Genomic DNA, 239,320 nt, shown 5'->3' with positions numbered 1-239,320 from the left:
ATAAACATAATTTTGTAGATTTAAAAAGAAATGCATCATTTTGTTTTCATTGATGCTCAGATGATGCATCTTGCATAGTGTATTCATAATTTTTCATGTGGTAAATTTTACTTTTTACTTTTTTTAAGAAAAATATTTTATATTTTATTGAAAATGAGCACATAGATAGATGGTGTTCGAGACGCAACCAAGTATTACGCATTAAGTTATGTTATAAGTTCTTTTATAAAAAAAAATAAATTTATTCAACAAACCCTAATCACCGACAAGCCTCCTCCCCTCAAATATTACACAGGATCCTAACCATATCATTATGCCTAGAAAAAAAAAACTCTTCTAATCCCCAAACAGCAATGCGACTTGGGTGATGAGCAACCTTATTCGCAGAGCGTGCACAACAAGCAAAAGAAATCACACATACCATCAACAAAACCCAACGACTCTGTTAAAATCAAAGACTTATACTTCATGGAATTAATAAGATTAGTACAATCAGATTCCACAACCATATGAGAACATACTCATGACCGAAGTAATCAGAATGTACACTCAAACCTCTAATCCTGGCTAATGCTTCAAGAACCTCTTTAGGCCATTTAACCTCCACTCTCGCACAACCAGCTAGGATAAAGGCTCCAGCAGAATAACAAACAACCTAGCTAGTGCCACTGATCTCCTCAACATCATTCCAAGAAGCATCCAAGTTGAACTTCCAAAAATCAGCATTAGACGCCATCCAAATCTCCTGACTTCTTGGGCTCTCGCTTGTCATCAACATCGATCATCCCCACCAACACCCACAAACTCATAAACATGAAAGGAGATCTTGTTCAGCAAAACACTGCTTTCTGAGGCCTTCTCGCTTTGCAATAAACTGTTTTTGTAGTTTCAGACCCCCACATTAGATTAGCAGCCTTCTCCCGGTTCTACTCTCCCAACCCATTTAGAACCCCATTCCAACAGTCCGTTGTGCTCCAAAATGTTCAGAAACTAAGAAAATCTTTATATAAATAAGAGAAAAATGAGAGTCAAATGCTTTTAACAAATTTACACGTGGTTTGTCGACTCCACATAAGACCTACAAAATAAACAAAAAGGATTAGTAGCAACTCCTTTCTTGCAAATGTTATCCAGAGTAGGCAAAATCGTTTGTGATAAACTTCCACACTATCATTTTAACTTTTAGAAGGGTTTGACAAGTTTTAAAACTCTCAACATTGAATTAATAGAAAAAAATAATAATAAATCTGTTAGATATAAGTTTATGTTTCACGAAACCCTAAACTTTTAATTTTGTTTTAGTAGATTTGTTAATTTTAAAAAACTCATAAGTTTACAATCTAAATTTGTAATTTTAAAAATTGTAAGACTTAATAGATATGAACTATAAAATTTAGGAACTAAATTATAATATAACCGAAATGTTAATTAAAACTTTCAATTAGGTTAACGAATTTATAGGTGAAATAAATTTGACCCGAACTAAGAATTGTACAAAACTAACACAAAACGGTGAAGTTTAATATATTTTCTTTTATTTTGAATTCAACTATGAAGTATTGAACCTTTTTCACTTCTTTAATATTTTCTCTCTTTACTATTGAGTAATGACACTATTATTTTACTATATAATCTTTAATTTCTTTTTATCACATATATAAAAGTTTGATCAAATCTTGACTAATCTAACTCTTTCAAAATTTTCCCATATATATATTTAGTCAAAATCAAATGTAACTTCAAAGTACAAAGCTCAATAATTCAAACCCAAATTCATCTTATCCTCCAATAATATAATAAAGCAATGTAAATAGAATCAACCAATATTATTCACATCGTTCAATGAATTTCTTTTTCTTTTTCCTTTTCTGAAATAATTGTATTTAAGTGATATAATTTTATAAATATTTTAATTTATTTTGTTATATTTAAAAATGTTATAGATATGTATTCAAATTTCTCGTAAACTTAAAAGTCAATTATTCTACATAAGACAACGATCAAAATGCAAATATGATAGAATTTTACTAGAGAAATCTAAAAGACGATAAATAAGTGTTAATCCATTGGAACACGACTTCTTAAAATTTAACGTGGATAATGCTATTGAATTTTAATAAATTATTAGAAATGCTTGAGAGCGCTACAAAAGTTTTGAAAAGAGTGTTTTCGCAATAGATATCAAGTGTTATCGTAATCTTTTTTCACATAGTAGATATCTTTTTCGTGGGCAATAGTTTTTTTTTTTTTTTCATATTTGGAATCTTTCGTCTTAGTTTTATTGTTTTCTCTTAACTTTGTCGTTATTTTTATGCTCATTCGTGGAATAGTTCTATTAGAGTACGTTTGAGTTATCTCTAGCTATGAAAAAAAATGTTTTTTAAAAATACAATTTCTCCTAAACACTTTCTTTAAAATGAGTTTAAAATTTAAACATTTATACACGTTTGGTTAAATCTTTTTGTAAGGGTTTATATGTATAATTCTGTTTAAAGCCTATTTTCTCAAAATTTGGTTACAAATGTTTTATTTAAAGTCGATTATTTTTCCATCTCATCTTTTAAAAAGTTACAAAACACTTTAATTTTTTTTAAATGATTTTTTTTCCTTCAAATTTAAACACTTTAAAAGTAATCCAAACACACTCAAAACAATAATATCATCAATTGGTATATACCAACCAAACAATTTATTTTTCCTCATTCAACATTTGAACCAAGAGAAGACAATGATCCAAATGGAAAAGCCATGCATTGCATCAATCAACTAATTCTTACCTAATAACCTCACCATATCCTGTTCCTTTCTCTCTAAAATTGATAAACAAGTCTTCTTTTGAGTAATCAAATGTCAATTATTTAATCAAGTTGATGTAATTAGAGATAGATTAAATTAATTAGGTTGTTATTTCCCGTTTGAATTTTATAAAATTTCAAATGATTTAACGAAGACCGTCCAAATTAAGACTTGACAAGAGAATCATAATCATCATCTTAAACACATGTGATTCCAAATCAATTAATCTTATCAAAGTCTCTTCAATGGTCAAATTATGGGCCATAATGGAAAAAGTTTTCTTTCTTTCTTTAGGGGAAAAATCACATGGCCTATATGAATTGAATGCTAGTGGGAGTGGGTGTCCTAAGAAATTTTTAGTTTACTTGAGAAATTTAAAAAAGAAAAACATGATTTTTATAAAGAAAAACATGAAATTCCACTCTAAGTGTGTCTTTGACACATCTAATTGGTAAGAAGTCTCTTCCTTAAAAGCTTAGACAAACAATATAATTGCCCAAATCTAAATCTCCCTTTTCAACAGTTTTTGTGATTTTCAAGGCTTATTTGTGATAAAGTATACATATATATCTTTTTTCATTTCCATCCACTTCTTGTAAGATCTTACACAAAATATAGAAAGTAAAGTGAACCTATCAGATTATTTCACCGATATAAATCTTTGATTTCGCTCTATTTTTTTTTAAGAGAAAATATCCTTAGAACAAAAAAAAGTGATTGTGATAATTCAAATGAAGTGAATTAGACACCAATTTGAGCATATAATCAATATTTGTATTTTTATTAGTCTTTTAAAAACGAAACCAAACCCTAAAGAGAAAAAGAAAAAGATGGTTTCGAAAAACTTATTATTTTTGTTTTTGAAATTTAGCTAAAGTGTAATACTTTTTTCATCAAACGTGAAAGTCGTAATTGAACAATTGGAACAAAATTCCAAACATAAATTTATAAATAAAAGACTAGAAACGAAATCGTCACCGACTTGAAATATTTAATTGCTATATTCATCTACTAAGTGGGTCAATTTTATTCTAGCTAGCACCAATGTGTCATGTCTTTTTTGCTAAGCCTATATTATTAGTACATGAATTTGAAAGGTAATATAGCTTAAAACCCATAATAACCCTAAAACACTTGCTTAAAGATAGACAAATTACTCTTTTCATAGTAAATTTAGTTTTAAAATCCAAACTCATACTAGAGCTCCATAGAACCAAAACGTGTATTCCATATAATAAAAAAAATGGCATCTAATCAAGAATGGTGAACCTAAAAGAGACACCATCTTGAGAGGCACTATTCTCGGACTTGTGGTAGCATGGCATGGTTCTTAACTTCCTAAATCGAGTTTTATTGAACGAATTTAAAATTTGTAATTTAATCAGTAGAGCAACCAAGAATGGTTTTGGTTGATGATGGAGGAATAATTAGAAAGGTGTCTTTTTGAAAACTTAGAAAGGAAGTGAGGGCAAAAAAGAAAGGGGGGATATTGGGTCAACCTCCATTAATGGTTTAATTAGAAGGGTTGAAAGAGATGTTGAAGGAAGGTGAGTGAGTGGGTGTTTGAAATCATTCAACAACACATAATTGGATTAAATCAATCTCTGTTGCAAAAGCTCCAACCACTTTGGTGAGATTGACCCAACCATCTCCCACTTGTGGAATATTAAATAGCATTGGCCCAAAATCCATTAAAGAAAAAGGGCCATTTTTATAAACACAATTTTTTAAAAAAAATTGAATATATCATAACTTTTTTTGTGTGTGAGAGTGATGGGTAATAATAATAAAAGCCAATGCCCATTTTGAAGAGAGGAAAGAAAGAAAGAAAGTGGCTCAGTCAACTTGGTGTCAAATTTACCTTTAAAGAAAATATTTAAAATTGAGGTTTAGTTTAGTCAAAAGAAAGCTTAAAAAGCAACTTTTTGAGTGATAATGCAATAAATAAATATATATATATATTAAGTGTTGAGAGAAAGGAATGAGGATAGGGATAGAGATATGGATGGCAACCTTTGTGATTCCTCTAAACTAAACTTCCCCACACTTTTAAAAGTTGTTTCCAACTGTTTTGTAGGGTATTGTCTCTCGAAACACATTCAAACTTACTATTTTGCTAATTTCTTCGCAATTTTACTTTTTGGGAAGGTCTTGTATAAAAGGTAAAAAGTCGTCGTGAAAGTATAGTAATAGTTACAATTATGCTTTCAAACTTTTAATTGTAAAAGTTTGGACATTCAAACTTATAGTAGTTTAGTTATGGAAGTTTGAGAGTTTAGTTTTTAATGTTTTTATATGTTTGAGAGCTTAATTTTTACTACCGAAAGATTAGGGATATAATTGGAATTAAAGGTTGTGTGGTGCTTACCACATAAGTTTTGGTGCTTAAGTTGGCAAAGAAATTTGTATTGCAACAAGTTGAGAATGAATTTTTGTATGTGAAATGATTTACTTGCTTTAGGGGTTCCCCTTGTTTACAGCATTTGTTGACCTTGGTCCCCTTTGGTTTAGGGTTTCCAACGCATAAATGGATTCTCTTTTCATGTATGTGTTGAGCGTAGACGTGATACCTCGTGACCCCCTAGTGCTTAACCTCGTCTTTGGTCGAAGTAGAGCCTCGTGTAATGGACCTAGCTCATTTTAGTTTTTTTCGTTTGATCTTGGTCGGTCCTAATTCTAGCTCTTTTAACTTGAATATTATCGCTTTTTTAATTCCTAAAAACCTTAAATACCCTTTGATCCAATTATTGACTGATTTGACTCAACTCATATAGATGACACAACTCAAATACATACATATAGATTACAATATGAGTAGTTTGAATTCTCCCCAACCAAACTCACGAAAAATGTGAAAGTATCCATATATCTATAAAAATTTAAAACTATAGTTTTAACTTAAAATTTTGATTTTTACCTTTTGTGCTAAGAAATTTGATATAAAAATTGAGACTATTTATAAAACTTTTGTATAGTTCAGAAATATTTTTTAAAATGTGTAAAAAAAAATTCGTTCAATTATTTAGGAAAGTTTGAAAACATTCTTCAAACTTTTTAAAGTTTAAAAAGTTTAAAGACATTTTTTTATAATTTAGCAGGATAAAAACAAAACATTAGAACTGTAGTCTCTATCTAATATTCTAAATAATAAAAAAGAATCTTTTTCAGTCTTTAAATTTAAAACAATATTTTATAAACATATTAAAATGTAATCAATTAATATAAAATAGAGAGATAGAAAAAGAAAACCAAAAAAAATATCTTAATCAGTGGAAGTCTATATCAGTGTAAAAGGCAAAGATCTTCAAAAATATCAGAAATCCACATCATGGAAAAACCTTCACATTCTACTGCTAAAATATTAACCTCATAAATGTGATATTGTTTTTATTTCTTAAAACCACATGCTATTCCTTTTTAAAAAAAAAAAAAATTAAGGAAGATTGATATTATTTTTTATTTTCCAATTTTTTTTTAAAAAAATTCATTTTTACTTTCCAAATTTTACTAAAAGCAACGATTTAATTCTTAAACTTTCGTTTGTAATAATTTGAATGAAGTAATTTAGTCTTTAAAATTCATTATCCAACAATTTAGTTTTTATATTTTAAAGTCGTTAGATTTAGTTTTAATGTAGGAATTTGTGTTAAGATGTAATGAGAATTTTTTTTGGCTCAATAATTTTATTAATACAAAGTAAATATCATTTAGTTATGAATTCTTTTAATGTTAGGGACAAATTTAAAATTAAAAAAGACAGAAATTTTTACACATTAATATTTAATTTGATAAAATCTATTGGAAACATTAAAATTGTTTTTTCAATCATTACATAAGCTTTAATTTACATTTTCTTTTATAATTCAACTTAGCTCAGTATTAATTAATAAATATCACATTCTATATGATAAACTAGATGAATGACGGTGGCATTATTTTGTAGATATTTATTTTGTTAGATTCAAAATTAATTCCATTTAAAATAATAATAATAACAATTATTTAGAAAAAGGAAAAAAGGAATGATTAATTGAGGCAGTGCTTTGCATTGGACCCCTTCTAGAACCCACCTTAGTAGAGGCTATTGGATTTATTTGGCAGTGCAAAAGACAATATGACATGATACCCTTTTTCTTTTCCTAAGGCTTTCCCATTCAACGAAATCTTTTCCCAAGGCTTCCTCCCTATATCCTTAGAAAGATATATTTCTAACAGATTGATCCTTTCATAATGCTCATTTTGGACCTTGAAATTTGAAAAAACGATCTTATGAACTATTCATTTTCATTTTTACTTCACTTTAAATGGATAATTATTTAATTCAATAACCAAAATAAATAGTTTGAGAAATATAGGAACCAAAATTGAATATTTTAAAAATACGTATGTTCTCGGGCTAAGCAAATGTGTTCCATAGTCTATGAACCTTTTTACTGATAAATTCGAAACTTTTAGAGATAATTCGTTTTGTAAAATATAAATTTGACTTTGTATAATGAAACTCCACAGTAATAAAAACGGAGAGCAAATAGTATAACCTTCAAAATCCATGGACTAAATTCCCAATTTAACCTTAAAACATGCTTAAAAATGAGATGAGAATATAATACCATAGGATGGGGTTTGCACCCTGACCCAAACCCATATGTAAAATACTTATTCCATGTTTTTTTGTGTTTTTTAATATCACTCGAAAAATGACTTCAAATCCTCCAAAATAAATTTTGTTGTTATGAAGCATGCATGAAAAAAAAAATGCATTTAAAAACGTAACATAAAACATGAATTGTGAGTAATTAAATTTGTCTTTTGAAGTTACTTTGAACATATTCATAATCATCTCAAAATCACTCCCAAATATGTTTTTAATCGTTAATAATCTTCATTGTCACCGAAGCTGACCTCTCAAAACGAGACTAATAAAAGAAGTAAGTCATCGATCAATATGTTAGTAAGCCAAAATAAAAGGTTATTTAGGTTGGGGTTATACACCCACTTCCTAGTCCATATACATTTGGATATATATAAACCTGTTATTCTAGTAGAAAACATGCTATTTTATTTAAAAATATGCTCCCTGATAGTAAGGCAAATAAGAAATTGTATGAAAATGCCATATAGATATATTTTGATGGCAGCCGTAACGTTTGCAATTATTCATAAAATCATACAACAGTAGAATGTTAGACATTAAACATAAAAGAGGGAAAAATAAAAAGAAGCATGATATGTAAAAGGAAAGAACAAGGTACGTGAATGATGGAGGAGCCATCAAGGAGCCAACCGTTCTACTTTCCAAGCTTTTTTTCCATCTATATCGCAAGGGGAATATTGCAACCTGTTGAGAACAAAACCATGCAATACCTGTGAGTAATTCGAAGACTTGAACGTTCAAATAGTACTAATATCTTTTAAACTAAAAAGAAAAGAGTAGTTTTCGAACATCAGTTTTTGTTAGTAATACAAGTGTTTCCTTGATATAAATGAAAATTAAGAGAAAACAAGCATAAATTTCAAAAACTAAAAAGTATTAAGGGAAAAAATGGTGCCTTGATATTGTATCTTCTCCATACTGAAAGAGAACATGCATGGCCAATAAGTATCATAATGAATCTAAGCTTTTCTTTTCCAGTGGTCAGAATCATCAGTTGACACCAATAATTTATGTAGAGTTCTTTTTAAGAGAATGGGAACTAATTAAGTATAGGCAGATGAAAAATATCCCAAACCTAAAAGAGATTACAAAAAGGAAATAAAAAATAATAATAATTACAATGATCTTCAAAAACCAGACACCAAGCAGACAAAAAAAATCAACCCTCTTCCTAAAATCTGCAAAGAACCTACATCCCTTTAAAAGTTCTTTTTATTTTCTTTATTATTATTATTATTATTTTTTAAAATATATATTTAAAAAAAAAATATTCCTTTCAAGACGCAATGTGCCAAAAGCATTATTCAACAGGGTCACGGCTTTATTCTCAAAAGGATGACTAGTCAAATTTTTTTATGTGAACTCTTTTCAATTTCAAGCAACGACCATACGTTCTGAAGGTTCAGTGTTCCACCAGCAAACCATGGAAGAAAAGAAGGAAAAGAAAAAAACAAAAAAGTCATCCAAGATCTAGGAATTCTGAATGCATTATGCGCTGAAAAGAAATTCCAGGATTTTTGAAAGCTCTCTTCCTAGGTATTCTGAATTCATAATTCTTTGCAAAGGATTTCTGAAAGCTATCCCTAAAAAAGGGGGATATTGGAGAGATCATCATTCTCTCAGCGTACCCCTCTCTTGTGATCTCTTTCAAGTTCTCAACTGAGAGTAAACTAGACGGTAGAAAAAAACTTATTTAAAATCTTCCAAGTTAGTTAGAGTGAATTATTTCATGACCTGAGAATTCCCTACCAACTCAGCCGCATTAATCTTCAAAGACATCTTTGGTAGCTAGAAATGAAATTATTGTATAGCCAAAAGACCAGTGAAACGTTCCTCGTCAGTTATTCTGATTGACAGACAATCCAAGCACTAACTTAATCGACTCACTTGACCAAAAAAATTAATAGAAAGCTTGCAAGGCTGCAACACATCTATTATCCAATGACATGCACCCAAATAGAGTATTAGTAAACCACCTGCCCTTAGAGGGATGAAAATAACCTGTCGTGTAACCGAGATGGCTGCCCCTGCCAAAACTCAAAAAGTTCTGGTTTAAGCCTGTATCCTCCCCAGTGTTTTGGTTTCGGAATCAAACTTCTGCAAATAGAAGAACAAGATATCAACTTCAGTCGATGTGTTTGGATGCATGTAGAAATATTGGAAACAGTTATTTTAATTCACAATGTCTTCTTGTTGGTTGGTCGCTCAAGATAAAAGTGAGCATACCCATTCGAGAATCTATCCTCTAGTTCCTTGTACTTATCGATGAGAAAATGTCTTCCAGGAACTACAGAACTCTGAATGAGAAAGCAGCATCATAAATCTAGCAATATCAGCATTTCCATTATTCAATGAATGAAGAATGCATTGAAACGGACCTGTGGGCTCACAATTGCACCAAGCTGGCTTCCTCGAGGACGGCTGTGGAAATACTGCTCAGATTCCTCTTCAGAAACTTTCTGTACAGGTCCTTCCACTCTCACCTACAAAGTAACGATTAGACAATATTTAATACAGCAGGTATATTCATTGATATTGCGTTGCCTTAGTCTAAAAGTGAGATGAAGGCACTGACATTTGCCACTATAGTCGTGAAAGAATCCCAGATAAATATTATGAAGTATGGAAAATACTAAAAGCTATTTCAAGAAAATATAATAAACATCACCCCCACTCACAAAAGAAAAAAAAGGTGTGAAGTTTTTCGCTTGGCTTGGTGAATTAGAAGGAAGGATACTCTTGATATCATTCAAATTTTTTTGCCCTCATCTTCGCCTAAAACGTAATCCCTACGAAAGATGACTGTCCACTCAAGACTTGAATCATGTGTTATCAAGGTGCTCTTTTACTAATGAGTATGCATATATATAAAAGAAACAAATTTCATTGAGCAAATGAAATTACAAATGCAGGGAGGAAGTTTCACTATTGTGAAACGATCAAGAACATTGTCCTAAATCATCCTTTTTCAAGAGAGAGGGTTTATATTATACTGAGGAGTTTATTTGCAATTTTCTGGAGTATATCATTGGAAAATGATCTTTTCAAACATTAGGCTTTTTTTATGGATATTTGGAAATTCACCAGCTTAATTGCTTCTCTTATTTCATACTTTTCAAATTTTACATAGCTATTTGTTATTCTTTTGTTACTATTAGTTGAGAAGCCTTCTTTAACTCATCTCCTCTCTTTTTGTTGGAAATCCGTGCTTTTTGAATGAAAGAACACAAGTGGACCAACAAAAAGAATAACCCAACACAAACAGAGCATAAACAAAAACCTATGCTGCGTACATTGGGCCTAGACATTCTTTCTATGGCCTGGCCATCTATATGAGCACTAGTTTTTTTTAAAAAAAATTACAGATTCAACCAGATAAATAGAAAATGTAATTTCACAAAATACTCCATAATAAGAACAAACGGCCAAGCTGCTACCAAAGTAGAGACGAAAGTAAGTTAAGAACTTTGATTGACCACTAGGTTCCAATTTTCAAGCACATTCAAGGACAGAATGTGGTAAATCGACTGGACCTAATCAAGCACACATTCATGAGAAAATAGAATAAAACCGAAAGTTGTTATTTCACCTGCCTATTGAGACCTTCCCAAAAGAAAAGAAGTGAAGCACGAGGATTTTCAGCTAGATTATGTGCTTTCTGACTTTCATAATTTGTGTACCTGTAGACCAGGACAGCAATAAGAGAGAAGTTACTTTCAGGTGCAGGGAAAATATTATTTGCTTCCACTTGATAATAATCTCATATACTGACCAGACAAAACCATCTTCATCAACTCCTTTTAGCAAAACCATGCGAGATGATCTGAAGGAACAAAGTGAACCAGAAAGGTCAATCCCTTCTATAAATAAAATTTCTTCTTTCCTTCATTTCTTTTTTTGTATCAAAACAGGACACTTTTCAGTTATCATCAAGACTAGAAATAATAATTTTAGATTCAGGTGGAACTTAGAGTTTCACAGCGAATGGTCTAATGGAGACTTGCAAGGGTCCAGTTATTTGATGCTACACCAATTATGTAAGGACAAAAAGCAATCAGAATGAGCAAATTAACAAGAGTGTCAGAAAGAGGATGATAAAAATGGTTTTCTGATATTCTGGAAAGTAAAAAACATTGAGAAATATTAAGAGAGACAGAAAAAGATGGAGAATATGTTTAATTATAATAGATATCAACTAGGCTTATCTTGGAACTGAAAAATGAACAAATAAAGTTGATTGCTGCCCACTCTCCTATTCTATTTTCCTTCTTCATAGAGTATTCAAATCTCTAACCTTTAGGTCAAGGACATAATGTCTTAATCAATTAAGTTATATTCAGGCTGGCTGATATTCTATTGCTATATGGAGCTTGTGTTAATGAGATGGGAGAAAGATTTATCACTCAGAACCTCATTTCCCCCTCCTTACATACCCTCCTCATACGAGCACGTATATTGTGACTTGCTCGATGACCTTGTGGGAAAGACTCCACAAGATTTTTCTTTTCCACTGGGCATTACCAGTCTCATCTCATGTGCCTCAACTTGAAAAAAAAAAGAATGATCTAGCTAAAGGCTAAACCTTTAGCTATAACCCCACCAACCTCCATCCTCCAACAGACCACTCCCTTAGGAAAACTCCATAAGATCGAAGAAAAAAAGTGGATGTCCAATCCCAAAGCTTGAACTATATTGTGATGCCATTCCCATCAACAAAAGAAGACCCACTTTTCTACATTCAAGTGGTAAATGATTGTCTAAAGTTTACATAACCAGAATTGTTTGAAAAGGATCAAATTCATTATGAAATGTTGCATTCAAAACAAATGATTGTCAAAAGAAAGAGAAACTGAGCTCACGGTTTTCCATCACTTGTAGCTGTGGACAAAGACATTGCATTGGGTTCCCGTAAGTTAGCAGCAACTGCATCGTCAAACCATTTGAGGAACTGCAAGATAACTACTGGTTCACTACAGCTAGAAACAATGAAGTTAACAAAGGACTATTTTTGAATAAAGAAAAGTTGTAACTTCATTATAGAAGATGTATGTCAATATAAGCAACAACAGAAAAGAGAACTTTCACTAAGTGACAAGAATCTAGTATTCACCTGACGCATAGGATCAGCATCTACAGTTTCTTCAAGAAATTCTGGAGAAATATAGTTTTCTCTAAGAGCAGCAATATCAACTTGTGGAGGCTTTCCTATTCGAACACACATTGCAGTGCCAGGATAAGGAGGAAGATGAAGGTTATATTTGTTCACAATAGATGGTGGCACAAATCTGCCGCCTAAAAAATGATGTGGACCATTGAATTTCTTTGCACACAGCTTTGGGGCAGTCAGAGAAACCTAGCATAAATGATGTTTGGCGATCTAGTTGGTTTATTTATATAAAATTGGTTCAGGAGGAATTTTACAAATTTATGTCATAAACATAAATAATTAATTAAAATCAAACGATATCATACCAACATATCAGGTTTAAAGCTGCTATCACTAATATCCCCTTCTTCAACATGCCATCCAGATGGAATATCTACAGAAACAATAGCAGGACTTCTTTGATCTGCTTCCTTGTACACATTTAAAGAGGAAAGCCTTTGGATCAAATCATCAAATGGTGGCCTTGGAGCACCTAAAAATTAAAATAAGTAATAAATAAATAACAAACGACAATCAATATGATAAATGATACAGAAGAGTTATTCTGATTAAAATATGGTATTGTGTGCAGTGTCTTCTTTTTTCGTTTCTTTTTCTATAATAAGAAAACCCCTGTCATCTTAGAAAATGAAAGACTTGTGACAAATATGAAAGTTGTAATGGTGGAGATGGTTTGAACAAATAGCAAAAACCAGTGAAAATGTCGTCACAATGATAAGAAATGGCCAAATTCCATCACTGTCAGTGAAGATAAAAAATAAAAACAAGTTTTAGGTCCATTATTTATATTGAGGCTTTTTAGAATTGCTAGATAATAATCTTAAATACAATGCATTTCCTTGATAGAATATGCAATATGTAAATTAGAACCTAGAGATATTGATACAGCGTTTAAGGTTGCTTCTCTAATAATTCATTGTCTTTTACATCAGTTCTGAGGTACTAATCCATGAACAGTTCTCCTGTCCTATACTCCAAATTTAGAAAAAAGAAATGACTAATTGATGGTAATGTTGGAGGTTTAGTTCTATGAAACAGTAACTTGATTACTGAGAGCAGGAAGATGTAAAATGGAAAAGCAGGAAGATATTACCATGGAAAGAGAACCCGAAGATTGCATCAATTATAATGTCAAAATCCTTTGACAAATCCAAAGGCAAGTCCTCCACTGTCAAGAAAGGAACTGCCAGTGATTCCAGCTACAAAACCGCTAAATTGGATTAGAAATTCAGCCAAACCAGTAATGAGCAGGGAAAAGAGTACAAATATGCTTTGTAAACTCAACCTGAGTAACCAAACCAGCATAAAGAGGCTTTGCAGTCTTCTTTGGATAACAAATAGATGGCTTGTATCCAAAGTGAAACAGATGACGAGCAGCCACGAGACCATCTCCACCATTGTTTCCAGGACCACAGATAACAAGAACACGCTTATACTCACTGGCTTTGAAAACCTGTTGAAGAGATGTATTCATTGACGCGAAAAAGAAAATGTGGATGGTGACTGGTGAGTGGTTCGTTGATAAAATAAAATAAAACAAAATCTTGGGTCTCAAATTATTTGCCTAACAAAAGTTTATTTAACCTCCTTCATCCTACTTCGTTGAGCTACACAAAGATTCGTCCAGGGCGCCTTCTAACTTGTGAGAAAAACACTTACTAAGGGTTGGAATATAGAATAATCAACAAAAGAATATGATCCATACACTGACTGTAGAAGAAAAACAGTGGCCAGTGTAAATTAACACTGATACATCAAACTGTTACCACAAAAGTAACCTAAAGATTACACGCATGCCCCAGTGAGCTCAGTGCTCTATAGACGTGCAGGGATACATCAATATCATTGATAAACAGGAATGAAGCCGTTGACAAAATACAATTCAATCTCACCAAATGGTAAGTACCAGCCATTTCTACCCAAATTAAATGCCAATGGGAAGCATACCTCTGCTACTGAAGTGGCTACACTCAATCCAGCCAGCTCCTGAACCCAAAATATTTGAACAGGTTAACTTTCTGTATAGTAGAGTGTCGAATGAGACCAATTTTGGACCCAAGTAGAGAATCGAAACATTTACTGACACCCATCAAAAGAATTTCGAGAAATGAAGCAAACAATAGCAAAACTAACCATCAATTGATCGATGCTGAATCCGAGAGAGCCCATAAGAATCTCATCGACCTCAGCTGCTTCCCTCTGCGACAGATACGAAATGGCCTCCAGATTCTGCATAGCTTCAACACGAGACTTCGAGGAAAACCAACGAATCCCAGAGCTTGGATTCGGCCGAAAAACACCCTAACAATATAATTTACTACACAATTCAGTAGAGAGAAAAATGCGGCAAACACAAATAACAACACAAAACATATACGAGAGAGAGAGGGGGAACTAACGTGTGGGATATTGAAGAGAGGGATTTGGAAAGAGCGAGAAGCTTGAGGAATGATGAGTGTTGAGTTGGAGAATGAGTGGTGGGTGAAAAACAAGCGTGTCATCAAATGGGTTTTGCGAAGAAATGGACGCATCCCTATAGGAAGATTTGCAGACTAAGCCGTCTTCGCATTGCTTTCACTTCGGGGATAGGCAAAAGGTTGCCGCTGAACTGATGACAATCAATTCTATCGCGGGGCCAAAGCCAACGTCTGCTTTCGCGCCTCCATGGTTACTTTTTTATCTTTTATTTTTTATTTTAACCATTATTATTATAAGCATTCTTTTAAAAAAAACAAAATAAATTAAAATATTTTATAAGAATGTAAACAAATTTTGTATTCTATTATAAAAATTGATACACTTCTATTCTTTTTTATCAATGTCTCACTCACGTTCTTCGCATATTAGTATTTATGACGGTTTATTATAAATAAAGACACTGAAAAAATGGTTGAAAATACTTATAAATGTTTGAGAATAATAATTTGAGTGTATATTATTAATTAATTTACAATAACTTTTTAATATATATTTAAAACAAATTCGAATACTTCCTTTATCAAAATTTTAAATAATAGCAATAAAGGAGATTGGTGGCAATATGTGGAACCTAGCAATGTCTAAGTCCAAATACAATATCTTAAAGTTCCCATCTTTAAACTAAAGGCCAATTTTCTAGGTTCACTTTTTATCCCAAAAAAACCTAGCAATTGTCTCAAAATCTAAAAGGGTAATAATTATTTTTTTGAAATCAATGTTGATAAAATAAAGGTGCAACTTTGGTTTATTCTTTATTAGTTCCTCTCTCTAATATTATGTTTTACTATTCTAAGGTTTTGTATGGTGTAGTTCTTCTCCATCTTTTTTTATTCTTTTTTTATTTATTTACTGAGGAATATTTTCTTTGATTTTATTCATTACTTTAACGAGTGCACACTTGAGTTGAAAATTTGTGTTAACATTGAGAAGCACCAAGATTTTATAAAATTCATATTATATTTATCCAAATGTCTTCCCCAAAGTCTCGTACCAAAATGAAATGTGGGGTGGGGGCGGGGGAATGAATTTATATATAAAAAGAAAATTAGACTATGGAGGAAGTGGGATGTTCAGAAACACCATTTGAGTAAAATGTTTGATAATCTTTAGCTCATTTAATTCAACTCTTGCAAATTTAGAGTAGTCCACCTACCAGTTTGTGGATATCTCTCAAGTCATCTAATTCGTGTAACGACTAAGTATTCATTTCAGATTTAATCATCATGACAGCTTATTTTTTGTGTTTTATTGATGAATTAATGTTTTATTAAGAAATAATTTAAGAGAGATAAATGAAAGACCGTTTATTTTTAAGAGATATTTTAATCATTTATTTTGATTGATACAAAATTTGGAGAGATAAATGTTGGTTTCAACCTAACATATTAAGCTAAAAGAGTTTGTTGGATGGTTACGTTTTTCAATATTTGAAAATTCGAGTTTCTCAATGCAAATTGAAATGAAAAGTTATGAAACGAAACAAAAAAAATGGATAATGCATATCTTGGACCAAATAATTTAAAAGAAAAAAATGTCCTAAAGCTTAATATTTTAATCAAGTTTGGTCATCATATTACTAAAGCTTGCTAGTACTAGTAGTATGAAAATATGTAAATTGATTATTTATGAATCTCATATAATTTTATTGAAATTTAAGATATTGTCTAAATTATAAAATATGTGATATTTGATAAGGCACGAGGATTTATATCCATGGTTGAGTTGCAGTATGATATCGTAAAAATGAGTTAGCCTAGACAAGAGTTTAAATTGATGGGTGTCTATCTTATGGGAGGTTCAGTTGGAACTTTATTCAAGAAAAAAGTTATTGAAAATGCAACCAAAGTCCCACATTAGTTAGATAAGAAGACGATCATAAATACATGAGTGCAACTATAGGCTTTTGAAATAATATTTTTAATCAAATGTAGAGTATAGAATATTTTGAATTTTCACATTCACGTGTGACTAAAATAGCCACTATAGAGCCTTAGAAGCTTTTATAGTAGTACGTGGTTTTCTAATACATCAATGGTGAATTGGAAAAGGAAATATATATGATACATCCATGGTCCATAAAACAAGGTAAACAAACACGCTTAATTCTCTCTATGGGCTTAAGTTATTTCCTAAAAATTTATAAGGAAAATTTAAACGTTTTAGTAAACCGTGTTTAGAAGTAAATTATCGATATACGTGTTTACTAAAAGCTGTTAAAGTTGATTGTGTGATTATCCGTCTATATGTTAATATTTGATACAAATATATAATGATTATAAGTTATGTCAATCACATATTGAAAACAGGGAAAGAGATTTTATAGTTTGATAATGCTACTATAAGAACACTTTACAAATGTTAGTATGCATTAGCGTATCCAGAAAATATATGTAGGGGGCACAATTAACAAAAACAAAAATTGTAGTGGATGAGTTTTGAATCCAAGACTTTGGGATTTCAAATGAGACACAGTTACTATATCAAAAAACAGAAAATAGTAAAAAAACACATTTTTAAAGATATATTATAATTTGACACTTTAAAACTAATATTAAAATAAAAAAATCGAAAATGTGAGGGACACGTGTCTCTGATCCCTGATAGACTCACCTATGCTAATATGTGCCTAACAAAAACGAAAGAGAAATTTCTCAATATAAATAGGCAAAGATTATGGTAAGTATTGATATTTGAGTCATTAGTTTTGACACATAAGACTGAAACAACTTAAGAAGAAACTATAGCAACCTATGGAAATTGGATATTTGACTATTTAAACTATCAAAGAGTATTACCGACTTTATATAAGGATTCGAGATGACGTCGTTTTTTAAACACAAGTTAGAAAAAGGAATAAACTCAATAAAATATTTTAATTTAATTAATTCGATTATTTAAAAAGAAAAGAAAGTTAATCCCACGTTAGAAGTGTATAAAATACAAACAAATAAAATGAATCGGAATGCACGGAAAAAAGGGAAAATCGATGAAATCTAACCGAAAATCGCAATATGGTTGCGGGGGGAGGGAGGGTTTCTAAGGATTTCTATGGGCAAAATTGTACTTTCACAGGTAAATAAGGTCCAATTTTAGAAACAAAGAAAAAGAGGCCAAGTTTCGTATTTGTTTAAGGACGACAATGGGTAATTTAAATTAGGAAAGAAGAAAAAAATAAAAATGATCACAACTATTATTTTCGTCTTATAAAACTACTGCCATTCTTTAAAAATTGGTTCTAATAATTTTTTCTTCTACCTATCTCAAAAGATATTTTTTTTAATAAAAAACAAAAACAAATTAAGAATTTGTGTTAAGTTGTGATTTTGAAAATACTCTTGTATTTACAATTTTTGAAAAACAATATCTAAAAAATGATCGTTTTCTAAGAACAAATATACCAAACACATTTTAATTATCTTTTTATATTTTTATTTTTTAAAACATAAAAATGAAAATAGAACCAAATTCGTCTAAGTTTTAAATTTTTTTAAAACTCTTATATATATATATATATTAAAAATTAAAATTATTTATTTTAAATGTTATATTTAATTATAAAATTAAAATCCAGCTATTTATAAAAATAATATTGAAATTATTTATAAAATATAACGAAATTTATAAAACTTCTCCATTAATTTTTTTAAATAATTACATTTTGTACGCTATTCATAAAAAAAAATCCCATTAAAATATCCATTTATCAAAAACTTATTTGTAAAGAGAACGAAAGAAAATTGAAAATATATATAAGGTTTGGAAATACTCGAATTTAATATATATATATTATTAGACCTTTCCACGGATTTTTTTTAAAAATAATGTAAAATTTGAAACATATTTCAAAAATAGGGTAGATGCAAAACTATTTTCAAAAATAGGTGTTTTGAGGTGAAGTCGTGGACGGGGTACACGACTTCCATGCAGTGGACCCCACATACTCTATTTTTTCCTTATTTTTATATTTATACTACACTGGGCCCCACATTTTTTAATTTTCTCATTATTTATATACGTGGGTCCCACACACTTCACTTTTCTCATTATTTATATATACATACTCACATATAAATATAATATATATATTATACATTCAAATTCTAAAAATATCTTTCTTTATTAAATTAATTTATTTTTTTTATTTTTTTCTTTATATATATTTAAATATCACAATCTTCAATCTTCAATTTTTCTTATTAAATTCATTTTTCTAATTTAATTTAATTCTTTCTTAATCAAAATTATACATATATTTTTTTCCAATTTTCAATTTTTTTTAAAAAAATCTCATATATTAACAAAAACATGTTATTAAAAATATATTAAACAAATTAAAAGAATAATAACAATAATTTATATATATATATATATATATATATATATATATATATATATATTTATTTATTTAATATCTCAATCTTCAAATTTTCTTATTAATTCATCTTTTCTAATTTAATTTAATTATTTCTTAACCAAAATTATATATATATTTTTCTAATTTTCTGTTTAAAAAAACACATATATTAACCAAATATGTTATTAAAAAATACATTAAACAAATAAAAATAATAATAGTAATTGAAAGAAGTTGAAACGTACTCTAAAAATAATAATAACAATAAATTTGCAATTCAAAATTATCCATTAAGTTTTTAAATTTAATTTGTAATCGAACCAATTCTTGTTTTTTTCCTTTTACCATAAACATGAATTTCTTTTTATTCAATTATCAATGTGTGTGGCTTCAAGTGTTATTATTATTATTTTTTTTTAGTAATTTTAACTTATCTCAATTATTATTATTACTCTTTTAATTTTTTAATATATTTTTAATAACATGTTTTGTTAATATATGAGATTTTTTTAAAAAAATTGAAAATTGGAAAAAAAATATATGTATAATTTTGATTAAGAAAGAATTAAATTAAATTAGAAAAATGAATTTAATAAGAAAAATTGAAGATTGAAGATTGTGATATTTAAATATATATAAAGAAAAAAATAAAAAAAATAAATTAATTTAATAAAGAAAGATATTTTTAGAATTTGAATGTATAATATATATATATTATATTATATGTGAGTATGTATATATAAATAATGAGAAAAAGTGAAGTGTGTGGGACCCACGTATATAAATAATGAGAAAATTAAAAAATGTGGGGCCCAGTGTAGTATAAATATAAAAATAAGGAAAAAATAGAGTATGTGGGGTCCACTGCATGGAAGTCGTGTACCCCGTCCACGACTTCACCTCAAAACACCTATTTTTGAAAATAGTTTTGCATCTACCCTATTTTTGAAATATGTTTCAAATTTTACATTATTTTTAAAAAAAATCCCCTTTCCACACCCAGAAATGGGTGTTTATATTTTTCAAAACAAATATAACTAGGGGAATTATCAAAAATAGAATAATTTGGAAGGATGTAAAGAGTTTTGAGATGAATTTTAAAAAAGATGACTTTTAGGACAAATTAGTTGGAAAAAGTCTATATTACCCTCAAGTTAAAAAATATCCTAAAATCAATTTATGAATCCTCTCTTCTCCTTCTCCCTCCGTTTTTTCACTTTCTAAAAATGTTTCATTTTTCTCTCATCCCTCCCTCTAGTGTTCCATTTTCCCTCATTTTCACGAAATTTCCTTTTTCTTCCTTTTCCATTCTTTAATTCGTTTTCTTGAAATTTCTTTATGAAGCTCTTCCCATGGTCTCCCACCGGCCTTTGAAAACCATTTTCTCCATTTTCTCACTTCCAAAAAGAATATTTCATTTTTCTCTCATCTCTCTCCATTTTCATACATTGTGGGATAAATTGGCCTTCCTAATTCTAAGAGCATGAAAATGTTGCTCTCACCTGCATTGTTGTACATTATATAAAAGTTCTGCACACTTTACAATTTTCCAAGATAATGAAATAAAAATTGCATACCAAAAAACAAAAATGGTATTCATTCCATTATATAAAACTATTTATGTACATAGTTTGGAACATATACAATTCCTTCAAAAGTTGGAACTAAAAGTCAATACATGGGATTGTTGGTCCATAATTGAAATGCCAATTGTTTTCTAAAATATGACATGTTTTCTTGACATAATGTAGCTACATCTAAACCAGAAGCTTCATATTCGAAATACTTAATTGTAAATACACCACAATCACTATTGTTGCGTTGAAGTGGAATGGAGTCGACAATGACAAGTGGCCAAGGTTCCTTGTGTGTTGATGATCCGCCTCTCCTAACAAAGAATCCAGTAGCATCGAGCAAATTTGGCACCATCTCTTGAATTGGCTCTAATATGCTTCTCATATCTTCGGCACTCGTCAGCGACGGAAGCGAATCCCATACCTTAACTTGACAACGTACCAAGTCCAAGCATAATAGAATCCAATGATTGCCATGGATATTGAATGGAGAGTAAATGTAATCAACATTCACCCAAGGATCTTGACAGTCTTGTTTTGATCTGACAACATAGTCAACCTGCTTACTAAATGTGATAAACTACTTACTATAGACTGAAAATGATGAGCAGGGTCAATCTTGTACATGGGACCGTTAGTTGATGTCGAAGCCATACTGAAACCTGCATAAAAAAAAACTAATTAAATATAATTGCATAAGAGACTTACTAAACATGGATGCACTAGCATCTTGGGACTTCTACTCAAAATTTTGGAAGGTGAGAGATAGGTGCTGATAGGTGCGATGCATGCTGGAAAACTTCAAGGCAAAGTTGCTAAGTCTAATAAAATTGCTAACCCTAAAGCCTTAACACCTAGTAGAGTAGCTAAACATGCATTCTAAACGGTTTAGGAAGGTTAACACTCTCATCTTGGGACTTCTACTCAAAATTTTGGAAGGTGAGAGATAGGTGCTGATAGGTGCGAGATGCTGTGGAAAACTTCAAGGCAAAGTTGTTAAGTCTAAATAAAATTGCTAACCCTAAAGCCTTAACACCTAGTAGAGTAGCTAAACATGCATTCTAAACGGTTTTAGGAAGGTTAACACTCTCATCTTGGGACTTCTACTCAAAATTTTGGAAGGTGAGCGAGATAGGTGCTGATAAGTGCGAGATGCTGGAAAACTTCAAGGCAAAGTTGCTAAGTCTAATAAAATTGCTAACCCTAAAGCCTTAACACCTAGTAGAGTAGCCTTAAACATGCATTCTAAACGGTTTAGGAAGGTTAACACTCTCATATTGGGACTTCTACTCAAAATTTTGGAAGGTGACGAGATAGGGTGATGATAGGTGCGAGATGCTGGAAAACTTCAAGGCAAAGTTGCTAAGTCTAATAAAATTGCTAACCCTAAAGCCTTAACACCTAGTAGAGTAGCTAAACATGCATTCTAAACGGTTTAGGAAGGTTAACACTCTCATCTTGGGACTTCTACTCAAAATTTTGGAAGGTGAGAGATAGGTGCTGATAGGTGCGAGATGCTGGAAAACTTCAAGGCAAAGTTGCTAAGTCTAATAAAATTGCTAACCCTAAAGCCTTAACACCTAGTAGACTACCTAGACTAGCTAAACATGCATTCTAAAGATTGTATTCTATTGGAACTACATCACTAAAAACATTAACAAAGTAGAGAACAACAATGCAGCTTATGATAATGTCTTTCAACAAATTGCAAAGGAAATGGTCTTTCAACAATGCAGCTTATGATATTCTATTGTACTGGTAGCTTTGCAGAGTTTATATGGGATACCAAATATATGTTCGAATTCAAGTTCTAAACTCCAAGGTATGGTTTTTCTATTATTACAGTACATTGCAAAGGAAATGATGGATACGACACTGCCAACGTAGAGGAGTGGATAAGAAATGGAGAGGTCCGGTGAAAACAAACCTGAAATCGAAATGGATGGAAGTGGAGAAGCTAGCGTCCGCCGGAGTTGAAGTCGAAAGTAAAACAGAGACACGTGCAATGTCAGTAGTACGACTCTCCTTGCATTTTGAAGATTAGTGAATATCCCTTCAAGGTCATTAACACAATTCTTTTCTTTTTCCTTCAAAACCTAATGAGAAGTAGATTGATATTTACTCTTCAAACCCTTTGGCATTGATCCGTCTCTTTTCTTCCACCAAAATTATCTTAGCAGCAACTGAAAAAAAAAGAAATCACAATGAAGCACCAACCCTATATATAAAGTCCGTTCAGATTGCAAAACAGAATCTACCCAAAAGGAAAAAAATCATATGGGCTTTCGAAACAAATACATTTCTAATGCTACCATTGAATATTCATCCACTCCCTCTTACTCAGTTCAAAAAATAGGAGACTGAATTGGAAACAAGTAAAATTGTAACCATTATAACGATCATAAAATGATCACAAAATTTCACCTAAGCTAATCCATCCTTACCTAGGTCTCTATTTAAAATTTCGGCAAAATCTTAAACATGTTTTTCTATCATGTACTAATTCACCGTGATATCTGTGTGCCATCATCAAAGATTCGACTCAGTAAGCGATCTTTTGATTCAACCCTAATTCACGTATTAAAAAGGAAGAAAAACAGAAATAAACAAAGAATAGTTACCCACCAAATTGCTGAATATTTGAGTCGAAAATCAGAGGAAAGTTTGGAGGAAGAAGATTAGGGGGTTTAGTTTTTTCCTTAGAGAAGTAACAAGTGTAGCTTTGGCTCTTTGTTCAGATCTTTTAGTTCACACCGGAGGAGCGACGAACGACATCCGAGAAGCGATGATATGCACCGAAGTAGAAGGAGAAGAAAGCGAATGTGTGTGTGTGTGTTTTTTTTTTTTTTTTTTGCGTTTTGTTTCTGCGTTGAGGAGAAGGAATGGAAGGTAAAATGAATTAAGGGTAATTTAGACAATTCACACATAATTTGTCCTAGAAATCAACTTTTTAAAAATCAATCTCATAAATCTTTTATTCCTCCATTTTTGGCTTATTTTTGGTAATTTCCCATATAACTATTAAACGCTTCGCCAACGCGGCTCTGATCGGAAAATTCCCAATTTGCTTCGATCTCTTACCTTCTTGTTGGACCCCAGGATTCTGAAATTGGTTTTACCGATTCGTCTACTTCCCATTCCATTCATCACTCCTCGGATTAGGTTTTCATGGCGTCCAGTTCGTTTCGTGGCGGTAGTTCCTTCTACAATGGCGACGCCGCCCATTTTCGCTCCAGGTATTTCTCCTTTTTCTTTCTTGTTAATTTCACAGGTACTATATAATTTTTCCAAGGATTACGAGTGTGGATCATTTCTTTTGTGGAATTTTTCAAATTTTTGCTATATTTACCGGCGTTAAGAATGATGGTTACTCAATTCATGTCACTCAAGTGCAATCGTCTTCCATTGTTTTGGGTATTCAGGGAGGGGCTTAGCACAAGACCGGCGGCTTCTTCCGATGAAATTCAACTGCAGATCGATCCGATGCAAGGGGACTTGGACGACGAGATCGTTGGTCTCCACAGCCAAGTTAAAAGGCTTAGAAACGTGAGTGAAAAGTTTTTTTCGTTAATCTATGTTACAGCTTTGTACTTGGGTTTATTGAATTGCAAACAAGAACACGCAGCTACCCGATGCTGGTATCTTCATCGGATAACTAGAAATAAAATTTTCTTTCGGTGCTCCTATAATATTGGAATTTAGCTACTGTTCAAGGTTGATTTACCTTTATTGGTACTTTGGAATTTGCATTCCTTTTGGTTCCTTTCTTATTTGAGTTTATGAGCTGTAAATGTGGTATAGTTGTATGTGTATGCTTATCTTTGGATTTCATTGTAAAGGCGGTATCAGCCATAGTTGACAGGCATGGTTTTCTTTCTGTGAAGTTTCGTGATTCCCCTCCATTATTTTTTAGATAAGATACCTTACTTCTTGTTATTTAAGAAAAATGAGATATGTGCGACATTGACATTAAACCAGTACAAGCAGAATCCAATTTTATAAGTCTTCGTTTTTACATTTCTCGTCTATTGGCTCATCACCGTTCAAAGTGCATCATAAGCAATGAAAGAAATGCGTACTAATCATGTAACTAGCCTGTTATAAGTTATAATCGTTGGAAGGATACTATTGGGTCTGGATTTCCAAGATACTTATCTATCTGAGAGGATTCATTGACCACTTTTAGCCAGGAACGTGGGATGATGTAAACCTCAAACAGAATTTATTATTAGTACTCTTCAATTAGAAGTTTTAATTGACCTGGAGGCTAATTACCTGGAGAGAAATCATAGAATATACAAAGCAAACAAGAAGGAATCCAATCCAACAGATTAACACACCTAGCTCATAATTACCAAAAGAAAATATTATGGGTAATACTGACAAGGATGGATTAAGCCTAACAAAAGGTTTTTGAGAGTTTGATAATTGACGTGCACCTCCTCAGGTCAATGTAGGGCTTGATAATTGAGACACCAAACAAACTATTTAGTGGATACTGGTTATTTCAAATGGTTTCTGAGAGAATATTCAATACTTTTCCCTTTGTCAATGGAGGATATACTGCAAGGTTTTATCACCAACTGATCTCTAATTCTAGTGCACCTACCATTGTACATAGGAGCTCAACAAGCCATATGGAGAACAAATGATCCTAAGAATAGGTTTTTCTTTTATGGTTCCTTGTGCTGAACGGCCTTGGCACAGCAAATGGAACTCTTTTCTTGAATATCATTAAAAAAAAGTTCGGATGACCAGAATTCCATCAATTAGTAATCCAAGATTCTAGGCTTTTATTAAATGAAAGAGAGATCCACCAGGTAAAAAATACTATAGATGGAAGATATAAATGGGGAATGGAATGCTTTCTTTATTGTCTTGCAGCTCCTTCTGCTTCATATTAGCAATGTAAGCTCCTCTCTTCTCTTATTGAGGTAAAAAGAACAGACTATGTATTGTTTTCTGTGGTCCAAAAGTTGAATGTCTGGTTGTTGGCTACTTGAATAACAAAAACACGTTAATCTGCAAAAGTAACTTTGTCTGACAACTGGTTGGCTTTTCATTATTATCATTGTTATTATTTTCTCTTCAATGTACAAAACTCGCAGGATCTCCATTTGGCATGTTGGAAAAACCCCACCCTTCTCGCTGTGACCTATGATTTCTTGTGGTTCTTCAAAGTTTTATCATAATTGTGCTCTTATTGAAATAAAGTACAGATTATATATGCCAGTTTGTTTACTTATTCCAGATTAATATTTTGATCTTTACTTTATGGTATCTGGTGTAATTGTCATGTGCAGATTGCTCAAGACATTGGGACAGAAGCAAAGTCTCAGCAAGATTTTCTAGATCAGTTGGTACGTAATTGCTTTCTTAATACTGTCCATGGCTGTCATATTTCCACTGGTGTTTTGTATTTTGATTTTTAATTCTTGGTTTTTACTTATTGATGTTCGTACTTGTGAGAAAAAAATTTCAGTCGTGATTATGTGAGAAACTATAAATGACATAATTGTGGAGTAAAAGAAGTCGACAGGGAAAGCAATAGAGAACCACTAACTTTTGAATATCCATTTATTAAAATTATTTTGGAGCACGGATATTTTGTTTTTGTTTTCCTTTTTTGGTAATCCTTTCTAATTTTTAGTTATTTTCTCATTTGCATCTCTAAAGCACTAGTCTCTTTTTATTAGATCAATAAAAAGTTATGTTTCATCTTAACAAAACAACAGGTTGCTCCAGGAGATTAAAAGAACTTAACTATAAGAAATCAGTCTCATATTGATTTGCATCAGTTGAATTGAATACTTTTGTAATTGCCGATACGACTTCTCTTCTGACAGATTCAAACTTCTGTTCTTTTTTGTCTTGTTCCAGCAAATGACATTGATAAAAGCTCAAGCGGGGGTGAAGAACAATGTAAGAAGATTGAACAAAAAGATCATACAGAATGGATCAAATCATGTCGTCCAGGTCGTCGTATTTGCATTGATCTGTTTCTTTATAGTATACATGTGGTCGAAAATGTCCAGAAAATGAATGTTTTTTCTCATTTTGCTCTCTATGAATGGAATACAAGTTTTCTGGCCGGCGAAAAGGGAAAAGAAACAGGAAATGATGTCTAAAATACACTGTCACCTCTCAGGTTATAGCATCGGACAGTGATAAAATAGGCTTTTGTTTCTCTTGTAAAAACTTTTGAGTATACTTTTTATACGTCACGATGTAACTTTATAGTATTAATTTATTCATGCCTAAGGTTTTGTTTTTATGGGATAATCGTGTTCAGATCAGCTTATGCACAACTCGACTATTCATACGAGACAACTCGTTTGATCCTACAACATTTGATTATTAAAGACACTCGTAGTAAATTAGTTTATACGTAGGTGGTCTCCATGAATTGAATCCATGATTGCTCAATTAAATATTAAGACAATGTTTCTTTTTTGGTCGATGGTTGATCTATACCTATGGTTTCTAATTTCTGTTATTCTTTTGCATGTGACCAAATGTGTAAGAATCACTGCAAAGAAAATAATGTCACTAAGTATGTATATTGTTTTGTTAAAACTTTAGGTAAATCATATTAGAGAAATGATCCATTATAAAAGATGAACTCAAGTTGATTACTTCGACGTCACATTGAAAAGTAATCCATTAATAATAATATAAAAAGATGAACTCAAGTTAATTACTTTCGTTGTTATTGACCTACTTTCCATAACCATAAGTCGTGCTTGCGTACTTAAACTTGTAATATGAATATGATTGAGGAATAAAAGGTAATATGATTGAGGAATAAAATGTGTCTAATTGGATTGTAGTTGAAAATTACATGGAACCCACTGCCTTACAAAAAAATCAGGAATTTGCCACATTTATTAGCGACACGAACAACAACATTAACAATAACAGTAAAATGACAGTTCATCGTTCTAGGAAAAGTGATCAAAAGCAATCCAACTGTGTTTTCGATTAAGACCTATTGCGATTTACCCATCAATAATCCAATAGAATCTCAATCCAAATACACCCATTTTCATTACCCATCAATAATTCAATAGAATCTCAATCCAAATACACCCATTTTCATTACGATTTGAAAACGTGACCTATTAGTAATAATGTAAAACCTAAACTTTCAATTGAGATAACAGATATAGAGGAAGTAGAAATTGAGCCTCAACGGCTTTAGATTTGCTGTGTGGTTCCTGCAGCCAATTTGGGCATTGGAGACCGAAAATATCAAAATGCACTCTTCATTACTGCTGTATTTACAAGAATATGTACATCAAATTTGTCAGTTCTTGTTAAGACAATTATTAGAGACTTAAAGCACAAAATCACACACTACTAATCAGATTTAATGCACCTCAGGCATGGACTAACACATACTGCATATTAAAAAAGAAAAAATCATATTGTGGATTGATTTCATTGATGTTAGCCTGGAAATCACCTTCTTTAGCTTACTTGGAGGAATTCATCCGGGTTGTGTTACCTGTAAGTAGTAGTTCCCCCAGCTCAGGTAAAAAAAAACAGGAGAGAACAGTATTGACGATGTCGTTGTTGGCCTGTCAGCAGGATCAAAACGCTTTACAAAGATTGTTAGCTTTCATGTTAGAGGAGCTGTGCTGCTCGATAGGTCCTGTAGGAACACATAGTCTACTTCTCTTTGGCTCGGAAATTCTCACATGTGAAATAGCTGTAGCAAGTGCATCCACCAGAAAGCAATCGTCGACATCATCACCATCAGCATTGCAACTCTCGGATGAGGAAAGGTTAGAGACTTCGTTAAGGGAGGTCATATTAGCTGCACTATCAATCCTGTTTCTGTCAGACTTAATTTTGGCTGCAATGGGTGACTGTTGGGATGATTCTTGATTCTTCAATTTTAGTTTGATCGGGAGAGCCTTCAACGTGCGTTCGGTATAAAACAATATCCAGGGATGTCCTGAAATATCACCATTTTGGATCCAAATCAGATTACACTAAAAAGATTAAGATTGGCATCAATCTATTTAAGGATATTGGACTTTATAACAACATAGCAAATGGTTTATGCTTGTTTCAGAATATCAAAATATCGATAGCATATAAAACTGATTATGTATTACTTAACCATCAGGGCATGAAACCAATTAGTAAAACAAACTTACGTAAGACTTCTTCTGCTGTTATCCTAGCTGAAATATCTCTTGTCAGCATTCTCCCAATGAGATCGCGGGCAGGTTTAGATATGGACTCCCACATCCCTGAGTGGAAGTCAAGCTTAGAGTTCTTTATTGCTTCGAAAACTGATTCTAATGAGTCACCTTGGAAAGGAAGAGTGCCAACCAAAAGAGCATGGAGGAGCACACCGGCACTCCAAATATCCACCTTCTCAGAGTACTTTCCTGTCAACACTTCAGGGGCTACATAAGCTGGGCTTCCAGCCAAACCAGTTAAACTCTGGCCTGCAGAACGCAGTCGAATAACTTAAATAAGTAGATGTTTGGAACTCTTATTCTAAATGTAAAAGACCATCAAAATTTGCACACCGTTGATAGCAACAATGAGAAATATACAAGTGGCATCATTACAAGAAAGTAGAAGCAAGAAACATAATATATAATAGAAAACTATTATGGTGTAAAATTTATGTAATGCTGCAATCTACGATATCATTGTCCATTCAATTAAGTCTTACCTCACAGGATTGTGGTACCTAATCAGTTTATATTTTATGTTTTCTAAAAATGCTCCTAAATACACTAAACTCACTTGACAAACTTGTTTTTGGAATATATTGTTGGAAACAATAATCTGTTTAGGCCAGCGTTTGGAAACGTGATCTTAATAACAATACATCAAAGTTGTGAAAGCATAGGGGTCCAATTTGAAATGGATGTTCTGCTCATAAAGCTTAGCCCACCCTCTCAACATCTGATCTCTCTACAAGCATAGCATTTGGCCCTCAAAAAAAAATTTACTCCCAAAGTAATTTCTCTCCTTACAAGCATCCTCTCACTCTAAGCTAACGCATTGTCGCTAAACACCAAATGTGAGCTACGGTCCAATCATTCTTGTAATGCATAAGCATACCTTGAATCTGAACAATGGTTATCCAAGGAACCATAGACTAACAGGATTGGGTGACGCAAGGAGTAAAATTAACAACTTTTTTTTTTATGACTATAGTTCAACATCTATTTTTGCTAATTGGAATTTTAAGCAACTTCTTTAGTTTGATCGTAAATTTTCTTTCTTTGTTTGTTGAGCATATTTCATCTAATAACTTTGTAGTGCTGTATTTACAGTGCTTCAAATACTACTAAGTTGTAGTGACATTCCTCACTTATTTCTTTACAAGACATTTGAACGGTCACAGAAAGATACAAGCAAAGGTAACAAAAGAAACAAAAAAATGTGAACACTTCCATAGCTGGTGATCAATAAACATTGGATGTCTGCAATTGAAGACTACAAAGAAGATCAGGCAACTAATACTTGAAGAGAAACATACAAAGATGTACTCTCTATTACAGATTAAAGAATGCATACCATATGAAATCCTAGTGGCCAGGCCAAAATCTGCAAGCTTTATCTTTCCAGATGTTGTGAGAAGAATATTTTCAGGCTTTATGTCTCTATGTACAACCCCCATATCATGACAATATTTTATAACCAACATCACTTCCTTTAGTATATTGGCTGCTCGATGCTCTGAATATTGGCCTTCACTGCCCATCTGTTCGACCAAACGGCCTCCTCCACACAGTTCCATAACCAGGTGAAAACATTCGGAGTCCTCGTACACTGCCAACAATGTCACAACACCAGGGTAGCCAGATAAGTGCTGCATTATCTCCACCTCCCTATGTACAGTTTCTTCCCCTTTTTTCAAGGTCTTGCAAGCATACTCAGCTCCACTAACCTTACATTTACATAGCCAAACTGAGCCAAATTTTCCATGCCCAATAGTCTTACCTGAAACATAATCATTCTCAATGTTGTGTTTCCGCCCGATTTGAGTAGCCACGTCTATGCATCCGATCTTCCTCTTCAAACCTCTACCAGGAAGAATCAGAGACGAACTCCCACTGGGTGGAGCTGTAGCTATACCTGCAAATCTACTCTTACAAGAAAGAACCGGTTCAATACCCACATCTTCCTTGCACCTTTTATTCAACCTCGTATAGTCTTCTAGCGAGTAATGAGCCTTCAGTTTAGAAGATCGCGATTCATGAGATTCTGTCACATTGTCTTGTAAATTTAACGGTCCATCAGTCTCACTTCCTTTCCTTTTCTTCCTCATCAAATCAAATTAATCAGCCAGCAGCTCTTACCCCCGATTTCGTACAACTGAAAACTGCAAGAAATTCACCGATTCTCAACTCACGTTTAAAAAATGCAAACAGATCAATGATTGCATATCGTAACTAACATTACATACCCCAAAACAAACAAAATATCATAATCAATTAGTCGTAAGCTCAACCCAAACCCCAGTTCATATAAAGATCTACATCGTCAAATTCCATAAACTTCAAAAGAAAACAAGAAAGACCCAGATGATAAAATTGCACCTTCAAAGCCCCAGATATCTTTCACCACCACTCGCATATCAAATCGCCGGTTCTGAGGACCTTAAACAAAACAACCAGTACCACCATTAACACAAAGATCGATCCATTAAAGAAATAGACGATGAAGAACACAGAATCCGAAACCCTAGCAATCTTCGATCACATTACCCTTTGGGAGAAAATCCAGCAATCCCCCCGATTTATAAACGACAATAGAAAAAATATATGGAAACAGCCAAAATATCCCCCCAACCCCAAGAGAAAAATAGGAAAACAAAATTAAATTTAATAAAAATCTAAAGCAATTTAGGGGTTTTCTTTTGGTCTCCAAAAACTTTATTATGTCCAACCAACGTGTCCACTCCGTACTCCACTGCACATCACCACGACTCTACCGCTTTTGCCCCTTTCCGACCCGACCCCGACGACCCGAACCCGATATAACGTGTAATGCAGCAGAATCATGTTCTATGCAGCGTCGGGTTTTACATACGTACACGTTTTTAATATCAATCGGACGGTTATGATGTTTCGCGTGTATGGTACCCTTTGCTTCTGATATTGGTTTTCCCGTGAGTGATGGATTCCATTGTTTTGGTTTTATACGGTTAACAAATTTTTGGTTTATTATATACTTTTTAATAACCTCAATTTTAGTTTATTCACTGTATATCAGTGGATATTTTAGATTTGAGTGTTTAAATTATGTTGGTAAATTGCATGGACTTTTTCAATGTGTGACCCGTGCCTTAAATATTTTTCGAAAATATGTTTACATATAACATTTTTTATATAAATATTATTGTCATTATTATTTATCAATTTAGGATAAAAATTAAATTTAAAATATAACGATAATATTAAATTAAAATACTTATAAATAAAGCAAAATATCACTAATAATTAAGTGCAAAGAGACATCTACGGGCTACTAGGAAGTAGGAACAACTATTGTCATTTGGTTTTCTCACCAAATCATCATTGGTTTCATAAATGTTCAAACTGATCTTAATAATAAAATAGTACAAACCAACGGCTAGTCGGTCCATTGGTTTGTTTAGGATTTTAATTTTTTTTGAAATTGATAGTGATATGAGCTCTTTTTTGTCTATAACTCACGTCCTTCAGTTTGACACCTGTTTTGATCAATGACTCAGATTTTCATTCTATCATACTCATTTCTATAACCTACTATTATTTATCACGTGTTAATAGATATTTGTCAAATATCGATCGTAATTATGAAATTTTATTACATTTTAAAATATACGCACAAAAATATAAAATAATAAAAATTGAAAAGGAACAAAATCATATTTCAATAATCTTTTATATTTATACCGTAAAAAGGTGGAGCACGCGTGCGTCACGTGGATGTCTTCTTGCGTACGTCTTGCGCCTTTGTCGAGACATTACCCAAAATGGGGCTTTTGAAGCCCAAATTGTGGAAAATTGGAAATGATGAAAAAAAAAAGGATAAAGAGAGAAAGAAAGAAGCATTGAATCAAGTCAATGATGGTGAATGCCTTTGGTATTATTGTATACTTGGGATGGAAGGGAACATTCAAATGTTTGGGGTCGGTTTGTCCGTAGTGTTTCGATATCATTTGTGCTCTCAATTAATCATCTGTCGATATTTTGAAGAAAAAAAAATGCGTGATTTACGTCTTATTGGTTCTTATGTTTTGGATCGATGTTTATTGTTGTGTTAAATATAATCATCGTTTGTGTACTCTTATTGTACTTACTTTTGTTGCTATATATGTCTTATTTATTTAGAGGTTCAAGAAGCTTGTTGGTTTTTTGTTTACTCTTGTTGGGAATCCCCACTCGTAATGAAGTTCGTATACTCGTAAGCGTTAATGAAATTTGTTTAAAAATTTTTAGGTAAAAATTGGTTTTAGGAATAGTTGAAAACAATGATTTTAATGGTTAGTTGATCAACAAAAAATCAAGAGGTTGAAGTACAAAAAATCAAAGATGAATTATGACGCATTCCTACAAAGACTGACCCCGTTCAGGCCTAAATAGTTTATAACCAAATTTTCTACCCAATTTATTTTCCAAACTAACCCTGATATTCCTATAGACACGTTTCTCCTAGTACAACACCTAGAACTATAATCTGGCTCTAACTCTTATGTATGGAAAATGATTCATATTTGAATCAATGACCCATTAACTTTTATTTGTTTACGCACTAACCTTTGCGCTGCGACGACTAGACTAGAAGTACAAATTCGATAACATATTAGATGTTCCTGTTCAAACATCTTTTTGCCAACAATCTGCTTAATTATTATGTGCCCTTTGCCTATCTACAAAATATTTGGAGCCACCAACATGAATGCTTGCTATTGATTATATATGAGATGCTTAGTTGATGAATAATACTTGTTACTGATCATGCAGCTCTTCTTCCTTTTCCTCCTCATCCTTTTTATGAAACTTCGCTTATGTTTCACGGATCTGAATAAATGAGCATTTCTTACCCCTTAGGAAAATGCTTGGCCCCTCCACACGTACGCTTTAATGCATGGTTTGTGTGTGTGAAAGTTTTGATAGAGAGAGGGCGATCCACACTGCTTAATGCATGAGGATAGGGCATAGGAAACAACAAGATGTATTTTAAGTTTCATCAGTTATAGATATCTTTATTACTTCAAAATGGTCAATTGATCACTCTTTCATAAATTCAATGTTGATCTTGAAGTGGCATCATCGATTCGTATCTTGTACATATAACTTTGTTTATCATTCGTTTGATGGCGTAGTTGATAGGAGGGATGGTCCTTTGGGTCTCCTATCAAATTAATGGACCTACGAGAGGCTTGGCTTATGAAGTTACTGTTGGTTATTCGTAAGTATGTTTCCTAGGCAATGGTTCATGAAATGCTAAGAATTCAAGAAAACAAAGTTGGAGTGGCGGACTTGAGGAGGATTGGGAAGCTTTAAAGGAGCAGCCGAAAGTTGAGAAATAGGAGATGGTTTTATTGATGAGTATTAGCGATACTTTCTGCATGAACCTTTGCTTGTGTGCTTTTTGAATAGTTGCGCAGTCAAGTACACTTAAATTTCTTGTTATTTGTTATGGTAAATAATTTAAATATATCACTATTTCAACGTACGTAGTACTGTTATCTTCAAAATGAGAGCATTTTTATATTGACCCATTGTTGTTGTATGCTTTGTACGAGAAAGAGAACCATGTCCAGCTGATGCAACTGCTGCTTTCAAATGATTTGTCTTCTTCTTCTTCTTCAGAGTTTACACGTTTGTTCTGCCCAAGTGCGAAGTACAAAATACCCTCCGGAAGTGTTTTCCTCTTTTCTCTACCCCCAAACCTTAACCTTCATACGGTTGGTTTCTTATTCGATTTTTCTTTAGAGTTAAGCACCATCATCTGGTTTCATCTTTCTCAAATCTTTCTTTCTTTGGGTAAAAGATCAACTTTCATTGAAAAAAAGCAAAGAGTTTTTCCATGTCTTGGCAGGAAAAACTGCAATGGGTTTAGCTTTTTCCCCCTTGGCCTTACAGATTCTTTAGGAAGCAGTTGGAGGTTTTTGCAAAATAGAGAAGGAGGTGGTGATCATTTTTTCTAATATTTGTGAGGTTTGGGGCAGCTAATCCCATCCTTGGCCCTATAACATTTGAGTGTTTACGAAAACTCCTACCTTTTCTATCACATAGCCAATCCTTGATGTTTTGGAAGGAGATGGTTCTTTCCGAGAAAGTTTTGTTACAACAAAACTTCATTCTTCTTCGGAAGACTGGGGGTATATTTCTGAAATTTTGAATGTATTGTTGAAGAATTGGAATACCCATGGACATGTTAGATGGTTGGCAATTGTGTGTGTGTGTGTGAAATAAACAGTGAGGGCAATGCAGTTGGACATACTTTAGGAGGAAACAATTTTTAATAATCAGTTCTGCAAACTATCTTAGTGTTGTCTCAATAACACAGAATAGATCATAAGGGAAACATGATGATCATCAAATTACAAATATTTCAAGTACTCTTTGTTGCTATATACATAGACTGTCGAAATGACCTTGTGCTTGTTGGCAATCTTAAAGTTAGAGGTTTGGTTTCTCTCATCTCACACATTGTCTAAAAGTCTTATTATGATCGAACTTTAGTCACTTGGTTTTGAGTGTTTGCTTGTATAATTTGGTACAACTATTTTATCCGTTCTTCAACCGTTTTTTAATTTACTCCCAAATTAATAAGGTAATTTAATTTGAAAAAAATTGAAAGATAGTGGATGAGTGTTGGAGTAACTTTGTTTCCAAAAAGTTAGAATATAAGGATATTCTTATTATTGGGTTGAGTTAAGCTCATGTTGGCCAAATTATTAAGTTTTTACTTATAGTTAATAAACTTTGTTTCATTTGTGCTCTATGCTTATATTCCATGCCTATTCCATTTTTTTCTTAAATCATCGATTGATCAAAAAATGGATAAACGTAAATTTTATAATTATCTAACACTTCCTTTTACTTACATACTTGAATACAAATAAGTGTTAAAAAAGTAGAAATTAATATTAATTGGAAAGAAAACAACATTGCAAGGATTTAATTGATTGATCTAATTAAAACTTAAAATTATTAGGTATGAGTAAATTAAATTGTATATTACTAACATTTTTCAACACTTAGAAAGTTAATTAACATTAAAAACGTATCTATTTGATGGACATGAATATGTATATATTGTCAAGATGAGCTTAGATTAACTGACATCTGTATGTTCTCAAGAACAAGAGGTTCTAGAATTTAGTTTTGTCTGACTAAATTGTACTTAACAGATATTTTGTCTTCTAAAGCTAAAAAGAAGAAATAAGATGTATATTTAGTTTCTAAAATTTGATGGAATAGTTTGAATATGGATTGACATGTTGGATGGGTTGGCAATTAAATATAAATGTGTGTGTGATTGATGACAATAAATGCAACGTAGGCATGGAGTTGGAAGCTTTCATTAAGGAAGAGGTATGTTGGCCACTAGTCCTTATTCCCTTTAGTATATTCTTAAGCTTAATGCCTTTACAAAAGTTGTTTGTATTCACACACATACATTAAAATATTACTTGGAAAAGTTATTACTAAAGTTTTAAGCTATACATTTTGGATCTAACTCCATTGGAAAAGAAATTGCCTTTTACGTTCTCCCCACACGCTATCACTTTTTGACTATGAGATCTAGTCGTTCACAAGTATTAAATTTTGTGTGTCATGTGGGGATTTTTTTAGTAGTAATGAAGTGAGAAGATCTAAACTACAGATCTCTTGGTGTTCAGTACAAATAGATGTTAGTTGAGATTTTAGTTAGTTTAATTTAATTCCATTTGGGTGGAATTTGTGGAACCTTAACTCTGTTTCTGTGGCTCTTTTGTCATATAAAAATGAGAAATTGTAATTGATGATCATTTTAAGAATAATAATTAAGGATGTAGTAATATTTTTAAAAAATTGCAAATATAGCAAAACTATCGTTAATAGACTTGTATTGTTGATAGACTCGTACGGTTTATCAATGATAGACCAATATTTGCAACATAGTCTATCGGTGATAGACTTCCATCATTTATAGAATTTGACAAATGTCATTATATTTTCAAATTTTTTAAAATGTTGCTATATACTTAATTATTTTGAATCTAATTGCTAAATTTGTAACTATCTCTATAAAGATTATATTGGTTTACTTTGCTTTGGATGTTCATTGTTGTTATCATTTGATAGCAGGGCGCTTGTGAAAATGCTCAAATTAGTGGAAGTGAGATGATCAACTTGTAACTTTAAGTGCATTTGAATTATACATGGAAAAAAATGTTTTTCAAGCATACATTTTCTTTTAAACACTTTACATGTTTGGTTAATTTTTTTCACGAGTGTTCATTTACATTATATTTTTTCTTTCAAATTTTGATTTCGAGTGCTTTTTTCAAAATGAATTATTTTCTTTCAAATTTAAACACTTCAAAAGATAATTCAAACACACTCTTCTCATTCTTTAAGTTTGGATAAATTTAATGGTCTTGTACTTACACATTTTGCTCGTGGTTTTGAAAAAGGGCAGTATTTGTTTAAAATATTTGGTTGATTTAGGATAGTTTCACTTAGAAATATTTAAAGAAGAATTTAGAGGACTTTTTTTCTTGGTATACTCTTGAACAATATTTGAACCATGCATCTCTTTATTATAAGAATATATACTTTATGTTAGGTAGAGTATGTTACTTGTATTTATCATTTATTATTTATTAGAAATATTTCTAATCATTTTAATATTTTTTTTATAGAGAAATTCTTATGAATAGCAAGAAAATTTATAATATTTTGACCATTCTCTCGTTTACATGTTTTTTTTTTTTTTAATGTTTTACTTGGATGAGTAGAATCATAAAGTCTAACATTCAAGTTTTTTTTTTATAGAAAAAGTTACAATATTAGTTGCTAGATTAAATGGAAGAAATAGTCCTTTCCCTTTTCATTCATGGTTGAGGAAAGTAAAAGATTCCAAATCATTAAAAGAAAAGAATATATATAGTTAGTTGGCAATTTGGTGGGTTTTAGATTAGCCTCTTGCTTTAGTGGGAAGGTAAATCATCAAGACAAGGATTCATCATTCCTCTTCACTTCCTTCAAATAACAATATATATATATATATATATATATATATATATATTAAAAATAATATACATATATTTATACATATTGTAAAGAAAATAACAAGAAAAATAGTGGAAACTAGTTCATGATGCCACTTGATTTAAAGAATATTGGATGCCTAATTTTTGTATCTATTGTCAAGAAAATGACACAAAAATCTATAGAAGTTTCTCTCTTTTGATGATGAAATGGGCGAGTTTTAAAGAGGTAGACATGACAAAATTGATTATGGATTTGAGTTAGTGGAAAGGAATATCGTTCTAAAATATAAAATATAATAATAAAGGATGAGTAGTTGCAAATTTAGCGATTTGATTCAAAATAATTAATTACATACCAACATTTAAAAAAAATTGTAAATATAGCAAAATTTGTCAAATTCTATAGATGATACAAGTCTATCACCGATAGACTATGTTGTAAATATTGGTATATCACTGATAGATCATACAAGTCTATCAGCGATAGTATTGCTATATTTGTATTTTTTAAAAAATATTGTTATATTCTTAATTATTATTCTTTAAATGTTCATAAACAACAATTATCCTAAGAAAAGTTAAATGTACCACTAGGACAGTAAATTTTTAGTCTCGATTTCAACTATAGACTTGAGTTTTTATACACTAATAAACCACTTTTACGTTCAATTTTAACATAGTGCATGATATAGAGATATGTCATTCTCTCCGAGAGAGATATGACATGTTGCGAAACATTTTCAAATATAGCCTAATAAATTAAAAAATTAAATATTGAGATTTGATGGAGTTTTATGGTTTAAAGTGATTTTACAAAGATTTTATTGAAATGTTATTTATATTACTTTAATTATAAGCGAGAAAGTAAAATTTAGAAAAATTTCAAATGTATATTTACAAATTTCATTCTTTGAGAAATGCCAAAAAGGAAAAAAACCCCAAATCATACGAATGCTAAAGCTATTCTGCCGCTGTACTCGGACCATTTCCACGCGACGTCAGCCGCGCAAACGACCGTTCGCCTAAATCCTCATCCACCGGATAGCGCCCGTTGTCGGCAGTCCTTCCGACTAACGGCGCCGGCAACGAAAAATTACGTTGAAGAAACTTCCTCCACCCACCAGACTCCCCGGTTCCACCCCGATATCCCCGTCGCGAACTCTGCACTCTCGGCAACTCTGCCAAGCTTCTGGTCCGGTTCAAAGTCGAGTTCAGCAGCTGGCTCCGAACCGCCTCCGGCAATCGCAAAGTGAACCGCTCGTGACCGGTCGAGTTAGAGCGTTGGAATATCTCACTCAACCGCCATCCCAACGACCTCGACCGCGTCGGAGTACTCCAGTTCGCCACTGGACTCGGATTCGTCACATTCGTCGTCTCCGTTGCCGCACGGCGGTCTTCTACCACCGGAATTGTCACGTGGTTTGGTGGCGGGGATGGCGATGGCGTCGGCGACTGTTCGAGTCCGATTCTTTCTGAGCCGGTGGATGGATCGAAGTTAAAGATCGACAATGTTACTTCACCAGGTTTAGGACAGAGATTAGCTCTACAAACAGGACAAGTGGAGTGAGAAATTAACCAAGCATCAACACAACCCGAGTGAAAAACATGGCTACACTTCGGGATTAATCGCAGCATATCGCTATTTTCAAATTCATTCAAACAAACGGCGCATTCCAACGAGCTTTTTCCGATTTTCAGCCCTTTCACCTTCGAATACACAAAAGTCGGGAATGTCGCGATGAACGCCGGATCCAATCCACGCGACGGCCTCCACGGCACGCCGCCGCCTCCTCCTCCGCCACCTATTCCAATTCCAACACCACCCATTCTCCTCTCTCTGCAGCGACGCGTGTAAATGGAGACGATGCCAAGGACAAAGAATCCAGAAATCAGCGCGACAAATGCAATCGCCATGGTTTTACTTACCTCCGGCTCCGACGATACCGGTATCGTTCCAGTTCCGGCCTCTTGGGCGGCGGCCGGCGGTGGCGGCAGCAGTAACAGTAGCAACATAAGTAACAAAAATTGGCAAGTGAGAACGTGATTCTTCTTCCCGATTACCATAATTGTAATCATCAACAAATGGGGGAGATGAAATTTCAAATTTCTTTAGAATTGGTTAAAAAAAAGTTGAGGGAAAATGGCGATTGGAGGAGGCTTTTGGTTAATAATGTGAAGAACAAGAAATTTGAGTGGCGATGGAGTTGACTTGCACCTTGAGAGAGACGCCGATGGTGGCCACGTTTGATATTATCTAATTAAATTGTGATTATATGTTATCCATTATCTTTAATTTACATAATTAAATGATTGTTAAATTGATTAATTAATTTAATTAATCTTTATTTTATAAAAAAATGACGTTAACAATGATTTTCAATTCTTTTCAAAAAAATTATTCGGTTTTAAAACGGTAGAAGAAGATTCCTATTGCTAAAGCCAAATGCTTGTATAAATTAATGGTCGGACAAAACTTTGGTTTATTTATTAATTATTATCGATATTACTCTTGCTACTAATTCAACTTTCATTTTTTAAAAAATAGATTCAAACTTTGAACATTAGTAATTATACAAAATTTTAAAACAAAAGTCAAAAGGATGTGTAATATAAGATGGTCGAATTGAATTTTATTTACACTTCCTAAAATTTAAAAATAGAAAGAAATAAACAAACTAAATTCATATTTTATTAATTTTTCTACTTTTGATCATTTCTCCTGTGTTATTATATTAAAAAGTTTTAGAAATGTTGGTGTAATATTGAGTTGTGGAAGTATTTTGATCTCCAAATTTAAATTATTATTATTATTATTTTGCTATTAAACCCACAACAAAAATAAAATATATTCTATTTATTTGAAATACATTTAGTTTAGGTTAGTATAAATGATAAAATTGTTAAAAATATTTACAATTAAAATATAAACTTTTACTTTCAATTTGTATCCTTAAAGATAGTTAGAGATATTTTTATGATTCTTAAAGATATTTTACATTTAATTTGTATCATCAAATATAGTTAGAGATATTTTATGATTGTTAGAGATATTTTAGTTTCAATTTGTGTTGTCAAAGTTAGTTAGAGATATTCTATGATAAAATGGTTTGGTGTTGGACATAACAAAAACTCACACACAATTTGATTCATTAATTGTTCAAGAGGTTCATCACTTCCTTCTTGGCATGTTATCACTTTGTTATTTATATCCATTCTTATCAACTCAACTCTACATACCATACGCCTCTAAACATTTAGAGTGTAAGATTTATGACTAATGAAAGAGAACACGAATATTTATAAAGTTCACCGGTAGACTTTATAAACTTTGACTTGATTGATCAATGAACTTGGCCCTTGGATGACTCGACTAATAGAATTTGAGTCATACTTGCCATTGAGATTAAATTAAGTTTTTTTTTTTTTTTGTTAAATTGGATTTTAGATTAAAGTGCACCAAATCAATTGTTTATGATGAAAACACGTGACAATTGATGTCTCCAAATTTAATTTGTGACACGGGACAACTTTTAATTAGTAAAAATTTAAATATTTATAATTTCATCCTAATTTAATGACCTGACAATTTGTAATTAAACCAAAATATATCATTCAACAACATTAGTATTAAAAACAAAAAGTAAACATTTATTAAATTAGTAAAATTCAACCCACGTTTTTTACTTAATAAAAATTAAAGAAGAAACAAAAGATATTAACCTCATTAGCAAGTAAAATATAATTATTAGATATTATTTATGACTAAATCCAACATAACTCAAATCAATTATATAATATATTTATAAGGTATATGATTTGAATCTCATACTTTAATTATTCTTAGCAAAAGATGAGAGATTTGTAGAATAATCTATTGAAATAAGTTAGTTAAAAAATTAAAACAAATAAATATGCAAGTGTGCAATTTCACAACAAAACAACAGTCATCCTTTTCGCCGTCCAACGACAATCACCGCTCACCTATACGGTCGTAACTTCAAAGGGAAGTTGAATAACGACATGTCGTTCTCGCCTTTTGGAAGTCTGACTTGGTAACTACGTTAAGTGTTCGAAATAAATTTAGATTATTTTTTTTCAAAATTAAAAAAAATTCAAAAACTATTTATACTCACTTAAATACAAAATTTATTATTTCAACTTTATTTTCTACTCTTTTTTTAAAAAACAGTTTATAAAAAAATTGACAAAATATTTACCTTTATCGAGGTTAAATAGTTTGCTTTTTTATTTTTATATAGACACATGAAACAAAATTTAATGGTGATTTTTTTATTGATTTTCTATTTTAAAAAATATTTTTTAAAATTATTTTAAATGATAAAACGTCTGAAAAAATATCTACAAGTATAGCAAAATACCACGATCTATATATATGTGATAGATTGCGATAAACTACTATTATCTGATGCGATAGAACTTAATTGGTAGAAAATTTTCATTCCACTGGGATCTCATCAACTTCTATGCACATACATATATTTGGGAAAGGAAACCTATTTATATTATAAAGTTTTGGGTTGTAGTGATTCAAACTAAGCATGACGGTAGGAATAAGTAATTGAGGTTTTTTCAAAAGTAAATAAATAAACTATTTACAATATATAGAAAAAAAACTATTAAAAGATAAAATTAAACTTTTTTATTTTTGATAATTAATCTACACATTTATAAATTTAACCATTAAAATTATTTAGCGATGATTTAGAGCTATTTTAGTGTTGACAATTACATAGAACACAATCAATTTAAGTATCGGTAGTTTGTAAATTTAGATTATAACAATATTCTTTTAAGAAAACCTAGAAAGTCTACGACTTAGTTGGTTTCTACGAATTTTTGAGGTTAATTATTGCATTCTTGAGAAAAAAGTTAAGTTATTATAAAATTAGTTGAAAGCGATCATTGCATGATGAAAATCATTTATATTGTTGCTAAAATCTATTTTCGAAAACTTGAGTTTTCTAAAAATCATTATGAATTGAGGTTTTTTTTTTAAATAATTAGGGAAGAGTGGACTATTGATTGAATGAATAACCGAAATAATTCAAACAATTTCATTATTTATGAAAGTGTGAATTCTTGGTTGTATTCAAAGGTTTTTTTTTAGTTAACCAAATTTTCAAATATAAAACATCATCTTTATATTCTAATAATTTAAAAGTTATATAATAATACAAAATCACTTTTAAATGTTTTTGTACAGAACATGATGTTTATCTGAAAATTATCAATTGTACTTGAAACTTTTTTTCTAAAATTAAATTTCAAACCTACATGGATCTTGTTTTTCATTTGAATATAGTAAATAAGAATATATATATATAAAAACAACATATAATACAACTTGTGATGATCAATGACATGCCAATCATTTGAAACTATAAACAATGTTTACTTTCACTTTCAAAACTTAAGATTGCTGAATGGGAAGTTTCTGTGTTGGGTATAAGAGTTGACCCAAATTAAAATTTAAATAATTTAAAATTTTGACCCAAATATATCTAGTATTTATATTCCACCCCTACTTATCTGCCACCTCATGTGACCATACAAAAAGATTTATAATTTGTGTCACTATGGCTAGCTAAATAATATATTATATAGTTTGTATTTTCGTGTTACTTATTAGTGGGTTTCGTTTAATGCCAACATATTAAGCTTTCATTTTTTTTTTTAATTATAAACACGATTTTCAAAACTTTGAATTTATGATTAATAAATTGTTAAATTTACTTAGTAGTTATGAAGTGTTGTTGAATCTCGTGTCCTATGTAAAATAGTAAGGGCATGTCTAGGGCTAAGTGTTTTAGCTTGGTAGTTGAAGTCATAATGACTTGTAAGCAAATTGAACTATACTATTGGCAACAAAAGTATTACTTTTGTGTTTGTCCGAAGTTTTTGAAGAGTTGAACTTGTGTTTATGTTGATTTTATGTGATTGTGATGTAATCTTTAATATATGATAACGTAATTCTATATGTGAAATAGACACTCTTTGATTGAAGAATGAAAACTAGTGAACGTTCTTGGAGTTAAAACATTGGAAGAATAATGCTTGTATCTTTAAATGATTTTAGTCTTTAAGTTGGGATTTAGTGTCCATCAACTTTAGGAGTCTTCTGGTAGTTTTAGTTTTCAATTCTTCGAAAACTAAGAGCTTTAGTATTTGAAGTTTGAGAGCATAAGAGTTTTAGTCTTCAGAAGATTGAGAGTTGACGTGTTTTGATCTCCAACTCTCACTGTTGTTTCAATATCTCGAGAGCTTTTGTCTGTATATATGCAAATTTCATTTCTTTAAAACTTGAACTTGAGATCTTCAGCTTTTCGAGATTTGGTCTTAAAAGTTTTGAGTTTTGCCTTATTACAATCCTTAAAAAATTAAATGTAGGACTCGTGTTTACCACCGATCACATCATATTTAGTTTTTTTTTTAATAGTTCAATTGTACATCGAGCTCAAATATTATAATAAATTTATACTAAACTAGTTTATTTAATCCAATAGTCACGATGAATACACATAACAATATAAGAATCAACCAACTTCAATCTTCAATACAATTTGGTACGAGCATCAATTTTTAATTAGTCTCAATTTCACAATAAAAAAAATTGTCGTTAAATTTAAGAAATATCATAACAAGTTGCAATTGGTCCATTGTATAAACTGCCTTGTCTAAATTAAATGAAACTTAAAATTAGATGGTAGCCACGACATGTCAATATATAATTTAAGCCTGTCTTTAAACGTAGCAAAATGAACTAAAATATTTATAAACATAACAACTTGTTATTGTCTATAAGTGATAGACTCTAATGGATATTGATAGATTATTATCATCGGTTTGATACTAATAGATATGTATCGTTTGATTATATTTAAAAAAATTAAGTGATTTTTGCCATTAAAAAAAGTAAAAATAAAAAAGAAAGTTGGGCCGTGTGGGCCGGATTGGCTGGCCACGGGCACAAGTCCATATAACTCAAGTATTGGGTTGAGGTATTTGTTGAACCCGCCCAGGAACGCGAAACGCTCTTATTCGAAGTGGCGCCATAACGGCTACATCTCAGATTCCACAAATTTCGATTATACTAGATTTTGAAATGAGTTGGGCGAACTTTGTTTGAATTCTCTTGGTTCACTTCCGAATTGTTTTTCATTTTCAAGAATTTTCTGGTTTCATAGGCTTCTCCATTCGCTTTCCGGTGTCTTTTGATTTCTAGGGTTTTGGGCAATTTGGAATTTTTGAACCTCGCTAGGGTTTACAGGATTCGGTGATGGATCTTCCTCCGGAAGTTGAGAATTACATCAAGGAAACAATAGATCATGCAGTAGGTCTCCCTGTTTCAGCGGAGACACTGGAGTTAAAGCTTCGTGTCTCGCAGGATACTCAGAGGCGGCTTGGCCAATATTGCGACGTTCTACAGTCTAAAATCAAAGAGAAAGACCAGTTGATTGAGCGTAGTAGGGTTCGTATTTGTTGTTGATTTCTCGTTCTTCATTTTCTTTGATTTTTTTTCTTTATTTTTAAATTTTTCATGATATGTTTTTTTTTTTACTTCGTTGCTTGTTGATAGGCTGAAGCGACAATGAACGCTCAAGCTCTGAAGAAATTTGTCGACGAGAACCGGAAATTGGCTACGGAGTGCTTTTATCTTTCGAGTCAATGTGAGAAATGGGAGAGAGAGTGCTCTTTATATGATCATGACCGAGATGCTTTGATGGAGTTTGGCAATGAAGCGGATCAGCGTGCGAGGGAGGCTGAGAATCGTGTTCATGAATTGGAGGAGGAAGTTCGACGGTTATCAGATGAACTGCAGTTCTTTAAACATGAATACGAGATTAAAAGGGTAATTGCATCTCCTCTGCTCTGAAGTCTTGTGTGTTGTTAGTTTTGTTTTCGCAAATGGAAAAATGAATTGGGATTTCTGAGATCATGGGTGAGAACTTCAAAATTTCTGTTGTGGAAATAAAAGTTAACTGCAACTGAGGACATGATATCTGCTGAATCAAACTGACAATTCGGATTAAGCTAAAGTGAGGCGAGTGAACGTCCATTTTCCTGGGCTGTGCAGTTCAGCTCCAATTTGTGTGTGTACAATGCATGTGGGGTGTAGTTGCGTGTGTAAGATTGCAATCCTAGATTGTCTGGCTTTGGACATTTGCAGGCTTAATTGGTGGGCTTCCATTTTTATGCTAAAGATTTTTTAGCACCTGGGGCATCGTTTGCAATGTTTATCCCTCCTCTCTGATTTGTTTGTTATGTAGTTGAAGGGCCATTGTCATACAGTAATGATCTTGTGACTTAAGTGCGTTAATGAGTGGAATATCAGTTAGCTAATTGTTTCAACTCAATGTTGGATCAGTTTTATGAACAAAAAATTACAAAATGTCATTTACTAGCCAAAATTTGCATAGCTCAACAGTAGTTGACATGTATGAAGGTTCAAATCTCCCCCACCACATTTGTTATTTGTTGTACTGAAAAAAACAAAATGTCTATAACTGAATAAAAATGGTGTTATCTAAAGCTTAGAAATTGCTGCATAGTTATTTCACAAATCAACTACTTTGTTGATTACATAAGTCAATCGACAACTGGTTGTGAAGTTAAATTGATGAATGTTCATATTTTGCAACGATGCAGGTTAATTCATCTGCTGATGGTAGAGATTTGGAGGATAACTTACTTGAGTTGGTTTTACCAACATGCAACTCTAATGATAGAGCTACATCTGCTCATGCATTTTTAGAAACAAGCAGCGATCAAGATTCAAGCCAGAAGCTTATGGAAATATGGAATTGGTGAGACTTTCTTTTTCTTTTTATGAATTTTTATTTTCATTATATCAAAATGTTATGGAACTGAAAGTTATGGAACATGTTATTTGTTATTTGTTGTTTGTTATGCGATCAACATGTTTATTTGTTGTACACCACTAAAAGTTATGGAACTGAAAAAAATGTAGCTTAATATTAAAGTTCTCTATGTGTTAGGTTCTAATTCTGTTATTCTATTTTGAAATTTTCTCCTAGCTTAAAGCCTTCAACACAAAAGGCTCTATCACTAGCTGCATACGTGAAGGCCGTTGAGAAGGATTGTGATCATCTGAAGGTAAATCTACTACGAGCTGAAGATGAGGTGAGTATCCGGGCTTTTCTCTGGACTGCTGTTGCCTTCTTTATTCTTTGTGAAACCTTATTGTGCCTCAATAGTAGTGTAATTATGCTAGTAATGTAGGTGAAGTTGTTGTATGAAGAGAATACGCTTCTTGACGAGGAAAACAAGAGGTTGCTGAAACGATGTCGGGAAGATAAAGTACAACATTCAGGTGATAGGCAGTCCAACAGTGGATCTGCCGCCAAGGTGAGACTCATTTATAGTCTTGTCTACTTTTCTGCTGTCTTGTGGAAGCTCAACTTGTGTACAGCCTCAGGACCATTTGTTTACTATTTTTAAAAAGCATTATATTTTCTTGAGATTTTTCCCTATTTTATTTATTTTAATACGGGTCAGCTTATGTGTACCTTAACTAATCTCACGCAACAACCCCGACCCTACAAACATTTGGGTATCAAGGAATCCAACCAAATGATTTCCCCTTCCTTTCAAATCTGTTTTCGAAGACGTTCGACAAACTTAATCATCGTGGGTTGGTCCAATGGCCAATGAAGGCTATGAGTACACTAAAGAGTTTAGAGAATAAGTTCAATCTATAGTGGCAACTTACCTTCTTATCCTGTGATATTAGTCGAGATGTCTTCTCACATAAAAAAATCAGGATCAAGCTTACGTCTAGTTCAAAATTGTTGAAATGAAATATAGTTTTCATTTTTTTTAAAAAAAGATATATATATTCATGTGTATATGCGCATATGGCACATACATGTACACATTTATGAAAACTTGGAAACTTGGTTAAACTAATAGGATGGACTTTTAATTTTTGTCAAAGGTTTTTATTTGAAACGTGACTATCATCTTCGACCTCTTTGCAGTCAAATAAGCGAAAATCATGCCCGAGAATCACTAGTCCGATTGAAGGGAAGATCATTCTTAATGAAGTTGATTCACGTCAACCTCTTTCGCCTTTGCAACATAACTCTCCAGACTCGAGGATGCAAAAGAAGTAGTTGAAACTCAAGAATCATAGGTCATCCCCTCCATTTTTTTCCTTGTGGCATTTTGTTGCCAAAGTTGAAAAAAGCATGACTGAACTAACATAGTAGAATTTGAATATAGAAACTTTAACATATGTTTTACTAGTAAGAACTATGATGGCTGAGCTTTTCTAAATGGAAGAGCCTCTCTTTCACCTCTGTGTTTTCTATGTTGCTCAATGTTATCAAAGAACTTACCTTCGTGCCATTTGTCAAATGTTATCAAAGAACTTACCTTCGTGCCATTTGTCAATGTACTCGAGTCTTCGACTTGTTATCTCTATTACTTTCTATCCGTAGTAGTATCCAAATTTTGAAACGTATAAAGTCAAAAGTCATATTAACTAGAAAGGTATTTTACCATTAAACTTTTAATAATTCATTCATTAATTTAAAAAAAAATATGAGAAAATATTTTCTAAACTCAGATTATTTATTTCAGTAAGTTTTTCAATAGTTTTACGTTTTACATTTTAATATTGAATGACGGTTTTAGTAAAAAATCGAAACCCAACCAATGAACACTCCTAATTATTTATTTCTCATATTTCTCTTCTTAGAACTTCCTTTTGACACATGTTGAGAATGTTGGAAATGTCTTCACTCCAAAAAAAAGTTGAAGAATAGTCCTTAATTGCTATATAAATTATAAGTGTTTTTCTGAAAATAGAAAAAAAAAATTGACAAATTACTTACGCCTTATTTCGAATTCGAATTAATATTTCTTTTATCAAAATATCTAAATTAATATCAATATTATGGCTTATTTCGAATAGGTAAAATAATATCTATAAACCTAAAACGTCGACGTTTCAATCTCTTCCAATTTCTAAGCTTCCTTATCCAAATCCATGGCGTGTTTGTGTAGCTCTATGTTGCTTTCAAACTAGAAGAGAGTGAACAGAGTGCAGTGAGCTCCGGCAATGGCTTCGGTTCGTCTTCCTTGTTCTTCCTCTTCCTCAATCTTGCGCTCTAAACACCACCACCAGATTTTTCTCGCACCTCTCTCATGTTCGCAAAATCCATCTTATCCCATCAATGGGGACTTCAATCTCTCTATCTCCCGCTCTTCTCCATCTCTTCTTTCAACTTCCATCAGCCACAGTCCTTTGATTTCAATTAGAGCTAAGAGAACCAGCACGTTTGTTTTCCAGTTCGCCTCAACATCCCAAGACGAAGCAGTTTCCTCGCCTTCTGATACTGAAGAATTTTCTCAAACTAGATTGCTTGCTCAGAATGTGCCTTGGGATTCTACTCCTGAGGATATTCGTTCTCTGTTTGAGAAATATGGTACGGTCCTGGATGTGGAGGTATGCAACATTAGTTTGTTTTAGTGTTAGAACATTTTCTCTTTCAAATTTCTGTTTGACGGTTTTTTGGTTTATTGTAAATTGATGATCGGTGTCTTTCTGTCAGCTTTCAATGTATAACAAGATTAGAAACAGAGGCTTGGCGTTTGTCACTATGGGGTCACCGGAGGAGGCCCTTGCTGCGCTTAACAATCTCGAATCGTATGTAAGCAGGATGATGTTTTTCTTAATTAGAATGATTTTCAATTTTTTTTTACTGTGTCCAATTTCGTCACTGAGAATTAAAACAATGTTTACCCTCCATTATGAAAGAACTCTCTCGATAGAAATTAATCGCGTTTGACTCTAGTTTGATTTGCTTCCACGTGATCCATAAATAGAGTCGAACATAGTAAAATAAGCAATTGAACGATTTTGATGAAATTGTTCGTTTGGAAATTTCCTGAGAAGATATCATAGACTCTTCCTTCAATCGGAACAATCGGGTCGTTATGCTTATTACAAAACTTGTTGAAGAGATGAAATGTAACCAAGATATATCTTTTTTATTAGAGCTTGAATGGATTATCGGAAGAAGGACTAGGCAAAAAAAAAAAAAAAAAAGTGGATAAATTCTCGGAAAATAAAACTAAGCTTGCATCCTGCTTGTGTGTGTTGCAGCTGCATTTCAATTTTGGTTAAAGCAAAGTATATGGTCTTTCCATTCATTTCAGAACTTAGATGATCCCTTCCCGTATTAAACATGAATCTTCTGATTCATTTGCCTCTCACTCCCATTTATTGCAATTGTTCCTGTCTCTAAGTAATTCCCATTTGTTATTTTGAACTCTTGTTGACTTTATTTAATGAAATGGTTAACATAAATGCAGGAATTTGAGGGTCGGACTCTGAGGCTCAATTATGCTAAGCTCAAAAAAGAGAAACCCTCCCCTCCTGTGAAACCAAAACCCGTTACGTTTAATTTGTTTGTGGCAAATTTACCATTTGATGCAAGAGCAAAGGACCTCAAAGAGTTCTTCGATTCAGGGAGTGGTAATGTAGTTTCTGCACAAATTATTTTTAATGAGAATCCGAGAAGGTCTTCTGGATATGGTTTTGTTGCCTTCAAAACCAAGAAGGATGCTGAAGCAGCTATTTCCGAGTTCCAAGGGAAGGTAATTTCAATATTGTTACAACCCCCTTTATTAAATGAATAGCCATAGAACCATTCAAATGTAAATATCACCATTTTTATGGGGCTTCATCTGATGAAGTGCAGACTTTTATGGGAAGATCACTACGTGTTGCACGTAGTAAGCAGTTTGTGAAACTTCCTTCAGAAGAGAAACCCCAATCTGAAGATGCATCTACGGATGGTGTGGAGCTAGCCAATGCCGCTGCTGAAGTTTAAAATACTTAAGCTTCTCACTGGAAGAACTAAGGAGTTTGCTATCAACCTTTCTTTCTTTCTTTTTCTTCTTCTTTCTTTTTGTTTGGAGGTAATGATATCTAGTTATTCCATTAAGGAGCGCGCCACTTTTCTTTTTCTTTTACCTATAAATGTCCAACATCTAATGTTTAAAGGATTCAAAGTTGGATACCCAACAGAGTGGGCACATCACTGAAAAATACCCATATGGATTAACGAGTGTATATCAGATCATTTTTGTATCCTTTTCTCTATTAATTTGACTCTAGCTCCCCTAAGTGATTTAAGATATTTATTTATCTTTTTTCCCTCTTTTGCTATGCTCAATCTTAATGGTGCTCGATCGGTGCATGTTAGTGTCATTGGGTTCAGTATCTAACTGATGAATAAATACGAATGTACTAGGTTTCATAGTTCCACCAGGATAGGATCATTCTAAAAGCTATAAAGCCAAAGAAGCAAATTTTCATGGACTGGCCAAATATGTTGGGGGTTTGGGCTACCTTCTCTCTAATCATACTTTTCATTTCTTTTTCTGAAGGCATAGATCGCACACGTATGAAGTTATATAAATTGCTTATTGTGCTGTGTCCTAAACTCAGATTTTCATGCATACGTTAGTTTTTACATTGAACTTACATATTTATATATGCTCTTGATCACTGAAATCATTCATTTGACTGGAACCCAACGATTCAATTTAGCTATTGTGATACCCTTTGCTTCATTTTGAAGATTTAATCTCCTATTCAAAAAGAAAAATGATGAATGGTTAACAAACAGTTACCCCATAATGAGGTAAGACGCATCTTCACCTTGTCAGGATCATAGATACTGGCATACGGTTATTAAGGTATTTGTTTGAATAACGTGCTTTGGAAGGTTTACTTAGTAAGGCTTCATGTGTCATTTGGGCTTCAGTTCAAAGCTTTTTTTAATAATTATTCACTTAGTTGGATTCCCTTCCATGCATGTATTCTTTCCTTTTCTTTTTTTACTGAATGAAAGCTGTTTTTTTTGGAAGCGGAGACTTCTCAAAGAAAGCTGTTGATTCTATTAAAAAAAAATAGTGTTTTGAAGGCTGGTGGGAAATATGTTGTATTGTTTTTTGTTTAATTTTCTATGAACCTCAATCTTTTGTTGCAATTCATCAGCTTATTCTTTTTTCTTGAAATGGAGCAACTCCCTTGCTAGCTTTATCATCAACTAAATTAGCTAATGAATCCTGAAGCCTAATGCATTTTTTTCCCCCTTTTTTTCTAAATCATGGAGATCATAAAAAGCTAGCTAATTCACATGTTTGATTCTGCCTAATTTTGATTGTGACACCATGAATCTTAGCTAAAATATTAAATGAGTAAACTAGTTAAATCTCGCAGTGTATATATGATCAAAGGTTGACGGGGTTATCTCCCAAATGTCGACGTAGCTTTTCTCCAAGTTGTGGCAAATTTAGAATTCTGGACCATTAGTTTACCCCTGTTCTGCTAGTCTTTTAGCATAATCTAATGACTATACTCTATGAAAGAGCTAGGAAGGGAGGAGAATGAGTAATGAAGACATGTTTGCCACCTGTCTGAAAACTTGAGATGGACAAACTCTCTCTCTTCCTCCTTTTTTCTGCTTGGAGGGAGCAATGGAAGAACTGGCATGTGCACTTGAATTGGCATCTTATAATCATGGCCTGTTTTCTTTTTTGTCTTTGAATACTTTTTCCTCAAGAAGGTTTAGGTTCAAGGCAAGGGGACTTACTCTATTGCATATGCCTCAATATTGTGTTTGATTCAAGAACTTTGAAGGACAATTGGTGCAATTTGCTCTTTACGTATTTGCTTTATGTAAATAGGTAGGTGGGAGATAGCAATTCCAATATGCATTTTTATTCATGTGTACTATATTGCATGGTCCCAGTATTGTACTTGCATTCATAGTCATGTGTACTATATTTCATGATTGAGAACATTAAAGGACAATCTAGTTTTTTTCTTTAAAATTGGTGTGCGTGGTGGTGTAGGGGGGCACAATTCCTTTGTGTATTCTCATTCATGTGTACTACATTGCATAATCACAGGGTTGTGCTGAATTGAGAACATTCAAGAACAGTCTGCACTTTAATTGTTTAGATAGTTGGTTCCAGTGATTAAAAGTGATCAACTGCTTTTGAGCTAATGCATTTGAAGGGACATTTGTTGATTCATTTTTCATGAATGCTGGCTTGGTTATCCCTCAATGTCAAGATGCATGGAGAAAAGTGAAGATGCCAGATATTTTCCTCAAATGCAGTATTGATGGTTTGTTCTTGTTCATCCGATGATTACTGATAAGTTTGACCTTCTTCTTTTGAGCGTCATAATTTTTTTTTATATTAATATGTTGTCTTCCTATTCTCTACTCTCATTTTTTAACCTTTCAAGGTGGCATGAGGTAAGGCTGCATTTTGTGTGAGTGCATCTTGAAACCTTTATATTATTCATTCTTGCTTAGAATTGTTGTTTTCCTTTTCATGTTTAAGTTGTCTATTGTGTGCTAATGATGTTGTATTTGATTGTGTGAGATTAGCTCTGTTTTGGGACTGAGCTAATACATTGGTTGGCAAACCACTGCCAGAATCTTCCTACTCCACTGTTTGGGCTCTTCAAATTGTAGTTATCTTATGGTAGGGTTCATCATCTTGAGTTAACAAAAGTTGATTGTTCTCTGAATAGATGTTTTTTCATTTAGTTCAATACCCAGTTTAGAACATTCTTGTCATGATTTCTCCGTGAATAAAAGAGAGAAGAAAGATTTGCTGTGGCCAACGAGAGCTTAGTTCAACTAGCATTTAAGTGTACTCATAATCGTGAAGTCTATGTTTCAAATTTTCGCATACCCAAATTGTGGTACCAAAGGTAGATTGCATGCTAATTAAGTATCATTCTTGTCAAAATTTTGGTGGGTTTGATTAGATGTTGAGTTGGTTTTTGTAGTCTATGAGTTATGATAGTTTGTGTTTGAGATGCAAACTATTTTAGTCTAGATTACAAATAAGGAGAGAATAATTACAAAATAGTAAACAATTGTGAGAATTCTTAAATAATTTTACTATAGGTAAGTGTAAATTATAATAATTGAGAACCCCAACTATTATAATGAGATATTCGAACATTTATTTAACTCTAGATAAGTTAGGGGCTCAAGCACCTAAATAAACACCATTGAAATGTAGTGAGTAACATTTTTAGGATAATAATTAAGTGTTTAGTAACATTTAAAAAAAAATCGTGAATATTCAAAGTCTATTGATCATAAGACTCTAACCTAATGAACTTCTATTAGTAACATGGTCTCTCATTTGTAAGATTCATTTTTGTTTGTATTGTGCTATATTTGACAATACTTTGTGCTTGATTCTTATATTTACAACTGTCCCTTTTGTTTTCCTTTCGATTTTAGCCCATTTCGATTGGGAGCCTAAGAGCAATTAAGAAAATTGATACCATTGGCTTATCTTACCATCCACGTAGTGCAAATCTAGCATTGGGTAGTTTTGTTAGGGTTTCCAATTCACTAGGATTGTGAATAAGAGTGAGGTGGTTGGGTTGATGCCAAGAGGGTCCCCATAAAGCCCCAACTCACGTGGAGCAATGTTAATGGCAATGCACAAATTAGGGATGGTTGAGCCAAACCACCACCAATTTGTTCATTTTAGACAATAATAATGCTAGCAGTTCGTCTTCCTTTAGTACTTTTTACTTTTTTGACTCTTAATTCGTTTGGTGGAGTGTTATATCATAACCAACTACATTTCTATTCATTTCTATTCATGTGCTAAAACTACATTTCTATTCATTTCTATTCATGTACTAAAGTTTAAAGTTTACCAATGTGTCTAATTTGTAAAAGTTTGAATGTCAGAGTTTAGTTAGTTTTGAACTAGTTTTGAATTTTCGATCAAGTTTTCATTTGTATCTCCATATAAAAAAAATTCTAAATTGCAAATTTGATTTTTAAAATCTGAAAAAGCTATTTAGTCTCACCAGAGACTAAGAAATCAAGAGTTCAATCCATGGTGACCACTTGATTTGTACGTTAAACCATAAAAACTATTTATGAAGTTTTATCAAACAATTAGAAAAAAAAAAAATTAAGCGGCAAGGTTTCCAAGTTGGTTGGGATGGTGACAAATATCTCAAACAAGATTTGACAAATAAAATTTAAAATAGAAAGAAATTTGGTTGTTAATTTACTCATTTTAATTTCCTCCAATTTGCGACAGCTAATTCTTCATTGACATATAGTTTAATAGATTTAGTAGACATGAAGCATTCATCATACATCATGCCACCTCCAAAGGATAATTATATCAACTTTAAATTATGGTGTTAAAAACTCATTGCATCTTTTCAATATCACTTTCTTAAGTTATTATAATCCCAATGACTTTCTACCACAACAACCACAACAATGATCCCAAAGAAATGGCAGCAAAACTATCATTGTCTAGACAAGCTAAATCAAGCCAGCTTCACATGCATTTCTTCATTTGCACACAACCTAACATTGACTCATGTTTTTTACTGTAGTAATCTTGTTAGTGCCATGGCTCATAAGAATCTGGACTTATCTAAGTTGTTGCTTTTGTGGTGTTTGCACTAGCGAATGGTTTGGATCATCGACTAGTTCGACTTGTCTTAGTATATCGTAATTAGAGGGACGCCTATTCCTCCTTCGATCTTTGGTTGTGCAAGATTGGTTTTCCTCTTCCTTTGTTAGTGAGGCGGTTAGCTTCCGAATGAATTTCCCTTAAAAAAAAAAGGAAGGATAAACTCATGTCAAGAAATTTGGTCCAAAATACATGTTTGGCTAAGTAGATAACTTACTTTTTTTTTAATCATCCAACGGCTTAACAGAAGAAATGGTTTCTTGAAGACATGGTAAGCTAAATCTAGAATCTTGATGTAAGTATAATTAAATGGCTTTTAGAACGTAAAGAAAGGATGAGTTTGATAATCTTTGAACCTATTAGAAGCTTAGGAAACTAGAAAAAATTGAAACTTTCTTCATTGAAATGAACTAAATTCCCAAAATTACCATTAATCCTAGTGAAAAGTACTTGCCAAACGTATTAGGTAAAAAGTATGGATTAAGTTATCCCCCACACTACCAAAATTATTTGCATTAACACCAAACTTCACTGACTCTTCTAACAACTCCACCTTCTTCCCCCATTATATATATGCAAAACCTTCAATCCTCTTGTTTCCATCCTGAAATCTATCTCTAGAAACATCTACTCAAAAACACATCACTAGTTAATTTAATTACCTTCAAATGGCGAGCTTCCATGGCGGACTTCTTTGCCTCCTGGTACTTGGGATCTGCATGGTGCAGCCGAACTTGGCCACTGTTTATACCGTTGGAGACACTGCCGGTTGGGCTCTTGGTGTTGATTATGTCACATGGGCTTCAGGGAAGACCTTTGGCGTCGGCGACAAACTTGGTTTGCTATTGTTTCTTTGACTTTTTCTCCCATGGGAATAATGTAGAACAGCTTTCGTGCATCCTCATTTGTTCATATTCATCTTTCTTTTTCTCTCATGGGATTTACGTCGAACACCTATCGAGCATTCGTATTTGCTCATATTCATCTTTTACTCCATATAGGAATAACGTCGAACATCTTTCATGCATTCATGTTCGCTTATATTCGTTCTTTCATTTCTCCTAGAACACCTTTAATTTGGAGCATCTGTATTAGCTTATATTTTCTTCTGTTTCGTGGCAGCGTTCAACTATGCAGGAGGCCACACAGTAGATGAAGTTGATCCGAATGACTACAAAGCATGCGCAGCCGGAAATTCCATAACTTCCGACAGTTCAGGCTCCACCACCATCACCTTAAAAACCCCAGGAACTCACTACTTCATTTGCAGTTCCATGGGGCATTGCGATGGCGGCATGAAACTCTCCGTCACAGTCGCTGCCGGTGGACCGTCTACTACTCCATCTCCAGGGGGCGGCAGTTCTACCACTCCAACGTCGCCTGCAACTGACACCCCTTCGGCTACCGGGACGACGACTCCCACAACAAAACTTCCATCCGGTTCGTCAAATTCAGGGTCATCGTCTCCTTTCCCCAACTTCTACATGGCCGTTCTGGCCATTTTGGTAGGTTCGTCGGCGTTGGCTGTGGGTTATTATTGAGAAATTGAGTTTACATATATATATATATACATATATTATGTGGCGCTGAGATTTGAGATGTTCTATGTTTTTAGTTGGGCGTTGGGCGTTGGGCATTGGTTTGAATATGGCCGGGATAGAGGCATTGCTTTTTTCTTCTCATTTTCGTTTTGGTATAAGGTGGTCTATTTTTCACATTATTGTTAGAATTTTTAATTTAATTTTTCCTTTTTAAAAACATTTTAATAATTTCCTTTTAGCTTTGCTTACTATTTACTCTCAAAACTTAGCCCCAATAAACAATCCTATTCCTCCACTAGAGGAAGATTGGGGGAGGAAGCAAAGAAGACAGAGATGAAAATTACATGACCTCTTCATTCTCGCTCTCCTTTTCTCCTTCTCGATATACTAGGAGATCACGAGTATAGTTATAGTTCTAAGTAGGGTCAAACTTTCTCAACTTTATGCTATTTAACAGTGTAATACTAGATTTATATCCAATTTACTTCTAAGATGGTTCATGTTGTAATATATATACTATAACATAATAGTGTAATACTAGATTCTAGTTTTTAGAAATTATGAGATTAAATATTTTAATTATATCTCTGCACACAAAAAAAAGTTATGTTTTCATTACAAAATATTTTATATTTTTCTAATAAAAAGTTATTGAAAACAAACCATAATTTCCATACATGCAAAAATAGAAAATCTCATACTTGTTCCCTCTGCACCCTTGAGAGTGTTTCTCTTTTAAGTGTCCAAAAATCTTAGCCAAAGTTAATAAAAGGAAAAAAGAAAGAGTAACACGTTATTTTAGCATTGATAGAGTTGGATCAATTAATGGTGTGGCATAATATCACAATTTTGTAAGTAAAATTCATTGTTGGGAATAAGACCAGAATTGAGAAACAATTTATTACATAATTGAAACTTTTACACTATTAGGTATCAAATTGTAAAGAAAATCTAAAACCTATGGTTCAAGTTTTAGGAAACATTTATACTAAAAAGTAAATATAATTTGATTGAGGTCAAGTTCAAAGATGTGATAAATTATAATTTAAAGACGTCAACATGGAAAAATATTAACTATAAGTAGGATAGTATAGTCCTATCCATTAACACTAAAGTATTATTTATATAACAAAGCAGAATTTAATGAAGTTTTTTCTTTTCTTTTTTTATATTGAAATACCATAAACTTTTTCGTACTTTTTAGCTATGTTTTGGGGAATACAAAAGTAATCTTCTTTCTGATTAAAAAATGAATCCCATTGTAAAATGTGATAATTTGGGGTCTCTACGTTAATATCATACAAATCTTGACATGAATCCTCAAATTTCTTCTATGGATTGAACTAAAGGAATATTGAAGGACTAAAAATGGAGAAATAAAATTGAAACGTTAAAAAAGCAAAAAAGAAAATGAGGAAATGTAATCGGATGAATGAAGAAATGAAATGGGCCCAAGAAAGGCCCAAAAACAGTGGGGGCCCAAAGAGGAAGCTGTCTATGATTTTTTGAAAAAGACGAAGTACTGTTGAAGTGCACATGGGGAAAGCGTAGGGGCACACAAAGCGACAACCCTACAAATCCCTTTGCTTGTCGTTTTGTTCTTCTTTTTTTCATGAGAAAGGAAACCCCAATTCATTTTTATTTAGGGGGAAAGGAAAAAGCTACACTCTCCAGCTGTATACGACTCCATTATTGTTACCTTCCATTAAAGCTTTTTTTTTTTTTTTTTTCATTTATCAAGGTTAGTTCAGTTTTGTACCTTTGCCAGTTTCGCCGCCGCTATCGTCTCTCCGATTCGCGGGAACTCGGCCGGAAGAGGAAAATGTGAACATAGAGATAGATCCGGCAGATTAAGAGATAATATAAGATCTAATTAGTAATGATAGTAACAATGAGAATGAAGTACAAATCGACTAAAGAACAGTAATTAAAGAAAGAAATTCAAATAAATAACAATAATCATCAAGCGGCCACCGTCTAATCCTCTCGGTTCCCTAAGTACACCAAAAATAAGAGTAAAATAAAAAATATACTAAGAAAACTACAGCAACGACTAATGCCGACAATGAAACCCTAAGATCTGCGTCTCCAGAGGAAAGTGAAGATAGACTGATTGCATTTAAAGAAGTAGAGCGGAGGAAATTACAGCAGCTATGATAGATCCAGAGACGGCGATTCTGTTCACGAAAGCGCCACTTCCAGGAGTGGATGTTGGCGACGGAGCCAGTGCAGGAGGGTTTGAGATGGAAGAAGATGGAACTGGAGTGATCATTGGTGAGTCGGAAGGAGCAGTAGGTGGAGCTGGTGGAGAAGAAGCCGGAGCCATAGCTGGTGGTGAAGTTGCGGTGAAAGGAGCGGGAGCAACGCCGGACGGAGCAAGGGGTGAAGATGATGGAGGAGTCGCCACTGTTGGTGGAGGTGCAGATTTAGGAGAGGAGGCTGGGGACGATTTGGTTGGAGAAGAGGCCGGTGCGGCGCCCGGAGCTTGGCCAAGAGAGGCGGCTATTAAAGCTAAGAGAACGACGAAGACGAAGGCAGAGGAGGAAGCCATGGTGGTGAAGAAGAATGGGAAGAGAAGAGAAAAGAGAGAAGTTTGAGGTGAAGAGGTTGAAGATGAGAGAAGAGAAGGGTTCTGCAATGGCTTATACCTATATATAATGTGTGTGTGTGTGTATATATATAAATGAACACACGCGTGGGCGCGTGTGAATTATGGAGGGAAGAAGAGAGAATGAGTTAGTCGTCGCATTGGTCAAAGTTAGTTTGACGGTGTTAAGAGCTGTCAAAAGGTTTCACCCTCAGCTCATAAACTTTAACTTCTTAACTTAACGGCAACCGATTATTTGCCGAATTTGTTTTTGTTTTTCTTTGAAAAATAATAGAGATTGCTTAACTATAAGTATGAAGTTAATATGACCAAGTTGATAAAGTTTGTAAATTGAGTTATTTGATGATGGTGAAAAATAGATAAGAAAAAATAGAACTGAATTACTTAGTAAAGGTAAAAAGCAAAACAATCAAGTTATTTGATAAATGAGTGTATATTATTCAAATATGTATTTGGTTTCATACTGATATAATATTGCTTACTTATTGCAAAAACTTTCATACAACAACTATATCCTTAAACAATCGACTATTCAGCTTTCTCTCAAATAGTCATCTATTCGTTTACCTCTTATCTGTGGTCAAATTCTCTTGTCTAGATTGTATCGACATGAATAAGTTAAGAGTGTGACTCTAATACTACTTGTTGGGATAGCGAAACTCTACATATCTAATAATCTATAGTATGATATATTGTTTATTTCGAGTATAAACTTTCGTGTGTTTCTCTTTTAGTTTCACCAATAAGCTCGTGACATTGGAGATAACTATTACGCATGTCTTACATATTCATGATCATCCATATTTTTATTATTCAGCTAATACAAGACTTTGATTTCATTTTCTATATGATTAATTTTTTGCTTAGTTGCCACTAATTTCGACAAAAAAAAAAGAGTGTGAAATTCCTTTAAACCTATGTGAGTAAATGTCAATTGTCACAACTCTTCTCAATTTAGACACAACTTGGTTTCATCCAAGCATTAAACTGGGAAAAAACATAGTCATTGACCTATTAACCTATGCTTATATTGATGGGTAAATTATGAATTTTATTGTTCTTTAACCTTGAGATTTAGGTATATGTTTCATCGTTATACTTTAAAAAACTAATTGAATTAACGACTTTTGCAAAAATAGCAAACATTGTTAATTTAATATTGGTATGATGATCCAACCATATGACTTTTGAGTAGTTTCATATATATATATATACATATGTTTGTATATATAATATAACGTTAAACTAAGGAAGTTAAAAATAATATTCTATGTGACATAAAGCATAAAGGTTGAAGTCTATAAATCTGATACATTTTGAAAATATAAACCAAATATGCATAGCCTCAACCATTTTCAAACTTATTTAAAAAATTTTGAAATATAATGAGAGAATGTACTATGACTTTAATCAAAAGTTTAGATAGATATGATATATATTAATACTAAACACCAAAGTCTTTTTAGGATATTTTATTTATAGATTAAAATAAATATAGATAATTCTCTAAATTTAAATATAAATTTTAATATGAGAAAAACAGTTTAAATGTATATACAATAAAATATTTCTTTATTATTTGATTTTAGTAGGTAACCATTTGATTCTTAAACTTTATTATATAGCAATTTAGTCTTTGTATTTTAAATTTGTAATGATTTAGTTATTATTATAGAATTGAATGTGACAATTCACTGAATTTGTTTGCATAAACAAATCAATAGACTATTTAGAATAACTTCATAAAACACCATGTCTAGATGTCGGCAACAAATTTTGATAAATTTTATTTATATTATAGGTTAGATTGTTACAAATTTAAAATAAAATGATATAAAATTGAATCTAATAAATGATTACTTTAAGAGGAAAAGTATAGTTATTTAAAAGTTGATTCTATGTTTTTCTTTTCTTTAATTGAAGGTTATGTTTCAAAGTGTCAGAAGAGAGAATTGGTGAAAAGGGAACAAAAATGAAGAAGTGGTTAAAGAAAGATTTTGAATTGAAAGAGTAAGATATCATAAAATAAAAATATAATAAAACAAAGTTGATATATATATATATATAAACAATGTGTTATTTTGGGGGAGATTTATTAATATTAATGTTAAGATAAGGTTAGATCCAAAGATGTAAATTAGGACAAAATTGATTGAGTTTGTTTTATTAGAGTGTCAAAGAATGAATGAATGAATGAATGTCTTTTGGTGTACTGAGAAGAAAGAAAATTAAAAGAAAATTTGTCTGTTGCAACTACACGTTTTGGTATTCGTATTTCTTTTCTGTAATTTTTTCTATTTTTAAATCAAACTTCCCTTTTCAATATTCTTTTTTAATATTTACTTCTTTTTTGTTACATTATTTGTGAATAAATAAACAAATTATATTATAATATTAGATTAGATTTTTGCCCAATTATCGAATGGGAGTTTACATTTATATTTTAAATGAAATTACACTATGCATGTTATATATATATATATATATATTTTACAAAATTGGATATGATTGGAATTACTTTAGAAAAAAATATTTTCTAGAAAACACATTTTTATTTAAATAATTTTTTAAAAAACTTCTCCAAAGAAAAACACATGTATGTTCTTTTTTCAATAGTGTTTTTAGGTGAAAACTTGTTTGATTTGTACCTAATAGAGCAAAAGATTATATATATATATATATATAATTTGTCAGTGGAGATTTGGATATAAGTTAGACAACAATCATCGAGGATGATGGTTTTAGGTGGTCAGAAACAATCGTTGTAAAATGATATTCACATGTTGGCAACAGTGGTCATTGGAAGTTAAACGATGATAATCACACACAAAAAAAAAAGTTTGTTAGCAGTTGGCTGATAACAGTCACAGAAAAACGAACGGTTACCATAAAACAATTGGTAAAAATAAACCAACAACGATCAGAGAAAAATGACCAACAAGATTGATAGGCAACGACCACAAAAAAAAACGGTGAAAGAAAGTTGGACAACGACAGTTGACAGAACTGATTATAGAAGGTTGGTGGGTGAGGATAGTTAAAAGTGTTGGTCTGATTGTTTCATATAAATTAAGAAAATTAAACATTAAAACTACACATTTTATTTTTCTAAAACTTGATTTTAGGTGTTTATCCTAAATCACATTATTTTATAAATTATTTTTTAATTTAATCACTTGAAAATGCAATCCAAACACATGCGACTAAAACAAAAGAAATAAGTAGTTAATTTCAATATTTAATATCCAAAAAAATTACTTTTTTATAAAAAAAAAATCCAAAACCCCAAAATTTAAATTTGAAAGTTTGAAAATTTGAAAATACAGAAAAGTGAAAATAATTTTACAAGTGGAAGGATCAAACTGGCATTTAAAAAAGAAATGTAGAAAGAGATGAATGGTTAAACCTAAGGGGTAATATCATAAATTGAAAACAGTTAAAATAAGTTGAAGTTACCAAGAAGGAGAATTGTTCCCAAATATGATGTTGAGGTTAGAAGGAACAGTGGGATTCTTGGCCAAATAATTTCATCATTTACCCACAAAATTGTCCCACCATTAATGCACAAAAAATATTCTTGAGAAAGTCCCACTTCCTCCTTGTGCTTGGAGCACTATAACAAAAGAATAATAATAATAAGAAGAAGAACATGAATCCAAACAGATTCATTGATTACAATTACATTTTGTTTCACATACAAAATCTAATCTTATGAAAATTATCAAATTAGAATCAACATGAATTCCAAGGTTTACGTTAATTAATTCCTTGAATTTCCTCAATATGTAGATCTTGATTGTTTTCATAAAACAATCTTTTTTCTTCTTCTTGGCTTTGATGTAAGATAAAATTAGTTACAATGAATCTTTCATTATATTAAAGCTCATAGTTTGAGCAAAATTGTATTTAATTTAAGAACAAAATGAAGCCAATATTATAGTCAAACTTTGTTTGATTGTTTAATATTTGTTTAAGGAAGGTGGTGGGATTAGAAGCCATAGTGGTGTTAACACTAAAAGTGATGAAGTAGATCCAACCAGTACACAAGGCCAAGTAGAGTTCGGGAAGAAAAAGCAAAGAATGAGAATTTGAATAACACAATACTACTAAAATAATCTTCAACTATTATAATATTCAAGGATCAATTTAGATCTTAGAGTTGGATTTTTTCTCTCTTGTAGTGAACCAATATGTGAAGAAGAAATCTTACTTGACTCATAATTCAAAGTTAAATATATGTTTCGATTCTTAATATTTATTATTTGGATATAAAGAGTTTCCATAGTAAGGCTATGTATTGGTTTTATTTTTAATAATCCATAACCATCTCGTAGAGAATGGAGTGTAGAAAGATTTGAATTATAGACCAATTTTTAACTATGGTTAAATGTTATAGTTTGTTTTTTGTTTTGTTTGAAAGTTGTACGAAAAATGAAGATTTAAACCCAAAGCCTCTTAGTCTTTAGATACATACATGTATCGATTGAGTTAAACCTTTAACGACAAATTAGAGTTTGTTTATGATAGACTAGATAACATAATACTTGTTGGATTGACAAAAACTTAGAGAAGAAAGGATTCATGTAATTGATAAAGACAATGACCTTCTTATGATATGACATTCTAAAAAAAAAATAGTTTTATTTTTTATATCATCCAAAGGATTCCACGTCTTTAACTCACTTCTAAATCTATAATCACTTTCGTCCACTTCTAACAATTATTTCTCCAAATCTTTGCCAATTCACTCAAAATATCATCCAACACATGTTTACCAATAACCAATTTATAAATTCACCGACCTTAAAGTGGTCAATTGAAAATTGTGTAAAAGGAAAGAACTCAATTGAGTCACTTTAAACAATAAATGAAAAAAAATCCAAATGTTACAAATCCACAAAGCATCACACTCAATTGGGCGAGTAAGAAAACACTCACAAATAATTAAAAAAGTTTATTACTTAAAGGTTAAAAAAACCTGATAACTGAACTACTCGAATTATCCAGACCAAATCATAAAGATTGGATTAGATTAAATTTTATGTTGGATTGAGTTAGAAAATTGGAGGAGGAAAAAGTTGAACCGGGTAACCAGATCATGCAAGTAAGGGGTCAAGTTGACCAAATCTAATCTAATTATGTATATAATATATAAACCTAAACATCATTTTCAATGGATATTGTAAACTTAAAATTTGAATATACAACACATATATGAAACATTGCAAACGACAATTTGTTCATCTCACAAATTGAAAAACAATACAAAATTTTATCAAAATTATAAAGAGATGAAAAAATAAAAACTAACCTATCAATCTAACCCGACCCAACCATAATTTTTCATGTTAACTCTCTCAGGATCACTTTTTCGCTATAATAATTACCACCTTAACTTTCTCTACATCAAATGCAATTAAAACACAAATATCTTTGTTTCTCCGGAAGTAACAAAGAAAATCACAAGCGGATACATTATGTCCAAAATATTTGAAGGGACAAAGGTCCAAAAACATTCTTGATTGTGGTTGTTAGAAAATAAAAAGAAAAGGGAGGAAGAGGGTATCAATTGATAGTGGTAATTGGGTTGTCACCGAGTGGGCCGGTTAAGACGACAGTTGTCACAGCGAAAAGCAGGAATCCAATAATTACAACATTGTCACTCCATGTGACATTCCACGTATAATGGTTAAGGAAAGCACCAGTCACCGGTCACCACCACCACCACTACTACTAAAAAGAACCCTTTTTCCCTATGAAATAGCAAGAGGGCAGCTGTCCACTGCTTTTTCTCAACCCTACTATATTATTTTCAACATTTTCTCTTGACACGTGTTTCTTACAACCATCTTTCTCTCCTTTTTCCTCTTTTCTTTCTTATCTTACTCGTTAAGTTTATTTCTCACCAAAAATTAAATTAAATTCTATAATTTTATCATTTTAAATATATATTTTTTTAACTATTCTATAATTTGTAATTAATGTATATCTTTTTTAGTATTCTAGACTGAGAACTTCGACTTCCTTTGTCTCCTTTTATTAGAGAAGCTCAATCACGAATTATATGAGATAATTGATAGAGACAATTCTTCTTTGTCACATTTCTAATGATCTTACTCTAAAACTGTATGGCTGAAAAATTGACATCCAAAGCTTCGTTTCATCACCTAAATATTTGATCTTTTCACGAGTTTGAAGCAAAACTCTCTTAAAACTTGTGAGAACAATTCTAATTCTATCTCTAACTAATTGAAGATCATGGTTGAATTCCCAATACTTTTTTAGTTGTCTATACGGAGAAAATTTCCAATACTATGTTATGTCAATACACTTTTAAAAATAGGGTATGACCTCTTAAGTTCCACTAATAATCATGAATTCAAATTTATGGTATGAAGATACTGTCATAGTACTAGATTACCAACTCTGCCAAGTGCTAAAATGAATCTACTTCTATTTCCAAAAGCATTCGAATATTATTCACATATATCCAACGATTGAAGGAAGTAATTGCAATAATAAACAATGTTCCAATCTAATAAGAAGGGAGAAAAAGAACTTTCCAACACGCAATAAACATAAAAGTACAAGTACCTGGAATCCATGCTGAGATTAGCTCTGCACGCCCTCCATTAGAGCGCATAATTTATTTCTTCCATAATAATTCAATGGTCATCTTGTACAGAATTTGATTCCTCTGCCTAATATGGTTTGATTTATTTAATATATATAGAGTTAGTATCAAACGAGAGTTAGTATCAAAGAAGATCGTTTTCTAAATTGGCTTTCAGAAGAATTGAGGAATAGGGAGCCACATTATAGGAGCTTCCAACCCCCGGAATGCCATCCAGTACAAAGTCATGGGGAGACTCCAGATTGGTGTCCACCTGCATGAGAAATTAGAAAAGCCACAAAGTTTCATTTACGAACTTTGTTTGAAAAATATGCATTAAAATGTGAACTTTAGTTCTACCGAGCTAAATTTCTTGCAGGATGTGTTGTATAATGAGTTTCGAATGGTAGGTTAATAAACATTTTTTTTCCTCGAACTTTTTTAGGTAATGATTTGGTCTATGTATTTTCAAATTTGTAACAATTTAGTTAATAAACTTTAGTTAATAGTAATTTAGTCTATATACTTGACAAGTTGTAATGATTTGGTTGAAAAATATTATTATGATTTAATGAAATTTCTTAGTTGTGTAGACTGATAAATCAATTGGAAATCAATTTTATTATAAATTATAAAGGCCAACTTGTTACGTGATAAAAGTTGAGGCTTAATTTTGATGTGATTTTTCAGACTATATTGTTAAAATTTTAAAATTACATAAACTAAAGAGTTATTTTCAAATATAGAAAAATGATATAAAAAATATAACAAAGTATCGTAACCCATCTACGATTGACCAAAATAGACTACTATTTGTGTCAATGTATGATGAAAAATATTTTGGTATATTTGTAGTTTATCATGGCCTATTACACAAAAATTGTGATGTTTTGTTATATTGTGATCTATCACACAAAGAATGTGATATTTTGTTATATTCGTAAACATTTACAGAATTTTGTTATTTAAAATAGTTTTTCTAAACTGTATCATTGTCAAATAAAGTTCATAAACTGAACTGTTATTTCTATGAAAGGTTAGAGACCAAGAGTGTCTTTTTAACTGTGCATGAATGATTCTTGAGACTTCAATTTTGGGAAAAGTAAAGTAACAAGAAGTTAGAAGCAAGAAATGGCAAGGGAAAAACTAACCACACGAAACCATTTTCGCTTTGTTGGAGGAGAGGGCAACGAAACATTGACAAAATACTCGTGAGCATTGAATGCCAAGTAAACGTCTTCTCCATTATCATCATGAAGCCTGTAAACATCAATCGTCAAAACATAAAACACAAAGGTTCCGCAAAAAGATTGCATGATCATTTTACATTACACGAAGCCAGTTCAAAAAAGATGGGCTAATCAGAACACAAAATTTCATGGACTTATTCCCAGTTAAGTGAGAATGTGAATACATACATACATTATATATCTATCTATATATATATGCATCTGAGAAACCTGTACTGCTAAACGGATTATAGAGTATGATAAAATTACAATGTACAAACAGTTCCTTCAATGAATTCCAAACAAAAGGCTAATAGGCGTTTACAAACAATAAGATGAGCTATGCATCAAAATCTTAACTATTTAATCAGGTGCCAAAGGTTTCTTTCGCTTGGTTTTCACAAGAGGGATGTTCGTTCACAACAAGCTCAGTACTATCCTAGATAGAAATTCTAAGAGAAGTTAATGTTCAATCTCTAAGGTAAGTAATACTCAATCGAGGTTCATGCACGTCCATTATATTGGTTGCTCAGTATGAGCTGAATGAGATGGTAGGGTGCTGATTATGCTGATTCAATAATAAAATCAAAATGGAAATCCTGCTGAAATTCATAACTCGTGCATGATGGAGTTCGCAAAACAAACATGAATTTTCAAGTTTTGCAGAATTGAAGAGTACTTACGTGTAGGCAAGAAATTTACTTTCAGGATTGTCCCAATTGCTTTCGTGCCAAGTTATATCATTCTGAAATGAATCCTCGGTTAATCCCAGGAGGAGCATATTTTGAACGGTTTAAAAAAACGTGAAGAAAAATCACCTTGTTTAGAAAATTTTCCCGGCTAAATAAATGGGGATGCTTCCTTCGAAACTTTATCACTTCAGAGAAAAATCTGAAGTGATCCCTCTTCCGTGCCTCTAACTACAGACCAGAAACATAAATGGTTGTTATATATTCTTTTTATAAGGAACAACTTTTATTGAGAATAAAGGAAAGAGTAAATAGTTATTATATGAACTTCGACTATATACAAGGGCTATGAAAGGTTAGTAACATAACAAACACCTGTTCCCAAAGGAAATGGTTAAGAGCATTATCATGTCCATAGCTATTGTTATTTCCATAACGAGTATGCCCGTACTCATCCCCCATTAACATCATTGGTGTTCCCTGAAAATAAGCAACGAGAAACCAATATTAGTCCCCATTATTTAAATAAGAGGGAAGATAGAACTAACAGAATTCCAACACCACGTTAGAGATATTATAAGAATAAGTACATGCCACCGGAGATGCTAAAAGCTTCACTATGATAAACAGAAACAACTCAAAAATGATTTTTTCCAGGTGTGTAAACGAGTACTCTCTACTCAATCTAACTTTGTAAAAACATCCAGAACTATGAAAGAACTTCGGCGCTCACTATATGATGCATCTATGGCTGAAGGATTTTGGAAATGTTTATACCTGAGATGTCATTAAAGCCAAATGGAAGTTTTTCATTTGCCTTGTGCGCAAAGCTTTAATGCTTGTATCTTCCGTTTCACCTGTCATAAATAGGCATTGAGAAACATGTATATGTATTGAACCTAATGATACCTTATTATTAGTAAATGATGAAGCTGAGTTTGAAACGTGTATGATTCTGTCTCGAAAGGTTTTTTTTCCCATGTGGCAAAGTACATAAGGGTGGACGTAGCTAAACTTAAAAAAATGATTTTTGTCTAAAAAAGTAATCTTGTTGAAAGGTGGTTCCACTTCCAGTTTGCATACCACATTGTTTGGTGGTAATTTTAGGATTTGATAGCCCCCAGAAATGAAGGTGGCAAATCAAGAATATATAGATTGGTTCTTTTCATAAACTAATAATATTGAGAAAAAACACAAAGGTTGATAGCCTGCCGGAAGGTTCTCTCTCCCTTGAAACACAATGGTTGCCCAAATATTTGCTTGGCATTAACTTTCCCGACTCAAATTCATAACTACCATTTGTGATTCGTCTAAACAAAAACCCACAGACTATTATGCCCCTACTAACAAGACCATTCTCGAAACACACATCATTCTCAAATTCATAAAGGTTGTTTCTAACACCTTGTTTTCAAATCACCAAGTGTATTTTCTTGAAGCAATTTGGATATTCTCCACGGAAGTTAATCATAGCAGTGATGCTCACACGAGGTGGAGCATACAACAGATTGTTGGCTGCTTGTAGAGTGAGCCATGATAGAAAATATTTGCATGTCAACAGTCTCAAAATAGTGTGAACATGCAAGAAAATAGCAGGGGTTGATCGCTGTTCAAAGTCCAAGCATGATGCGAAGACTGAGTGCAAGAAGTATGAAAGCACGGAGGCATTTCAAATTTCAAGCAAGAGGCAAATATTGAGTGCAAGAAAGAAGAATGCAAAAGGGTATTTTAACGGCTTCAAGTTGTTTCCTACCTTAATGTAAAGCTTTCCAACATGCAGAAGTTCCTCCCTGAGCTGGAAGACAACCAAGTGGACTATTTTTGCTTTTGACGCCTCCCTATATTTCATCGAAATTTCAACATTCTTTAACCAATTTTCAATTTCTTCCATATTATGCCATCAAGACAAAGGCAAACTTCTTTCATTTAAATCTGGAAGCTTCTTGATGGATGGAATTGTGCTTGTGACTTTCATTGGTCACTACCATCAAATCTCACTTGTTCAATAAAATGTTTATTGGGGAAAGTCAACACTGGACATGGTCCAAATTTATTGGGGAACATTAACACTGGACATGGTCCAAATCTTTGGAAGTTCCTAATATACAGGAAATCTTCTAATTCTTCATGAATCAAGCTTTCCCATCGACCTTCCTATTTCCTGTGCACATTTTAGCTAAAACTTTACTTTAGAACACAGCCTGTTCGAGCAAGGTTGTAGCTCCAAACTTTGCTCTGAGTAATTGATTGTTTAAAGTTCTTGTTTTCAGATTGATTTCGCTCATACTTGGACTTTAAACTGATTATGGCTTTCAGTCTATTAGCCCACTCTGAATGAAAAATTGTCTGCTATGATCCGCGACAGGAAACAGAAATCAAAGTAATAAAATATCAGGCAAATAAAAAGGAAAAATACAATTTTCAAGCAATTTGATGAGGGGACAGGACTCTCCCACGAAACTTGTGTCAAATTCCGCAAAGCCCTGATCCCCCATAACTTGCACCCATTTTTTCGTTCAATGAGTAAAAAAGGGACATTCCCCTGGCCAAAAGAAGACAAAACAGGATGAGGATCTGTAAACCTACGAGGGAAGTGGATCCAGAAAAGGCCTTTCATCTTAGTTAACCAGGAGACGAGAAGAAAACTAACACTCTTTATTACCACTTTCCACTAAATTTTTTGGCAGTATCGTTTATATTTCCCAGCATGTATTCCAAGAAACATACTAGCTTGAACCTTGTGATTGTCGTGATACTCACCAACGACAGGGGAATTTCCCTAAGAAACTCTACTAATGTTCAAATCTAAGTGTTTATAGAAGAGGAAACACGATTCAAAGCAATATTACATTGATCGCTTGGACATACCTTCAAAACCACAATTCCAGCTGAAGTTATCGTTGCATCCATCATTTCCACCTTCACCATTGGCATCATTATGCTACACAAACGAGAAGATAAAGTCAAATGATAGATTTGAAGATCAATGCAAAAGAAAATCGGGACGTGACAACTATACATACCTTGACATTGTAAGAAACTAGATCACGAAGTGTAAATCCATCATGAGCAATAACAAAATTAATACCATGGCAAGGCTTACGCTTATTCACCTGTAGACAAAGTGAAAAGCCTAAACAAGATATTTCGAATAACAAAAATAATACCATGGTAAGCTTATTGATAAAATAAGACAGAAGTTAAGTATTAAATAATTATGAAGATACAGAATGATCTACACAATTAGAACCAACATTTTATTGCAGGGATACAACCAAGGGCCAAGTAACATAGCCAACATTCCACACCGTAATCATATATCACAAAATACAATAGTGGAACAAGAAGCTTCCCAATTTGTCGGTAACCAAAACTATGTACTTAATCTATTCTCACCAAGATTTTTCTCTCTTTCTCTCTCTCTCTAGAGCTACTCTCACCAAGACTAACTTGAAAGAAACACCAAAACTTACTTTGTAAAGATCGGAAGACCCAGCTACTCGAGTTGCAAAGCTTCCCTTCATGCCACAGTCACCCTAATTTAGGAAAAAGTTAAAAAAAAAAAACATTAAGGTATGTTACCATTGGCATTAGCTTTAGAGTTAAAAGGAAGTAATGCTTAATATCGTATCAAATATATATCTTTTCAAAGGTAAGAACAGTCTGTAGGGTAGAGTTAACAACTGGATTTCACATGCATCATATTCAGTGCGGCTAATCCTCTAGAGTAGTATCACTCTGATAGTTTTCAATTAGCATCCTAATACTCAGACAAGTTTCTAAAGGGAGAAATTTGATGTAATATATTGTATATGGGCTATTGTCAGTTACTGAATATTCTACTACGTACTGCAAAGTTAAGACAATTAGGGGTTTCATTGTGCTACCTGTTTATCAAGTTTTTACCATCAGTTAATCACCTACTTATACCACCTTTACTCATAAACCTGAAAATTTGATCAGATTAATATAATTAATATGTAAGGTAGGGTTTTTGGATTTTGAATTTATATGAAAAGAATAAGGTTGTCCAAAAAAAATGGTTTTCTTAAGTTCCTTTCCTGCCCAGCACTTATTAGTGATTATTGGGGTTTAGGGTTTTCTGAACTTAATTTGCATCAGCTATTCATTGTTACACATTCAGCAAGACCTTTATTAAAGAAGAAACTACTGCCTATATCCTGAAATTCAAAATTATATAAGTATTAAGAGCCTCAAATTAAAAATATTATATAATTATGAAAATAAATTCCTCTCCGTGAACTTTTTTTTTAAAGAAGGAAACAAGTCTCTTTATTCATATAGATATAAGATGAAAGAGACTAATGCTCTAAGTACACGAGAGTTACACAAAGAGCATAAAGCATAACTAGGATCAGTAGGTGCACTTAGGCATCTCAACTAGGTTGCACCTCCTAGTAACTTATTTGATCCAACATTGACTCATACAAAAAAAGAGAAAATAAAGAAATAAAATTTGTCCCACTCAACATTACCTTAATAAATTTTCTGATGTCGTCACGGTATATTCCGTTCCATTCAGCCCACCTGCATGAATGAATGTACCAAAAATGGATGGGTGCTTTAATTAAGAAAGGGAGAAATACCTATCATGGTAACCCCAAAGTAAAAATCTCTAATGTGCATTCATAACAAGTAAACTAATCGATGTGGGTTAGTTTTGGCTTGAGCTCTGGGAGTAGACATGTTTTATGGTTTCTCAGACATTTAATCTTAAAATTTGAACGGGAATCCGATGATTCTCACGGTGTTTGGGAAGGATTGTTGAAGCAAGATAATGGTTTTTTGTAAAGTGAGAGATTTCATGTTTGGGCTTTTCCTTTGTATTTCCTTCTCTCTTTCTTCCTTTCAGAATTTTGTTCAAAGATTTGGAGGTTTGATGGGCTTTTTCAATAGTACACAAGCAGTTTTCTTTTTGGTGAGATGGAAGATTTCAGCAAGTCTTCCAGGGCACACAATTCTATTTTTAAATCAAGCTTGAAGCAACTCAGCTGGTCACCTTATCTTGGTGTTTTCCTTTCCATTCATTTTTTAAGCCATTTGTGATTAAGATTTTAGCTGATTTGGGGCTCCTTTTTGAAAGTTTTTTCACTTTGCTTTGTATTTTCTTCTTCTTGTTTTGCTCGGGTGCTAGAGGGTCTTGTCCAGCTCGTTGAATTTTTTTCTGTTCTCTCTTGGTATATGCCTCTTGTACCTTGAGCTTTTGTCTCTTTTATTTATATTAATAAAGAGGCTTGTTTTCGTTTAAAAAAAACAAGTAAACTAATCTAACAAGACAATATTCATTAAACTTTCATATCATTTACAATCATGAACACGTCGGCAAAATAGCTGATGTAGAAGGGTTCAACTAGGCTTTAAAAGATAACTTAAGTTTTGGGGAAAAAAAAACCAATGCTCAATAACATATACAACATGAAAAATAAATAAGAAAATATCACATATTTCATATCATATGTCAGTTATTAATTCATACCTAACTTGTAAGATACCACTAATTTTAAAAGCTTAAGCTTATGAGATAAACGGTTATCAAGCAAACAAAATGCATGCATTTATATTTCGGACATGAAACTCTAACAAAAGGTATATTGAAACTCAAAATACTAATGCAGAGGGAAAGAGGCAGCTACCGATCCCAATTTGGAAATCTTCCTACAAGATAAAGACCTCCACAATCCCAAGGTTCTGCAATTATTTTACATCTTGATAGAATAGCATCTTTAGAAATTGCCTGAAACAATAAAAGATTTAAGTCTTGTGCCATATTCACCTGCCTTGTGCTAAAACAAAATTAAACTGCAAGAGGCAAATATCTCAACAAAAAATTACAGCTATAAGATTAACAGGAAGACCCAATATTCAGTTCAATAATTACAAATTGACAGTGGCAACACGCAAAAGATAGATCAATTATCTCAATGGAAAGGGGCAAAAATACAAATTGGTTTGACAATGAAGAAAGGATATATTAAAAAATTTCAAGACTACAGAAGAATCAAGAATTTGTTGTCCAAAAATTGCATCATTGAGGCCACTATTATATCAATGGCAGAAATCGTGTCAAATTATGACATTTCAATAGCGTAATCTTAAATTTCGGTCTCTATACTTTGGGTTTCATTAAATTTCTGTCTCTGTACTTTCAAATGCCCAAATTTACTCTTCATCTTTTTTATAATCTTAACTTTAATAACTTGAAGTTAATTCTTATCAAAATTTGTTAAATATCAATAATAATTTTTATGCACAACAAGGCACCATGTGATGGAGTTTTAAAATTTGTAAAGCAAATGTTAATACTGATTAATCTTTCAAAAAAAGAAAAAAAAATCAACAATTGATCAACAACCGGATTAAATTTATGCTTTAATGAAAGTGCAAAGATTGATTTTGAAGATTTGAAAACACAAGAACAATATGGAATGAAACTCAGATTACAAGAACAATATGGTACAAAGACTTTGAATATTTAGAAGACCCAACAAATGGAAATCAGTAATAATTGGAGAGAAGAAAACATTGCAAGGATTTAAACACAAGAACTCTTGAACTTCCTTCTTTGATACCATGTTAAATCATCAATTGACCCAGGATACTAGTATGCAAAATTACATGACTGAAATTCTAGAAATTCAAATTTTGAATAACAAAAAAGATAGGAATAGGAAAGAGATTTGAAATTCTATAGAAAGATGATCCTACCTTTTACCAGTTAGAACCCATTTCTCTAGTTTTACAACTAGTGATCTCTATCAAACTCTTAGCTACACACTTATTATACTATCCCTTCATTGACTATAAACTTTCCTGCTAGACTTAAAAAATAGAAACTAAAAACAGGCTACTTTATCGAAAAGACCCAAAAAGAAGTTAAATAGATGCAGCAACGAGTTCTTAGTGCAAAATGTTCTAGTTTCTCTCCTTCCAGATATAGAATAAATGCCATGAATGTAGGTAAACAAAAAAAATCACGAAGACAATTTACATACCCTTATGAGTGGGGGGGCACTAAGTGGAGCACCATCTGTTCCCCGGCAAAGAACACTGGCAAGATCAAATCTAAAACCATCTACATGATATTCGACAACCCTGAAATTGAGTGTCGTGGGATAAAAATAAGCGTTCAGTTACAAGATATCATCTATAACAACTTCCTTTATTATTATTACTACTATTTTGTTTGGATAAGAAACAAAAAATGTATTGATCACACACACAGCGAGTGTGTGTGTTGGTGGGTGGGTGGGGGGGGGGGGGGGATTACAAAAATAATTTGGTACAAGTTCAGAAAAATTAACAAAAACTTGGACTTGTCTTCAAAAAGCTCCCACAAAGGAACCCAAGACACGCGCCCACAAATTTTTTTTGTGACCTTTAGAGCACTACATAATTAGAGTTTCCAAAAGCTTGCGATTCATCTTCTCCCGAAGAAAAATTTTTAAGTCAAGAGCTTTAAAATGTTTCTCCCATCCTCTTCTAGCAGAGTTTTTAAATATTTTTTTGGACGAAAATACCAAAGTGTGATTCCAATAAAACACACTCATCTTCGCCCCCACAATATGGATTAACCAATCGGGGAAATAAAAAATCCACAAACAAGAAGAATTAGAAACAGCAATATGGATTAACCCTTCAAGCAGAGTTCCATTTAAAGAACTAGTAGTTACTAGATTTCTCCACCATAAAACACAGTGAACCCACCAAAGGGAACAAAATAATGATTTCTAAGCTTCCTTGCTTCTTTTCTTGTTAATGTTGAAATTTATGTCCTAAAACTCGTAGTTTGTAGTTTAAAATCATATTCTATTCAATAAAGGTGTTATGGAGGAATTATTAGTGAAATTGAATACTATAATCTTGAATCCAATAAACTAAGGTCCCGAGATTATCTTGAGTAAACTTGAACTTTATGTAAAGACATAAACATGGATCAAGTTTGAGTATATAACTTAAACGGTCTATAATATATGAATAAGGTTGGGCGCCTTATTCTAAGGACACTATGATTGGGCTCACTTTGTAGTTAGTACAAACGATATGATTCTGAATCGCTCATGTGGAGACGTGAAAGTGGAGGCATCCTATGTAAAAAAGAGTTCACATAAGACTGAAACCCTGAAATAGTCACTTTTACGTTATAACACCGTTGACTGTATAAAACTGACTATTTCGATTATTGATGACCTAAGTAACTTAATCTTAATCCTAAGCTAACTATGAGTTCTTGTTCACACGGGATTATTCTAAGACCTGCATAGTTGAGGACAGCTCAACATTGTTGGCCCAATAAGCCTCCCATTGCAAGGGTAAGACTGGGTGGATAGTTGGGGACATAAGGTTCAAGATGAAATTCACTTCTACCCATTATAAAGTTAGTAGATAGGTTGTTTTCTTAAAAACTAAATCCAAGTTTTGAACAAGGGGCCCCACCCTCTCACAATAGGATTTGGTTTATAGGTTGAACCTTAAACCAATTGTTCAATAGTGGATCAGTGGGACTTAAGGAGCAAAATGTAATCTCAAGGGTAAAATGGTATTTTGACCGAGTCGAGATTGCGAACAACCTGTGAAGGATTAACTTACTAATCATGGTTATATCATATGGACACAAATCTATTTATAGTGAGGGGAGTGACCCGTTAGTTAACGAAGGCTCATTAGCTCGGTCTAAAAGAGTTTAGCTAATTAATCTCAGAGGAGCTCATGATCTATAGATCCATTAGGTTTCCTTGTTAGCTCATATGAAATTAACTTAGAACAGTATGTTGGATTAGTTCGAATTAGGTAAGGAGAGAGAAACTGACAAGTATATGTGATATAGCGGTCGATTATTAGTTTAGAGATAAAGCTTTATATTTAATTATGATTTAAATATAATAAATATAAATGTGGATTCATATTTAGAAGCTTGCAAATTATGGAAATGGTCAACGTTGCAAAAAATCAAAGAGTTGACTTTTGAATTTGAAAAGTCAAACTTTGACCAATAATACATTCAAATGTGATTTGAATTTCAGAAAAATGAATGCGGATTCATGCTCGGGAGGTCAGGATGAGTCAAGACGAACAAAATGATAAAAAATCAAAATGTTGACTTTTGACTTTGACTTGAATGGTGAAATCATCATTTTACTCTTTGACTAACTTTTAGTGATGTGAAGGCTCATGGTGATGACACCAAGACCACTAAGAAATAAGGCATTGTTGCATAATTCCACCAACTCATTAGTGAGCTAAGTGGAAGCTCATGGTGATGACACTAAGCCCAATAAGAGTTAATAGAATGTGAGGTTTTGGGTTTTCGTGAGTTTAGGCATGCAATAGTTGCATGTATTTTGTCTATTTAAAGAAGTTTTTTTTTAATGTGTTAAAAACTTTTGGCATTTTAGTTTGTTTATCTTTAAAAATTAAAAAAAAAACTCACCAAAATTCTCCCAACCCTAATCCAATTTTCATCTCTCTCTCTCAAATCTTTCCCTCAGGTCCCACAATCCGATTTTAAGTCCAGAGAATAGCGGGTCAACACTAGTGGTAGTCCAGATCATGTTCGGGTGGAGATTGGTGCGGTACGAGAGCTACAAAGGTATGATTTCTTAAAACCCTAATTTAATTTACTTAGGTAAATACATGTTAATTTCTAATAGGATTAGATGCAATTAGGGTAAATTTGATTCAACTTTCGCCGCACATGTCTACCATATCCATCAGCTAAGCACATCAAATCCAAAGCAGCAGCAATCGAGTTCAACAATGAAGTTTTCCTAATTTCAAGCAGGCATAAAATGTAGTATGTTCATGGTAGAAAATAACACAAAGTTACATGCTTAAAACTATGAGCTGCCTGTATGAGAAAAGTTGTGTCTGTTGCTACTTTCCTGGAGCACCCATTTAAAAAGGAGAAAGAGCTCCTTTGGTTGAACATTCACCAGACCTTTTTGTAGGCAAAGAGCTACCTTTTGAGTTCTTTTTTTGACCATGATGTGTTTCTTGCAGTGACTAGGTGTAAATTGTGACCTTTCTTTCACTCTTATAGCTTGTCTAATCTTTTGTTGGGTTGGGTAAGTCTTTTTAATTCCTTGAGATGGAAGTTATTTCCCCATTCTTTTGTTTCATATATATCGATAAAAAAATTATTGTCAAAAACAATAAAATGGTAACAAAAGGTTATGCATACAAAATCATATTTGCAGAAAACTGAAAAGCATGTTTCACAGTCTAACTGGTCGATTTCTTCCAAAAAAAGGTAAAAGTTTTGGAGGAAGCTAGTGTGAAGTCCATACCAGTGTCTTAAGCTTTCAAGAATTAGTTCCATCACCACGGGATGATTACAGTTCAAGGTGTTACCTGCAATTAAAGGAAATCGTGTAACTAAGAGTTACTCACAGGTTATTGACATTTTAAAACAAATAATGTTTATCTCGTTTCGGGCCTTTCTCTTTTGTTTTTCTTTGGTAATTTTCATATACTTTTATAAAGAAGGGTATTTTTTTTATCCACTCCACAAAGGGAGCTTGTTTTATTCAATATGTTGTAACTTTACAGCCATCAATGGTTGAAAATTGTTTCTTGTTACAAAATTCTTGAAAAAAAGAGATATATTTGAATTATATATTTTTTAAATTTAGAATTATCCGACTATGGCAGCCCCTCTATCAACTTAAAAGCATCTTGGACTGACTACATACAGTTAGCTAGGCAATAACTTAACTAGCCAACAAACGATATAATAATGGCAATATATCCTAACTAATCTATAAGCATTAATTGCCAGGAACAATTCTCCTCCCCCACCCCTAAAATTAAATCTCCTCTTTGAGCAAGTAGATAAGGTATTTTCTTTTATAAGAAACAAACATTTCATTGATAAAATGAAATAAGGGGAAACCCCAAGTACCTAAAGGTGATTACAAAAAGAGCGCCAATTGGCAACTAAGACCGATAAACTAAAGTTCTTAAAAAGGTGCCAAATTTTGCACCAATAAAAAGCCATGGACAATACCATGTCAAAAAAATAACTAAAAGATGAAAAAAGAGTCTTGAAAAAGATGTCTATTACGCATGCCCCATGAAGTCCAAAAGAAAGCCCAAAGAACAGCCAGTCAAATAACCTTCTTGCAACCAATAATAGGTGGCCCACAGAGAGTTGAAGATGTCCGAAATGTCATTGGACAAAGCAGTAGACCAACAAAAAACCTCCAAAATGAGATTCCAAAATTGTCAAGCAAAAGGACAATGAATTAAAAGATGAGCATGGGATTCAACATTAGCACAACACATAATGCACCAAGGAGAAAGAGACATATAAGGCATACGACGTTGGAGACGACCGGCAGTATTTATAGCTTTATGACTAAGCTCCAAAAGAAAAATTTTAATTTTCTTCGGAAAGTGATCCATCCAAATGATCGAATAAAAACTCCTTTCAGAAGGATTGAGAGCACTTGTCAAGTCATCAATCATAGATTTCACAGTAAACATAGATGAGGAGTCAATAGTCCATCTTCAAGAATCAGGCACCATACAAATTCTGCTAGAAGCAAAATAGTAGACAAAGATACTCATTCCTGAATTTCACAATCAGTAAAACTACGTCTAAAGTGCAAGTCCCGAGTCTCAAAATCAGCAAGCCACGCTTCAGCAACAAAAGTACAAGAGAGACGCAAAAGAGGAAAAATCATAGTGAGGATACCACAAGCATGCCATCGATCTTTTCCATAAAGAGATAGTGTCACCCGTACCAAGACAATTTTGAGTCCTAGAAAATATAAGGTTAGCAGTCTGGCAGATGGAGCTCCACGGGGATTTCAATGACCTTCTAACAATAGTCACCCAAACACAAGAGGGATAATAATACTTAGCCACAATGAGCAAACGCCACAAAGCATCCTGCTCACGTAAAAACCTCCAGATTCACTTTGCCAAAAGGGCAGAATTTCGATGACGAAAATTGCCAATGCCAAGACGACGAAGAAGCGTAGGGCGCTGAGTAATAATAATTAACTTTATGGATACCATTTTCATCACATGAACAATCCAAAAAAAAATCAAGCATAAGTTTTTCCAAACAATTAATCACATAATTAGAGGCATGAAAAAGAGAAAGGTAATAAGTAGGCTAGCTTGATGATGACTACCCTTGGAGATGTAAGCATATTTCCAATTATGGAGTTTTTGTTGGAACTTCTCAGTAATAGGTTGCCAGAAAATCATCGATTTAGAGTTACCACCAAGGGGAAGGCCAAAATAATAAGCTGGTCATTGTCCCTTCTTACACCCAGAAACAATCACCATCAAATCCAGAACATCATCAAAGATATGAATGCCAAGAAGCTCACTTTTAAAGAGATCAATAGATAAACCAGAAGCTTGTTCAAAGACATGAATAACCTCAAACAAGCATGTAAGGGCAGCACAGTGGAAAAGAACAAATTGTCGTCAGCAAATTGCAAGTGATTCAGAATAAAACTTGAAGCACCAATGGGGTGGCTGGCTATCAAATTTTTTGATAGACTATGGTCCAACAGATGACTTAAGCAATCGCCAACCAATATAAAAAGAAAAGGAGAAAGAGATCGCCTTGTCTGATGCCGCGAGTACAGATTATTTTACCACGAGGTCTACCTTAATAATAATGGAAAAAATTGCACTAGAGACACATCCATGAATCCACTTACGCCAAAGCCTTTAGCCTGGAAAATTGCATCTAAAAAGTCCCAATTGACCGTATCAAAAGCTTTTCAAGATCAAGTTTAATAATCACACCTTTCTTGGTCTCATGAACCAATCATCCACCAATTCATTAACCATAAGGGATGCATCCAGAATCTCTCTATTTACAACAAAAGCAAGCCGATTTAAAGCAATGGTAGGGGAAGAACCTGTTTCAATCAATTCAATAAGACCCGAGCAATAATCTTTAAGCACATGGGATGAGACTGATCGGTCGATAATCAAAGACCATTCTAGCATCCAATTTCTTGGGAATGACACAAACATAGATTTCATTTAGAGAGGCATTGATAATTCCGAAGTCAAAAAAATCATGGAACATATTCATAATGTCATCGTTTAAAGTAGTTCAGAAAAACTTTAAAAACTCTGTTGTAAATCCATCAGGACCAGAAGACTTATTGGCACCAAGAGAAGAGATACCCAAGTATCTAAGGTATGGCTAATTTGTAGGAGCCCTGTAATGTATTTCTTTGAATACAAGCAGGATACCTTGTAAGAATGCTAAACAATGTCCACGCTAAATACATTCCACAGGGGATTTTCCATGCGATAACCAATATGAATTAAAACAGTCTTACTTCCCGTTTGAACATTTTCCATGAACTTATGTCCCTAATGGAAATACTGTATTTCTGTCATTGCAATGTAGAAAATGAAAGCTCAACCGCAACCTTTATGAAGAAATATGATAGAACTAACTAAAATAACCAGGAGAGAAATGGGAGCCTTCACTGCCTCTCTAGAATGCTGTCCTAACTGTTCCATTCCCCAGCTAAAAGTATGCCCATCCAGGCATCCACCTAACTCATTTACCATCCTATCTTGCATGATCATTTAAGAAACTCAGTCCGCCCATTCTCCAAGAATTAGTGAAATACTAGGAGGCCTGGGACTAAAATCGCTCATGAAGTGGAAATGCAAAGAAAGCTACTATAGTTAGTTTCAAAACTGAGCTTAAGAATGTAAATTGAAGAGACAGAGTTATGCATTCAGGGTAAAGCTTTTGTTTGTATAAGCATAATCTAAGAGAAACTAATTTACCGCAGCCAGAGAAGTTAAAATATTGACCATTATTCTTCAGGTCCAACATGTAATAAACCTACAAAAGAAGTTAATGAGAAATTTAAAAGTTTTGAGCATACCATTTACTGTCCATAGAAATTAGTAAGATTGCCCAAGCTAATATATGCAAACTTGTAAACTTACTTAAAGAGATTAGTACAACACCTTATTATCAATGCCACGAAATGAAGTGATATAAGGAATTACATCATCGGCCTCATTAGTATGGTTGTACACAACATCCAAAATGACCTGCAACAAGAAAAAAACCTCACTCCACAATAAAATGAAGAAAATTTTTTGTTAGAAAATAGTGGGCTTAGGTCACGTTGAAAGCCCAAAGGTAGTTAAGATTTACTTTGCCCTAATTTTTTATTATTTTAGTAAGGCTCGTGTTGCCCATAAATACTTCTCCCTTTGTACCTTTATTATCATAAGAAAATAATAAGAAATATCAGTATCGGTTTTTCTCCCTGTATTAGGGTTTCCATGTAAATTCATGTTTGTTCTACGTCTCTACTTTCAATAAAAATTTATTTCAATAAAAATATAAATATATATATATATGGAAAGTTAGCCCAAACAAAGTGACTGAGCTGAATCTGATGAACAATCCCATCTATCATCTATGTGTAAGCAAATGATTAAATACATGATTTACCTCTATCCCAGCAGCATGCAAGGCTTTAACCATTTGTTTAAATTCCAGCGAAGCATTAAGAGGTCCTCCACCAGCACTAGCATATCGACTCATTGGAGCAAAAAAGTTGATTGTGGAGTAGCCCCACGTATTGATCTTTAAGAAACAGTAAGCATACAGGCCAAGTTAAAAAGAAAGCGACAATGGAATATAAAGTCCACTTTTGATACAAAGATTACATACAAATTTTATTCAGCGGACATATTTATAAACCATAAAAAATAAATTATATGTATTTGTGAGATTTTTAATCATCACAAAAACGAAGTACGAATAAAGACACGATGGGCCTCACTCACAAAGACATGAAAGAGGAACAAATTATTTTAGGCGTTTGGGTATTAGGATTTGCAATTTAAATTGAGCCACCAGTCTTAATCTTTTTGGTTTTTAGAAGGGATTAAGTTCATCAGCATCATTGAAATTTTCTTTCACCAAAATTATCTGAGAATCAACATTTCAAGTACAAAATTTCCTCTTATCTCTATAGTCATGACACCTACAATAACCAAAGAGCCAATTTTCCATGCTTCTGGCACCAGTACAACGAAGAGGGTGGTATAAGACCTCTGATCAAAGCATTCACAACAAAGCTAATGACGATGTTCAGTAACAGTCAATAAAAGATAATCAAGTTATTGCATAAAATTTACCATATGATCCCTGGGGTTTGGATGCCTCTGAAACTCTAACTCATCAAACTCAAAGACAGGCAATAGTTCAACTGCATTGACACCAAGCTCCAGCAGATGTGGAATCTTAAAAATCAAAAAGGTCAAAGAGTAGCTTTATATAGATCTCTATAGAAAGGGAATTGCAAAAGAGGCAACGAAAAATGTGAACTACTAGTCAATTTTCAATGCATCAAATGGAAATGAATCACTTCCTCTGTAGATTCAGAGTCTTACCATTTGATTAACCAAAGGCAATCATTAACAAAGAGATTTTCTGTTGGAAGTGATGGTATAAAAACAGGAAATGAGAAACTATTTCACTGTTAATCTTCAACAAATACAATTTTCAGCTTATGTTTATCTATGACAGAGGCAAAAAATATAAGAAATAATAATAAAAAGGGCTATATATTCTGTCACCCATAAAAGAAGTTAGAATGTAAACTGTATCAGCCAAAATAAATCAACCACACTGAGCTATGCTAAAAAAAGAAGAAAACAATAGAAGTGATGATCTAAGAAGCATGGATACAGATAAGAGACACGGATACAACACGATACGGACACAGCGACATGCCATATTTTATATTTTATAAATCAAAGACACAACACAGCAAAAACACATTTATTGAAATATAATTTTTTAAAATATATATTATTTTTATAGTAAAAGAATATCCAATGTAAATGGGTTGATACATCTATATGCTTTAAAACTTAGCTTGATGTATTTCACACTAAAAAAAGTGATCGTTCTTGTCATATATGCGTCTTTTTAGTATGCTCAACAAGTGTTCTACGCATGTCTAATACATTGGTTGCACTAACAAGTGTCCGATACATGTCCAACAAGTGTCAGAGTGTCCAAGTGGCCAACACGTGTCAGACAAGGAGACACTAGCCAAACTAAAGTGTATGTACTTCTTAGGTGATGATATTGATAATAAGGAGGATAGGATTATCTAGTCTAATGCCATGTTTGCCAAGTCTCCAGAAGCTGTGGTTCGAAAGGGATCAGGAGAGTTTCAAGGGGATTGAGTGAAGCACAGGGGAAATTTTAGGAACTGATGAAAGCTTTTTCTTCTTCTTGGTGTTTCCTTTCCATGAAATTTTGTAATTGTGTCCTCTTGGATATCTTTGCCAATTGGGAGGCCTTTTTGTAACCATTTGGATGTGTGGGTAGATATCTCCTCTTCTTTTCTAATTTTTCTTTGGGCAATATAATTTACGTTTCCTATTTAAAAGATAAAATACTATGCCACAAAGACAACCCTCCCATTCCAAGAGGTGTGGAAGGTCTACATTTACAACGTTAAAGATAGAAGTCATTTACATCATCCTAAAAGCTTCTGCAATGTTATGTGCACAATAGTCATTCCTTCCCTAGGTTGTAGTCAGATATTAGTATTATAGAGAATGTAGTGCAGTAAATCAGTACACCATTGCTAAGCTATCTCTACTAAAAACAGATACAAGCAGAATTAATGTATGTGCCATCATTATACTTTCATCACAGTTCTTGCAAAGTTAAAACTAGTGATGATGAAGAAAAAAAAATAGAGATGATCATGGCACTAAGATTTAACATAATAATTCCTACCTTTTCTATAACACCCAGGTAACTTCCCCGTGTGCTTGAAGGCAAGCCACTAGATTCATCAGCTGTAAATCCACGGACATTCATTTCATATATTACAAGATCTTTCTGCATATAAGTTTGAATACATAGTATGTCAAAGTTTAAAACTAAAATATAAATATTCTTAAGAAAAATAAAATCGTGTTGGATAAGCAATGAAACAATTCACAGGCAGTAATTTCTTTTGTTGGAAAATCTAACACTTTTCTTTGTAGATGAACGTGTTCTCATTAATGAAAAAAGACTATAGTCCAAAATAATAAATCTCTAATTATATGACAAATATAGGAGACAACTGAGGAACACATGCCAAAAAGAAGAAAAGCATTCAACCAAGAATCACAAAAGACTTGAATAAAGATTTCCAAAAGAAGATAATTCTCGTTGAGATAAATGATAGTAAGGAGGCCGAAGAAAAAAAAAGGATAGAGAGAGGAGGAGAACAAATGGACTTAAAAACCGCAGGGACAAAAAAATTACTAAAGCTTACGAATGTTGGTAATCAATTACTATATTTGGTGTAATTCTCAACCTCTTGGTTTGATATTCCTCGACATTATGGTTTTTCTCATAAAAAGGAGGCTGTGATCGCAGATTGCTGGTGTGCTAATAGTCTATCCTGGAATTTGGGTCTTAAAAGACAGGTCCTAGATAGAGAGATGGGTGACATGGTGGCGTTGCTGGAAATTCTTAATTCTTGGACTACTCTTGATTGCCTGGATCGCCTTAAATGTAGGATTGGTGCCTCTGGTACGTTTCATACTAAATCGACTTTTCTGAATAGTGTTAAAAGGCCCCTAGCCCCACCCTTCCTCTGGTTAGCCTTGTGTGGAAGCTTAAAACCCTAAAAAGGTGAAGTTCTTTTTTTGGTCCCTTGCCTATAGACGTTTAATTACTCACGATATACTTCAAAGGAAGCTTAAGGGGACAGCCCTCTCCCCTTCTATCTACTGCATGTGTGGGAAAAACGATGAAACTCTTGACCACCTCTTTCTCCACTGATTTTGCTGGCAAGGGATGGTCCCTTTCGTTTGAGATTTTTGGTTTGGCTTGCTTCCTTCCTAAAAAGATTGACGACTGGATGATGGAAGGCCTTGATTTTCCTGTCTATGGTGGTAAAGGCAAAATTTTATGGAAATGTGCTTCCTGCTCCTTCCTTTGGTGCTTATGGAAGGAAAGAAATAGCAGAATTTTTTAAGATAAGTGTGATTTTTTTTGGATGGTCGTCAACACATGGCCTCTTGGTGGTGTAGGAAATACACCAAATTCTTTTGTAATTATGGCCTTTTAACAATTGGAAAACTCTTCTTCAGTAGGGTTTTCTTTTTTTTCTTATTCTCAACCCCTCATCATTAGGTTGTTCTCCCCTTTGTTTTGATTGAAAATATATATTTCTTTCAGTGGGTGATATATATAATTCGTCGACAAATGTGTTAATGCATTAATTCAGGTAAAAGATATGCCCTCAACATTAACACACACACACACAAAAAAAAAAAAAACAAACACTTCTACCTCTGGTATATTAGGAAGCTTATAGTCATTTCCCCAATCAAAAGGCAAGCTATCAAAATCATAAGTCCCAAGAAAACCAGTGGACTTATTTTCACCCCCGAAGTATCGGCGACCTTCAACAAACTTGGCGTAAGGATCTAAAAGCACAGTGCCAGCATCATACCGATGCCCATGATGCCAACCTTGAGGACCATCAATCCTATAGCCATATAGGACATTTTTCCGTCGTAAGTCCTGCTCAAAGTGCACTATCAAAATTGTAAAACATGTGCACTGGATCATTTTCTTAATGACTAAACCAAACAGAGACAAACTCAAACAAAGGTTTATGAGATCTATCTAACTGACCAACATCAAAACAGAAAATTATATAACTACTTCAGTGTTAGGTGATCAAATAAAAGGACTGAGATGCATGCCCTCTAAATTACCTCCACTCCCCAAATAATGACAATAATATTTAAAGGAGGAAAACTGGTGTGTGATTGTGTGTTTCAAACTCTTCGACAGGTGATTGATTAATGTTTAGGCAAGTATTATACCAACACCAAACCTATTGACAACAAATCGTTCAGCTTATAAGTGACTTTATTTATTTACATCTTAAAAGCAGCACGTGTACCATTAACAAATATGAAAGTTTAAGAGCATGCAAAGCGCAATGGAACTACAGGACTCTGAATACCACATTGATGCCACATGATAAATGAAGTACAAGAAAATTTTGAATATCAAGTCCTTGAAACAAATATCTAGACTATATTCCATAACTCTATTCAACAATCAGGCTGTATCAAACAGTCAAAAATAAAAGGATGGTGTTTGTAGAAGCAATCCAATTACCAAAGCCAATCAATATGCTAAAACCTGCAAGAATTAAGGAAGATGAGGGCTTTCCTTGTACAGGATAGGAAATGGACTATGGAGAATAATAAGGGTACACTTTGAAACCAATTAGTCAAAACCACAAGCTAGGAAACTAATCAGATTCTCAAATACATATGAAATTTGATTTTGATAATCCAAGTCATGTCCAACCATGCTTGCATAAGCGAGTCCATTGGTTTTATTCCCTTACCCTCTAAAAAACGACTCAAATGAACTTAGAAAGAGTGAAACAACAACACTAGAAAAATTAATCAATATATTTTTTTCTGGCCAACCTGGATGCAAATGTGCCAAATGTCTCCTGTTCTATTGTCATCAGGGTCCAATTTGAACTCCAGCATTCCATCATCAATCCTGAAAGGGATAATGTCAACACCAAAAGCTTGAAGTTGAATGAATGAACAGGAAAAAGACGGGTGTGTGGAAAGGTGGGATGCTGACATTACTACTAAACTGCAGTCACACAAGTACTCAAAAAGATAACATCAACCACCATGAGAGAGAGAGAGAGAGAGAGGGATTTGAGATTTGATGCAAATATTATGTGGAAGATTGAGGTAGAGGCCATTTCAATTGGTATAACTTTTGTATCACAAGTGTCACAACCTCTCAACCCCAAGCAAGCCAGTGGAAGTTGTCCATGGATGATAAATATCTAATACATGTTACAAGTTGATATCTTAATAAATGCATTCCTACCACATCCAAATTTAAAGCAAAACGTTTATAGCCGGGATTTTAATTCCATTACATAGCAAGTTAGAAACACACCTCCCATCAAGTGATAAACAAAGGGTGACAGATGTAGCATGCTGTGAGAAAATTGCAAAATTGATCCCATTGTCAACTTCTGAAACACCCAAGGGAAATGCTTGGCCTGGGAATATTTTCAACATTGGACCAGTGTCCAAATTTTCAGGAGCTTCTTGCTGATGTTTGAAACAGAGAACATGTGCCATGTTAAATGGACGGTGCTGATAACATTCATTGCCAGGTAACATGATATATTTGGCTTAGATAAAACCAAAAACAGATAGCAACTTCTAGTCTAACCATATCCATATAAAGGGATCTTACATTATTACATAAAATGAAAATGAAAATTGAAAACACGTCCTCATTTCTCTCACTATCAATCTTGGCATACAATGAATTTACTATCATAATGGTATGTCATTTGCCATAGGAAAGTAGTTAAAGAAGTAAAGACGTAGTAACTTCATAATTTAAGAACAAGGAACGGCTTAATAACTAGCATTCATGGAGATCCACTAACTATAATGATGTTCCGCAAACATCTAAAAATTGGATATCCCATATTCACCTTCCAATGCCCAAAGATGCAGCTGTGGCTATAGTTCAGATTATTGTTTTGTTTTTTAACTAATTCTCATCCCAAAATCTTTTGTAATCATCCGTGATGACTTTTCTCAATAGTATGAGAGATTTTTTCATGTGCAAGCATCCTTTCATTCTCCCTACAATAAATTTATGATGAAACTAAAAAACAAACACATCCATGAGGAATAAGTACGAACCTCCAGCACACGATCTTGATCACGACTACTTAATGCACTTACAGTCCAAAGTTTGACTCCTCCCTGCTTTGTCTAACCTATGCAGAAAAGTTCAACCAAGTCACTCGCAAACACAAAAACATTGATCACAAGCTGAAACTGCGGATATCGCCATACCTCACTAAAAATCTCCCGGCTGTCGCTACTGCTGCTTCCTGGCACTAGCTTCACTTGCCGCTTCAATCTAATCAAACGAACAAGGAAAATGAAGTCAAAACGACAAAAAGAAACATCCTATGAGCCTCACGTAATCAATGGAACTCCATATCACTTAGGACGGCATTGTAGACAGCTCCAATTCCGATTCAAGAATCAAATAAAGTTACGCTACCGGAAGTGAAGGGAATGAGTAGCTCCAGTGCAGGACGACGGAAGGAGAGGAAAATGAAGAGTAGTTGAATAATGGTGGAGAGGCAGAGAGCGGATCATCGCGGATCTTCAAAGGTGAAAGGTGATGAGATTAGTGAGAAACTGGGGGTGAAAGAGTGATGAAGTTGAAGATGATTGCATGTAGTTCGTTAGAGAAAAAAATGGAAAATGGTGAAGGTTATTGTTGTTGGAAATCGGAATTTTACCGATTTGGAAACTCGAGCGCGGCAATGAAACGGGATGCTTTTTCATGTTGCCCACGTGAATGAACGGACCGTATGGATCGCCTAACTTGATTTTTCCTTCTTCGCTCTCCATACGTGATTACCTTAGGATTAGCTTTGCTTTGCTTGTTCTTTTTCTTATAAATATCTAACTTCTATGGATTCTTTTGGGAAAAATGTCTACCACTAACAGTTTTTACTTATTTTATTTACACATGAATTTTTATTGATTTATTAAATATTTATTACATGGACTTTGCTTAGATGATAACCGATTAACAGAGATCGTACTATCGTAATACTAAACAATTCTTTATTTTTTAAGGTGAACTCGATCGCATCACTTCCATCTTTAAATATCGAAGGTACTTTATTTAATTCATATAATAATTTTTAGGTTTAATAATTGATAAATTTTTACTAATTTTATTGATAATTGTTTTGGAGGATTTGTTGCCCGTATTTATTACTTTTTTAAGAAATGCTAAAAAAATAGTTGGATACGTATATTTGATGGACAGTAAAACAAAATGTGTTATACATTTTAAATATCTACTAACTAAGAGATAGCATATAATTTTCACAAATCGAATAATTTCAATAGAATAAAAATCTGTAGAAAAGTAAGTTTGATTAATACCAATAACTTTTCTAACTTTTGTAAATTTAGCCAAACATCACATGGACTTTCTTTTCCCTATAATTTTATCAACTTCATATCAAGCATGTATTTCTCTTTCTATCAAGAGTTAAAATTGAAGAAAATATTACATCACAAACCTAAAATTAGGTTCAATTTGATGAGCTTTAAAGTTAAAATTAATATAACTTTTGGGGTCAAAGACATTTTTTTTATCCCTTTTGGATTAGATAGTCAAGAAATGCATGGAAAGTGGGTGTAAGTGAAGTTTGTTTTTAAACAATAACAATAATAGAGTAACCTTTTCTTTGCATTTAGTAAATAAAAATGTATTGATTTTGATACAATTACCTAACAATTCTTATCTGAATGTTTTCATAAAACAATTTTTAGGTTGCAAGGATTTTATCAAACCAAGGATAAAATTATAACTTTTACATTCATAGAATCTAAATTTTAACTATTTCTAGACAACATAGACAAAGTAACTTATAAATCAAAAGTCCATCGGATTCGATGATATTATGAGAATAGAAAAGATGATCAAAAGTAATCAAATGAAAAATGTGTTGATTCCATATTTATCACTGCAATCATTTAGCCCAAAATACAATGAGATTATGAGAAATCTCCATTCACTCATGCACAGTTGGTGACATATCCACAAAAACTATCGACAGAAAGTTTTATAATTTAGTAAAAATCATCTAAGAAAAATAATCTGAACCTATACTAAATTTGACTGGTGTGTAGTTCTTGATAATAAATTGAAGACATAGCAGTTGTGCTCTTGATTTAGTTCCTGTGAAACTAAAAATAACAATTATAGCTTCTAAATAAATCACCTGTTTAACAAAACAGAACTCTTAAAGCTGCTGCCATTGAGGAAATTCTCATCAATGATGAAGTCGGTTCAAAAAGCAAGCAACCACAATATGATAGCTTTGATCAGTTCAAGATCTGTACTATACCCAAGGGAAAAGGAAACCTTCAAATTATGGGTAAAAAGCAAACCATTTTGCCAGGCAGGCAGCATTTAGAAGCTATCACGAGAAACGAACAAACAATGGTAACTATATATGCATCACAGAGTAACATGCCCATGATGCGTATTGATAGCGCCAACGAATTAAACACTAATCATTACCACAGACCTAAGCTCGAACTTTCATTTCAGGTTAGTCACGCCAAAGATGAGCATATGAAAGAAAAAAATTCAGAATAGAAATAGACAGTGAATACGATCTCTCACTTGTCAGGCTTGACTTCACTTGCATTACCTTGTCTGTTCTTCTACCCAAGTGAATGTCAATGGCTCCATAGACTATTTAGTTGCGACTGCTGCTGAGGCTGCAGCTGCTTCTGCTACTAAGGCAATTGGTTGACGAGCCTGCTGGCAAGCACCTATATCAAAAGGATGTAACTCGGTACCATCAAATATCATATTCACACCGGGGAGTACTACTTCCTTGCTGTCAGATTCATCTGATTCGCTTTTCATCGTAGCAGGAAGGGCTTCTTCAATTGGCCTTGTGGCAGCCTCATACACGGGAGCTAGAGCATAGGATCTGAAAAATAGCATTCATATTATTAGCGCAAAATATTGTAAAACTATTGCCTCTACAGCTCTAAAATCATGACAATTATGTCTTGTCAGTGTATACCTACTAATACTTTTTGTTAGGAACACTTTGGAGAGTGAATAAAAGGATAAGAATCTAAAAGTAAAATAAAAATAAGTAAATAAACTTAGCCAGAACAGGAAGGTCAAAGAAGTTAGTGACTTAAAAATTAGCAAAATTAGCAGACTCTAAACAAACACCTAACAAATCTAAACGAACTCCTGGATCCAACCGTTTTTAGGTGAAGAAACATAGACAGACAGACCTGAGAATGGTACCATCAAAACTCAAAACTTCAGTTCGACAGCGCTGCCGATTAGCAAGCTTAAGTCTCTGATGTTCACCCCCAGCTCCTGAAATAGGAGATGAAGGATCCACCAGTGGATTCCACCTTCCGCTAGCATAGTTCATAAGTTGTTTGGAAACTTCTTTAGGTTGTTCCTTTTGGTATAAAAGTCTAGCAGCTGGGCCTGTTGCTTGGTATTCCGCACAAACATCTCGTAATCTCTTTCTCAATCCTTGCATGGCATCGTGGTGCTTATGCAGTAAATCTGATTGAAGCAATTCAGATGAGACCACTCTTTTACAAATATTTTCACATAACTTGGGACTAAAAAGCGGTATCCCGAATTCTACACTCAATGGTACCCATTCATAGGCCTTTCCATCCGAAGAAAAGTTTTCCAACTCTCTTTCTTTGTAGAGTTTCAACAGCCGAATATAACCAACTGTCCACAGTTCTATCTTGTTCGCTAAAACAACTAACAAGGAGTTCAAGTCTGAAATCTCTTCTTCAGATAGACCGAGATCATTACCTACTTGAGCAATTGAGCCATCAGAATTCTTTAAGGGTAAAGGTACATCAACGGTAATAGCTCTCCCATTTTTATCGAGATCATATTTACTAAGGGGCTGCACCAATACAGCTGAGTATTTGAGAAGTGCATTTAAACAATGTAAAAGTACACTTCCTTTTACAAAATTTCCTTCAAATTTTCCTCCCAGGCCACCGATATTTGAACCATCCCAAGACCATATTAGAGCTTTCTCACAGCCAGCCAATGGGGCAGGAAGCATGCGCAAACATTGCCCTTTCATTAGTATAACTGACAGTGGCCCACTGGATACAGTTGAATATATAACCAATTTCATCCAAGGTGTCATAGATGAGTAAGATGGAGGACCAAAATGGACAGGGCCTGTTGGTCCAGGAAGAACTGATGAAGGAGGAAGAGGAATCATAGAAACAACAACATCATAGTCACGAAGAAACAATCGATTTAATGTTGAAGGAGCAAGAGAAGCCAAGCTTTCACAGCGTAGTATATCAACTTGATATTTCTTTATTCTCTTGAATGACTCTCCTCCAATATCTAGCTCATCAATCTGCATTGATTTATTATCAATTTGAAGATGAGGAACTGGGTCGGATGCTTGACTAAAGGAAGTCCCACCATCTAAAGAGGTAGCAGAATTCATATCATCACCAGCAGAACCCTCAAAGACCAGCGCAGAACTGCTAGAATCATCAGCACATTTCTGATCTTCATCAATAGTCAAGTGTTCTAACTTTTCAATTGAAGCAGTGTCAGTTATCAAGGACGATGATTCCTTCTTATCAGAAGCTTCTGCATCTTGTTTATCATAGATTCCCTCCTCTCCTTTCGCATTAATGGCAACTCCACCAACCAATAAACATTCCAAAATACAGCGTAGGCTAAATGCATGGTTTGCAAATTCCTGCAGTTCACCCTCAAACTTCGCTCCTTCTAAGGTAGTCAGATCTTTGCAAAGATCAGCGATGCAAGCATGGCCTAGTTTTCCAGCTTCATACAACGTTACAGCATGGGATTTCAGTCCTGATAAAACAATTAAAAGTAACAATAAGGATCCCAAATGCATAAGCTAACATTTTTTTCATAAATAAATATAAAGTGACATATGTTACAGGCACAATATTTATCCATATACAAAGACAGCACTAGACACTAGTTAAGGCACCTAAAGTGGAATAGGTGTAGAAGATGGGACGCAAGTTGAGGAGCTTGTTTAATAAATTTTCTATTAAATGTAATATATTTACATCCCCACCAAACTCTTTCTACACCAAGTGTTCAATTATTCTAATTTGATTCTTTAGCAGTTTAATGTATTTCTCCTCAATATAAGACCAACTTTAGTCATTCTTGGATTTCCCTTCATATGGGTGGCAAGTAAATCCTTCAGGCCGATGCTGAATAGTGGAAGACTTTTTCAGGCAGCCGGTTGCACCTTCTTGAAAGTTGTTAGTTTCAATTTAATTCTTTATGAGAGGATTTTGCATTATGCTTTGAAATTAGATTCTTCAGATATGGTTTTATTTAGCTTGATTTCTTCTATGTTTAGCTTGATCTCTTCTATTTGGATTTTTTTTTTAGCTTTTGTTGTAGATGTAGACTGAATTTTCTCTTTTCTCTTGCTCTTAAATACTCTTACACTTTGAGCTTAAGGCTCTTTTCTCAATAATAATTTAAGAGGCTCGTCTCCGTTTCAAAAACAGACAAAAGCTGGTAAAGCAAAATATGCAGAAGTTTATGAGATATCCAGCAAATTAGAACTTAAAACTGGAGATTTGAAAAACGATAATTTCCTCCATCCCTCAAGATTTTCCCACTTGCTGGAGGGAACTGGGGGATTGGAACAAATGAAAAACTGAAACATCCATCAAATAACGAGAACTGAATCAGCTATAGTGACATAACCAGATGAAATATTAGTTTTGAAAGTTGGAGAGCCACTGATTGGGAGCATTTGCAATTACATTGAATTAATGTGGTTTCCATTTTGGACCTGGAATCACCAAAATTATTTATTGTCAAAGCATTTTATTCGACATGCTGTCAACACAAACTGAGATCTTCAAGAGTCCAAGACACCCATAAATGTAGCCCATCTAATTCAGATAAGTAAAACAAAGGTTTTATATTCCTAATGTCATTTCCTAATTCTATCTATGATCTCCTTGCTTCTTTTTTGGTGGGCAACCCTCTCTATAGTTTGAGGAAGACTCTTTGGTCGGCTCTTGTTTGTGCATTCTTCTGGCACCTTTGGGACACACAAAAGTGGACACGTTTTCAGGGATTCTACCTCTTCTTTTGAGAGTTTTATGGACAGGGTTCTACTTTCTTTTGGTGTAAAAATCAACACTCTTTTGTTCTTTATGACTTTTCTTTTCTCATTTCCAATTGAATATCTTTTTTGTAATTCACCAATAAGGTGTTTGGAGATTTTTCTCCTTTATTTCATTAATCAAAGAAATCGTTTCTTCTATAAAAAAAAATTTAGAAAAAAATAGGGAAAAAAATCTTAAATCATCAATTGGCCCAAAAGTTTAAGCTAGTGGGTGAAGGAAAATTTAATATTATACCATTCAACACTCCCATTTACTTGTGAGCTTGAAATATGAAGAAGACCCAACAAGTGGAAATTAATTTAATGGGGAGCAAATAGAATTGCAAACACCTGAACAACAAGACCTCCTAGAACCACCTGCTCTGGTAATGATATCATCTTAAATAACCGATTGACCTAAAAGCTTAAGGTTGGGGAAGGTAAATTTAATACTATATCATTTAACAAAAAGAAAAAGAAGCAAAGGGTCTATCCTATCTCACATGATAAAGTCTCAGTTGAGCTAGCCAGCGTTTCAATTCTCTTTGTAGGATATTTTGTTCTACTTCTCTTGGTTGGTTCTTTTCATTCGCTATAAATTTTGTTTCTTTAGTTTGATCCTAAAGTCGAGAGGAAAAAGATAATAGACTCTGTACAAATAAAATTATTAATTTAATGCTATTATAAAAAAGAATGTAAATAATGAATTATTAAAAAAACACCGTTAAAAAGCTATAAGACAAACCTGGTGAAGCTAAAAGACAGACCTGGTGAAACTGACCCCATCATGAGATATGATGTTATATTAGCATCTACAACAAAAGCGACACGATTAGCAGAATCTGGTCCCAAACCATCTGTTCCAGAATACCCTTGAGAACCATCACCATCAGAAAACATGTTTGATGAACCTGAAGCAGCTAGAGAACCATCTTCATCAGTGAAAATTGTCCTAGGAGAGTTGGGTATGCTAGCATCTTGAAGAACGGATGCTGGATCAATCACTTTTACTGCCCATCCCAATCTACATGCAAAAGAAGCAGCAGCCTGGAGCTGCAATAAGTCAGCCTGTAATGTCGCTGCCAGCTCAGCCACAGTTGCATTTTCACTTGAAACAACAAAAACTGCATACAATAACCTGAAATATAGATTGTTCTTCATAAGGCCCAGCGGAGAAATAATAATAAGAAGAAAATAAACAAGTTGCAGTAGATAATTGCCTTACTCCTCAATCGGGTCTTCGTAGGACTGTTCGCGGTTGGAAACAAACCCTTCAAGCCTTGAAACTGAATCATTAAAAGTATCAGCATCTCCATTCATCATCTCTAACATTGAACAGTAGTGGTTCCAACCAACAAGACCGATGTGCCTATTTATCCTTATTATTAAATAATAAATGTAGCATTTTCCAGTACGCAGCAAAAATTCAGATTAACAAAAGTCTACAAGCAAAGTTTGACACCACAAAACAGTAATAGTATTGTTAAACCAGGCACTTGACACATATATAAGATGATATCATGATACTGAAATGAACATTTTGTAAAGAAGCTAAAACGAACAGCAGTAGTAGCCAAAGAACAGTGCGGCATTAAAATATGTTGTATTAGATAAACCAGCAAGCAGAAAAGTTGACATCTAAATTGAATATGAGATGCATAGTCCATAAACTAATTGGAGAGTTTTCAGGTGTCAGTCCGGAAAAATGTCTGACAGAAAGCATACCAAATTAAAGAAACCCATCTGTCATCAAACCCAAAAAATAAACATAATATTAAAAAATTCATCGCTTACCCTTAAAACGGTCATCTGAATAAACAGGAACATCAAAGTAGATCAATCCTCTTCTGTAGAGACCTTTTACAATTTCTGGGTCGAAGAGAATAAATGAATTAGCCTCCTCCTTGCAAACTTTGTCAATCGTCGCCATTTCTTCTTCTGAGAGTTTCTAGATTTTTTTTAAAAAAACGCAAATATTCAAATCAAATGACAGAAAATAGAAATGATAGCCATTTATGCTTTGACGTCTTTTTTTTTTTGAAAAAATATATTTGTTGCACACTAAGGTTCTTCTGAACTTTACCTTAAATTCTTCCAACGTGAAGTTTACAAGACAAACGCCCCACCACGGTTCAATAACAAAATCAATAGGTTGGGTCGGTAAAAGTTCTCTTGCAATTGACTTGTTTAACTTCCACATAATTTTCTGAATATTCAAAGAAAGAGAGATATTAATGCACAAACAAGCTCAACGTAGAATGATTGAAAAACGAACTCCACGTGTGGTGTGAACTTAAAACCAATATTTGCAGGTGGAAAAATGACAAGGCCAGTGTAAACGTACAGAATAAATTAAATGAAATTTTATGGCTTTCTGCCCACAGACGATAAGTCTGCAGTGAACATGTATATAAATATGCATACTTGTGCTTTATATCAAAGAAAACTTTTACTAGTTTTTCCCTGGTCATTAAGATTTATGAATCATGTCAGCAGTTATGTCTACCCTCAACTTCAGAAACAGTCAGTCGGAAAACATGGCAATTTCATGGGTTTACATTTGTTGGTACACCCATCTTTGACCAATGATTTTCTTCTCTCTAGATTTTTTTTTTTAAAACAAGAAATCAGACTTTTGATTGAAATAATGAAAAGAGACTAATTTTCAAAAGATACAAAGCTCCACCTACGGAATATGAGGGAGATAAATAATAATCCAAATAATACTAAAACCTCTTCAGCAAGGAACCAAAAAAATTGAAATAGAGATCAAGAATGTTGTTTCTCTAGTTACATTCACTATCATTCAAACTCAGCAATTTATAATAGCTTTCATCTCCTCACAAATAGAATTTACCATAAGTAAGGTAAGAAACCTACATGTCATGCTCAACAAACTTCTTTGGGAAATACATGATCTTGCAAACCAGTTCAACAGATTGGTGGTAAAATCAGGAAGTCTGTGAACTACTAAACTTTTTTTTCACACCCTTATCTTTTCCTTTTTTCTTAAACTATATCTAAATTAACTGTGCAAGTGTAAATACGGTAGTATGTTGTCTCAAAGAACAAAGTAATGCAGGGCTGAATCTCAGAGAATCATGGCAGGAAGGCCACTTATCCTGGACTTGAAGCCACCTATACTCACAATTAGCTTATGGAAAAGAGAAACTCTTGCAAATAGAACCTCCGGAGCCCTTTCTTTTTTATAGGAAACAGAGATATACATTAAGAAACAAAATGAAAGAACAGCCTAAGGGCAGAAGGTTGAGAAGATCCCCCCCCCAAAAAAAAGAGCCCTCCAATTGAAGGATACAATTACAAAAGAACTTTGCATTATTTGTACACCACCAAGAGGTTGTATGATGCACAAGAGCCCATAAAAAACAACGGTTTTTCCAGAGTACCCAACTACCCTGACAATTTCCTTTCCATTTGTACAACCAAGTATGATGATATTTGCTCTTTTTATATCTATTGATCCTCATGGATTAGTTTTGGGGCGATTTCTCGTTCCCCCTTGCCTTTGGTAACATTCAGTTTCTTATCAGTAAAAAAACAAACCCCGTCCTTTACTGTTTTCCACCAGAAGTTCCTCATAAGACTGGTGTGAACAATATTTGAAGAAATACTGGCTAACATCATAATAGATGTTACTATGAATCTATAATTATAAACTAGTTTGTTACCAGAACAACCAACAATAAGCCAATAATTGATAGCACAACTTAAGTATTGAAGGGAGTATGTGCAAGGCCTTTTCAGGATATATAGACGACAAGTATCTACGCACATTTCAAAAAGAGAAATAACAGAAAATTGTGAGTACATGTGCCTTAAACAGGTATAGTGAATTTAAAACTAGGTCAAAATTAGAATTACCATAAATAACATATAAACATAACCCTAGTACCTTGGATCTACACTTATTCATGATATCGATAAATTCATTCCTGCCAATTCCTGTCAACCGCAACGCATCAGCCGCACTAAAATTTGGGATGCTGTCATAAGGATTCTCTGCAAGTAAATAAAAGCACATAAATGATCAGGCCACAGTAACTATTCAAAGCCATGAAAATGATATGGGATACTAAATAAGGGATGAAACAGAGAATACTATATATTCCAACAAAACATTTCAGCACCCCCATTTTGATCTAAACATTCATTTTATCAAGTTGCAGTAATTATCAAAGCCACCACTTCCTCGTACTTCAAGAAAAAGCAAGTCAATATGGAGTGACCGAATAAATTTAGGACCATCATGTACTGTAGGATAAGATACTGATTGGAGAAAGAAATTTAAGAAACCTCCAGGAGCTCAAATTTAGCTGAGACAAATAAATGGCAGAAAATACTTAAAACCCATTCCAACATCTTTTCTATTTTGATACTCAAGTCTCCCACCCTAAGGAGCATGGTGGTCTAGGATTTTACAATCTGAAGAATTCCACCCTTCTTGCCAAATGGGTTTGAAGGAGATAAATCAATGAAAATACGCCCTATGGAGGAACGTTATCGATTCACAATCATACCATGGTAAAGTATCACAAACCTCAAAGGTTTTAGCTACAGATTACGACTTATTGAATTGTCTGACTAACTCTAAAAAACTTGGTATAGTACACTTAATTAGTTTTTAACTAATACACTTAAAATAGTTTCACAACAAGTAAATATAAAGCATAGGTTGTAAGAAGGCTCTTACCATTTTTCATGACCTCAAATATCATATCGCAGTAATATCTAAAAGGTGATATTCTCATTACGCGGCAAACATACTCTGCAAGGTGGTAAGGAAATAGCTGCAAGAAAAACGTCGTCGTTTTAAACACTAATGGAAGGAAAAGTAAATAAGCAAATAAAAAGGGTGGTGATATATGTATGCATGTCGGTATAGTTTTCTTGTCCATAAATTCTAACAGAGTACAAATCCCCAAAAAAACCTTTTTGTACTCAACGATCCCTTCCCTGAGACTCAGCCTTCTTTGGATCCTGAATTAGAGACTCCCAACTACTTGCAGATCAATATACATGAGGTACTTGGCATGGTAAATGAATGGGTCCTATTGAAAGTAGAGATGTAGAACAAACACAAATTTACGTGAAAACCCTAATACAGGGAGAAAAATCCCGATGCTAATGTTTCTTATTATTTTCTTATGATAATAAAGGTACAAAAGGGTAAATATTTATAGGCCACAAGAGCTTATTAAAACAATAAGAAATTAGGAAATCTTAACTCCCCTTGGGCTTTCAACATGACCTAAGCCCACTATTTCTAATAGATCCAAAAGGCTTTTAACTCATAACTACAGGGTTGAGTCCAGGGACAATTGCCACTGTGCACAACCCTTCAGTTAGGGGACCGACAAACTTGGGTTTTCTTTCATAGCATGTATGGTTTTGTATCATAATAATAAGTAAAAACTAGTCTTTCTACAGTCCTTGTTCTCCAAGTTGATAGAAGTATAATTATAAACATTGACTATCAAGCTCAAAACATCACAACCATCTCTGTGAACAAAAATTTCAATAGTTGTGCCTTGCAAGACAGCAATTTAGGTAGAAATTTATACGAACTTATACTGCATATAACTCTAGTAGTAATCAAAGTGACACTAATTCCATAAATAACTGGAGAACTGTTGCTACAACACACACCGCTAGATTCCTTCGCAGATACCGCATCATATCTTCATAATATTCACTTTCTTTGCATACTTTGCGAGCAAAACTAGTGTTCCATTGCAGTCTCTTCTTTATACAGTGGTCAATAATCCTGCAGGAAATTAACATGAATCAGCATGAAAGATGTGATCCCATTTCATACTTCAGGGGAGCTTGGATTATTGATGCTCGTATATTTTAGCACTAAAATCAGCTAATTGCTTCCAGCCTGCCAACTTTTGCCATGGTTAAGTGACAGAGAAATCACCATTTTATGTTCTATGGGACTTTTTTCTCAAAACAAAATCTTCAAACTTTGGATGAATACCAAATGTGCTGTCCTTAAGGGAATATATATACATTTTTTAGAATTACACAACAGCTTTTTATAAACATGCAAAACGTTGAAGAAGAGAATGAATAACTCTTATTTGATAAAATGGAGTGAGAAGAAATGAGAAGTCTTCCAACACAAGCATTAGGCATAGGCAACGGCAGAAATATTCCAATCAGCATAGACCATGAAGTGTAGTCTTTTAACCAAATAATTTGTTATACAAAGTAATGGCACAACAATTGAAGATGAAGAAAGAAATGGGAGATATCGACATACCTCCATATAAATACTTTAATTGCAAGGGGAAAGTATGAATATTTTCAAGTCATTATACAAGGCAATCTACAACTCTTCTATCTTTTATTACTTCAAAGATGAATAAAGGACAAGTTATATCAGATCAAAAGGTACTATCAAAGGTTTGTAGGTAATTTCACTAGCAAATAGTTCTTATGCTGCTTGCCAACTTGAGCAAAGCTTAGTTGGTTCAGGTATATGCCCTCAACAAAGAAGTTCAAATCCCCCCCCCCCCCCCAAACACTTCCTAGATATGTATTTGTACACAGTTTTGCATATCTAATTTTTAAATATCAAATGCGTGTGTCCCCTTCCATAACTAGGTAGCCTATTTAAAAAGTGCACTCCCTCAATCCAAAACTAAAAGAAAAAAAATAAATAATCAAACCCTAGAATCATGTAATCTCCATCTACACGCCTGAGTCGACACAATCACGCTAAAAATAACCCAGTTGATTATCTTCGACAATTCAACTAAGAAGTTCTTAGCTTATCTTCACACTTCTCCTCTTTTTAATCTTCTTCTTCTCATGATCTGGCCTCAGTGTGCCACCAACTTTTTCTATTGTATTTCAACATCTTTGATGTTGTCTTTTGCATTGTATTTTGACCTCCATGATTGGTTATTAATGAATTGAACTCTAACCTCTGCAACAAGGTGTAAGATATCTATATTTCATAGGATAAGAGTGAAATGCAAAAATGACATGTGAGCAAGTTCCCCCATAGTCGAACAGATTATGATTACCTCTTGGTTTAAAGTGCCTAAATCTACTAAACAATTGAGCTATCGTAAAAAGTCAAAGGAAAACCTAAAGACTGCCAACACATGTTTCTAACCTTCTGTGCCACTCTTCTTTGGACGACAATGTTGCTTGCAGCCGCTTTGGGAGACTCTCCCAAGCACATTCTTCTTTGATTGCTTTCAATATTAATTGTTCCTCCATAGTTGCTGGAATGTGCTGCATTTTCCAAAAACCTCAATTCTACTCCTCTGTAACTAAATATTGAGCTGCGAACACGTATTACTGCAAAAATGAGAAAGAAAATAAAAATTAACCATGTATATGCCATCGAAGACTGTGTTGAGGAAAGTAATACATTCAAAAACAATTCCGCAAACAGAAGAACTGCGTAATTTCTTATTAAAATTTCGACCAAAATAAAACGGAATCAACGTTATAAGCATCAAAAGATCAGTCAAACTGTGAAAAGCTCAGCGTGCAGCAACTCCTAGATTGAATAAATCAAACAGTGACATAAGATAGATGAATGATTCCAACCTAGACACCAATCAAGCAGGCCGGTTTAGTAGATCGTGAATGTCAGTTATGAGCATGCTGTGTGTGATCGAATTGAAGTTGAAACAGTCGAAAAATTTGTAGATCTTCGGTTTCGCAGTGTGTAAAGGAGGTGAGAGTTCGAAATTGCGATTGAAATGGAGAGTTGAAGAGTTCAATTCCGATGGCGCTTGACAGCTTGCGCCGGTGACTCGATGAGCGTTTGTCCTTCGGATTTGGATATTTATTTTGAAGATGGATCGTGGATTGTTAATTGAGTTAGTACAGTCAACTTGACAATGTTGGAATAAATTATATGATTTGTGAAAAAGAGACGAAACTATTCCAATAGTCTTTATTAAATTTAAATCAAACATTAAATTCCAACTTTAATACTAAGTTTCAAAAAAAGAAAATTATTGTAAACTATTTATAAAATATAACCAAACCTATTTATTTTAATTTCTTAACTATTTTTATAAAAAATAATTAAATAAAAGAAAGGAAGGACTGTTTTAAATATATACATATATATATTTAGAACACACTACTTGCAAAAAGTGATTTTAATATATTTATCATGTCAAAAATAATTTAGAGGTTTATAAATGTATACCATTAATTAATTTATTAATAAATAATTACAATTCCAAAATGTAGATATTTTTTTATTTTATAAAATTGGATGCACATACAAAAATTGTTATTTGCTAAAAATCAAAATAAATAGTGGTTTTGCCATTTTTTAATGATGATTTCCAAAAAAACATGTTATATTCCTTATTATTTTTTATATATTTTGATAATTTATAAGAGATAAATCTAAAATTTATTTGTTATATTTACAAATTTAACTGCATTCTGTATTGTAGGTTGATATTTTGATTTTTTATTGTTATATCTATAAATGTTCGTTTATATTCGACTTGAAACGTGAGGAAATTCACAACGAATTCAAATAAACTTCATTGTTTGTTATTGCATAAGAGTTACGATTTTAAAATCTATAATATATGATCTCAAATCTTGTTTTTACTTTCAAAACATTATTTTGTTGTGAAAATGATTGAATTTTTGAAGATTTTAAAGTAAATTATACAATTCATCTCCTCGTTTTTTTTATTTTCAATTAACACATTTAAGATAAAAGCTTGTATTAATAAATTATTTAACTTTTTTTTCTTTGTCAGATACCCTTTAAATTTTTAGTACATTACTTTCAAAATGTTTCCATTACAAACAAAATAAACAATTTAAAAACAAATTTTTAAATTTTATTCAACTCTCTCGAGTTAAAACGAATGATTAGTTGTCGGGTTGAAACAAAGTTATATTCCAAAAACTACATAAGAAATTCATATTAAAAATAAAACATTGTCGAAAAGAGGTTTAACGAATGTATTTTGAACTATATTTCGATATCTTTTATATCATATATATGTGTTTTATGTGATTGTTTTATTGTCGTTTATTTACAATATTATTTACATGTTTTTAAAATAAACTTTCACAAATAGAATATTTGACGAAATATTTGTTTAATAGATTTTATTAAATAGTAAATAGTTTGTTAGTTTGTTTATATATTTTTTATAAACTTGTATTTTAAATAACAAAATTCAAATCTCAAACAACTTTTAGTTTTTAAAACTTTGTTTTTACATTAATTTTGAAAGATGTAAGTATGAAGAAAATATAATAATAATATTATTTTTTTATCGACGATGATGGTTTGAAATTTCTATACATAGAAGGTTGATGCAAGGAAAACAAACATACAATATAGAAAAATCATAGTCTCGTTTTTTTCTTCTTGCTCAAGTCAATATTTTCTCTCTAGGATTTTTTTCTTCTCGATTTTTTTCATAACACATCCAAAAACTCTGGTCATTATTTCTCTCCAAAAAAAAAAAAAGTATACTCTCTCGTAAATCTATCAAATTTAGGTGTTTGGTTCGCAGACCAATATCAATGTCATTGGTGGAGTTCAGTTGGTATATTACCTCAACTCTCCCTTGTTCAAAATGTTTTCAATTGAGTCAACGACAGTTACCATTCTCACACTCTAAGAACCAACTTTGAGGATTACTATCACACGTTCAACTATGACTGATGCCTAATTATGAGCTTCAATGCAAACTTCGATGAACACCTTTGACAGAATTTTGTGTGACCAGTTTTGGGCTCTAGTAATCACCTCCCTATACATAAACTTCTATGAAAATCAACTTTGACGAACACGTTTGTGCAACCAATTTCATGCTTTGACAACAAAATTATTGCGACCAACTCTAATACCACTTTGTGCAGCCATCTTTTGCCTTTGACAACCACCTACGACTACAATTTTTGGCAAAATTCACCTATGACAATCAACTTCAACAACAACCTTCAACTTCGAGTTCCAACAACTACTTCTACAATAAACTTCGAATTAAATCATCTTTGATAAAATAAACTTTAACGACAACTATTTGTAGCAGTCAAAACCAACATTCACCTTAGGCAACCAGGAACGACAAAGATCACCACAACAATCACATATGTCAACCAACTCTGACAATCTTCTTGAGCAACTAACTTCAACCACCAACTCTATTTTTTGTCTCCAACGACTAAGTAGATCAGTTATGTACTATAAAAAGAAAGGAAAAACACGTTGACATAAATGTTTTCAAATACAAAATTTAAAATACCCGTTTACGATGTTTAATATCAATCTTTAGTGGTAACTTCATTTCGATGAATTGACAAAGAATGATCATTCCATCACTATAGACTTATTTGTCACAACATTCAAAAGATCGATTGCTTATCGACAATCTCACCACAACCAATACGTATGCTTACTTGGGAAGACTAACCAACTAACTAATTTTAAGAACTATATACTATTTTGTTTGATATTTTCTTTATCTATGTCGGTGCAAAAAATGTAGCGGGTCAATATATTTTGGTAAGAAAACAATGTTGTCCATGTTTATTAAAAAACAATGTACAATGATTGAATAAAAACAATTAAAAACAAAAGATAGTTATAAAAAATATATAATTTTAAAAAGTTACACAAAATATTCACATGACATGTGAACTTTTAACTCCATATCCAAACATAAATACGTTTAGAAAATAGTTGGATTATGAAATAGTTAATTAAATGTGTTTGAAAAATGGTTACATGGATAATTATAATAAGATGTGTTTGAGAAAAAAGTTACGTGGACAATGTTAAAATAATATTATGATAAAATGTATTTGAGAGAATGATAAGATGTCATACACCTCATCTTAACCGAGCTTCTAAAACAACCTGTAACTAATTTATTTTTCGTACTAAGTGGGTCAAAGCCTCTCCACCTTTTTCCCGTGCTATATTTCACTTTTAACCAAATTTCTTATTATTTCACTTTTATGTATTCATTAAGCTAGCATGTTTAAATACAAAGTTAACACGTATTTAACCTTCAAACAATATGTATTATTTGCCTATGGATTTATTCACATTTTTTATTTAAATGTATGCACACATTAATTTGTTTTGTGAAGTATTGTGCATAGATGACTTATGAAGGTCAAATATTAAGGTCATTACATTTCCTTAATTTTATGTTTTAGTCATATGTTGCTTTCACAATCTAAACACGAACATTAATTATACCAAATATTTTAATTTCCAATATTTAATAATGCAATCCATTGTTGATGGGAATATTTTTATAATTTAATTAATTTATTTATTTTTTGAACCTAAACCTAAATGAAAAAAATTAAACAAGACAAGTGCGCGCGCACGTTAACGAATAGCCAAGCTGCAATACGCGCCAACGGAAATCGAGGAAGAGGCGCAGCCGGCGGCGCCTCATTTCACCTTTAGGGTTTTCCACCGGCCATCTCCATTCATACTGATACTATTACCGGGGCTAGGGCACTCTCAGACCTCGTTAATTTACATCCATCGAAGCTCCACTTCAACGCATTGACCTCTATCTCGCATTATTTTCTGAGGAAGGTCAGAAAGAAAGCTGGTACGGTTGCTTTCACGTAAACTAGGATTTGATTTTATTCCCGTTGCAATATAGGCCATATACACTGGCTTGTGTTGTGATGGTATTGAAACGCATTTTCAGTAAATTTATTAACCCAATCTGGAGAACATAGTTGTTCGTGGAGTTATCTTTTGTTCATTTATTAAATGCAGTGCTAATTGGGAGCAGCTTCGGCATCTGGGGAAGTTGAGAAGTTGAAATATTGATTTAATGGCGCTACGTTTTGAGGTATTATTTCGTTTTGCGCAACTTTTGTTTAAAGTTAACTTGTTAATTCATGACGATTTTTAATGTGGGTGAGGTTCAGACTCTTGTGATATAAGGACTTTCCAATAAATTAGTATTCCAGCAATTTCGAGTAGTGATTTAGGCACTTATTTACTAAGTTTTGGGTTAATGTTTGTTTCATTAATGTTTCTCATAGAAAACAATTTCCATTTTCTCATGCCAAAATTTTTCATCCTTCGCACGTTATTTCCCAATTAAGAGAAGATGAGCTAAGTGGGTTTTTGTTTTAGGGTTTAAGCTGCTGTGCTCATTAAATTGGACGCGAGTGACTTTTATTTAGACATTTTTGTGATTGCATAAGACTAGTTCCGCGAGTGTACTTGTTGATGTATTGAATGTTTGAGCGTTTTGCCTTTTGATGTTGGATTGGATATGGCCTATGGGTGTCTTTATCTGTTGATTAATTTGTGTTTAAGTATTGTCGTGGGTTGCTTCATGCTTTCTTTGGTTGGACTTAGAATGCTATGATGAATTGTCGAACTTAAACTTTTTCTAGTCTTGGTTTGAAAAGAGAATTAAATATTTAAGTTGAATATAGCAAGTTCAATATGTGGTTTGAATCTTCCCATTCCCAATATACTTACTGAAAGGTAAAAAACTAAATTAAATTGTGGTTGAAATGCGTTTTATTTTCGTATTTATTTGTAATGAATAATTGGGTTTGACGTGTCATTAGAGGAAGTAATCATGTTCTTCACCCTAAACTTACATGTCGATCTGATGTGTGTATTAATACCTCAGCAGCTCTGCCCTGCCCCATACATGCAAATTACAGAGGATGTTTTTGGATGTTTGACAACTTTGATTCAGGTTCTTTTTAAGTTGGCAGATCCAGAAATTTTATATAGGGGTACCGAACACTATAAAATAAACACATTAAAAAATATTAAAAAAATATCTCGACGTTTCATGGAGAAAAATATGTGAATTTAAAATTTGCATGAAAAAAAGAAAAGAAAAAATAAAGAATAATACATTTTATTATCGAATATTGTTGAGAGAGTGGAAATTTAGATCATCGATTTTGTTGTATTTTTTTATTAGATAACAAATGAGGGCTAGGAAATAAGAGAAAATAAGTTAGGATTTTATCTTAGATGAGTTTTTTTTCCTTCTCTTTTTAAAAAACTATATTCCTTTCAGAAATCAAATTATGGATATTTGAGAAAAAAAATTATTGATGTTTTGAATAAAATCTATTTCGTAAAAATAGTTGTAGTAGACAAAATTTAAACTCATAACCAAAGGATTGTGCAGAGGCACAACCATTACCGCATAAGCAGGATTTAGGCAAAATGAAGCTAAATTTAATATATATTGTAATCTAACACTTCAAAATTATTATTAAAATACAAAAATCGATAATGTGAAGGGGACACTGCCCCTTAATAAATCCACCTTGTAGCATGGGTTTTGTGGAACATAGATGTTAAGTTAAGAAGCACAAACACTCTCGTTTCGCTAGCATGTCCATGCCTGACATGTTGGACACCTGGACACTCCGACGCTTGGTGGACATGTATCGGATCTCTGTGTGTGCAATAAATGCATTAAACATAGACATGCATAGATAGAACACTCGTTGAGTATACTAAGAAGACACAAATATGACAATAACAAGAACTTTTGGGTGTAAAATACATCAAACTAAGTCTTTTTAACATATAAATGCATCAATTCATTTACTATAAAAATGTTCTATATTATTGAAAATAAATATTTTAATAAACATTTCCTTGCCATATCATGCCTTAGATTTTTAAAAAATGACATGTCGCTGTGTACACGTTGTGTTGTATTCATGTCTCATATCCATGTTTGTGCTTCTTAGATGTTAACACGTTGTGTTGTATTCATGTCTCATATCCATGTTTGTGCTTCTTAGATGTTAAGATGTTTGAAGGAATTAGTTAGAGTTTTATGTAACTTATGTGGGTTAAAACATTGCATCTGTTTAGGAATAATAGACATGCATTTATCTTACACATTAAAGAATCATGCCAAACAATATATGGTTCCGTGATTGAATAATACTTGACAGATTAGTCTATGCTTACACGAGGTCTTTACCTGTGCCTTTAGATTTTGGGAAGATTTAATCGTGCTCGTGCTGCGCAGCTCACTCTCCCCCACTTTACCTGCCAGACACCTCTGTTTATGCCAGTAGGAACGCAAGGTATGACTTTCAATGCCAATCCAATCCTACATATGCACCCCTTGTGGAAAGCATATAAATTAATAATCATGATCTCCACCATTTGTCCAATTGTGCACAGTTTTGTTTGAAATTTAGTTTATCTGCCTATAGGAACTATCAAAGGGTTAACGACTCAGCAGCTTGAAGAGATTGGTTGCCAAATTATACTTGGAAATACATATCACTTGGCACTTCGTCCCACTTCTGAGCTTATTGATGAACTGGGAGGTCTCCACAAGTTTATGAACTGGCCCAGAGCAATGCTTACTGATTCTGGCGGGTTTCAAATGGTCGTTTATCAATGTTGATACATCTTCTCCATTTCTGATTTGTTTGTTTTCTTCAACTTACAACTCCTTTTCATTCTTGCATTTTTATGGAAGGTGGAAAGGAATTCTTTCCTTTTTCCTCCTTGAAAGAGGTTGGCTTTTCATTAAAAAAGGATTGGAAGGATTTAAAATTAGCTTTCTTGATAGTATCTGTTAGCTTCCTTTTTATGTTTATTTGTCTTCTCAAAAAGTGAAAGACTTTCCAACCTTTCTTGATACTGTATTGTGTCAGTAAGTTTTAGACGAAAAAACAGTTTCCTTTATACTATTTCTATTAGCTTTCTTGATGGTATCTTCTTAACGAAGTTTATTTTCTGTTCAATGTTCACTAGGTTTCGTTGTTACATTTAGCTGACATCACCGAAAAAGGTGTTACATTTCAGGTACTTTTTCAATGTTTCATTATCATTATTTTTATTGTTCAGAAAATAATGACGAAAATCAGCCAGAAGATTATGCTGTTAACTGAAATGTTATACATTATTTATGCATATGAAGGATTTTAGCTGACAGTCGTCTTTAGCACTATCTTCCCGCCAATAATTTTGTTGGTTTATAGAATAGTGCTTAATTCTCTAATAATTTTTTAATATTTTAGTAAATAACTAATTAACTAATGTAAGTTCTCTTTCTTCAGTCTCCAGTTGATGGGAAGCCTATGCTTTTGACTCCTGAGGAATCAATTCAAATTCAAGTAGGTTAAGATATGGTTGCTTGATGTTAACTTGTTGACATTATTCTTGTTCTTAATACTTAAATAATCATGAAAAGATATTGATAAGAATGGAAAACCTTTCATTCCAAAAGACCTATAAGAACTTCCCGATGGGCCACAATGTGGATGTGCTGACTATGAACATAAGAATGGTCCATCGATTCCATTCTTATTCATTACAAGAAGTGAGCTGAATATATAGACCATAATAAGTTTTGGGATAATGTACATTGTACCTCCATAGTTTTTTCATTTTGTTTTGTTTGTTTGTTTTTTAAAAGAAATTTTACTCACACACACATCATGGTAATTTAGTGCTCATCCCTCTCTACTGTCTTGATTTTTAGAATATTAGGATGTTATTACTGCGGAGATCTTTAATATCCTTCACCAGGCCCATTAATTTTATTAGCATGACATTTACTGTTGTATGGTCGAATATTGCTCCCACTATGTCAAGACCTGGCATGAGTTTTTCATAAGCTAGAATGCACTGAATACTCTTTTTTCCCTCTTGTTTCTTCATTTTAATGCTTTATTTCTCCTCGATTTTGCACAGAACAGAATAGGAGCAGATATTATTATGGCTCTTGATGATGTAGTAAAAACAACCATTACAGGTCCAAGAATTGAGGAGGCCATGTACCGTACTCTTCGTTGGATAGACAGATGCATAGCAGGTAAAATTTTCTAGCACTTGCATGTATATAGAGATTGTGTTTTAAAAAGGGTTTCAAGCATTTGCATAACATGGACCATAAATATTTTTAAATTTTTCAGCGCTGATATAAATCATGACCGCAGATATTTTATTTCTGTTTTGAGTGTTGATGTACAATAGTTAGCTCTAATCGTGCTGGCACTGGTACTTCGGAATTTATTGGACATATTGAGTTAACTTACTTTTATATTCTAAGTTTGCGTAATTTGTTGGTTTTTCTATTTCAACGTAGCATTATTCACTCGCATGGTCAAATGTTGCATTTTCCCTGTCCCTAGATCATCTATCTTTATAATTTGGGATTTAGTATTTCTTTGTTCACCTGCAGCCTTTTATGCTGCATACTGTTTGTTCCATAAATAAATTTTAGACATGTCTTTATATTCATTTATTTTTTTACTTCAGTAATTAGAATTGTTTGCTGAGATACTTTTTATATTCAGCACACAAGAGACCTCATGAGCAGAATTTGTTTGGTATTGTGCAAGGTGGTTTGGATCCAGTCCTAAGGTAATTGTTTCTCATCAAGGATCTGGTCCTTCCCTCCGGTCCCAGAACTTTCCCTTGCATGATCTGTTTTTTTATATATATTTTTTAATCTGATGGCAGGGACATATGCGTTAGAGGCTTGGTTGACCGCAATTTACCAGGGCAAGTTTGCACCACTTTTAATCCATATTCTTTAATTGTATTTTGGACATTGTAGGATGCATAAAATCTCTTTTCCATTTTCACCAGATAGAGAGAGAATGCTCTACCCATCTTCCCGGAGTTGAAAAATCTCTTGTTATTGCCAATTGATACAATAGATAGTCTTTGGGAATTTGTTTCCCCTTTCATCTTGCTTTGCTTATTTAATTACTGTGTAGTCCTCTCACATTCATCCATCTGAAAAAAAAATGTCTTCTTGTGAACTGCATCTTTTTTTATCTTCATTGATCTATCAGTGCAAGCCGCAACATCGCTGCCTACTTCTCTTATGCACATTGTCTGTTTTTATGGTGTTATGTGCTTCAATAGTTGAGGTATTCAGACTGCATGTTTCATTCTACAGTTATGCAATTGGCGGTCTAGCAGGTGGTGAAGATAAAGATTCATTTTGGCGTGTTGTTGCCCAATGCACTGCTTCACTGCCTGAGGACAAACCTAGATATGTTATGGTAAAACCTTTTATACTTATATAATTGTTCGTTTTATCCTTTTTCCTTATCTTTCTATTTTTATTTTTTTTTATCTTGTCAGGGCGTCGGTTATCCACTGGACATTGTTGTATGTAGTGCTTTGGGTGCAGACATGTATGACTGTGTTTATCCAACCCGTACTGCTCGTTTTGGCACAGCGCTCATACCTGAGGTAAGTACATTATGAGCTTTTGAATTTAAAGTTTTTTCTTTTTCATTTTTTCTGTGTGTGTGTGTGTGTGTGTGTGGGGGGGGGGGGGGGTGAGGGGTGTACTTATATCAATTTGTATGCGTGTATTTTTGCTATAAAGTCATTGGAACTGGATAAAAAGTTTTAAAATAATTAAAACTAAAAAAAAAAGTGAAATTAACTATTAACGATTATGTATGGGTACAAAAATTAACGATTTACTTTGAGAGAAATTTGTTCATTGGCATGGCATATACCAACGCCATTATCAGGAAATGGTTAAGTAATGAACTTTTCCTGGTGCATGGTTACTTGTTACCTCCTCCAGTATTATAAATTATTGAACTATTATCGTCTTGAAGGAAGGCTGCACCTCTATTTCTGTTTTGCATGTTACTTAGGTAAGATTTTGTGTATTGCGTAATTATCATTATTTATTTGTGGACTTAAGAGTCGCTGACTCGCTGGGATTGAGGAAATGAGGGATAGCCCCCCCCCCCCCCCCCCCCCCCCCCCCCTTTTCTTTTTCTGTTTTAGTTCATTTTTACTTGACAGATAATCCGTTTGTGATATTCACCAACAGGGAGTTTTAAAACTAAAACACCAAGCGATGGCTGATGATACCCGTCCCATTGATCCTACATGTGATTGCATGGTATACTTTGACATTTAAGGCTTCTTAGTAATTAGTTATTTGGAGTTTAAGGAGACACATCATGCATCTGCTTCATCATTTTCGACTTTAGGTATGCAGGAACTATTCTAGGGCCTACATCCATTGTCTTGTTACAAAAGATGCTATGGGTTCTCAGCTACTCTCATTTCACAATTTGTATTACATGATGAAGGTATGGGCCATTATCTTGCCTACAATAAATTTCCTTTTTCTTGTTTGTTCTATACAACTAACTGTAGAAAGTGTTGAAAATTCACAGCTTAGCAGAGATCTACATTCTTCAATTGTTCGGGGGCAATTCCCAGAGTAAGTTTTCCATTTTGTTCCATCCAATGGCCAAATGTAATTTACCCTCATTTATGCTTTAGAAACTCTTATTCAAAACCTCCTTAAGGAGACTCCCCCTTATTTTGTAATTTCATACCATCGATTGAATTGTTTTGTTTCTATTACACACAAAAAAAATCGAAATATATATTTTTTAAAGAACAAATAACAAAAGTATCTATGTTACTTTTCTTCAAAAGAAGGAAAAATATATTCACCAAGATTTGAAAAAGCTACACTACACAAAAGTTATTGTACAGGGCATGGTTTGTAATTGCTTCTAATAGTAGCCTGTTATAGCCTAACACGCCTTCTCAAACTTTTGCAGGTTCGTTCGCAAGTTCTTGCTGAGAATGGTATGGGTTCTTTTTTTGGAAAGACTCTCTCTCTCTCTCTCTTACACACACAAACACAGGCACACCCAATTCTCATTTAAGTGCTTAGTTCATATACTGCTTCGGTATCTTGAATATTTTAAAGATATGACATCAGAGATTTTTGTAACTCGAAAAAGAAAAGAAGTGATGAAAATCAATAGCCGTTTCAAATGAACTGAATTCTGCATCTTTCTATTTTGGTTCAATTGGTTGCGTACTAGTTATTTTGTCTTGACCTCAACTCAACAACCACCACCGTCCATATGTATCCTAACATATAAGTTTCTTTCCTGTCTTACTAGTTCCCTCATGGCGATGTTCCACAATGGGTCTGCAATGCAATGGAGGTCGCCGGTATCGACATCTCCTCCTGTTGTGCTCCAATGTCTTCACCACTGACGTCCGAAATTTGTGAGGTAGGCTTTACCAAGTTATCAGAAATAGAATAAACAAAATATTTTTCTTTTTGCACGAGTTGTTCACCAAAATGCAATGCAGCATAAATTTTGTAGGCCATAGTATGCTGCTTCATAACTTCATTAATTAATACAGCATATTTGCCTTTTTATTTTTGTAAAATTATTCCATAAAGTAGCCACAACTATAATTATTAATTAAACTAGTCATATTCCTTATAATTTCCTATTTAATTCATACAAGTAGGAGTTTCTATCAATCGCTTTCTACCATTAATGCTTGATTTGTGATTTTATCTTTGATGGGATCTGGTCATTGACTACAGAAAACCTGACCTCCCCTATTATGTCTTATTAGAAATGGACGTCTACCTAAACTCTTTTTTCTTTTTTTGACACATGACATAGGAGAGTTTTGATCTGTTCGGTAGAAAACCAGATTTTATTGATTCACCGAGTTCAACAAATATGTATCAAGCAAATAATTTACATTTTTTTATAAAAAATAATATGTATTAGGTAATGTATATATACAAGATATATTCGACTTTTTTAACTTAAATTATATTTCTAAGTAAACTATTATAATGATAGTTTATTGACAACCAAATAGTAGTATAGATAATCTCGAAAAGATTTTAAATAATTGTTTGTTTGCATTGAATTGTTTGTTTTCAAATTCTCAACCTAACGCTATTTTGAGTACACTTAGATTCCACATTGTATAAGAAATGTGTTTGTCCACCATAGATTTAGATCATTCATGGTATCTTTTTTATTTCATTGGTGGATTTTATATTGTAATTAGAGTCACAAAGATTGCTGCAGATTTTTCTTTTAGTATATGCGGTGTACTGCTTCCTTCAATTCCCACAAACTTTCATTTCTGATAAGACTGATCCCTAAACTCATGCTCATCCATTTTTTTAAACAAAAAAGAAAAGAAAAGAAAGAAAGATTCTTTAAAAGAAAAGTTTATTTGTATAATCCCATGATATTTCCTTTTGATGACACTTGAATTTTGTAGGGCTAGAATACAAAATTATTTAGTGTCCAATTGTTTCTCTTCTCTTGTATACTAATTCTGCTAGATGTTTGGCAACTATTTTAGTTTTTAGTTTCTTTTATGTTTTTAAATTTTTTGTTTATTAAAAACAAAAAACATATATGTTTGCTAATTGATTTAAAATCAAGATTTTTTTTTTTCATTTTTAGTTTTTCTTGTTTTTTTTTAAAAAAATGAATTACTTGCCTAAAAACACCATACAGTGAATGGATTACCAAGCATTTCTAAATTTCTTGCTGCCGTTGTTTTAAATAATCAAGCTTAATTTTATAACCCGTAAGAAACATTTTTTGTTTTCGGAATTTGCAATAAGAAATTAACTCTTTTACCTAAGTTTTGGTGCATGAAATTGAGAGAAGATGAGTCTACTTTTCATAAGCTAAAAGACAAAAGAATTAAAATGGTCATTAAACGAGAGATCATTGGTTAAATTTAAGTAAACGTGTAAGTTTTTATTGAATCTACTATAAAAATTTTAAAATTTGAGCTTATAAATACATTTATCATCTATAGGTTTTCATGTTTAGTGATCTTTCTTCTATTAATATTCACGTATAAAAAGTCACATTGTAAAAGTTTAAACACTGCTACTCCACACCATATAGCACACGTTGAGAAAATTTGACTCCAATGCAATTTAGTTTATTTAGACAAAGAGACAAACACTATCTTTGAAAAATAATAATTCCAAGTTAATTGTCTTTGTTTATTTGTAAAACTATTTCTAATACGTTTATTTGATTCCTTTTAGATATCAATGCCAAGAAAAAATATATATTAATACAAATATACTTTTAAATGTATTAGTTTAATTTTCGAAACAGTTTAAATATAGGTTTTTAATATTAAAAAATATTGATTTCTTAAATACTTAATAAGGTTTTGTTATTTTGCAAAATGTTAATGGATTTATTAGATTAGAAGATGGTTTGGTTTTAGTGTATTTAAATACTTTTTTGGATTTTTTTTCAAATTATTTTGTTAACATTCTTTTACTATAGATTTTGAAAACAATCAATTTAGATTAAAGAAATTAAAACTAAATTTAAGATTTATTAACGTTAGAAGTGCTAAATTGAATATCAATTGATTTATTACGTTTCAAACTTATATTGTTTTTTTAGTATAACAATTGCATGGTTAAGTGATAGAATTTTCAATATAAAGAGAAAAAGATCATATTTCGTTACTATTAAACTAAACTCACTCTCATTAATCAAAAGTTAAAAAAGATCGTAGTGTTGCTATAAACATATGTACACCATGAAATGCAAAAGGAAATTTGGGCTAAAGCCTAACCCTAATCCACCAACCTAAAAACTGGTCCTTGATGAGAACTGTCTCCAGAAAAAGCCATTTTGAAAGCAGAAGCCAATGCTTTTTTTAGTTCTTTTTAAGAGAATAAGTCTCATTACATAAAAACAACATCAAAAGTAAATTTTTTTTTAAAAAAAAGACCACCCCTTTTTATTATTTACTCTCTCAAAAATATATATTTTTTCTCGGGTAAAGTTTAGATACATCTCGGATATCGCGTAAAAAATTGTTGCAAACAAAAGTTATAGTTAAACAATTTGATGCAATGCATAAAGTAAAGAATAAATATAAGTGATGTTGTCTTTTTAGGGTTATTTATTTTGATCTATCATGTTCATATGATTAACCAATAATTAAAAAGTTATATCAATCCCATTTTTCTTTTTCTCTCTGCCATCCCACTTTAAAGGTTCTTCAAAGGTTCCATCTGAATTTCTTTTCAGCTAAATGCTTGGGTTGTGTTTCCAACAAAAATTCAAGAAAATGAAACCCATCATTTTGCTTTCACCATAAAACTTCCTCTGTTTTTCTTTTTTTTGTTCTTCATTTTCAGTGATCATGAAGAGATTTAGCCACTCAGATTCCTTAGATTCTTTCATCTCCTTCTTCTCTCCTAAAGGTAAACAATCCTCAAAATCAAAATACCCATAAGAAAGAAGGAAAAAACAGAATGATCTTTTTTATATCTTGGGTTATAAAAGTACTTTTTTTTTTATTCTTGTAGATCAGCAACAAAATTCCAAAGGCATAGGTGGTTACAGCAAGGAGTTTCAAGCAATGTTAGACAGTTTAGAGGAAGAAGACAACAGTGAAGACGGGGGGAGCAGTGGGGGTTCGGCACCGGAGAGGAAACGTCGGCTGAAATTGGATCAAGTGAAGGGTTTAGAGAGACATTTTGAAGTGGAAAACAAACTTGAACCAGACAGAAAAATGAAGATCGCAGCTGAATTAGAACTTGAACCAAGACAAGTTACAATTTGGTTTCAAAATCGAAGAGCTCGGTGGAAAACCAAGCAATTAGAGAAAGATTATGAAGTTCTTAAACTAAACTATGATGCTCTTAAACTTGATTATGATGTTCTTGAAAAAGAAAATGCTTCTCTTGCTTCAAAGGTAATGATAACAAATCATCTCCATTTTCAACTTGGGTTTCTTCTTTAGATTAATGAAAATAAATTCTCTTCTTTGCTTTTTCTTTGTTCTCTTGTTGCAGGTGAAAGAGTTGAGGGAGAAAGTAAACAGAGAAATGAAAAAAGGGTCAATGGAGAAAGATTCAAACAGAGATGGGAATTCATATATTTCAATGTTGAATAGTAATAATCAATTCCAATTTACAAAGGCTATGAATGAGGATCAAAGTTTGGTTAATTTCTGTTCTGTTGATCAAGCTCCTTCTCTCCATTACTGGTAAAAACAACCATATGACCAATGTTCTTCCATCTTATAACTTTTTTATTTCTTGATCTTCATTTTGGTTCTTACTTTTGCTTCTTTCTTGTTTAAGAGTAATGGATATAAATGTAAGTCTCATGCTAATGAAATGTATAGTTAAGATCAATAGTGTTTGTTCATTTGGTGTTGAAGATATATGTTTAGTTTAAATCTTAAAAGGAAAAGAATCTTAACGACAATAATGTTATGCCGTTAAGATTAACAGTTGAGTCCATCTTAATTATGATTTTAGAATTTAGTAAGATGCACAAGATTGATGTATTATGTGATGCAATTAACTGCTTTTTGTTGTTTAACATCACGAAGTTAAAAGTTAATGATTTAAAGTTATGTTTAAAGGTGAAATTTTACTTTTAGCATGACTCCGAAGACCCTCTCCTCGAAATCGTCAATTTTTAAAGTTATTTAAAAAGTGTTTTTCTTTTATTGTAATCACTAGGAAACATTAAAGCAAGAGCAATGCTTGAATGCAATTTTGTTTTCATGAACCTTTTGTAGCTCTCATAAAAAAAAGATAGATGAATTAGTTCGGTGACAAATTGTGTTTAGGTAATTGAATGACATGCACAAACATATGTGCAATTTCGAATATACTATTTTTTTTGTCTTAAAACTAATGTGCATAAAACTTTGAAAGTGAAATACGACAACGGTCTCACAAAGTCAGAATTGTGAAAAGAATGGAACAAACTTTACGGTTGTGAGTGAGTTGTAGGGCAAAATGAGGAGAAAAAAGGGAGAGAGAGGGTGTTTTAGAAAACGGAAAAAGAAACTAAGATTCGTTCGTTATTTTTTCGACAATACTTTAGCACATCCTCGAATGTATTTATGTTTATAAATCTCCCCCTAATTACATGTTAAAAACAATTCATTTAAAAATAAAAAAAAAATGACATTTTGATAAATTATTATCCAATAATTGGATGAGATATAAAATAAATAAATAATCATAAGATGTAGTTAAATATTTTGATTTTTTTTAGGTCCAAATCATCAAATAAAGCAACGAAGAAAAGAAAAACTTGTGGACCCCATTATTACCTTTTCTTTGCAAATAAAAAAACGTTTTTTAGAAAATTTCATGTGCCCATAAATTGCAAAATAATAATAACAACATTAAAAAAAGAAATGAAAATTATTAGTAAAATATTAAAACTATTTACGAAATTCAGTCAAAAAACACGTAGAAAGAGTTTGATGAATTCTGCTGTATTTTTTAAATAGTTTTAATATTTTGTTATTTTTTAAACAGTCTCTAATTATAAGGTAATTTAGCAAATTTTATTTTATTTTTTCGAACATAATTATCTTTAAAACGAGTGATTGTAGTATAAATATATAGAAAACAACTAAAATATAAGTTTTGTAAACTCGGAGAAAACAATATTAAAATTACTTGATGTAATTAATCATGTAGTCTCCTTAGGATAACTTTATACTAATTCGTAATTTGGTTAATACACATCGTCTTTTTTCTTTTGTGGTTTAAAGATCCTTTTAAGTATATATTTCAATAATTGGACTAAAACATTTGTGGAGATGTTAACTTTTGAGATGACATGAAAGTAAAAAAATAAATCAATAAGAAAGAAAGAAAGAAGGGGAAAAGCACTTTTGAAGGTACAAAATCTCATCAAAAGAGCTTTTTGGACCACAACCTAGTAAAAATTGTGAGTTAATTAATCATAATAATATTTTAGATGCGACCTCTCTACAACGACATAAGCTTTAGCAAGTAAATTTAAAACTATTTCTCATTTACATGCTTGAAATATGAAAAAAAAAAAGGTTTGAAAGATTGAACGGGTGAAAATAGATATCAAACGAGAAGGAAATAACATTGCAGAGACTTGAACTAATACCTCTTAGGTCATAAATTCAATCTAAAAGCTTTTAAGTTGATAGGTGAAGATGAATTTAATATAATATCTAAGAATAAAAGTTGTCACGTGCTAATTTGTGATTAAAGATTCAAACGAGCCACACGAACATAAGTAAAATCCAAAATGCACCTAAATATTTTTTAAAAAGAAAGTTGGGTTTCTATAATTATTAATATTTCAAACTTTTACTGTCATAACTTGAGTATTTTTTTTAAAACTTTTTTTTAGTTCACATGTGTTTTTGAAATGAAACTTTTACGATAAATTTGTTCTCGTACAATTTTAAAAAGTTTAAGGGCATATTTGAAATTTTTAAAAATGTTTAGAGTTGTTTTTTACGCAAACACAAACTTGATTGAAATTTTTTATATAATTAAGCAAAAAAAAAAAAGTAAATTAGAAAGATTGAAGAAAAAAGCACTTTTGAAGGTACAAAATCTCATCAAAAGGCTTTTTGGACCACAACATAGCAAAAGAATTGATATACAAATAAATGTTTATCTTTTTCTTTTGTTTGGCAGAAAGATGTGTACTCAACTCTCCATTTCACATGACACCATCTCTTTCAACTCTAATCAATGGATTGGAAGGTTACATTATGAAAATAATTTAAAAGTAACGTTTGGATTAACCTCTTCTACGTGTATCTATTTAAATTAAAATAAAAATATATAAAAAAAATCACATGATAACTTGTGATTGAACGTTTGAATGAGTCGTATAGCTCATTATCTATCGTTTTATAAATGTTTTTTTTTTCCAACTTTTAAGTGGATAACTAATAGTCAATTTAAGTATATTGTAAATTTATCGTTATTTTATAGCGACAAAAGAAACGATGATATTTATGATTTTGTTATTATTATAACATGATGAGAATGAAATCTTTAATTTGGATGTATAGGTAAGTTGAATTAGGTGCATAGATTTTGGTTGAATGTGTTCAAATTATAAAAGGTTGAAAACTAGTGTACGTGTCCTTTTGTAATTGAGATTTAAAAGGTTTTAGCAAAAGATAATATATAATTAATTATGTGAAGAAAAAGATGAAAAATAATTAGTGTAATGATAAAGTCGAAAAAACACGAATTAGGGAATGAATCACTTTTTGACGTCTTTTCATTATATATATATATTGAAAAAATTAATAAAATTGTTGCACCTAAATAGTTGGGCCCAAATAAACGTACGGCCCAACAGCAAATTACTATTCACAACCCATTAAGGCCCATCATATCCAATCCAAACCAAATAAATAAATAGAACCTATGAAATGTAATAATTAAGTATATAATAATATTTTTTTTAAATCGTAAATATAGCAAAATCGGTTAAGAGTTTATCACCATGTTGTAAATATTGATTTATCACTACGGATAGAATTTATTTAAAATGTTGGATAGAATTTATTTAAAATGTTGGATTACCTTTTAATGTGTTTAAATTTTTTAAAAAATTGAGGTGTTGGGTGACTTTTGAGAATGCATTTTAGAAAATAAGATTGAAAAATAATCAATTTAAAAAAATAAAACTCACTCAAATTTGAATAAGAAAATAGGTTTTTAAACAAAGTTATGTATATAAAAATATATAACCAAACATGTAAAGAAAATATTTACATTTTAAACTCATTTTAAATAAAGTGTTTAAAAGAAAATGTATATAAACACTAATATAATTTAAATGCACTCTTTATATTATTCATAAAATTGTTATTCATTATAAACACCTCAAAATATAACAACAACAATTTCTACTATTACCTTCATTTTTCTATCACCTAATCAACTTTTAAAAGTTGTGTGAGATACAAGAGATATAAATGTGTAATACATTAATAAATCATTTAATGACGTGTCAAATAATCAATGTAGGTAATATACATTATTTATTTGAATGACTATTTTCATTGATCGAAGTTATGATAGTTGTGATTATTTTTATTTGTTGAAAAATAAAGATGAATCTTGATCGAATCATAATATAATCGACTTATTGACTTATTGATGATGGTTATGATTTTAGACTCTTCGTTTCAAAGGATGCCCGACAGTTTCTTAGATGTAGTTCGGTTTTTGGTTTAAACACAAAAGTTCAATTATTAATTATGGTTTGTAGACAGAAAGTGTTCATAAGTCATAAATGTGGACGTGACTTTGGTGCAAATGAAGTTGCTAAGATATTTCTCTTTATAGTATCTTAGTCAAATATTGGAATACATAATATGTTTGAAAAGTCTATATTTATCATTTAAATAAACAGTAATAACAATTATAAAGATCTCTAATTTGTTATAAATTTCTCAAATTTTGTTAAGACGTTCAAAATTTGTAAATTTGAAGGGAAAATATGAAGTTTTGTTGATAAATATATAAATTAAATTTGAATTATGTAGGAATGAAGTCGATGTGCAAAAATATAACCTAAGAGTAATTATGTTCATGTTAACTTATATAATCAATAATTTATTATAAGTTCTAAAACTATTGATTACTATTACGCTATTTAATAAATAAAATAAAAATACAAATAAATTCTTAAAACGGGTATTTGGAACAAAAACTAAAATATTTACAAATAGCAAAAATTTAAATTATATTACTATCTACGACTTGCATTGGCAGGGATTAATAAACGTTTTATGAATACTTATTTTAATATTTTGTAATTTTCCATTCTTAAAATGATTATTTTTACAAATATATACAATAGTTTCTTAAACAATTTTTTTAAAGTACAATTCCTCATTTTCAACTTCTACTTAGTATGGTTTTTCAAAATATTTTATTCATTATTTGTTATCAACATATTTAAAAATACAATTATAACCCATAAAATTCCAATTAAACATTATGATTTATTAAATACAAAATTAAAATTTTAAATCGGATAATTTAAAACTTAAATATGTATATATAATTAGTATCATTTGAATGAATTAAGGGGGACGTGTGCCCTTTGCTTGGCTCTGCCCCTAAGTCGAAAACGAGTAAAATAAATTTTTTTTATAAACATTCAACATCACCCTCTAAAACAAGTCTTTAAAATTGAAAATAATAAAGAAGAAAGAAAATGATCGATAAACAAACTATTTATAATTTATGAAAAAATAAAATGTAATAAAATTGTATGATAAAGCGTAAATAGTGTTTATTTGGGATAGAATTTGGAATAAAATGTAAGAAAACGGGAAAATGTTTTTGATTTGAGTGGTGGTTTCACGTTTTATTGAAGGGGAAAACAAAGAATTTGGGAGTTTTTCCAAAACCGACGGATGGTTTTCTTTGACTTTGAACTTTGTTTCTTAAAACAAAAAAAAAAAAAAAAAGAAGAAGTGGGAAAATCCCTATTTAATTCGCCTCTTTTATTTTGACACTCTCGTCTTTCCACGTCGGTACTCTCACACCAACCAAACCTCCTTTTTCTTTTCTTCCTAATTCCCATTTCTCTCTAAATAAAACAACTCTCTTTTCTTACTATTTTCTCTCTCTTTTCCTTTTGCATAACCAAATCAATAATATTCTATTTAAATTATAATTCCTATTTATTTATAAAACCAAAAACCAAATCAAACTATTTTTATTTTAAATCTTAATGCATACGATATACTATAATCTTTTCTCCTAAGAAATGTTAGTGGAGAATTTGATGTGGTAACTGAATTAATAAAAGACTGGATTAAATAAGCTCCAAAAGAGAAAGAAAAAAGTTGAATAAAAGAAAAATAAAAATTGAACACTCATAAAAGGAAAAAAAAAAAAAAAGAGTAAAAAAAGACCACATAAAGGATACCAAGGATGAGCATCTTGTTCCCTTTTCCTACCAAATTTCTCCACCAATTCCATTTCGAGTCGACTATTCTAATTCCCAATCTTTTTCTTTTTTATTCTAAACACTATCACTATCGTTTATGGGTCGGTTTGAAGTCTTTGAAACCTTTTAAAAACATGGTTATTTTAAACTTTTTTTCAAACGAACTTCCATCGTACCTCTACTTATTTATGATTTACTCGGTTTTTGGATCTCTTAACTAGACTCACTCATAATTTTTACAAATCTTTGATTTTTTTTTTGTTGAGTTTCAATATATGGTTTGTTTTTGTTTATATCGATGAATTGTTTTTTAAATGAAATCATTGAATTAGAGTCATTCAAATAAGCTTTTTGTTGATTCTTATCTCGTTACCTCGTCGTTTACGTACTAAAACCATATTTTAACCTAAAAAGAAGAAAATGTTTGAAAATTCCAAATCCTTTTTGCAAGAAAAGTATATGAAAGATTCCAATTCAAAATTTCCTTCCCCTTCACTCCAACTCCCAAAAACGAAGTCGTTTCATATTTCCTTTGAATTTCCACGCCGCCTTCTTAAAAAAAAAAAACTATTTTTTTCCTTTTCTTTCATAGCGGCGGAAAATAAAATAAAAAAAGAAAAGTTTCAGCCAATTAAAAGCTTCCATTTGTCCAGATCATACTTTTACCGTCAAACCTCACTCTGTTTCTTAGAAGTTCCAAAGAAACCTCATATGAAGCCCACACCAAAGCAATGCCGCGTTCTTTATATTTTCAAACCCCAACAAATCCTCCTTAAACCCAAAAACCCCCCAATGGCCAACTTTCACTCTTCCAAATCCGACGTCGACCACCGCCGTACCCGCAACCACCGCCACCACCACTGCCAACGCCATCCAAATCACCACCAATCTCCCGGCGTTTGTTCTTTGTGTTTAACCGAAAAGCTCTCGAGAATTATCGCCCCCGCCGCTTCATCGCGTAATAAGATCTCCAATTCTCTTTCATCTTCTTCTTCCTCTTCTTATTACTCCTCTTGTTCCTCTGCTTCTTCTTCTTCCTCCTCTTCGCCGAAGCTTTACGGTTATTACAATTCGGATAATCATCATCCTCGTCGTAAGACGGCTTTTGTGTTTTCTGCGTCTTCGATCTTTAAGAAGAGTAAAACGATGGCGAGGTTGAAACGAGGAATAACGACAACGGAGAGTGATTGTGGAAAGAAGAGTAATAATACTGACTTAGGGTTTTGGTCGAGGTTTCTGAATCGGCATAGACTGAAGAGGATGGAATTTCAAGAGGTTTTGATGCGTTCGAGAACTGTTGTACAGAGGAATAACGTGCATGGATGAATAGAATCAATCGAACACGTCTTGAAGATTCGTTAAGATTTTATGATTTCTTCATTTTTTATTTCTCCATTTAAACAGATTCGATTACTTAGATGGTTAGGGTTTGATAAGACTTTGTTTGTGTAAATATGAATTGAAATCATACGGGAGATTGGTGAAGATTGAAGAAAGGGTTTACGATTATCTCTTATGATTATGTTTTGGAATTTTAATTTTGGCTATTAATTAAAAAATACATACACAGGTAAAAGAGAAACCTACATAGTTATTTTATATCAACGTTTCATAAACAAAACACTTATGATAATTATGTATTGTTTAAACCAAACGTAATTGCTTCAAATCTCTCACCTTTATTAATTGAGAAAAATAAAATTTACGTTATTACTTTATTTTTATTTTATAGAATTTCTTCAAAAATGTATATAAAAAAAGACAAAACTTATTACATTTATAAATATTTTGTCAAATGTAAAAATTATTTTTACAGTCTTTCTATATAATATAGATATATATTAGTTTTTTTTCCTATTTTTCATTTTCAAATGTTTTTCTAACAAAAAATTTGAAAGGAAAAACATAAAATATAGTTATCCAACTAGGATATTTAGTTTCCAAATTTTTATTTTATTTTTAAGATTAAATTCTATTGTTTCTTTGATTTATTAATTCAATCATTCTTAAATAAATAAAAAATTGAATTTTTTTACTAAATTTGGAAAATTTTAAAATAACTAATTACGAGCTTAATATTTAAGAAAAAACAATCAAATAGTAACTACAAATGGTTACCATTCAAATACGATGTTTTCGTTATAATTGTTGAATGAAGTGAATGATTTTGGTCCAATTAAATATTATTCACCGAGGCTAAGTTCATTTGACTCAAAAAATAAGTTTAATTTAACTAAAAGCTAAATAGGACAAAAACCCACGTGATTGAATTCATGGATCAAGTCCATGGACCAACCAAGTTGAAGTCCGTAAAGCCAAACTCTATAAATTGAGGAGATGTATTGAATTTTTTTAATTTAGTAGGTTTAGAGACAATTCTCCAAAGAGCTAGAGGATCAAGTTCTAGATAATCGAATCACATCACATCAAAAACATCAAACAGGTTCAACCGCACGTTTCAACATCAATACAAATTCAACTTCACAAATCAAAGTTATTAAAGTTCTTAAAAAAACTCGTGTGAACTAATGATTCTCTATCGACTTATTTTAAACTTTTCAAATATAGAGTAAATGGTTCTATCCTCTTATTTTAAAATTTTATAGCATATCCATTTATTTGAATATTAAAATATCTAACTTATTTTAATTTAAATTCAATAAAAACAAACTCTTGTTTAATACAACCTTTAATGCATGCAATTAAACATTTTTCATTACATTATTGCGATTGTTGCATCAAAAATTATTTATGTACACTTGATACGCTTACCTAATATAAGGTATATGTACGTGTTTAACTGATATACTTACCATATTTGTTAGTTGTGCACTCATTTATACTACTTGTAAACTTGACCTATTTAACTTATACTACTTGTAAACTTGACCTATTTAACTAATAGACTTGACCGATGTACTATTGAATAAACTTCATAACGATGCACTTTTTAGATTATTGATAAATCTTACTATTATATTGATTATAAAATTGACATGCAATGCAATGGTTTATATTACTTGTATAATGGAGTGATGTATTGTAAATAAATTTGATATTGATGCACTCGTTTATAGAGCATACACACTTGCTTATATATTATTAATAAACTTGATAATGATTATTTGTCTATATACGCATGACCGATATCTTTGATAACGAAACAGTAGTTTAATAGGTTAAACTATATAAAAATGTCACTGAACCAATTTCCAACGGGATTTCAAAAACACTATTGTTGTTAATTTAAGATCGAAATTATTGAATTCGTGTATTCATAAACCCATTTTAACAATAATAATTAAATATATAACAACATTTAAAACTTGTTGCAAGTATAACAAAACCATCGCTATAGACTTCTATCATGGATAAAATTTGACAAAATTTGCTATATTTATAATTTGTTTAGAATGTTGCTATATACTTAATTATTTTAAATTTTAAATTTAAATTTGCAACTATCCAAAACATTTAAAACACATTCTAAATCAATGGTAATACTTAAAAAATTATAAACTATTACTCCTACAATAAATTAGCTTGAAATAGTGTGAATAAAAAGAAAATTAAATTTAGGTTTTCCTCTCCTCACCCTCCAGTTTTGCATTTTTCAGCCGCCCGCCACTGTTCCACCTCTGATCGCCGCCCGCCACTCGCCAACCGTCGGGCCTCCGTCTTTGTCTGCCATTGATCAATTGCAGTCCGCACCGCCGCACGCTGGTGAAAGCTCTCTCTCTCTCTCTCCCCCTTATATTTTTCTGTCACAACTCTCGGCTCATCCGCCTCTCGCAATTTATTTTGTAGATTGTGAAACCCTGTGAATCGTAGTGGCAGCTCTCTCTCGATTTCATTAACACGCTTCAAGGTTTGTTATTCGTAGTACTTTTGTTTTTAGGTTCTGCTTTGTTAATTGAATGCTTGTTCTAGATTTGATCTCTTTGTCTCACTCTTGGTATGAAGTGAGCAATTATGTGTCGAATCTCTCTCTTTCTTTTCATTTTCTTTGTAAACTCGTTGCACACGGTTTTTCTTTTTTCTTCTTACGAAATTCCTCACTTCGTTGGTTTTAGGGTTAAACGCTTGGAGGCGGAGAGATGGAAGGTGGGGGAAACCGTCTTCTCCCAGCTCATGCTTTTCCATTGTTCCAGGAAGGTATCGGGTTGGTTTTATCTCGTTGGTCAGCTCTTCAGTTGGCCGTGGAAAATGAGTGGGGTGGTCGTGACTCTCGTCGTAAAGTCGAACTATTATGCGCCGAAATTTTCACATGGTTTACTCAGAACAAAGGTAATTTTACTCCCTTCCACTTGGATAATCTTGGTTCCTATCTTCGTGCATTGTTTCTCTTTCAGTCTTTCTGTAGATTGACCAGTTTCTCGGATTCAGTAGTGTTTTATTTTGCAAGCAATTGAGTATTTCTTTGTTGTAACTCTTTGGAGAAGTAGTTTATGTTAGATATTATATTAAATTTAACTTCTTCTACCAGCTTAACCTTTTGAGATGAATTGGTGTTTTAAAATGGTACATGATCAGGTGGTACAGGGAGGTTCTGTTCAGCCCCCTAAAATGATATTCTCTTCATTTATTATTGATTTCCTTTTGTTGGGTCTAAGCGAAGGGAAGTGTTAGCTCAACCTTTTGAGTTGAATTGTTGATTTTAGAGTTTTTGTAAACATTGGAATGGGAATTTATTAAATGGCTAGATAAGTGTTTAGATAATTTCTCTGAGGCGTGTGCCGAGACATGACTCCCTTTATGAAGGTGCCTGAAATGCTGCTCTTCAACTCTGTTTCTACTAATTTTTAAATAAGAATTTATAACTTTTAAGAAAGAAACTGATGAATGTTCTTAAAAAGCATTTATTTTTTCTGAAAGAACAGCTCCATTTATTTGAACTTGTTATCATTTTATTATTTGCAGTTATATTTTCTTCATATATATATAATGAAGTATTTATATTTTCCGCCTAACATGCTCTTTTTTGGCTCCTCACACTTAAGCCTCAAAGGGCTATGGCTGCACCTCAAGTTTTGAAGAAATATAGGTTCTAGCTTGTATTTTGTCCTTGATATTCCCTGGTCAGCTAATGCTTTAAATCTCTTCCTAAAAGAAATCCAGATACTCTGAATTATTTTTTACTTCCCTGGTCAGCTAAGCGTTTAACCCTAAAAGAAATCCAGCTAATGCTTTAATTCTCTTCCTAAAAGATGTCCTTGATATTCCCTGGTCAGCTAATGATTGTTGATTTATAGTAGAAGTAGAACTTAGTATTTTGTGAGTCTGACATATTTAGGATTTTGTTATCTTGATCTAACAGATGTATAATTTTTATCTTGCAGAGCAACTATATATTGATGATTTAGAAATAATTCTTGATGAAGCTATGCTTTCATTGAGTACACAGGTTGACGATGGCAGCATTGAGGAGGTATAGTTTATACCCCTCTCAGTCCTTTTCAGTCTTCGGGGAATGCTCTCTGTCTCATAACTGGTTTTTTTTCTTCTTTTTTTTTTTTGTTGTTTCACATGACGAAATAGCCCGCTGTTACATAAGAATAAGTTAACACAAATATTTGTCTGAGATACTATTGAAAATTTTTGTGAGCTGCTATGACTAACTACTGCTGATGGATGGTTTTTTCCTACCCAAATGAACTCTGGATGGTTCCCTTCCCAACGTGACTTGTGAAAATGGAGGCAGAAATATCGTTAAAATTCTACTTCCAACCCAACTCTTAGTCTCATGGCATGATGCTTTTGGTTGGAATAGCTTGAGATACTATCAAAAACTTACCAATACTATCAAAATTTTACCTATTTATTGTTATGGTTGTGGCCTTCGAAGATATTGCTTGGAAGACAGTGGTGATTGTATAAATACCTTCCTAGTAGAACAGAACCCTATGTAGTTCGTCAATTTTCCATCTAATAACCTCTTCCATCTAAGCTAAAAGTGAATTTCTTTTCTTTGTAGTCATATTCAATCTTCTGTAGGAGGTATTGAGGTAACTGTAAAATAATCATAATTTCTAATAGATTTGTCCAGTAACATTTAGTACCAGTTCCATATTCTCCTTTTTGCTCTTTTCCTCTTATATTAGAATGCTTGGTTGAAGTAGAAGAATGAGATCCTGAATTGAAACAGATGGAGAAAATGAGGATGGGTGGGAGTATCCATGGAGTGAGATCATGATGTTTCATCTTCTATTTAACATCCACTCTGAAGAGTGAAACGTGTTATCATCTTCTAGCCTCCTTCAAGAATTGATTATTTACTCTTGTTAACAGATTTTTTGTTGCTTGTGTTTCTTCTTTAATAACGCAGGTAGCTGAAAAATTGATTATCATGCATGAGGAATGTGTAGATGGTAACTTTAGCTCTATTGAAAGGTTAAGGCAATCCCCTCGTCCTCAAGTTGCCCATGCTCACGTTAATCAGGTAGCTCAATTCTTTCATAGATCCACTTTGTTGAAAAGGACCTTTGTGTTCAATAGTATGATTTTGAGAGTACAGATCAGCGTTGTTGTTTTTTATTCCCTTACTACTGCCCACTTTTGCAGTTTCCCGCATCAGCTTATTATGGATCATGAATTGCATATTTTTGACAATGTCATTCATACTACAAACACAAACATTTGCTTGCTATATATAATATCTTCTAATCTTGACATTGATGAATTTTAAGGCTGAGAGTGATGACGATGACGACGACGACGTAGAAGAAGATGTCAATAGAAATGATATGATGGTGGATGCCGTTCAACCAGCGCAATCCAGGCCTGCCAATCCTCAGCTCAATCCAGAGGCTACAGCTGAAGCTGAAGATGGATGGGTTCAAGTCACATCAAGAAGAAATAGGGGTACAAGAAATTAGTACCAACCTCTCAATGTCTTCTATTTATCCAAGTAAATCATGAATCCCTTTGCCGTCTTCTTCAAACTGTGCATGAGCAATCAATTTTGTTTTGTGTGATAATATATATAAATATATAATATTAGAATTCAGCTTATGTTTTGAGAGATCATAAAGGCTGCCATTACGCTATTGTTTTTTTAAGTATCATATTTATCCTTTCGGATACTCCATGTACATCGAGTCATTTCTTTTTTGAATTCTTGGTTGATATATTTGTTAATTGATCGAGAAAGACAATAGGGCTAGAGGGTCTTGATCCAACCATAGTTGAATACTGCGTTTTCAGGTTTAGAATAAAAGTAGGATGGAGCTTGGTGAATGGATGGTGGCAATTTTGTTTGATTGAGATGTGCTAATCTTATTTTAGTGATGGAATTATAGATAGACTACTTCAATTAAATTACATCATTGTAGCCCCTATCAGTCAGTTAGTGTCGGTTTTCTAACCAATCTCTGTCAGACCAACTATGGTTGGTTTAGTAAATGTTCAAACCAACCTTATGTCGAGAGGAGTACAAATCGGTTGCTGGTCGGTTGATCAGTCTATAGATTGTTCAAGTCTTTAAAAATTTTAAGAAGTATTGTTGGTTTTGATTTTTTCCAAACTGACTCTAACCGAACCCTTATACCCGATCAACTATGTTCGGTTTGGTTAGTTGGTTCGATTTTTCAGTCTCTTATTCTCATTCCTAGTAGTTGTGCCTTTCATTGGTTCAATAATCTAATTTTACTATTCAAGGTAAGCACATCTTAGATTAAACTATAATTCTCAAAAGATTATAACATTTGATTTAAATGAAATAATTCTCAAAAGATTATAACATTTGATTTAAATGAAAAACCTTACCTTAACGTGAGGAAATCAAATTCGAAATTGTTCTAATAGTATAACCACAGCCATTATTGACATAAATAAAGAGGTTGTGGTGATGTTTATAGGGTATGGGATAGCTTCTCCCCATCCTTACACTTATCATTATCTTTGGAAATCGGTTTCCTATGGATTTCTTTGTTTTATTTATTTATTATATAACGAATGAACCATTAAAAATACAAATCAATACCAAGAGAAGTTCTAATTAGCTAAATTTATCATTATATGATTAGTTCGTTATGAACCCCTTCGAATTTAAACAAAAAAAATCATTTGAATTTTACTCATTATCTTGACCATTATCGTAATAATTTTAAAAACTATTGGGGAGGGGACCGTGGGGTTCTTGTACAAAAAAATATACATCTCTAAGTCTAAGGTCCGAGTTTGAAACTTTAGATGTCATCTATAAAGTTTAAATCTAGTTTAATTCGGATGATGAGTTATTATTATTATTATTTTTATTAATACAATGAATACAGAAAATAGCGATAAATCAAATTTGTAATAAACTAATATCAATTTTCTCTTTCTCTCATCCCCTGGGGAGGTGGGGAGGTAGATAAGCCTTGCACATAAGCAGTACATTTTTCAAATTCAATATGGATTATAAGTAATATCATTATTATTCTTATTTTGTTTGACCCCATAATTAGTTTTTGATTAATTGAGTTTCTTTAATTACTATTGTTTTGAAAAAATCATTTAACATAAACCATGTTCATTCGCTTCTTTTGTCTTTCATCTTTTTAGTATAAATTGAGAGTAAAAGAATTCGAAGTGTAAATACTTATACTAACGTCAATTGAACTAAATGTTTGTTGCCTTCAAAAGTATAAGGGAAATAATAAAAGTGAAATGTCTTTAATTTCAACCACACCCATATTACAATTATTGTGGGGGAAGAAAGAAAGTGAATAAAGAGGAATCACTATGGGTTTGTGGATTTTATTGCCAATATTTATTCAACACATTAGCCCTTCATAGTCCCTTAGGCACTTTCTATTGAAATTGGACCCATTCCACTACCATTAATAACATCAAACAATAAACCTTCTTGTTTGTTTGTCATTTATATATATATATATATATATATTCTTATTTGTTATGATAACATTTTGTATTGCTTGGAAAGATACTTGTATTTGTGAGATGAGGTGATTGTAATGTTGTGTCAACAACATATTATGATCGTAATTTCATTGTTGTATTAAGAAAAAAACATGACTTTTACTTAGTTTATGGAGTATAATTTAATATTAACAAACAAAATGTAATTTATAATTTTCAACTTTGAGTGGTGTTAATTTAAAATCAACTAAACTTCACCTAAATAAATGGTTTCTTTTTCAAAATTTCACCAATGTAACAAATCATAATTTTTTTTCTCTCTAAATAATTAGAGCATTAACAATTTCAAAAAGAAATTGTAATCAGTAGTGTCAATTTTAGTATGATATTTAGATATCGAGGCAACACCTTTTCACTAGAATATTTTGAAACTTAAAACCAAATAAAATTTATATGTTTAATAGAGAATCCAAATTAGTTTCATGTTTTTAGATTTATTGAGTTCACCATTTTGCAATAATTCGAACACTGTTTTTAAAAACTGATGTTATAATCTTCAATCACAAACTTTTTCTTTTATACGTTTCAATGTATGAAATTTATAAAAATAACAATTTAATTCTCAAACATTAATTGGTAACGATTTAGTTTGTACTTTTAATTTTGTAACAATTTAGTTTCTGTAAGTTACTATCGTAGAAATTAGTGTTAAGTATTAAATTGTTAAAAATTTAAAAATACAAAAACTAAATTATTACAAAAATAAAAGTATAGGAACTAAGTTGTTGTAAATTAGAGACAATGTTTGAGACTAAATTGTTACTTTCATGAACATATTATGAACGTATTAGAACTCAGAGCGTTTTAATTTTTTTTTTTTTTAATATTTTTTAAGGTTAAAAATGAAGAGAGACAAAGTCTAAAGTGTAAGTCTCACAGTGGACGAAGAAAATGTATAATTAATGAGATAAGTTGAAGTAATTAAGAACATTAATCAGCGTGGGTCTTCATTCCCATAATTCCATTTTGCTCCGTATTGACTACGCTCACTTAGATCACTAATTTTATTTAATTAATTAATCTCTTCCATTTAATTAACACTTTTGTTTTTATCAACAAATATAAAATAATATAAAAATAAAAATAAAAAATGAAAAGAAAATTCTTTTTTTATTCCTATGGTTTAGATCTAATCTCTTTTTGTCTTTTTCAAGTTTCAAAATATTACCATTTTCATTCTTTAGTATTAGCTTTCACATTTGAGTATTGTATGAAAATGATTTTTAAATTTCGAAAGTTATCTTTTTATCTCTATTAATTGAATTGAAATAATTTTGGTTAATTTGGTTTTAATTTGTTATGTTTTTCACCACCATTAAATTTGATTTTAAAATGTCATTTATTAGTAATTTTAAATTAACATATATATATATATATATATATATTAATATCAAAAGTTTGAGAGACAATGTTTAAAGGAAAGTTAATAATCAACTAAAAATGTATTGATTTAATTGAAATCAAACCAAAATTGAAGAATTATAAGTTTAAAATTTTGAAATTTAAAGACTAAATAGGAAAAGAAAATACCTAGCTAAGTTGAAACTAGAAAGATTTTTTGGGTTAAATTATATTGATTTTTTTTAGCTTACCTTTTGTAATAATAAAAAACTTAACGAAAACCTAGAATTTAGACGACCAATGATGGTTAGTTTTATGGTTTATGAATATATTATTAAATATTTTTTGAAAAATTATAATTTAATTAATCTATGCCAAATACGTATCAACTAAAAGACTCGTAAGACAACTTAGAATCAAAGATCTATAGAAGAGTCAAAAGTGGAAAATCAAGTGATAGTTGAGAAGAACCATGAGAAAGAACTTAGAGGTAGCTCAGAGAACCCATAGAAAGCTTAGTGGTAGCTCAAATGATCCTTGTGAAGCTTAAACCATAGCTCAAAACATCCACGAGGGAGGAGTGCAGACAATGATAGTTCAAAAGATCTACGAGAGAGCCAAGTAGAGAGGCTCAAATAAGCCAGGAAAGCTCAATAATACTCACGAAGAACTTAGGAGTCACGTGAAAAATCTTGAAAGAAAAGACTCATGCAAATCTGCGGAAAGACTCGTAAAAAATCTCTAAATAACTCATGGGTAATTCAAAAGTCCTTCGTAAATAATTTTGAGGAACTCGTACATACATTCACAAAGTGATTACGTTCGAAATTGTCTACGTTACAAAAACGATAAAAGTCACGTAAAACTCTCTCTACCGGAGGTATAATTAATATCCAAAAAATGAGAAAGAACAATACCTGACCTATGAAGCACTCCAAAAGTGCTTCTCTTTCTCTTCCAACAACACGCAATCAAGTTTTAAGCATAAATTGTTAATTTTTTTCTCTTTCTTTCTTTTCCCTTCAAATTATTATTATTTTTTTCTTTTCATGTCAGAGAAAAAGTTTCGATCCAACTTTTATTCATTTGTTTTTCATTTGAATACAAAAAACAAAGGAAAAGAGAAGAAAACAGAATGATGTTTACGTAAACTCCAAAAACAAAAATGTCAGAAACTAAATTGAAAGATAATGGAAATGAAAATATTAAAGTAAATTATAAAATCTAAGATTATAATAATAATTACCTAATTTAATTATATAATTTTGTAATTTCATTTCACGGACGTTATTTCAAAATTATAAACACTCCAAATATTACAACTCAATTATAATAACATAAAACTGTAGTTAACTAATAAATAGGTTACGATAGTAAATATTATTTAAAAAGTTTTCAAATCCTTGATTGTAATCCCTATTTCAAAACTCTCACATCACCAAAATATTTATTCATTATTATTTGACCCAAACACAAAAATAATCTAATTTCAAAACAAACTATATTATGACCACACTATTATAGTAACATAAGATTATTAATAAGAAAAATTGTATTTATTAATAGTGAAAAGATTGAAACTATTTTAAAATTAAATTGGTTATATTTTAGAAGTAGTTTCAATCCTTTGTTATATTTCAATTTAATAAAGTTTGATGTAAGTTGAGCTAATTAAATTGCCACAAATAACTACTATCCTATACAACAAATTAAACAATTTTGTGTCTAAAAATATTTTTTATTACTAAAAAACTAAAAGTTAAAAGTTATATATATATATATTAGATATATATTGAATAAAAAGGTAAGAAGAGATTAGATTATATTTAAGGATTATTAAGAATAGAATAATTAAAATTAAATAAATTAGTTTTTAATTATAAAGCAGAAGCATAAAAATATTATTCTTATATGGAAAAAAGAAAAGGAAAATCTTTATAATTTTTTTTTTCGTATTGTTTTGATAGACAGCACTTTCCTCAACGAATTGGAAAAGAATATAATTTGATGAGATGTGAGAGAAGAAAGAAAAGAGAAATAGAGAATTGAATGAAAATAATGTTTATTTATTATAATGTAATATTAATTAAGAGAAAAAATGGAAATGGAAGTGAGTTAATAAATATATAATGGAGACATGTGCGTGGTTTAAAATGGCAGAGGCTACATAAATATACGCACCTCACCCGATGTGCTTCATTGGGATCCATGCTCTCCCCTCTTAACACTTCTTCCCTTCCTTCAAACTCATTCATTACTTTTCCCTTTTTTTACCACAACAGATCAACACTCCATTTTTTTTTTTAACTTCATACCCTTCCACTCATGGTTGGCTTCCATTTAGGTCAATTTCACTTGCTCAAATTGATGCTGATAGACTTACACATCGTATTAGTATTAGTGTGACAAGTAATAAACGGAGGTAGAATTTTTCATACTAACTAACTAGTTTTTTTGTTTTGTACATTTTAGAGTGATGGTTGAAAGGTGAGATTTTAGGAGGTTTAGAAGTTAAATTCATAATAAAAAGAAAAAAAGAAATTTAGTTAAGTTTTTTTTTTTTTTAATTTTTAAAAAGCCTCGAAAGAAAATAGAAAAAAGTATTGATGCGATTTTGTTTTAATTCGTATAAATAATAACTTCCTTGCGAACGCTAACGAGAAATATTGTCAGAAAAACCGCCGGAAACAGAGCGGCAAAAGTGAAGTGAAAGAAGAGAAGAACCAAAAGCTCATCCCAAATTCGTAACCCCCCACCATTGCTTTCGCCCATCTTTTCCTTCTCTCTAAAACGCTCGCCTGCCATTGTTACACCGACTGAGCTTCAGAGAGAGAGAGAGAGAGAGAGAGAGAGAGAATCGTCGTCTTCTTGATAGTTTCTGTTTTTAGAGATTGAGAAATGCCGAAGCCGCGGAGAAGAGCGTTTTCGATCATGAGGAAGCTTCTAACATGTACTATTTGCTCAATGGCCTTAGTTGCTGTGTTGTCCGTTCCCGTCCAGGTCTTTCCTTCATCCAGAGACGTTCCGATCTTCTCTCGATCTTACAAACTCCCTGAGGTGATTCATCATGGACCTTGATCAATTCGTTTTTCGCCTATTCTTCCTTCCTTCCTTTCTTTCTTTCTTTCTTGTTTATTCAATTTCAGTGTCTTCTATTCTTTATTGATTGTTTCTGTTGCGATCTTATTCTTTTTGTTAATTTCATCTTCTTCTCTCTGTTTTCTGTTTGTGCGTGCGCTGCGGTTTTTCGTTACTGTTCGGACTACTCTTCATACTTTCCAGATTTTGGAATTAAATTTATGTATCTTTGCCGGTTGATTTCTTTACTTCCTATTTCTTTTTCTTGTTTCTTACTCAATGACCAGACAGATTGTGTAGTTGAATAAAACGTTTTTTGGACTCATCCTTCTTTTTGCGTTCTTTAAGTTTCTTTTTCATTTCTGTAGCAACTTGGATTAAAGTTTCAGAGACCGGCTACAGGGCAAAGCTTGACACAAGAGCTTTCACCACTTCGTTGGTCCAAAGCTCCTCGTCTTTTCCACAAGGTAAAAACTATATACTTTTAAGCTTTCATTCCGATTTGCTGTTCTTCTTGACTTTTTATTAGAATAGGGGAGAAGACTAGACGGTTGCTTAACTCATTTTACAATGCGAAAGTAGTTATGTCTTTTCACTACTTTAGACTTGACAGTTGGCTTGTGGCAGCCAGACCTCAGCTTTGGATGATCTTTGGACTCCTCCGTCGAGTCGTAATTTCTTTCCCTGCACTAAGCCTAGTCTTAATTACTCATGTAAGACAGTTCGGAGTTATTTGCTTCTCTACTTCAAAAAAAAAAAAAAAAATACTATTATGTGTACCTACACTTGTATGTTTGTTATTATTGTTTCATTTTGGGGGATTTTTCAGCTCCTGGAAAGACGAGAGGCTTCCTTCTGGTTCATACAAATGGAGGGCTTAATCAAATGCGCGCTGGGGTTTGTAATCACTTTTTTTTGCACCGGCTTCCTCATTCTCCTCACATGATCTGGTCCCTGGGTGTCTGGAATAAGTTTTTTTTGTTCATACAAATTAAGGTTCATTTGATTCTAGGAGAAAATGTCGATTTAATGCTTTTTGGTGGTTGAAACATCACACAGGAATACTTAAGTATCCCTAGTTACTAATAAACATCCAACTATACACTAATAAATAAAGTCAGAAGAAGTTTGGTGGACCCACAAAATAACTATAAATAATTCTGGTGGTATATTAGAAAAATCCCAGTAATTAATGAGATCAGTTCATGATAGTATAATTTATAGTCCCATAAATTTTCTAAAAAGTCATGGAGATGATAGTTTGTACTGCATGTTCATTTTCTATCTTAGAGAGAGACTTGAGTTAGTATTCATTTCATCAATTCATGTGTGAGACAAACTGATAAATTACTTCACAGATGTAGGCTTAAGCAGTAGTTGTAATTTTTGTTTTCACATCATATATATATCTTAAACTTTGGTGAATAACATTGTGTCCGCTATATGAAATACAGCACAAATGTTTGAGAACTAAGGTTGTTCCTACCCTTCGATTGCAGATATGTGACATGGTTGCAATAGCACGTATAATTAATGCAACCCTCGTGATTCCTGATCTTGACAAGCATTCATTTTGGAACGACTCTAGGTAAATTTGAATTTTTTCATATCTAGTCTTCTTTTGTTGTTTATCTGAAGTTTTTCAATTCACGTTCGTTTGTTATGCAGCAACTTCTCAGATATTTTTGATGAAGATCATTTTATTAATGCTCTTTCCAATGATGTAAAAGTCATTAAGAAGCTTCCTAAGGAGTTTGCTACCATTGCAAGAGCAGTTAAGCATTTTAGAAGCTGGTCTGGCATTGATTACTACCGAGATGAGATAGCTAGCATGTGGAAGAATCATCGGGTAGTTTAATAATTTCCTGTCCACGGACCTTTTATCAACAATTACAAATGCTAATTTTCTACTTTCTGCTGCAGGTTATTCGAGCTGCAAAGTCTGATTCTCGCTTAGCAAATAACAATCTTCCTGCTGACATACAGAAGCTGCGATGTCATGCTTGTTATGAAGCCTTGCGGTTTTCACCTAAAATTGAAGCTATGGGAAAGGTTACCTAACATACCTGAATTTCTTTTGCCCTTTTTCTTTTCTTCCCTATAGGGAGGATTGAATTTGTCATCTTTCTTCCTTGTGAAATATTTCCTGTAAATTAATGGACCTCATTTGTCATATAGCTTTTGGTGGACCGTATGAGGTCTTATGGTCCTTACATTGCTTTGCATTTACGGTATGAGAAGGATATGCTAGCATTCAGTGGATGCACACACGATTTGTCTCCTGCAGAAGCTGACGAGCTAAAGATGATTAGGTATGGAGGACCAAGCAGCAACTCAGTATGGTTGCTGACTGTTTGATGCCTAACATATGCTTATAAATTAAATTGTCAGGGAGAACACATCTTACTGGAAAGTAAAAAACATTGATCCCAAGGAACAAAGAGCCAAGGGGTATTGCCCCCTTACTCCAAAAGAGGTCGGAATTTTTCTAAACGCTCTTGGATACCCATCAAATACTCCTATATACATTGCCGCAGGTGATATATATGGGGGTGAATCACACATGTCTGATTTCCAATTGCGATATCCCTTGTTAATGAGGAAGGTAAGGAGTTACAGTAACATACAGTTTGGTGCTTTTCACTTCTTGTATTATTTTAGTAGAAGATTGTTTGGATGAATTTGGAATGCCTTATAGGAATAGTGTTTTAAAGTGAGTATTTCTTCTTCAAGCATTAATTAAGTGCTTCCATAAGCAATTTAAGTATTCTTTTACAATATTTTTAAAAGTTTCAAAATCACTTTTATTTATCTAACCAAACCCTATAAGTTTTTTTAATAATGGTTCTAATGTGATTAAAGAGACATCTAAAACTCACCTTAAGCTAGGAAACAATCGGCATCGATCAAGTTTAGTTAAATGGTATGAAAGAATGTTAATAGATTGTGCAATGATATTGTTATCTATTATACTCTTCCAATGTTGCTTCCTCTAATCTCAAAATTTTTCAGGAATTTTTGGCATCTTCTAAAGAGCTTGAACCTTTTGTTCATCATGCATCTCAAATGGCTGCTCTGGATTACATTGTATCTGTTGAAAGTGATGTATTTATATCCTCATATTCTGGAAACATGGCCAGGGCAGTTGAAGGTCACCGCCGTTTCCTTGGACATAGGCGAACAATATCACCAGACAGGCAAGCCCTTTTTACATAATATTTTGATTTCCTTTGTGTCCACATTAGCCATAACTTTTTATTACCAAATTCGGTGGTGAAAACAATCTTTAACTTCTGAACATTACCAAACAGAAAATCCCTTGTTCGTCTGTTTGACAAGCTTGAAAAAGGAACCATGCAAGAGGGCAATAACTTAGCCAGCCGAATTATTGAATTGCATAAAAGAAGGTACATTTTTTTAAAGAATACATCCATTCCTTTTCGTAACCATTTCGTTTTTAGTTTTTGCAAATTATGCTAGCTGTTTTCATTTTCCTGCTATAGTTTTAAGTAAAAGAGTTGCATTCTCAGCCAAATTCAGAAAACAAAAATGAAACTATTACCCAATGGGACGATAATTTTTTTTTTTTTTTTTTTTATATTCGAAGAGAAGTTGTATAAATCCTCTGTATGACAGAAGAAAATGATGAACAAAAGCCGATTATTATAATACAATATGTACTTGAAAAACAGTGTCGTGTGTTGTTGTTTAGGCAAGGATCTGCAAGGAAGAGAAAAGGCCCCATTTCAGGAACTAGAGGAATGGATAGGTTTCGTTCAGAAGAAGCTTTTTATGTTAATCCTTTGCCTGACTGTTTATGTCAGAGAGAACAACCAAATTCACAAACTTCTTCTTTCATTCGTCGATAAGAAAAAACAAGTACATATAAATATCAGATTTAACAGAGGAAATTTGTGGCATGAAGAAGAAGAAGAAGAAGGCTTTTTGATATCAATGGGAGGGCATTGAGGATATAGAGAGTTTGTATATCGGAAGCTGACATCGGCTAAATTAGCTTTTGCTGAGGTTACCAATTACCATTACGTTTACGCAACCTTCTTGTTGCCTTTTAATTTTATATAGATAGTCGTTGTTCATATGATGTAATCAATTAAGTTAGACGAGTTTTGCCTCTTTTATTTGAGTATGAGCATGGAACGTTTTAAAAGGAGCTTGCTATACAAACTCTCTATAACCTTGAAAGGTGCCTCTTCGTTTGTAATATGATATTTTCTCTGTTTTGATTTTTCATTTATATTGATTGTTGATTTCTTAATAATTTAATTGCGTTTTTGGATATATTCTTTTTCTTTGTATCAATTCTAATTGGATGGTTGGTTTTATATTGACTAGATAAAAAATTGACTATATAACTATTATCTTCCATAATGAAATATTTCGAGTAAAACGAAAAACGAAGTTAATTATGAAAGATTTATGTCGATAATATTGTATAAATTTACAAACATTCATTGAATAAAGTGGGGTTAATTGGAGAAATAATTTACTTCAATACATCCTAATTATGGACTAAAATGTTGTTTGTATGAAACATAAATTTACTTAGTTAACTATAACTACAATTATTGAAAGAAATACATCAAAAGCAGAGAAAATGTAATGAAATTGATTTAAAAAAATTGAATTTGATAAACATTGAAATTTGGCAATAATAATAGTAAATCCTAAAAATATATATTAAAAGAACAATAAGAACAAAGTGGGCGTGGGGAAATGACGTGGAGGAGAGATGGATGCATCAAAGTCTGGATCGATGAGGATATGATTACAAACTCTCACTCTCCACAAATATAGCGCTTCACAATCTTTGTTTTCCTCTCCTATGCAACTTTTCTCTCTTCTTCCCTACTCCTTCCATTTACACTTCACTTTATCAACAACAATGGCGCTCTCTTTCCTCTCTTCTCTCCCTTCCTTTCTCCCTCTCCTTCCTCCTCAAACCGCCTTCTCCTCCCCCACTTCTTCATTTCCCTCCCTCACTGTAACTAACTCTTCCCTTTCTTAATTTCATTCTGATCCCACCTTCTAATTCCTCCCTCATCCTACATTCTCTCTTTTTCATTTTCAGGTCAAACTTCGTTGTGCTCACGTCAAAACGGATGCTAGCAACCAGGATCGTATTAGTAGAAGAGATGTTCTTCAAGGTTTTGGCGGTACTCTTGCCCTGGTGAGAGCTATTTCTTTTTCTCTCTTCTCTCTCTCTTTACTAAGAGATATTTGTTTCGCCAGTGAATTAATTCGACTAGTGCCTTACAACTTAATGTATGAAGAGAGTGAGCGATCGAACTGTTACTTTTAGAAAATTATATATATGAGCTTGAATGAGTTTGAATGATATGATGATGAGTTTCTGCCAGTTGCGACCTCTTCCTTAGGGATTAATGGTGAACTCTGACCTAATGGTAGAGCCGGCTTATGCTGCTGATTTAATACAGCGTAGACAGCGATCTGAATTTTTGTGTAAGTTTATATTAGTCTGCATTACTGTTTTTCAGTTGGTTGTTTGCTTGATCTTAATCTTACCATTCCCTAGTGCTTGAAATGTCTAGTAAATAATTCTAGTCTATGAGTTTGATTCAAGCGGTTACATGTTTACAAACGCATATTTTACTTATTTTGGTTTTACATTATTGATTGCAGCAAGTATCAAGAGCACCCTTTATACAGCTATTAAGGTATAAGTCCCATAATTCATTACTAGATTTAAGCTGATAGACTAAGGTGGAATTTACATTTTTTTTAGTACATTCTCAACAAATCCTGTAATGTTAAGGCTTGGATACTTGAATTGAGATTCAACATGTGAAACAAGGAAGAACAACATTTTACGGATTTGAGCTATTAGACCTATGCTAGCATCAGTAGGCCCAGAAGCTTAAATGGGATAGTGTACATTTAATCCTATTCTCAACAAATTTTGGTTTTAATTGCTATGGTTGAAGGATCAATGTTCTTATAATCATACACGGTTCTCAGAGTAGATACTTATCTCTTTTGTTTTCGTTTGTTTATCTCAGAAAAATCCAGACATTGTTCCCTCCCTTTTAACATTGGCACTAAATGATGCTGTGACTTACGATAAGGTCAGACAAAAATACTTCCTCTCCTAAAATTACACAACTGGGTTTGATTTTACTGCATTGACAAACTAAAAGATTTGAAGGAAGATGCTAATACAATTTGATCAAGTTTGTAGGCTACTAAATCTGGAGGGCCAAATGGATCCATCCGCTTTAGGTACTACATTTTAGATGTTATGTCCTTGCTGGGAAATAAATTATTAACATTCACATTATTTTCAAAAAAGACTTTGCATGTCTGGTGCATCATTGATGATTCGAGTATGGTATCCTATAAATAGATTGAAATCATTATCCTTCCACGTTTTCCAGTTCAAAATTATTTTCAGGCATCATGTCATGCATCACGTAGTTTGGTTTTATTTAACTACCTTGGCACTTTCTTCATTATAAAATCTATTAACTTCTTTTTCTATGCTTTTTGCCATGAAGTTCAGAGATTTCCAGACCTGAAAACGCCAAGTTGTCTGCTGCTATGAGTTTAATAGAGGAAGCAAAAAAGGAGATAGATTCTTATTCAAAGGGTGGACCTATTTCCTACGCAGATCTTATTCAACTCGCAGGTTTAATGTCTTAACAATTTCCGTCTCTGAACTTCTTCCATGCATTGGTCAATTGCATTCTGATACCCTTTTTTCTTCTTCTTTTTTTAGTTTTTATTTTTAAATTAAAATGTTGCAGGTAATTAGCTAAGTTGTGACCTTCCTAGCCCCTCAAATTTATAGAAAATTTCAGATTTATTTAGGGATGAGTTGGAGTAGAGGTAATTAGCTTGTGGCTTTTCTGAATAAACAATAACAATGAGATCAAGTTCATTTTCTCCATGCAGCACAAAGTGGCGTTAAATCCACCTTTCTAGCATCTGCCATCAGAAAATGTGGTGGGAATGAGGAAAAGGGGAGTTTGTTATATAGTGCATATGGCTCCAACGGGCAGGTCAGTTATGCTGCATGGACATCTGAATGTTTATTACAAATATACTCATCCAGTACATGTATGAGCCTGTGCAAGTGTGTCTGTGGATCACCCACTGACAATCTTACGCAGGCTCATTCTAACATCCATCCACCAAGTGAGGATCTTTTGGCAGTTCAAGTAGAGGGTTGACGTGATTCCCTATTAATGACGTCTTCTTTTTGCAATTACACAGTGAATGTAGTGATACTGCCTCACTGAGCTGACAATCCTCTATGTGGTCCAGTTCTCTAAGTTCACATTTTTTCTTAAATCTTCTTTAATCAACTCAACCAAATTTCTTGGTGAATGAGCAAATTGTTCAGTGTGATATTTGGTTGAGCTGATTTAAGGATATTTTTTCTATCTCCTTCTAATGGATTGGCCATATCTTTGCCTTCGTCCAAATTGATAGAAAAGATGTTTTGTTCTGAAAATTGTAGTCTACACATAGCAGCTACGAATTTTGTGTTAAAAAAGAACATGATCATCCTGCAAATTTTTACTATTGGGGGCATAACGCAAACAACAGTGTCTCCTTGTGCCTACAGTGGGGGTTGTTTGAAAGACAATTTGGAAGATCAGATGCCGAAGCGCCTGATCCTGAGGGAAGGGTCCCCATCTGGGAGAAAGCTAGCGTTCAGGAAATGAAAGAAAAGTTATCGGCCATTGGATTTGGTCCCCGCCAGGTATGCTCCTTAATTTAAAGTTCCAATTGAAATATTTGGCTTTGCTGTCTTACAAGTATAGTAAACATGTCCAATATTCCCTGCGGATTATATATGTCAAAAAACTTAAATTGATCTCTGCAGCGAAGTATAGTAATAACAATAATATGCTAAAAATTTGTTTGGACTTCCGGCAGCTGGCAGTTCTGTCCGCATTTCTGGGTCCTGATCAGGCAGCAACTGAGGAATTACTAGCCTCAGATCCTGATGTTTTTCCATGGGTTCAAAAGTATCAACGAAGCCGTGAAACGGTTTCTCAAACTGATTATGAGGTGAGTACGTGACTATTAACTGCTTTTGTTTTCAGTCTAATCACATTCTTTACATATATGAACCCAATATAATACACATCTCCATTTGACCTCGTATTCTCACACTTAGCTTTATGATCTATTCCTTCAGGTTGATCTAATAACCACTCTTACAAAAATAAGTAGCTTGGGACAGCAGATAAATTACGAGGCTTATAGCTATCCAGTTAAGAAAGTTGATTTGAGCAAACTCAAGTTATAGATGGATAGTCTTGAAAGGATTGATAAAGGTGAAGAAAGCTACTCTGAAACCGATTTTATAACGGCAGGCTTCTCAAGAATTGTATGGGAAGAGTTGTTTTTGTAGGCATTGGCCATAATTTACAATTGAAATTCCACTAAAATTGTTGGTTCCAATTCTGTTCACATTCTTTCCCCTTCAATTCAAATACCTTAGGAGGCAAAAGTCTCAGCTAACGTACACCATCCAAAAGGGGAGCAAGCATTTAATACCGGTCAGGGATAGTACTATATTTAATACATATCATCTTTCAAACAGAAACAGACAAACATGTTTTTGTAAATTCCGTTAGAATTTTCTTTACTGAATGTATACGCTTGATTTGAAAAGGCATACGTGTTTATGATCTTCGGTAAACTTTAACCATTTCAGGGAGAATTAAATTCTCCAGGTTGCTTTCTGAACCTTTTTAATGAAGGAACTACCACACTCAATTGATCTAAGCTTAAATATTGGACAAAATTATTTTACTTTAACCTAATACGAATTTGGAATTCGATCTGTAATTGAAACTATTTTACTTTATCCAAAATTTCAATTTAAATTTTGGATACACGTAGTTTTAATTAGTCTCAAATCCAATCCGAATTGAATTTGGAGTTCGATCTGGATCTGAAAAATAGCATGATTTCTGTGATTAATCCAAATTTTTTCATTCACTACTCAGAAATATGTAAATCATAGCCAAGTAAATGTAATTTAGCAATCAGCTGCCAATAATTAAACCACAAACTACAATTGGGAAATCAATCAGGTAAATATCGATTGTTTGAATTACTCACTAAATATGTTGTAGACTGCAAAATTTGAAACTTGTGGAATAAGAAAACGTTGAAATTGCCTCAGGATGCTCTATGCAGATGCGGGAGAAATGCGGTCAAGACCACCCATGAAAGGCCTCAATGGCTCAGGAATAATAACAGACCCATCTTCCTGCTGATAATTTTCAAGCAAGCAAACCATCATTCGAGGCACAGCACATGCTGTTGCATTCAACGTGTGAACAAATTGTGTTGGCGCTAGATTGCCTTTGCCCTTCTTCAAAGTTGATGGTACCTGTTCTTGGGGACGATATCGGATTCCTAATCTACGGCTTTGATAGTCTGTACAATTCGATGCACTTGATATCTGTTGACAGGTATGATTTATAAATAAGATCGAAGTGACTCACAACAGTTTAACTCTAATTGTACCTACTGGACACAAAGGGAGGGAGAGAGTGAAGTACCTCGCCATATCGTCCCAAACCTGGCATCCATGCCTCCACATCAAATTTTCGATAAGCAGGTGCACCTAAATCTGCTGAGGCCATATCCAAGGTCCTACGATAATAGAAATGAAGTGTGATGGGGCAACTAAAAGGAAAAAACAGATGTGTTGTTCAAACAATACAATGACAATGAATATATAACTAAAAGCAGATTTTTTACTTGAAATGCAATCCTAGTGATGAGAACAGGTCCTCTTCAATCCTTATGAGTTCTTCATGGTAAGACTCACTCTCTTCAGGACGGCAAAATATAAACATTTCTACCTTGCTGAACTGGTGAACTCGATACAGGCCTCTGTTCATCATCAGATTAATAAATCAAATGCTTGTTAGAGAAGAGGCAACTACGTTAATGATGTGAGTGAAACAAAAGAGGTAAGGGATAGGCTCAGGGCTTGTTCTTGTTCATTTAGAGATGATGATTTTAGGAAAAAGAATCGGTACATGTTGGAGAATTTTGAAATTGTTAGCATTAGTTTTGTCGTGTTGAAAATCATGTCTTAAAAATTAAGTTTAAGAACGAAAAATCAAACATTAAACTGATTTTGGTTGATTAAAGTTACATTTTAACTCCTAAGTGATTTCAAACGATGAAAAAGAAAGTTATTTTAACCGCTTCAAAAGCACTCATAAACATGCCTTCATTATACAAAATAGAGTAACTGAGGAAAACGAAAACGACCAAGGAAGTATGTCGGTTGGTACCTTGTTGCCGCTCCAGCAGCACCTGCCTCAGTACGAAAGCAATGAGAATAAGCAACATACTTCAAAGGTAATGAAGACTCAGAAAGGATGGAGTCCATGTGAATCCCTCCTACAGGAATCTCTGCAGTACCAATGAGGCATTGGTCACTTCCCTCAATGGAATAAACCTGTCAAGCAACAAGCCAAGGGTGTGAAAGGATTCTAGCTAAAACAACTAACAAATAATATAGTTGGGAAGAAGGCATTCATTCTTCTTGGGGTTTGTCTAGATTGGATAGCAGCGATTAAAAATGACATTTAAATCACATCTATATGTATAAGGAATGTTATAATAAGCCCTGCAATTATAAAGCTGTGTCAAATCAAATGTCTATGGCTATGCTATGAACAGATGAAATTATCTTGTACTGGAAAGCTATCACGCAACATAGAATGTAGTAATCATACAATAAAAACCAAAAAAAAAAAAACCGAGAAAAGATGGGCAAAACCTGAGTATTTTCACCACGAGGTTGGAATCCACACTTTTCAACGACTGTGGACCTAACAATTTCCGGGGTTATTAAAGGAGTAAAGCCTCTCTTCATAACTTCAGAGAGTGTCCAGTTGATCAGACCCAATTCTAATGTTACTGCCGCATTTTTCAGGTAGTAGAACTTAGATCCACTAACCTGTATAAATCAGTAAAGTATAACATTAAGGCCGTTTTTGCATTACAAAACATAAGGAAACTAATATAAGCTTAAAATAAGAATAGGCCAGACTGAGGGCGATGGATTGAATATCTCAAACTAAACAAAAGTGGTCAAGTCATACATAGAGACAATGAACCACTAAACCAATACTTTTTTAAAATGGAAACAACACTTTTTAAAGGAAGATAGGAACCAGTCGACATCTAAACCAATACTCATAATCAAAGTAAATGAGGACAACATCTAACTTATTATGACATACAACATCAGTAATAGCCGGATAGTTCAAAAGCTTAAGTTACTTATCTTTTAAAGACTCGTAATGGTAGCTTTCTCACTGATATTTTTATATAGACATAACAAGGTGAAATAGTAACTCTTGAGTACCTTAAAATGAACAAGGATTGTACCTCAGCAGCAGCATCAAAGTCAAAAATGTCCAGTTGCTTCCCAAGTTCAAGATGATCTTTAACAGGAAAACTGAACTCCCTCGGGCTACCAACCTACGAAAGAGATTGCAGAGCGTAAAATGTACCATCCAAAAAGGCTGGGGCAAGAAAGTATAATTCAGAGTTTGAAAAGCAGAAATACCATCTTTCTTATTATCGAGCAGTCCTCCCCTCCGATAGGAACATCCGGATGGGTCGTGTTTGGTATACATTGTGCTTCTTGTTGAAGCTGATCTGTTAGTTTAAGAAGATTTTCTTCCAAAGAAACCAATCCTTCCTTTAGATTCTTTCCTGAAAAGAGAAAACCAGAGTAAATTTGGTAACAAAGAAATTGAGAATGAAATGATATTTTCAGACAGAAAAATGTATATACCTTCCTCTATGAGTTTTTGACGCTCGGATGGTTCCAGCTTCCCTTTCATCTTGTTTGCAACCATATTCCTCTCAGCACGAAGCTGCTCAACTTCCTGGAATCTGTGAGTAACAGTTAGCTAAGCATTGATTTAAAAAGGAGCAAAAAAACTAGTTTGATCATGATGGTCTGTCCTCATGTATAGTTGGGCAAATAAAATTTTGATGAAAATATCAATAGACGTAATAATGCATCTACAATGGTGCAAGAATGACTACAGAATCAATCCATATGATAGTTGAGTCAACACCCAGAAAAGAAAAGAGGAAAAACCAAATCAAAATCTAACCTTCTGAAGATTTAACATTTTGTCATAAAGCTGAAGCACAAGTTCCAAATTAGCACCAGATTTCCGATTCTGTATATTTGAAGCCACCAAATCCTTGTTATCCCTAATCCACTTGAAGTCTATTGAAGCTTTCCATTGAGGTTTCACAACTAATCCAATTCAAGAACAACAATACACAACATCAAACACCCATTTCTCACCACGCAAATTGGAGGAATCAAATAAATGCCAAGGACAATAAGAAAGATGAGAAAATTAAATTACCCTTTTCTTCTCCGGCGATTGTAGAGGGAGGGTGGTCGAATTCGACGGACGGCAATGAGAAAGCCCGAACGAGTAATCGAGATGGAGGTCTGTGGGTACGGACACAAGGATGAAGAGAAGTAAGAGAAGGGGTTTTAGTGGGAGGCAGTACCATTAGACGGGAAGTGGAAGAGGCTGGAAAGGCAGGTAGCTTAAGGGTTTGGAATCCCATTGTTGAAGCTTTGGGGAAGGTATGGCTTGGCGGGAAGGAATGGAAATGGCGGATGGCACCCCTTTCCCCCATTATCATTATCTTCATCTTCTCTTGTACGGAAATGTGAGGGGAAAAATTAAATGAAGGATTGGGCTTTTCTTTCTTCTAATAATATAATGAAAAAGCAAACTCTTTACAATCCAAAAAGGAACAACAAAAATAATTGAATAACAAAAATTCATCAATCTTTCTTTTAACTATAACAAATCGACGAAATATTTACCAACAATTTTAAAATCAAAAAAAGTTTACCGAACTAAGAAATATAAAAAATATCTCAGTCAACACATGGTATAACTAAACTACTACACGTGCACATGTAATTCTAGCTCATGATAAACGATGATTTTGAAAAGTTCTAGTAAACGATTGTGTAAATGATGATACATGATGATGTGTAGTTTATTATACACGATCAAGTTGTTCGTGATAAATGATGGTTGTGAAAAAACCCTAGCAAACCATCGTGTAGTTCATGTATCATGAGCACGTCATTCATGGTAAACAATATAATTTTGAAAAGCCTTATAGTAAACACTCAGGTAGTTCATCTCTATCCACGACACATTGAAAAATAATAATACAAGATTGATGATTGATTGAAAACAAAGATAATAATAGTAGAAGTATAGTGAAAAAGAATAATAATAATTGTGGAACAATTATCATGATTTCAAAAGCATATAAAAGAGAAATTGCATAAGAAGAAGAGACAGAGAACGCTGCCACTAACTGTCGCTATGAAGAAGATGGAAAGGAAGAAGGAAGAATCAGGACCGGGCGAAATTCAAAAGCGGCAAAGAGCAAACCTGTAATATTTTTAAAAAAGGGCTAGTTTCATAAACTTTTTATTTTGTTATATGTGCCGTAAATATTTTGGACTTTATTACTAAATTACCCAAAATTCATTAGGGTTTTGTGTATTTTGCTATTTTTGACCATTTTTCGATTATATATATATAATGATATTTTTCAAACATAGCGTAACGAACCAAAATATTTATAAAAATATAACAAAGTTTATGTTCTATCAATGATAAATATTGGCATAAATCTATTATTAGTTCAACATGAAATTTTGTGATATTTTATAAATATTTTCAACACCTTTACAATAATTTTTATTTAAAAAATTCTAACAATTTAACTTTTAAGTAAAATAATATTATTCAAGAAGTTGACCCAGTATAAAAATTGGTATATTTTAGGTGTGAAATAGAAACTTGCAAACTTCTTGAACCGTAAAACAGTGGAGAATCGTCAAAAATACTAAATTTGAAAAAAATATTTACAATTTATAATAAAATTTCAGATTATATCGTCGATAGACATTAATATCTTTCTATCAATAGCAGTGATAGACAGTAATAAAAGTCTCTGTTTTTATCATCGTTAAAACCCAAAATTTTGCTATAATTTATTTTATTTTTCTATTTTTAAAAATGCCCTTAAAACATACATTCAAGGTTTGTATTTTGTTTTGAAATTATATATGAACTTTCTAAAGTTAAAAAAATACTCCAAAACTTGAAAAGAAAAAGTTCAACGATATCAACGTGTTGCAAAAATAACTCAATTTAAAACATAATAGATATTCTCTTCTTTTTTTTTCATATACATAGTCTCATTCTTCTATTCTAATTATCTAAATAACGAAAATAAAAATCAAAACTTCAAAAAATAAACCTTTTTAAAAATAGTAAAATAAATTAAAATATTTACAAACTATACTAAAATTTTAGATTCTATCAATGATAATATTTTGTCACTGTAACGTATCAATGACTCAAAATTATTACCAAAAATTATTTCCACAATTGGTTTAAAGTTCACGGAGAAAAGCAATACAAATAATTGACTTTAAATTGATTCTCAACGTGTTATTGCATGTTTCATTTAATTAATTCACTCGTAACCCTATATACACTCACTCCTATTAAGTTAATTTAACTTTTTGGTCAAATATCTTAATTAAAAAGTAGGATCGTTATTGAGACAATTTTGAAGTACCATTTAAGTTCATGTAGTGTTTCGGTACAAATATTATTGGAGTAACTACCACGTAATTAATTGCTCAAGATGAAATAACAAAATTAATCGTAATCTCGTTTTTTTCAATTTCCTTTTTATTATTAGTTCAAACTATCAACCTTTTTTTTCTTTCTAAACCACTCCGTGATTGACTCGTGATTTCATTTCATTTCATTCAAAGCGCTTTTAATCTATTATTTTATTTTTATCATAGATATAAAAGTCAATAGTTAAGACTTGGAGTCCTTTTTAACACTTAAAAAATTGATTTTTCATGGCTTGACTTTGTAATAGAGAATTTAAAACAACAAATTATGTAATGGACCCATTGGAGGAAACACACTTTTAGACTAAGTTTAAGCTTTCACACCAATAAATGATTTTATATGAATGTGTAACAATCTAACCTAAAGAAGAAAAGTAATCATGTAATTTAATTTTGAATCATATGAAATACTACCAAATTCGAGCGCTTTGGTTAGTAAATTCTTTAGGTAAAAACAATATTTTAAATCATTTTAGAAACCAACACAAATTTTTTAAATTTGGTATGAATTGAAATTCCTCAAAATCCTAAAGTTTCAAACTCAGAATCATTTTGAATATGTTTCAAATTAATTATTTTAAAAGGAAATTTAGTCTAACTATACTCAAATTATATATATATAAATTGAATTGTGTTTGTTTTTTTTGCATTAGTTAACTAAATTATAACATAATAAAATAAAGTTATAACAACGAAAACTAACCGGCTTGGTAAGCATTTCTTTTTTCTTTTTTAAAACAAATCATATTTATGATTTTAGATCATTTTGAAATATTTTCGTTGAAATCCGAGCTAAATTTAAAAAACAAAAACAACTTATTGAATGCTAAATTTTTTAGTTTTTAAATATTAACTTGGTTTTTTATCTACGAAAAAAAGTTGAAGCAAAAATATTATATAGAGACTTGATTAAAAACAAAAAAGAAAGAAAACAAATTATTATTAAAACAATTATTTTCATAAAACTTTCAAGTTAAATTATGGTTATAGAAAATAGAAGATTGGAAATATAGACATTTTAAAAAACTATTTAAATAAAATAATTTAGATGGTGAATTAAATGGCCATTTAAAAGTAACAAAAGAATAAACTAATTATCAAAATATCCTTTTTTTTTTTTTTTTTGGTGTTGAATTTTCGAAAATGGTCCCTTTTAACTTTAACGGATAATATAGCTTCTATATTTGATAACTAGACTATAAATTGATCGTATTAATTATATTAATAAATAACAATAAATCTTACTAATTTATTCTATAAATCTCTTATACCACAAAATATAATAAACAAATTCGAACTTAAAACTAATTTTGTTCTTTTTTTGTCAAAAACTTAATTTTCCGACTATCCGCTCTTTTTTTTTTCTTTTCAAATTGAGTATAATAAAATATAATCACAAATATAGTAAAATAAACTAAAATATTTACAAAAAAAAAAAAAAAACAAAATTTGAGCTCTATTACCACTTTACAACTACATGTGAAATTTTGCTATCATTGATATATATATAATTTGAGTATAGTAAAAAAACAAAATGTCTATCATTGATAAAATATGAAATTTTGCTCTACTTTGTAAATATCTTGTCAACTTTATCATTTTTACATGTCCCCTAAAATAAATCCTACAAAATTGTAGATAAATATTTCAACAATAAATCACAAAACCCTCAAAAGGAAAGAATTTGAAGGAAGAAAAAAAAACCTCAACGAATCATAAAATATGCCAAACTCGAGGCACCCACTACAAAAACTACAAATTAGAATAACAAAAATAGAACCAGATACAAAGCAACACTTATTTGACATATCAAATTTTTCATACGTTTGTTTATACGTGTATCCATATATATAATTACTTTATAAAAGAATAGACGAGGATAGAAATAAAAATGGATAACATATTCTCGTTTTCTTTCCTTTTTAAACCAATAAAGACTTTTTTTTTTCCACAATTCATAAAGTCGGAGGTTCAATCTTTATCGAAACCATTAGTAAAAAACAAATATAAAAACTTTTAAAAGATAAGTAATAATAATAATAATTTTTTTAAAAAAAGGAATTTAAAGGGAAGCAATAAAAGAAGAAAAGAGAAAGGGAAAATAAGAAATAAGAAAGGGGAAGTCGAAAAGATTCTTTAATGATATAATTTGTTAAGAGGAACGAAATTTGGTGACAACAAACTCTCTTTCCCTTTCTCTATTGTTTCTTTGACCAACAACACTTCTCTTTCACCACTTTTCCTTTCTTTCTTTATTACCACTTTACCCCTTACCCTTTTATATTTTCTAAAAACATAATCTCTTTTTTATTTTATTACAAAATAATAATAATAATAATAATAGCAACGCAAATCAATATTTATTATATTTATAAAATATTTTTTTAAAGTTTTTGTTAAATTTATTTAAAATAATATTTTCAATCTCATAAATGTGTAATTAATTCTCTCCTTCTTTTAGAGGAATATTTAATTCATTCCTCTTTATATTTCTAATTCTCTATCTTTTTATATATCATTTCAATCAATCCTATCATAATACTTTTAAATATATCAAAATAAATAAACTAAACGTTTGCTATATTTAGTAAATATGAGGTGGAAATTGACAAAATTTATTTTAAAATAGGAAAAGTATTGGCATGATTGAACCGAATTTGGTTCACTATGTAAAGAAAGAAAGAGTAGATGAATTAAAAAGCATGAAGAAGAAAGATTGAAATTATATAGTGATATGAGATAAGATTGAGTTAGAGAGAGAGAATAATGTTAATTAATTATATATGTATGTATGTATATTTGTCTTATAGTGAAGTTTTTAAAATATAATAGTTGATGTGGTGGAAATGGAATGATGTTTTTGGAAGCCATAAATTAAAATTTGGTTAAGCAACCAATAATAATAAATATATATAATAGAAAAAGATTAGTATAAAATGAGACACGTTACATATTCCTTAACTTAATGCTTATCTAATGAGGTTTACGATTCTTCATTTCCATCTCTCTCTTTATATATTATATATATTTACTTTTAAACTTAATTACATTAATTCAAATATACCATTTTATTTCTCTACTTTTTACTTTTGTTGTTCTAATTATATTATCTTCTAAGCTACTCTTTATTTTTGTGAAATTTTATTTTTATATTAGTAATATATATATATATGGAGGCATTTTTTAAAAATATAAGAAAATATTGAATTTGTTTAAGACTTTTGTATTTTGTAAATAGTTTTTATTTTTTTATGTTATTTATAGCAATTTTTTCGTATTTATTACAAAATTTAGTTAAGAATCTTTTTTTTTCGGATATAACGAGAATGTAAGGTCTAATCTCAAATTTATAAAGAAAGAATGTTATATCAATTATGGTTTGGATTAAGTTAATTTTTTATTTGAAATTTATTTAAAATGACTTTTTTTTTTTTTTTTTGGCTATGAGAACTTTTTTTCTTTGAATAAAGTTGTTATGATCTTTTTTTGGTGAGTTAATAAAAAATTTATTGAAAGTAAAAGAAAAACGTAAAATAAAATAAATACAAAGATGTGAGGACTAAAATGTTATTTTAAATTTGAAAAAAAAGATCCAAAATTTAAATTTAATTTTTAAAAATAATACAAAGAAGAAAAAGAAAATTAAAGATTGATATAATAAGAATTATTGGTGATGTGGGGAAAGGCAATGGGATAAGAGTAAGAACGCTGAGGCTCCACTTCTTTTCTTTCTCTCTCTTTCTGCAATGAAGTTTTTTGTACAGATCCTCCATCTCTTCACTCTCAACTATATCTTTTTCATCTCATTTTTTTGAATATTTTTCTTTAATTTTTCGATTCTCTTTTCTTCTGGGTCTCCGAGGAAAAAGAACACGAAGGAGATTTTCAGCTGTTCTGTTCTAGCAACCTAAGAGAGAGAGGTTGATTGGATTAGACTAGATTAGATTAGATCTGTAATTGTGTTTTTTTTTTTATATCAAGAACAGGAGGTCTGGCCATCTGGGTTTTGTTTTTTTTTGTATGAAAAATGGAGAAAAGCTGCCAATCTTCTCTGACTGGGGATTCCTCCGCCGCTAATAATGGCGGAAGTACGGCCTCTACAGGCAGGGACCAATATCTCAGGCATCTAAACAAGCTTTCCCACAAAATTTCCAAGCCTAGTTTTGTTAAGAAGCCTGGGTTTGATTCTTCTAGTCAATCTAATCCTAGTTTTAATCAGAATCAGAGTCTTCCTCAACCGCCGCAGCCGCCACCACCGCCGCCAGAATTGGGTGTGCAAGCTCAAACCCAACAGCCACCGCAGCACCATCAGCCACCGGTTTACAATATCAACAAAAATGATTTCCGGGATGTGGTTCAGAAGCTTACTGGGTCGCCGGCGCACGAGCGGTTTTCGAATCCGCCGCCGATTCATCCACCCAAGCCTCAGAGCTCTCGCCTTCAACGAATCCGACCACCTCCACTTGCAAACGTTAGTAATCGTCCTCCCCCGATGCTAAATAGCGGTGTTCCGTTGCCACAGCAGCAACAACAACCACCGCCTGGTCTGAACCCTAGAAATTCCCTTTCATCGGCTAACAATTTTGGACGGCCCGTTGCGCCGCCACTTTCGCCTCTGCCTCCGTTACCAGCCGTCCACGCGCCTGCTGAATCACCCGTTTCGGCTTATATGAGATATCTTCACACCTCATTTTCAACTCTCGATTCTAGTCAGAAGCAATTCTCGGGATTCTCACCTTTAGCTCCTCTGGTTTCACCTCGTTGGAACAACTTAACTTCACAGCAACACCTTCCACCACCGGCCATGGCACCAGGAACCATTCCTCCGCCACCTTCATCGGCTGCAATTACTTCAGACTCTCAATTGCCGATGCCCTCTTCACCTCTCCCATTCGGGTGTATGAATTCACCAAGATCAGCATACCCATTGCTGTCCCCAAGCTTGTTGTTTTCGCCATCCGCTGGTCCGTTAGGATATCCCCAGTTTCCATTGTCACCAACTGTGCCAGTGCCCAGCCCCAGGTGGAGAAATCTGTGAGTTATTCATAATCATATGGTAAGTTGAAGATCACAAATTCATTAATCTTTGTAGTTTCTCACATGTTTTTTAAGATTATTTTGTATACATGTCGAAGTGAAGGGTTAAAATTTAAATTGGATCATCAGTTAGTGAAATAGGAATGAATTTTCACAACTGATTCAGAAACTGAAGTTTGTTCTGTAAATCTGTTAGAAGATCCTTTTTCTTTTGTTCTTTCAGTTTGGTGGGTTGGGTTACATTACAACATTCATATTCCATAGATTACATTTCTTTTTTTGAGCTCAAGCTTTGTTTATCAGTCTCACAAGACTTTGTTCATTCTCTTATAGCAAAGACCTTTTGAATTAGTCCCTTAAACTTTATGATCTGTTTAGACAAAAAAAATACATTTTTTCTTGTGTTTTGGTAGCTGTTTGTTCTTATGAGAACCTCACTACTGAGAAAAAAAATTCTTAAATGGAATCATAGTATTTTATGCATAGTCTCAAACGATGTTCAGTAGTTGTAGTGTTAACTTTGGAAGGGGGAGGTGTAAAAAGCTTGTCACGTGCTATCACGTGCTATCAAAGTCCAGCAATTTGTCTTGGTGTTGTGAATTTCTTTCCCATGGTGAGCTACTTGCTTTTTGACCCGTTTACTTGTATAATGACCCTTTCGTCATTCAAACTTGTTTTGATTTGAGAGTGATACTTGTTTCCCTCAATTTGTAGATGGGTTTTCTTTTCCTTCAACAACTCTGCTTGAATACCTTTATGATAAGGCTGTACTGTTTATTTTACCTTAAAACGAAGCTCTTTACTGGGTTGATAGAATAGTTGATGGAGTTTGTAACGAATAATGTTCGCTACATGGTTTGAAGGTGTGAGATGCTGTTGCTAATTGAGATTAGGGTAAGTTTGGAGTGAGTATCGTTCGTTTTCAAGATTCTGCTTTAGTTTATTAGTGGGAAGCAAAAATGCCTTTAATTAGTTGGTGTAATGAATTCAGCTTTATCAAAATTAGCAAAAAGAAAAGATGATAAGGAGGTCTGTTTGTGTCTGTGTTTTAGATCCATAAAGCTGGGTTTTTGCAGCAATAGAAATTAGCTTCAAATGCCCATTCTTGTGAACTTAAAAAGGTGGGATTTGCAATCATTGATGTTCTTTTGTCTCTCATTTTAATATTAGGTTAAACTACAAATTTTATTCCACGAAGACCGAAGTCCCTAAAGTTTGAATAAAGCTATATACATTATTTATAGCTTAGAATAGCTTTTCCTTTCACCTAATTATATGTTTTTAACTTTGCCTCTGCACACATATATATATACATTTTATTTAATCTCGATTTTGATAGAATTTATTGATATAACTTCAAACTATGAAACTAACAAATTGGCACGATTGAAGTTTTGTTATTGTGAAAGCATTAGGGTAAAAAGACGTTTGAAACCTATACTTCAAAGGCATTGAGGAGACTAATAGTTTCGTTTTAAAAATGTTTGGATTTATTGGAATTGGTCAACGTACCGATTTCTTTGACTTCAGGGTGAGTGGGAGATAGGGATGTGTTGGTAGAGACGAAATGGATCGCCATGGAAGAGGACATCTACTGTTTCATTCTTGACCACAATTAGTGTGCATTTCAAACATACCCTTATTGGGAAATGAGTGAAAAAGACAGTAAGAGCTCAAAACAATCTTCTTTCATATATACATATATATAAACACATATTTAGTGGTATATTTAATTAAGCCAAGAAAGGGGGTAAAGGGTTAACCAATCCATGTCCGGTATAATTTTGAGAATGACGAAAGTAAAAGTTAAAATAGTCCCAGTCAAAACAAGGGTTTTCAAACATACCTTGATTTGTAGATACCAACAAAGCAGTGAAAAGAAAGCCTTCAGAGGCCTGCAGAAATTCAATACTAAGGCAGACAGATAGAGCCAATTTTTTTTCTTTTTTCATCTCACCATTCATTCACCAATCATCAATATAAGCCTTACAACTACATGTGCCCAATTCAAAGTAGCCATTAAGGGAGTCAGGACCACCAAATCCACAAATATGTGACATATCAATCAAACAAGATAATGCTAAACCACATCTTGTGCATTAAGAATAATCTACAATTTTTTCTTTTCTTCTTATTGTTTGGCAGTGGAAAATAGCCAACACCACATGTAACAGGATTCGAATCAGACATCAAAGAGAGTTTTATATAATTACTTGAGAAGGATCATCTGTTATCGTCTCTTGTAAGAGACGAACGACGAAAGGTAGATCAATTACATGATGCTTGATAATATGTAGAATTTATATTCGAGAAAAATAAGGCAGTTCAGGGACATGGAATTGATGGTCAAAAAAGAAAAACAGACTGGTGGGGGGAAGACACACAAGGGTGTTTTTTTGTTTTTTTTTGTTTTTTGTTTTTCCTTTCCAGAGTGTGGTGATGATAAAAGGCTAAGAAGTACCTAGATAACAATAGAAAAGCGAAATTTCCAAACAAGCACTCCTCCAGAATAAAACATGTAAAGGAGAAGTTGAATCCTGCACTTGCGAGAATCAATATGCTCACTACTATTCATCATCACGTTTGGGAGCTGCTTCTTTAATCTCATCTCCATCGTCCTGTAAAGAACCATCATTAGAAAAATTTATACAATATTAGGCAAATATATCGTGGCAAGAGATAAGTCGGCACAAATGCAGACGGTCATTGACGATCTAGAACATGAAGCAACCTTTGATCTCATTACCTGCATGTCTGAAGTCCATAGGGTGAGGTTGTCACGAAGAAGTTGCATGATCAAAGTGCTATCTTTGTATGATTCCTCGCCCAGTGTATCCAACTCAGCAATTGCTTCATCGAAAGCCTGATTGGTATAGAAGCAGAATGGTAAATGAATTGAAATGTTCTATGGACTACAACTTAGGGATAAGTGGATAAGGACAGTGACATTCCAGACAGCTGAACAGGAAACAGACAGCTCAAGTAAAGGGTGCAAATTAAAACCAACGAGAAAAAAACTTAATAAACAGAGCAAATTGACCAATCCAAAATAGCTCAGTTTTACAGTTGATTTTTATCAACTAGATTTCAAATATGACCAAATGGGTTGGTTATGATCGATCATCTTGACATGGTTTTATAAAGCTTGATTTATTTTCATGACATGGTCAGTTCAGTATTGGTTGGTTTACACAAAGTTAAACCAAATTGTAGGTTGCAAATATTGAAACAGAATAAAAAATTACTCATTCACCAGCTTCAAGCACGATCAGGGGAATTCGGAATCTCATAATATTATAAGGGGATCAATGTATTCGAGTAACCTGTTTAGCAAGGCTGCAAGCGCGATCAGGGGAATTCAGAATCTCATAATAGAACACTGAGAAGTTCAAAGCCAGCCCAAGTCGTATAGGGTGAGTAGGAGCAAGTTCAGAATTTGCAATATCCTACAAATGTAGTTACAGTTCATTAGAACAATAACTTTAAATTATTAACAGAGCTACTCGTAGCCGAGTACGCATACGGTCAATGCAATCATGATTTACTTCACTGCTCGAACATCAGAGAAAAGCAACTCGCATTAATTGCAAAGAATCCCCAATATGAAGGAGAAAAACAGTTTATATTTTCCTATTAAGGTCTTTCCAAGAATTTGGATCCAATGAATTTGATGCATATTGAAATCACTTTCCCAAACCATTGATTTTACAAGAAACGATATAGTTTGACCGAAAAAGAAAGTATCAGAAGATAATCGTCAAAAGAAAAACGAAGGGCGAGCGAAAAACTATGCAAGTCTAGTTTTCCGGATTTGTTACTTCTGAAATCAGACAACAGCTTCTCATAAACACATGTAGTTTGATAGAGTATCTAAAGATCTAAACAGTTTTTTTTCTCGGCTTAATAAACGAGATGAAAATGAAAGACCTAAAGAATGAGAGAATGAGTACAAGATAGCTAAGAAACAAAGTGATTACGGTAGGTGGATCATAAACAAGAAAGGAAGGAATCAAACCTGAGCAGATTTATAAGCAGTGAGAGTACTTTCGGCAGCTTCCTTCCTTTCAGCTCCGGTCTTAAATTCAGCAAGGTATCTATGATAATCGCCCTTCATCTTAAGATAAAAAACCTTGGAATCACCAGAAGCAGCAGAGGAAATGAGACGAGAGTCAAGAAGTTTAAGGATGCCATCACAAATGTTAGAAAGCTCAGTCTCGATCTTGGATCTGTAACCACGGATGACAGAGACATGATCATCATTCCCTCGGCTCTCTTCTTTCTGTTCAATGGAGGAAATAATCCTCCAAGAAGCTCTACGTGCTCCAATAACATTCTTGTAAGCAACAGAAAGAAGATTCCGCTCCTCAACGGTGAGTTCCTCGTCATCTGCAGCGGCGGAAACCTTCTCCATAAACTCGACCATCTCCTCGTAACGCTCAGCTTGCTCGGCAAGCTTAGCCATGTAAACATACTCCTCGCGAGGGGAAGAGGTGACCGCCATTGCCAGAGAGAGAGAGAGAGAGAGAGAGGAAGGATTAGATCTGTAAGTAAAGAGTTTGGAAATGGCGGAATGGAAAATAGAGAGGGAGAGGATGATGAGAAGAGGAGTTGGGGAAAATTTTGGTTTCTTGATAGTGGAGCGATAATTGCGTTGAGGAGGAAGATTAGATGGATTGAATGTGAAGCGTTGGATTGAGATGGATGGTTAAGAGATGTTCAAAACTATGCCCTCTATTGTTTTGACAGCCTTTTCCTTTCTTTTTCTTTTTTTCTTTTTAGAAATCTACGGTTTTTGCCAGCCTGACATGTACTAAACTAGCTGGCACGCACGGGTTTTTCTCCCCTTTTTTAATTCTCTGGGCCAATGGGCCTAATGTGGGTGGGCTTTGTATTAGTACTTCGCTCTCTATCCGGCCTGTCTTTTCAAACAGGCCCATTTTCTCACACGTTGGGGCCGAAGCTAAACCAACCTGGCCCAAGCCTATGGTAAAACTTCTTGACATGATGTAATCCATAGAAACAAAGATGAGAATCCAATTACTACGTAGAGGGAAATGTAATGAAATGGAAGATGTGGAATTTGGAATCAGGGAAAAGAAAAATGAGAATTTAGAATAAGAAAATAGCAAGTGGGAACACGTGGGAACACTAGTACCGAGGGAAGTGTGGGAGGGAGACATCGGGTAGGGTACAAGACTACAAGATCCCAAGGATCGACCTCACGTGCCTTCACGTGACTGCCCCTCTTCCCTTTAATTTTTTATTACTTAATTATATTATAAAATTTCTCTAATCCACAAACTTACAAACCATACACACATTCCCCTTTCCCTTTTCCTAATTCTCCATGCCACCACTTCCCACTTACCCCTTTCTTTTTATTATTATTTACTCTTTCAATTGAATTTCAAAAGTTTCATGTAGTTCACAAATTTACACTAAAATGATACTTTATTTACCTATTATATATTCGAATCCGTTTTATGGTCTAATAAAACTATAAACTTTAGATTGGATATATGGTAAGTTTGTGCATTTTTCAAATCAAAAAGTTGTTTAATAATCCAACATTAAATTATAACTCAAATTTGAGATTTATATATTAGACGTATACACCATTTTCTTTTCTTTTTTTTTTGAAAAAAGGAACGAATTAGGATTAAAACATAACTAAATAAAGAATCACAATATTTAAAATTTAAAAGTTACTAAAAAACAATTTAATTTTTGGATTAAGTCTTTCCAAACTGAACATGAATTCTTTTTCGAGGATATCACAATCACCCATTTTTCAACTTTCTTTTCCCCTCGAAAATTTTCACCACTAGACTTTGATATAGGCAGACTCACAAACTAAGAATTTTCATCCATAAACTATAAGAAAAGAAAGAAGAAGAAAGAAACTCACACTTCAATTTCTAGTAAGAGAATTTACAAGTCCACATAAGTTATAAAAGCATCGAGTTGATACCAAGGAGGAGGAAGAAAAAGAGCAAACAATTTCACAAACTCAGAAACATTATAGTTTAAGGGGAAGGAGGCCAACCAAAAGCTTCATTATCTTCATCTACTCCTTCATAAAATCTCAACTCAAGTCCTTCCAGTCTGCCTTCATCGTCCCATTGGTCGTCGAAACTACCAGCATCGTCAAAGTAACCTGCAGAAAAGTCCCATGCCAAGTCTTCTGATATGTATGAGTAGTCTGAGCCTTCGTCCCATTCGTTTCTCTCGTACACGTCCCTAACGAGAGGTCCCAACACCCTTAGTTTAGGGAATTTCTCTGCAAGAAATTTGTCATCCAACCTTACATCCCCACAGCCTCTCAAATCGAGGAACTCGAGATCGGGGCAGCTTGAAAGAATTGTGAGTAAGCTTTTAGTGCTTAGAGGGTGATAAGCCATTTCAAGGTGCTTGAGTTTTGGCATTGTGGCTGCAATAGTATAAGCTTCATCGTCCGGGGAGGATATACCTGCTGTATGTAGGGGATGCAAGTTACGACACATTCCAACTAAAGCTTTGCAATTCTTTCCTATGGACTCTAAACCACAGGCACTGATTTTATCACAATAGCTTAGATCCAAAAAAGTAACTGCACAAAGCCTTCCGGCAATTTGTTCTGCTACAGCATCGCTTATATTGCTCCTTGGTAGTCGCAATGTTTGAAGAGAACCAGCACTTGAAAAAAGCAATACACAAACAAAACACCAACATCACAAAATAGTCCATTTTAACAAACCAAATCCACAGTCAGCACCAACCCAAGGCCTTCATGAGCAGTTATACCAAATCTTGTTCATAGCAAGTACGTAAATATATATATATATTATATTATATTTGTTAAGGCAAAAAATGCGTCATGGCATTAAAATTCAATTTAACTCATATCCACAAAAATTTAATTTCTTACTGATCAGCGATGGAGAAGAAAATGCTGCTGTTATGAAGACCAGTAACGCAGAGCTTGCGAAGTGACCCTCCACTTCGATTTATCAGCATTTGAAGCATTCGATCGACGTTGTCAAGTTGCCTTTGACTACTCCATTCTTCAATGTCAATCTCTTGCCAGCAATAAGGTCCAAGAACTGCTTTGGCCCATGATTTGCAGACCCTGGGAATAACAGTCAGTTTCTCTTGGAGTGAAAGTTTACTGAAGATTAGTCCCAAAGCATCCGGTATTAACTCATCCCAGTGCCTCAGATCATTTCCCTCTGCCATCTCTAGTCTACTAAAGAAACCAGAAATCAGAAATCACAAGTCAATTAAACAGTTCATCGCTGCCGTAAGGCACTCATTAGCTCGTGTGAGAAAAAAGAAACCCCCCTTTTGTGCAACATTTGGGGTAAACCAGAGAGCAAATTACACACCCAAATTTGACGTATAAGACATCAAAACGAACTATCAGAAACTTAAGAAATCGCCAAGAGGCGAAGGGTTTACTTGAGATCCAAATTAAACAGAAACTCCCCAAGATATTCAAACATTGAAAGCATAAATTTTCAGACCTAAAATAAAATCTACGCCATAAACCAAGGGAACTATGTAAAGACAAGGACTAGCATACACACAGATCAACTACCTCAAAAGTGGAAAAAAAAGGTAAGTGACACCAGAACTTGAGCCAAAATATTTAAAAATAAGATACAAAACATCACAAGTGAAGGAAAAAATATATATATTTTTAAAGAAAAGAAACCCAAAGTTTTCAGTGGCTGAAACCCCAGAAATCAGAGGTATATGACTCAGCAAATGTAAATCTCCGAAGTATGAGACACAAAATAGCTAGAAGAACACAAAACCCATAATTTAAATCTAAAAAAGAAGCTACCCAAGTGGAGCTAAGTGGTTACTACTGTTAATTTCTAACAAAAATGAGAACTTTTTCTTCCCCCATATTGAAATCGAGTGAGAGATGGAAGATGCAGAAACAAAAGGAGGGAGAGAAAAAAAAAAAAAAAACACTCACCGGCTTAAACGGCAGAGAACAGAAACACAAAGCAAAAGCCGAAAGGAGAAGAGGGAAAGCTATCTACCCACCTAACCAGAGCTTGAATGCAAGTAAGTACGCAGCAGAGAAGCAAAAAAAATTAAAAAAGGTGAAAACCCAATAAGTGTAAGAGAAGAGAGAAACTGAGAAAGAGACGTAATCGTATGTATGGGGTTTAAAAAAAAAAAAAAGATGCTCAAACGGGATATGTGTGTGTTTGCATAGTTGTGAGGAAGACGCAAAAAATGACACAACTGTTATTTTAGTTTTTCCTCCTTTTCTTTTTTCTAACCTCTCCTCTCTTCCCTCCCCTTCAGTATCATCTGATTCGTAGAAAAGAAAAGGAGGAGATGCGTAACAAACTAACAAACAATTATTACAAAAACAATAACAAGTAAACGAGATGCTTGAAATTTACTGGCATGGCATCGATATCAGAAAATATTAACTTTTCTTTCCTTTTCCTTCTGAGACTTTTTTTTTTAATACTGAGGTGACTGGAGCAGTAAAGCCAGTAAATAACCACTCTGTTACTTACTGTATATGAGATGGAGAGAGAAGGAAACGGAGGAAGAAGTTTCAAGTTTCAAGTTCCAACTAAGGGAAACGTACAGGTGTCGGTGACAAGGATTGGAGAGGAAGGAGGTGGAACCGGAAAAGCAGTAAAACTTGTAAATTAATGCGTAGGACTACTTTTCAACGCTGGTAATTTGAAAGTTCAAATCTTCTTGGTTACCCTATTTGACTTGACTTGACTTATTTCAAACAACTTGGAAAAGAGAACAGGATAAAATTACAAGTTTTGAAACTTTAAAGTAAATCTATTTAATATCTAAAATTTCCTAATAAACAGAGCAATTTTATAATTTAACCCCAGTAAAACAAGAAAACAGTGCCCTTTTCTTATCCTTTCCACTCTACCAACAGTTGAATCCAAAATTAGTCCTGATTTCACATCCAATAATGCGTAATCCTGCTTTTGTAAATAATAATAATAATAAAAGAGAAGTCATTTACCAAAAGGTAAGATGTAAGTGGAAGGGAATTTATTGACATATCAATAATTGAATGAGAAGATAAAGCTTGAGAGGAGAAAAGAGGTAAAAAGGCAACAGTATGAAACGGAGGATTATGACAAAAGGCATGAAGAGTGAAAAATTGCTTGAAATTAGAAACTTCTGAGAAATTTATGGTACAAAATTTCAGATACTCAAATGCACATAAAAAGACAAGTATGTTTCCCTAATCACACTGAATTATGGTACTAAGTAAACCAAAGGACAAGACACAAATTTAGTTCATAATTTATTACATTCCACAGCCTTATCACCATTCATCAGCCTCATCCACACCCCAGTTCATCCTTCCTTTGAAGCACTGTTATAAACCGTCCGTTTGGTTCTCTTCTCTATACTTTATTCAGGAAAAAAAAGGAGAAGGAAACAGACAAGGCAGGTCCTTTTTATTCCATTATTTTCCTGAGCCCAGCGACGTGACATTTTATACGACTTCTATAGAATATTAAATAATAATGCTTCACACTCGTGAAACCATGGATCCCCCTCCTCTCCTTGATTGGGCCTAATTTTGGAAACAAGAAAAGAAAGCCCACAAAAAGAAGCAAACCAAGGGGAGGAAAAAAGCTTTCTTCTTCATAACCAGATGTTGAAAGCTCGTAATAAGAAGCAAATTTCTACATACATCAGAGAAGATTCCTTTGTAAATTTAACACCGAGCTCTTCTATCTAGTTCCTGAAAAGGAAGAAAAAGTGAAGGTAATTTTTCAGTAAACGAATCTTCTTGTGTAAAATGAGTGTGTCGTCAACCAATTATGACAACCACTTTGATGATGCTGTATCTAAGTTCCTATATGGAGATGTCATGGGCATGCAACGTCAAAAGGAAAGAGACAAGAGGAGCTTGGCTATGAAAGATGTTTGGCTTTGGCAAACCCAAAGTCTAAATGTCATTTCATCTTCATCAACAGTTCTCTTTTATATCTTTACTGTTCAAATTCAACTTTTTCTATAAGCATAATGTTTACTGCGAAAACAGAAGATCTAATACTATATCCAATCCGTTCTCTGTAATCGAGCATGGAAGAATATGAGAGGGAAAAATGAAAAAAATTAAAGAAAAAAAAAAAGAAATAGAAGCCTTGAGACATTGATAAGATTACAAGGGAACAACCTGCAAAGAAACTTAAATGGCTGGATGGATCCTCGCAGCCATATCTGCAAGGTAGGAAACTACTCTATTAACCAGTTCAACCAAGGAAACTAGACCAATCAAAGTTAGTTCCTACAAGAAAGTAGAGGGACTCCCAAACAAAGTCTTTACTTACTTTTTTTTTTCTCAAAGAAACAAATGTGGTAACCAACACAAACGGTCAGTAAAAATAACATTCAGTTAACCAACAACCATGTTTTTCTTGAATCTTCCAAATAATTATGAAAAGTAAAAATAAAAAAGGAGAGAAACCGGCAACATAACAAGCTACAATATGAGCAGCTCGATTCCTGTCATGGGACAAAATGAGAAAGAAACGTTTCCCAAGCAACTCGCCAAACAAAGTTTTTCCTCTTTTGTAACATATAATCCCACCTACGGCATATGATGACAGAGAAATCTAGAACTGGTAATATAATACAGATGCACAGTGGCCGGTGCCAATGAAATTAGAGTTGCATAAGGTTCCTAAAGATTTCTTTGAAGTTGAATCGCTTAGGTGCAGTAGCTTTAGCCTACATAAACCACCCTCAATTCAACCCATCCATAGAGAATGGCATTATTAATCCATTCAAGCTATTTACTTTCATATATCAGCATGAGTTAATGAGCAAAGCCATGAAGTTGAAGCAGAACACAAGTTCAATCCCATTTCAATTCCCATGAATACAAAGCCAACATAAAGTCAGCCTCAACGCTCCAACCAGCGAAGCATTACTATTTATAACCATAAACTTTATTCTTTCTGAAGAGAGAGATGCATAACTCACAAGCAAGAGCATTGAGCTTGTTATTATCTAAAGAAATAGATCACATTATTATAGACCTACATTATAAAAACCTCCTAAAACAAAATTTCTATAGAGGAGCATATGGAGAGCACAAACTTGCAACAGACACAGCCATTTAACTAATTGGTACACAAAAATGAAACAAAAAACTATTATACACACCATTTGATGAGCCATCCAAAGAGAAAATGCTGCATAATGGGTACTTTCTCTAATACTTCCACCTTATACATCTTCAGCAACCCACTATTGACCTTGTTCCAATTAGGCACCCCACTAATATCATCAAGCAATGGCGAGTGCTCTGAAAATGGACCCTTCTTCACCTTCTTTATAAACGAAATACACGAGAAATAAAGATACTCGTTCGAGAAATTGTCTAGTATATCCTGAGTGTGAATGGATTTAGGTTTCAGATACTTATGGTCTATCAACTGTGATGATCCAAAAACGTACGACAAGAAATGGTAATCATCAAGGCCCCAAACACCATGGGAACCTGCAGGCTCCAAACAATAAACCAATTGCAATTTCCTCATTAAATCAAGGTACTTCACGAAAACCCTAACTACAACAGCAGGGTAATCCTCCTCTTTGATTGTCCCCAATTTAGCCAAGCAATACAACCAGGCTGCGAAATTCGTTTCGTGCCCAGTACCATAGTCGATTCGGCTCGAATTCCCGAAGCTATCAGTGAAATAGAGCACAATTTCCACGGTGGCTGAATGAAGATCCTCGGGGAGAAATCGAAGCATAAGAGAATCGCTGTTTTCCACCATCCGCGCATGCCATATCCGATAAGAAAGGTTTCCATATCGAGACGCCATACTCGCCGGTGGTATATCGTCGATCCATTGAATCAGAGAATCAAGAATAGAGACGATTGAATTAACGGTTTCAGATTGGTAGCAAGGATCAGAAATTTTCCGGCCTCGAGTTGATTCGGAAAGAGCAACTATGAAACCAAGAAAATTTCTTCCGGAATCGGAATCGTGGAATTGGCGTATATCATCGGGAGAATGGATTCTTTTGGAAGGAGCTTGGAAATGGTAAGGGGGAGAGACGACAGAAACCCTTTGTGGCTGAGGGACCGGAAAGAGAATTATGGACTGACTAGGTCGGTTGTTGACCGGAATATTGGGCGAAGGGGTGGGACGATGAGTTGGTGGCGGGAAATTCGTCGGAGCGTGGAAATTAGGCGAAGGGATAGGGAATTCTGGGGATTTGGAGTCATTGGATTGCATTTTCTGGAAAGAATTTGGGGGGATATATAATTTGGAGAGAATGAAATTGGAGTTTGAGACGAACGGGGAATGTCGGAAAATTGGGGGTTCTTCGCCGGATCTTTGAGTACGGGGGCTCTATGGCTATGGCGGAAGCCCAAGAAAAGCTCGGGTACAATCTCGCGGCTTCGTAACAACGAACAAAATTATAAAAGATGTAATTCACTTTCAAAAAATAAAAAAGCTAAATTAACTTTAAGAAAACCACATTTTCATTTAAAATTTTAAATTATGTACTTTTATGATCCGTTGGATAATACACTTTTGTTATTTGCTTTCAAGTTTATTTTCTTTTCTAAGTTTTTTTTTTTTTACTTTCACCATTTTTTAAGCCAAGGTTTTGAATTAGGTTTCAAATTTTTTAAAACTATTCTTTTACAAAGCGACCATGTATTATAATAGTATACATTTAGAGTGCATAATATTATATCAACTTTTGTCTGCTTCTTTTGTGGGGACTGTTGTTATCTAAATTTTCGTTTTAACTTGAGCAAGAACATAATACTAGGGCCAAACATGGACTGGGCTATCAAATTTTGACTTGAAGATTAGAAAAAAAAAAAGAAAACTAGAAGTGAAGTTTACTAATTTAATTTTTAAAATCTAAAACTAAAAAAAAAAAAAAGAGTAGTTATCGATGGCACAAATACCTCGGGCATACCATTTTTGCTCCTCCAACCCTATTCTATGTCTTTAATGTGTCACTAGAGAAAACAAGCAGTAGCACTCACGATGGTATGATAATATATGATTAGTTCGACTAAACATAGAAATGGTTGCTTGCGACATAGTCTATTGGTGTGGAGCAATTTATAAGGCTCGTTGTTTAACTCTTGCTTGAAAGATGTATAACATTTGTGGTGTTGAAATAGATATGACCCTCGAGCCTGAAGAGTCTTAGATTGGTGGATTTGGGGTATGAGGACTTGACTTTCCTTAATGAGACTCACGGAACCATGTGGGGTTCATAATCTTATAGGACCTTGACCTTTCATGGGTAACCATTAGCAGTTACCTAACATATGATTTTCATATTTATTCACGTTCGAAAGACAAAACAAAAGTTTTCAAACTCTTTTTTTATTATTAACGTACATAAGACACTTGCAAAGAGTCAATTGTATGCCAAAGAAAGTGTTTATAACTTTAATATTCAAAACAAAAACAAAAAAACTCAATTACTAACCGAGGTTTGTGGGTTTATAATTTAGAATGTGCTTGGATTGATTTTTGAAATGTTTGTCTAGTTGATATTATATTGTCTCGAAAAAATAATTTATGTTATTTATATTTTGATGTTGGAAATCATTTTTTTTATAGTTACGTATATTTACAATATTTGTGCTTGTAAGAAAAATTAGTACAAAACTGAAATTAACATTTTGTTTTAAGTGATTAAAATATTGATAATTTGATGATAGAAGTATGTTTAATTTTAAAATATATTTCTAAAAAAATGAAAATGTGTATATTTCTTTATAAAATGAATTCATATAAACATGTTTAGTATAACACAAATGATTATATCAAATCCACAATATTTTCCATTCAAACACCAATCAACAATAAATAAGAGTGAGTACTTAAAATGCATATTATATCTTCAAAGCAAATAGAAAGTATATTGATGAAAAGAAAAAATATAAATTACAAATTACAAATTATAAAATAAATTAAGGGAAAAAGAAAACAAATCATATAAATACGTCGTCGTTTAATTGTGTCATCGTATAATATACTCTTTGTCCCAAGTCTCAAACCAGAGGCGAACAAGTGGAAGTGATCGGATTAAACAACGCCGGTAGCAGATATTTCCGCCCATTGCCGCCGTTCGCATTGTAACTCGCTCCGGTCTTTCGTTCCACCAGAACTTCCCCAGGGTACCCTGGAAAAGCTCCTTTCCCAAATATTCCGGTGCATGCCGTCGCCGCCTCGAGCGGTGCTTCCTTGGAGCCTTGATAAAACCCATTCCCGAACGGATTCGTCGCAGTACCGGCGAGAAGAGTTGCCAGGTTTATTATAACGCCGTCCATTCCCACATCTTTATTCGGTGGCAGTAACGGTGGATTCTGAGGACCGTACACTGGCCGGTGGAACGGCCAAGCACACTGCCCTGGACATTGAGTTGCTGAATTACCCACCCAAATATACGCAAATCTGTACCTGTTCCTCTTAATCGGAGCTCCGGATGAAACCCCATGAGACCCACATTTGTTAAAACAGAATCCATCGACGGTAACATCCGCCGCCGTTAAAACCACATTGATAGCATATTTCTGCCTGCCTCTGGAAGCCAGAGAAAGAATGTGACGATCGGTTAGAGATTTTCCAAGGGAATATTTGGGGTCAAGAATTTGCGATCCCAACGAGAGAGAAAGACGGGAGGATTTGGGTTTCTTAGCAAGCTTGTAAAATCTGTTAATCGCATTCCACCAAGTGGAAACAGAGGGATGAGGGGAAATGATTGATTTGGAAGAAGAAGAAGAAGAAGAAATGGAAGTGATGAAATCAACAACAATGGATTTCTGAGAAGGACTGAAATTGCCATACCAAATGAGATTGATGGTTACATTACCGGAGAGAAGAGGGCCGCCATGGTATTCAAAGGGGAAGGAGTCGAGATCGAGAGGTTGGTCGGCGAAGGCGAGGTTACCAGCAACGGCGACGGTGAAGGTGGCTGATATGGAGTGAAGAGAGGAAGAGAGTAGAAGGAGAAGAAGGAGAGTAATGGAGGACATGATGATGATGGTTGGAAGGAAGGTGAAGAGAAATGGAAGGGAAGAAAATAGGTATTTATTGGAAGAGGGGAAAGGAAGATGAAGGTGTGATAGTGCGGCGCATGATGGATTTTGATTTTATGAGTCAATTTAGTTTTTTGGTGCAACTAATTCTATTTCAATTATTTGTTTATTTATTTATTGCTAAACTTTGTGCTACCTATACAACCTTGGTTTCAAATTAAATAAATAAATTTATTAGTTAATTTATAATATAGGTTGTTGTTAACAACATTTATTTCTTTTATAATACTTTTTCATATTTATTTTAGGGTTTAAGTAATTGAGGCAATCTTATTCAAGGCCATTAGATGTGTGGAATCTAATGGTGTTTAGGTCAAAAACTTTAGTTCTAAAGTTTATGAAAGATTTAATTCATACTATTAAGAATATTGTTTAATTGTCTTGTTTATCAAGCTTTGTTCATGTGGATTTCCTTTACATTTAAAGGGAAGGGACAAACATTATTAGCTTCCTTCCCTCTTCAATTCACCAATAATTTAAACAAATTAAATAGCAATGTGAGATTTTTTATGTCTTGCAATTTTAAGTGGAAATCAAACCTTATATAACAAGGTTAGGTTGGACAAATGTCTAGTTTTTAAAGGCATAAAAGGTAATGTAAGCCGTCCAAAATAAGAAGTATGGAAAATTGAAGAGTTTTGATTCGGTAAAACGTTGACAAAATGTGTTAGTGCATGTTGTCGTTTATGATGAACATGAAAAGAAGAGACTCTTAGATCACAACCTCGTTCCTTAGTCGTTTGTTGCAAATTAACAACCTTTAAGCAATCACATTCAACCAAAAGATTTGAGAGCTTGTAGAAGGGTAACGCAAGAGATAACAACAAATAACAATAGAATCTTTTGTTAGGTTAAAACTTTATGAAATTTAGCAAAGTTATGTATTAGTCTAACTTATGTTTGTATAGAACTCTACTTTATTGAAATTCATCAGTTACGATAAAAATAACCTAAGTAGTGATTAACTATACACCAATAATTATCATTAGTTTAAGTTGTTGAGTTTATATTTGAAATTAAAAAAAAAAAAAAGTACAATACAAATAATTTATGTATTAATCTAATATACTTTAATAAAAAAAAAAACTACCAAATACAAAATAACAAGAACAATAAATCCACTGAACAAAGAAATGAATAATGAGTAGAATAAATCTTCGAAATCCAATCACAACGATACGTTGTCATAAGCAGGTAGCCTAAAGTGTAGATATCAAACAAAGAGTAAAACCAAGCAAAAATGGTGAGATAAAGCAGCGACGGAAGCATATATATTTTCGCATTGGTAACTCCCTCCGGTAACGGATTACTCCACACAAGAAAGGCAAGATAAGAGGCCTTGGCATACAAGCCGATGCTGCTGCCTCTATCGAAGCCTCCTTATGGCCTTGATGAAACCCATTTCCAAAAGGGTTAGTATATAGTTCCTGTGAGAAGAGCAGCAAATTAAAGTCAATAAAAGGTCGTCCATCTCAACCAAGAAAGTGGGTTTGGGAATTTGAAACTGAGAAAGAAAGAAAAAAGTGGTTTTTGGGTAATGAAGTAAGCTTGGGGTGCAAGTTTCTTAAAAGCAAAATGGGAAGGGAGAAAAAACGAAATAAAAAGTTGGGACTGACCTAAATGCAAGCAGAAAGAGAACATAAGAAGAAGAGTACAAATCAGAAACACAAGAATCCAGTTTGTGTTATAATTTTCTACTCCGAACGCAACTGTTTTTTCTTTTTCTTTTTCAACTTGAGATTAATACAAGCAAAATTTAATGTTAATAGGTGTGTGTATGATATTGAAGTGAAGTCAAAATATGGATGGAGCCATATAATAATTTAGTGGAGGCTAAGAGGGAAGGGGAAGAACAAAACTAGGAGAATGTCTAATTCAGCAACAGCTGTCTATTTTATTGTCAAAACCTAATATTTGCTTTTTCATCATTTTATTATTATGTTCCAAATTTAATTTTGTAATAATACTATGCCCCTTTTTATTGCTCCAATTACAAATTTGATTCGATTTTATTTCCATTTTAGACTTTTTGTTTTACTTATCTGCTACGCGTTTTCTTTTCTTTCTTTTAATGTTTCATTTTTGAACATTTTGTTTTTAGTTTAGAATGCAAAATTGAAATTTCAACAATAAATAACTTGGCTCACAAATATAAGCAGTTAGATCAAAATTTGCCCCCTGTTTTCTTTCAGGGTTGAAACTAAAAAGTGAAATTGAAGAATGAAATAGAAATGGATGAGCAGTTGACACATTAGAACAAATAATTAAAATGAGTCATTTATATTTTATAATGTATATATCTATTATTTATTGGGAATTATTGAGTTTAGTTTGTAGTTTTCCACACCTGGCTGTGTCTACATGTAGATGGTAACAGAGCGCCGCAGCATTACGCGTTATCTTGCTGTCTCTCACACATCACTCTTCTCCTTCTCTCCCCCATAAATACCCTTTCTCCCTTTCTCATCTTACTACTCCTCCATCCTTTCACAATGCCTTCCCTTCTTCTCACTCTCTTATTCTCCCTCTCCTTTTCCGTTCACTTCATCTCCGCTGCTAGAGACCCATCTTTCCTCTTCCGTTCCCACGGAGGCCCTCTTCTCTCCGCCAACATCTCCCTCAATCTCATTTGGTATGGCAATTTCAACCCTTCTCAGAAAGCCATCGTCCTCGATTTCCTCTCTTCCCTTTCTTCTTCCAAATCAATCCCCCCAAACCCCTCTGTTTCCACCTGGTGGAACTCTGTTCTCAAATATCATACCATTTCCAATTCCAAACCTCTTTCTCTTTCTTTATCCTCTCAAATCCTCGACCCCAATTACTCCCTTGGCAAATCCCTTACCAATTCCCACATTCTCTCTCTCGCTTCCAAAGGGGGTCTCAGAAATTCAATCAATCTCGTCTTAACGGCCGCCGATGTCACTGTCGACGGATTCTGTTTCAACAGATGCGGCTCCCATGGATACTCTCACGGAGCTCCGATTAAGGGGAAGTCCTACAAATTCGCTTACATTTGGGTGGGGAATTCCCAAACCCAATGTCCGGGTTACTGCGCTTGGCCTTTCCACCAACCCTTGTACGGCCCACAGACACCGCCGTTGGTTGCGCCTAACAATGACGTTGGGATGGACGGCCTTGTTATTAACCTCGCTGCTCTTCTCGCTGGAACTGCAACCAACCCTTTTGGGAATGGGTTCTATCAGGGCCCTAAGGATGCTCCGGTGGAGGCAGCGTCCGCCTGTACCGGAACCTTTGCTAAGGGTTCATATCCCGGATATCCTGGGGAGCTTCTTGTGGACTCGGTTACCGGTGGGAGTTACAATGCGAATGGTGGGAATGGGAGGAAATATCTGCTTCCAGCGCTGTTTGATCCCACCACTTCTGCTTGTTCTACACTCGTTTAATGCTAAACAGACGGCGTATTCAATCATCGGCTTTTCAAGATTAATTACATTCATTCCTTTTATTCATTTTATACAATTTTTCTTTTTGTATTTTTTGGTATATTTGGTTAATACACACATTATTATTTGTAAATTGTAAGTTAACCACATTTTTAATAAAAGAACATTCAAAATTCAAATCTCTAGGTTGTTGTTTTAAAGCTTAGTTCACCTATCATATCTCAGTTCTCCTAGTTTTCTTGAACAATAGATGTCAATCTTACATACAATTGATATAAAGTTCTCACCCTTGCAAGAACAATATGATTTCATGACAAGATTAAGGAAGAAAACAAATTTTATACACATAAAATTAGAATTATGGTATTACACATAAAAATGCAGAGTGCAATCAGGCTAAGCTTAACTCAATTGCTTTTGTTTTGAAGTAATCTTCAAGCCAACTTCAAGTCCGATAGTTGGGCTTAGAATGCATTGTTCTCTACTGTGTTCGTTGGATGTAGAGCTAGATGTGCTTCTAAATTTCTTGCGTTTGTCACAAAGATCAAACCTATAATTTAGTAGATCTTAAAATAACTCACTCCATGAATAGTTTGATCAAGATTAATCAAATTAATTAATTTTTAATACCAAATATAAAGCAAAATCTACAAAACATAACACCAAATAGTTTGAATAAGCACCATCTTTTTAATATGACATTCTACTATTTTAGGAGCATTACAAGCTATTTTATAAACCAAATGATCGTGCATAGAGTGAAAGCCTAATAGTAAGAAAAAACATGCATGTGGTGGAAGTCTAACAATGATCCAAATACACTTTAATGCCTTTTGAAAAAAAACAAGACCTAAAAACTTTAAAACAATATTGCATCCTAAATTAAATACCAAATTGAAAAGTTAAAAAAAAATGTAGAAAGTCTTTACAATGACTTAAATAATTTTTCTATAACTTTTCTCATGTCATTTAATCCATTCTTATCTTGTCTTATTGAACTAACATGGTATATAATTTTTTTTTTGGCTTAGGTGACAGTGTAGGAAATTTTGTTGATTTTCTTTGGGCTTGAGCCGGCCCAACTCATGCTTTTCGGTACCAGCCCATTTGTAGACGCCCGTGGCAACGGCCCATAAGCTTTAAGATCCATTGGATAACAATCTAATAGTTCAAAATCTTCATATTATATACACACGCATACCTTATAAATTCAATTCAATTTTCAAAGGTAAAATATGTATTACAAAATTGTTGAGTATTATGTTTAAGTTTTATGATTTACAAATATACATCACAATTTAAACAATTATTATAAATAAAATATAATTTTTTTAAATTGTTTAAATTGTTTCGTGAGCTTCAAAACTATAACTTGACAACATCGAGTTATTAAATTTGATTATTCAGCTTTTCTTTCCATGAAAAAGTGGGTTATGAGTACTACAAAAGACAATTGGATGACCAAAATTATATTTTGATGGCTTTTTTTGTTTTGTTTACAACACTAACTTGTCAATTCAAACAGAGTAGGCTTGTTTGAACTACTCTATTTGAATAGGCACTATTATAACAAATGTAGAGGGCTGATTAATTTCATCAAATTTGATCTATTTGATTTTTAAATTCTCAACAAAAAATAAATAAGAAAAAAAAAGGTCTAATAAATTATGGTCTTTGATACATTTAATCTGATATATTAAATATGAAATTGGTTTTTATGTTTAACACAATCTGAACCTTTTTATTTATTTTTCCTTCTTAACAATGGTCAAAAATGGAAAAATAATGAAATTCCATTCACTTTCCTATATAATATAAATAATTATAATATTTTGCTACTTTTTTAAATTTTCGTATAAAAATTACTTTAAAATATTTACAAATATAGTAAAATTCAGAGATAGCTAAACTTCTAGCAATATCTATTACTAATAAATTAGGAATACAATTTTATCTATGATCAATCTTTATTATTAATATAATCTAAAATTATAAAAATATTTAAAATATGAATAAAAAATTAAAACTATTACTACACACAACAAAATCTATCCGATTCTTTCTATATATAATAATATATATTTCAAAAAACAAATCATAAGTGTATTTTCAATATTATATGTTAGATAAAAGAACTAAAGAAAATAATTTCATAAAGTTCTACTTTCTTCGATTGTTATTATTGTGGATTCCTCTCGAATAAACGTCATTATTTATAAACAATTTGACAAGGCGTTAAAAACTATATTGTTATTGTTGTGGATTCCTCTCGAATAAACGTCATTATTTATAAATAATTTGACAAGGCGTTAAAAACTATATTTGGTTGATAATTATGGTCAGCATTTATATTATATTTTAATATTTATAAAGGAGATTATTTGTTTTTTTAAATATAAACACACTCACGCAACATAGTAGAAAAAAGAAAAGAAGAAGTGAAGAAGTTTAGAAGTTTAGGAGAATTTCAAAAGTCAAATGGAAGCAACTTCAATGTTTACATAAATTTAACATTGAATAATAAAAATCTCTCATATTCTTCAATAAATGAACTGACCGTCATAATATCCTGTGACTATTTGACACCTAAAACGTCATTTCACTATTTTACTCAACACCTTTGACACGTGGGAGGACACACGCACGCCCATTTCTTTACCGTTCCGTTTCTATTAATTATATGACAAAATATCAACTTATATTTTGATATTAAAATTTAATTTAAAATATTAAAATTATTAATTACATTAGCCGTCATGACAAACATCTCATTATGGTGTAATTCCCTTCTTGATTTGGTAGAGGTAGAATCAGAGTTATCATACAAATAATTTTTCTTGACTTTAGGATGATAGAACCTTGACCCTGTCCTAGATTATCTCTTTGAATGATCGTGGGTGATGGATCTCGTTGCAACAATAGATTTGGATGTAGATTTTCTTAGTTCCAATAGTTTGCATGTAGATTTGAACAAGAGAGTAAGATGAGAGGTAGAGAAGTCCTTTGAGTGTGCCATAAAATCTCATTTCATAATTATTTCGAGTTAATTAATGGAGTACGTGAAATGACTAAAGTGAGTATTTAATGAAAAAATGAAGTTAAAAGTATAACATATAAGTATTCAAATTGAAACAAAACTCATACCTTACTATAACTAAAATTGTAACATTTTGAAATAAGATATTATAATAAAACCAAACTCGAAATTTTAGGTCTAAAGTGACCAAATATAACATAAAGACGAAAATATGTACTTTTCCTTCTTTTTATATTTGCGTGCACACATGTTACGTTGTAGTTTATTCTATTTGAATGTGATATGCTTGATTTTTTGTCGACTAACTTTTTAAGATTTTTCAAACTTTTAGTTTGCATTTATTTTCTTTGTTAAATTTTGAAGAGTTTGTTGTTGAACTTTTTTATTCACTTGGATAAGTATGTAAAAGTCTTGAAATTCAAGTTGTTCAAGATTGCATTTCTATATAGACTAGTCGTTGTATTATCAATTATGTTGGGTTGATGATCATAGACTACTGCTTACAACCTTTGCAACGATAATAATTGTATCCGTAGTAATTATTATAAAAAGTGCGCTTTGACTATTATCAACGTTTTACCCGATTTTGAGATTTTTTGTCATTTCAATTTCTCTAAGTCGTGTTATAAGTATGATCCATTATTTTTTTTGTTATTATTATTTCTACTTCTTGATAAGAAAAGTCATTAGCCACCTAAACACATGAATGCATACTTTTATTTGTCAAACATGGCTAATTTTTTCTTCTTGATATTCAATATCAATCCTTTATAAGATTTATTTTTTCTTTTTCAAAGAAGATATTTACAACGTCTTTTTTAATAAAATATATTAGTTTAACATTACAAAGATTAGAGTGATCATATCTTTAACAATTAAATTTCTTAAACATTTGGTCAAAATTTTTGAAAACGAAAAAAGAAATTGTGTTGTTATTATTTAAGATCAAAGTTATTGCACCGTGGATGAGTTAACTTCCTTGAAAAGCAAGAACAATAAACCAATTGCTTCGCAAGGTTCACATAACACTTGTACTCTGACGTACACTCCCTGGAAAACGAATTGGAATAAGTTGAATATCGCAGCTTAAAAACTTAAGACGAAAGACAGAAAAATAGAGCGGCAGAAAATTAGGTTTTCGTGTATATTTCTACGAAGAAGTTACAAACTTAAGAAGAAAAGGGAAAAACGTTAGATGATCTCGTTTCTGTGTATATTATTATTATTATTAATATATATGCCAAACACTGGGAGATTTGTATTCATATTCATTGCTTAAAAAAGAAAGAAAGAAAAAAGAGTGAAAGTGATTCCCCAAGTTTGAAGCAAATATGAAATTGATAGCATTAATAAATTAAATGGGGAAGTGATCATCATAATTGGTAGCATCCCCACACTTTCAAAATTGAAATTAATTAATAAGGTTAGCATCAAAGTTTGTAATTACCATTTATCTCTCTCACAATTTTTGTCTCCTTCCTTTTTTACCAAATTTTAATTTCTTTTCATCAATCATATATCTTTTATCTTTTATATTTTATCCACTATTCTACAATATTCTGGATTTGAATCAGGTATATATATACATACATTAAATATTTAAAATTTGAAATTTAAATATTTATGTTTAATTTATAACGACTAGAAAATTAAATTAAATAATTAAATATCAATTTAATTTAACACAAATTAAGTTACTATTTATTTACTAATTAAAATAATACTTTTTAACTATGGAATATTATAAACATTATTAAATAGATAGAGTTAAAATGCCACGCGTCACTATTTCAACATCCATGCATCTATATTGCCACGTGTCATTTACTTTTTATTTTTTGAAACGATTTAAAATTGCATGTATTTTTTTTTTATGGTAATTAAAAAGGAAAAGCAAGTTAAGAATTTACTAATATAGACTTTTATTTAGAATTGTGTTAATTAAAAATTAGAAAATGGTAAAGTTAAATATGTAATATAATTTTAAATCCTCCAAAATCCAACCATTTTAGCTATAAAAAAATTTAAAATAAAAACAAGATTTGAAATATTTTTTTAATTTAAAAATTAATCTTTTTTCTACTAATATCAAACACCTGAATTTATTTGAAGTCCGCTACAAATTAAAATTACTTAAAATCCTACCGTTTCTAACAAAATGCATAAAAGAAGTATAAAATTTATTACACTACCAATATTTAACATTTAAATCAATACAAATATGTTGACTAACTCTCCAAGTATTTTTTTTACTAATATTCTAACATTTTAATACATGCCACCAAATGAAAATAAAAACTAATTTATTGTGTAATTATGACTTCAATAAAGGCAGCCTCCAGAATTTAATTAGATGATCAATACAGAATTAAAATTTATTGAAGTATTAAGATTTTACTAATTGAGTCTAAATAGTGTTATATCAAAGTGATGAGTAAAATATTAATGGAACTTAACTCAATCAATAAGACATGAAAAAATATTTAAAATTAGGAGACAATATATTTATAAATTAAATATTTTGATAATCTTTAATCTTAAATATTAATTTTGTTAATAAAGAAAAAGGAGAATTAAAAAGTGAAAAATGAGGGTAGATATTAGTTAGTGTTGGTGAGGCATTAATTATTTGGCAGAATGGGTTGGAATTCCACCAATTCCATATCTTAATCAATTGAAGTGCCCAAGTAGACTCTTTTCCTTTTATTACTCATCAATTCAATATTATAGAAAGTCAACATTTATTTCTACCCAATTTAATTTGGTTCATTAATTCCCAAGATAAAGTTCCTCATCTTTATTATATAATGTTTGGACGAATAATCCAAACTTTCATTAGCATGATAGGACCCCTTGATTTATCACTTAAGTCAAATAATCGAGATCGAGAATTTAAAAAGATAGGGGATTTAAGAGGATTGTGGGAGACCAATCAAAAAGGAATTGGCCCAAAGTATTGATAACTTGGAGAGGGCATGGGGGAGGATATAGAAGTAACTTAGATGACGTACAAAGAGCTTAGAGAATTTACGAGAAGTTTAGACATAGCTCAAAACATTCGTGAAAAAATGTAGAACTGACCCATGGATATATCCATTAAGAAGCCAAATGGTAGTTCAAAGGGTATACAAGGAACTTAGAGGGTAACATAACTTTAGAAGACCCATGAGGTAGTGTAGTGGTAACTTAAAGAATCCATGTAGAATTTGAATGTAGTTGAGAAAATTCATAAAGAAGCATTAAAGATAGCTTAGGGAGCTCACGAGAAAACCTAACAATAGGTTAGAGGACTCATCAAGAGACTATAGATTGCTTAGACAGAACTAAAGTAGAACACATGGTCGCAGTACCATGGAGGTCTTGTAATGTTTAATACTATCATGGAGTAGTGCCTACTTTCATTCATTTCAACTTCCTACTAATATGAGCTTTAGAATAATGTTAATGACTTCACACCATTCTGTTGCTCATTTTTTCTGGTTTCTTAAAGCAATCTGAATTATGTTTCTACATAAATTCAAATGTTACCGATCAATCCATTTTTCAACATTGTCAACAACTATAAATCATCAAAGTCAATTCAATCTTTTTCCATACAATATACATATAATCGAATGGAGCTCGAATTACTTTTAATAATTTGTACGTTTTTATTTAATACCTCGTTTAATTAATTTCTTCACACCACAAATTCATTATCAATATAATACATAATTAATATATATATTATTTATTGTGTATACTTTTTAAAATATTATGATAAAATAATAATAAGTTTGGGAAGAAATTTAGAGAAAGTATTTTTAATTTTTTATCCCTAAACTTTTAAGGGTAAAACTTTAGTCCAAGCAATTTCAATAAATACTAATTATATTTTTAAAAATAATAATTTGATTTTAGAAAATCTAAAAAAGAACAAAATAAACAAAATGTTTAAACTTTTTATAAAAGAAAAAGTCCCTTTTTATGTTTTATTTAGCAAATGCCAAATGTTAAAGGGAAATGAGTTAGAGGAAAAGTAAGGTACGGTAAGAATGACATCATTGCATATGAAACCAAATTATAATTGACACTATATTTAACTTGATATATTAGCAGAACATATTGTTTTTAAATAGCTAACATTGACAAATTTTATTCACATTGGTGTATGATTATTTTATTTTATTCCTTTTCCAAAATAAAACAAAGTTTATTATATTATATGGTTTGTGGACAACACAGCATCGATATTTGGAGTTATGGGTCAGTATCGGAATGGGACTTCCCATCACTCCTTTCTTTCTTTTAACATATGCCGACCTCCCTCTTTCTCCTCCTCCTCCGACTCTTTCCTTTTGTTTTCACATCACAATAAGCTCTCATGATTTTTAATATATAAAACTTATTTTATTTCTATAGTTTTGTGAGTTTGAACAACCTTCTTTAAGTTTTCAAAAGAACGTAAACTATACAAACCATGTTCAGAAACCTAATCTTTTAATCGGGAAATTATTTTGTTTTCTATAAAAAAATGATTCTCCACGAATGAACAACCATATGTCCGAAATACACATAAAATGGTAAATTAAGTAGACCCTCACACCAAGACAAAATGTCAAAGTGTTACTTATGGTTGATATTGATGTCCTTTTCAAAGCTCTCATTTTATACATGAACTAACTTCATGTGACAAATTTTTTGTTTCGTAATGTCATGTGCTACAATATGGGTATGTCTAATAACCACTAGATAAAAACCAACAAAACTACATATTTTCAATCACTATCGTATACATAATTTATCTCTCTTGAGCGCTCTACACGTTCATTTACCTCTCCATCCAATAGCATCTAAAGTAATTGTTGTCAAGTGATTTTTTAATTTTTTTTTCTTTTAAGAAAATAGCTAGACTACTTAACATTGATATTATTAATTTTAATTATATATATATATAAAGGGGTTGAGAAAATTTTCGTACTTGGTGTGTTGTAAAATTCTTAATGACAAGTCAAATTTGTGTCATAGAGAGGAATTTGGAGTTGTTCTAGTTCTCTCTACATATTTCTCTCTTATATTTTAATGCCGAGATAATTGACCAAACACCAAAAGTGAACAAATAACCCCTAACAATCACACCTCCATACTCCCAATAAAGGCTCTCTCTATAAAACCCCTGAAGAGCTCCACCATTTTTTATTCACAAACTCTACATTCAAAACAACACCATCACCAGCAAAAACATCAGAGATATGGGTTCCATTTCCACTTCTCAACAACAGCCCCATGCCGTTTGCATTCCATATCCAGCACAAGGCCATATCAACCCCATGTTGAAGCTAGCAAAGCTTCTCCATTCCTTTGGTTTTCACATCACCTTTGTCAACACAGACTTCAACCACCGTCGTCTCCTCAAATCTCGAGGCCCCACAGCTCTCGATGGTATTTCATCGTTTCAATTTGAATCGATCCCCGATGGTCTTCCTCCGACTGACGTCGATGCCACTCAGGATATTCCGTCGTTGTGTCAGTCGACCAGACGCTTGTGCTTGCAACCGTTTAAGGAGCTGGTTTCTAAGCTGAATTGTGATCCTAATGTCCCACAAGTGAGCTGTATTGTGTCTGATGGGGTTATGAGTTTCACAGTTGATGCAGCAGAGGAACTTGGGGTCCCAGTTGTTTTGTTTTGGACGACCAGTGCTTGTGGGTTTTTGGCTTACCTTCACTATCAACAACTGGTTGAGAGAGGTTACACTCCTTTCAAAGGTACCTATCCTATATATTTTAATTAGAATTTGCTATATTTGTATTTTTTTTACAAAAATACTGCTATACCTTTGATTCTTATCAAATATAAGACTAACATTCAACTCACACATGCATGATATACTGTGTGTGTTTGTGTAGATGAAAGCTATTTAAGCAACGAGCAATATTTGGATACAAAAATAGATTGGATTCCAGGAATGAAAGACGTTCGGTTAAGGGATATTCCAACGTTTATTAGAACAACAGATCCAGAAGACGGGATGATTGATTTCATAATAAGTGAAACAAAAAGAGCAAAAAGAGCAAATGCTATTGTTTTAAACACAGTAGCTTCATTAGAACAAGAAGCTTTAAATGCTATGTCTTCTCTTTTGCCACCTGTTTTCTCCATTGGTCCTCTTCAACTTCTCCTCCAACAAGTTGCATCCCATGATTCGGATCATTTGAAGTTTCTCGGTTCCAACTTGTGGAAAGAAGACACATCTTGTCTTCAATGGCTTGACCAAAAGTCACCCAACTCTGTCGTTTACGTCAACTTCGGTATGTATTATCACTGTTCATGTCTGAAGTTTATCGTCTTTTAGTTGGTTTTGTTTTTCGTTTTTGAAAATCACTTTTGTTTTATTCTTCATTAGATGAAAGCATCGCGTTTTAGTGAAAAAAAAAAAACCCAATAAGTTAAGATTAAAATTTGATATATTGGCATTGAATTGATTCTGATTCACATCTTCAATGGGTACGTAATAACACACAGGAAGCATCACAGTAATGACCAAAGATCAGCTAAAGGAATTCGCCTGGGGACTCGCAAACAGCGGCCAAACCTTTTTATGGATCATTAGACCGGATCTCGTCGCCGGAGACACGGCGGTACTACCACCGGAGTTCATCGACGTGACCAAAGAACGAGGGATGTTAACCAACTGGTGTCCTCAAGAAGAGGTTCTACAACATCCGGCGATAGGGGGATTTTTGACCCACAACGGATGGAATTCCACCTTCGAAAGCATAGTGGCGGGAGTTCCGATGATTTGTTGGCCGTTCTTCGCCGAACAGCAAACGAATTGCCGGTATTGTTGCACTGAATGGGGAATTGGAATGGAAGTTGATAGCGATGTTAAGAGAGAAGAGATTGAGAAGCAAGTGAAGGAGTTAATGGAAGGAGAGAAAGGGAAAGAGATGAGAAACAGAGCTGAAGAATGGAAGAAATTGGTGGGCGATGCGGCGACGCCTCACTCCGGTTCGTCTTCCCGGAATCTCAATGATTTGGTTCATAAAGTGCTTCTTCAATCTCCTTAATCCAATCTTCAATTCATTTTTTTCTTTCTTTCTAAAATTGATTGTTACGTCGACATTATTTAACTTAGTTGAATAAAGCATTGTCTATTGTATGGTCTAATGTTTATGAGATATTCACTTCCAATTTGAATAATAAAGTCACTTCTTAATTATATCACATCATTCTTTAATTCTTTCCGAATACTTTGCAATCTAAATATCATAATAATTTTATATAAATTACATTAAAGTTAGATATTGTATTCTCTCATTCCACAATTATTAATAATTACAAAATTTTAGTGTTTTAAAAAATGTCTAATAGGTTAATCAATACGAATAATAAGTTGAGGTGTTGTAACTTTCTCTTTTTTTTTAAAAAAAAAGTTATTTATCTGATAAATTATTGCATTGGATTTTTTAGATTTCTTTTACATTAAATTCTGAGATGTTTATTGCATTCAATTTATTGAAGTGTTTAATTTCCATTTTAAATATATATATATATAAAACTCACTTCACCAATTAAAACAAAAAAAAAATTGTTTTAAAGAAGAAAAGAATTAAATTAATCAATCTATCAATAATTTTACTGTATTTAAAAACAAACACTTTAAAGCATCATGTTTTATTAACTTTTTTTTCTACATTTCCCTCCCTAAATATTTGTTTTTAAAATGAAAATTAAGTTTTTTCATTTTTTTTTTTTTTGACATTCTTTAAATAACAAATGTACACGTTTATAGTAATTGATTTACTTAGATATTGTAAAATATATGATGTGATGTTAGCAAGAAAGAGAAGATAATTATTGTGGAAGAGACAGTAACAAATAAATAACTTTTATTCCCAACCAAATCCTCCATTATTAACCCAAAAATCTTATCATATCATATCATATCAATACAATACTAATCTACATAATAATACCATATAATATATATTATTCAATTGAATTGCGTGTGAAAAGAAAAAAGTATTTAAAAAATATTACCTCTTTTTATCTATTAAGTAGAAAGTTGGGTATGATTGTGATTGGTAATTAAAACCATGATTCCAAGAAAAAAAAACATAATTAAGTAATTATTAGAAAAATGGAAGTCAAAATTTGAATAATTTATTAAATGTATTTTCTTACAATATTTCAATATTTGAGGGCTCTAATTCTCCACTGCCAAATAGTAAAAGGATAGTGAGTTTGGTAAATAAATTTGAAATATATATGCAACATAAAGTTGAATTATATATATATTTTGGGTATGGAACACCCACTATACATATTGTTATTAAATGAAAATAATTAGATTTAACCAAGTTGAGCTAATGTCTTGATTCTCTCTTCCTCATGCATAATCATAGAGTTTCATGTTGGTTAATGACGTTTTTTAAATAGAGAGAACTCTTACAAATCATGATTTTTTTAATGTAAAAATTTCTCTTTATATAATATATATAAGAACATGGGCCTTAAAAGGGAAAACGTCCCAAACATGGGCCGTCCACGCAGTGAGAGATCTTTTGGGCTTTAGCCCTTCATAATCTTCCTTCTATACTTTCCTCAAACGATTTTAATTGGTGTGGCATAAAATGGTTATATTAACCTAAATTTTTAAAAAATTTCATAAATGTCTTAAATTGACTAATATTTTATACAAATATAAGGTGCGAATGGGGATTTATCAACGTATATTATTAATAATATATTAAAAAATAGAAAAAGAAAAAAGAAAAGTGAACCATAATTAATATTTACATCTATTAGATATCTTATGTAAATATGACAAGTGATTGATCCGACTGTGTTAATATTATAATAAAAATTGTTTCATAATTTTTTTTATTTGGGTGATTTTGTTCAAAAAAAAAAAAAACTTTTCCTTTTGATCTCTCTATCACTTTCCAATCTCTCTTTGTCCATTTTTTCTTTCGTTTTACATTATTTTTAATATATTCTACATAATTATAGCTTATATTGAATAGTATGATTTATATTTTATGAATTAAAAGTTCTTATATCAATTTGTTTATAGAAGGTGGATTGACAAGGAGATAAATCAAGGATGTGGGTTACGGTTTAGGAAATTTAATAACAAAATATAAAAGTTTCATTCTTCGAATACGTTGAATACTGATTCAATTTTCTTCACAAAAGACACGGAATGATAGAAGATTGAGGGAAGTATAGCAGTAAAGAAGAAGAACATTGGCGGCTGACTGGTACTGTGATTTTTCGAGGAAAAAAATTGGCAAAAATTTAAAGGTAGTAGGAATTTATATTTCGTATTTGAAATACATTGAGGTATATTGAGTATATTGAATATAACAACATTTACGTATTATTAAATATATAAAGTATATATGTAACAAATCACATCATCATAATAATATACATATACACATATAATATGTAAGAATTCAAAAAAAAAAAAAAAAGATTAGATACATAATCCGTGTATACAGTGGTATATAAATGCGACAATATGTGAAAAAAAAAATATGTGTATGTATTATTGAATATATGCAGAACTATATATGTAACAAATCATAAAACATAAAAAATTAATTTTAATTTATGACATTTATGAAATTTCGCACTAAATTTAGGTATTTTTCTTTCTAAAGTGTATAAATCATTTTGTATTTCAAAATATGTATGAAAGTCTTTCTTTTGCCTATTATATGGTTGAGGATTGTACAAACTAAGGTTCAAAATTCATGGGTATGCCTACCTTAAACTAATGTCTATCAATTGAGAAATAATTAAGTTTGACTTAGTTTAACACTTTACAAACTCGAGCGTTGAAAACTAACCTTAATATCACTCAAATTACATGTCATTGTAAGAAGAAAAACATTATAAATAACTTCAATTAATTAAAGACCTCCAAGAGAAGAGTAATTAATCTCCAAGTGAGAACCATAACCTTATTACTTCTCATATTCTTAATTGAACTATACACTATTTGCGTGATCTTAAGCAGAGTATGGTAAGCATAATACTGTAACAAATGAAGTGAGTCAAAGGTCAATTCCACAATAAGAGCGACTAAGACAAAAGATTCAAATGACAACATTATCAACAACCTATGCTATATTAACAATTTTCTTTCAATATAGGTGACTTTTTATTATAGCATTTAATTAATTAACTATAAAACTATATATTTTCTTAGCGTCCATAAACAACAAATTTGAATGTATTATATGATTTACGAGATTCAAATCTTCACTTTTTAAAATAAGAAGAAAAAAAAACTACAAAACTCTAGCTCAATCATACCATGGAAGGGGTTGAAACATATTAATCAATTGAACATTTTAAAAACTAAACCCATTAACTAATTATTGAAACCATACCATAAATGAGATGATGATAATGATCCTTGCAAGTTGAGTTTTTGGTTGCATGAATTATCAAATTCAACAACAACCTAACTCCCTTTACTGTAAAGCCATAGACATATTTCCAATGAGAAGAATTAAACCCAAACGAAAAGAAAAAAGTGACAACTACATCAATTAATAGTTCAATTGATCATAAATTAATTCCCATATCTTCCTTAAACCAAACATGGGATTAATGATAACACCAATACATTAAACTTGATAATAATAATAATACAAAAAAAAAAAGAAAAAAAAAAGTGGGTTGTGGATTAGATGAAGTTCTTCTCAAGAGGAATGGAGATAGAAAGAAAAAAAGAAAAAGATGGATTTGGTCTAAAAATTGGCCTTCCAATCTCTGCGAAAAGCAGAGATAAAAATGGGTGAAAGAAAAGAAAAAAGAATTGGAGGATCGATCTCAAAGATAAAATGTCAAATCCATCAACTTTATACAAATTTTCTATCTCCATAATAATAATTTGGAATTGGGTTTGATTTAAAATTTGTTGAATTATTTTAATTTAATTCTCAAGAGGTTGGACTTTGAATATCAGAAGTAACACCTCCAGCTTCAGCTTCTGTTGGAGTTTGTTGTGATGTCTGTGAATCTGAAACCCACAATTAATATCAATATTCACTTCTTCCTTTCCTTTCTTTTTTTAATATCAACAATCTCATAAATAAAATGAAAAAGGAAAATCCTAACTTGGAATGCAAAGAAAAATGGGTTTGCAAATTTTGGAATTTGAAGGTGGTCCATTTTCAAACACAGCTGGGCACAGCTATCTATATTACATTTGGGTCTACTCTACTAAAATGGCAAAACTCAATACATCATTAACCTTTTTTCCTTTTTACCAAAATCATAATATTCATATGATAGGATAGGATGTTATGAATAATGAGGGGATAAGTGGAAAACTTCATGGGTTAATCTAGTGGTAAATAAGAGAAACAGTGAAAAGGAAAAGAGAGAAAGAAGTTGGGGGTTAGTTTAGAGAAAGAGTAAAATATAGGAGGGGGGTTTAGGAAAAGAGAAATGAAGGCACACACATGGAAATGCAGGTGAGAGTGGCAGTAGCTGTCTTTATATAATGGAAATGCTACTCTGTCATCAATTTCCTTTCAACCATTTTCGTTGGCCCAAAGACAGCTCACTCACATGCCCTTCCCCTTTACCCACATGGCCCCCTACCTCTCCCCCACTTATCTCTATTTATCCTATTCCTGTCAGGTATATATATATATATATATAATTTCAAGAATTTTGAATAATAAAGTTACCTGTTGAGGAAAAACGGTGTCGAATTATCTGTGGTTGAGGTTGAGGGGGATAATTGAAGGAAGAAGGTTCAAATTGAGGAGGAGGGGGAGGGGGAGGGTAGTAGACATATGAAGGAGGTAGTAATAATCGAGGATGTTGATGTGATTGTGAAGGATTTGGGAATGTTGTTCCTCTTGATGAATAACCATAATAATATGGAGTTTGTTGATACATTTGTGGCTGTTGAACTTGTGGATTGTACACTGCCTGTTCAAATATATACAACCATTTTCTGTAAGTTATATGGTTCATGCTCATCACCAACTGTTCTCAATGAAAAATGTTTATAAGAGGAAAAGAAAAGAGGCTAACTTGATGGTGGTGGTGGTACCCATAATCTGGACTGTAAGCTGGGTATCTGCAAAACAAAACAAAACAAAACAAAACCCAAATTGATTAGTAAAATAATATTGAAGTATGTGCATGATTTCTGTTTGGTGGGTCAGTTGTACAGATGTGTAGTGGTTTTGGGTTTGTTGATTGGTGGGTGGGGGAGGAGCTGTTTGGTTTCTTTCTACATTGTCAGTAGTTCAGGTAAAAAAAATTGGCTGACAAATCACAGTGATTACAGTTTTTGACTCATTATGACCACATTGAGGATAATAGCTCAAAAATCAATAACTCACAACAACTCAAACTTTCTTATTCAAACCTCACAACCTCAGGAAATGAAATATCAATAACTCACACTACTGTTCTTTCGTTTCTTTCTAAGCTTGTTTTAACTAAGATCAACACTAATTAATCTCTATACTAACAAACTCAACGTTCCAAATGTGTTTGAATAAACAAAGTCTACGAAAAAAGAAAAACTGCTGTATATTATCTGGGTTCAGAAAAACAACAGCATTTTAATGTTATCGTTCATGACAACCAACAAACAAAGTTAATAATGAAAATTTTCTAGTGATGGATTGGACCACTTTCACTGAAAATTAAATTTCTCCGGTGATGGAAAATTTACCATTTACTTTAGAAAGTTATATGTGTGTGTATATTATAAATAAGAGGTGAAACAAGAATTATACTGATGATGTATATGCACTTATAATAATTATTAAGATAAGGAAAAGGTTGCATGAAAGTCCCACATGAGTCCATGTGTTTCTCTCATCATACACCCAATTCATACACTCACATAATCTTCTCTTTATACAATCAATAATCCCAATATTTGATTTTTAATTTCAACTTTCAATACCCTACTTCTAAATAAACTTTGACTAAAGTAATTTTAGTTTAATGGTAATCAATGTATAAGACTTTTATTGTTTTACAAATGAATAATAGTAATAATAAAATGAACTAACCCGTATGGTGAATATACGACGGGGGGTGCAGGCGGAGGCGGCGGAGGAATGGGTGGCTGGTTTAACGGGGACGGGACTCCACCATAGGATGGTGTTGCTTGTGCCTGCATTGTACTTCCTTGATATGGATTTACACTACTTTGCCCTCGTCCTAAATACAAAACAATTTTTATTAAGAAAAGCAAAACCAAACCAACAATATTCATAACAAATATGTAAATAATTAAAGTAAATGAGCAACCTCGTGGAGGGGAAGGCCGAGGTCGACCCAATGCAGCAATGTTACAATTTGCACGTCTTCCATCGATTATTGGGTTAGGATTGGCACAAGCTCTTCTTGCAGATTCAGGGTCACGAAATGTGACCTGTAATAACTCAAACAAATCACGTCTAAGAAAGGGAAGAGAGAGAGAGAGAGAGAGTTAGAAAGAGAGATAGAGAGAGAGAAGACTTACGAATCCATATCCTTTAGATTTGGAGGTGTTTTTATCAGTGATAATAACAGCTTCAAGAATGTCACCAAATTGTTCAAAATAAGTTTGCATTTGGTCAGTGGGAGTTTCCCAAGCAAGACCACCAACAAAGACTTTAGTGAAAGTTGTATCTCCAAATTGAGATCGGTAATGTGGATAATTAGCCATATGCCGCCCTAGAAAACAAACCTCCTCTTTCTGTTTCTACTTCTTCTTGTTGTTGTTGTTGTTGATGATGATTTTCTCTGTTATTATTCTTGATCTGCTGCATCAAATATATATATATATATATATATATATATATATATATCTAAAGTAAAAACCAGTAATTAAACCAAAATGGGAATTTGTGTGTGGTTGTTCTCAATGGAATTGAATTGATTTTGTTGGAGTAGTAAGGGGAAAGTCCATATTGTTGTAGAGGAAAAAGAAAGAAGAAGGAAAAAAAAAAAAATGGTGATGAGAGTGGCACACACGGTTTAAGCCGTTGGTGGTGGTTGATATAATATATTTAGATAGAAAAGAAAAAGAAAATCCGACAGGTGCAAACTCTAATTTGCTGGATGGGGAGGTGGAAGAAGTGGGTTGGTGGGTGATGTAATAGGAGATGACAGGTGAGTGAGAGAATTGCTTCTCTGTCTTACCATTAAAAATCTCCACTCTCCCCTTCAAAATAATGCCTTCCCCCTCCCCCTCCCCTCCCCCCTCCCTCTCTATTTATCATTCTCCCCTTCCCACCTATATATATATTTTTTTATTTATTTAACTCCTTCCCTTCCATTTACTTATGTTTTTCTATCAAACTTTTGCTAATTAAACTTATTAGGATCCATTTACTCAATGCTATTCAATCATGAAATAATACAAACTAACCATCTAATTGTATTCCAATGATTTCTATTAAACACACAAATATAAAAATTTGTCCATTAATTCTTCTTGGATTACTTTTTTAAAAAATAAAAATAAGAATAAGAATGTAGTGAATGATTAAGTAGAGTAGCATATGATATAAAATGATTATAAAGTTTGAGTAAAGTAAATAGGGGAAAAATGAAGAAACATTGGGAGTATTTATTTGGAATTAGTTTTGGTATAGAATAAAATAATTATATATTGGATGTTATTATTTTCTTCTTTTATTTTTAATGAGAAATGATCTGGTGCTTCGCTTTTGACAGCTTATTATTTCTGTTTAATAATAAATCATAAATGTCTTCTCTCTCTCTCTCTCTCTCTCTCAAACTCTCAATCACTAATACAAAAACTTCAAATTTATATCCATTTAAATCATACATTTATATAGAATTTTATATTATTTAAGTCTTTGAATGAATATAATTTATAAAACGGTATAAAATTGATATTTGTGCTAATATATATACACACACAAAGGATAATTTATTTGATTGAAATATAGGAATTGATTTAGATAGAAAATTAATATAATTATTTATAGCTAAAAATTGAGAATGAAATTGACCCAATTGGATTAGCCAAATATCATATCATATACTCTTTCGTAATGTCCAACAAATGGTTTGGACAATATTTTGGGATGGGATTGTTACTCTTCTTTTTCCTCTCTAAACATCAACCCAATTTCTTTTCTTTTTCTCAATTAAGTTTTAATGCATTTACTCTCAGTTTTTATAAATTTTATCGTAATCTCCATATGGGATCAATGATTAATTTTTGCACTGATGAATAAAAAATTTGACATTACAACAACATGAATCCTCTAGCTAGCTACTACACATGTGTAAACAATGCAAGAGCGTTATTGAAAAGAAGTTAAGCTCGTAATGCACTTAACCATTCAATTACAACCTCAATTGGTGGTAGTGTAACCACACCTAATACCCCATGGTTCAACGATTATCTCGAAAAATAATTTAAAAGAGGCAACTATATATGGACTCAAATGTCAATGATCATGTGTTGCTAGCCTATACAAACGACCAACGTTACTAGTAGAAGAAAAAAAAACCTTTTTCTCAATCGTTCATCGACAAAAGTCAAATTTCTTAAAGATATTAATTGAGTATGAAAGTATGCTTGCCTAAGCTACAAAGTAGAATGGATCATAGAAAATTAAAGTAAGAATTTAGGATGAGATTGAAATTAAAAATGTGGAGAGAGATTTAATTTTGGAAGGAAGAAATAAATGTATATAACATAAAAATAAAGATTGGAGTTAGAAGAAATAAATGTGGAGGGGCATTAAAATGGGTCAATATATATATATATAGATGGAGCCACGATGAGAGTTTAGGAACAAATTGACCAAACAAAGTCATATCAGACATTATATTAATTACTTTATTATCAACTTCTTCTTTTTCTTTTTAATTACACTCTAAATAAAAATGCAAATAAGATTTTATTGTTATATTTTAATATATAATCAAATTGAATACACATTATTCTTCAATCAAAATATATAACGTGTTTTGATTATACATTAGAAGACGAACTCACAGTCGATCTTTAAATGACCATCCATAGATTAGACATTTCCCACTGAGTAATTTTGATGTAATATAAACTTTAGTATATGTATATATATATAGTTTTTTTTTTCTGCCTTTAAATTGGTAGAGAGATATATGGATGGATGTTGTGAGGAATGGTCACCATCGGAGGAGACAGCTAGCTCCATATATATATATATATATATATATACATAAACACACACACAACACAAACATGTATATGTTGAAAAAATTAAATAAAGTATTAATATTTACAATATTGATTGGAAGTCACAAAAGGACTTAATTATTGATTGAAAGAAATATTTTCTATATTTGATTTCTTGGTAAAAACGAAGGTAGGGAATTGATAGTTATGTGTGTGTGTGTGTGTATATATATATATATAATTTGTATTTTAGTTTAATATATTTTGGTCCAACAATAGCTTTTGGGTTTCACAACATGAAAAGGGACAAATAATTGAGATTGATGATATTTATATATGATTTATATGAAAGGATTTTATAGTAAAGTTTGGTGATGTGATAAATGATTATATTGGAAGATGTAACATGCCACATTTTGATTAATTATTTGGTCTTTTGAAAATGTCACATATGTATTTTGTATATTATTGTTTTATATATATAGAAATATTTGACTTTTTTATTTTTTTTTTCTATTTAAATAAAGTTGGTTCTTTCTATAATTTCCCACTTTTTTCTTTCTGTAAAAGTCATAAAAAAAGTGATTTTATTAAATATATTTTCCCATAAATATAATAACAATGACTACTACACTCTTTCCACTATTTTTCTTCTTCTTTTTTGTTTGTTCATCTTTGTAGCATGTTTTTCTTTAAACAAAATAAAAAGTTTGGTTCAACTTAGCAGATCTTTTCTAGATGGGACCTATCCTTACCATTGAAACATATGTGTGTTATATAGGTATGTATTTGATTCAATATATTTCAATCTATTTGCACTATATATATATATATATAGACATGCTAATTGTATACTTAATTATTTTATATCTTGAGTTTTCCTTTTTTGGAAATTATATTTACATACCAACAAATATGGTTAGAGAAGTAATAAAGTGAAGGATAATGAGTATATTTGGAAGAGAAAAAGAAAGTTGATGAAAATGGACGGAAGAGAGAAAATTAAGTTGGGTCTTGGCCCAACAAGCAATGTCGATGCATGCCAGAGCCCAAACCTATCACCTAATATGAAGATATGTGTGTAGGTTGTATTGGAACTAAAAGGAAAATGGGATAAGGCATGAAGGAAGTCGTTGTCAATGAGGAAAATAGGGCGTGGCGGCCCATAGGCCCATTTTAGAAGGTGAAGAAAATAAAAGGAAAATGGACCCGGGGAGTGGGGCTAGGTGTGGGCTCGGTGAGGTCCATTGAAAGTATGAATAGTAATAAGGGGAGACGGTGAATATTGGTAGTGCCGACAATTAAGGCAGTAATTTGAGTTGGAAGATTATAATAATGTCGGAGGAAGGGAATGATAATGTTTTTGTAATTCCTAACATTCCCTTTTCCCTGTCACTCTGTTCTTCAACTCAAATACAAAAATAATTTATTCACTTTACATCTCTATTCTTAATCTTCCAAATTAACAGAAGAAAAGGGTAAAAGGAGAGAAATAGTTTAGTGTGTTGAATGGATGATGATGATTATACATATGGTAAGGTGATTTCATAAATGAGAGGTAGGTCGAAGCATTGAATGATTTCAGTTGGAATTACCCTCTTTCTTAACTTTGTTTGTTTTCTCTCTTTTGGTTTTCTCAATAAATGCACTGATGTGGGACTTTCAACTCCCTCCTCCTCATTTCATGCCTTAATTTCTTATTTCTTTTTTGTTCTTTACTTTCAATTCTTATCATTTACTTATAAACAATCAAATACAGCCAAGTGTTGTGTTGTGTTATTGAGAAAAATATGATGCTCTTCCATCATCCATTTCAATTGGTTTCTATTCAAGAAAAGAAACTAAGGTGAAAATGACATGTTCTAGTATTTTGTATCTTAATCTAAGCATTCAAACTATGGAGTTTTGGTATCACATGACATCTACCCCACACACCATTTCAACCTTACATCTTCCTCTCTAATGTGGCTTTCTATTTTATTCATTACTTGTATACTTTTCATACATTCTTTTGTTTTATACTTGATGTCCAATTTTCATACATTCTTGTTTTTTAAAATAGTCCTAATGTATTTTTTCTATTTAAAACGTAGTTTAAATTCTAAAACAAATAAGTTTTTTAAACAATACTTTTTGAAAAGTTCAAGAAGAAAATAGTCTTTATAACTTTTAATTTGTTTGTGTATATATAAAACCAAAAAACTAAATAGTTATGAAATAGAATATTGTATTTAAAAGTTGAGATAGTAAACAATTATCAAAAAGTTTGATAATCATGTTTGTCAAAACAATCGAGAGTATGATAAAGCGGGAGGTAGAAAGTGACACGTACGGTTGTTGTCTACAAAATTTATAACTTAGAGAATGAGAAAATACACGGAAAGATGTAATGAAAAGGGAAGATTATTTAGTGCATAGAGGAAGGATTAGGATGGCTTTACAAGGATGAATAAAAGTATATAATGCATGAAATTCCATCACATTTCACATGGAAATGTTGGCTTGGGATAATAATGGCTAATTTCATTTGTGGGGCTATATATATATATATATATATATATACAATCAAAGGGCAAAGGCTATTAATAGTTGGAAATTACTATAAACATTTTCAACAACTCAACAAGTCTTGAAAGTGATTGTTTGTTGAACTTGGATACTTATATACAGAGCTAAAAAAGAAAAGAAAAAGTGTCCATTGTGTCCATATTACAACCTTTTCTATATGTATATGCTTTGCAGCTGCCTTAGCTTGTGGTCTCTTCAATATAATGGCTATGTGTGAGTGCCCTAATTTCACATCAAACTTTCTCTGCTCCATTATTGAACTCTAGGGCGTATATACGTGATAGAATCATATCTCTTTAGAATAACATACCAAATTGTTACGGTTCAAATATTTGTATACTGTAAAATGTACAAACTGTACGGACGATCATCGTCGATGGTCTCTTTTTACATGTCTAAATGAGTTTTATCTTATCGTCTAAAGAAATTACCAAAATCGATAAAATATGCATACATGATGCGTGGGCTTCACTCATCGATTCTCGCTCTTGGATCGTGCTTAGCTTTGATTGTTGCTCTTAAATTCTCGTTTTTGCTCCTCAGTTTTTTCGTGATACCTCCCTCTCTTTGTCCACCCGTTGTTTCTATGCAATAGTGAGAGAGGCTCAAAATGAAAAAAAGATATCAAAATTTGACCTCTCAAAATGGGCCATTCTCGTAATTTAATTTTTGAAAGAAACACAACTCGTAAAGAAGATGGTTATGTTGTTGTCCACTTTCGACATAAATCTTTGTAGTTTTGTTTTTGGTTTCACTCAAAAGATTAGATATCAATATAGATAGTTGTCCTGACATGTAAACCACGATATTTCTCTAATCTTATCTAACTAATGTAGAACTTTACGACATTCCGAACAAAAACAACACACAACTTTAGAAAATTTTTCACTATCATTATAATATATCATATATGCTTTTTGGTTTACTTTTTAACTACCACAATACACTAAGAAAAGAAAGGACGAATGAGATATATAGTCAAAATCTAACTCAACTTACTACTCATAAGTCATAAAGGTCATTCTCTCACATGCAAACATATTGGGTTTTGGAGGGCTCACACATCCTAATAAATAATACACCACAAAAACCTCCAAGAGTCAATTTGATATAACAAATCTAATCATGGGTTTGTTGTAAAGACCATTATATTTATTCTTTCTATGGACACAAACTAATGGATTTCATTGAATAGTTTGATGTTGAATCTCTTTTATATAAACAAAGAAAAGATGTTTCTTTAACTATGATGTCTCAAATGATTTATAAAATTGGTGGTTGATTTTTCTAATTTGATTGAGAAATATAGATTGATATAATACACATACTTCCTTTAGGACCACAAAAAACTATTTTGTTAATTTGATCTTAGAATTGGATATCATTATTGTCCTTTCAATATCTAAAATCATACTATTTTAATGAAAACTCTATTAATCTATCACTTGTTAATACGATATGCTTTTCAATCTTGTGTTCGTAGTTTAAATTTCGGTTTGACTTTGTTTCAATTTAGTTCTTATAATCTTGAAGGTTTTGATTTATTCGTGAGAGTTTGATTAAACCCTCAATTTCTCAACCATTACGCATGCATGACAAAATATTATATTTAATCAAAATCTGGTTTTTAAAGTTGTACTTGTTTTTTCTTCTAAAAATGAAATAAAAAAACCTTATTTTCTGATGATTTCTTTATCACAACTTCTATTTCATGTTTTTTCGTTAAAACATTTAAATTAAGTCAAATTTGAAAAACTAATTTGTTTTAAAGTTTTTAAATTATGGGTTAGATTTTGAAAACATTCGTAAAAATACGACAACAAGATATGATATATCTAAATCAATAGATATAGAAGTTGTGTTTCTAAATTTAATTTTCAAAAACAAAAACTAAAAACTTAAGGATCTTGTTTCGATAACCATTTCATTTCTTCTTCTTCTTATTTTTTTAGTATTTTAAAATTAAAATTCCTAATACTTAAATCTTCAATTTTCTATATGTCTAAATAAATTAAGTTTTAACTAAGTATAGAAAAATCAATTAGTTTCATTTAAAACTTTCAAATACAAGGAACACAAAAAAAAACCTCATGATTATTAGCTTTTAAAATTGAAGACTATATATATATATATATATATATATATATATATATATATATATATATATATATATATATATATATATATATATATATATATATATATATATATATTAATTAATTAATTACATTTCATCAAATAATTGAGTGGCACGTAATTAAATTGCATTATATATGTAAGTATGTTATAACAAACAAGGCAAGGAAGCTTAGTGAACATTAATCCACCATTAAATTAAGCTACTTAATTAATTGAAATTAAGGTACATTATTAATAAGTGACACATTGGCCATTATTATTTTTTTTTAAAAAAAAAAATGATGTGATTGTTAAACAAACAAACAAAATAATGCAAAAGTTGAGGAAAATAATTAAATTAAAGCAACATAACACATGGGGAGTTTTAGTAAATACCTAAATTTGATTAAATTAAATTAAATGATTAATTAACTTGTTTATTATTTATCCTTTTTCTTTTTCGAAAAAGAAAGAAAGAAATGGATTTATTGATTTATGGGCAAAATGTATGTAGGAATGTGTATATGAATGGTTGGCCCTAAGCCTTATCTAACTCAACAACTGGACTACGTCCTTTTCCCATCCCCATCCCAATCCCAATCCCAATCAATACTTTCATTTTTCATTTCTCTTTAAGTTCATCCTTTTTCTAGAAATAAAAAATCTCTTTATTTACCGAGTTATAAAGTTCGATGAATTTAGTTTTCGGTTTTATTCTTGGAAATGCTACGTTTGTACCTTTCGATTTTGTTTTATTTTATCTCTAAATTTTAACGGTTAAAAACTTAATTTTCGTTGGTATATTTGAAAATATCGTAAATTATATAACACGATCAATTCCTTTTTAATATTTGGAGTATTCAATAAATCCTCATCCTATTAATGGGCTGCTGCACTTCTCTATTCATTTCAAGTAAAACCCACTTTGTGCCCCCTCATTGCTACCCCTATCCTCTTTACTTTTTCTTACACCTTCCCCACTCTTTTCCATTTTTCGTCTTTATAATTTTTAAATTGCTTCAATTTCACTTCTTTTATTTTTAGTAATTCTTTTTAAATATATTATAGTCAAAATGCTAATAGAAAATAAAAAATCTACCACTAATCGATTGTTTGGATTGATTTTTTAATATTCACACTTTTATTTCTAATTTTACGTATGTAGTATAAAAGAAATAATTCGATAGACCGAAACGTGAAACATTAAATAAAACTAATAATTTATGTCCCCATTTGACAACAAAAATTATTAATCATTAATAATAAAAGAAAAAGGGGAATTCCTTAAAGAAGTAATTTCTCCAATTTGAAAGGTTATTAAAAAAAGATGTATTTTTTTTCATTATCATTATTCTTATTATATATAGTAATATTTGCACTTTGCCATATTTTGGGAATTTGAAGAATATTTGTCAATGATTAAAAATCCAAATTATGAAACCCATAAAATAATTCCCTAAGTTCAATTTCATATATATTATTTATAATAAACGTTTTGGATAATTAAACACTGACGGTCACGAGAGTTGCTATAACCAATTTTCGGCTAAGCCCAGACGACACCATTTCTAGTTTTTCACATTTTATACGTCGAAAAACAAAAATAATAAAATCAACATATTTAGTTTAACTTATACGACGCCGGTTCATATAGCACATGGAGTTTAATAAAGGGACAAAGGAAATAGTGTAGTCTTAAAGTCAAACCAAAAATCAACATCCCACATGATATTCTTTTTTAAACAATTCCATATGATTCAAACTTCGGTCTTCTTCTCTCTTTGTTTGGAAAATAATTTAGATTTTAAATTAGGATAAGAATGAAGAGAAGGTTAGAAAGAGACGAAAAAAATGGAAAAGGAATAGATAGTTGATGAAAGTAGATCTGAACTCAAATAAATTTATAGTCAACTAGTTGTGTGAGTAATTATATATCGTCTTCTAATGCTTGGTCTTAGTGTATTTCTATACTAACGTATAGGTATCTTTTTTGTTTTGGTAGGATGTGGTGTGGAGTAATCAAGATCGTTGGTCACGGGTTATGGAAGTGCGCTTCTTTGGATGAGTAGAGTGAAGGAGTGATCATCGTGCGGAGGATTTAGAAAGCAAGAAATACGTTATTGTTCTAGCAAAGTTGTTGTTGTGATTCAAACTAAGTCTATTTCATCTTTTTCAGTAGCTAGTGGCCTCATTCGCTATACAAGTGGAACATTAATGTTGATGCGCTTGGAGCTCCAATAGCTAGCAAGTTTTTGGAATGGAGTGCTTGGTTCAAATCATCTTGATCAAAAATTTCTTGCTATCTATAAGTTTAATTTGTCCCCATATATATCGAGGACAAGGTGCTGACTAGAAGTAAGGACTATTTGTGATGGTATTTAAAATATTATCTATCAATGTTCAACGTATTAAGAGTGAAGCTAACTAACTATACTACAACGATCATTAATATGCTAAACAACATCTTTGTGGATCTCTTTGACGTTGCCACAAAGCTCCGCACTAATCTCTTTGCTTCAATGACATTGAAGAAGAGTACGTTCCTTACTCTTGAGTTGTAAACTGAGTGGATCATAATTTAACACTGTAATCGTTTGGTGATCGAGTAACTTGAATTTGGAGTTTAGTTTATTGATTTTTTTTAAAAGTTTCATCGATTCTATTATCAATTATGTTTTGGGTCTATATAAGTTTTCTATTAATAGTTCCTCAAATGTGAATCAATATAATTATAATCTAATGTTTACACATTCAATCTGTTTACCTTAATGGTCTAAACTCTTTGGGTAACATTGATCATCATTTATAATTGTTTTTTGGACCCACAAATTTTTAAAAAGAAGCAGTAATAATGATAATAGTAAAAAGCATTTGTAGAATTCAAAATCTTTGTGTGGGAAAAAACAGTAGTCTATCTTTGATGAGATTTAGAATTTTATATATATATAATTGAGGTTTAAATCAATCTAATCAATTTTGTAGAGTATTAAATTAGAAGTAAAGTTAGTTGAAAGAGTTAATTCATGATTAAGCACATTAAAATGGTTACATAGTCAATGATGTTGTGTGCTTAAAATGTGGAGGACAAAATTATAAATGTGACTTATAATTAATTTCACATATGTCTCAAAATAATAATAAGAATTAACAATGTCATATATATAAAATAGAAAACTCTCATTCAAGGGTCAATTTCTCCAGCTCCCATGCATTCATACATTCATACATTCAATTCTTCAATTTATTCAATTATTTTCAAAAAGACAATAACAATCACCTTTTCCCAAAATGTAGGGTCAATACATTTTTATTTATGTAAATCAAAATCAAATTCAAACTACACATTATTATTTTCAATATTTTGATTAACGTTGAATTGATATGCTTGTAAAAGTTTAATTGATATAATTATGAGTCGACTTTCGTCGGATGTTTATCCAATCTTACAACCATGGAAGATGCAAGTTAGCATGCATTTACAAAAATTCAAGTTTACATTTAGAAATGTAAATTGATCTTCCTTACATAATTTTACCATATATATTTTTCACAATTTTCTAATTAAGAGAAATCATTTATTTATTTAACAGGATGATTATTCTTGAATATAAAAGATAATATATTCAAAATTATTTAATAATCAATTGATTTATCAAAGAAAGTTGAATTTCTTAAATTTGTTATTTGATTAATACTGGAAAGAACTTATTCAAAATCCATATTAAACATATTTATTTATTCCATAATCCTAAGGTTTAGTTATTCCGTAAAATTATTTTATATTATATTAATTACGAATTAATTATAATATACGTAAGTCAAAATTCAATTTTGTTGGATTTTGACCAAAAAAAAAGTTCCAACAGTGAAAGTGAAAATTCTTTGATTTTGATTTTTTATTATTCTTTTTAGATAATTTAGATTCATATGCTTGGGGTGAAAATGAAGTATAGAACATTGTAAATTTGTATACATAAATGTGTGGTATGTAAGGTAAGTTGTAAATTTGTAAAAATAGTAAAAATAAAAAAGGAAAAAAAGGAAAAAGAAAAAGAAGTGAAAATGTAAAGAGGAATGAGATCCCCGCGTTTGGTCCACCGAAACAGAAACTGCCACGTCACACTCATTCCCATTTCCCAAAAAGAAACTCTCTTCCTTCCACGGCGGGACCATCTCATCTTCCTTTGCCACCTCACCCTTACCCTCACCGACACCTCATACGCGTCTCTTCCTGGGCCCCCTACTTCTTCTTTTACACAAATATTAATAATAATAACAAAACAAATAAACTTCCCTTTTTCCAATTTCCCAACTCACAATTTTTTTTTAAAAAAATATGAACAACTAATGCTTTACTACTCCTGCTTCATGTTTTTTAAATTTCCCAAAATTTAGTCAATATAATAATTTAATTTTTATGTTTAAAAAACAAACATTTTAAAGATTTAGTGAAGTTTCTCATATATCATGAAACAAAATGAGAAAAGAAAATTCATATAATTTAATTTCTCTATTTAATGAAATTTGATAGGGATGTTTTGTTTATAAATTACAAAAACTCATTCATACAATAATCAAAATTGATTTTTAAATTTAGTTCGTAAATTTGAAAGTACATAATTCTTTCAAATGGTGATTTTATTGAAATCTGTTGATCTTCAAATACATACAATACAATGGCAATTTGATTGAGTTTAGAGTAAAGAAAAAGAAGTTGAAAAAGAAAAATGGAAAGAAAATGAGAAGGGAAGGGGCATTTAGGAAAAGGAAAAAGGGCGTGGGAAGAAAAAAAAACGAAATGTATTCGTTAATTTTGTCGGAGAAAGGCACTTTTTTTTTTTGGCAAAAGCAGAAAATCTTAAATTTTAAAAGTTTACGTGTTGTGTGTTTTGACTTAATTCTCAGTTCATATTTACATTTTTATTTATATAACTCTACCTCTCACTTTATACATATTAAATTAAATCAAAACAATTAAATTTCATCCATTAAATAGCTTTCCAAATATAAACCCTAAACTTGCAGTTTAACAATTTTTAAAAATAATAATAATTAAGTAAATAATTAATTAATTTCAGCAAAAAACGTTGTTCTCTCGTTGACTCTCACCATATCTCAAAGAGTCAAAGACGAGTGGAGATTCAAATTTTTTTTTTTTGAATATATTTTGAAAAAAGCATTAAATAACTAAAACAAGTTGCCATTTTTTAATTTTAGCCTTTTGTTTTTTTGTTTGTTTTTATTAAATTTAAACTTGGCAGTGAGAAACCTTAGTTGTCAAACTTTCAAATCGAGAGCCACTATATTGCATTTGGTTGATTTAATTAACAACTACTTTTTCTTTTTCCTACATTTTAAATGAAATTAATTACACGAAAAAGTATTAATAAATATCTTTTTAAATCTACTTTTTATTTCCTGGGTTTCAAATCTTTTATACATTTTAATTCTCATTTATGGTTGATAAATTTTTTCTCCACACTCTTGTCATTTTTTTTACATGAAACTAAAACTCACAATTCAATAATAGTTAAGAGTGAGTTTAAGCTTTTAAAGGACAATTATTGTGAGATAATTAGTTAGGTTTAATTTAAAATAAAGTGGATGAATTAAGATTAAGATTATTAATTAGGAGGTAACCCTAATTCCTAAGTATATATTATTTTGCCATTAATAGCCGCACCCTCTACAAGCAAATAAATGGATGCTAGATCCTTCTTTCCTATTTTAATATTCATTACTACTTATATTAGTCGGTGAAATAAATTATCCCTCTTTTTATATAATATTAATTACTATACTATATACTATTTTTATAACGTTTATCAACACCTATATTTCCTCAAATAACTCAATTTTCAATATCATCCTCCCCCTCTTTAACTTCTCACGTGATCATCATATTAATGTTGATCCCATATCTATATCAAAGTTGGTGATCATATCAATCTGTATACAATTCAAATTACCTTCATTAAATTGTCATCTTAATATGTTTGAAGAATGACTACATAAATTATACTTAAGATAATGAACTCAGTAGCTTACACTATTTGTTTAATAGTAACAGGGAAATGACATGTGAAAGGTCTTTTTTTTTATATATATATAGTTTTTTAGTTAACTATTTGATGAATAATTGATGTTATAAACTGTATTATCACATGCCTATGATAGATAAATAAGTAAATTATAAATTATTACATTGTTTTACTCATTAATTTAGTAAGTAAGATTTTAAATCAATTAAACTATGCTTAGGTTGAAACGATCGAATTTTGATTGTTCTAGACTTGCTTCGTAAAATGGATACTTGGATCTCGAGTAACCATAATTTTTATATTATTAAGAATGCACATTTATCGATAATAATAGAAGCACATTTATCGATAATTTATTAAATTTTTGCATTTAGTGTTAGATTTGCCGTGTGTAAGTTACATATGATTCAAATTATTTTTAAAATGTACTATCCGAGGATCTATAAGATAATTTTTTAAAAAAATTACGTAAAATAGTTTATGAAAATAAAAAATATATTATAGACTTTTATTAACTTTTATTAATGATGTATTTGTATTAGTTTCTCTTTTCTATCAATTTTTATTTTGATAGACACTAAAAGACTCTAGTATACTTTTATATATGTCTATTCATAATCGATTTGTATTGATTTTTTTCTATCTAAACCGTTAGTAATGTATAACGTTTTTTCAATCTATCAGAAAATATATTTGTTTAGTTTAATATAATGTAGGAAAAATGAGTGGGGAGCTCATCAAACACTTGGTTTCCCACAAAACAATATCTAATCAATATTTTGACTAAAAACAAATAATACAAATCATATTCTTTAAATTTCAAACTTAGAAATAAAAATAAAGTGAGATCAAATATACGTAAGCCTATTAAAATTAGACAATACTTCTTATAAGTTCGAGTTCAAAATCTATCATTTGTTTTTATCTAATTTTACGGTTAGTATAAAATCGAATGTAATTACAATAACGTTTAGTAAATAATAATTTAGTTTCCGTAAATAATAATTTAGTTTCCACAAATCTATAGTGATTTAATTCCTATGGCAATTTTTTTCTCTCTATCTAAATTAAGTGTCCATTTTTGTTAGTGTTGTTGAGACTAAAAATGATATTTTCAAGAAGATTTATGGAGTAAAAGTATTTATTTGTTCAAAAAATTATATATAACCAAAACTTTTTTTAAAAATAAATTGATAAATTAAATAGTGTGAAGATGTTAATTATAAACATATTTCATGAAATTTTAAAATCACCTTTATTTAGATATATATCTAACTTTAAAAAATATTTATTAGACATCTACATTTTCAAGCTTGTCTCTATAACCATCACTCTCAAAATGGTGCCCATAAGATAATTGTCCTATGAGAACAAATGAAAAAAATCAACTCGTTCGTAGACACAAAGATAGACTTTGACGTTCGACGAACATAAACTTTCAATTCAATGTCTAGAACATAGATGAATTATATATATATATATAAAAACATTAGTATATCAAACATAAAATTTAAAGTATGTAAGATATTAAATACAAAATTAAACGTCTAACAAATCTACTAAATACCATTTTAAAAGAGCAAAAATTAAAGCGTAAATATTTTGTTAAATTTTACTACTTTCAACGAATTTCGATTTTATAAAACTAAGAGATAAAAACAACGGGACGGCTAAGAATTAGGAAAGCTAGATTAATTATTTAAAATTAAGAAAGGCAGGTAGTTTAGCTAAAAATGGGAAAACAATAATTGGATTAGTAGAGTGTATTAATGTAATTAATTATGAGAGTTTACTCTTATAATTAAGAAAGTTAGTAGTTGAAGGTTGAAACATAAATGAACTAAGCATATAATTAGGGAAAAAAACAAAAGATTCGCAGAAAGAAACACACAGAAATTATGGAATTGAAAAGATTTATGTAAACGAAAAAGGGAATGAAATTGTAAATAAGTTTGACTGTGAGATTAGTTAAATTAAATAGTGAGAGTTAGAGCTTGAGAGTGTATAATAAATTAACAAAATCATAATTAAGGAAGGTAATTAAGAGAATTAATAATGCATGAACTTGAAGTATATTAAATTAGAAGAATATAATAATATAGAGTAGGAAATGGGAATCATATAATTTTTTTTTTTAATTTTAATATTTTTGGTTTCACGAGAGCTTTCAAGGTTGTCGTGATTGGATCTGTACAAAATCTCCATTTCCTCCTTCTCCCACTTCACACATACACACACACACAGTCTCCTCCTCCTCTTCCTCTTCATCTTCATCTTCTTCTTCTTCTTATATTCTTATTCTCTTTCTCCCTCTGCTTCTAAAATCCAACAATGGAGGGTTAAAGAGAGAAGAGACAGGGGGGAAGAAAAATCAATAATACCCACAAGGTCAAAACAAGACGACAATGGCGGCTTAGGGTGTCGGTGTCTTAATCCTCTCTTAAAATTCAATTTCATCATCTTTAAGAACTACCCTTTTCGTTTTTTTGTTCGTTCCCCATTATTCTACTCTTTAATTCGAGGTAACTGTCTTCTGGGTTGTTCTTTTTCTTCCTTTTCTTACTATCTTTGGGTTTAATCTCTGCTTTGGATGAAGTAGCTTGGTGGGTTCTTTGTTGTTTGTTTGAAGGATAATGATAATGTATTTGAGAAGAATTATGTTACATGTTTACTAACTTAAGGCTCGCCACTCAAGTCCGTTTCTGGGGTTTTGGAGCTCTCTGTTAAATGAATTGATTTGGATGTTTTTGTTTTCAGGAACTATATTGACGTTTTGCTTGTTTCCATTTCTTGTTGGGTCGATCTTGAATCCTTATCCACTTGTGGTGCTACTAGTTTTCTTGATCTGATGCTTTGAGTTGGTGATGCGGATCTTAGAAGATGATGTCGTTTTGGGTCTATTATTTTATTTTTTAATTCTGATTTTTGGATGATGGCGAGCTTGTGTTGCTTTCAGTATTGGTGATATCTGGATCTTATTTGAATCTTGTCGAGTTAGTGTAAATGAATTGGTTTTTCTGTATTAATGATTTACACTGCAATTTTTTTCTGCTGTGTTTCTGAATTGATATTTGAATTGAATTTGATTCTATGAATTTTGATGTGTTTCAGTTGATTTTGAGGTTACCACCGTAGAAAATGTCCAGGCCTTTGCATCGAGGTGCGTCCGGTGTTAAGGTACATGGTCATGGAGATGATAAATGGGACTCTCAAATGAAAGACAAAACTGATAAGGAAGAGGTGGACAGAAAAGGTTCTTTGGATCATGGAGGAAATTTGGCTCCGAGGTTACCGTTTCGCCTACTTCTTCCAGACAACTCCCCTTCTAAATACGGTGGAACTGAGAATGGCTTTGCTTCCGATTCTTTTTTAGTTGGAAACTCAAGAAGTCGGCAACAATTTATATTGCAAATGTTGAGATTCAGTTTAGTGTTGATTATTATTCTTGCTCTTACTGGATCTTTCTGGTGGACACTCTCCATTTCTGGTTCATCCCAAGTTCAAATCTTCCATGGTTATCGGCGACTACAAGAGCAGCTTGTTTCAGACCTTTGGGATATAGGGGAGATTTCCCTGGGTCCTTCAAGGTTGAAAGAGCTTGAATTTTGTTTGCCCGAGTTTGAGAATTATGTTCCCTGCTTCAATTCAAGCCTCTCTCAAGAGGATGAGTATGATAGACATTGTGAGCCTAACTCATCGCTGAACTGTTTGATACAACCTCCCTTGAAATACAAGATTCCACTTAGATGGCCTACTGGAAGGGATGTTATCTGGGTGTCAAATGTGAAAATCACTGCAAATGAGGTCCTTTACTCAGGAAGCTTGACCAAAAGGTTTGCTTAAATTTAATCATAGAAAGGGGAAAAACCCTCTACTCGATTGAGCTCTGTTTATCCCATTTTGATTTATTGTTTTTTTTTTTTTTAACTTACAGGATGATGATGCTAGAGGAAGAACAAATATCTTTTCGTTCTGCGTCTCCAATGTTTGATGGGGTAGAAGATTATTCTCACCAAATTGCAGAAATGATTGGGCTGAGAAATGAATCAAATTTCAGAGAAATTGGGGTAAGTATGTCATTGCTTTGTTTAAGCCAATTCGTCAGTTGTGATCTTCTATGCTTCCTTGCTGAGACACAAATGGGCCTACACTTACTGTTCTACCTTGACCAGTGACTTCTTTTGTATCTCTTATTTCACTCACAATAAACAGGCAGGTGTGCTATCTTCTGTAATTTTAAGGAGAACAAAATTTAATTGACAAAGATTGTCCAAATTGTTTCGCTTCTATAATTATCGTTATAAGGATACACTTAATTTCAGAGCCTTAAATTTTTTGCATTCTCTTATGTTTTAAACAGTCTACTAGAGTGATGCTAGATACGGAGTCATGTAAAAATTATGTTGCTGACAAAACACGTTTACTTTAACTTTATAATGCCAGCTTGAATATTTAACAACGAGTTGCACCTTCCTAAAATTTGCAGGTAAGAACCATTCTGGATATAGGGTGTGGTTATGGAAGTTTTGGAGCACATCTTTTCTCAAAACATCTCTTAACGATGTGCATAGCAAATTATGAGGCTTCAGGCAGTCAGGTTCAATTAACTCTTGAAAGGGGTCTTCCTGCAATGCTTGGTTCTTTTACTTCAAAACAATTGCCATTTCCATCTCTTTCCTATGATATGGTTCATTGTGCACGATGTGGCGTTGACTGGGACAATAAAGGTAAACTTAGAACCTTGTTATATGATATTGATGGGTGTTATTCCTTCACGTTGATTTTAGCGGATTTTTGCTAAGCAGAATTATCTTGTCGACTTGCATGAGCAAAACATGAATTCTTTCATTTTGCAGTATAAATTTGGGTGGAACGTGAACAGAGTCTTGCAATAGTTGAATAAACAATTACAATCTCACATAGCATAAACTAACATTTGAGGAGATTCAGTTGAATTTAGTTCACTATAACATTACTATATTTTAGTTAATGGCTAATACTAGAAGTTGGAATCATGCAAATTTGAAATGGTTTCTGATTTCTCAAAGCTAAGGAGTTTGATCTTGGGTTATAAATAATATTATTGTGCTTTTATTTATACAATAGTTATTTTATCCTTTTCATAAACAGTTAGTCCTGTTGTGGTGTATTCTAGCACAACACAAAAGAAGTTGTCAATACAATGAGAACAACCTTGGTTATCAAGAATGTCATAAATGTCCACTATATTGTGGCATCCTGTGTTCAATTAGATCCAGTCATTGTGCCAATGTTTATACTGTAGCTAGGAAACTTTTAATTCTTTTTTCCTTTTCCAAACAGATGGTAGATACCTGATTGAGGTTGATAGAGTTTTGAAGCCAGGTGGGTATTTTGTGTGGACATCGCCACTGACAAACACTCAGAGCGTTCTTAACAAAAAAGAGAACCAGAAAAGTTGGAACTTCATTCAGGATTTTGTGGAATATCTGTGCTGGGAGATGTTGAATCAACAAGATGAAACTGTTGTCTGGAAGAAAACTAGTAAAAGTAATTGTTATAGCTCACGGTATGACATGAGAGACAGAATGGATTTAACATTATGCAACATTGAATTCAAATCTTATTCATCTGTGTTGCTTGATTATTGGTCAATGTAAATACAATGGAAAGTCCTAATTATGCCTTTTCCTGCTTTTATATTTAGGAAGCCAGATTCGTCTCCTCCAATATGTGGTAAAGGTCATGACATCGAATCTCCATATTATAGACCACTCCAAGACTGCATAGGGGGAAGAAAAAGTCGTCGTTGGGTTCCTATTTACGAAAGACAAACTTGGCCTTCGAGGGCTAATTTGAACAAGAGTGAACTGGCTCTGCATGGTAAATACGAAGAGAACCTTAGGACGATATCATTATTCTTTACTCTTATATTCACTTCCTCCTCACATTCACGTTAGAATATGTATATATTCTACACCTCATTGACATTTCAAGTTGACATATTTTCAGGATTGGCTTTAGATGATGTTGCAGACGATTCTCTTAACTGGAAAATGGCAGTGAAAAACTATTGGTCTCTTTTGTCGCCACTAATCTTCTCAGATCATCCAAAACGACCAGGTGATGAGGATCCTTTACCCCCATACAACATGCTTCGAAATGTGCTAGATATGAATGCTCATTATGGAGGTTTCAATTCTGCATTATTGGAAGCTGGGAAGTCTGTATGGGTTATGAACGTTGTACCAACAGACGGACCTAATCATCTTCCCATGATAATGGATAGAGGTTTCATTGGGGTATTGCACGATTGGTAATACTATTCTTCTAAACTTTAAATTTTTTCTCCCAATCCTTCAATGGCTTTAATGTTATTTGTTATCACCCCATAGTTATGAATTTTAGTTTCTTGTATTCTTATCTTCTAGTTGCCTTCTCCCATTCAGGTGCGAGGCCTTTCCAACATATCCTAGATCATATGATTTGGTTCATGCGGCAGGGCTTCTGTCCCTTGAAGCGATTAAGAAGCCAAGGTGCTCCATGCTTGATTTATTCAGTGAGATTGATCGGTTACTTCGTCCAGAGGTACTCAATTTTTTTTCTTTTACAATATGTTTTTGAGTAATTGTACCTTTAGGGCTAATAATTAAATGTATAAACAACATTTTTAATAAATTGCATGTATAACAAAATCTACCCGTGATAGGCCTTGAGAGTTAGAATCTAAAATTTCTATATTTGCATATTCGTTTGCATTTGCATTTTGATACATCTGAAAATACCTGAGTCTGCTCCTTTACTGCTTTTTAGGGTTTAGTTGATCACCAAAGTCCCTTTTATTTACAAATCCCCAAAACTTGAATATCTCTACATGGGAACAAAGAATGAGGGACTTTGGTCCTAAAACATTACCATCTAATCAATTCTATGTTTGGGAGTGTTCTTGGCCATGGCAAAACAGCAAGATGTCATTATGTGAGATCAATAGCATTTGTATTTCACCTTCCCAGATAGTTGTTAATGTTGATGCATTTGCTGGTTTTTCCAGGGTTGGGTGATAATCCGCGACACCACCACGCTTATTGAGTCAGCTCGAACTGTAACTACACAGCTTAAGTGGGATGCACGAGTTATAGAAATTGAAGATAACAATGATGAAAGAGTGCTGATCTGCCAAAAACCTTTCTTGAAGAGACAAGCAAAGTGATCACAAATTTTGAAGGTGAAGAAGTATTTATATTCATTCTGTGGATGATGGGAAGAACACCATCATAGGGAGAGCCCTCCACCATATTTTGGAGAGGTAGAATCAAAATTCCTGAAAAAAATAAAAGAATAGAAAAAAGAAAAAAAAAAAAAAACAAGAGAGAAACAGAAAAGAAGAGAGAGGACAGAAAATTGATACTTGTTGGAATTGAACCACCACACCACGATAGCCAGCTATAGAAGAAGCCGTAAGGCTAAAAAATAGGATAATGTAATTATGCAAATGAGCACAGAAGTGAGAAAATCTAGGATTTGATTTGATTTGATTTGATTAGTAGAAATTTGCATTTTTATTATGAAATGTTATACATCAATGTGATTAAAGGTTGTGAAATTGGGATTCAAAAGAAAAAAGAAAAAAAAGAAGAAGAAGAAGAAGAAGAAGAAGAATAAGCACTTGATGTTTGCTGTAGCATTCAAAATGCTTTGCATCCATTTTATGCATAAAGAAATTTGTTTGTTTTTTCTTTTCCTGCTCCATCCTGACTTTATTCTTTATGAGCTGGCTGCTATCATGGTATATAGAATTTGTAATGCAATATTGTTTCTTCTTTTTACTCAACCAAATCTATTACTTTCAAACTTCCATTTTTGTTTTAGTACTGATATTTTGATAACTTGATACATTATTTTGTTCTTTTAAATTAACTAAATACCATATTTATCCACGCATGTAACTTTCACAAAAAGTTTGAGTCACAGGTATACCATATTTATACACACAAAGGTGAAGAAGTTCGAATACTCAAACGTACTGTTGACAAAAAAAAAATCAATCTAGTTCTATGTTGGACTAATCAAAAATAGATTGGTCCGGTCATCAATATAAATAAATAAATATTGAAATTTAGATTAGAAGTAATCCAACCGATAGTAAATATTTTAATTTATTTTGTTGTTTATTTAATTTGGAAACAAAAATCGAAATACTTACTTCCTGGCGTCGAGTAAAGTGGTTTGTGAAATCAAAATTGTAATGGCTTGGCGCCTTCTCGTCACCAACCTCAAGTCTACTCAAAGACAAACCCTAACCCTAACAAACCTCCTTCGCCATTCTTCTCCATACTCCACCTCCTTCCTCGTCACCAAACTCCCCAAGAAATTCAGGAAGAAACGCAAGAAACACGATAGCCCTAGAACCAAGCTCGTCCAATCCGAACCTGATCGCATTTCTCACTTCGAGCGCATCCTCCAAACTGATACCGTCTTCCGATTCCTTTTTAAATCCAAGGATTTTCTCTCCAAGCAGCCGGAGCATGTTCTTCGTCTCGATGATGCCGGCAAGCTCTATCGCGAACTTGGCTTTCCAAGAGGTCGCAAAGTCGCTCGATCTATTGAACGCCATCCGCTTCTTTTCGAACCCTATCGTCACTCCGATGGGAAAATGTGGTTTGGATTTACGGAGTTCATGGAGGAGTTGATGGAGGAAGAGAGGAAGATTATGGACTCGATGGAGATGGATAGGGTTAGAACTGTCAGGAAGTTGCTGATGATGTCGGCGAATAAACGAATTCCATTGACGAAAATCTATCGTTGCAGGTCGGTGTTTGGAATTCCAGAGGATTTTAGAGATCGAGTGAGCCAGTATCCGGATTACTTCCGACTTGTGGTTGAAGATGATGGGAAGAGGGTGTTGGAATTGGTGAATTGGGACCCTTCTTTGGCTGTTAGTCAGCTCGAGAGAGAGTTTGTGGTGAACGAGGATAAGGTGAAAAGGCTGTTCAAGTTTCCTGTGAAACATGGCAAGGATTTGGATTTGAATATGGATGATACGAGGAGGCTAAATTTGTTGAATACACTCCCATTGGTTTCGCCATATTCAGACGGATCGAAGCTGGAGCTTTGGACATTGGAAGCAGAGAAGTACAGAGTTGGGGTGGTGCATGAGTTCTTGAGCTTGACATTAGAGAAGAAAGCTTCAATTCATCATATTGTGGAGTTCAAGGAGGAGTTTAGCTTGACTAAGCATACTTATCAGATGCTTCTGAAACAACCCAGAACCTTCTATCTGGCTGGGACAGAAATGAATTGGGTTGTTTTCTTGAAGGATGCATACGATGAAAATGGCGACTTGATTCATAAAGACCCTCAAGTGGTTTTCAATGAGAAGTTGCGTAGATATGCTCAAATGCAGAAAATGGAATGATGTCACGTATCGAAGGTGAATGATATTGATTCAGGAATGAACTGTTTCTGTTTCTCCAATGAGTTTAATATATATCTTCTTCAGTGAATACTTAGTAATTTGCTGATTCTCAAGCTGTTGAGTTGATTTAAAGTGGGATTAGTAACATATTCTATAATCATTGATCAAATCTGAGATTTGTGTTAAGTTGTTTTCTGCAATATTAACAACATCGTGCTTTAAATTCTGGTAAGATGGACCAAATGCAAAAGAAATCGATTTGCTATTGAGAAAAGGAATACTAATTCACTCAGGTTAAAGAGAATATCTTAACAACATTGACAAACGTAGTTCTATGGACAGGAAAAACAGGATATCCAATGTGATACAATAGAAAAAGTCGGAAAACAGAACAGAAAACACTTCCTAATGAATATCTTTTTTGTATGGCGGCGGAAGGTCCAAGTCTAACGAGTTGTTGAGGCAAGAGCGGACGATGATATCTTTAGAGAAGAATGGCGAACGGTTGGCGCTTTTGATCTGTGCCTGCCTTTGTGTGCAACGCTTGCAGTGCTTCTGTGCCCACTAATGGAAGACGATGGTATATGGCTTGTTTTCCTTGTTCTTCTACGAGAACTCCAACTACTGTTCCCTAGTGCAGCTTTGGCAATGCTATCAGTTGCAACTTCTCGAGCTCTCTGTGCTTTGATGGCTTGCTTGTTTAGATAAACAAGGTTTGGAAGAAGGCCAGTAACTGCCTTGCGTAGCTGGTCATCGCTCACATTACTTTGAATTGGATTCCCCAACAGATTAAGAGCTTGCAGAGTGTTATAGTTGGCAACAAGTTGGCCCAGGGACTTGGTGGTTGAAATCTTGTTAAAGCTTAGGTCGAGAACTGTCAGCTTCAAGATTCGATGCAGTCCCTCAACATCACTAATCTTGTTGCCAGCAAGATAGAGTTCCTTGATAATCGTACAGTTTGACAACCCTGATGCACAGTTAAACAAATGCACGCATTCAATCAGAAATTGATAAAATTTACACCTTCTCCTCCTTCTACCATCAACCAAGTCCAACAATATAGAATTTAAACACATTTTAAGTTTTCAAAACAGTACCGTGTCCTATACGAGATATGCGATTGTAACTCAGATCCAGTATCCGAAGTCGTGTTAATTCTTTGAGCCCTTCAATGACACTAATCTTGTTCCTGGACAAATTGAGAGTGTGCAGTCCCTTGGGCAGTGATCCAGGGTTAATGTGAACTGGAATACCAACCAGCCATGTCAGTGCCAAGAAAAATAATTAAAACCAAGCAACGAGAAAAGCGTGACGGAATGATATAAAAAGGAATAGTTACGTATGAGGTTGCCGGACAAATTGACTGATCTAAGACCGGATAGGTGTGAGATTGTGGGTATGGCTCTTAAGCCAATACCAGAGATGTGAGCCACGGTTGACGAAGAATTCAATGACTGGATGACACTATTGGCATACAAAATCTCTTCTGTCAGATTGGTTTCCCCACGTCGGGGTGTGTGAGTTGAAGTTCTCTCAGGAGAGGGTGGGAAGACGGTAGCTTCATCATTGTCACCTCCAACCTCGTCGATTGTAATACATGGTTCGATTTGAAGATCCTTCACCCACTCATCCACTCTTCTAAGCGAAGATGATTCTGCTGAAAACGCAACCCACTGATTTTGTGGCCACAAACCAGAGACTCCATTGCACAATTTCTCTTGATCCTGATCATCGCTTTTGTTGTTACACGGGCCGTTGGTCCAGGATTCCTCAGTAAATGATCCAGGTGATTCAATCATACTTTTCCCGGCTGCTCTGTTCGGCTCAAGATTGTCAGAGCAATACCCACCTTGCTGGTTGAAAGCAGAGCTGGTGGGAGTAGCCTTGATAGTCCACGGCTTTTGCAGGTTTCGATGGCTCCACAGGAACAACTTCCACCACAACCTTCTACTTCTTGAAGGAAGAATCTGGCTTGAAGAACGCTTCTTCAACATGACTTTATCAGCACTGCGATGGGTCATAGTAGACCCTGGACTGCCTGGATCGACATAGTCCCTCATTTCGTTCGCCAATTCTTGCAATTTTTCGAAAGACTGAGACTTTGGAGGAGGCAACTGATGAGATAAATCTCTAAGCACATCCCTAGTTTCAAGATTAGAGCAGGAGCGTTTAAGTTTAGGCGATGCCCAACATACTGCCTTACCAATTCCAGGATCACTAAGATGCCCATTTTGGATCGACGCATCAACCCCTTCTCCTTCTACTCCTATTCCTTCACCACCTTCACCTTCAATAGTGATCTTATCAAAATGGTTTCCCAATAATTGAAACTCAAATTCTTCTCCACAGTTGTCTTGCGCAGGGAGATCAAAGTCGGAAGGATTACGCTTGATAGAGTTGTCGTCGCGCTCATCCTCCCCTTCATATTCAGCTTCTACTGCTCCTCCTACTGTAGGGCTCTCATGGTTCGTCACCTTAACATCCAGCTTCGAATTATTCTCAGATGGGTACAGAATTGCAACGTCTAGAGTAGACGATTTCCCTTCTCCAACTTGAAAAGGCTCCTCAGAATGATGGATGCTGACTTGCAAAGTTTTCTTCAAGTAATTCAATTCAGCAGGTTTTTGCGATTCCAAATCACTCTGCAATTAAGAGGATATACGCAATCTATACAGCAACCCCAAGAAACTCAACAACTAACTAAGATACGAGAATAATGAAAGAAGACATACCTTGGTTTTCTTCTTCTTCCCTGTCCGGCCAGAGAAGCAATTGAATTTCGCCATTAGATACAATTTTAGAAATATAATATAAAGAAATTCCTCAAAAGATCGGAATGAAGAGCTCTACGTTGGTACTATCCTCTCGACCTGGCCGTTTCAACACTTCTCCTTGTTAAATTGGAAGGAATGCTCACATCGCTAATGATTTTGATTGATCGAAACAATTTTGGAATTTTTTTTTAAGAGATTGTGGAAGGGATTGAGATTAGCCGTAATCGATTGGAAGACGACGAACCAACAACAAAGTGCAATGGAAGGACGCCCATGAACCAGAAAATCCCTGAAAAGGGCCAAGTGTAGAGGAAGATGGAGAGGATATGACTACGATGTCGGCCAGAGTTGTAAACGAAGCAGCTTCTCCTTAGAAGCTTCACAAAAGTTGAATTCTGGGAGATAAAAAAACCTAATCACACAAACAAAAACAGCAGAAGAGACCCACATAAGAAAAAACACCCAAACCATATACCATAATTAGCACAACACAGAAAACAGATCTCATTTCGAAATCTGAAATCCAAAAACACAAAAACGAAACCAGAAGAAGAACACCCACATGATTCTATTCTATTGTAAAAAAGAAAAAGAAAAGGGAAAGGGAAAAGTGTACCTTTTGCGGATTAGGTCTTCCAGATTGACCAGAAATGAAGGAGAAAATGGAAAAAAAAAATGGTTGGTTTAGGGTGTTGAAGCAAATTAGGAGGTTGAGAAGAGAGAGTAGTATTGAAGTATGAAGAAGAAGAAGAAGAAGAAGAAGTGGGGGGTGGTACGGATAAATAGAGGGAGGAGTTAAAAGAGTTTTGAGGGAGAGAGAGAGCTTCCAAAGTTTTACACAGCAGAGAGATAGAGATAGAGAGAACTACAAGACGCGCATGGAACGCGGCATCCTTCTCCTTCTTACCCACCCCCTTCCACTTTTTTTTTACCTCTCAATTCCCTAACCTTTACACTGTTTTTTTTCTAACGTCTTTTTTGTTCGGTTCGTTTTCTTCTTCTTTTTTCTTTTTCCAATTTGAATTTATAGTCAATTTTCTATTCTTTTTTACGTATAATTAATTAGTGTCAAAAAGCTTGACATTTGAAGAAGTCAAATAATCGTTGTTCATTTTAATTCCAAGTTGCACTAGCTTTTACTTCACTCAATAGATTCATGGGAATTTAAAATAATAGCTCTCGTTCCATTAATTTTGGTACTTGTGCTCTGCATTATTCGCGATATGCACGAAGACCATATAAATTCATAATGAAATAACGTTATTTAATTGATGAATTGAGAGTACAATTCGATTGTTCTCGTTTTGACATTTGTGAATTGAGATATTTAAAAGCTATAAATTTTGTGGTTATTAACATTCTCGTGCAAGTAATTTAATATAAGAAAATCTTAAAATATTTTTAAATATATCAAAATTGATATCAAACTCCTTTAATTCGATTTTTATGGTTTGAAATCATAACCAATTGTATGAATAAGAATCAAATCTTTCACCTATAAAATAAAAACTTGTCTTAATTACTACTCAATTAAGCTTACTTTAATAAGTATTATATTGTTTTTCTACTTGATGGTCAATCATATATATCTTTAATATCTAATTTCCTTAAAAAAAAAAAACAATTTCTCATTTGAAAAAATCAACCATCAAAGTTGTTAGAGTCAGATTAAAAAACCAATCTATTCTCCAACAACAGAAAAAAAAGAAAGAGACTCAATAAAAATAGCAATCTTAACAAGTAACAACCTCTTTGTTCTCATATGGGAAAAAAAAATAATAAAGAAGAGATTAAAAAAACAATTCAAAATCGTTAAAGTCTTCTGCTCATTCTCACCTGCCAGCCAATACGACGTGGAATATTTGTTTTTATATGGTGAAAATTTGGATGCCACATGGGCCATTTCATAAACACACTGTGGCCCACGCAAGCCCATGGGCTCCACCCTCTATCATGTTCTCGAACTTTCATCCAGCGCCGTCAGATCATTCCGCATCTGCTTCCCGCCACGTGTAGGTACCATGTTTTCCACTGCCAATAAGTGTCAGTGGAAGACATGGATGAAAAATTGAAATAAAAATCAATCAAAACGACGTCACCGTCGGTCGTACTAATGAAGACGTACGGCTCTTTCTGTCGTTTCGTTTTGTCTTCTTCTTCTTCTCTTTCATACTTGCCACTTTCAGAGTGTTGCTATTTTTACCCTCAAAGTCAAGGTTCCGATTGTAGTTGTCGAGGCTTTCGATTTTACAAAAATGTTGATAGCGATGGATATTTTGGAGAAAACACTACCAAAATTGTAGTTGATGAAACTTTTGTTGTAACTAAATTAGAGTGTATTTGGTCATCTTCAATCCTAGATATCTAACCACAAATTTTAAAATCAAACAAAAATATTGTTTATCTAATAATATAAAGTTTAATTATGAATATTTTAAAGCAAAATAAGGTTAAAAATTAGTATATTGGATTACTTTGGAAATAAAGTAAAAATATGAGAAAATGATTTTAATCGTTTGTTGAAAAGACATTTGTGTGTAAATTTATAGAATTGTAGAATCAACAAATTTTACGGAAAAAAGAAAAGAAAAGACAAAATGTCTTCCAACTAAATTTTACACCATGGAGATTTTGATGAAGTTAGGCCATTGATTTTCTTTTTATATAGAATTTATTCCTCTTAATTATTGAAATGTGAACAGAGGAATCGATTCCAATAACTTCGTGGCTCTTTGATGCATTGTTTTCTTATCTTCTTTTAATATATAAAAGAATTGTTTGTATGGTTAGTTTCTAATGTTTTTTTAGCATATGATTTGTCGGGATAGGTTGATTATTATAGTGTTTGTGTTATAATAATTGTATTTAGGATGCATGCATGCTACCGCTATAATATTAATTGAAGTATGTGTTATAAATAATTTATAAGATACCTATGAATTATTAAAAACGATAATATATATAGTTAATTGTATGTGATAAACATCACTCTTTATGTGCTTTAGGCGCTAGTGTTAATATTGATTTGCTCAATTAAACCAATACAAAATAACACTAATAAATTATGAGAATAAAATATTATGGAATTCTAAAACTTTGTTTAAAGGGAATATTATATTTTGGATGTGAAAATTGAGAGAGGAGAATTGGGTGATTGTTAGGGAAAGGGAAGTGTGAGATGATCACATGCATTCATTGAATGGTAAGAAATTGACATCTTTTTTCTTATTGGCCACAACTCTTCTCTTTTTCAATCTCTTCAACCTTTCCCATCTATATTACACAAATTTATACATACATATATATATATATATTAATATATTGTAATTAATTTCTTTGCTTTAACAACAAAAAAATGAAAATGATGTTATTTCTAATAATAATAATATGTTTTTTTTTCTTTGCAAAATATAAGTTTCTACCTATTTTGTTTCTAATTATTTACCTTTTATGAAAAGGTTCTACTAAAATTTGAAAATTATTACCAAAACACATATAATCAATCTTTAAATGCTCATATTCATTTTGAGAATTTGGTTTTTAGTATTCTTATGTGTTTAGTCAAGATAATTAAAACCATTAAATGAAGATAAAGTAGAAATTTAAAACTTCCATGCAACGGGCACTTTGATTTTTAAATTAAGTTTTAAAGCACTTTTTTTACCAGATTCAAATATACTAAATCGGTGATTATTGGAAAAGTTAAAATTAATTTAAAATATTTTTCTTGTTTGGTTTTGTTTCGTACTGTTTGAAAATTACTGTAAAAATTTATCACATTTATTATTATTGTTACTGTTTGAATCTAAATGATAACAATAACAGTAAAAGTTATAACAAATCTAACGTATACATGCTTCAAAGTAAACATGATAAAAATTACAATTGTGTGATTATGACCTATAATTGTTTATCTATCAATAAGATATATTACGACCAAACCAATTTTCATTATTGACCAATAAATCGACACAAAGTTTTAAAAATAGTAAATTGCAAAAACCACCATAGAATATGGTGGTAGTTGCAATTATACCCCAAATTTTTAATAATATTAACTACACCTCTAAACTTCTAAACGTGTTAAATATTTAGACCCTCCAAACTCACAATAATTACAAAAAATGGACCTACAAATAATGAAAATTGAAATTTCATACTTATATAATCAATACAATTTATACAACCACCAAATTATGCCTACCGAAGTAGATATTTATTAATTCGTCCTTTAAAATTATTAAAATAATTTTTGAAAACTTGAAAAATGTGTTTCACCTTTTTCTTATCATTATTATTATATATATATTATATCATATTTCTTTTATAAAATCCACATTATTATAAAAAAATATTTTAAAAGAAATTAGTGGTAACAATAGAAGTTTGTTGTATGGGTGACATCCTAACAAGGAGTACGTGGAAGGTCAATCCGCCACACATCAGAACCTCATCATGATGCCCAATCCCAATCTACCCACGCTTAAATCAGACCGTCCACTTGTTCTTTACTCAATCAATGATCTTGTAAGTTTCTAAATAAATAAATTTGAAAGGAAATTATTGCTTATAAACATAATATCCACCTAAAAAACAAAGACAAAATTTAGAAAAGAAAATACAAATTTAGCAATAATCAAATACAAATTTCATAAACAATTACGTGGATGGCAAGAAAATATCAATTTTAAGGAACATATCATTCACATATCCAATACACTCTTTGTTTTGAAGTAGGAGTTTAAAGTCTTCCTATCAAGTTTGTTACGAAAATAAATTGTTAATGGACATTAGTTGATTCATATAATGAAATTTACAAGCTTGAGAGAGATTATGTGAAGTGTTGAAAAAGTAAAGTGGTTATCTAAGTTAAAGATAAAATTTCTTAAGGAAAGTCCTAAATTTAAAAGCTAATATTCTAATATAAATCATTATTTGAAGTTTGGACAGTGATGAATCATAATGGAGATCATGTAATTGTTTATATGAGGAAAGTTTTTCTTGAAGATGTCATGAACAAACCATATAAAGAAAAAGCACAAGTTTTCTTCTTTCAAAGCAAAATCACTTTTAATGTTAAAAAAAGAAAAAAAAAACTGCATGTCAATATTTGGAAACTGTTTTTTGTTTGGCTTTATATATACAAACAGTCAGACTCAATAATTCAAGAAATTCAACATTAAAAAACAATCTTTTAAACAAATTGGATTTTTTTCTTCAAACATAATAAAAATAACAACTATTAGATTAACCTTTTTAGCCTATTCTAAATTCATCGGTATAATAATTTTTTAATCTTCAATTGAAGTGATATAACCTCTCACGTGTCTACGATTACTTATGAAAAGTGTAAGAATTCAATATTTATCAAATTATACCAACATTTGTATGTAACAAGTATACATGAATGGGATAAAGTTAGAGTACAAAATTGTATAAGTTTTAATGATTAGTAATGAAAAGGGAGACAATGGATGAGAGGAATTGTGTACCATTGAAAAGACTTGGCTATTATAATGTCTCATATAAGTTGAGGTTAATAAAGTACTCAAATTATTATTTCTTTCTACTTTTTATTTTTTTCTATCATTACTAATTGACAATCTTACCCTTTCGCTTCGGTTCGATAATCATTTTTCGTTTTTTATTTTATATGTTTTTAAAAAAATTGTTTATTAAAACAAAAAATCATTTAAGTCTAGTAACTAAATTAAAACCAAGATCCATATTTCTTAGTTTTCTTTCATAATTTAAGAAAATTTTCTTTTAAAAAACCATTTTTTTTAAAAAATCATTAATAGATTACCAAAGATACTAAACTTTTTTATTTGTAGTTAAAATAATAAATAGCAAATAGCAAATCTTGTTTGAAAGAAATATATAAACAATTTTTTAAAGTTAAAAAGGATCATTTGAAATTCAAATACTTTCAAGTTTCTTCCCTTTTAGTTTTTAGACTTTTTATTATTCAGTTTTAATATTTATATTTTCCACAGATCATAAATTTAGTTCTTTAAAATAATAATAATAATATTTTTCATATAAGAAAATAAACCAGCTTTTAATATGTTTATCACGATAATAGTTTTTTTAATAAATGAACTAAATTTTAGGTTTAATGAATGTATAAAACTAAAAAAATAGTTCCAAAATGTGAAGATTGAAATTAAAACATGTTAATTACTACATACATACATAAAACTATGTTTATTGTTTGGTAAAAGTTGATTTAGCAAGTTGGATGGATGAAAAGAAGTTGATTAGTGGATGATAATTAATTGAAATTAAAATTTAGTTACGTGTGAATTTTGGAATCCTCATCCACCACATACATATGTTCTATGAACCCAAAACTCAAAACCCTTGGCTATTAGAAAGTTTAATAATGCCTCTAATATTTCATTATTACTTGTTAAGTGTAGGTTTCAATTTAGGTTAATTTTAGATTAAGTTTGAGTTAGTTAATACCCTTGAGGCGTCCGTGTGGTTTGATATATATTTTTTTATTTTTTTAAAATTAAAAAATTAGTCGTATTAAAAATAATTGAACCACGATTTTACAACCACGAAAAATAATTTTTAAAACGTTGTTATAAAAAATTTAAATAAAAATGAGTGTTTTTTTTTTTATGTTTTTCAAATTAACAAATGAAAAATAAATATATTTATTTTTTAAAAAAAAAATAAATTTTAATGCTTTTTAAATTATATATTTTCATATAAGAATAAAATTAAATTATTTTATAATGTTTAGTAATATATATAATTATAAAATTATTTTGATTTTGATTTTTTAATTACAGGTGGATAAACACGACATTAATATTTTAAACCAAAACTAATAATCACAAATCAAAAGAAAAAATTGCAAAAATAAATATATTAACAAGAAAGTACTTCGATTTCTATAAGAGCAAATTTTACAACACACCCTTTTTTTCTTTTTAGAAAAAATTGGACAAAAATTCAAAACAATATTCTTATGTTTGAATTTGAAAAAAATGAAAAAAATTCTGATTCGCACCCACCTTTTAATTTTCATCTCAAAATAAATTAACAACGAGAGAGTAAAACATTTATTGTTGTAAAAACTTATTTCATCGTTTTAAATTATGTCCAACACTCTCCCTCGTTTGTTCACTTGAAATACACAGAAGACTTGAAAATCAATATATTTAATAAATAACTTGAACAACAGACGTAGTGATACCACCTGAAATCGTCTTATATTATCAAAAAAATTTAAAATTATGAATGAAGACAAATTTAATCTTACATATGAAGTCATTTAGAATATATCATTCTAATACAATTTAGGATTAAGAAAGTCCAAAAAATATGAAAATAATACAAATAACGCTTTTAAAGTATATAAACTTACAAGATATACAACGTTCTTTCAGCATACATACAGTGGTTATCAAAAAAATAACATATTTCTAATTCATAGTTTTTATCTAGATTATAAGTATTTAGTTTTTGAAAATTAAATTTATACACATATCATCCACATCCACAAATTTTTGTTCTTTATTATCTTTCTAAATTCTACTTTTAAGTTTTTAAAAAATATAAAGTCTTTGAAAAACTTAAAATCAGCTCCACTTGTACAATTTGACTAGAACTTTAGGCTCTTCCTTGACCAATGTAAAATAAAACCATAACTAAAAATTGGAAATAATATATTTATAAAATATATCAAATATCATATTCTATCAACGATAGATACTGATAAAAGTTTACCAATGTATATAATTTGATAGAATATGAAAATTTGTTATATTTTGTAAATATTTTGATTTATTACGCTATATTCGAAAATGTCCAAATATATATATATGTAATGCGGAACTTGTTTAATAAGTTAGGTAAAATGTATATATTAAAAAGAAGAAGAAGAAAAAGAAAAGGCATTAAGGGATACATTTAATTTTTAAAATAAGGTTGATGGTACCATATGGTAGCTATTTTAATTTCATGTTTAATTCGTGAGTGAGAAGGAAGAAAAATAAAATAATCATATACTTATGTCAAACGCATTAGATATGACCATGTTCTCAATTTGAATGATTCACTCATCTCTATATTAATTACTCTCTTTATTTCATCTTTAAAGTAAAAAATAAAATAAATTTGTCTAACCATTTCTAATATCATATTTCTTTTTCTTTTTAAGAAAATGATGTCAGATTGTTTAAATATCTTTCTATATATATTTATATTCTTTAAATATAAGTTGGAATATTCATATTTTATATATGCAATTGTTGTAATAAATAAATTGATTGACTAAGTTGTGTTATGAGATATTTTAGACCGAAGAGAAGAACGAAACATTCTAAACAAAGTAATGGATAGCAAAAAGGATCTCACTTCATTCCATTTTGCTCGAACTCAACTTGATTGCAGTCAAGCCCAAAATAATCATTGCAGTCTGGCTTAACCAACCATAATCGAGCACAAGTCTAAAAGAATGCAAAAAAAAACTAGCATTGATTTATTCCACCTATTTGAAAATTGAGGACGGAGAGAAAATAGTATGAGATATTTGTTATAGAGGGCTAAAGAGTTTCTATTATAAAGAAAATTGAGAGTATAAAAATCTATAAAATAAATGATTCGATTATATGAAAAGATAACTTAAACTTCCGACTTCTTTAATATTCTATAATTTTATTTTTCTTTCTTCTACTTTTCTTTTTATAACAAATTTATGGTTGATGTTGTACCAAAATTTGAGATCTACACATAATTTATTAATTAGTTTATAAGAATCAATCAACATTTATTCAATAGTTTACTTGAATGGCATATTGAAATCTCCCCAAAATATTATTGGGCTCGTCAAGTGGACATGTTGAATTGTTTGTCCTCCCAACGAAGCCCAGCCCAAGGTTTTTACAAAAATATTTCTTTGTGTACTCACGTCTCAAGCCCATTCTTACAAACTTGTCCCTTCCAAAATTTAGAAGGAAATAAACCATAAACATACTTTTCTCTATTATCATGTTCTTATACAAATATACGTATCAACTTTTCCTCATAATTCTATAGAATTAAAAAAATAAAACGAATGAAACCATGATAGTCCGAAAACAACCTTTTATATGACTACCCCTACCAATCGTTTTGTTCAAATGTAACTTTTAAATATTCGTTTTTGTTTTTGAAATTTGTCACTGTAGTTAAAGATAACAAAAACATTTTTACAAGTAGATTGTTAAATTTATTAAATATCAAAATTTTCTATAAAGTTACAATTTTAAAATACAATAACTAAATCCTCAACTCTTAAAACTTACTAACGAAATTACTACAAATTTTTGTAATGGTTGGTTTGATAGATTTTTATTATTTCATTCCTATTTTCTAGCAATCCAATGTTTTTTCAAAAAGAAAAAATGATTGTAAAAAGTAATTAGTTACTTTAATGAATTTAAACCTTAAATATTGAATATTGAAAGAAAAAAAACGAAGGCAAAATAATAAAGGAAATTAAAAAAATTTACAACTGTCATCTCATCCCCCGCTTCGATCTTTTTACATCACCCAGCCGTCACCTAACTTACGGTCAACGTCAAATCCCATTCATTGGAACCGTCTTTTAAAACTGCAATTTAATCCAACGGCTGATTTGACTATACACGCGCGCCAATATTACACGTGTCAAGCAAAAAGCTTCCGAAACCCATGAGATCATTTTAACTTCCCGTGATAGTGTAAGCAAAATATCAATACAAAAACAATGAAGAACTCAGTCCAACGTCCATAGTGAGAGTACAAGCCGAAGTACAAAAGCAGCAGAGGCAAATTCGAAGCCACGATTTCAGTTCCAGTTGGAGAAGCGATGGCGAAAGAGAGAGAACTACTCGTTTACTCTGCTAAATTGGCTGAACAAGCTGAGAGATATGAAGGCATGATATTGTTTATCTCTACAATCAATTGCTTTATTATGGATTTATTTGCTCATTTACTCGATCGATTCTGTGAATTTTAGTGATTACTGTTGTTTTGATTGTTTTTTTACTGTAAATTCGAAATAGTTGTGGCGGTTAATCACTTCTTAGGGCTATATTTTGAAATGTATGGAGCATTGATGAAAAGAAGTAGAATCAGGATTTGTTGTTTGTAGGTTGAGGCGTCTTGGCGCTTAAATCTAGAATTTCAATTTGGCTTAGAAATTACTTGCTATAACTTCTTATAACAAGACATTATAATTTCATCACTGGTTGTTGCTATTGTTCTTATCGTAGTTTAGCTATAATGAGATGAGAAGTGTTTGTGCTCATGGTTTCGATGTTGACTGGATTTGTAGAGATGTAGATGGAATGACAATGGGATAAACTGAGACATCTACTTTCATTCATTCTATAATACGATTTTCAGGATTCCTTTTTTTTTAATCTAATAGTTTGGATCATTATTGCCTTTTCCATGCTTCAGAGATGGTTGAGGAAATGAAGAAAATTGCGAAGTTAAATGTGGAATTGACTGTGGAAGAAAGAAATCTGCTATCTGTTGGCTATAAGAATGTAATAGGAGCTAGACGAGCTTCCTGGCGTATTTTGTCTTCAATTGAACAGAAGGAAACTACCAAACATAATGAGAAGAACGTGGAACGGATAATTGGTTACAGGCATGGGGTTGAAGATGAGCTCTCTAAAATATGCAGTAAAATATTGTCAATCATTGACCAGCATCTCCTTCCATGTTCCTCAGCTGGAGAATCTACTGTGTTCTACCATAAGATGTGAGATTTTTAATGTTCCCCCGTTCAACTCAAATATAGAGATGAAGAGAACTTTAATATGCAGGACGGTTGGATATATAATGTAGAAATGTGGAATAAACTTTAAAAAAATATGGGCAATTATATGTATTAATATGCTTGTTCATAACAAATAGGTCAGTTTTATTGTCTTCGTTTTGATGTCATCAAGGGGATTTCTCTCTACCTCCTTCATTTTATACAATCACTGAATTACTGTTTCTACTCTTCAAATAGTTTATTTGTTTTCATGAAGAGGGAAACCATAAATGTGCAGTTTATGTATAGACTTTGGTTCAATTGATGTGCTTACTTCACATGATTATCATGGGTTTTACCATGTTTTTCCTCTATCTTCTGCTATAGGAAAGGAGACTACTGTCGGTATTTGGCTGAGTTTAAATCCGGTGATGAGCATAAACAAGTTGCGGATCAGTCATTAAAGTCTTACGAGGCAAGTTTATTTCTTCCTGTATTCCTGGAATAGCATTTTCACTGCTCTATCCTTTCCTGTCTATTTTTATTATCTAAAGTTCCACGGGAATGATATCAATTGACTGTTTCTACATGTGCAGGCTGCTTCTGCAATTGCTAACTCTGATTTGTCTCCAACTCATCCTATAAGACTTGGCTTGGCTCTGAACTTCTCTGTTTTCTACTACGAGATATTGAATTCCCCTGAAAGGTGAACTTCTCTCCCTTATTGTTTCTTCCATCATCTACTGGCCCTGCTCCCCAACAACATGAGAGGAAAAAAATGAAACGAGGAATTGTTTTATCACTGACCATGGTAATTAATATTGCAAAATGTGCTTTCTGTTTGGCTGGGATACATTTCCATTTTGAAAACTTACTAAATGAATGGGAAGGCTTGAGAAACCTTTATTAGAATCATCTCCTTGTTTGATCTTTAAAAAAGTACCACTAATTTGTGTCATGAATCGTGATGAGGGAAGCTTTACTTGGTACAATAGCCTCTGCATAGTGACACCACTAGAGACGATCTGTCAATATTCTTTCTTTTTCAATCATTCTATTCTTTTAAATGTGTCATTTTCTTCCAGGGCCTGCCACCTTGCTAAGCAGGCCTTTGATGAGGCTATTGCAGAACTTGACAGTCTCAATGAGGAATCCTACAAGGACATTACCCTTATTATGCAGCTCCTTAGGGACAATCTGACTCTGTGGACATCCGATCTTGCAGATGAAGGTGGTTCATATTCTCTATTTCTGTATATCGTTGGTTTCATGTTAATGTTTTACTCCATATGGTTTCAACCCTTGGTCTCTTCATGGTTGACCAGAGTCAAATTAACAAATATATTGAGTTCAGATTCGCAATTAGTTAAGATTTTGACCCTGATCTTCTGTAGTTATGAAAAATCAATTTACATATACAGTGAGTTCATGTTCTGAATTAAGGATAACATAGAACGAGGCATGATCTGATTGTAAATAGTTGGTGACTTATGGTTTCTCCTAAAGTTGGTCTTCCCAAGTTAATCAAATTGTCATTTGAATCTAGTCTGGTAGTAGGAGTTAGCTTTCAATTAGAAACTTAGACTTTTACTTTGCAGTGGTTGACTTTATATTTGTTCAATTAACAGGAGAGCAGTCCAATGCCGATGAACTTTAGGTAGAGGTAAGTTTGTTTCAATTCTATTCATGAGACACATTTTTAACTCTTGTTTTCTCATTTCTAGTCAATCATTAACAAACATTTATTTTTAAAAATAAACATGTAATAATAAAAAAATCACGAATGAAACATTCTGTTTGCAGAGTTAAATCAACATGACACTTGGTTACTGGGGTTGAAGCATTGAACGATGGAACATGCAGTAGTTAATAGTTGTTATTAACTGTTATTTGGGCATGTTGATAGGACACAATAGGGTTCACTGAAATTATTAGCTCTGTTTTCTATTCTGTGTTTCGAGATGTTGTCTGCTTTTTCCTTTTTCCTTTTTGAACAACGTGTACCTGTATGTTCTTTATTGATTTATTTCTCATATTTGTCGTATTCTCATCTTTCCAACCTGTTTAATTTTCTTTCCAGCCCCTCTCCTTGAACAATTGATTTGTTCCTATTCCTAAGACTGATAAACTTTACGACAGATTTATAGATATTAGAGGGGAAAACATCCACACAAAAGATTAGTTGTCATGAAATATTAGAGGGGAAAATATCTTGACTTTCTCATAGGGGGAGGGTATAGTGGCCAATCAACTCTAGTTCACGTGGCTAATTTATGATAGTTGATAGGATAAGATTTCCTTTATCTGCTATCTCATGATAGGAGAGTAGTTCTAACTTCCAAATCTTAAAAGTACCTCCACCACATAATATTCAATTATCCATTTCCAGCTATTATTAGAAGATGGAAAGAGAAAAGATTAGAAGTAGAAAACTTTTTTTTGTTCAACATCTAGAAGACTTTATTAAATATGAACTGGTTGCTATCTTTCTTTATCAGATGACTTTGACGTGAGTGTTTTCTAATATTTTCTCTACTAACTATTAATTTCTTTTTATGCATTATATTTTCCTAATTACTTTTCAGTCCATGCATATTTTAAATTTTACGAATTACTCCTCTCAAGCACTTCTTCCCATCAATATACATATATACACTGCTTGTTTGATTTATACTCTGCTTCTGCCAGCTTCCTTAACATCCTTCTCTGCAACTTTTTATTTTATAATTTACCTTATGGGTGGTTTTAAATATAGACCTTTCGTTAAATTGCCAAAGACATGTAATTTAAACATTAATCATTATAAAATACTTCAGATTCGAGAGAGAGTGATAACCTTTATTTCTTTCTTTATCAGCAGCACAATTGCGCCAAGGTATATCTATATCCTGTCTCCTTAACCATTTATAGGCGAGTAGTAGTATATTTGCTACTGGAGTTGTCATTGTATGAACAAGTACTTGTTTACCAAAAACAGTTGGTTCAATCTTACCAACTCATTAAAAATTTAATGATATAGACTATAGAGAGGCCTCTTGACCAATCTTTTGATTGAAATTAGACTCAAAGCTCATTTATGGGTTTTATGCTTGATGCCAAGGAAGGACTTCAAGTGGTGATAATACTCCTTGGGCTTTTCCAAATCACACGCATGCCTGCATTCTCGATTACTACAAGTTCAGCACTCTCTCCCAAATGCCCGAAATTCTAGAGCTTGTCGACTTGGAAAGAATAAACCAAGCATCTTGGAGAGAGACACTACCCTTTTAGCCTGTGACCCATTTCTAATAGGAATACCTTATCACCTTCTCCCCAAATTATCGATGTTGGCTGCTTCAAATAACAGGTTATTCTTTTGCATATGATTTAGGAAGAAAAGAGAACTTGGACGAAATGAAGGCATGTTAGATGATGAAACCAGCCTGTTGGATGTTTCCTATCTTACGGAATGGCTTTCGTTTACTCTTTCCTTTCTTCTACATTTTCACTACACATAGACTGTCAAAGAGCAACAGTCACAAACTGAATTTGAAGATTCCAAAACCTATACTTGGATGAAGGTGGAGATGCTTGGCTACACATCGAAAGTGATCATGAAAATTCTAAAATCGCTTTTAGAAAATACTCAGAGGTGTTTGGGACGCTGAAGAGGGCAAACTTCACCAACTCCATCAATTACTTAGAATCTTGGGGCACCAAAATCTTAGCTGCCTCCTCTTCAGGTCCTTCTCTTCCCATATACACCCCTGCTACATATCACCACTCTGTATCTCGCTACACAAAGCCACTATAGCTCAACCCGACGAGGCTCAGCTTCAGCACTGAGTTGGCAGCCATTACACGCATGATGCATTAGGCTTGGAACGAGTCAGACCACTCTGGCGGAGTCCTGATCGATTCCCAAACGAAGACAAGGTCTGGCACATACACATTCAAGTGGGGTGAAGATGCGTATTGCATTCCCCCATTGACGATGAGGAGGTTGGGTTTGTGTTGATCCTGAGTTTTAAGGAACCCAGCAATGTTCATGTAACCCATCTTTAAGATCTGTGGTGATGGAACGAAGTCCACATCTGATGATGGAAGAACGTAGACATCGATTTCTCGGCTCAGTGAAGTTGCAAAAGGAAGGCATTTGGCGGAGGGGTTCGGAATTGGATCAAGTTCGTTAGGAGGGGTAAGCGATTTGTTCTTCAGCTTTGTAACTCTTGATGTTCAAGTTACGAATTCTTCTACCACGTAGAAAAAATGAGAATGGAGAAGAATGAAATTGAAGGGCCATGCAATACACAATAGGAGTTCTCCAATCCAACACATGGAGTTAATCTGATTTACGTATTTATTCTCCACCATCCCTCTGGCCGTGTTCTCCAATCCTGTAGCCCATATTTTCTGCTAAAAGTACAACATGATATTGTCCCAAATTTTGGAGATTAAAGTAATTTCTGAACTGACCATTCTAACTTGAAATTTTCACAATTTAATCCTTATGATGTACTAGGGCATAGGGTTTACAATCTAGAGGGCATAAAGGTTTTACAATTCTCTTGATTTTAATTTGAACTTAGTCCCTTCTAGTAGGTTTCAGAATGTTCCACATTTAATTTTTTGAATTAAATTACAAGTTTAGTCTAATAAATTTCTCTTGCAAATATTCAAAATTTTATTAAAATGGAGCTTAACACACAATATAACAAATTAAATTGGTTGTCTAAAATTTACAATTTCGTAGACGCAAGATTCTTGATAATTTTACATCAACTTATAATCATTTTCAAAGTATTTCCGCTCTACAACCTTCTTTTTTACCTGTGTGAAAGTTTCATAGACCTAAGACCAACAGTACCATTGGCTCCAATCCAACGTCCCTCTTAGAACAAACAAAAACCCAAGAGCTCAACAAAATATTATTGTCTCCTCCATCCAAACAAAACCCTCTTTAACATCTTCATCCAAACGACATATGAAATACCTCAAAGTTGAACTTTAGCAGACTTAATCCAAATCCAACTCAAATATGTGCGGTTGAAATTCCATTTTACATCTCCAAATCTAAGATATAATCTCCCTTTTCCAATTGAAACGAATCAGTATGATATAATTCACTCTACAATTACCTTAAAAAATCTACATCAAACAGAACCAATGAAGGATTATGGGTTAGGTTAATCCACATCACAAGAGTCAAATAAACCATTTAACAAGAAAGAAACAAGAAAAAATTGCTCGTTTGGTATAGAGATGTACACATGAAATGTACCTAAGTAGGAGGAACCAGAGATTGTGATATAACACAAAATCTGGACGAAAGAAAAAACCCCATAACTTAGAGAATCAATATACGCCTCCAGAACAAAGCCATCAAGAAATCGATCGCAAGATCTCAACACTTGTAGCCGAAAGAAGAGGCGATTTCACTCATTTAAACCAATCACAAATAAAAATACCAATAACTTAAATTTCAATAAAAATAATGAAACCCTAAACTAAAACGAAACCCTAATGCGACAGAGAGATCTTCGAACTCAAAGAAGCTGTTGCGTTGTGAAAGAGTGGTGATGAATATATATATATATATAGAGCGTCTGAAACCCTAGACGATGGCTTCTGTGGGGATAAGTTGGTAATTTCATTAAACTATGGCTATTGGCTATTACTCTTTACGTGGGCTTCGCCTGCTTATATCGACTGGGCCTCAACATCTAATTTTTAAAAAATAATAATAATCAAAATCATTTTTGGTTTTTTAACCTAACAATTTAGCTGTTTAACAATTTAATCCCTAAATTTTAAATTTTATAACAAACTAGTCTCTATTTTATCAACGGAACTAAAAAACTTGATAATATTTACATCAAAATTTGATAAATTTTATTTATATCGAAAGACTAAATAGTTACAAATTTGAAAGCATAAGAACTAAATCATTGTTTAAATTGATACACAATTAAAATAAAAAAAGTTAAATAGTTGAACTAAAATATTGCAAATCAAAGTTCAATCAGCTATCTCTTATATACAATATGTATTGATGATTATGTGCTATGTTTATTGCTAATAACTCATACTTTAAAAAATTGCATTTACATTTTAACATGTTATTATAGATGTAGATAACATGTACTTACATGCAATGTTCTATGCTGTTCAATGGTTGTATTATGATACACACAATACAAGGTCTATGGTTTCCGTAAATGAACTGACTAAAAGAATTATCTCAGAGATAGAAAGACTTTCATATATATATATATAATAAAAGGATGAAATTTCATTCCCATCTCAATAAACATTTCACATTTAGAAAGAAGAAAAAGAATTGAAATTTAAAGAACAAACACCCTATAAAGTTAAATCAAACATGAAGGCATATTCTTGGACTACAAGGTTTCGTAGTCCTTACATATAATAAATAAGATCATATTGTACACCAAAACTCCACAGTCAACTTCAGTAAAAAAGAAAGAACATATCAAAAAATATAAACATAATCAGCCTAATCAAATTTACACATACGGTATCCGTCACTCTTTATTATTTTTTCCGTTTTTTTCTTCTTTTTTCAGGCTATAAATATCGTAGCCTTTGCAAGGGATTACCCAAAACGTGTGTATATACTTTGTTGGCCTAATACTTATATTTCCATTCCATAAAAGGAAAATCTTTATTTGGGATTTATATACTGAATCTGGCGGGGAGAAAAAAAATTTGAAGGCTAAAATCACCTAAACCTAACCACAATGCATGAGATATCATCTTTACTCTCTTTCTCCAAAGCCTCAGTTATCAACTGCTTTGCAGCCTTCAGTGGGTCTTTGATTCTTCGTGCAATATCGACAGCTTCTTGGTTGGCCATGACCTGTTTCATACCACATACGTAAGAAGAGCGAAAAATGTGGACAAAAAATGGATTTTTTTAAAAAGAACTTTGTAATGAAAGAAATTTGTTGTGTTGTCTATTGGTTTTGCACCCTTTGCTGCTGTTAATGTATTAGGTGTTAGTGCAATGCAGCAGAGAGAAAGGAATGAAAGCTGATAATAGCACCTTCCATAGACCGTCGCTGGCAAGAATTAATATGTCCGTGTTGGCATCTACATTAATATCACGTATATCAGGATCAGATCGCAAGTGAGATTTTAGACTTTTGTCTCCAAATGCTCGTGAAACTGCTAACTGGCCGTTCACTCGAGGTACGTCTCCTGTTTTACACAATAAACATGTTAAATACTGAATCAACACAAAAACTTGGACGGATGAGTTAGGGTAAATTTAATATTGTATTAACACTTGAACGCCCACTTGTGGACTTGATAAAAGTCCAACAAGTGAAATTTAATATTAATTGGGGAGAAAATAACTTTATAGAAGCTTAAACTCATGACCTCCTTATATTATTACCGTAATACATCACCGATCAACATAAAATTGAAGTTGATGGATGACGGTGAATTTAACATTACATTAGTACTCTAAGACACAACATGAACCAGAAGAGGAAAAAGAAAAAAACACGAATTCTAACGTTGTGGAAGCAACCTCACTATCACTATTTCAATATTAGGCACTTGAAAAGTTGCAAAAGATGGTGATTTCAACCATTCAAAAATCACAAAAGGAAAACAAGGACAGTACAAAACACGTTAGTTCCTATTGTATCATGGCTGTTTCTAAATTAGAATCCTAAATTAGAGGACTCCTAATTATTCTGTCCCATCAATGTGACTAAAATCTTGGTCAACGTTAAGAATAGTTTGGATGAATTTTGCAAATGTTTTAGGTTGTTTGGTTGTGTTTTTTCAAAATTTCTCAAAACCTTCAAGAGTAAACTTCATAAAAGTCACCACACGAACTTTGATTTTTCTCAGGATTTTTGACATAAATTAATAACATGATCATGAGTCGTGACTTACAGTTCAAACCCATAGGAGTGCAATATATTTATAAACTTTTCAGGATATTAAAAAGAATGATAAAGTGGTTTAAACAATTTTAAGTTGTACTCTTCATCTTTGGACATGGAGGGAAGGTCAATGACAATTTTCATCTTCATGATTAATTAAATTTTTAACTGGGGTGGTCAAATTGGCTGGCTGTTCTAAAATCTCTAAAGATATCAACTACTATTGGAAGTTCATCAAGAATGACAATTGGATAGGAACCCAAGCTAAACAAATTTCTCGGATAAATGAATGCCAAAGGAAAACAAGCAAACGCATATTGTGCATCAGTACAAAATATAAGGGGCGAAAAATTGGCATGTCATTCAGCTTTAGATGTAAGTTACCTGGCATGTTTGAAACAAAGCCACCTTTATTCTCAATGGTTCGACGTTCCGTATTCGTATTCGGTTCATGATCGATGGTCATCTGTACAGCTTCACCCCCTCTAGAAAGAACTGCACGTGAATCTCCAACATTGGCCACCCATAGTCTTTGACCATTAATCAGAATAGCAGTAACAGCAGTTGATCCACCACGACCCAAGTCAGAGCTGTGGGATAGAATCGCCTGGTCCGTCTTCTCATATGCTTTTGAGATGGAGCTGTTGGGATCAACCCAAAACTCTTCCTATAATGAAAAAAGTGAATAAAAACCATAGAAAGAGCAGCCATATGAATGATTAGCTTAGAAAGTTTCAAGGTAATTAACACCCTACCTCTTTCAGGATATTAGAAAACAAATGCTTTTGTAAATAGGCAGGCACACTTTCTCCTAAATGACCATCATAAATAGCAAAGAGTCCCAATTCATGTTCTTGAATCTGAACAAATTTAGCAACATGGTAATCTTCCATGGGATGATTAGCTTTCCCTTTAACCAGGCAGAACCCATACTTGATTATCCCCTCATGGCTTCTTCCTTTACCGTAATTCAATGCGGATCTAATCTACATGACCAAATTACCAACAAAAGTATCATACTTATAAGCTGTTGATGATTCACATAAGATATGAAAAGAAAACATTTATTCAACCAAAGAACAGAACCCCATACAAAATATCATTCGTTTTTGTGGCAGCATCAGCTTGAGAACAAGAAACTAAACAAATTCCCTCTACACATAGAAAACTAAAGCTATGCATTATGCCATGATCATACAGAGTTTTGATTGTAATTATAAGATTTCCCTCACCCATCTGAAGAGTTGATTGATCCATAAGTCTACCTAGTTCATCAGAATTTTGATAGAATTACAAGAATTCTGTTGCTAAAAAGAAGAAGCCCTTAAACACAAGAACAGAACAGCAACATACAAAAATGACCACAAGGTTGAAACAATACAATTATAATTGAGGAATGAAAAACAAAGCCAAAAAAAAAAAAAAAAAGAAGAAGAAGAAAAGAAAAGGTAAACAAGCTTGTTCTTACCCCAGAATATGAAGCATTAAAACAGCACAGTTTATCCATAAGTCAAATTCCAAAATCCCCTTCTGCTAATTTCTAAACATCTATCCTCTCCAACAATCCAATCCAAATAGATAATCCGAATCAAACCCACTTCCAAAATTCAGCAAACTGCACCATCAAATTCCCTAAAATTAGCAATCCATACGAAGAACAACAAAGAAACCCCTTAAAACACAACCCTAAAACCCTGTAAAAACCAAAGAAAATAAGTAAAAAAAAAAAAAAGTAAAGGAAATGAAAAGGGGTACCAGAAAGTATCTGAATTTCCGGTTGAATGATCAAATCAAAGCAGAAAAAAGAAAAAAGAAAAAACTGTTGGGTTCGGTTTTGCTGCTCGTTGTGTGCGGCGCTGCTTCAGCCTCCAGCTTTCTTCTTGTTGAATTTGTTTATTTGTTATTGTTTCAGTTTTTGGTTCTTAAATTTGTCGTTGCCAATTTGAATAATAATAAAAGAAAATTATCAAATAAAAATTTTAAAAGAAAGAGAGAGAGAGAAAATCAAACTACAGCTTTTTTTTGTTCTTTTAAAAATAATTTTGTGCAATGAAAAAGCAAAAATAAATAAATAAAAGAGAAAGTTTGAAAAAGGGTAAGGAATCAGATGATGCCTTTATTTCCACTCTCATGATTTCCTAATGCAACCGTTTTGGAAGTCTAACTAAGCAAATTAATTACAATAATTTTACCCCCAACAAAAATAATTGTTTTATCATAAATGGCATTCTTAAATTACATTTATTTTATTTTTTATTATATGATTTTGAAGAATAAAGAAAGAAAGAAAGAAAGAAAGAAAGATGAATTTTTAAATAAATAAATAACTAATAAATTGGTTTGAATTTAAAAAGAAAAATGCTGCCCACAAAGTGGGACTTGGACTTTCCTCTCTGCTGACTTTCTTGTGTTTTCTACTATTGCTTTCTCCTTTCTTTCTCTCTCCCATCAATCATCCAAACTTTTTCTCTTTTTTTTCTTTTCTATTTTATGTTCTTCTTTATGATTTCACTTTCATTCCTATCTAAATTTTCAGAAATGTTCCAATAACAATTCCTTAAAATAACTCAATTGATATAATATTTATTAATTTAAAGTTAAATGTTCAATTCTTCTCCTCACATACCATTCAAACGAACTCGAATTTTTAAAATATTAGAGAGCAAATATTAGTTTGTTGGATTGATAGAAGTGAAGAGTCCAATGTTGGTTGATTGTGCTGAAAGAATAGTGTGATAATAAATAATGAGAAACATGCAATAACTCCACATGTTGAAGACGAAATACACGATTTCGACACGTGGCATTGGCATTATAGAGAAGATCACCGACCACTTGTGAGTTGGGGAAGGCAACCATGAAACTTCCTTATTCCCTTTTTCTCTCCCTCTCAAATCTTTGGATAGTTCGAGTTATTCAAATTATTCTTACATTCCTAAGGTGGCTATGATATAAGTCTACATGTGATCTATTATGGATAGACGATGCTATTTTGATACAGTTGAAAATATTTGTTAGGATTTTCTTATTTAAAATATTTTTTAAAGAAATAATTAAAAAGGGAGGTATTGATTTAATTGTAATAAT

General features: G+C 32.3%; 28 protein-coding genes and 1 long non-coding RNA gene across 47 annotated transcripts; 16 read left to right on the top strand and 13 right to left on the bottom strand.

The window, feature by feature from the left end:
• Positions 1 to 7,835: 7,835 nt before the first annotated feature.
• Positions 7,836 to 15,275, bottom strand: LOC101207469 (pyridoxine/pyridoxamine 5'-phosphate oxidase 1, chloroplastic). Of its 3 annotated transcripts, none has more exons than XM_011654267.2 (14): positions 15,017 to 15,275; positions 14,751 to 14,918; positions 14,565 to 14,603; positions 13,903 to 14,070; positions 13,711 to 13,816; positions 12,923 to 13,089; positions 12,561 to 12,803; positions 12,310 to 12,398; positions 11,223 to 11,273; positions 11,040 to 11,130; positions 9,829 to 9,933; positions 9,677 to 9,747; positions 9,427 to 9,547; positions 7,836 to 8,134 (listed from the first exon to the last, which is right to left on the bottom strand). In XM_011654267.2, exons 1-13 carry the CDS (start codon positions 15,146 to 15,148, stop codon positions 9,433 to 9,435), a joined length of 1,545 nt encoding a protein of 514 aa, XP_011652569.1. In that variant the 5' UTR covers positions 15,149 to 15,275; the 3' UTR covers positions 7,836 to 8,134; positions 9,427 to 9,432. The 3 variants fall into 3 exon arrangements, with proteins under 3 accessions (XP_011652569.1, XP_004136264.1, XP_011652570.1); XM_004136216.3 differs by having other exon boundaries at positions 9,452 to 9,547; positions 15,017 to 15,274; XM_011654268.2 differs by having other exon boundaries at positions 9,452 to 9,547; positions 14,751 to 14,934; positions 15,017 to 15,157.
• Positions 15,276 to 21,031: 5,756 nt separating this feature from the next.
• On the bottom strand, positions 21,032 to 23,915 carry LOC116402963. The gene is made up of 3 exons (XR_004215691.1): positions 23,649 to 23,915; positions 22,951 to 23,206; positions 21,032 to 21,685 (listed from the first exon to the last, which is right to left on the bottom strand). It is a non-coding gene; the product is annotated as an uncharacterized LOC116402963 (long non-coding RNA).
• Positions 23,916 to 24,036: 121 nt separating this feature from the next.
• LOC101207709 (bet1-like protein At1g29060) lies at positions 24,037 to 27,302 on the top strand. Its single transcript, XM_004136217.3, has 4 exons — positions 24,037 to 24,259; positions 24,446 to 24,569; positions 26,327 to 26,383; positions 26,904 to 27,302. The coding sequence occupies exons 1-4, from the start codon at positions 24,192 to 24,194 to the stop codon at positions 27,063 to 27,065; spliced, it is 411 nt and encodes a 136-aa protein (XP_004136265.1). The 5' UTR covers positions 24,037 to 24,191; the 3' UTR covers positions 27,066 to 27,302.
• Positions 27,303 to 28,193: 891 nt separating this feature from the next.
• LOC101207957 (serine/threonine-protein kinase PEPKR2) lies at positions 28,194 to 31,886 on the bottom strand. The gene is made up of 5 exons (XM_031882906.1): positions 31,766 to 31,886; positions 31,598 to 31,657; positions 30,573 to 31,380; positions 29,189 to 29,485; positions 28,194 to 28,983 (listed from the first exon to the last, which is right to left on the bottom strand). The coding sequence occupies exons 3-5, from the start codon at positions 31,324 to 31,326 to the stop codon at positions 28,616 to 28,618; spliced, it is 1,419 nt and encodes a 472-aa protein (XP_031738766.1). The 5' UTR covers positions 31,327 to 31,380; positions 31,598 to 31,657; positions 31,766 to 31,886; the 3' UTR covers positions 28,194 to 28,615.
• A 7,240-nt stretch (positions 31,887 to 39,126) lies between these two features.
• LOC101206673 (RING-H2 finger protein ATL11) lies at positions 39,127 to 40,628 on the bottom strand. Its single transcript, XM_004136379.3, has one exon. It carries the CDS (start codon positions 40,330 to 40,332, stop codon positions 39,217 to 39,219), a length of 1,116 nt encoding a protein of 371 aa, XP_004136427.2. The 5' UTR covers positions 40,333 to 40,628; the 3' UTR covers positions 39,127 to 39,216.
• A 4,635-nt stretch (positions 40,629 to 45,263) lies between these two features.
• On the top strand, positions 45,264 to 48,690 carry LOC101208200. Its single transcript, XM_011654266.2, has 6 exons — positions 45,264 to 45,745; positions 45,854 to 46,126; positions 46,924 to 47,081; positions 47,313 to 47,418; positions 47,518 to 47,643; positions 48,276 to 48,690. The coding sequence occupies exons 1-6, from the start codon at positions 45,554 to 45,556 to the stop codon at positions 48,408 to 48,410; spliced, it is 990 nt and encodes a 329-aa protein (XP_011652568.1). The 5' UTR covers positions 45,264 to 45,553; the 3' UTR covers positions 48,411 to 48,690.
• Positions 48,691 to 49,265: 575 nt separating this feature from the next.
• On the top strand, positions 49,266 to 51,467 carry LOC101208444 (28 kDa ribonucleoprotein, chloroplastic). Its single transcript, XM_004136220.3, has 4 exons — positions 49,266 to 49,747; positions 49,854 to 49,952; positions 50,617 to 50,901; positions 51,006 to 51,467. Exons 1-4 carry the CDS (start codon positions 49,361 to 49,363, stop codon positions 51,135 to 51,137), a joined length of 903 nt encoding a protein of 300 aa, XP_004136268.1. The 5' UTR covers positions 49,266 to 49,360; the 3' UTR covers positions 51,138 to 51,467.
• Positions 51,468 to 53,025: 1,558 nt separating this feature from the next.
• Positions 53,026 to 57,846, top strand: LOC101208685 (blue copper protein). 2 transcript variants are annotated; one of them, XM_011654265.2, is made up of 2 exons: positions 53,026 to 53,446; positions 56,920 to 57,846. In XM_011654265.2, exons 1-2 carry the CDS (start codon positions 53,359 to 53,361, stop codon positions 57,336 to 57,338), a joined length of 507 nt encoding a protein of 168 aa, XP_011652567.1. In that variant the 5' UTR covers positions 53,026 to 53,358; the 3' UTR covers positions 57,339 to 57,846. The 2 variants fall into 2 exon arrangements, with proteins under 2 accessions (XP_011652567.1, XP_004136269.1); XM_004136221.3 differs by lacking the exon at positions 53,026 to 53,446 and adding an exon at positions 56,156 to 56,634.
• Positions 57,847 to 66,402: 8,556 nt separating this feature from the next.
• LOC101209348 (isoamylase 3, chloroplastic) lies at positions 66,403 to 89,896 on the bottom strand. Of its 2 annotated transcripts, none has more exons than XM_011654263.2 (24): positions 89,620 to 89,896; positions 89,406 to 89,472; positions 89,250 to 89,321; positions 88,483 to 88,640; positions 87,987 to 88,065; positions 86,824 to 87,057; positions 85,270 to 85,374; positions 83,649 to 83,753; positions 82,957 to 83,091; positions 82,461 to 82,547; positions 82,275 to 82,332; positions 78,782 to 78,845; positions 75,491 to 75,590; positions 74,132 to 74,232; positions 72,974 to 73,025; positions 71,951 to 72,013; positions 71,501 to 71,590; positions 71,346 to 71,418; positions 69,255 to 69,334; positions 68,853 to 68,957; positions 68,607 to 68,708; positions 68,472 to 68,533; positions 67,711 to 67,819; positions 66,403 to 66,833 (listed from the first exon to the last, which is right to left on the bottom strand). In XM_011654263.2, the coding sequence occupies exons 1-24, from the start codon at positions 89,715 to 89,717 to the stop codon at positions 66,705 to 66,707; spliced, it is 2,328 nt and encodes a 775-aa protein (XP_011652565.1). In that variant the 5' UTR covers positions 89,718 to 89,896; the 3' UTR covers positions 66,403 to 66,704. The 2 variants fall into 2 exon arrangements, with proteins under 2 accessions (XP_011652565.1, XP_011652566.1); XM_011654264.2 differs by having other exon boundaries at positions 89,250 to 89,326; positions 89,620 to 89,895.
• A 1,178-nt stretch (positions 89,897 to 91,074) lies between these two features.
• LOC101209594 (protein FAM91A1) lies at positions 91,075 to 103,185 on the bottom strand. Its single transcript, XM_004136225.3, has 11 exons — positions 102,884 to 103,185; positions 102,441 to 102,628; positions 100,961 to 101,078; positions 100,005 to 100,101; positions 99,207 to 99,313; positions 97,377 to 97,499; positions 97,088 to 97,241; positions 96,519 to 96,579; positions 96,061 to 96,431; positions 92,409 to 94,002; positions 91,075 to 92,089 (listed from the first exon to the last, which is right to left on the bottom strand). Exons 2-11 carry the CDS (start codon positions 102,566 to 102,568, stop codon positions 91,846 to 91,848), a joined length of 2,997 nt encoding a protein of 998 aa, XP_004136273.1. The 5' UTR covers positions 102,569 to 102,628; positions 102,884 to 103,185; the 3' UTR covers positions 91,075 to 91,845.
• A 3,462-nt stretch (positions 103,186 to 106,647) lies between these two features.
• On the top strand, positions 106,648 to 114,989 carry LOC101206917 (queuine tRNA-ribosyltransferase catalytic subunit 1). Its single transcript, XM_031883201.1, has 17 exons — positions 106,648 to 106,905; positions 107,079 to 107,154; positions 109,297 to 109,390; positions 109,523 to 109,701; positions 110,073 to 110,123; positions 110,378 to 110,434; positions 111,015 to 111,135; positions 111,620 to 111,686; positions 111,786 to 111,827; positions 112,231 to 112,336; positions 112,419 to 112,529; positions 113,131 to 113,202; positions 113,294 to 113,395; positions 113,483 to 113,529; positions 113,879 to 113,906; positions 114,230 to 114,343; positions 114,752 to 114,989. Exons 2-17 carry the CDS (start codon positions 107,137 to 107,139, stop codon positions 114,860 to 114,862), a joined length of 1,320 nt encoding a protein of 439 aa, XP_031739061.1. The 5' UTR covers positions 106,648 to 106,905; positions 107,079 to 107,136; the 3' UTR covers positions 114,863 to 114,989.
• Positions 114,990 to 117,040: 2,051 nt separating this feature from the next.
• LOC101209840 (homeobox-leucine zipper protein ATHB-6) lies at positions 117,041 to 118,439 on the top strand. The gene is made up of 3 exons (XM_004136226.3): positions 117,041 to 117,345; positions 117,451 to 117,839; positions 117,940 to 118,439. Exons 1-3 carry the CDS (start codon positions 117,285 to 117,287, stop codon positions 118,135 to 118,137), a joined length of 648 nt encoding a protein of 215 aa, XP_004136274.1. The 5' UTR covers positions 117,041 to 117,284; the 3' UTR covers positions 118,138 to 118,439.
• Positions 118,440 to 124,620: 6,181 nt separating this feature from the next.
• On the top strand, positions 124,621 to 125,412 carry LOC105435032. Its single transcript, XM_011654262.2, has one exon. It carries the CDS (start codon positions 124,667 to 124,669, stop codon positions 125,198 to 125,200), a length of 534 nt encoding a protein of 177 aa, XP_011652564.1. The 5' UTR covers positions 124,621 to 124,666; the 3' UTR covers positions 125,201 to 125,412.
• Positions 125,413 to 127,424: 2,012 nt separating this feature from the next.
• Positions 127,425 to 131,110, top strand: LOC101210083 (pre-rRNA-processing protein TSR2 homolog). Its single transcript, XM_004136227.3, has 6 exons — positions 127,425 to 127,597; positions 127,682 to 127,742; positions 127,948 to 128,161; positions 129,214 to 129,302; positions 130,200 to 130,313; positions 130,561 to 131,110. Exons 3-6 carry the CDS (start codon positions 127,972 to 127,974, stop codon positions 130,747 to 130,749), a joined length of 582 nt encoding a protein of 193 aa, XP_004136275.1. The 5' UTR covers positions 127,425 to 127,597; positions 127,682 to 127,742; positions 127,948 to 127,971; the 3' UTR covers positions 130,750 to 131,110.
• Positions 131,111 to 136,312: 5,202 nt separating this feature from the next.
• On the top strand, positions 136,313 to 141,494 carry LOC101207155 (O-fucosyltransferase 7). Of its 2 annotated transcripts, none has more exons than XM_011654259.2 (13): positions 136,313 to 136,559; positions 136,811 to 137,194; positions 137,584 to 137,682; positions 137,829 to 137,928; positions 138,045 to 138,112; positions 138,715 to 138,803; positions 138,884 to 139,064; positions 139,139 to 139,267; positions 139,394 to 139,527; positions 139,607 to 139,820; positions 140,228 to 140,412; positions 140,527 to 140,622; positions 140,928 to 141,494. In XM_011654259.2, the coding sequence occupies exons 2-13, from the start codon at positions 137,036 to 137,038 to the stop codon at positions 141,082 to 141,084; spliced, it is 1,611 nt and encodes a 536-aa protein (XP_011652561.1). In that variant the 5' UTR covers positions 136,313 to 136,559; positions 136,811 to 137,035; the 3' UTR covers positions 141,085 to 141,494. The 2 variants fall into 2 exon arrangements, with proteins under 2 accessions (XP_011652561.1, XP_011652563.1); XM_011654261.2 differs by having other exon boundaries at positions 136,314 to 136,559; positions 137,847 to 137,928.
• Positions 141,495 to 142,018: 524 nt separating this feature from the next.
• Positions 142,019 to 145,811, top strand: LOC101210336 (thylakoid lumenal 29 kDa protein, chloroplastic). Its single transcript, XM_004136228.3, has 11 exons — positions 142,019 to 142,217; positions 142,305 to 142,403; positions 142,612 to 142,696; positions 142,877 to 142,911; positions 143,254 to 143,319; positions 143,433 to 143,473; positions 143,749 to 143,879; positions 144,146 to 144,252; positions 144,822 to 144,959; positions 145,136 to 145,270; positions 145,401 to 145,811. Exons 1-11 carry the CDS (start codon positions 142,059 to 142,061, stop codon positions 145,509 to 145,511), a joined length of 1,107 nt encoding a protein of 368 aa, XP_004136276.1. The 5' UTR covers positions 142,019 to 142,058; the 3' UTR covers positions 145,512 to 145,811.
• A 367-nt stretch (positions 145,812 to 146,178) lies between these two features.
• On the bottom strand, positions 146,179 to 149,973 carry LOC101207397 (serine--tRNA ligase, chloroplastic/mitochondrial). Of its 2 annotated transcripts, XM_004136382.3 has the most exons (10): positions 149,635 to 149,973; positions 149,371 to 149,519; positions 149,043 to 149,136; positions 148,812 to 148,960; positions 148,631 to 148,723; positions 148,017 to 148,196; positions 147,526 to 147,692; positions 146,981 to 147,115; positions 146,779 to 146,872; positions 146,179 to 146,678 (listed from the first exon to the last, which is right to left on the bottom strand). In XM_004136382.3, exons 1-10 carry the CDS (start codon positions 149,930 to 149,932, stop codon positions 146,403 to 146,405), a joined length of 1,635 nt encoding a protein of 544 aa, XP_004136430.2. In that variant the 5' UTR covers positions 149,933 to 149,973; the 3' UTR covers positions 146,179 to 146,402. The 2 variants fall into 2 exon arrangements, with proteins under 2 accessions (XP_004136430.2, XP_031738682.1); XM_031882822.1 differs by lacking the exon at positions 149,635 to 149,973 and having other exon boundaries at positions 149,043 to 149,143; positions 149,371 to 149,513.
• A 5,657-nt stretch (positions 149,974 to 155,630) lies between these two features.
• On the top strand, positions 155,631 to 157,362 carry LOC101210580 (VQ motif-containing protein 9). The gene has a single exon (XM_004136229.3). The coding sequence runs from the start codon at positions 155,992 to 155,994 to the stop codon at positions 157,000 to 157,002; it is 1,011 nt and encodes a 336-aa protein (XP_004136277.1). The 5' UTR covers positions 155,631 to 155,991; the 3' UTR covers positions 157,003 to 157,362.
• A 1,807-nt stretch (positions 157,363 to 159,169) lies between these two features.
• LOC101210822 (14-3-3-like protein) lies at positions 159,170 to 161,699 on the bottom strand. The gene is made up of 4 exons (XM_004136230.3): positions 161,017 to 161,699; positions 160,325 to 160,447; positions 159,748 to 159,864; positions 159,170 to 159,619 (listed from the first exon to the last, which is right to left on the bottom strand). The coding sequence occupies exons 1-4, from the start codon at positions 161,500 to 161,502 to the stop codon at positions 159,569 to 159,571; spliced, it is 777 nt and encodes a 258-aa protein (XP_004136278.1). The 5' UTR covers positions 161,503 to 161,699; the 3' UTR covers positions 159,170 to 159,568.
• A 1,187-nt stretch (positions 161,700 to 162,886) lies between these two features.
• LOC101211071 (F-box protein FBW2) lies at positions 162,887 to 169,434 on the bottom strand. 7 transcript variants are annotated; one of them, XM_031882162.1, is made up of 3 exons: positions 168,168 to 169,434; positions 163,909 to 164,226; positions 162,887 to 163,676 (listed from the first exon to the last, which is right to left on the bottom strand). In XM_031882162.1, the coding sequence occupies exons 1-3, from the start codon at positions 169,247 to 169,249 to the stop codon at positions 163,028 to 163,030; spliced, it is 2,049 nt and encodes a 682-aa protein (XP_031738022.1). In that variant the 5' UTR covers positions 169,250 to 169,434; the 3' UTR covers positions 162,887 to 163,027. The 7 variants fall into 7 exon arrangements, with proteins under 7 accessions (XP_031738022.1, XP_031738023.1, XP_031738024.1 ...); XM_031882163.1 differs by lacking the exon at positions 168,168 to 169,434 and adding an exon at positions 165,404 to 165,429 and having other exon boundaries at positions 162,977 to 163,676; XM_031882164.1 differs by lacking the exon at positions 168,168 to 169,434 and adding an exon at positions 165,404 to 165,429 and having other exon boundaries at positions 162,977 to 163,676; positions 163,909 to 164,223.
• A 1,375-nt stretch (positions 169,435 to 170,809) lies between these two features.
• On the bottom strand, positions 170,810 to 172,108 carry LOC101211728 (protein EXORDIUM-like 1). The gene has a single exon (XM_004136234.3). It carries the CDS (start codon positions 172,024 to 172,026, stop codon positions 171,043 to 171,045), a length of 984 nt encoding a protein of 327 aa, XP_004136282.2. The 5' UTR covers positions 172,027 to 172,108; the 3' UTR covers positions 170,810 to 171,042.
• Positions 172,109 to 174,542: 2,434 nt separating this feature from the next.
• On the top strand, positions 174,543 to 175,626 carry LOC101211963 (protein PHOSPHATE-INDUCED 1). The gene has a single exon (XM_004136235.3). It carries the CDS (start codon positions 174,582 to 174,584, stop codon positions 175,491 to 175,493), a length of 912 nt encoding a protein of 303 aa, XP_004136283.1. The 5' UTR covers positions 174,543 to 174,581; the 3' UTR covers positions 175,494 to 175,626.
• A 7,913-nt stretch (positions 175,627 to 183,539) lies between these two features.
• On the top strand, positions 183,540 to 185,734 carry LOC101212203 (7-deoxyloganetin glucosyltransferase). The gene is made up of 3 exons (XM_004136236.3): positions 183,540 to 184,275; positions 184,417 to 184,818; positions 185,033 to 185,734. Exons 1-3 carry the CDS (start codon positions 183,762 to 183,764, stop codon positions 185,575 to 185,577), a joined length of 1,461 nt encoding a protein of 486 aa, XP_004136284.1. The 5' UTR covers positions 183,540 to 183,761; the 3' UTR covers positions 185,578 to 185,734.
• A 3,262-nt stretch (positions 185,735 to 188,996) lies between these two features.
• LOC101207645 (RNA-binding protein 38) lies at positions 188,997 to 192,772 on the bottom strand. The gene is made up of 6 exons (XM_004136383.3): positions 192,030 to 192,772; positions 191,816 to 191,939; positions 191,575 to 191,725; positions 190,577 to 190,622; positions 190,225 to 190,471; positions 188,997 to 189,548 (listed from the first exon to the last, which is right to left on the bottom strand). The coding sequence occupies exons 1-6, from the start codon at positions 192,213 to 192,215 to the stop codon at positions 189,469 to 189,471; spliced, it is 834 nt and encodes a 277-aa protein (XP_004136431.1). The 5' UTR covers positions 192,216 to 192,772; the 3' UTR covers positions 188,997 to 189,468.
• A 14,817-nt stretch (positions 192,773 to 207,589) lies between these two features.
• On the top strand, positions 207,590 to 212,760 carry LOC101212448 (probable pectin methyltransferase QUA2). 2 transcript variants are annotated; one of them, XM_031882312.1, is made up of 10 exons: positions 207,590 to 207,939; positions 208,175 to 208,410; positions 208,529 to 209,250; positions 209,352 to 209,484; positions 209,904 to 210,144; positions 210,740 to 210,965; positions 211,104 to 211,279; positions 211,409 to 211,712; positions 211,846 to 211,984; positions 212,448 to 212,760. In XM_031882312.1, exons 3-10 carry the CDS (start codon positions 208,556 to 208,558, stop codon positions 212,604 to 212,606), a joined length of 2,073 nt encoding a protein of 690 aa, XP_031738172.1. In that variant the 5' UTR covers positions 207,590 to 207,939; positions 208,175 to 208,410; positions 208,529 to 208,555; the 3' UTR covers positions 212,607 to 212,760. The 2 variants fall into 2 exon arrangements, with proteins under 2 accessions (XP_031738172.1, XP_004136285.1); XM_004136237.3 differs by lacking the exon at positions 208,175 to 208,410 and having other exon boundaries at positions 207,592 to 207,939.
• A 522-nt stretch (positions 212,761 to 213,282) lies between these two features.
• LOC101212691 (protein WHAT'S THIS FACTOR 1 homolog, chloroplastic) lies at positions 213,283 to 214,980 on the top strand. The gene has a single exon (XM_004136238.3). The coding sequence runs from the start codon at positions 213,642 to 213,644 to the stop codon at positions 214,809 to 214,811; it is 1,170 nt and encodes a 389-aa protein (XP_004136286.1). The 5' UTR covers positions 213,283 to 213,641; the 3' UTR covers positions 214,812 to 214,980.
• An 89-nt stretch (positions 214,981 to 215,069) lies between these two features.
• LOC101212929 (hypothetical protein) lies at positions 215,070 to 218,704 on the bottom strand. 3 transcript variants are annotated; one of them, XM_004136239.3, is made up of 5 exons: positions 218,202 to 218,704; positions 217,544 to 217,997; positions 216,151 to 217,453; positions 215,909 to 216,055; positions 215,070 to 215,778 (listed from the first exon to the last, which is right to left on the bottom strand). In XM_004136239.3, the coding sequence occupies exons 2-5, from the start codon at positions 217,595 to 217,597 to the stop codon at positions 215,258 to 215,260; spliced, it is 2,025 nt and encodes a 674-aa protein (XP_004136287.1). In that variant the 5' UTR covers positions 217,598 to 217,997; positions 218,202 to 218,704; the 3' UTR covers positions 215,070 to 215,257. The 3 variants fall into 3 exon arrangements, with proteins under 3 accessions (XP_004136287.1, XP_011652555.1, XP_031738173.1); XM_011654253.2 differs by having other exon boundaries at positions 217,544 to 217,980; XM_031882313.1 differs by lacking the exon at positions 218,202 to 218,704 and having other exon boundaries at positions 217,544 to 218,155.
• Positions 218,705 to 227,284: 8,580 nt separating this feature from the next.
• On the top strand, positions 227,285 to 232,912 carry LOC101213169 (14-3-3 protein 7). Of its 2 annotated transcripts, none has more exons than XM_031882620.1 (7): positions 227,285 to 227,499; positions 228,029 to 228,335; positions 228,720 to 228,807; positions 228,929 to 229,038; positions 229,418 to 229,563; positions 229,961 to 229,995; positions 231,432 to 232,912. In XM_031882620.1, the coding sequence occupies exons 1-6, from the start codon at positions 227,433 to 227,435 to the stop codon at positions 229,987 to 229,989; spliced, it is 747 nt and encodes a 248-aa protein (XP_031738480.1). In that variant the 5' UTR covers positions 227,285 to 227,432; the 3' UTR covers positions 229,990 to 229,995; positions 231,432 to 232,912. The 2 variants fall into 2 exon arrangements, with proteins under 2 accessions (XP_031738480.1, XP_004136288.1); XM_004136240.3 differs by lacking the exon at positions 231,432 to 232,912 and adding an exon at positions 230,136 to 230,391 and having other exon boundaries at positions 227,286 to 227,499.
• Positions 232,913 to 234,657: 1,745 nt separating this feature from the next.
• On the bottom strand, positions 234,658 to 238,257 carry LOC101213414 (probable protein phosphatase 2C 10). 3 transcript variants are annotated; one of them, XM_031883615.1, is made up of 6 exons: positions 237,989 to 238,257; positions 237,702 to 237,865; positions 236,989 to 237,219; positions 236,618 to 236,900; positions 235,378 to 235,532; positions 234,658 to 235,191 (listed from the first exon to the last, which is right to left on the bottom strand). In XM_031883615.1, exons 2-6 carry the CDS (start codon positions 237,738 to 237,740, stop codon positions 235,054 to 235,056), a joined length of 846 nt encoding a protein of 281 aa, XP_031739475.1. In that variant the 5' UTR covers positions 237,741 to 237,865; positions 237,989 to 238,257; the 3' UTR covers positions 234,658 to 235,053. The 3 variants fall into 3 exon arrangements, with proteins under 3 accessions (XP_031739475.1, XP_004136289.1, XP_031739476.1); XM_004136241.3 differs by having other exon boundaries at positions 237,702 to 237,848; positions 237,989 to 238,256; XM_031883616.1 differs by lacking the exon at positions 237,702 to 237,865 and having other exon boundaries at positions 237,989 to 238,255.
• Positions 238,258 to 239,320: the final 1,063 nt, after the last annotated feature.

Source organism: Cucumis sativus, chromosome 3, assembly GCF_000004075.3.
Source record: "Cucumis sativus cultivar 9930 chromosome 3, Cucumber_9930_V3, whole genome shotgun sequence".
NCBI classification, from domain to species: Eukaryota; Viridiplantae; Streptophyta; class Magnoliopsida; order Cucurbitales; family Cucurbitaceae; genus Cucumis; species Cucumis sativus.
The sequence above is the reverse complement of the archived record's forward strand: the minus strand, read 5'-3'. Positions and strand labels throughout refer to the sequence as shown.

Bases quoted from the DNA above. Each gene is read 5' to 3' on its own strand.
- LOC101207155 (XM_011654259.2), top strand. From the start codon at position 137,036: ATGCCGAAGCCGCGGAGAAGAGCGTTTTCGATCATGAGGAAGCTTCTA. The intron at 139,065-139,138 runs GTAGTTTAATAA...TTTCTGCTGCAG, and splicing joins GCATGTGGAAGAATCATCGG to GTTATTCGAGCTGCAAAGTC. The intron at 139,821-140,227 runs GTAAGGAGTTAC...AAAATTTTTCAG, and splicing joins ATCCCTTGTTAATGAGGAAG to GAATTTTTGGCATCTTCTAA.
- LOC101212448 (XM_031882312.1), top strand. From the start codon at position 208,556: ATGTCCAGGCCTTTGCATCGAGGTGCGTCCGGTGTTAAGGTACATGGT. The intron at 209,485-209,903 runs GTAAGTATGTCA...TAAAATTTGCAG, and splicing joins CAAATTTCAGAGAAATTGGG to GTAAGAACCATTCTGGATAT. The intron at 211,985-212,447 runs GTACTCAATTTT...TGGTTTTTCCAG, and splicing joins ATCGGTTACTTCGTCCAGAG to GGTTGGGTGATAATCCGCGA.
- LOC101207645 (XM_004136383.3), bottom strand. From the start codon at position 192,215: ATGGCTAATTATCCACATTACCGATCTCAATTTGGAGATACAACTTTC. The intron at 191,726-191,815 runs GTTGCTCATTTA...TTTTGTATTTAG, and splicing joins TCGGCCTTCCCCTCCACGAG to GACGAGGGCAAAGTAGTGTA. The intron at 189,549-190,224 runs GTAACTTTATTA...TGTGGGTTTCAG, and splicing joins ACACCGTTTTTCCTCAACAG to ATTCACAGACATCACAACAA.
- LOC101206673 (XM_004136379.3), bottom strand. From the start codon at position 40,332: ATGATTACAATTATGGTAATCGGGAAGAAGAATCACGTTCTCACTTGC.
- LOC101212691 (XM_004136238.3), top strand. From the start codon at position 213,642: ATGGCTTGGCGCCTTCTCGTCACCAACCTCAAGTCTACTCAAAGACAA.
- LOC101210580 (XM_004136229.3), top strand. From the start codon at position 155,992: ATGGAGAAAAGCTGCCAATCTTCTCTGACTGGGGATTCCTCCGCCGCT.
- LOC101210822 (XM_004136230.3), bottom strand. From the start codon at position 161,502: ATGGCGGTCACCTCTTCCCCTCGCGAGGAGTATGTTTACATGGCTAAG. The intron at 159,865-160,324 runs GTTACTCGAATA...TATACCAATCAG, and splicing joins CTTGCAGCCTTGCTAAACAG to GCTTTCGATGAAGCAATTGC. The intron at 159,620-159,747 runs GTAATGAGATCA...GGTTCTTTACAG, and splicing joins TATGGACTTCAGACATGCAG to GACGATGGAGATGAGATTAA.
- LOC101208200 (XM_011654266.2), top strand. From the start codon at position 45,554: ATGGATCTTCCTCCGGAAGTTGAGAATTACATCAAGGAAACAATAGAT. The intron at 45,746-45,853 runs GTTCGTATTTGT...GCTTGTTGATAG, and splicing joins AGTTGATTGAGCGTAGTAGG to GCTGAAGCGACAATGAACGC. The intron at 47,644-48,275 runs GTGAGACTCATT...ACCTCTTTGCAG, and splicing joins ACAGTGGATCTGCCGCCAAG to TCAAATAAGCGAAAATCATG.
- LOC101208444 (XM_004136220.3), top strand. From the start codon at position 49,361: ATGGCTTCGGTTCGTCTTCCTTGTTCTTCCTCTTCCTCAATCTTGCGC. The intron at 49,953-50,616 runs GTAAGCAGGATG...ACATAAATGCAG, and splicing joins TTAACAATCTCGAATCGTAT to GAATTTGAGGGTCGGACTCT. The intron at 50,902-51,005 runs GTAATTTCAATA...GATGAAGTGCAG, and splicing joins TTTCCGAGTTCCAAGGGAAG to ACTTTTATGGGAAGATCACT.
- LOC101210083 (XM_004136227.3), top strand. From the start codon at position 127,972: ATGGAAGGTGGGGGAAACCGTCTTCTCCCAGCTCATGCTTTTCCATTG. The intron at 128,162-129,213 runs GTAATTTTACTC...TTTATCTTGCAG, and splicing joins ATGGTTTACTCAGAACAAAG to AGCAACTATATATTGATGAT. The intron at 130,314-130,560 runs GTAGCTCAATTC...ATGAATTTTAAG, and splicing joins CCCATGCTCACGTTAATCAG to GCTGAGAGTGATGACGATGA.
- LOC101211963 (XM_004136235.3), top strand. From the start codon at position 174,582: ATGCCTTCCCTTCTTCTCACTCTCTTATTCTCCCTCTCCTTTTCCGTT.
- LOC101213169 (XM_031882620.1), top strand. From the start codon at position 227,433: ATGGCGAAAGAGAGAGAACTACTCGTTTACTCTGCTAAATTGGCTGAA. The intron at 229,039-229,417 runs GTGAACTTCTCT...ATTTTCTTCCAG, and splicing joins ATATTGAATTCCCCTGAAAG to GGCCTGCCACCTTGCTAAGC. The intron at 229,564-229,960 runs GTGGTTCATATT...TTCAATTAACAG, and splicing joins ATCCGATCTTGCAGATGAAG to GAGAGCAGTCCAATGCCGAT.
- LOC101210336 (XM_004136228.3), top strand. From the start codon at position 142,059: ATGCAACTTTTCTCTCTTCTTCCCTACTCCTTCCATTTACACTTCACT. The intron at 142,218-142,304 runs GTAACTAACTCT...TTTCATTTTCAG, and splicing joins CTTCATTTCCCTCCCTCACT to GTCAAACTTCGTTGTGCTCA. The intron at 143,320-143,432 runs GTCAGACAAAAA...TCAAGTTTGTAG, and splicing joins ATGCTGTGACTTACGATAAG to GCTACTAAATCTGGAGGGCC.
- LOC101209840 (XM_004136226.3), top strand. From the start codon at position 117,285: ATGAAGAGATTTAGCCACTCAGATTCCTTAGATTCTTTCATCTCCTTC. The intron at 117,346-117,450 runs GTAAACAATCCT...TTATTCTTGTAG, and splicing joins CTCCTTCTTCTCTCCTAAAG to ATCAGCAACAAAATTCCAAA. The intron at 117,840-117,939 runs GTAATGATAACA...CTCTTGTTGCAG, and splicing joins ATGCTTCTCTTGCTTCAAAG to GTGAAAGAGTTGAGGGAGAA.
- LOC101207469 (XM_004136216.3), bottom strand. From the start codon at position 15,148: ATGCGTCCATTTCTTCGCAAAACCCATTTGATGACACGCTTGTTTTTC. The intron at 9,934-11,039 runs GTGAAATAACAA...GTTACTTTGTAG, and splicing joins GGGAAGGTCTCAATAGGCAG to GTGAGAGTGGAAGGACCTGT. The intron at 8,135-9,451 runs GTTATTTTCATC...TGTTCTCAACAG, and splicing joins CCATCTCGGTTACACGACAG to GTTGCAATATTCCCCTTGCG.
- LOC101209594 (XM_004136225.3), bottom strand. From the start codon at position 102,568: ATGCAGCACATTCCAGCAACTATGGAGGAACAATTAATATTGAAAGCA. The intron at 96,580-97,087 runs GTAAGCGATGAA...TTAATGATTCAG, and splicing joins TTCAGATGACCGTTTTAAGG to TTTCAAGGCTTGAAGGGTTT. The intron at 96,432-96,518 runs GTAAGGCAATTA...TCTATATTTCAG, and splicing joins TACGAAGACCCGATTGAGGA to GTTATTGTATGCAGTTTTTG.
- LOC101208685 (XM_004136221.3), top strand. From the start codon at position 56,466: ATGGCGAGCTTCCATGGCGGACTTCTTTGCCTCCTGGTACTTGGGATC. The intron at 56,635-56,919 runs GTTTGCTATTGT...GTTTCGTGGCAG, and splicing joins TGGCGTCGGCGACAAACTTG to CGTTCAACTATGCAGGAGGC.
- LOC105435032 (XM_011654262.2), top strand. From the start codon at position 124,667: ATGGCCAACTTTCACTCTTCCAAATCCGACGTCGACCACCGCCGTACC.
- LOC101212203 (XM_004136236.3), top strand. From the start codon at position 183,762: ATGGGTTCCATTTCCACTTCTCAACAACAGCCCCATGCCGTTTGCATT. The intron at 184,276-184,416 runs GTACCTATCCTA...GTGTTTGTGTAG, and splicing joins AGGTTACACTCCTTTCAAAG to ATGAAAGCTATTTAAGCAAC. The intron at 184,819-185,032 runs GTATGTATTATC...AATAACACACAG, and splicing joins TGTCGTTTACGTCAACTTCG to GAAGCATCACAGTAATGACC.
- LOC101209348 (XM_011654263.2), bottom strand. From the start codon at position 89,717: ATGATCCGCTCTCTGCCTCTCCACCATTATTCAACTACTCTTCATTTT. The intron at 85,375-86,823 runs GTAGAAGTGTTT...ACTTATATGCAG, and splicing joins AGCTTCCTAATATACCAGAG to AAAGATCTTGTAATATATGA. The intron at 72,014-72,973 runs GTAATGTTGAGT...TTCCTAAATTAG, and splicing joins ACATCAGAAAATTTATTAAG to GGTGACTGTGGCATGAAGGG.
- LOC101207397 (XM_004136382.3), bottom strand. From the start codon at position 149,932: ATGAAGATAATGATAATGGGGGAAAGGGGTGCCATCCGCCATTTCCAT. The intron at 147,116-147,525 runs GTACCAACCGAC...GATGATGAACAG, and splicing joins GCTGCTGGAGCGGCAACAAG to AGGCCTGTATCGAGTTCACC. The intron at 146,679-146,778 runs GTACTTCACTCT...ACCTGTCAACAG, and splicing joins GTTTGGGACGATATGGCGAG to ATATCAAGTGCATCGAATTG.
- LOC101213414 (XM_031883615.1), bottom strand. From the start codon at position 237,740: ATGGATAAACTGTGCTGTTTTAATGCTTCATATTCTGGG. The intron at 236,901-236,988 runs GTAGGGTGTTAA...TTTTCATTATAG, and splicing joins TTTCTAATATCCTGAAAGAG to GAAGAGTTTTGGGTTGATCC. The intron at 235,533-236,617 runs GTAACTTACATC...TGTGTAAAACAG, and splicing joins CTTTGTTTCAAACATGCCAG to GAGACGTACCTCGAGTGAAC.
- LOC101211071 (XM_031882162.1), bottom strand. From the start codon at position 169,249: ATGCAATCCAATGACTCCAAATCCCCAGAATTCCCTATCCCTTCGCCT. The intron at 164,227-168,167 runs GTGTGTATAATA...TGGTTTCTTTAG, and splicing joins TTTGGATGGCTCATCAAATG to TAGACTAGAGATGGCAGAGG. The intron at 163,677-163,908 runs GTAAGAAATTAA...GCTTTTTTCAAG, and splicing joins TTCTTCTCCATCGCTGATCA to TGCTGGTTCTCTTCAAACAT.
- LOC101207709 (XM_004136217.3), top strand. From the start codon at position 24,192: ATGGCGTCCAGTTCGTTTCGTGGCGGTAGTTCCTTCTACAATGGCGAC. The intron at 24,260-24,445 runs GTATTTCTCCTT...TTGGGTATTCAG, and splicing joins GCCGCCCATTTTCGCTCCAG to GGAGGGGCTTAGCACAAGAC. The intron at 24,570-26,326 runs GTGAGTGAAAAG...TGTCATGTGCAG, and splicing joins AAGTTAAAAGGCTTAGAAAC to ATTGCTCAAGACATTGGGAC.
- LOC101211728 (XM_004136234.3), bottom strand. From the start codon at position 172,026: ATGTCCTCCATTACTCTCCTTCTTCTCCTTCTACTCTCTTCCTCTCTT.
- LOC101212929 (XM_004136239.3), bottom strand. From the start codon at position 217,597: ATGGCGAAATTCAATTGCTTCTCTGGCCGGACAGGGAAGAAGAAGAAA. The intron at 217,454-217,543 runs GTATGTCTTCTT...TCTTAATTGCAG, and splicing joins GGAAGAAGAAGAAAACCAAG to AGTGATTTGGAATCGCAAAA. The intron at 215,779-215,908 runs GTACTGTTTTGA...ACTGTGCATCAG, and splicing joins CATATCTCGTATAGGACACG to GGTTGTCAAACTGTACGATT.
- LOC101206917 (XM_031883201.1), top strand. The intron at 111,136-111,619 runs GTAAAATTTTCT...TTTTATATTCAG, and splicing joins GATAGACAGATGCATAGCAG to CACACAAGAGACCTCATGAG. The intron at 113,530-113,878 runs GTAAGTTTTCCA...AAACTTTTGCAG, and splicing joins GTTCGGGGGCAATTCCCAGA to GTTCGTTCGCAAGTTCTTGC.
- LOC101207957 (XM_031882906.1), bottom strand. From the start codon at position 31,326: ATGAGGAAGAAAAGGAAAGGAAGTGAGACTGATGGACCGTTAAATTTA. The intron at 29,486-30,572 runs GTATGCATTCTT...TGCGTTCTGCAG, and splicing joins GGCCACTAGGATTTCATATG to GCCAGAGTTTAACTGGTTTG. The intron at 28,984-29,188 runs GTAAGTTTGTTT...GTGATATTTCAG, and splicing joins AACAGCAGAAGAAGTCTTAC to GACATCCCTGGATATTGTTT.